The sequence below is a fragment of the Haliotis rubra genome, unplaced genomic scaffold (assembly GCF_003918875.1).
Source record: "Haliotis rubra isolate DU_JTF1 unplaced genomic scaffold, ASM391887v1 Scf3, whole genome shotgun sequence".
Taxonomy (NCBI): Eukaryota; Metazoa; Mollusca; class Gastropoda; order Lepetellida; family Haliotidae; genus Haliotis; species Haliotis rubra.
In genome coordinates this window covers 3146210-3395713 of record NW_025766968.1, presented here as the reverse complement: position 1 = coordinate 3395713, position 249504 = coordinate 3146210, and the positions used below count along the sequence as shown (strand labels likewise).

Below are 249504 nucleotides of genomic sequence, written 5' to 3'. Positions count from 1 at the left end.
TTCTTGCAATATATTGCAATACATATCGCAATATATGCTTTCGGATCGCAATATATTGCAATATGAAAATTCTCTGCAATACCCAGCCCTAGTTCTTTTAAGTGCACAGGGTTGTGTACTGCACACTAGGGTTGTGGCGTAATGTTAGCTCTAAGGTTTTTACACCCAGTCACAAGTGGGGATTGATCCAGGTTCCTTTCGCTTACTAACGCAGTGCCTTGCCCCACAGCTCGTCTAGCTTACAAAGTTTGTGTCTTTGTATTGTTCCTATAGGACTGAACAGCTTTGACGAGATGTGCAACTTTTTAGTATGACTTGGGATCAAGTCTTGATATGGCCACAACAACCTAAGTATTTGTTCCTGTTGGAACAAATTATGAAACATATATCAAAACAGTTTCAACAGCATTGATGTGTCCAAGAACAGGTATTACATTTGTATCATTAAGTTCAGGAGTATCTCCTTTGGAACATTTATCATGATAGCAAGACTGAGAACCAAATAAAATCTGAAGACAGCAATATGGGGATGGGATTTATGATGCTTTAAGCAATATTCCAGCAAAATCACAGTGTGGGAGAACAGGAATGGGCTTCACACATTGTACCCAAGTGGGGAATCGAACATTCAGCAGGATGAGGAAATGCTTTACCCACTAGGCTACCCCAGAGGAATATCGATTTGTATTGATTTGACATGAGAACATATAAAAGGTATTCAGATTCAGTGTTAGTAATTCTACATTTGTCGCTTTGGGAAAACAAACGCTGATGAATAAATAATCAATGTCTTGTGGTGTGGTTAAATAGTGTCTGTACTTGCTAGTGAGTAGAACACAGGAACATCTACAGTAGATTTTAACATCTTAAATTCAATCTTTAACACACCTGTCAAAAGTGAGAAACTCATTGATAAATACCTTCTTTGGAAATTTGGAAAATGTCAACACCCACATCTATATTGATATCATAACTTGAAACATAATGAAACAAATCCATCCACAATCCTCTTCCAAATTCAGTTTATTTTAATGACAAGGACAAGTACCAACCTCCGTCAAAAAGGAAATACTGGCATCCTAGGGAAAGTGAAATTGGTTGCATTAATGCAATTAAAATTCTGGTATTACATTTTCATCCTGGAACTATTTGTTAAAACACCAATTAAGGGACCATTTATAATTTATTGGGCTGGGGGGTGGGCGTTGTGATGATGATTTTTATGGAGAACCATGCAGAATGTGAATGACCCCCCCTAAAATTTATGCACAAAATACTAGTAAGTGACCCCCCTGCATGTCATGTACAAAATCAATTACCCCCCTTCCCTTCCCATAATTTCTAAGCATAATTTTAAACATATTTTAATGTACAAAATTGCTGAACCCCATCCCCCAGCTCCCCAGAACAAAATGGGTGACCCCCTTAAAATCATCATCCCCCACCCCAGACATAAATTATGAACGGTCCCTAAGGCCAAAACAAATAAATTGTTTGGCTTGAATCATTGCCATATATTTTTCTACGATTTCTAAGCCACAAATCCAAACATTTTTTCAGAATGGAAAGGATACCTTTTACCAAAAGATTACTCTCTGAATAATCTCTCACAATAAGTTGTTAAATTAAGTGAATTTTATGAATTTGTTACATCACGTTTTGATATTTGTGATGTACAGTTGTTGAGTATTTATCAATGTGTTTCTCACGTTAGACCCAAATACATAAGAACAAATGATTAATTTGTTATAGTCAAGTCTTGCTTTTCTCCATTCAATATTGTGAGACTTGTATGGTCACTGGTCGTTTTCGCGTCTGCAACAGTGCAGGGCTGTGCAGAGTTGCCTCCCTTGGACAGGCCCAAAACCAACAATCGTGGATGTAATCTCACGCCATTGGGTGTCACAAAAATGGTAAAATGCCTGAAACCTTCACCACTTTGGACTTTCCTGTCATATCAGAATGACAGTCCCTGATATAACTGGAATACTGTTCAAATGGTATTTATCCCATGTCACTCACTACCTCAATGTAAGGTTTAAGTGTTTTATACACTATGAGCAATCTGATATTAGAAAACATTTCTACAACTAAACTTTTGAACATTGATGAACATTCTTATCAGGCCACAATCTTGCATGTTCTAAAAGTTTATTATAACTTAACAAGTCGGAGTGAGTGGTGTAGTTACAAAATGACCACATGAAAATCTATTTTACACACTGTGTGCACATGACATTTGTATATGAAAAGTATCATATCTGTGGTAGTTAGGGGTATATGAAATTGGTATCTGCGAATACCTGGTTAAAATGTAAAATATTGAAAATATTGGAAAACTGTCAGAAATGTGAAGAATCCAAAATACGCCATATTAGAAACCGTATTTATTTCGATATATTTATATTGATAACATTTCCTGAAATATGATGAACAGGCGCTTCACATCATACCAACTATATTAGTGTCTATTTCATGAAAATGGTATTGATCAACAGAACCTAAGCTCATTGTAAAAGTGTGGGTGGAAAATATAATTTTGAATATAATTTCTTTTAATTCGGTCATTGATATCTTAACGTATTGCTTATGAATAAGGAATATCAACCTAAAATACATCTTATGTGAATAGAAAAAATATCAGAGCTATTTTTACAAACACCACACAACGAAAAATATAAAAATAATAATGTATTGAAAATGCATGTGATTAATTCATGTTATCAAAAGCGTATTGATATCAACAAATAATCGTCACTATGCACTTATCGCATTTTGGTTATGTTGCCACAATGATAGAAGCATGCATAAAATGAATAGGTTCCAGTTCGTCTGTGAACAAGGCGGTCATGGTATGGCATCAGCAGCTATTACGGTCATTCAGCGTTGAGTCATGTTTCCTGTTTTTGTTTAGCTCTGGAAGTGCCTTTCTGGTGACGGACTTATTTTTAAAATTGACACTAATGCAGTCAGAAATATTCAAATTGATGTTGTTTAGTAAGTGTTCATTTTGGTTACATCAATTTGGTGTGCGTCTGAATCATAAATTAGAATGATGGTCCTTAGTGTTTGCTGATGTGTTCAGTAAACGTGCAATTTCTTCGTGACATAAGTATTATTATTTTACCATCATATTATTTTTATGCAATCCAAATATGTACGTTGTATGACGTTTCAATACAAGTGAATTTTATTTGTATTTTCCGCATTAAGTATATCAATGTCAATATTCTTAACAACTAATTATTAGGTTTTCCTCTCGAAATGAAGAAGCTGGTCTATTATTAATTATTTGATCCTGAAAAAATTATACACTAAAACGAAAGTTAACAGATATCATTTGGTTGATGTAATTATACCTATTTACCCTTAACACGCACTTGGACTGTGTCGAACGAAAGCTTACATCAGTGGACAGATGGCCCTCTCAGATCTTTGAGTTCATCAGCTTAGCAGGGAGGACATTTTACGGGGTGTCAGTGTATAATTATGTAAGGCCACATTCTCGCAAACACGCACGTCACACGTACAGAGATGAACACACGTCTTACATGTGTGTCGACACATACGAGATGATCTCGCTACTGTAGGTGAACATAGAGGTCGCTATAATTTTTTAAAACTACAAATTGTCAAGAGCGTGTAGGTTATATCGGAACGCTCTCTCACACAAAGAATAACATGCGACCCATCTACCAACCCAAACGCCATCCCAAAGATCACGCCGACATCTCTCCCCCTCTCTCTCTCTCTCTCTCTCTCTCTCTCTCTCTCTCTCTCTCTCTCTCTCTCTCTCTCTCTCTGTTAAACGTGCCTCGCATTGCTACGCAAGACACTGTCTATGCTACTGCAAAATTAATACAGCTGTTTACGAGATTGGTAAAGAATAAAATCGCCGCAAAACAATTATATTCCTGAGTTCTTTGAGACACAATCGTGTTAAGGAATACAACTCCCTCGACCACTGAGAAAAAATATCACGACTTATGACTCAAATTAATACCTTGAAAATCCCCATTTTTTTTGTCTTTCGATCACAAAATTATCTCGGATTTCGTTCCAAACAAAATAATGTTTGCCGTCAAATATGAGCAGTTAAATATTATGTTTCATGTTCTGTTCTCAAAATGTGGGTTTTCTTTTCATGTATTTTATTTCAAAGTAAATTTAACTCCTACACACAAAGTGACCTCATTTGACAACGCCCCAAGCGAAATACGAAGACACTAAGGTCAAGCTGACCAGGTTCAACAGCAAATCTGACATTACGAATGGGATTATATGATCAATAATTGGATACTGCTGTGAAAACGAAATTTGAGTTTATAAACCCGTTACTTAAAGAGCTTACATTTAAAAACAATGAGGAAAATATGTAAAGTGGAGCACTATCAGTGACGAATGAAAAAAATGAAAATAAACAGGTTTTATATTAATTGAAATTGGAAAACTGCACGTAAACACAAGATACAACCAAATCTCTCACTATACAGAAAACTCAATATTTACCCATCGGTGTATGGGCTAGCTACAGTATCGTTCACTGAGTGCTGCTGAGAATGGGTCGATATGTAAGTACTGGATTACCTATACAATGACTGGCAGACTATCACATTCCATGAGCGTCAATCACACAACGCCTAGGTGGACGCGAGTTGTCACACGGGCACAAAGTAGCGCAGGTAACATGTGCGCTGGATGACTTGAAAATTAACATTGATCTCTAGAAAATATGGGGATTCTCCACAAATGGATGATTCATCCAAACACTTGAGTTAGAGATACGCTTAATGTGTGTACCAAATGATGATATATTTGTACGAATCATGAATCATTTAACGACAAAATGGACTTATATATATATATTTCAACCCGAAAATAAACAACTTCCAATTAATTTTGAAAAATTGTCAAAACTTCAAATAAATTAAACTTCTCTTAAACACCATCTCATTGCACGAATATATTTGACTAAAATAATTTGAATTGCTATACAGACGTTTTATGCATGAACAAGAACATTTTGACCAGATAAATTCTGTTGCATAAGTCATGATATAAGCCGCTACGGAGTTTGAAACAAGTTGCATCCCACTGAATATGAAAATGATTTTTCTCGTTAACCCAAAGGTCAGTTTTGTGCAAGCTACAGAAACTGAATGAGACCATTTCGTGCTGGATCGTAATAAAACCTATGTACATACGTCTCTCTGTGATATTAGTACTATCCCTTAAGAGAATATGGGAAGATAATGTATGGTCATTTCAACATTAATCGCTAATTGTTGACGTAAGGAATTGATTAATATTCTTCAACACGCAAGAAGAAATATATACTTGTTTTAGTGATCGTAGTTCGCGTACAGAATACAGAATTTGAAACAAAAATACGACATAATTAAACAAATAGTAAAATTTTCTCTTTTAGGTAATATTCAAGCGGAAATTAGATATCAGAGAGTTGAAGCATTGATTATGATTGTACACATTACCAAACACTACGCTATTATAATTATAGAGCTGGGAGAATATGATTCGATTACGAATGCCTGGTGCGTGATGCAGGGATATTTCTCTAGGTCCCCTAGGGCGGTGATTTGATGAGGGGACTGGGAAATCCAAATCGTAATCACTGAAGAATATATATTACCCAAGCGGAAACTAGGTGACAGCATCTTAAACACTTCCAACAAAGAAAGATTAAAAAACTAATTTATATACATGTCATATTCTGTGTACAATAAATCACATTCCGTGACCGAGGAGCATAGCTTACACCTACGGGATAACACGCGAGATTCGTCACTAAAACGAAGGCAAAGCTGGACAGACAAATTAGTCATGAAATTAAATACATAATAGCAAGTAGACTCACGCGTATTCTCTGTAGATATATATTTTTTTATATTAACAAATAAACCCTTTTAAATTGAAAAGGAGCCCCTAGAAGACTAGAGATTCAGAACCTGAGGAAATCTAGACTTGCTTCATTTACAGCTTCAGGGCCCCGTTTCACGAAGCTCTCGTAAGCCTAAGTTCTCGTAACTTTTCTCGTAGCGTCGTACCTCCTATGTTACAGTATAGGAGGTATGAATGCTACGAGGAAAGTTACGAGATCTTAGGCTTACGAGAGCTTTGTGAAACGGGGCCCAGCATTACAGGGACGGTTAGGCAGTGGGGAAAATAATGTGGTTCAGGGACTGTGAGACAGACTAAATAGCAAGCTGAATACGCGTTTGTCAATTTGATGCGTACCTACATACATGTGACCTTGACTCACATACTTACGTTGGTGTGTGGTGAGTATTTGTGTGTAATTCGATATACCCCTCTACGTCACCTGCCTGCCACATCCATGTGCATTGCGGTTTACAAACAGGATGTCAATATCGTGACTTAACGTTGACTTAAGCATGCATGTCAACACCTTTGGTGACGTACATAAGCAAAGACATACTTCCTGTGATTTATCTGTCGGTTTTATAAGACATATTTCAAAGATTACAGCATGATAATGATCTGATAGTGATAGTATTTGTTATAACAGTCTACCCTCGCTCACTCGAGTGAGTGAGTGAGTGAGTATGATTTTACGCCGCTTTTAGCAATATTCCAGCAATATCACGGTGGTGGACACCAGAAAGGAGCTTCACGCATTGTATCCATGTGGGGATTCGAACCCGGGTCTTCCATTAGGCTATCCACCGCTCCCGTTCACTCAGAGTCAACAGGGCCGTCGAATGTGCGTCGAGTTAAATGTATTTCGAGATAAGCAGAGTGCTGATAGTAGACCACAATGATTCCCATATTTTCGCATATTTCAGTTTTCGGCGCTGCTAGCAGCATGTAACAGCATGATCTCCAAAAAGCTACTCGCAAGATAGATATTTCGGAGGATAACTGTTTAGGGCGTCTGACTGCCCGTTGGGGCGATTCGTTATTACGGGCATTAGTCAATCCAGACAGTTCAAGCTGTAACGGGGAGGTGGGGTAGCCTAGTGGTGAAAGCGTTCGCTCTTCACGCCAAAGACCCGGATTCGATTCCCCACATGGGTACAGTGTGTGAAGCCCATTTCTGGTGCCCCCTGCCGTGATATTGCTGGAATATTGCTAAAAGCGGCGTAAAACTAAACTCACTCACTCAAGTTGTAACGTCTTGTCCGGATTACCAAGGTTTCACTATATACACATAGATAATAGTTAGTAATTGCATTAATAACTTGACTCACCACAGAAACATGAGATCATATACTTTGTACACCACGCAATGTCGGATCAAATGAAAGACAAGCACACGGAGACATTTCATTTCAATTTGTCATACCAAGCTATGACCTGTACGCCACTGACAAGGTCAGGGTGACCCACACCGCTGGAGATTATAACAAATAGCACGGGTAGTAGAATATCGATCTGTTTTGCATTCCATCGGCACTTACTCACACCTGGATTTACTGTGCACGGAGCGAGCCGAATCAAACAAAGCTGAGTTCATTGTGTTGGGTGTATACATCAGGCAGTAAGTATTCCGACCACACAGTCATACACACGTTTTATATAAACACATACCTGTCAACAAAGGAAGAAACTGTTGAGAAATTATAACATATTCTGACAGCCATGTACACGTTTTATATATAAAAAATCATACCTGCCAACAAAGGAAGAAAATCGTGGAGTTATTATAACATATTATAACAATCATGTACACGTTTTATATCTAAAAAAACATACCTGTCAACAAAGGAAGAAAATCGTGGAGTTATTATAACATATTATAACAATCATGTACACGTTATATATATAAATAAACATACCTGTCAACAAAGGAAGAAAATACTTGAGTAATTATAACATATTCTAACGTATTTAATATACATGAATTTATGGACTAGTCAAATATCTGTCGTTAGATGACATTAGTTACGAAATTATCACAGATTTCATCTTTACAGGTTTACGGATGGACGGGGTCAGTTAATAATTTTCCTATACTTCCACCTCGGATGAACTGCTTTTCAATGGTTGGTAAATGTATAGCGACAAAGGTGACAGTTACGAATAGACGGGGTCAGTTAATAATTTGGCTGTGTTTCGACCCCGGGATGAACTGCTGTTCAATGGTTGGTAAATGTATAGCGACAAAGGTGACAGTTACGAATAGACGGGGTCAGTTAATAATTTGGCTGTATTTCGACCCCGGATGAACTGCTTTTTAGTTTTCCCTGATTTGAAAATGTAGCGACGAAGGTGATAATTACGAATAGACGGGATCAGTTAATAATTTGGCTGTATTTCGACCCCGGATGAACTGCTTTTCAGTTTTTACTGATTTGAAAATGTAGCGACGAGGGTGATAATTACGATTATACCACTAGGGTATGTTATGTCCATTGTTCTGGCAGGTTGATTTTCTGTGTATCAACCTTCTATCTGCACGTGCAGAGGTTGATATGTGGATAACAACCTTGGCGGTGCAGGAAACGCACGTGCAACAAGCAATGTACGAGTCCATTCGGCGCCCACGTGGTATAAATAGGTTAGCACCCCCCTCTGCGGGTGATATGGATTCAACGCTCTCGCCTGACGGCTCGAGCGTTGAAATCCATATCAACCTTGAGGAGGGTGCTAACGTATACATAGACGGGGTCAGTTAACAATTTGGCTGTATTTCCATCCCGGGATGAAGGGGCTTTTCAATGGTTGGTAAATGTAGCGACAAAGGTGACAATTACGAATAGACGGGGTCAGTTAACAATTTGGCTGTATTTCCATCCCGGGATGAAGCGGCTTTTCAATGGTTGGTAAATGTAGCGACAAAGGTGACAATTACGAATAGACGGGGTCAGTTAATAATTTGGCGATATTTCCACCCCGGGATGAAGCGGCTTTTCAATGGTTGGTAAATGTAGCGACAAAGGTGACAATTACGAATAGACGGGGTCAGTTAACAATTTGGCTGTATTTCCACCCCGGGATGAAGCGGCTTTTCAATGATTGGTAAATGTAGCGACAAAGGTGACAATTACGAATAGACGGGGTCAGTTAACAATTTGGCTGTATTTCCACCCCGGGATGAAGCGGCTTTTTCAATGATTGGTAAATGTAGCGACAACGTGGTATCGATTGCCTTGGTCATTGCTGATTGACGCGGGTAATAATGATATCACCTAGGTGGCGGTAGATTGGAATGCGACATCCAGTAAACAGACGAAGCTACATGTAGGTCTCAGTCACCGGGTGGGATGCAGGTCTAAAGAGAAAGTTACGACGGAACGCATCAGGCATCTGTCAGCATCTCAAGATAAATCATCAGCTCAGTAGTTCGCACCTTAATCGCATCATTTATCCCCCGCAGTTATCTCGCTTCGATTATGAAATATCATAGTGTCATATAACATTATGTTAATATGCATTTTAATGTTAACTTATCTGAGGTGGCAGTGAACGGTGATGGAACAACACGATGATTCTAGACAGCACGCTCAACCATCCCTAGTGAAACCAGGGAAGTAGTAGGACGCATACCGTTTCCCCGTCACGCTGATCCTGCTGTTTTCTTGCGAACGTTTTTATGAAACTGATATTGTTTGGTTTTATAAAATCAGTCTAATGGGATGGATTTATATATATTATGATTTATGCCAAACAACGCCCTAGATTGGAATCTGTGCCACTTATACAAGTAAACGAAATGCTGGTATCGATTGCCTTGGTCATTGCTGATTACAGGTGATAATGATATCACCTGGGTGGCGGTAGATTGGAATGTGACATCAATAACAGACAGCTATGTAGGTTCAGTCACCGGGTGGGATGCAGGTCACGAGAAAAGCATGACGGAACGCATCAGGCATTCGTCAGCATCTCAAGATAATCATCAGCTCAGTGTCTGCACCTTAATCGCATCATTATCCCCTGCAGTTATTCGCTGATTATGAAATATAGTGTCATATAACATTATGTTAATATGTATTTTAATGTTAATTTATCTGAGGTGGCAGTGAAACGTGATGGAACAACACGATGATTCAGACAGCACGCTCACCCATCCTAGTGTGAAACCAGGAAGTAGGACGCATACTGTTCCCGATCACGTGACCCTGCTGTTTCTGCGAACATTTTATGAAACTGATGTTATTTGCTTTGTAAAATCAGTCTAATGGGATGGTTATATATATTATGATTTATACCAAACTATCAAAACAACACGTGCATTATTTGACAAGAACACAACTGTGGATTAACAATATACCACTCAAAGTTAAGTTCAACTAGAGTAATTTGGAAGATTGAGATGGCCCTTGACTTCTTTTGAGTTGTATAGTTATCGTGACGTCATTAGGGAGCGAAATGAGACCGTGCGGAAGCATATGGTCTAACTTATTGCATTTACATTTGTTTGACTTACAATAGATTGTTTGTTTGTTTGTTCGTTGGTTGTTTAACACCGCACCCAACAATATTCACGCTATATGACGACGGTCTGTAAATAATCGAGTCTGGACCGGACAATCCAATGATCGACAGCATGAGCATCGATCTACGCAATTGGGATACGATGACATGTGTCAACCAAGTCAGCGAGCCTGACCACCCGATCGCCTCTGACGACTAGCATGGGTGACTGAAGATCAATTCTAACGCGGATCTTCACGGGTCTGTAATGCCCGGAGTTCAGGGTGTTTGGATTAATGAGATCCGGATTAGCGGGGTTTTGTTCTACATCAATCTCACACTGTTTGTTGTCATCAATTGTGAATGTGGCGGCAACGCCCAGGATTGGAATCTGTGCCACCTATTCAAGTAAACGTAATGCCGGTATCGATCGTCTTGGTCATTGCTGATTACAGGTGATAATGATATCACCTGGGTGGCTGCAGAATGGAATGTGAGATCAATAACAGTACAGGTTGTTATGTGGGTTCAGTCACCGGGTGGGATGCAGGTCATACGTAAAGCATGACATGCACACATCAGTGAGTGAGTCAAGGCTTCACGTCGACATTATTTCAGCCATTGAGCGACGAGACCAACTTTACACATATACAAAGTCCATCATTAACACAAGTGAGTGAGTAGGTTTAGTTTCACGCCGCTTTTAGCAATATTCCGGCAATATCATAGCGGGGGAAAACCAGAAATGGGCTCCACACATTGTACCCATGTGGGGAATCGAACCCGGCTCTTCGGTTTGACGAGCGAACACTTTAACCACTAGGCTACCCAACCGCCCCTCATTAACACAAAGTCACTCTCAAAAGCAAGTTTCATTAACACACTCCGAAATCACAAAGTTTTTGACGATTTAAAAGAATTGGCTACCTCAACACCATTTACAATCCAGAACAAGGTCCAAAAGCCCAAATTGGTAACACACACGCACGCACGCACGCACACACACACTAGACTATATTAGACACTATTAGTCTATAGATAAACACAGAAGGTTCTTCAAAATTGGTTTTAAGCAAATATACGTGTGGAAACCAACTGTGGCCAATACGTCATCGTAGCATTCATATCTTCACGTACAAGTAGATATAACCAGTTGTTGGTTTCACTTCGTTGCCTGAGAGTCATCATTCTTAAATGCGGTAATGATCTTGCAACGTCATAAACACCAGTTTAATATGAATTATTGTAACGTTATTGTCCATGCCTTGTGTTGTTGTCTGGAAACAGTGCTATTAACGTTATGTTAATATGAATTAGTATCAGATGTATTTTTATCTGAGGTGTGGGTGAAATATACGTGCAATAAAAACTGATTCATATCGCACTTGCTTCCTCACCGATCCTCGAACATAACAGGATCTAGAGTATAGCACGTGCTTGTTACGGGTCTCATCTCTCTGCAGTATTGTATATTTTTACTGCACTTGGTCCCTGTTATATTCTCTCCGAGTATAGTTCCGGGTTGATGTGGTCTTCAGCAACCCATACAGGCAAGTTAATCCTTCACTCCATTAAACACAAGAACGAACATACAATATACAAGTGAAAAAAGACATCAGCCATCATTTAGCCCACTGCGTCAAATGTGAAAAAGTCATCCATGCACCTACAACTTTCTGAAAACTTGAATTACCCCAACTATGGTTAACACCGTGAAGATCCGGATTTGAATTGATCTTCAACTACAATGCTTGCCTTTAGGGACGCCTAACGGAATCGGTTGGCCAGGCTTGCCTACTTTGTTACACATGTCATCGTATTCCAAATGCGTAGATCGCTGCTCATGATGCAAATCACTTGATTGTCTGGTCCAGACTCGATCATTCGGGACCCGCGTTAAACAAACAATATTTATATTCACATTATGTGACTATTAATTATACCATGTAGAGACCATTTAGAATATAAGAATTAACAAATGATTGAACACAAATAGAACCGAGCTATAACACTCACTCACTCACTCACTCACTCACTCACTCACTCACCAACCCGCCCACTCAAAGAAGGGAAGGTGTTCTGAAGCTAATGAGACAGTACATGTCATTACGTTACTCAACATAAAGATATCCTGGGCGAAACAACAACTCAGCCACACACGAATGAACTCATCGATATGTTTTAATATATAATCAGTTCGCTTGACTGAGCTGGTGTCACCACTATCATCATGTTCACATGACCGAAACCAAAATCCCCATTTTCCGAGTAGAACTCACCATCGTATTCCATGAAATGCATAGTCATTGTCAGCCAAAGCTGACTTCATGAATGAAATGGAATAGAAGAGCCGTTTACCATATATGGTAATCATACAAACTCCGTACAACCAGCCAATGAAATGAAAGAACGTGATCTGTATATAAGTGTAGTAAGCAGTATCGATCGCCTGCATCAATGAACATATGTGTCAGGGGATTCAATTTGATTGGCTTCATGAATGGAGACGCAGAATAGAGCGCCCACAGCTTCGGATGCACACCCAGCTGTGAAAGTATATTATCTATTATGTGGGTCGTTGTATTTCCCAGACTGATTCATTTCACAATGACTGGCGTAAATAAATTTCAATTTCAAACTCAAACAATTAACAGCAGGACTGAAATATATTTATTAAGCGTAAGACGTACAAACCTACTACTGAATCATTTCCTGTGTGTTTCTACTTAATGATTAGCTACACCTCGTTAATCCGCACCTCAGCAGTCTGGAAAACTGCCATTCTGGACAATGTAGCCACTGGCAGCGTTAACAAATAGAACCAATAGGCATGTGGACATCTGGGGGGTAATTATATCAGAGAGAATAGAAGACGATTAGATTATCCCTGATTATATGGACAATTTCACTCGTTACTGTTCGTTTTAACGGGGGTTCACTGTATACACCTCACTATAAGGACACATTACACTGCGATCTAAAAATAAATAGGTCCTCCAACATGACGTAGATAACAGTAAGTTTACATTGAGCTGAGGCAGTAGGGTAAGACGTGCTGAAACATACATGGCGATACTAAATAAACTGAGGGGCAAAATAGAAAACACCGCTCGGTTGACATCATCATATGTCTGATCTTCAAATGAAAATATCTTAAATTTGCGATATGATATTCAAAACTTTAAAGGTACTCAAAGCACTCAAAGAATTCTTCCACACATAGTTTGAATTTTTATATAAATACAAGACGAGAATTTGCATAATACACAATTGTTGATGGGTATCTTTTACATCCTATCGTTACAAGCAAGACATGTATATTGCATTTGAATAAATTTACGACATTACAAACAAGATGGGATCATGATTTGCAGATTCATTTCTTACACCAGAGGGGCGGTGGGGTAGTCTAGTGGTTAAAGCGTTGGCTCGTCACGCCGAAGACCCGGGTTCGAATCCCCACACGGGTACAATGAGTGAAGCCCATTTGTGGTGTCCCACGCCGTGATATTGCTGGAATATTGCTAAAAGCGGCGTAAAACAAAACTCAGTCAGTCTTACACCAGACTTCACAAAGAACACATTTCCTTTAGCCCCTTACTTTACATCAGTGTCTTTTTGGAAACCAACGGGGCGAGGGGTTAGAACTGCTCCCAGCAAACAACGACGCCACGAATATGATTAATGAGTGTTTTGTGTGGTTCAGATTTGACAGACTGCCATACAACCGGAACAACGTCAATACCGACCCCAAAGACAAGAAAATGAAGAATAAAGTTATTAGTGACTTCCAAAGTAAAATATTGCTGAGTGCAGCGTAAAACTAAACTCACTCCAAAGTAAAACGTAGGGATCGGTATACATACAGAACTAAACGAGAGAAAATCATTTTGTTTATTTGTTGTTTAACGCCGCAATCAGCAATTTCTAGCTCTTTGACGGCGGTTTGTAGATAATCGAATCTGGACCAGACAATCCATTGATCGACACCATGAGCATCTATCTACGCAGTTGGGATACGATGACATGTGTCAACCAGCGAGCGTCAAGGAGTATAAGTCCCTTGTAGTAATGTCAGTGCTCTCGGGAATGTTCAGAATATAGTCAGTGTTGAATGTCTTGAAAGAGACCTGTATCCGATCTTGAGAGCCAAGCAGTATTGAAAGTTGGAAAGAAGGCGGCGCTTCCAGCCTGGAATCCAAACTGCGCTTTGCATGTAGCTCAGAAATAGCTCTTGTCCGGAAAGACTTCGAACTGTCTCTTGGTACTCTTATATAAAGGGGGGCGGTGGGGTAGCCTAATGGTTAAAGCGTTGGCTCGTCACGCCGAACACCCGGGTTCGAATCCCCACATGGGCACAATGTGTGAAGCCCATTTCTGGTGTCCCCCGCCGTGATGTTGCTGGAATATTGCTAAAAGCGGCGTAAAACCAAACTCAGTCAGTCAGTCTTATATAAAGGTAAAAACCAGCCTTTCAGAAACCTCACCTCTGGAAAAGTCTTGAACGGTTAAATCTACCATGTATATATGTGTCTAACAAGGGGGATAACTCTAATTCTAGACCACAATATTACGTCATCAATGGCACTGACTCTGAATCTTCATAAGAAACAAATAAACAATCTGAGAAAAATCTCATTGTCAAAATGTCTTAACAGATTAGAGTATATCCTAACCATGATGGGGAAGGCGGGGTCTATCATAGACTAACGCTAAGTCTCTGAAAATATAAACAAAGAACTTCATACTTCATGTAAACTGAAAAGGAGCCCCAGTGAGATGGGGGATTCAGAACAAAACCTGGGGAAATCTAGACTTGCTTCATTTAAGGCTTTTGCATTACAATAAAGGCTGGTTGGAAGGGGAAATAAAAGTTAGAGGTTGGAGGTAAAGGGAATTAAATCAGCTTAAAACATCGTTGAGACAGACTAGGCTCAATAGGCCTCGGGTGCAGTTGTACAAAACAACCTTAGCGCTAAGACTATCTTAGGTCTGTGTTAAGGTATATGGGAGTTACGGTCACCTTAGCGCTAAGACAACAGATATTTGTATTTCTATTGTTTATTTCATGTTCTCTAATATGTTTCTGGAGGGTCTAGGACAAATGCCACCTAGGACAAATGCCACCCAGACAAATGCCTTAAGACAAATGCCACCTAGGACAAATGCCACCTAGGACAAATGCCACCCAGACAAATGCCACCTAGGACAAATGCCACCCAGACAAATGCCAAGACAAATGCCACCTAGGACAAATGCCAATTGCCACCTAGGACAAATGCCACCCAGACAAATGCCACCTAGGACAAATGCCACCCAGACAAATGCCACCTAGGACAAATGCCACCCAGACAAATGCCATGTTAGGACTAGGACAAATGCCACCTAGGAATTTATGCCACCTGGGACAAATGCCACCTAGGACAAATGCCACCTAGGACAAATGCCACCCAGACAAATGCCACCTAGGACAAATGCCACCCAGACAAATGCCACCTAGGACAAATGCCACCCAGACAAAAACCACCTAGGACAAATGCCACCCAGACAAATGCCACCAAGACAAATGTCACCTAGGACAAATGCCACCAAGACAAATGCCACCTAGGACAAATGCCACCTAGGAATTTATGCCACCTAAATAAAAATAAAAACCACCAACACAATATCATGTTTCCCAGATGTATTTGCATGATAATTCATTTTCATTTACACACTTTCATTATTGCTTTCATTCTCATCTTTTTTCATTTTTCCTTCACACTTTCATTAATATTGCTTTCATACTCCTTTCTGAGTATTAAGGGAAATTTGAATGGGAGGCAGAATTAAAAAGGTAAAAAAATGAAATAGGTAAAGAGTAATAGAGATTTGGAATTTAATATAGATGAAGTGTAGTAAATGGTTATTGTTATTATTATTGTATTTTTTCAACCGACCCATGTTTAAAAACATATTTATTATGGAAATAATGATAAACATATAAAAGGTTAAAAAATGAAGTTGATAAAAAGAGAGAACTCTTTGGTAGAGTGGATAATGTTTTCCTATTATTTGCCAGTTATAATTGAATTTATTTATTATTATTTTATTGACTTTATTTGTTAGGTCTGTTTTGGAGTAAGGTATTTTTATTTGTTTTTTTTGAGTGGAGTCCAAGTTTGGCAGCTTGGTCTGCCATTTCGTTGCCATGGACTCCAGATAAAGTGTATTTGATTTTTTTTATTTTGGTGGTATAGTATTCTTCTGTATATGTTATTTACATACAATCGTTAAAATTAATCCTCCTTACTTACATCTTATCATAACATCTCCTCTTACTGATACTCCAACAGGCTAAGTAGATTTGTTAACCAAAGGATTTATTCTATTTATAAATACACCGGTTAAAGCCATTTAATACAACATTCATATGAAATATGAAACATGTCGACCAGGAAGATTTTCTTATCACTTGTTGTGCAGATCCAGAAAACCGCGTGGAAGCGCTGGTCGAAATCTTACGGGAAGGAAATGGCTGGTATATAAACGACAGAAACTACAAAATTAAATGACCAAGGACATTTCAGAAGAAAGGATACTCAGCACAGTTAACGTTACAGACCTTCCAGAGTGTATTAGCACCATGCATTACCATCCAACCATCTACAGACCAACGTGAATTACTTATAATTGATTAATATAAAATAAAGAATCTACATTTTAACGGTTTTAAAATAAACTAAAATAACGTTTTCCCAATTATTTAATTCCCCGCAAGATGATAAATTCATTTGTTTTGACTTCAACATGCAGTCACGGTGACATATTGGCCAATCATCATGCTGATTGTAACGATTCCGCTGCTGAAGAGCACTGAGAGACAGACGACAGCTTTGGTTCTGTGTACTCTGGGAACATCACGGAGTATAGCTTGAGAGATATAGGCAAAGTGGTGGTGACAAAAATAAGATCTGAATGGCGAAAAATATCTAGTATTCTAACATTCTTTTTAAAAATAGATGTGCTTATACCTCAGACTGTTTCAATGCGTGTTTTGTAGACAAAAATATTTATGTTGACAACGCGTGGAACCGCGGTGGCTGAGCGGGTTAGGTGACTTACATCATGTTCTGCCGATTAGGTGGGACTCAACTCAACAAAAATTACTGGAATCTGTACTTTACGAAGAAAGTGTAATCCCAAATATAACACGTTACAATTTATTCTAACGGTTTTGATTAAACAATGTGTTTTGCAGCTTTGACTGAAACATTATCTCGTCACGCCCTGCTCTCAGTCTAAAACCGTATGGTCAGAAGTGCCACTACACCTACTTGTAAGCCACTTACAGATACAGAATTAAAACGCTACAGCTGGCAACAATAACAGATATCCAATACGATCAGTGGGTCAGGGCCTCCTTTTACAAAGCACTAAGGTGATCGTAAGTCACTAAGGTAACCTTAGTGCAATGTTAAAGAATGGGAGTTAAGGTTAACCTTAGTAAAGGGTGCTTCGTAAAAAAGGTGAGGTGAGGTGAGGTGAAATTGGGTTTTACGTCGTACTTGAGAATATTTCGCTCATATGACGACGTGCATGCGTGTGTATGTGTATGTGCGGCTGCTTGTACAAGCCCAGACTTAAGCTGGTTTTATAGTGCTAGCCCACTGAGATACCATACCGCAGAGAAGCATGAATACCCCACTCAGACACATTATACTGATTCCTAGCCGACCAGTCCTTGTTGTACCCAGTAATGCCGAGGCAGGGACCAACAAGTACCATATTTTCACGTCTTTTGGTATGACGCGTTTGGGGATCGAATCCGCGACCTTCCACTCTCTGGGTGAACGCTCTAACCACTACACCACGGATGCGGTCGCTTCGTGAAAGGAGCCCCAGGTGAATGAAATACGAAACTAGAGCACTGGCCTCGGGGAATTGTTTCCACGAGAAATGGAGATATATTGCCTATATTGAAAAGAAACATACGCCTGTGTGTAACGGGGCTAAGAATGAAAACCAGCCGAAAATGGTTGTTCGAATTATTTCATACGGGCTTTCTAGGCGTTATTACATACATCATACTTTGAGTATCTAACAACAGTGGGGCGTGCACATGTCATGGGTGTGTGTGTGCGGGGTGACGGTGTTATTGGGGGTGAGAATATCATGATATACAGTTATCAGCAGGGTGAAGTATCAAGTGTACAGTTTCTATTGTCCGACAGTGTGTTTAGAAAACACAAATTATATTAAATAGGCTTATGTTGATATGACCATTCTAATAATTATTATCAGCCCTATAACTAGACGAATACATGGAGGTGAAAATAACTATGAGCCTGGATGTATCTTATATATGCTTGTATATACAGTATTCTAATTATAAGTCTTTATGAAGTATGGTTTTCTTTAGAATTTGAGAGGATGCACGGTAAGTTGGAAAACTTATACAATGTATTGTCTATTACCCTTTAGTTGTTATTCTTTTAAGTTTATTTCCAAGTATGCTCTAAAAGCAAGCAGGCGAAACATTTTTGTTGTTACATTTGTTATCTTTGGGATTACACTTTCTTAGTAAAGTACAGATGCTAGTACTTTTGGGGTTGAGTCCCATCCGGGATTCGAACCCACACCCTCAGAGTCAGGCACCTAATAATAATTCGCCAGCACACAAAGTCCGCCGCCCAACCCGCCTAACCAACTCAGCCGCCACATGTGGACTTAGTGTGCTGGCGATTAGGTGCCAGACTCTGAGGGTGTGGGTTCGAATCCCAACCCCCCAAAAGTACTAGAATCTGTACTTTACTAAGAAATTATAATCCCAAATATAACATATGTTACATTTGACAACTTTCTAAATGGCATTTGTAATAAGTTTTGTTGTTGTTGTTGTTGTTTTGTTTGTGTGTTTGTTTGTTTTATAAAAGAGGACATTAACACGGATACTTTAAAGTTAATCAATTTACTTAAACACTAACACATTAAATAAATAAAATGAGTTATGAAGTATAAACGTGTATGCATCATATCATTAACATTTTGTAACGGCGTTTTAAGCTGATTCAATCCCCTTTACTTCCAACTTCTAAATGTCTATCAAAAACAACAATTATATCAAATGTATAATAGCTATCAACCCCAAACAGATTATTGAGATTAAAATCAACAGTAAGTAAGCGATAATTGGTCATCTTGCACGTGTAGGAACAATAAAACCCCTGACAAGTGAAATCCTGTCCTGCTATAGACAACACTAACAAAACACCTTGTCGATTTCAGGCGATGACGCAAACGATTACCCAACCACCCAGAGTCAATTACAATTGCCGGTGGCGTCAATCTAACGATTAAGATAAGACCGATTTCCGCTTCTACCGCGGTATAAAGAAATTTATGGCCCTTGTCAATCTTATCTTATCGCTGGTATGAGTTGTACAATGTTATGTCTCAGTGTATAACAATGTACATGATTACACCCTAGGGACATTAGTGTACATGCTCTAAAACGTTGTTACTTATTGTTGCATTTGTTATCTAGCGCTGTGTTGATGACTTTGCACGCATGTCCATTTCAATGGCGAAAGGTAAATAATGCAATTAATGACCTCCTGGAGGTAAACTGTTAGAAGTGTCCATTGAGCTGTTAGCCCCTTGATCTGGTAATCAATCAATGACATAGCGCTAATATGATAAGTCGCACCTGAGAGTGGCGTGTTGGGGCTAAATAATGACAACTACTAGCAAACACCTGCATGCTTCAGCTGATGTAAATGAGCATCTATATACACTCCTCTTTTGTCAAGGTGTTCGTTGTTAACACCGTACTCGTTATTGAACCATTCAGTTCATGACAACAACTGAATTGGTCTAACTCGTTTGAGCGGCATCGTTGAAGTTGGGAATTACAATACTGACACACTTTATGGATAACAACTTCAAAAGTTTATTTTTATTTAATAAATAAAAAAGAAGTTGTTAAAATGTTCTAGTGAAAAGTTTAGTTTTAATAAATATAACAAGTTGTTATCTATCAAAAGTTTTATTCAATAAATATCAACCAAGAAGTTGTTATCCAAGATATAAGGTTTTATTTAATAAATAAAAGAAGTTGCTATCCAAAAAGTTAGTCAATATTGTGATTTACTAATTTGGTTTAGACAACAAAAATGTACATATTTTCGTTTTTGAGGGAAACAGATGGTTCAGGTGCGATTTTTTGTGGTGCAGCCATGCGAGCAGCTTAACATGTAGTCCCGGAAATTCATTTATCATTTAAAAAGTATATTTAAAAATCTTAATTGGGCCAAGAACAATGTTTGATTTACAAGAGCTGATGCAATCTAGACTTGGAAAATACTTGAAGGGATGAGTTTGTATTCGTTCGTTAATATATTCTATATAGCCTGTGAGACAGACCACCCCAAAAGGAACGAGTTCCCACTGTTCTTGGGTTCGAATCCAAGATTAGCCCCGATTGTAAGGTCTGTCAGTGCCATGCCGGTGTTCGTGGATTTTACCAATAAAAACTAAAGATGTGTTCGAGTTTATTCGCCAGACTTTGGAATTTCCACATTCTTCATTCATTTTGCCTATCACGCACATACATGTAAAATATTGGACAAATCAAGTTAAAAACTAACTCACTCACTTATTCATTCAAAAATATTTACACGTGCATCATCATTGAGAATGTTTATCGTTACGTATGTAATCGGATATATTGTATTTTCAAATGAAATCAATATATATATACCACAATCAATAGAATGATTACTGCACAGATTAGCTCATATGACAATTACATACCATTTTTCAATTGTATTTTCGTGCTTACATTTGGAACGATTAGTCATGAATGACGGAAATCCCAATGTCTTAGAGACATGGGAACTCATTTATATTGCTAGATAAATACAATGATTTCATTACTCAATAAATCAGACCCAATTGACTATGTGCAGGTAATTGTTCCACCGTTTTGACAATCTCTTTATAAAGAAATAAGTGGCTGGGTGGATGAATCACGCTGAGAGGCGGCAATATTTAGCCCGGGGGAGTTAGGCAGTATCCCCCGATTACCGCACATCAGCAGCCCGTGGATTATGACTGATTCCTAATTCATCCCCCTAACCGCGAGTTTCACCCCTGGGGCTCGACCAGCCGTCCGGTCACACCAAGGATGGGCCGAACGTCGCATGCGGTAATTTCATTGTCCGGTTGATGTTGTGAACTGTTTAGTGAGAAGCTTAACGCCAGCGATCCCGCCATAATATTGTGCAATTATTGTTACATCGCCCGTGATTACCTCTCTCTCAATTACCTGGAAGCAAGCAAAGAGCAAATTTGAAAGGTTAATATAATCTCATTTCCTCGCGTTAAAGAGCGGGATGAGAATATGTTGACTTTACAGATTTTGTGGGTCGTTAACAAGCTTATCAAGACAAAACACTGAATAGACCAGAGCGAGAAAACTGGGAAATACACGACGCTGGATTATGTGGACATAATGGCGTTGATCAGTCTGTGATGGGCGTCAAAAGATATATACACAGAAATACTTTACAACTGTCACCGCTTGATGACTGACTTGATGATTATTTTATCAACACAGACAGATCATTTATTAAAGTCTCACCTCAATTTATACATAAAATACATATGGTACAAAAGCATAAAATCGTATACAAATAAAAAGTGAGCCACCGAAAATGGGTTATGAGAGATTATAAAATAATAAATTACATAAAATTGTACATAAAATCAAATACATAAAATACACAATAATATCAAGATGAATACTAATATATTGATATATTATTTACTTGTGTTGTTATGTTCATTATGCATACACACGTGCATAATATGGTTGTACGTCACAACATATTTTTAAGTATATGTGTTTTAGATTATGAATAAAACTATATTCACTCACTCAGTCACTCAATCATGTGGATTGGGTGGGGTAGGGAAGAGGAAGAGGTGAGTTCGTGGAATCCTGTTCTCCCTAACGGATAAAGATACACATAAGCAGCGGTTAACCACTTATGAAATGACAACCACACTTCATACACTCCCGTGAATAACGAGGTCCTAAAAAGTTGTACAACAAATAGTATACTATACATAGCACGATATCAGTGGTCAAAATTACGACCATTCTTGCGTAATAATCTCCACGTTGTTCTTTCTGCAAATCTGTAATTCTCCGAAGTAGAACCTTCTCGCAATTTATCTATATTTACTCAATACATCTGCGATATGAACACTTATCTCCTGAAGGTCTTCTATAAATACACCAATTAGGTCAGGTGGTCGTGAGTTTACATGTATTATGCAAAGGCATGCGATTTATGTATTTTCATTTACAAAGTTATATATTTGAAGTGTTACGGTTTTCAGGGTGACGTAATAGGCGTCTTAAAAACACAGATACGTCATTTTTGCTGATTTGGAGCTCAACGTACGAGTCAAGTATGCATGATAAATCACAACGAACCACCTGGAGATACTGTTAACAGTATAACTATAGCGAAACCTCAGGTATTTTCCATGACACCCGACTAATTATATCCCGGTTCCCCGAACTGCGCCATAGCCGTTGTTATCACATCACCTGTTGATTTCAGGTAATGTACACCTGTTCCACACAAAGCATGTCTCACTGCGGGTATGACGTTTAACGGAGCACGTGCGCCACGTGAATGGAAAACTGTATGACGTTGCACGCCCATCGAGATTTTGATGCAATTCGGGTTCCAATACTCAAGCTTAGTATTTCGATTTAAGGGTTTCAGGGATTTTTCTGACATCATCAGTGGAAATAAAACCCTAAATGGGTAGGTAACTGTTAAGAAAACAAGCTAAAAAAATCCCAAAGAACTTCAGAACTGAATTCAGTATTAATTTGGAGTGAGTGAGTTTAGTTTTATGCCGCTTTTAGCAATATTCCAGCAATATCACGGCAGGGACACCAGGAATGGGCTTCACACATTGTACCCATGTGGGGAATCGAACCCAGGTCTTCGGCGTGACGAGCCAACGCTTTAGTCAAGAGGATCAACTTCAAATATGCTCAGTAAAAGAAATTTAATGATGTTTGTATTTTGGGCCTGAGGTCCCTATATACTGAATAAAAATGTCTGTCTGCTTTGGTCACTAGACTACCCCACAGACCCCATTATATGTCAAAGAAATGTGAATGCAGAGCCCCTGTTAATTTGGAAGATGAAACATACAATCGTGGGAACCTAACGGTGCATTATACAATATTGTTTGCCAGTGTTTAATGATGGGGAAAACCAAGAAATGGTTATTCCATGGTGACTTATGTGATATGGGTATTACAGTTATATTATATAAGTTTCGGACGCTATTGTCCTTGAGCTAGTAACATTTTTGTGTGATGAACAAGGGGGGCAGTTCTGCGGATATACAACTTTTTTATTACAACATAAGCGACGTTTCGGTGTGGATACTAACAATCACTTGCTTGATATCGGTGTTGGCATCTACACAGAAACAGGGCGGTGGGGTAGCCTAGTGGTTAAAGCGTTCGCTCGTTACTCCGGAGACCCGTGTTCGATTCCCCACATGAGTAGTGTGTGAAGCCCAATTCTGGTGTCCTCCGCCGTGATATTGCTGGAATATTGCTAAAAGCGGCGTAAAACTAAACGCACTAACTCACTCACCCTACACCGAAACATATATTGTAATAAAGAAGTCGTATATCTATAGAACCATCCCCTTGTTCAATACTCTCAGCTTAGTAACTTTTTTATAAAGTTTGTAATTGTTTGGTCAAATCTAATTTTTTAAGTTTATACTTTATCTTGTCCAACAGATATCATCTGTTCATTTGCAACAATTCCGTTATATAAATAACCACAATCTGCAAAGCCTCTGTGATACATACACGTTCTGTCCTCTCACATAATAGTACACACAACAGCTTATACATGCTAATACTGGAGACAAAAGAACAGATATCGCAATGTGTATCAACGTGAAAAAAATGAATACTTGCGCGAAAATATCATACCATACCGTAATCTATATACACTCGAAACCTACCGACAATATAATAGAAAAATTCAATCGCGTTTCATTATTATCGAACTTGTTTTTTTCTCTTTTACTTATAAATGTATTGATAAATATCAATATTGGCAAACATTACCATATTTATAATATATTCTTGCACGTGTTGCAATATAATTGCTCTTCATAAACATGACAATCAAGTAATAAGGTTTAAGCACAAAATTTCAGTATAAATCTGAGGTTGTGATTCGCTGTTGAACATTATAACGAGGGGTAACCTGTTTTGATTTCTAATTATCAGTAAGAAGGTGACGTTTATGTCTACAAAATATTTACATGACTGGGTTAGGACAATGCTGCGTTTAACGAATTCAATTTTACCGTAATATGATGTTTTAATAACTACCGCTGAGGGAGATCATACATGTTTGTGAGACCTATCTCTTAATCCAGTTTAGAAGCAGCCATATAATTATATAGCGACCACCCGACGCGGGACTGCAGTTTTTATTAACCATGGCTCCCACAGGAGGGATCACCTGTATATGTGAGATCAAGTGATAGCAACATCATCAACCGGCTGGCTGGTTGAGGTCGGCGCTAGGAGGAGTGTGAGCGGGGGAGTTTAGTTTGACGGCGCTTTTAGCAATATTCCAGTAATATCACGACGGGGGACACAAGAAATGGGCTTCACATATTGTACCCATGTGGAGAATCGAACCCGGATCTTCGGCATGACGAGCGAACGCTTTAACCACTAGGCTACACCACCGCCTGGCGTTAGGATGAGATCTGATTTATATGGTATCCATGCACGTCCTTTCACACTGTAATGAGTGAGTGAGTGAGTGAGTGAGTGAGTGAGTTGGTTTTTACGCCGCCTTTAGCAGCATTCCAGCACTATCAAGGCGGGGAACACCAGAATTTGGCTTCACACAATGTGCCCATGTGGGGAATAGAACCCGGGTCTTCAGTGTGATGAGCGAACGCCTTAACCATCAGGCTACCCTACCGTCCCTACACTGTAATGAAATTACGTGATTGTGAATATGAATTTTCTTTAGGTCCGAATTTTTCATATTCAAATTGTAATTTTATTTACGTAAGAAGTCACAAAGACGAAATTGATTTCTGACATGCTTGTCGTAAAATACGACTGACGGGATCGTGTGATGAAGCTACTGACTTGCATGCTGGATGTAATCCTGTCCCAACTGCGTAGATCGATGCTCATGATGCCCATCACTGGTTTGTCTGGTCCAGACTCCATTATTCACAGACTGCTGTCACATAGCTAGGATATTGCTAGCGTGGCGTTATCAGTGAGTGAGTCTGTGGGTGAGTGAGTATAGTTTAACACCGCTTTCAGCAATATTCCAGCAATATCACGGCGGGTGACACCAGAAAATGGGCTTCACACATTGTACCCATGTGCATGGTGAATCAAACCCGGGCCTTCGGCGTGACGAGCGAACGCTTTAACCACTGGGCTACCCAACTGCCCCTGGTTCGTTATCAGCTATATGACAACGGTCTGAATGTAATCCAATCTGGACCAGACAGTCCAGTGATTGGCATAATGAGCATAGATCTACACTATTTCGATACGCTGACATAATGGGTAAACTCGGACATTTGTTAATCGTTGGAATTTATTTGAGAAACTACGCCGTCCGAATTAACAGGGTTCTACTGTACACGAACACATAATAATATAATACCCAGCGTGTTTGTATATTTGAAACGTTTTATGAATGAATGTCATAAATAGAATCTTCTTCACTCTGTTTCGTGCCTTTCACTTTCGAATGTCTAAAGCGATAACAACTTGGGTGTGTTAAAGAAACCTTATGTGTTGGGAATCATGCGTGTGTTTCCTGACGTCAGACGTTGCTAAGCAATCTGCGTCACCAACAACCACACGGAAGCGAACCCAACCGCGTGTATCAGCGCACAGACAATACATAGTGCAAACAACACATCCCACTCGCTATCTACGTACTACCTTACGAAGAGAGTTTACAGGTTTACAAAACATTCAATTTTCGTAAGGGTTACGTAATAAAAGGTTCGTCACACAAGTCGGAAGAAGCATGCATGTGACCTACTTAGAAAGCAGTGACTCTAAGTATACCTTCGTGGGTTTATTGTCAACAGTGCATTGACTAGCGTTACTCCCATATAGGGCTACACAAACAAGATAGCTTAAATAGTTCGGCATACTGTTCATTACAAACATTATTTCTTTGTTTTCAAGCAAGAGTAAAACATTCCGAAAATGTGTTACACACCAACTTAATATTGGAACGCATGCAATGCAGTAATAGATGTGAAATTACTACACTTAAATTATTTTTCAAATCATTTGAAAAGGGTAGGATTAGTGAGTGAGCTGCATTTGTACCAAGTAGTGTGCATGATCGTAACTCTCATTCCATAACATAGACTAACTAACTAACTAACTAACTAACTAACTAACTAACTAACTCCCGTACTATCTAACTAACTAACTAACTCACGTACTAACTAACTAACCCATGTACTAACTAACTAACTCCCGTACTATCTAACTCCTGTACTAACTAGCTAACTAACTAACTGCGCATTCGGTAAATATTTCACGGCATCCAGCATACTGCGCTACATCCGGGTACTACTTAACAGGGCACAGCATTCGGGGTACCAATAGAACGTTGGTCAGTAATTTTGGTATACGATGACCCACGCTCAGTCATATCAAACACTCAGGCCACCCGATTCTCTTTAGTCGCCTCATACAATCATGGGGTATACTTATAGGATTACTTCTTCACCGGAAGCCCCAAGGCATGAACATATAGGTATCTCGACAGAGAGGTAAATGTCGGCCCCAATAACCCCAATCGTGAGCCAGAACCCTATGAGATGCAGGGTTGGGCGCTGACGAGAAAGAAATACCTTTACGGGCCCTAAAATTGTAGTTTGGGTAATTAAGATAACTACTTTACAACGACGCCATTTTCCACTGTCCGCGAACAAAGTCAAACGCAACGCGAACAATAAAGATCCGAGTACTTGATGAACTTTCACTACACTATAATCAATAACACGGTTCTTTCGATGCATGAGTAAACATTAACTATAACAGTTCAACTCCATGCATGCAGATGTTCACACTTACACTGAACTAATTATCGGAACCATCCTCCGCCGGCTAAGTCTACAAGGCACACACTCTTTGTTAACATAAACCGCCACACCTCATGGGTAAAACGGAACAGTTGGGTTTAAGACCCCTTCAAACAGCATTGCAGTACCAGGGGTGCCTGCTTGATGTTGGAGGAAAGCCGAAAGTGATGCAGGTCCTACACGTTTACCACGGTGACACACCTTGAACTACAAAGGGGTGTACCCGTTTTCGAACCCAACATCTTAGTTTTTTAACAGGCCTAAGGGACGCAACTCTGCAAAGTGAATTGCAGTGCCAAAAGACGATTGATCTGCCAAAATAAAAATTATGTTCGGTTGAAAATAGAGCGCCAATGCCACATGATAATGCTTGCAGGAATTATCAAACGGGGAATAACGGTCCATCCATACCATATATGGACTTCTCACATTAAAAACACAACATCATTATATACAAAGATTGTTTAAGCAAGTTATATAATACCTTTTTCCAAATAAATAATGTACATAAAACACAGGTAACAAAAGCACACTGCTGAATGATACAGTACAACACGACTTTCTGACGAAGGTAAGAGATATTGCTAGTTGTTTTACTGCTGTCAGTTCTAAATATTACACCTGGCTCACCTACTATAATATCCTGTCAAATGCAACATTTTCAGTTACATCATGTGTGATGGGGCTAATGTGGGAAAACCAGTCTTAGCTCAGGTACATGTCATAATTAAAACACCCTGATCCATTGACCTGGATAATAATCGCATTGGAGCATGCACAAGTATTATTAAGGATTATAATAACCAAAAACCCCAATACAAATGTATATGGAAATATACAGCCATACAGGTACACATTTTTATTGAATTTCTAATGACTTTGAACCCCTGTAATGAAGTTAAATGCATCGAAGACTTCCTATATTTCTTAATTTTGATGGAAACAAAAATGAATAAAAAAAGCAGCGTCTCAGAAGCAAACATTTGGTTTTTACAGCTTTATACCAAACATAAATTCACCTTCAGATATTGATGATATTTAGTGACCTTTACTGAAAATAAGAATCTCTCCCATAAAGGTCTTCATGTGACATAACTGATGTCAAGTGGAACAGATCAGTGAAAATAACACACTAGAGCTGATTAAGTCCACATAAATCATAATGCGGACACTTTAGCCTTCAATAAATATTGTTATCTATTTACATACACCAATCTCAATAAAATATGATCTTTTACTCCAAGGAGGGGTGTACTGACTATAGTGATTATAATGAGATTGCGAAAACATGTAAACTGGGGCACTCTCTCTTTCCTGGTATAACCACTGAAGACAACAGTGTACAGCGTTCTGGTTACTTTCACCACACAACAGAGAACCTATGACAAGATAGTATATTCACCTTATCAAGATCTAACAAGTTGGCATATTTTTACTTGCCATCAATGCATTTCTATCAGGGGCTTCCGACAACAGCACCACAGTACAACTAGTGTTGGGAATCGGAAACGAAATCCACTATCAATGGGAGGACTTGTGGTGAACAATTATTGATTATAATCAAAATATAGTATGACCAGAAATTATTGAGAATTTTAGGAATAGGTTTAATTTGATTTTTAGTATAAACAACCTTGACCAGCTATCAAGTGCTTGGTCTCATTCAAGAGAGACAACCATGTTAATCCTTTTTCATTAGTTTGTGAAGAGTTATCCCCCTTTGTTTACTTACTAGCAGACGACATTTTCAGTGATCCTCAGTATGGATGATTTAGAGAAGAGGAAGTTGATTTTAGAGTATTATAACAAGGACATCAGATCAGCTAAAGTGATTTCAAATAGAACAGGCATCCCTTTGTCCACTGTTTATCGTGTTTTGAAAAATATTGCAAATGGATATGACATTGAGCACCAGGGAGGCGCAGGTAGGCCCAGAAAATTGACTGTCGGTGACAGGAGGTGGCTTAGTATTCTTGTTTCTAAAAACAAACGAAGGAGTTTAGAAAACTTAAGGCTGGATATGATTGATAGAGGAACTGTGGCTGTCTGTAAGGAGACAATTAGAACTGAGCTGCATGCAATGGGTTGGCAGAAAAGTCAAGGAATTCCATCACCGATCATGAAACCTGAACAAAAGGAGTGAAGGTTGAACTGGTGCTTACAGCACAGAAATTTTAATTGGGACAATGTGAATTTCTCAGATGAAAGTTCTGTGTGGCTGTTTCCTAATACACTGAAATTCTGGACCAAACAAACTGAAAAACCTTTGTATCAGCGCCCAAAGTACAGTCCAAAATTTAACGTGTGGGGTGGCATATCTGTGTTAGGGGCAACGCCCCTCTGTGTATTTGAAGGGAATATGAACAGTGAGCGGTACACAGATATTCTTGAGGGACATTTACTTCCATCTGCTCACGTGTTCTATGGAAATTTTTTGATTTTCCAGTAGGACAGCGACCCAAAACATCGTTCAAAGCATTCACAGGCCTGGTTTCGGACCCAAAATATGACATTATTAGATTGGCCAAGCTATAGCCCTGACCTAAATCCAATAGAAAATGTTTGGTGCCTTTTGAAGGAAAGTGTCAATAAGAAAAATCTGACAAATATTGGGACAGCATGGACCACGACTTTCTAACTTCTTTGATCAGTAGTATGCCCCGCCACATTGAAGCCTGCATTGCTGCCCATGGTGACTTGACAAAATACTAACTGTTCACCTGTCTTTGAATCTGGAGTTATGTTCTGCTAATATTCACATTTAATAAGTAAGTAATGAATGAAAATTATAAAAAAATTACAATCTTAAATTCTCAATAATTTCTGGTTGTACTGTATATACATTTTTAATGTTATCACCAATTGTAAGGGTTTTTCTCCAGTATTTTTTCTAATTAATGTTAATGTAATTATTTTGTTTATTTATACAACAAATGTTTATCAGTATATCTCATTATGTTCACAACAGGTGTACAATTTATTCACAGACAGGTTACAGTAATATTTACTGTAGTCATGAATATGAAACTATGAATACAATGCACTTAGGTTTACACTGTTGAGTGCAAGTTTGTTCGTGAATATTCATCAAATTTAATGGTTAGTTTACTTCATTCAAGTGTGTTATAGTAAACAACAAAATTCCGATTAATCAAAAATATGATTAAGATTTTGTACAATCGATAATTATTTTTAATCCTTCTTTCGATCGATTTTCGATTATTGTGTAACTTGTTTGAGTGGCCTTTAAGGTTGGTGTGAAGAACAATGACAGGTTTTTTATTACAAACAAGGCACCCCTTTGGTGTCATCACTTGCTTCAGCAAGGAGTTAGAATCTACACCAAAATGCCATGATAACTGTAATAAAAGTTACCCACCCATTAGAACTTGTCCTTGTTCATCAATATTTTAATCAAACCACGCCATAATCACCAACATCAACCTTTAGACAAGGGTTCCTGGGTTCCAATAATTACAAGATGGCAACCTGTCCTAGGATCTAATAGAAGTAATGCTGAGGTTCTGATGACTTAGAAATATAGAGGTAGGCAATTTCTTCTCCCCAAAATATTCAACAGCCATTTTGGATAATGACTAAAGTTGGCAGTATTCTGTATATATTTATACATAATACTATGTAACAAACAGTGGGCATCATTAAAAACTAGATTACATGGCACCTTAGACTAAGGTCATACATGTTATCATAACCTTTGTATCTGCTATAACTCTCATCAAGAGACCGCCTCAGTCTTTGTTTTTCATGCTTAATGTTGACAGCTAACATCTTGTGATTGTGAGTGAGTGAGTGTGTGAGTTTAGTTTTACGCCGCACTCAGCAATATCCCAGCTATATGGCGGCGGTCTGTAAATAATCGAGTCTGGACCAGACAATCCAGTGATCAACAGCATGAGTATCGATCTGTGATTGTGTCAGTAGGTGCTACTCTCATGCTAAGACAATTTGGATGTGGACAGATATATAGACCCACAGTTGAGATTGCTCAGCCCCCTGAAGAATAACTGTGCTGAAGAAAACATGGAATAACAACACAAACAATGTAAAGCCATTTGGCAAGACAGATCCATGTAGTTGAGCAAGGAGTATGGAGAAAAGTACAGGCTTTAAATATCCTTGTATCATCTAAACTACAAATAATTCTTTCCGCCTGAGATTCTAACTTACACACATTTCAGAAAGGCCTCTGGCTTATGTCTCCCGACATAATGACTTTCAGAAGATCTTTTAATATAAGTTGATTTATGGACTTTTCTGGCAAACTTGTGGAGGTTTACAAAAATAAAATCATACCTGTCAATAAGTATTGGCGTTATTAGTTTTCAGGAAGAGAAAAAAAGTCATTCAGATTATCCAATTTTCATTTGACATTTGTCATAAAGTGACAAAAATATCAATGAAAAAAAGGCTTGAGTGTGGAACTTAAATATTTTTCAACACAAAATTTCCCTAAATTTTAAAAGACTGTCACTAGTCCTAAGCTTTAGTCTGAAGGTCTCCAGCAAAAGTTGTAAATTTATTTCAGTGTGTAACATAAATATCCCATGCTGGTCTCACAATATGTAGCAAAGCCTAATTACAACTTTCACCATATATCACAGTTACCATGGTTACAGTCAAAATATCTCACATTTGTACAGAACATCTTACAGATATATACAAACACATCATATACATATTGCTGACCACCAACATAACCTATACACAGTAAAACAGTGTGAAATGCAGTAACACTTGATCATCACACCTACCCTGATGCACAAGCAAGGTGGTGGTGCCACCATAGACATCATTTAAGGTGAGACAATAGTCCTTCAGATTAACTGTTTGGCAAGCTAGTCTATCCTATAGCCTACATCCTATGGATCAATTCCTGGACAACTGAAAGGCGACCTAGTGTGGGTTCCATTCCTGGATAGAACTCAACCCCAGAAAGTACTTTACTGAGAAAGCTTAAGTCTTCATGCTTATGCATCCCTGGAGTAAGCCCCAAGCAAATGACAGGGTATTTTCAGCATAATCAGTTATTCTGAGTTTTCAGTTAAAACATTATATTACTCCAAGAAAGAAAAGGAAGAAAACATTGTACTGTCAGCCCTACAGAGACAACTGAAGTCAATCTGTTGTGTTCTCCACAACAAAGCAATGTGAAATATCCCTTAACCTTACTAGTCAGGACTGAGAACTGCTATAATGTACTTACAGGAACATGTTGCACTTGATCTGTTATCTCTCTTGGTTTGATATTTATCTTTTTGGCATTATTAAAAACATACATTAACAAAACAAAACATGCTCTAAATGTCTTGAAGACAATTATCATCCAGAGTTTCGTCATCAAGAAGGGACCACGATGTGTTCAGTCCAGTGATGTATTTTTGTTCTAAAGCTGACATCAGTCTCTCGTCAGAGCTGGAGGTCGACTGCAGCAGGTCGGGTTCAAGAGTTCTCTGCCCCTCGTTCTTGTCCTGTAACACACTCTTCTTGAACTGATGAAACCGAGCCATTATCTCATCATGAGTCGGCTCACTGCTTGTCTTGTTCTGGTCAGGGTCTGACTTGAATGGTGACTTACCCTGAAGCTGCAGACCCTCGCTCAAGGGAGCAAATGATTCATCCAATGACTGAAGCCTTTCTGGAGTAGCATCTTCGTCTAGAACATCCTCAAGGTCATCAAATGCCAACCTGACCTGACTCGAGTCAGCATCACCTACCTGAAACGATGTTCCAGCTCGGGAAGTATTCATAACGCCTCCTTTGCTGAACACGGGCATTGTCTGAGATACCCGCAGAGACAAAGCATCAGGAATAAACCTTGAAGATGGATCTAATGAAGAACTTCTATTGACTTTCTCTACTGACTGGGAAAAGGACTCTCCTGTAAAGACATGTATTTTGACTGTAAACGCGGAATTTGAGGTGTCTTGGTATGAAAAAGGTCATCAACAATATGGGATGATGAGCCTTTTGATGATTAATACTAATGATGACTTCAATAGGATGCCTTCTTCTCTCTCCTCCAGTGCCTCTGGAGAGAGTAAAATATCAGCTGTGAGATCGTCAAGAGTGGTGAACTCCTCATCATCCTGGAATAAGGTCCCATTGAATCCGTTCCACTGGTGTTGTGGTCCATCTGAATGACAAGGATTGACAAGAATAACAATCAAAATCATTCAGATAGTTTCATCAAACATTGGGCACAAACAAGAATATCTTGAGAGGGAGAAATAGCTGCATCCAACATTGTTCCCCAACCATTAGCAACATCATCAACATCTGTTTTACACTCTGTCAACCACATCATGATAACTGGCATACGATATGAATAATTAATGTTCCAGAACATTATTACCAACGAACTTAGGTATAAATACACAAGTTGCAGTCTAAACACTAAGAAACCTCTCTTAGACTAAATGAGTGAGGGAGGGAAGTGATTTAAATTTCAGCTACTGACATGACAGCAACACTGCACTGAAATTTACACAACACTGAGTGAGTGAGTGAGTGAGTGAGTGAGTTTAGTTTTACACCACACTCAGCAATATTCCAGCTATATGGTGGCGGTCTGTAAATAACTGAGTCTGGACCAGACAATTCAGTGATCAACAGCATGAGCATTGATCTGCGCAACTGGGAACCAATGACATGTGTCAACCAAGCCAGCGAGCCTGACCACCCGATCCCGTTAGTCACCTCTTACGACAACCATGGGTTACTGAAGGTTCATTCTAACCTGGACCTTCACGGGTTACACAACACTGAGACTTCATCAAAGAATAAACTGATCAAACAGTTAATAGGCTTACATTATGTTCTGTTTGTGACAAGAAATGGTTGTAAAATAGTTTTATTAAGAGAAACTATGTCAGTCTGGAAATCCCATCTCCTAGACCATACCTGGAGGGAAGGGTAGATGTGGAGGAAGTAATGTTCCTTATGGTTGGTCAATTTTGACAATTTCGGCAGGAACATTACAATCTGGATTCACAGATATGACAGTACATATAAACAGTCTATGAATGATATTGTATCATACCTCTAGTGGACCTGATGGCCTTGGCAGATTTGTTGATGCTGAGGTCCAGGGAAGCCGTCATCCGAGGTGAAGCTGCTGATATTTGTGGTGAGCCTGGAAGTGTCTCCCCGTCCAGGGATTGTCGCCACATCCGTCGGATCTCTGTCTCGAGATGGCTCCCAATCTTCCTCTCTGGGGACTTGACTGCAAGCACAGACAATAACATGGATGTGCACAGTACACACTACTTCAGTACTGGGGTGAATACTGGGAGTATTTCACCATTGCAATAGTATTCCTCACTACAGCAGTAGCTTTTCCTTCCTTTAGCATCTCAAAAACAAAGGGAAGTAACTCTACTCCCTACTTGTCATTATCCCTGCCAACAAACACATTTAGGTATTAAATATTCTCATAATTTATGTTGTAATTTGTACTTTTTGAAACTATCTGCATCCTATCTACAAAACCACTGGCATTTCTAAATTCATACTGATATAATACCAGCACATAGCAAACAATTGCAATACATCAACAGTTTGATATATCGTTATTCACTTCACTACTGAAACAGTAATTAGATAGAAATACCTGTCTTACTAAAACAAATAATCTTCTTGATTTTATTATCCATGTTTATCACCTAGAGACATTGATGCTGGTAATTGAAAAAGAAATTGCTGTTTGAAGACCTGTCATTAAGTACGTAAATTCCCAATTACCTCACACTTTTCACAATAGTTCTGTCCTATCACAACAGGGGACACCGAGAATGAGTGCACATGCTTGTCATGTAGGGACAAGGCTTGATTTAGTGCTTTGTTACTTGAACTGGTGCAACCCAATATTACAAAGTGCAACCTAGTTACTGGTCTAACTTGCACCAGGTGCAACTCAATTTTTGAGTAGGCAAACTCTGAATAAAACATCTAAATAATTTACTAGCATATTTCTTACATTACATATTGCAATAAAAGCAGTGCAACTAGAACTTGGCTGCAACTATGTTTTATCTTAGGTTGCACCTGGTGCAAGTAGGTTAACATCTCTTAAAACGAGCTGTTGGGGATTAAAACCTTGGTCTTTAGAAATAATCAGAGATTTGGCTACATCACTGACCCTACTGTTCTTACAGTGCTCAGTAGATGTATCTATAGAAAGTTTGTACTCACTGCTATTCTGGCTTGGTGACAAAGGAATGTCCGTCTGATGAACAGATGTTGCGACACCCCGGGATGGAGATGTGACTGTTGTCCCTGATGCTGCCTCTCGCTCTGCTGATTGTCCATCCACACCTGCCCCATCCTCAATGCAAACAGACTTTGCAAGTTCCTCTGACAGATGCGACACATCTTGTGCTGTTCGGTGCAAGTCCTCCAATGAACTCGAGTTTGGAAAGACGGGATGACTGAGGTGCTTGTCAGGTGGAGAATGGACAACTTTCCGTAACCTTGGGCCTCCATGCTGACCAATCTCGGGAGATACGTCTTCAGGCATGTCAGGATGTCTAAACACTTTACCATCCGTACTCCTGTACAAAGCATGATGGGGTTTCTGTCCTGACGTAGGAATTGGTGGCCCATTTTTCACAAAGACAAACGGTACACCAGGATACCTGAAAGCATCTGGATCCTGTTTCTCCACCGGACTACGCTGTACAGGGCCAGATGAAGATGCTGATGATGGCTCGTGCAGTTTGAAGCCGCCTCCCACAAAACTACATGGCAATCTTTCTATTGTTTTTTTCTGAACCTCTTTCAAAATCCGATTTTTCTAAATATTCCTCTCTGTCCAAACTCTTGCTAACATCTTCTATCAATGAAACATTTTGTCCTTTGCTGGAATATCTATCCTGCTGTGCCTCCAGTTTATGGTGCTTGTGGTTGTTGTTGCTTGAATTTAGATCCACCTCATCCCTTACAACAGTTTGAGGATATGACTCGGAGAAAGGGCTGCGCAGGATGGAACGAGTCTGGTCCTGCAGCCTCTGGGCGTAGTTGAGAGGGGGCTGGTTCTCAGTGTCCTCAAAGTCCTCTAGGTCGAGCATGTGAGACACAATCTGAGGACCAGAGTACAAAGGTATTAGTTGTGTCAATGACACCATTGTTAAACAATAAACATGAAAGTCAAGTTGTCCTTATCACAACCCTAATGTTTATGGAAAAGATATCAGAGCTCTACATTCAAATAATATACAGCACCTGATGACCCCTTCAACTTTAAACACAAAGATGCGGTGGGGTAGCCTAATGGTTAAAGCGTTGACTCGTCACGCCAAAGACCTGGGTTCGATTCCCCACATGGGTACAATATGTGAAGCCCATTTCTGGTGTCCCCTGCCGTGATATTGCTAAAAGCGCTGTAAAACCATACTCACTCAAAAACAGAACACCATTTGCCACATCATTTCTTTTATACGACATTTAAAAAAAGACAGATTTGAAGTGTTGAAAACAGATAATTTGCTTACTTCATCCACAAACTCATCCACATTTGTTCCCGTTGCTGCTGCACAGGGAGGAAAGGTTCCTTGTTGGGAGTTGTTTTGATCAACACATCACCACCATTGACGCTACGTGGTGTGCCAGGACCTATTTTTGATTCTTTGAGTGCGTTGTTATTACTCTCCATCCCACCATTCCATGATTCTCTGATTCCTGTAACACTATGTGGGGTTCCTGGAAATATTTTTGAGTCTGTGAGTGTGTTGTCATTACTCTCCACTGCACCATTCCACAATTCTCTAATCCCTGCAATATTCCGTGGAGTGCCAGGGCCCATCTGTGATTCTGTGAGAGTGCTGGAGCGAGTTGAAGCACTGGAAGACATGACATCGGACACAGGATCTGTCAGGATTGACATGTGAGGGCCTCGTAAGCTGGTATCTGGAGTCTGAAATGTTCATATTCCTCAAGGTTAACAAGTCATTTCCTGACACGAGATTGGCATACGCTTGCTCTCTGAAGGGCACAAAGACAAATAAACATTGTCACATCTCCCATCTGCTGTTAAGACCTTCCATCTCACTATTCTTCCACAAACATCCCCTTTATTGTAGGACCTTCCTTTTTAGTGTTCAGACCATCCATTTCAACTGTTCAGACCATCTGCTTCACTGTTCAGATCATCCCCTTTACTGTTCAGAGCATCCATTTTACTGTTCAGAGCCCCCTCTCTACTGTTAAGAGCACCGCCCTTACTGTTCAGATCATTCCCTTTACTGTTTGGACCATCCATTTCACTGTTAAGAGCATCCCCCTTACTGTTCAGATCATCCCATTTACTGTTCAGACCATCCATTTCACTGTTCAGAGCATCCCCCTTACTGTTCAGATCATCCCATTTATGTTCAGACCATCCATTTCACTGTTCAGAGCATCCCCCTTACTGTTCAGATCATCCCATTTACTGTTCAGACCATCCATTTCACTGTTCAGAGCACCCCCTTACTGTTCAGATCTTCCCCTTTACTGTTCAGACCATCCATTTCACTGTTCAGACCATCCCATTTACTGTTCAGACCATCCATTTCAGAGCACCCCTTACTGTTCAGATCTTCCCTTTACTGTTCAGAGCATCCCCTTACTGTTCAGATCATCCCCCCTTTACTGTTCAGACCATCCATTTCACTGTTCAGAGCATCCCCCTTACTGTTCAGATCATCCCCTTTACTGTTCAGACCATCCATTTCACTGTTCAGAGCATCCCCCTTACTGTTCAGACCATCCATTTCACTGTTCAGAGCATACCCTCTGCTTACCTGCACAGACTGCTGATACAGGTGTTCCCTTGCTTTAGATGGGGTCCTACTGCTTGTTGGCCTGTCCTTTTTAATCTGCTTTGGCTGTGGAATTTTACTTGTGTCAATTCTGAAACAAAACCTTCCAATTGTCATTGCATGTGAAACCATGAATTCGCTTGACATACTGTTCTGAAGGGGTAAATCAGATCTTGGTCCTTGGTGTGAGTGAATGCTACACAGTATACACTGCTAAACAATATCAGATGAATCTACAAGCCAGTAACTATAAGCCAGTAACTAAATATTTCCTATACTGCTTGCCCACATAGATAGTATGCCACAGTAATAACATGAATACAACTCAGACACAGTGTACTGGCTCTGAGCTGACCAGTCCTTGTCCTATCCCTTAGTCATCATCAGTGTTATTCTGTGTTGGGAACTTGTAGCAAACTGGCTTACTGAGCATATAAAGGACACTGAACAAGGAATCAGATTTGCGATGGTAGCACGGTGCAGTTCCATGATCATGGTATTTCCATACTTGTTACAGTAATGATACCAATAAGAGAGCGGTTGCGTTTTATGTCGCTTTTGGAAATATTCCAGTAATATCATGAGAGAGAAGACAGAAATGGGCTTCACTGCTGTACCCATGTGGGAAATCAAACCCAGGTTTTCAGCGCACTTTAACCACTCGGCTACGCCACCGCCTCTTACTAATAAGACGAGCTGGTGGATGTAGCCTCAGGTCAAACTACATATGATGAAGTTGCAACAGAAAAGAAAACCAAATCTCACAGCCTTATTATAATATTCAGTATCAAAACCAGCATGATTTAAATATCTCCTGAATGGGAAACTGCTTCATAAAGTACTGGCAATACCACAGTACCTGTCAGAGAAGGGTAGTCTCCCCTGCATCGCCATCTTGGGAGCATAGACAGGGCTGCCCTGGAAAAGTGTCTTGGCCACATTGCGGGCTGACTTTATCACAGTGCTGGCAATGGAATCAGCAGCTTCTGGAGTCATCACTGAACATACAAACAAAACATGAGTTATGAATTCACTTGTGATAATTATTGATTCATCCTACCTCAAAAGACACAAAAACTTTTCATTAAGAAGTTTTCCAACATATTCATCTCAATCATTTACATGATTCAGAAACTATCCATTCATCAAAATCACAGGAATTGAAGCTTGTTTGCAAGGGACATAATAGCATCTTAATTCATACTCACTGACAAATCTATACATATCCTATAAAGGCGTATGAGTGATCAAAGTAATTCTTAAAGCATATAATCACTTTCTATAACATTCTATGCATGTTTGTAGTCTGACGCCACAGTCAACAATATTCCAGCTACGTGATGGCTGCCTGTGAATAATTGAGTCTCAACCAGACAATCGACTGATTGACATTGAGAGCAACCACCAATGCTGTATAATGACAATGATGTAATGACATGTAATCAACAAAGACACTGAGCCTCATCCATTAACATCGCCTCAACCAGTATAAGTTGATGGGATTTTAACCCGGGAAACCCCTGCATGGGAATATATTGTTAGCTCTCCAGTTAATGCTGAACAGGTGAATGTAGACAGAGTGTCAGCCAATTTCTGTTAATCAGATCAGATCTACAGATACAGCAAGAGCAATGATTGATATCTCTAAAAATATTCAATCTTTCATATAACTATGTAATGAAGGCAATGCTATATTCACCGGCTTCGTTTTGTGGGGTGATGTGCAGAGCAGACTGTGGGGGGACAGGGTCCTCATCCTTGGGGGTGAAGGATAATGGAGGTGTTGATGAAAACAGACCAAGGCCAACCGGCTGAAAGATGAAAGCATTGACGTAACAAATTAGCATACATAGCAAGAATTGAATCACATTGCTGAATCACAGCAATTGAATCATTGCTGAAACATTGCTGAATCACAGCAAGCAATATTTCATACCAAAATAGAAGGTTATTTAAGGTGAGTCCAGAAGACAAGTGTAAACCTTATTTTACTGGTTCTCAGAGTTTCTGGCTGGTCCTGCTTGAAAAAACAAAAACGGTTTACTATATTCACAATTTCTGTCAGTTCTATTCCATTACAATTTGTAGCAACATTGAAGCACTGAGCATTCAGTAATGCTACTTGTCAGTAAGTGAGTGTGTATGATGCAGCTTTTAGCAATATTCCAGTAACATTGCAGCAGGGGACACCAGAAATGGGCTTCACGCATTGTACCCATGTGGGGAATCAATCCCAGGTCTTCAGCCTGACAAGCGAACACTTTAACCACTCGGCTACCCCACTGCCCCTCTCTTGTCAGTAAGGACTGCCATCAATGGAATTTGAGTGAGAGAGTTTAGTTTTATGCTGCACTCATCAATATTCCAGCTATATGGCGGTGGTCTCTAAATAATCGAGTATGTACCAGACAATCCAGTGATCAACAGCAATGGAATTTGACTTGTCCCCAGGACAATTTGTCTCGGGTCAGTGGACCAGCCGTAATTTTGAAGGCTGTGTAAGTACAATTACCTTGGTGCGTCCTGACTGTGGTGTATCTGTCAGGCAGCTGGTGTCTGCCTCAAGCTTCTCACGAAGACGGGAGACTGACTGTTTCAGGAGCGGCAAAAAATCATCAGATAACATTTTCCTGTAAACAAAATGACATTTTGCAACATTTATCAATGTTACTGGTGGTGCCCTTTTTCATACAGTCCACTTATATTGAGTGTTTCTTCAGCTGTGATACTTCTACTTAACAAAAAAACTTTAAAATATTTTGGAAAGTCTAATTTGTGATTACTGCATTGATACAGTGACGTGCATGCATGTGTGAGGCTGCCCATTGAGATATCATGCTGCAGTTTATTGTGCACTCCTTACAAAGAGAAACACAATGTACTGAGTTAAAGCAGGCCAGTTTTGATTTATCCCCTTATGCTGATCTCCAGACGGGCAACAAGTACAATCTTTTACCATCTTCAGTAGGACTGTAATGATGCATCGAACTATCGATGGATTGCAATTGTCGAGTCTCCGATAGCAATTAATCGATGATAGAATCGGAAAAAAAATTGATGCATTGATAGTTTAGTAATTGACTTCCGTTGATAAATGCGCAGCGTAAAGTACAGGATGTTTGGGTGCAGACTTGCAGCTTCATTGAGTTTATGTTGTAAATGTTTACTGTAACTGGTTTTCAAGTTTCTTGTCATTTATTAAAAGAGACTGAAACTACTTCAACAACTTGTTTATATTTCATATAAACTATACATTCATTTGGGAAATGACATCAAATGGGACAATTCAAGGAGAATAAAACAATTGCAATAGTTGGTTGCAATAGCCTATCGTTATCGCAATAGCATGTTGCAATAGACTATTGCCATTGCAATAGTTGTTTCCCCCTCAAAAGTCACCCCTTATCTTCAGTACAATATGCCCATGCAATAGAACCACAAGCTTTCTGCTCTCAAGACAGATGATCAATCAACCATGGAGGTGGTCCCTGTGTATTAAAACCTAGCTGGAGAAGAGACTCCTACTTACTGGAAGGCATTAGCATTGGCAGTTTGGGCCTGATGTGTGTGGACTGCAGCCGTTAGGTGACTGGATTCTGTCTCTAAACTTGGCACTCCCACTGGCGATAGGAAAGTTTACAATGGTTGAACATTCTGTTCCGGCAAATTCGACATGGTCATACTTTTGGACCTAAACACCATACAAACATACAAACACACTAACACCAGTACTTTAAATCACTATTGTTATCGTTAATAAGACATTTGACTTCAAACATAACTACTGGCAAACAAGGATAAGTTGGACCGCAGAGCACACGTTTACATGAAGTAGGCGGTGCACGGCAATGAGCAAATCCATTTGGTTATTGAAAGGTAGAGCAGATATAGGCTAGTGCACGTGCAGTGCATGACGATGAAATTGATTCTGCACATAGCTGCACACGCCTTGCTGATAAGACTCACTTGGTCAGTGTAGTACTACACTTGATCGCAGACAACCTCGGGCCCCTTCGCTCACAATGACAAGCGCCTGTGGGTGGCACTCATACATGCTAATATGGGTCAATTGTCACGTCGGTGCTCAACTTATCCTTGTTTGCCAGTATAGGCTTTCTCATGCAACATATCATGTATACATATCATTGCAAATCTTTTGTGTTTATTACCACATGGGAATTTAAATAAATAAACAGATATAATCTCAAGGATTGGGTGTCTAAACCTCCATCAGGTACACTCTTATATTTCAGAATTACACTCCTAGAAACACTTGCTCAACAGCTACTGTAACAACTGTTGAATAAACAAGTGTTTGCCACTGATATGGCAATGTCCCCGCCGCTAAAGAATGGAATATGTATATTTACTACTTTTTACTTTTTGGTCACATACAAGATGCCTGAAATGACTGGTGTCTGCCTAATCACCCAATGTAGGCTGTCAACATATTTGAAAAGATTGGGTGCAATGTTTATATAAGTTTGAAAGGCGGTCGTGGTGACCTTGAAGATAAGGTCAAGGTCACCCATATAAACTGGTGCCTGTGTAATCCCCTAATGTAGGCAGTCACCAAATCTGAAGATATTGGGTACAACAGTTCATGAGATATCGTGTTAAGAAGAATCGGGACATACGGACACTGCTGAATACATAGTCCATTTAGAGATTTAGAGAGATTTAGAGAGAGATTTAGAGAGATTTAGAGAGATTTAGAGAGAGAGAGAGAGATATAGAGAGAGAGAGAGAGAGAGAGAGAGAGAGAGAGAGAGAGAGAGAGAGAGAGAGAGAGAGAGAGAGAGAGAGAGAGAGAGAGAGAGAGAGAGAGAGAGAGAGAGAGAGAGAGAGAGAGAGAGAGAGAGAGAGAGAGAGAGAGAGAGAGAGAAAGAGAGAGAGAGAGAGAAAGAGAGAGAGAGATTATGTCCATTTATGTACAGTAAGGTAGACAGTGAGTGAGTATGGTTTTATGTCGCTTTTAGCAATATTCCAGCATTATCAGGGGAAGGGACACCAGAAATGGGCTTCACACATTGTACCCTTTGGGGAATCGAACCCAGGCATTAGGCGTGACAAGTGACTGCTTTAACCTCTAGACTACCCCACCGCCCCTAAGGCAGACAGTAAGTAATCAGGCCTGGACCAGACAAGCCAGTGGTTGACAGCATGAACACCAGGATATAACACAGTCATATCACATATCGATACACTCTTACACAAGCTGTTACAACAAGTAGTGGATACTGGAGCCCTATATTGCCTAAAAAGTCCAATGAGTTTCTAGCTGAATTCAGCAATATTCCAGATATATGGCGGCGGTCTGTAAATAATACAGTCTGGACCAGACAATCCAGTGATCAACAGTATGAACATCGATCTATGCAATTGGGTAATGATGACGTGTCAGCCAAGTCAACTAGTCTGACCACCCAATACTGTTAGTTGCCATGGCAAAGCATGTTTAGGTTGCCAATGAAGTATGAAATGGCTGTGTTTCACTACATAGAAGTGCATCCTCACCCTGATGGAATCTCTCTATGTAGAGATGCAGGGACAGGTTCCACAGCTGAATGAGACTGAGGAGATTCAGACGTCCTCCCTGGTAGGTATTGTCAACATGTCGCTGAAACAATCATGTCTTTATATCAGGCCTGGAGCAGTGGGTTTCAGTTATGAATGACTTTTTTGCCACAAGTCCTGATGATGATATGACATTTCTAATCCCATCATAATCAGATCTTTTACTGTGATACTATACCTCTCATGCACATCTCAGGACAACTGCATAGGAAGATGGTCTGAGTGAACACCATAATCAGCTTCAACACTGAAGATTCTGAATTCTCCATACAAATGGTCAAAGTATTCAGACAAGCAAGAATACCTGATTGCTGGATCTCAAAAACAATGCAATGATCATGCACCGCATCTGATGGCATCGAACACCAGTTAGGATACTTTCCTTCATTTTACATCAGAAACTTCAGTTTTAAGTTTCTTCCCACTCTAATTGATTACATCATAGCATCTAGGTTACAAAAATTTTGTTAAAAAAAATCCCAAGATTCTGGCAAGGGGGGCAACTCTCAACAAGTTGAGGTGCCTACATCAACTGGACCAACCTAGATTCATATAAGAAAATGGGAAACACTTTGCAGTAGTTGCAGTGGATAATTCAGAATCGTTTCTGTTAACAGCTGTAAATGGAATTGTTTTCAATATTTTAAAATAATGCTCAAATACAAGTCTAATTGAGGTGTTTTACAAGTCCACTGAATCATTATGGTATATACTTATTCATGGAAAGCCTCACAGAATATTGACTAAAAACAAACTTGAGAAAAGTTAGACCACATACTGGTCAAACACAATTATTACCACCATAGTAAACATTCCATTCTACATACCTTCAAGATTTCGTTTTCACACTCCCTCAAGAGAAGATCTGGGACCTTGACGCTGATATCTGCAGCATCAATGTGATACTTCTGCACCGTTCGGTCCAGGATTGACTCAATCACGTGCCGTTCTCGAGTCTCAAAGTTACAAAACGCGTCCAGTTTTTTCCACTTGTCTCGTGCCTGTGAAGGAGAGGATTATCACATGAGTTGTCCCTTGATTAAATATGTCTACAAGAACAGAATGGGTTTTGATGGAAGGTGAACTAATGATGAAAGATCTGCTCTAACCGAGTCTGGACCAGACAAACCAATGATCAACAGCATGAGTGTTGATCTACACAATTGGGATACGATGACACATGTCAACCAAGACTTCAAGTCTGACTCTGAGCAAATTAACATATGAAATTCAGGATCATATAATTGTTTGGGCATTTGCAGAACCAAAGTTCAGTTTAGAGAGATTCCACTTTATTTTCCACATTAATGTACAAAGTAAGTTTGATTTTATGCTTTATTTAACAATAATCAGCAGAAAAATACTGGCGATGGGCTTCACCAGGGAGTATTATCAGCACTTGGCTATAAATTGCTGCTCAAATTTGAAAGACATTACTGTTCAAGATAATAAAAAGGCTTACACTAAACATATTCACATAAGGCAGATAATCCATAATTCCTTGTCGTTCTTTTGTTACTTTCTAAACACAAAATGATTCCTTATAATCAGTCAAATATTTGTAAATAAGCTACTGTACCAGCAGGCAAAGTTTTGAGTCTGCTAACTTACTTTCTGAACTCTCTGGGCTCTTCTTATGTTTTGTGGAGTACGATCATGTTCTGAGGTGAAGGACTTTCTCTTGGATGGCATCGGACTGAAACAGAAATTACTCCAGCTGTACTCTAGCAGTACAACAATTGTATGTCTTTAAATCTTAAAAAGCAGAGCAATATCAATAGTCATTGCCAGCCAGGTAGATGTGCCTAAATCGAACCAGGTCTACTGCATGACGTACAAAGATTTCAATTACAACAACCGACCTCTCAACTTTGAAGGACTATAAATAAACTACCATAACAACAAAATGCAATATACAGAGCCCGATTAGTTTTATGATACTAACAGAGTATTTCTCCTAAAAAAAAAAACATATTCAGATACATATTATTTTTACTATTAGGTACAGCTGATCATTTTAAAATTTTAGCAACAAACTGTCGGGACATACCTGCCACGAGCGAGCCCCTTCTCATGTGCCCTCTGTATCTCTTCCCGCAACTGATGTTCTAGTTCTCGGATACTTTTGGACAGGCGGCGATTCTCCCTCACTAGTTCACTGCAGGAGAGACGGTTATCATTGTAATGCTGCACTGCAGGATCACAGGTAGGGTCAGCTGTCTTTCTGAACTAACTTAGTCGTCCTCTCAAATGCCGTTTTCTCTTTTCTCCCTCTATCCTCTCTCTTACAGCTCACAACTCATCCACCCACTCGTCCTCTGAGAAGTTGCCTCTCTCCCTCTCTCTTGCCACTCATCAATCCCCCTCCTCCTTCTACCACAAGCTGTTCTCTTTTCTCCACTCTCTTATCTCTCATCTATTCACTACTCCTCTGACAAGCTGTGTGTGTGTCTCTCTCTCTCTTGCCACTCATCAATCCCCCCCTCCTTCTACCACAAGCTGTTCTCTTTTCTCCTCTCTCTTATCTCTCATCACTCATCTATCCACTACTCCTCTGACAAGCTGTGTGTGTGTGTCTCTCTCTCTCTTGCCACTCATCAATCCCCCTCCTCCTTCTACCACAAGCTGTTCTCTTTTCTCCTCTCTCTCATCTATCCACTACTCCTCTGACAAGCTGTGTGTGTGTGTCTCTCTCTCTTGCCACTCATCAATCCCCCTCCTCCTTCTACCACAAGCTGTTATCTTTTCTCCTCTCTCTTATCTCTCATCACTCATCTATCCACTACTCCTCTGACAAGCTGTGTGTGTGTGTCTCTCTCTCTCTCTTGCCACTCATCAATCCCCCTCCTCCTTCTACCACAAGCTGTTCTCTTTTCTCCTCTCTCTTATCTCTCATCACTCATCTATCCACTACTCCTCTGACAAGCTGTGTGTGTGTGTCTCTCTCTCTCTTGCCACTCATCAATCCCCCTCCTCCTTCTACCACAAGCTGTTATCTTTTCTCCTCTCTCTTATCTCTCATCACTCATCTATCCACTACTCCTCTGACAAGCTGTGTGTGTGTCTCTCTCTCTCTCATACCACTCATCAATCACCTCCCCACCCACCCCTCTTTCTTTCAAAGGTCTCTTTCTTTTCTGTCCTCTCTCTTACCTTTATCACTCATCTACCCTTTTCTCCTCTGACAAGCTGCCTCTCTCTTCTCCCTCAGGCCCTCTCGTTGAACTCATCACTCATCTATCCAACCATCTCTCGCTCTCTCTCCCATCAATCAATTACTTACCCACCCCTCTTTTTCTTACAAGCCATCTCCCCTCTCTTCTTCCCTTGACCCTCTCCATGCATTCACCTGGCTGTTTCTCTCCACTCCTCACTGACGGAGATGGTTCTGTCCACCTGCTCCAGGAACTTCCCTTTGCGCTGCACGATCCCACACGCTTTCTCCTCTCTCATCTCCCCTAGCCCCCTCTCTTTACACTGACTCACCTAAACTCCTTCCCTCCCTCCCTCACCTGGCTGTTTCTCTCCACTCCTCACTGACGGAGATGGTTCTGTCCACCTGCTCCAGGAACTTTCCTCTACGCTGCACGATCCCACAAGCTTATTCCTCTCTCTTCTCCCCTAGCCCCCTCTCTTTACACTCACTCACCTAAACTCCTTCTGTCCCTCCCTCACTCACCTGGCTGTTTCTCTCCACTCCTCACTGACGGAGATGGTTCTGTCCACCTGCTCCAGGAACTTCCCTCTGCGCTGCACGATCCCACACTGCAGCATGCGGTACATGACATCACTCAGATGCTTGTTGTGTGAGGACAGCTGCGGACAGGTCAGCTTATCACGCTGCTTCACATCTGAAGAAACAAACCTGGCTTACTCAATCCCAGTTAAAATCTCCAATATCGTACCTCTGAAGATATTTCTGTGTTGAAAGTGTGTGCGTTTGTGACTTTTTTGTCCAAATCCGTACTTATGCTTTATAGCTTTATTCAAACTTAGATACCATGCCTCTTTAACATGGATGCTTAGTTTGTTGTTTAATGCCGCACTCAGCAGTATTCAAGTATATGGTGGTGGTCTCTAAATTATCCAGTCTTGACCAGACAATCCAGTGATCAACATCATGAGCATCATTCTATGCATTTGAGATACAATGACATGTGTCAACCAAGTCAGCGAGTCTGACCACCCGATCCTATTAGTTGCCTCTTACGACAAGCATGGGTTACTGAAGACCAATTTTAACCCGGATCTTCACGGGTACCTTTAACATGGATACCCCACACATTATACAGGCTCCAAGCAGGCCAGCTCTAGTGTTATTTCCTTAATATCAAGTGCCAGACCAGGCAAGAACCATCTTTTCATATCCCTTTGCTTGATGCAGTCAGGGATCAAACACAGACTTTCCTCATTCCAGCCATATTGTGTGTAGAGGCAACTTACCACAGTCTCGCTTGATGACCTGCTGCATGACATAGCTGGTGAAGCTGAAGAGCAGCTGATAGAACCGTTCCCCTCCAGGAGACATAAACAGGGACGCGTTGATGCGGGGCAGATGCGAGTCAGGCTCCTCCTGAACACAGAAATGGTAATGACAAGTTATTGTGCCTATAACGACCATCTGACGTCTTCTTGCACCAGATCTCAGAGGTAATAGTTGGAAAAGCTGGAACACATTGACTGAAAACAGTCCACGATTCAGGCTAAGTAACCTAAACTCAGTATTATTCGTTTCACTGCTATACTGAGTCTAACAAAACCTTGTGGAAGGTCGCGTCAGGTAACCTTTGAGCGACCTATGACCATCCAATCAAAGGCGAGACGGCTGAAGGGATTTAACCAATCAGATATTGGCTACTATTTTGGGTTCGGTGGGACTTACAAAATTGGAAATTTTAATATAAATTGTATATTTATATACTTATCCTATCTCACGACTTGCACCTCTCTCTCTTGCTTCGACTTTTAGTGGAACGACTGTAAACTTTTTTCCATAGGCCTCCTTGTCCATTCGCCCATGCACTCCAAGCTGCTCTCCTTAATTAGCTTCCTAGTTCCTAATAAAGCTTGCAGCATGCTCCACTAATTTCCCAAGTGACTACCTTGAATGATCATTCTCATCTTGGAGCCAACGTTGTAATCTGAGTATAGGGGAGGCGCGCGGGCATCCATCGCGTGAGATAGGATAAGTATATAAATATACATTTCATATTAAAATTTCCAAATTTTTAAATTTATCCTATCTCACGACTTGCACTTATCCCACGGTTGGACGGCGGGCCACAAATTACCCTTCTGTCTGGACAGTGCGAACAGCTGGTCTTGGAGCTGTGTGGACTGATGACAACCGTAGATAGCGATGTACAAGGGAGGCCTGTTACGCATGCATGCAACTCCTATGCTTGTAGTGGGTTCTCTGGAACCCCATGGTTTACTAAGCACAAGGACCCCCAGGGAGATGAGTGCTCCCGAGCGATGTGGTGTTTTGCTGCAAACTTGTACAAGACAAGGGACGCAACTCGGCAAGTAGGCCTCGCCTACCGCCACGATTTACAAGGTACCCCCGTAATTAAAAGTCTTGCGACTAGAAGGGCCATCCCTGCTTCCCCCAGACACTGACCGAGGCGGGTGAAAGAGAAACACAACTCGGCATCTCCAAGGTTTAACGTTCAGTTCCGGGCAGCATCAAATTGACCCTCACTCCTTTGACTAAGCTTAGTCAAAGGATGTGCCCGACAACTTTGGAGGCAGAACGCAACGAAATCCACTGGAATTCGGGAGTGTCACACTTCACTGATGTAATTACTCTGTGGAGTAGAGGTCAGTAAGCATGAATGTCGAACACCTCTGTATCGTCATACTGATTGTGCCTCAGGTCGGTAGGGCCACGCTAGGTGGCCGTATTCCGATGCCTTGGTATGGAGGCCAAGTGAAGTAGTTCCTAAACCCATATAATGAGAACAAAAGGTTGAGATCCAGTTCAACTTTTATTCAGTATATACAAGGAAGCAGTAACGCGAATGCGGAACCGTCCCTCATCTGCGTTGTTGGCCCGATGTAAGCTGCTGAGCCAGTACAAGAGGTCCGAACAGGTGTAGTTCCTGGACATCCGTGACAGACAGGTCTCGCAGGTAATGTGAAGAGAAGACTGTATCAGAACGCCAGAAGCAACCTTCCATGATAGCGGTCAAGGAGCAGTTGCTATGGAGGGCCATCGTCGTGGCTAGTGCAGGAGTCTCATGAGGATTGGAAGGCGGCTGGAGGAGGCAACCCTGCAAAGGTGTAGGCTCGCAGGATTAGCGCGGGTGTTGATCAGGAGGTCCCAGTCCCAGTTGTGCGATTATCTCAGCGCCGTCACTGCTTCCTGGCGCTGGTGGCTGGGCCAGAGTTGGTCCTAGGGGGGCGATGGGAGGAACCACCAGCTACATCTGTTTCCTCTACCACAGCCTTGAGTGGATTAAGCCACAAAAGATTGCGTAAATCCAGATTGGTAGGGGTGAACTGTGCAGTTCTCGGCTGTTTTAATGAGTCCTGGAGCTGTGACTTCTTTATCTTTAACAGTTCAATCCCGAGACTTGAAAGTGGGTTTCTTTTCAACCTTAGTAGATACTTCTTGGATGCTACCATTGAAGGGAGTCAGGAAACCAAGGCTGGTGAAACAGTTCTATTTTAAATCGCTCCTCCCATGAAGAGATGTTAAGGGGTGCGTCAGCGAACAGCAAGAGTGTAGCCCAAAAATGAATCAACTGATCCAGGACAATTTGGAACTGGTCAGAGCTTGAGTCATGCATCCTCAGATGTAAGCGTCTTGATCAGAATAAGTATGCTCCAGAGCAGTGTTAACAGCGTGGAGCTGCTGCAATCAGGCATACTAATAGATGGCAGCGATCTTTTCACGGCTGAATCCATGTGAGCCAACAGTCAGTCCTCAATAAGGTAGGGTGAAGCAGCTCATTTGCCACACAGGGTTCCAATATCATCATCAACTGTTGGAGCCGTAGAGATTTTTGTTAGGTCGTGGACATGAGAGATAGGCGGATTATATCTGGGAGCAGAGAATCCGTCCTAATTCGTTTCAGGCTCTTGAAACCATCATTTAGTATACTGGATAATTTCAGAATACAAGGTCAAGGTGGTAGGGTGATGGTAGACCAATCCCGGTTCCTAAGAGTATAAGAGTGATCCAGGTCATCTGCTGAAGTACTCAAGGGAAGATTGAGCTTCTCAACAATCCAAAGGGTACCTGTGGTGTCTCCAACTGCTGCAAAGCTACCCTCAGGGATAGAGATAACTCAGAGTGGTAGGGGAGATGCAGGCATGGCTATTTGGACTGGATCAATCTCAGGAGGTGGACCAGATGAAGAGCCAGGAGCTACGAAGCGGATGGGCTGGAGTAGAAGGCTGTATTTGGTTCCAGGCTGAGGTTATGGCCCTGATCATTATATTTAGATCGAGATTAAGCTGTAGGAGTGGGATTGTAATCAGGTTCTAATGACTCAGCGATGATTCTAGAGTGAGTGAAGGATTCTCAGAGCGTGTAGGCGGAACATCGTAAGAGACTGTAGGCCCTATTAGTGGTATCAGAGCAATAATCACCCGAATGTCGGTCAGAGGAACTGTATCGAGATCTCGGCGTGGTAAGTACCCGAAGTAGGTGGTAAGCCCGGTGATCTGGATTCCCTAGTATGGCTAGGTGATCCGGTATGATATGAAAGAACTAGTCCGAGTAAGCTGTAGTTCTAGTTGGTGATCTGGTTCTGATTGGAACTCTGGTTCGACCATCTGAATAGGATCAGCCATGAGATGTGGATCTGTACTCGCGATCTCGATTGGTCAATGGCTCTGTAAGGTGATCTTGATGCGTATAGGTGACCTGGGTTGGTAAGATGATTTGGATTTGTAAAGTGATCTGGATCGATTCGATGCACTAACTGGAAACTGTGATGCGTGATCTGGATCTATAAGGTGATCTGGATCGAACAGGTGATCTGGTTGCAGTGCGATCTGGCTTGATTTGGTGATCTGGATGCGATTAGGTAATGAAACCTGAAGTGTTAATTCATGATGAGCGTCCCCGGCGGCAGCTGTTGTAGCCAGCTCCATCGGTTCCATGAACTGTGGGGGAACAGTTGGCTGGTTGAGCGCGAAGTTGGCCAGGCTCAAAACAAACTGAGACAGTCGAGGGATATGTACCGATGATCTGGATGATGATGTGTCGATCTAAGGTCCCCTGGTAGTGTAGATGGGACGAGGCAGCGATGAATTATCGATCCACAACCACCACGAGTGATCTGGCGCTATGGAAGGAGGTGATTGATGTGCGCGTAATAGGTGCGAGCGACCCTCAGATTAGTAAGAATTTGATGAAGCGTCCATAAAATCCTCTTGAACCCCAGGCGATGCCTCTTTTTTGGCGTGAAGGTCACGATTTTCTGTCGCTGGAACTTGATATGCGCTTGGCGAGAGTGGGATCAGATTCTGTTGATTTCCTGTCCCTTTCGGCGATTCTCCGGGGAGCAAACACGAAGATAGGCCTTAAAATCCTCATCTTGTATTCTACCATGGCTACGTGAAATGCTCAAATTTGATTTGTCAATCCATAAAATCAGAGGCGGTATCAATTTGGATTGAAAATGCGTCTGATTTCACGGGCGCTTCACTCGCGTATACAGCACTGCCGCACTACTTCAGCTTGGCCACCAACATGACTAATATCAACACAACAGATCGACGTGATGGAAATGCTAATGAAACATTTATTAAAACTCGAAAAATACAATTATATGATTTCTCCTCCACAATTATTAGGGAACCTCACTATCATAATTATTACCTTCTAGGGTGTGTGCGTCACGTAGCGAGATGTATCGATGCATCGATGCATTTTACTGACGATACGATACGCGATACATGCTTACGTGTATCGATTCCTATTTTAAAACTTTTATCGATTCAAAATTTTATGCTATATCCATCTCCTTCAAAGTCTTGATAGTAAAATTATCTGAGACCGCTCCGATAAATAGATGTAGCTAGCTTTACTTAAAAATAGGTTGGAAACTAACAGCTTTTGTGATTTGGCTAGACTATTTTGATGGACCAAACAAACAGCGCCAGACGTTGCGGTAAGGTAATGCTATGAAAAAGCGTGAAAATTATGTATCGCGATACATATCGTGATCGTGACCTTAAAATCGTGATAACGTGATCGTATCGTGACACCCCTATTACCTTCTATTATAAAAATATTTAAAATCAATTACAATACACAGCCCCAAACATAAAACAAACAATATCTAACATATAAATCAGAAAACCTTGTAAAAATTAAAAATACATCCCTATCTATCCCTATTTGTGTGGCAAAGCGTTTCGTAAACATTTACCTACCTGGTAAATGGTATATTTGTTTCCATTTAGAATGAGAAATTCGCAAGATAACGGTCAGGCTTAAACACACAAAATTTAGGCCACTCATACTCCATCATGTCCCGATCGGCATTGCATCGTTCAAAATGTCAAAAAATTGAACCACGAGGAATTCCGGCTCTCTGCAACCTCTCTGCCAAGGCTGTCACTGCTATGTTAGGTACACTTTGAAAAGCTTGGCCACAATCCAGTCCCAAAATGATGAGAACAATGTTCCAAGGAATCCCAAGTTAGTCGCATGTACACAAAGCAGCACTGTCACTCTTTTGTATGCATGCCGGGTGGAGGTAAGGTGCATTGAAATCATGATCGACACTCGCCGGTCATAAAATCAACAGTCTTTGATGAATTACAGGTCATAGGTCGATCAGAAAAGGATGTATTCTTCGATTCTGCAGGGTTCAGGTTCGACAGTCAGTCAAGTATTTTCCACTGTCACTGAATTTCAACCTTTCACTGGCTCATCCGCCATTTCAAACTGTTGAGTAACTGTCTACTTCCAAGAAAATAAGTAGGTCAGATGATTCCATTATAGTGTGGCCAGGGGTACAGTAACACGGCACACAAAACAATAGGCTGGTTTCGATTCGTGTGGAATTATGATTATAAAACCAAGCTCTTAGGTGTTACATTATTGCATTGAATAAACAGTAGTTTGTTTTCTTTAGACAGAATATATTTTTATGTTGCAATGTTAACGAAAAAATCTGAAGCGGCACCTACCACTCCTTCACAGACAAGTTCAATTCGCCTCTCGTCCCATGCGGATTACGCCGTGTCTTCCGCGAGGAAGAGGAAGTTCGATGTTAAATCGGTTATGGTAGAATGGAAATAAACATACTGTGTTTGGAAATTAGATGAATGTTAGACCGAATTGATAGTCACTAAATTAATCATTTGAAACCTCACGTGTTTCAAATGATTAATTAGAGACTATCAATTGATCTAGCATTCATCTAATTTCCAAACACAATATGTTTATCTCTAAGTGAATTACACTTGCCACATCATTTGTTCCAGTTACATTGTCCAATACAGTCACTGCAAGACGAGTGAGGGTCGAGGGACGAATAATTCGTCTTGCATTGAGCACAAACTTTCCTTTTCCTTGACTGATTATCTGTTTTCCCCATAATGTTAGGGTGAAATAATGTCCCTAATATACAGCACGTCCACACAGTCTCGGACAAGAAAGAGAATGATCATGTAAGGTAGTCACGTGGGCAATTAGTGGAGCATGCTGCAAGCTTTATTAGGAACTAGGAAGCTAATTAAGGAGAGCAGCATGGAGTGCACGGGCGAATGGACAAGGAGGCATATGGAATAAAGTTTACAGTCGTTCCACTAAAAGTCGAAGCAAGAGAGAGAGGTGCAAGTCGTGAGCTTGTATTTTCTCGTCCCCGGTCCCCATCACTGATCACCCAACAAATGAAATTCTGCATAAAACAATGATATTTGACCTGCAGTATATACGCTTTGGGGTTCCTGTTGACATGGTTATAATTAGTTAATATTTCCGCAAGTTGACAAGCTTTAATACTGACAAAACGCTATTTTCGGCGAGTGTTTACTCACTGCTGTGGCGTGTATCACTAGGAACCGATCGTAAATAGCATTCGGAATCGTTCGGGTACAAACTTGTTCGGGGCAAAAGTTCAAAAGGTATGTACGAATGTCCACTTTCGCGATTTGGTAAGCTGTGTTCTGATTGGTCAATTGGAAAGGTTACCTGACACGCCCTTCCACAAGGTTTTGTTAGACTCAGTATAGCAGTTTTACGAATAATACTAAGCCTAAGTTTACTTAGACTGGTCCACGATTATGATGGCGCCAGAGCATTTGGTGTGTAGATGTCTGTGCCCTGTTGCCAGTTTAGTCATGATGGATCCAATCCAGTTTCCAGGTAGACCTCCAAACACAACACTCCCTTACCACCTCTAACCTGTGTTCCACTGTTCATATGTTGAGACTATTCTTTATTTTTATGTCAACCATCACCCCTTTGGTTGTGCGAGAGTGTCAGCTCTTGTGTTGGGAATCGGAAACCAAATCCACTATCGATTATCAGAGGACTTGTGGTGAACGATTATCGATTATAATCGAAATATATACATTTTTAATGTTATCACCAATTTTAAGTGTTTTTCACCAGGTTTTTTCTAATTAATGTTTTTTATAACTAATACTGTCATGCAATGAAATGCACGCACGCAGTAAGACACTGGAATTGTAATTCAACAATAAAAGTGGTTAACATTTTACAATGCGCATAGCTTTACACTGTTGAGCGCATCTTTGTTCGTGAACATTCATCAAATTAACTGGTTAGTATACTTAATTCAAGGGTGTTATACAAAAACAACAAAATTCTGATTAATCAAACATATTTTTTGACAATCGATAATCATTTTTAATCCTTCTTTTGATCGTTTTTCGATATTTTCCGATCATCGGAACACCACTAGTCATCTCTGCAAACTACGTGGTCTAATCACCATTCAGCCAAGTAACCATGCAACCAAGAAACCATGTAATCAAACAAAGACGTTACAAACCTTTTGAATGTTTTTTAGCCACTTGTTACACACTCTGTAGAACATCGCTTCTGTTTTCTTGTCAGTGACACGCCAGCAATCTCTGGAACATACAACAACATATCACATAAAGAATGAGTTTGATTTAATATTTCAGTTCATACCATGGCATATCAGCTTCAAATGGAACAAAACTAGGGTTGGGAATTGGTTAAATTGTCATAATTGATCACTGGTCCATTACAACCGATCAGTCATCAAAAATAATTGGTTAGCATCATTTATCAAATGTTCCTGTTATGTTTGTTAATGCACAAAATAAACAAGTGTTTGATATTAATATGGCAATTCCCCCACAGCTAAAGAATGGAATATTTTTAACATATTTACTACTTTTAATTTTCTGGTCACATACAAGACACCTGAAATCACTGGTGTCTGCATAATCCCACAATGTAGGTTGTCGACATAATTGTAGACATTGGGTGCAATGTTTCATGAGATATGACAGGGCTCGATTTAGTGCTTTGTTACTTGTACGTGCAACGTAGTTATTAGTCTAACTTGCACAAGGAGCAGGTCAATTTTTGAGTGGGTAAACTTCTGAATAAAACATCTAAATAATTCAATAGCATATTCCATTCATTACATATTACCATAAAAGCAGTGCAACTGGAATTTGGCTGGTGCAACTAGGTTTTTATCTCATTTTGCACCTGGTGCAAGTAGGTTAACATCTCTTAAATCGAGCCCTGTATGAAAAGTGGTCAAAGTGTCATGGTGACCTTGAAGATAAGGTCAAGGTTACCCAAATCGACTGGTGTCTGTGTAATCTCCCAATGTAGGCTGTCACCAAGTTTGAAGACATTGGGTACGACAGTTATGAGATATCGCGTTAATAAGAGTTTGAAAAGTGGTCAGTGTCGTGGTGACCTTGAAAATAAGGTCAAGGGCACCCAAATTGACTGGTGTTTGCGTAATCCCCCAATGTAGGCTGTCACCACATTTGATGACATTGGATACAACAGTGCATGAGATATCATGTTAACAACAGTTTGACAAGTGTTCAAAGTGTGTTGGTGACCTTAAAAATAAGGTCAAGGTCACCCAAGTCGACTGGTGTCTAAGTAATCCCCCCGTGTAGGCTGTCACCAAGTTTGAAGACATTGGGTACAACAGCCCATGACTTTTCGCGAAAACAAGAGTTTGAAAAGTGGTCAAAGTTTCGTGGTGACCTTGAAAATAAGGTCAAGGGCACCCAAGTCGACTGGTGTCTGGGTAATCTCCCAATGTAGGCTGTCACCAAATTTGAAGACATTGGGTACAACAGTTCATGAGATATCGCGTTAACAAGAATCGGGAGGTACATACGTACGCTACTGAATACATAGTACCCCGTTCCACGTTGAAGCGACGGGGGACAATAATGAAAAAAACATGAAGTTCTTTGGGTTTTTTGCAAATTGAACAAAATGCATTTTCATATTTCACATATTTAAAAGATGGCTAGTATGTTAGGAACATAAATTTCCTTGAATCTTTAAGATAAAATCAATCATGACTTGGAACGAGCTTATGGTGCTTATGAAATATAAATTTAACAAATTATCAAATCAAACTTATAAAGTAATGAAAGTTTAAGATGAAGTTAAATGTCAACAGAAACATGACCAGTCAACCTCTCTTGATATCTTGTTCTGTAGTTGTTCAAACACACACATATTTTCAAGATTGACTTTGACCTTGACATGAATGTTATAGTGTATGAAAAATGCAATAGTACAAAAGAGATTGCTTATTGAAAAACATTCAAGGCAAGTCTTGAAAGCCCTGCGCTTTCCCTAGATAAAGCTTGGTGTCAAATATGAAGAAATTCCAGTGATCGGTTCTTGAGATAGCTTAACATGCAGGTTTACATGCTGAAATCTTCAAAGTGTCGCCATGACCTTGAAAATTATGTGAAGGTCACCAAAATCGACTGGGCCCTGCGCCTTCCCTAGATAAAGCTTGGTATTGAATATGAAGAAAATCCAGTAAACGGTTCTTGGGATAGCTTAACATGCAGGTAAAACCTTAGTCCCTTGTGACCTTGAAATGAAGGTCAAGGTCACCAAACTTATACTGTGATGAACCTAGGTACCAAATATGAAAAGATCTAGCGAACGGTTCTTAAGATATTCCAATTCGTACGTACAGAGCCTAATACTATATCCCCCGCTGATAATGACACAGACAAACCAACCTTGAGAAAAAATATTGTTTTTGCAAACAAGTGTTCCAAAATTGTTTATGTTCGATTATGAGAAAACATTTTCGATTGCTTGATCGTTTTGTCACTGCGACCAATCTTCGATTATTTCAATTTATTGGACCACCACTAAACAAAACCCAACAGTGATCCAGGTCTCAAATGCTTAACACCTTATAGATCTGACAAGCCTTGATGCATAAGCTGGATTAACCGGGATTCGAACCAGGTTTCTGGCATGCTCATTTGACAACTCTACACAACAATTTCTGCCCTCTTAGACAAACCCATGTCAACTAATTGCTGCTACATAGAAATATCTGTAATTTATCATCCAAATAACTTCTAACCAGCCAATTCTTTCACTGTCTCCTCAATCAAAAAGACATACAATTTTTGTCGTGGGGAATCAAACACTTAAATGCTATTATACAACCATATTGAGTACAATACAGGTAATGCTGTGTGTAACAAAAACTACTCTTGATGATCTCGGTTATCACATAATCAAAAGGCAAAATGCCAGGTTCGGTAGTATTGATTGAAGAAACACATTTCAAAACAGGCTGATTGATAACTGCAGATAGACATATGTCTCAATTAAATATATGACAGTTTTCCTTCAGTGCCAAGAAATTAAAATGGGCTTCACACATTGTACCACTAGGCTACCCAAAAGGATGGTTTCCAGTGACTGTGTTACCATGGTTACCTGAACTCCTCCTTGCACATGACAGGGTTGAGCTTGTCAAACAGGAAGTGTAAGATAGCCTCCGCACCAGCCTTGTTCGGTAAGTTGAACATGTCCCTTGTAATGATAAATAAATAAATTAAATACATGTACATTGAATATTACACTGATGTTCAAATAAACACTGTTTATCAGGCTAATCTTTATCTTCTTTAAATAAATTGTAAGACTGCAAAAAATACCCCACTAACATGATAACAAGACCCTTAATTCAACAAGGTATAAAATAATCAACTGACATTCATGGTCAGAAATGAGCTCAGATGATGCCATACCAAAAGCAAGGAAGAGCAGGTGTCTTAACAGTGAAGCATTAAAGAGAATCAGCTTTTACGTGTACTAGTCAATTTGGCATCAAGTCATACTGGTGGTTAGAAACATTTCCATTTTATGACAATATCTGGTAATATTTGGAGTAGATAAGTAGTGCAACTTAAAATTATACTGTGATTAGGCATAGACAATTGTACATGAAAATTATACATTGAAGTGGTTAACTACCGGAAATGTCATTTTCCCGATTTACAGATACATGTGCAAATTATCTTGGGAACTTATTGGTGCATTCCCCCTTTTAAACATAAAACATTGTTAAAAGCATTATTTAACAACAATGAAATGATATCTGTCACAGTGGCCTGAGTGTACCATAATCAAAAGGTTCATCGATATATCATTTACCTGTGCTAAGATTCAAGAATGAGGACACAAACTACTCACTTATTGAAAGGAATGCTGTAAGTCCTCTGCTGTGTTGGAACATCAAGTCCAAGTAGGAGCCAGTTTGTAAACAGAATTTGTCTCTTGCTCAGTGGGCCACTTGCATCAACTGATGGCGGAGCAGCCTGACGCATCAATACTGATGTGTCAAACTCCATCTCTAAAACAGGAACACAGCAGTGATCAAAAGTATACAATATGTTTTATTGGTTTCTAGAGGCTGTAGTATAATGTGTAGCATCCTCTTGGTTGATAAAAGTACTAGAACCAGGATCAAAATATTTGAAGGAATTTAATGAAGACACTTGATAGATATGCAGTTATTGTACTTCGTAATGGGATCGATGCATCCAAGACCTTGGTCAGAATGAACATATCAAGATCTTAAACATGCTCAAATGTCATAGAATCATGGACCAATATATTTGCGCACACAGTTATGTCACTATTAGTGACACTAACGGGATCGGGTAGTCAGGCTCGCTGACTTGGTTGACACATGTCATCGGTTCCCAATTGCGCAGATCAATGCTCATGCCATTGATCACTGGATTGTCTGGTCCAGACATGATTATTTACAGACCGCCACCATATAGCTGGAATATTGCTGAGTGCGGCGTAAAACTAAACTCACTATTAGTGACACTTTTCTGTGAGCAGATCATGTAAACAAGGGCATTAATTTTGTATAGTTGGAAAGAAGAATAGTGGCCAAGTGTTGCTTTTTCTGATTTAAAACAACTTTATCATGCACAATGCAAATGAGTTCAGACAAGTTGAAACAATATCATAAAGATATTTTATACATTGTATTTAAACATATCCTGATATTAGATGTTTGAATGGTAAAACTACAATGAAAAACATTTCATTTTCACTTTTTGGTGAAGAGGGCCATGAAATGTGTTCAACCTATGTTAGCAGATTTTTAATGTGATGGTTTTGCCATCATTGCCAACGTTGGGCCAACGTCCGAATGCTATCTGGGTACTACTGTGTAACTACTGGCTTTGAATGGTGTCATGATAGTCTTACACTTGGAAAAGAAAATCCACAAAATGCACTTTGATGTCAATGGATACTTGGTACCCAAATGGAAATGAACAAATGTGTCATGACAATGACATAGTAATTTCTGCTGGTAACTGAATTTAACTGAACACACAAAGTGAATAGCTAGATGCAATAGTGCATGTTTACTAACATTATTACGAAAAATGATTCCTGAATGTCGATGTATTTAATGCTGACAGCGACGAAATACGTGCCTACAAGTTTCAGAGACAAATACTGATGGTGTATTGTATGTAACTTAAGGTTTTAAAATATAATTATGCTTATAATTTCCAATAACAACACAATATTTATTAACGACAAGCATGGGCATGCACAAATACGGGGAAACGTACCGGTTGTGTGTCTGGCGCAACGATAACGACGATCACATCGAAATTGATTAAACAAACACTTCAACAACAAATCTGTCGAGTAAAACAAACTATTTCTGAACCATCAACCAAAATAGTAACGGAAACGCATAACAGTGATGGTTTGAACAACAAATTTGACATTTGCTTCGAAGTAGCCGCCAAAGGTAACCGGAAGTGCTAATTTTCAGAAATAAGATGATCAAAAATAGGATTCTAAAAGTGAAATATGATTGACTTTGTATAGAGAACTTTGGTATTTAATTTAAAATTCAAAATATATATTTGTGTTGCTATATGACACGTTTGTTGTAGTCCAAATCGCATTCGTAGGAGGCAACAACTAGATTGATAATTGGGTGGTTCACAAATTTTGCTCTTCACTGGCCGTTTCAGTGGAAGAATTAAGCTGTCAGTGACAACCAGGGGCACAGAACTCTTCAAAACTCAAGGAACGTGTATTAACTGGAAGAGGGAATTTTAAAGGGCCTGTTTCAAATTGAAAAAAATGTATTTCAGATGACCAAGTGCGTTGACAAATAAGTAAGGTGGATTAAGCTTATTGGAAGAATATTTTCTACATGAAAAGATCCAAATGATATGGAGAAACCACACTATCCGGCTTGTAACACAGAATGGCTTTTTTCTCTCTTCAACTCAAGCAGTTCACCTATGTTGCATGCGTCGTAATATTGCGACCCAGTGTATCGTTTTAGCCGTTGCAACATCACCATGACAACTTGAAACTTCTAATCATTACAATATATCAAAACACCATTGAAACACATAGATCATTCCAAAGATTTGTGTAATATCTTTAAACTTATCAGATATATGCGTGGTTGATTTTTCGTTATATTAAAGTTAGGTTTTGATTAGACATGTTTGATGAAATAAAAGTGTTTACAATTATAACTGTTTCTATTTCTCACCAGCCCATCTTGAATAGATGTTACACAAATTCATCAGCTGTATTCAGAGACTTGTTATCAAGAAACAGGTGAAGAAGAACCTGCCCCTGGCATCCGAAGTGTTGTCATGTCACTTGCAACAAGCTGGTCTACCACCATGGACATCATTCTGTGTCAAGTACAAAGAAGTAGTTAATGATCAGTTTGGGTTGTCGCATTTCAACTGGAGAGTAGAGAATGCAAATTATCACATTTTGAGAACTGGTTGTTTTCCTTTCATCAAGTACCACTGTTCAAAGCGAGAGTATCAGGATCTCAGCTTTGAAAACACATTCTTCACATATCTGAAAGTTATTAATATAGGTAAGGTAATCCAGACTTGCTTTTTTTGTTTGTTTAATCCACTCTTGTTCGTAATGTCTTTGTGTCTTTGTTTTGGGAACAAGTGTATGCCTGACTGGCTCTACACACAAAACAATTAAGAATTTGCATACATTTACACAGTTGTTTATGTTAATTTGTTCAAGCCAATATCCTGGAAACAAAGGTCTGAAAAATATAAGTAAAAGATACCTACTGATAAAAAAAGAAAATATTAAGGATTTTGGTTAATTATAAAATTACACTATTTGCTGAACGTGTGTATATACTGACAAAGCTGGTAGAGTGTCATTGGACTCGCATGACATGTATATTTACTTGTGCTATCAACCACTGGTTTGTATATTATATTAGGTATTTTCTCGTCTTCATGATATTGATGAAGTATTGCTTTGACATAACATTCATTTGCATGCATCTATATATATATATATGACATAGGATTGTGAGGTGGTGTGATTTTGTATTAGCTGTGACACTCATCTGTGTAACATGTGTAAAGGAGTGTTGTACATTGTTCTATTGATGTAGTGTATCATTTATAATTTGATCTATCTCAGACCAAAGTACCTTTAATACTTCCTGAATTTAGATCGCCTCCGTGATTAGTAAGGCTGGATATTGCCCTGATTTTCATATTCCGATATATTGCAATACATATTGTGATATATTGACTGGAAGGTTTCTGCCCAAGTGTGTACATCATAAATTCATAATAGCTCTCTGTGTGCGACATCATCTTCTTAGTTGCTGTTACACCATACTTTCAGGCTCCCCATCCACATGTATGACTGCATGCCAATGGTTTTCCAGATAAATAAAATGATATAGAGTTTTAACGTGGAATGCTTAATTGAAGTATTGCAACAAAGTTTTGCGAACATAATGATAAAGGTTATAATATAACATGATTTTCATGGTCAGTGTTGTTTGCCCCAACAGAATGCACTTCAATGGAGTATGTAATTATTGTTACTGTATTTGTCAGTGGTTCGTTCACATTCAACTCCAATATAAACATGTGTTAACATGAACTATTACAAAATGAAACAAACCATGGATTTAGTTGAACTACTTGAGCTTAAAATCGCATGTGACCTCCAATAACTAAGACCCTTGACTAGAATGTCATTATACAGTCCTACAAAATTTCTAAGCCTTAGACCTTTATGATAACTTGATGTCATATGTCCCATTATGAAACAAACAAAAATAACAAAATACTGTGAATTGTGAAATGGTCACTCAGAGGTAGAGGCTCTACTAATAAGTCCAAATAAAAAAATGGTCCATTTGAGGCCACTTAATTCCTCCAAATGAAACCATGCAAACTCACCAAACGTAAAGCATTTGGTATAATATTTGGCACATTTGGAGCCACTTATAATGACGCTTCCACTAGTAAAATGTTACATGAAACCTCCAGAAATAAAAATATATTAGGCAATTTTAGAGCACATTTTTGCTATGGAATCAAGGGCAGATAATTGAAAGGGAGCTAACTCTGGATGACCCAATATATTGCAGAATCTGAACCGATTATCGTATCCCGAGATACTGTACCGGTATTTAGTGGTTAGATCGTCTATCTGGTTTTATAGTGCTAGCCCACTGAGATACCATGCCGCAGTGAAGCATGAATACCCCACTCAGACACATTATACTGACTCCGAGCCTACCAGTCCTTGTACCCATTAATGCCGAGCGCCAGGCAGGGACCAACAAGTACCATATTTTAACGTCTCTTGGATCGAATCCGCGACCTTCTGCTCTCTCGGGCAGACGCTGTAACCACTACACCACGGAAGCGGTGAAAAGGGCTGAAGGACAAAAGGGCTGGTAAAAAGGGCTGAGGCTAAAAGTCAAATGGGCCGAAATGAAAAGTAAAAACTCCGAAAAGAAGGGCCGAAAAATGACTAGGAATAAGGCCCTTTTGAATTTTTGTCACGGCCCATTTGACTTTCACCTCGGCCCTTTTTCCATCGGCCCTTTTGACTTGGCACTTCTCTGCCCTTTTGTCCTTCGGCCCATTTGACTAGTTCCTGAAATATAGTACTTGTTGGTTCCTGCCTGTGTCTGAATGGGATATTCATGCTAACTGGGGCATGGTATCTCAGCTAGCACTACAAAACCAGCTTAAGTCTGGGCTAGTACAAGCAACCACACATCATATGAGCAAAATATTCTTAAGTACAACGTTAAACCCCATTTCACCTCAACTCACCTCACTTCCTGAATTCATTTTTTACTGATTCACTTTTAGCATTTTCATTTCAGGTATACCAACTCTTGCTTATGGCATAGGGTCGTGGATGTTTGCAAAGATCTCAGAGGACGTCTCTACATCAAAGGGTACTGTCTCAGTGTATTTCCTCAACAAAGAAGATAGAGGCTCTCCCCATTAAACACACATTGTGTAATAAAAGCCATCCAACAAACCCACACTATGCCTCCTCAGTCCTACGAGCTGAGCATTCCGGCTCTCCTACTTGTTTTCTTTGTTTTGTTTGTGTTGGCGGTGCTGATTTTCACCATAGTGGTCAAGATCATGAAGTGGATTGTTAACGGTGTGCTGAGGATTGTTAATGGTCCTCATCATGGGTCACCAGAGAAAGCAGTACACGACAATGGACAAAAACCACAATCTTTGAAAAAGGAATGAAGTTCCTGACTTGTTGATTAGTCTTTGAAAAATGGTAATTGCCTCATAATTACTTTCATCTGCAAGATGTCATAATATTTTCTTGTTCAAGTCTTTGATCAAGTTGACTCTTTGAATTATATCATTTCTCTGCTGTTTCTTTTTTGTAAGTTTAATTATTTAACTATTTAATTTTATTTTATCTTGTTTTTTTTGTTTTTTGTAATTATGTTATCTTAATGATGAAGTATAATTTTTCTGTCTTTTGCTGATTGAACATAGCAGTTTCACTGTAAAAATAAAGATATTATTTTTAACTTATTTTTAAATTTGCTAGTTTAATCATGTTATCTGTAATAAACTATTATGCCTTTTGTTAATTTACACAATAACACATATATCAATATGTTTTTCTTTACAAAATACATCTTTGATAGTTTCAACTTGATTGTCTCACTGAGATAGTATGGCACTACAATTTTAACACTTGTTTTTCAGATGGTTTCATGTTTCTTATGGTTGTTATGGTTATATTATGGTTTTTATTGTACCTGTAAACAAAACATCATCAGTGATATCATTATTGTTATCAGCCTTTTCCTACCTGTGATTGATTTTATGTCACGCAGAGATTAGATCTTGTAGACAATGTGTATTAATTATGTACCTTTGATACAAAATAATGGTGCTGGATATGATTTATTCCTAATACTCAGTCTCTGCTAATAGTTGTTGGTGCTGTAAGATTGACTTGTCATGATTGATATTACTGTGTATATGTAGGTCATCTGCTTATGATAGCAATAATTCAAATATTAGCATGGTTGTTATGGTGATATGTATGAGTTTATTGCCTGGTTGTTTGCGGGATATATTTAGGTCTGCTTAGAGGCCGATATATATAGCCCCACATGTGCAGCAAATGGCAGTAAAATTCCCAGAATGTTTTTCCAATTCATGATGTTATAGGTATAGCTAATGTTATAACTGCGCAGATGTGATTTGTATTCTCTGATGGAATCTATGGAAGAAGAGGCTTTAATGATTAGGTAAACATTGCAATGGGTTCACTGTTAAAATCCAACGAAGAAATACCTCTGAATTATTGGAAATAGGAGTTTAAAATCTTTTTGGAAAAAGTACATCGTCATCCCTACCTTTAACTTCTTTGTACAGATATCAAAATATGTTTTAGATGGTTACTGTATTTGTGATATTTATGTGCTCCAGGTGCTTTGAAAATTGATTTGGGTACTCATTAAAACCATACAAATCAGAGAACGTGTGGTAGAGAACAGACGTTTGATGATAGTTACTTGGCAGTTACATACTATGTAGAGATCTGCAATATGGATAAGAGAATGTGGATTTAAAATCGGGCATTTATACCTATTATTTACAGAGTGTTTCTAGAAATTGTTCAGGAGGTGCTTATTGTAGTGTATCACTTAAGACACAGAATGTGGTACCATTCTTTCATGAATAACATTTTAAGACAGTGGTTTTACAATTCACTATTCAGAATTATGACTCTTAAATTGTCAGGATCTACTGATCCTTTGTTCAAATTGCAAATTTTCTTGATACAGATCCTTGGTTTGTAAGTACCATAGGAATACTTGGGGGTTTCATTAAAGTAGTTAGCAAGAATGAGTCACAGTAGGCTTTCTTCCAACATGAAGTTGAAGGGGGAAAATAGTAAACTGTGGCTTAGTTTATCGATTTTCTGACCCCCCGTGGGGCTTAGAGTGGTTGCTTTGGTTGGATGGGTGGGTCTGGAGTAGGGCCCGTGTTTAGTCATTTGATGTATTGTGTGTAATGACAATAACGATATAGTTCCATGTTTGCACTGCAAGCCGCTAATGTTCACATTTCTTTCTGACTGTGCATGCGTTTCTTCTGACTTTATGTTTGAGTAAAGATCAAGTTTCAGTCACTTCAGTGTATTAATAATCAGACCTGAATAGATTTGCCAGGGCCTCATTATAACAATTCCTATGCAGATATTTTGCCCTTAACTCATGAGTTCTACAGCAGGTAGAATAGGGTAGTTTGAAGTCAGGCACCTAGGTAGTAAATGTCGACTCATCGTAGACCTAGTGTTTAATGTTCTTCCATCACCTATGAATCCACGTTGAATGCTACTTTTGACCAACAAACATTCCGTGACTTCCATGAGTTTCATTCAGTCACATTTCATTGTTTGACCTAAAACAGACACACATGTCTTGGCAAACTGACACAAGTCACACTGCTGTATGGCTTGTATATATTCCATATTGGATTTCTCACTTAGATAAGTAATAGATGAGTACAAGTTCAAAACACTCTTAAAAATTGTTTTGCAAATAGAATTCATGAAGAGAACAGTTCGATTCGCTGAATGTGCATGTGAATCGTAACAGCCCTAATATGTACTGGCTATGAATGAGCAAACTGTTTTCAGATTTTATTCTGCTGTTGTGACTGGCCTGTGGAGATGTTGCTGACTGACTGACGAAACTGGCACAATGGTGTGTTGTTATATCATGAACAATATTTCTGTTTATCATGTTAATGTCATCAGATGTATCATATTATGCAATAATTGATGTTGTTGATATTTCTGTTTCACTAAGTAATGCCCATTTGCATTTTGCTATGCACTAGTCTGACAGAAGTATCGTTTGTGATAGTGAGTGAGTGAGTGAGTGAGTTTAGTTTTTGCACCGCTTTTAGCAATATTCCAGCAATATCACGGCGGGGGACACCAGAAATGGGCTTCACACATTGTACCCATGTGGGGAATTGAACCGGGGCCTTCGGCGTGACGAGCCAACGCTTTAACCATTAGGCTACTCCACTGCAGTGTGACAGAGAAGTATCATTTGAAAATATTCAAAGTGACATGGTCTGTGAATAGTGTGAGCAAAGCCGTCCATATTGTTTCAAAGCCAGTAATATCATTTTGAGGGGTTGTAATTGATTTCATTTGGATAAAACCACAGATTGTAATAGGACATGTGCTAAAGAATTGAAAATGTAATCACTGACATGACATCTCCCCCCTCCCACGAAACAAATATACATGTATCAGGACCCCCCAAATTTATTTTGTAATCATGCATATATACTTTGTGGATAGGAACATGCAGATTGTGATTGTATTCCGCATTTGTGATCAATATTGGTTGACCTAATTATACAGAAACAAAGATCAGAGTGAGATATCATCATAGGTCTCAATATATATATACTAGTGGTGGTCCGATTAATTGAAATAATCGAAGATTGGTCGCAATGACTAAACGACCAAGCAATCGATCATGTTTTCTCATAATCGAACACAAACAAGTCTGGAACACTTGGTTGCATTAACAATATTTTTCACAAGGTTGGTTTTGTCTGTTACATTTCATAAACATTACAAGCTCGATCCAAGTCAGGATTGAATTTATCTTAAAGACTCCAGGAAATTTATGTTCTTAAACATACTAGTCAGCCTTTAAAGATGTTAAATTTGCACATGCATTTTGTGGAATTTGCAAAAAGACTCATAAGAACTACATGTGTATTCTTTGTTTTTTGTGCAGTAACAAACATAACCAGAAAAATTTGATAAATGATGCTGACCAATTATTTTCGATGATTGATCGGTTGTAATGAACCAATCATCAATTATGAGATTTTATCCAATTCCCAACACTAATTTATACCAACGAGAAGTCTACACATAATACCTGTAGCCTTCACCAATATGTCGTGTTGTTAAGTGCTTGTGAAACATATTTAACCATAGTAACATGAATATCCTGTTTCACTGATATTCTTTCCGTGTCTTTTGTATGTTATTGTCTTTCACCATATCAAATAATACCTGCCTATGATCTCAGTAGAGTAGATAAAATGATGCAGTTGTTGAAAAATTACTGTATATTATGTTTCCAGATGTTTGTGACGAGGAATCATGGTAATTTCTGGTCGACATTTTTTATAATTAAGTTTTCATTGTTGATTTGAGTTTGAATTCCTTGAGAAAAAAATTGAAACACAAATTTGAACCACAGTACATATTGTACCGTAATAATGTTTAGAATTCAGAACAGCCATAATTAGGTTAATTATTTTGGTGTGATCTCACAGGTTATTTCTGTATTTTTGCCTTCAATGTGACATATTTCCCAACATGTACTTGTCACACATCATGGAATTCTATATAAATTCATGTGTATTTATTTACAGGCATAAACATATGACTGTTTTATTTATATTGTGTTGCTGGTGGTGTGATACCAGAGTTTATTGTATGTTAATGTGCAGGATTTAAGCATCAGTGTTGGAATTACAACTGAGAAATAGCTCTTCATGAAAGCTAATTCTTTAAGGTTATTCTAGTATTTTGTCTTTTGTGTATGTAGCTGTGTTGAACAAGGGTAACTTTATTTTGTTTTTTGCTCTTTATTTCCCATCTACACCCTGATATATGAAGATTTCAAGTTATCTATTGGTTCACTACCTAAATTGATCCTTTTCGCATTTGTTACCTGCTAAAGTATGGTACATCAAGGCAAAACAAATAAATATTAGGACTATTTACATAATCAATTTCTTAAGAAATATAGGAATGAAAACGTTGGAATGGGGTAATTGTAGTGTCCATGGTCAGTTATATTTTGTCATCACCATGTTAAGCCTTTGTCCTGCACTGAGCAAAAGTAGAATGGTTTCTTTCAAAAGCAATCCAAGTTTGTTTGCATGATGCATGCCATATATTGAATCCTTCCAAGTGATTTTAAAGACAGAAAGTAAAATATGTTTGCACCACCAATCTTGTTTGTTCTGTTTCTCAACTTGGAGAGTGAAACAAATATCTCATTTTCTGAAAGCTGAAAAAAATCTTTTGTCAGTAGGACTCGAACTCATTCGTGATCGATCCAATGACGAAAGTTCAAAATGACTGTCCACATTTCTCACTTATAATAATAGAGTTATCTCCCTTAAGTTATACAGCAAGTTCTCGTTTGAAAGTGTCTGTCTTCATCTCTAAATCAATTGAGAATGACAAATTTTAGTTGAGGGTACACATTAATTAAATATACACTATATGAACGATAAAATACCCAAAACAGAGATGTATTATGAACATATTCTGTCATTTGGTTCTCCGGATTTATATGAAACTACTTACCTCAGAACTGATAACGGCCAACTGTAACTGGACTTGTCATTTAATTTAATTTTCTATGCCTAATCCATTCAGTGATGTCAATGACACTTCATCTGTGGTAGTCTTACCCAATTCAAACACATCAATATCAGTGACTGGCAAGAGTTGTAACTTTGAAGTTTATGACATCGTGCTGCAATAGACAATTCATCTTTTCTTACCTGTTCTTTGATATTTATTTCCGAGTGAAATGTTAATCGTAGCCTAATGCGAAAAATACATTGTAGTAATTCCACTTGAACTATACCCTAATTATTCTTTATTCCAAGCAAAAAGTTATTATTCCGGAATGTTACATCTAGGTATGTTATTCTAGGTATGTCGTTACGTTCTGTTTTCATCAGTTTGGTAAAGAAACCCATTAATGCATGAACGAAACGAGACCTTGGTTCACTTGTTTTGAACAAATAAAATCCACCTGGTCGTTTCTATGAAAACAAAATGTTAAGTACGAGTAACTTCCAAGGCATATATATATTGTTGAATATACGTTATAATTACAGATATGTGACAATCGAATACACTCTAACGAAAACCACCATATCCGACATGTTCAGTGGTGGCTAACTTAGGATACAGATATTATGTTGTTGTCCAAATTTGACAGCGCTATAAACATTGAATAATAAAATATTTTAAATAGTTATAGAGGCCAATAGTTGTTTGAAAAAATAGCGTCTGAGCGTCATGGCAAAAATGGGGGTTGGTTTCAAACATTGGTCAATCCTACGGTCTTCGAGTCATGGCTCTAATACTTCTCCAAAGTTAGAAAATGTCAATAAATGTACTACTAAGGCAACTATCAAATTGACAGATTGCACTTTTGAAAACGTACAAATTCAGCAATATTTTATGTCTACTTTCAGGTAATACAATTTACTGCCATACTATCACTGAATAATCATATAACCTTTTACTGCAAGTGTCTACAGCCTGGTATTTGGGTGAAAATGCAAGTGCATGTCTCCATGTACCACGGTAAGGGAGTTTTTTTCTTTTTTAAAAAAACCCCCAAAACAACAGCCCACACCAACAACTTTGATTGATTGGGTGTCAGTAATGCACTGTTGTCATATTAAAGCAGCGACAGAAAGGCATGCCGTACTCCATCTTTTTCAAAGCCATAGTACCACATCTATCATCTGTCTGTGAGCGACGATATAGCTCACAGATTCATTCCCCACTTTCAAATATGTGTCATGGTGTCAGATAATCATATAAAAATCATAATGTCAGATAATCAAATATATGTCATAATATTAGATATCGATTATGACATTATTCCACTTAATGAGAAGATGAAGCATGCCCATTCAGCCACCTTCTGAGAGTATGGTATTTTACATATGACGCTGATGCAATCAACAAATAGAATCTTTTATGTGAAAAAGCAATATGACACCTGATTCATCTCGGCCATCGGGATTTTACATGAAGAATAACTATGCATTGAGTACGTCAGTAAGTATAGTTTTACGCCGCTTTTTGAAAATATACCAGCTATATCACGGCTGGGGACACCTAAGATCCGGGTTCAATTCTCCACGTGAGTGCAATATGTGAAGACCATTTCTGGTGTCCCCGCCGTGGTACTGTTAGAATATTGCTAAAAGCGACGTTAATACCGACTCACTCACTCGCCCACTTCTGACGTCGTAATATCTGTAGAGGGCAGTCGACTAACGGGTTTCAGAAGATGGCAGCGGGCCATCCAGAGTGCTGAATATTACTGAGTGTTGCGTACAAAAATGAAAAACGTCATTGGTCCATTCATGATTCGTCTCTACTGCTTTTGACGTAGGTATGTTGAAGTTCCCGAGACGACTAAAGGGATCTTAGCGCTAAGACTACCTAAATCTATGTTAAGATACGGGAGTTCCGGTCACCTTAGCAAAGACAACGGCACCCAGCTGGCTACAGTGGCTGTTTAGTATATGCCGAGATTGTGCGAAATAGTTTCCAAATTTTGTTTACCAGTCGGGCTAGCTATGCCTGAAAGTTACTAGCCCATAAAATAATTCACTAGCCCGAATGGAGAAACTAAACAAAGGGGTACAAACAAAGATGAGGATAACATATTGTCGGCATGACCCGGGTTTCATCATTAAGCTGCTAATATGATGAACACTTTATCAGGCCATAACCTTGCATGATTTAACAGTGTATAATAACTTAACAAGTCGGAGAGAGCGATATATTTACAAAATTACCCCATAAAAGTTCACTAGCCAGTTGGACCAGTGACTGTGGAGATTTACTTGCCCGACTGGATTTGTACTAGCCACGGGCTAGCGGACCAGTGGCTATTTCGTACACTGTACCGAGATGGTGAGGTTTTATCTGTCCTTATTCTTTGTGTTTGTTCGGCTACAGTACTGTTGTCAATGTAAAGACGAATCTTATAATTAATCACAATCAGCAAACCACATACATATCTCCAAAACTCCTATATAATCATTTGAAGTTTATATTACGCAGTGATACTCATCCTTGAACACACACAGCTCTAGAATTTGGAGTCACCCTTTTTAGTTTAAATGTCTGCGGATGAGTGAGTGAATGCCGGCAATATTTAGGTCATATCAAGTTCTGCAAATAATTCAAACCCTCCGGGAAACAGTATTGTTACTTGTATAGTTTCATGCAACCTACACAAATATAATAGCTGGTATCGTCATTGAGCACTCTTGCGTTCAAGTACAGTCGCAGTTAGATTGATGCTAAATGAGAGCGAGCTATTTCCCAAAAGATATAAATATTGATTTCATCTACTTTCCACTGTGGAAAAAACTCGAAACCCGTTTGGGCGTATTGTACAATCGTATTGTGCAAGACATGAGACAGAAAAGGTCAAATTCCAATACATTCCATATCTTATATTCCAAACGGTTATACAGTGGAGTCTACACAGATGTTGATGTTGCATCTTTAATTAGCTTTGCGTTCATGTCACATTTTTATGACCATTCATCCAACTAAATAAGATATACACAATAAATAGATATATTCACAAACAGTTACATATGTCAGTGCATTTTATTGAGGAAATATCTGATGATAAAATGAGATGAAAATGATTTTCTTCTCATGCCGGCGCACAGATGAATAAATCGTGGAAACAGTTGGAAGGAAGGTAGAACAAGTTGTGTCAAAATGGCGACGGACGAGACATTAGTGATCTCGTCATGTTTATGATGAATATGTCAAAACGAATTTCATATTTGTGGAAGGATCGGTAAAGAATGAACCGGCACCAGGTCCTCACGGGGGCCTGCAACTCCGGACAACAGTGCTATGCAGTCGGAAGTGTAGAAGGAATACATTTTACGGTGGGTACAGCTGTAAAAGCGAGCCGAATCGGCATCGTTTGTGATCAATCTGGTTTCAATGAGGGGGCGTTTGGGGACATGTACCATTCTCTTGTTTTCTGTCATATGTCGTCCAGAATGTAGTGATATGTGCATAGTTGGTGTTTCCAGTTATTTCTCGCAAACGGATAGCATTACCTACTAATTTAATAAGCATACTGATGTCCATATCTGAAGTCAATGTCACCTGTCACAGTACTGAGATATTCGATCTCCAGGAATAGCATTCATACACTATTATGAAGGCATAACGACAGTGCATTGCCACTTGACAGGGGCAGTTCCATGTTGGTCCCTGATTTTGTTCTATTATCCCCTTCCCCAGGTTATATTGAAGGTGTATATTTAGTCCAAATGCACTGAAATAGCCTTCATGCTATGCTGACTGTAACTTACACAATGCTCAGCTGATTGTGATTTCTTGCCTTTGAAAAAAACCCTGTATCTGATAAATGTCAAATATTTTTGTCTGAGATGGGTAACCACATGATTCTTTTGGTTTGAAAGAAATTAAATGACTTTATAAAATGTATATTATGCATGAATTGTTAAAGCTGAAGATTTGTGATAGTCTTGTCTTGTTTACCTCAGTAAAATCCTAGAATGTTATCAATAATATTCAGTGATGTATTGCCAGACAGTAGCTGTTAAGATGAGATCAGGGAAATATTGTACATGTTCTGAGGACGTATATTTTCATCTCAGTGAATCACATTTGAACCTTGTTATCACAAACTTCTCTGGATCAAAGAAACAGTTTGACAGACAATGACTTTTCCAGGGATTTGACAGATACAAGTTTGACTGTATTCATAATGAATATTTCAGGTTGGCTGCTACTGGCTGGCAATCAGTTACCTATGATTACTAGTGCTGGTATTGGCATACAACCTGTGATACGATACATCACGATACTAAACGTTTTAGTGACGACGATATATTGCCAAAGTATCATGCACTTAAGCTGCAACACTATACGAATCCCAATACAAGAGTGGCGATACGATACGTATCACCATACTAAAATATTTAATTCTAACATCAACTATGAAACACCTTAAGATAAAAGCAAAACTATTTTACAGTATTTCGTCAATTTCAGCCAGTGTGTTTCAATGTTCATTCGGAAATGAGATAATTAAGTTTATACACGGACTTTGTTAATGCTAATAAAATGCGAGCGCTATGTTTGACATAGTTCCTGACGCAAGAATTTCCGAGAAACTTATGAAGGGAAAATAAGTATGCATATATTTTAATCATCAAACAAAAGTAAGTCTTTTTTGACGGATATCGCGATTTGGCAATATTCAAAGTTAACATCGATGTATCGTGGCTCATTTGAAGTATCGTATCGGGATATACCACACTGTAAAACTTTGTATCGATTCACTGCATCGGCGGCCCATGGATCGATGCATCGATGCGTATCGATGACTCTTCACACCACTAATGAATACCTGTAATGGTTAAGGACCAATAAATATCACCACCCCTTATTGTAGCGTGCACATAATTCACAACTTACTGTTGTTCTTTTTATTTGAAGAGAATAATATTTATCTAAAAGTAATATAAAAAATTACCTCCAGTTAGAAAATGCAGAAAAACAATCAAATCAGCTCCTTGTTTAAGTTGGGAAAAGACAGATGGGTTTACATGAGTGAACAAAAACCAACAACATGATAATGCACATATCGTTGGCCAATTCAAACTGGTATGTGATTTCGACAAGAAAAAATTACTTCAGCAATGCATAACCTGAATATACATAGAAATCCATACTACTTAGTGTTATGTATAAGCATGAGTAGATGGAATATCGGTTTACATGTGCTGACAGATGACAAATTGCTAAAACATTTCTTAGTAATTTGAATGGGCGGTGGGGTCGCCAAGTGAAGTGGTCATAACATTTTTTTCATACCGAAGGACCGGGTTCGATTCTCCACATGGGTACAATGTGTGAAACCCATTTCTGGTGTTCCCCGTCCTGATGTTGCTGGAATATTGCTAAAAGTGGTGTAAAACCAAACTCACTCACTATTAATTTGAATAAAAGCAATAATAGAATGTGATACCAGAGATAATGCAAAATATGATTTGTATAACTATGGTAACTGAAGAGGTGTGCATGATCACATGTTGTTTAGACAATACCTTCATATTCTACACTTGCTTGTCTTATTACCACAATTTCTATTCCATTTTGTTGTATTATAACAGACCATGACTCAACTTTTGCTGTGGGCAGTGTTCACGAATAGCGTCTGACCCTCTAACAAATCCGGCAGATTCGCCAAATGTCCGATAGAAGTCTACAACCCACCAGCCCCAGTGTCTGACTGTATGTTTCATAATGACTTTGACTGAAGTGGCTATATGTGACATGTGGCACTTATTTGCTGTTAATAAATAATTTCAATGCCAATTAAGAGAAATGTTAAATCTGAAATGTGTGTTTAATTGTATTCTATGGGTCCTTTGAATTTTCAATGGGTCAGACAGACATCTGAAACTTACAGGACCCAATGTCCTGTTACTTTGAAACACCATTCGTGAACACTGTGTGGGTAGAGTAAGCACATTAGTTCATTGTTTCACCTAAAACAAAATCATTGATACAGTCAAATCTATATGCAGAATATTTAAAAAGTAACAAGGGCAAAATGTCAAAAAGTGGTTGGTGGCCATTATAGCTGTGACACTGAGTGGGAACAAGTTTATATCGTCACATATAGCACACTGCTCTTGACTTCCAAGAATTCAAGGATGTCATTGTGTTTCCTGTTTTGAATCTAGGTGATAAGGAAAGAGAAAATCATGCAATGACATCCAGAACTTGGATTTGTTTGTAGGTTTCTCTGAGTCTGACTGTATGTGGATAGTAGTCATAGCATTCGCTTGCAGATTGAATGCCCCGGTTCGATTCCCCACATGTCTTGTGTCACCCACTGTGATGATACTGAAATGTTCCTAAGAGTAGTGTAAATCCATTCTCTCTGTGTTATACTGAACAGCTTTTTACTTTCAACGTCAGAATTGAAATGTCAGTAAATTAGATTTACTTCAGTGGGATTAGTTGAAATGCTCAGTGTAAGTTATCAACTCCATTGTCAGTGTTTGTCAGACTAACATTTCGCACCGTCAGTCCAGGAAATAAAGTTAATCAATAAATCATAAATTAATATCTGCAATATATGAGGTAAAATCCAAATGGAGCAGAGAACAATGCATAATTTCTAGGTTGGAGGCAGCCTAGACATGCTAAAACGTTTTTAATAAATTTTAATGTATTTGGTTCTGTCGGGTCTTGGGGACTGACTTTGTTTATGTATTCAGGGCATGTTATTTGCATTCATTGAAATTCTTTTCAGATATGTTAAGCTGGTTATCCAGAATTCTGTCCTCTTTGATTTGGCCATGATATTCACACATTCACCTGAATTATATCAAGCAAAATCTAGACTTTCTCCCAACATTTGTGTAACAGTAAGGGTTAGGTGGAAGGGAAAATAATATGGTTCAGGGACTGTGAGACAGACTAGCATTGTGGTTTCATCATTACATTCTGACTCTTCCCAGTATATTACTGCTTCATTACTCACAATTATAATACTTATACTCTTGATTACTGCATGTAGTCTTGTGGAAACACAATTGGCTGTGTAAACCCCATTTCTCATCTCCCCCTCTGCCATGATATTGCTGAAACAGTGAAAGCAGCATAAGATTAAACTCACTCACTCATCTTACTGACTAATCGAACCAGATCAGTGAGTTTTCAGTTCAACCTGACATCAGTGACATGTTCATTATTTCAGTTCAACCTGACAGTGTACTGTCCTGCTGATTATCAGGGATTATCATCAAAGTTTGATCAAGTCAAAATGAAGATTGTTAGAGAGGAAATAAACAAGTTCTTTCTTCTTTTTGTGTCTGTGTTCAGATGCTTCAAATGAAAATACAACGACAAAGCCTTAGCAGTGTTCAGCTTATGACTTGATGCAATCAATAAGACATCTGCTGGTCCGAGGAGATGGGACAATTACTGTCAATTAGGGCTGTTGTGTAATAGAGAGGCCATTATATGCTGCCGGTTCCATCAGAATAGTACGTTTGCTATTGATTCATTCCATCACACCTTTTCCTCCCTGGGGGTTCTTGGAATAGTCCCTGGTAACCTATGCTTCTTGTTAAAGGCAACTAATTAGATCAGTTTATCTTGATGGGTGTGGGGCGGAGGGGTAGCCGAGTGGTTAAAGCGTTCACTTGTTACGCTGAAAACCCGGGTTTGATTCCCCACATGGGTACTATGCGTGAAGCCCATTTCTGGTGTCCTCTGCCGTGATATTGCTGGAATATTGCTGAAGGCGGCGTAAAACCATACTCACTCACTCACTCACTTTCGAGTTTATTGGGGTGTGTGTCGTCATGACCTGATTGGCTGGGTGTTGTTCATGATATCAATCCCAGGTTTGTCTGATCTGGAGTTGTATTTTTAGAGACTGCAAGTACAATGGCAAACTACTGAATATTGCTGAATATAATTTTTTTTATAAATGTCCAGTCCCAGTTTCAGCTTTTGTTGCTATTTCAAATGTTGTAATGGTTCAGGTTACCAGATGTTTGTGATTTTGTACAGATTATGGTTACAGGTTAACAGATTTTATGTTATTTGAAATTATTTGTGGACATTACTTGACAAATGGTAAATGTGTATTGATTATTATGATTACAGTAATTGTTTGAAACACATGTCACATGTGTGTATTTTGATGTAAGGAATAAGTGCAGGTGTAGTAGAGTACTTCATGTGAAATATTGCAGCAAATTTGTGATAGAAAAAGACATATTTTAGCCTGTGCCTAAAATGTTTATATTAGCCTATAGTTGTCTACCCTGTAGTTGTCTACCCTGCATTTCGGAAATGTAATTTTGTTTAGTTTTCCTGCTGCTGTCATTGTTGGAGAAAGTGGTCTATGTGCTATGAGTATGAGATTTGTTACAAGTAGATTTAACTGTGCAGAATTCAATTTTGAAATGTTTTCAAGGTCATTGTTGTTCACAAGACTTCAAATACACTCGCAGGTGATAACTACTGTTTTTCTTGCTAAAATCTAAAGCCACAAATACTTAAATAAACTGTTGTAACAGAAAGTGAATTTCATAACCTTTAATATATCAGTGTATCCAAACAATTACCTACTATGAATTAGAATGAAGGACTTTTCATTAAGTATTAACCCCCATGGTAATGCCTCTGTCAAATCATCTGTTTCAACAACAGGTGGTTATTGTCACTTGAAACTTCTGATTGACTAATCAGAAATGAATATTTTCCTAATTCATGTTTGAATTACTTATATGACTTGACTTTGTATGAAACCAAATGTAGAGGTGAGGTGAAATTGGGTTTAATGTTGTGCTTGAGAATATTTCGCTCATATGACGATGTGCATGCGTGTGTATGTGTATGTGCGGCTGCTTGTACTAGCCCAGACTGGTTTCATAGTGCTAGCCCACTGAGATACCATGCCGCAGTGAAGCATGAACACCCCACTCAGACACATTATACTGACTCCGAGCCGACCAGTCCTGGTTGTACCCTTTAATGCCGAGTGCCAGGCAGGGACCAGCAAGTACCATATTTTAACGTCTTTTGGTATGACACGGTCGGGGATCGAACCCGCGACCTTCCACTCTCTGGGCGGACGCTCTAACCACTACACCGCGGAGGCGGTCCCAAATGTAGAGAGCAGCTGACAATGCTGGTTCTTGATTAACAAGGATGTTATGTCATCCTTATAAACTTAGGGATGATGATGGCTGAAAGCTATGTTAATAAATTATCATATAGACAGGACACGTCGTGGTTGTATCGTGCATGTCTTGCCTGAAGCTTGTGTTCATTTCATTGCCTGTTTTCCTCTCATAGCAGCATGAATGGTTAGCCTTAAGTCAGGTGATAAATTGTGAATGTAATTTAATTATGTAACTCTGTGCATCATTTTGCTGTAAGCTAGTATGTTTTACCACATAAATACTGATGACATCAATGAGTAGGCTTGTCCTGTTTCCATAAAATGATATAGCTGAAGTGTTCATGAATATTCCTGTGGTGCAGCACTTGAAGATAATGATTATGCAGCTTTAACAAAGTGAGAAAGCATTATGTGACTGTGATAACGGGAGATGTGGTGTTTGGATGCATGATCCCAGTGCAGTGTGTGTTTATGTTGTAGACTTTGATGTCTAGACTTGTACATAACTACTAGGATAAAAAGAGTGTCTGATTTTCACTGTCTAATCACCCATATAGATCCAGGTTAGAATTGGTCTTCAGCAACATATGCTTGCAGTAAGAGGCGCCTAACAGGATCGGGTGGTCAGGCTTGCTGACTTAGTTGACACATGTCATCGTATCCCATTTGTGTAGATCGATGCTCATGCTGTTAATCACTGGACTGTCTGGTCCAGACTTGATTATTTACAGACTGCCACCATAGAGCCGGAATATTGAGGGTACAGTGTTAAGCAACAAACAAATAAACAAACACTGTCGGGTCATGTTGACCTCATACACTAACTGAAATCAAAATGTGCAAATTGGCCTGTGGAGCCAACAGTGGTTTCACAAGCCTAGATTTTTTCAGTTTCAGAAAATGAGGAGATTCTCAGGTCTTCTTCCTTTAATAGGTTAATAGTCCATTAAAAATAGAAGAAGAAATCTTACATTTATGTTTCAAAGATACTAAACATGCCCACAAGCCCATTGTAAGTTTTGTTTAAATGTGAATTTTTCATGTAATATTACATTAAATGTGACAATAGAAAACTACTGTGTAAGCTTGTGTTCATTTTTTTGTTTGTGTAATTAGTGAAATTCATGTCACCTCAGCAATGCTAAAGCATACAATATTACTATGAAAATTTATTTTTATTTGGTAATTTATGGTTTGGTGATATTCACTGACATTTGCTGTATAAATATTGGCCTCTGTGAAAGCCCACATAAATACCTCTCTCTCTATCTGCCTCCTGGTCCTATGCCTGTTTGCTGACATTATATTTCAAAGGTTGGTATGGCGGAGCCGATATCTCTGTGTCGTCTGTAATGATGTTCTAATGAAGGTGACCTCCTCTTTTGTCTCTGAAGGGAACTCAAGCACATATCAGTAGACTCACTGAATTCATTCTGAAACTGGTCAACAGCTTGACCTTGTCGCCAAAGGATTCCTTCTGGGATCAACATCCAAATTGCATGTTGGGCAAACAGACCTAATTGAAAGGTGGAGGAAGTAATTAGGGGAATAGTGTAGGTGGTGGACAACAGCAGGACATTGAATCTGTCTGCGGAACAGCTCTGTAGTCAAGCAGAAACATATTAAACAGAATTATCATTTATGTTTTCCTTTCAAACCAACCAATCAAAGCAACTTTGTGGCATGTAAAAATTAACTTTATTCTCTTGTTTTACCTACCAAGCTAGAAAAGTCTAACCCCAAACATATGATATGTGTGGCAGGATACAGTATCGTCCTCATGTTTAGCAGAACCTTTGATGAAATCTGTGTGTGGGAGTGAAGTCGCAGACAACACACATTAGGGCTTTTAATTTCTAATCTTGTACGTCAGCTGTTTTGTTATCCACCGCAAAATTCAGCAGAAGGTCGTAAAAATCAATGAAGTCCCCAAGAAGCTCATCTTGAACACTGCACTGAAGAGGACTTTCTGTGGGGGATCTATCTTTCTAACAGCTGGTTGAGTGCTGCTAATTGTGACATGTAGACAGTCGCAAGTACAAATTACATGACTGGCTCAGGTCATACTGATTGAAGAAAGACATGTTACTTATGCCTGGAATAGAAGTTGCTGTTTGAATCATTTTTTGAAGATTGATGATGTCCTTTGATTGTACATGCTGGTTTTAGTCATCACGTGGTGATGCCACTGCTGATAATTGATATGGATGGAAATCGGAATTGTGGTTGCAAGAGAATGTATTTTATAGGTGATTGTTTTGCTTACTTGTGTTTACATTGCTTTAGTTAAGAACATCTCCCTGCAGCTGGTATCGACTTAACATGCGTCTGCTAGTCAGAAACTAGTAAGAGTTGCGACTTAACATGCGTCTGCTAGTCCGAAACTAGTAAGAGTTGTGACTTAACATGCGTCTGCTAGTCAGAAACTAGTAAGGGTTGTGACTTAAAATGCATCTGCTAGTCAGAAACTAGTAAGGGTTGTGACTTAACATGAGTCCGCTTGTCAGAAACTAGTAAGGGTTGTGACTTAACATGCATCTGCTAGTCAGAAACTAGTAAGGGTTTGACTTAACATGCGTCCGCTTGTCAGAAACTAGTAAGGGTTTGACTTAACATGCGTCCGCTTGTCAGAAACTAGTAAGGGTTTGACTTAACATGCGTCCGCTTGTCAGAAACTAGTAAGGGTTTGACTTAACATGCGTCGGCTTGTCAGAAACTAGTAAGGGTTTGACTTAACATGCGTCTGCTAGTCAGAAACTAGTAAGGGTTGTGACTTAACATGCGTCCGCTTGTCAGAAACTAGTAAGGGTTTGACTTAACATGCGTCGGCTTGTCAGAAACTAGTAAGGGTTTGACTTAACATGCGTCCGCTTGTCAGAAACTAGTAAGGGTTGTGACTTAACATGCGTCTGCTAGTCAGAAACTAGTAAGGCTTGTGACTTAACATGCGTCCTCTTGTCAGAAACTAGTAAGGGTTTGACTTAACATGCGTCCGCTTGTCAGAAACTAGTAAGGGTTTGACTTAACATGCGTCTGCTTGTCAGAAACTAGTAAGGGTTGTGACTTAACATGCGTCTGCTAGTCAGAAACTAGTAAGGGTTGTGACTTAACATGCGTCTGCTTGTCAGAAACTAGTAAGGGTTTGACTTAACATGCGTCGGCTTGTCAGAAACTAGTAAGGGTTGTGACTTAACATGCGTCTGCTTGTCAGAAACTAGTAAGGGTTGTGACTTAACATCGTCCGCTTGTCAGAAACTAGTAAGGGTTGTGACTTAACATGCGTCGGCTTGTCAGAAACTAGTAAGGGTTGTGACTTAACATGCGTCTGCTTGTCAGAAACTAGTAAGGGTTGTGACTTAACATGCGTCGGCTTGTCAGAAACTAGTAAGAGTTGTGACTTAACATGCGTCTGCTAGTCAGAAACTAGTAAGGGTTGTGACTTAACATGCGTCCTGCTTGTCAGAAACTAGTAAGGGTTTGACTTAACATCGTCTGCTTGTCAGAAACTAGTAAGGGTTGTGACTTAACATGCGTCTGCTAGTCAGAAACTAGTAAGGGTTGTGACTTAACATGCGTCTGCTAGTCAGAAACTAGTAAGGGTTGTGACTTAACATGCGTCTGCTAGTCAGAAACTAGTAAGAGTTGTGACTTAACATCGTCCTGCTTGTCAGAAACTAGTAAGGGTTGTGACTTAACATGACGTCTGCTTGTCAGAAACTAGTAAGGGTTGTGACTTAACATGCGTCCTGCTTGTCAGAAACTAGTAAGGGTTGTGACTTAACATGCGTCCGCTTGTCAGAAACTAGTAAGGGTTTGACTTAACATCGTCGGCTTGTCAGAAACTAGTAAGGGTTGTGACTTAACATCGTCCTGCTTGTCAGAAACTAGTAAGGGTTGTGACTTAACATGCGTCCTGCTTGTCAGAAACTAGTAAGGGTTGTGACTTAACATGCGTCCTGCTTGTCAGAAACTAGTAAGGGTTGTGACTTAACATGCGTCTGCTTGTCAGAAACTAGTAAAGGGTTGTGACTTAACATGCGTCTGCTTGTCAGAAACTAGTAAGGGTTGTGACTTAACATGCGTCTGCTTGTCAGAAACTAGTAAGGGTTGTGACTTAACATGCGTCTGCTAGTCAGAAACTAGTACAGGTTGTGACTTAACATGCGTCCGCTTGTCAGAAACTAGTAAGGGTTTGACTTAACATGCGTCCTCTTGTCAGAAACTAGTAAGGGTTTGACTTAACATGCGTCCGCTTGTCAGAAACTAGTAAGGGTTGTGACTTAACATCGCGCCCTCTTGTCCAGAAACTAGGGTTTGTCAGAAACTAGTAAGGGTTGTGACTTAACATGCGTCTGCTAGTCAGAAACTAGTAAGGGTTGTGACTTAACATGCGTCCGCTTGTCAGAAACTAGTAAGGGTTGTGACTTAACATGCGTCTGCTAGTCAGAAACTAGTAAGGGTTGTGACTTAACATGCGTCTGCTAGTCAGAAACTAGTAAGGGTTGTGACTTAACATGCGTCTGCTTGTCAGAAACTAGTAAGGGTTTGACTTAACATGCGTCCGCTTGTCAGAAACTAGTAAGGGTTGTGACTTAACATGCGTCTGCTAGTCAGAAACTAGTAAGGGTTGTGACTTAACATGCGTCTGCTAGTCAGAAACTAGTAAGGGTTGTGACTTAACATGCGTCTGCTAGTCAGAAACTAGTAAGGGTTGTGACTTAACATGCGTCTGCTAGTCAGAAACTAGTAAGAGTTGTGACTTAACATGCGTCCTCTTGTCAGAAACTAGTAAGGGTTTGACTTAACATGCGTCTGCTAGTCAGAAACTAGTAAGAGTTGTGACTTAACATGCGTCTGCTAGACAGAAACTAGTAAGGGTTGTGACTTAACATGCGTCCTCTTGTCAGAAACTAGTAAGGGTTGTGACTTAACATGCATCTGCTAGTCAGAAACTAGTAAGAGTTGTGACTTAACATGCGTCTGCTAGTCAGAAACTAGTAAGGGTTGTGACTTAACATGCGTCCTCTTGTCAGAAACTAGTAAGGGTTGTGACTTAACATGCATCTGCTAGTCAGAAACTAGTAAGGGTTTGACTTAACATGCGTCGGCTTGTCAGAAACTAGTAAGGGTTTGACTTAACATGCGTCCGCTTGTCAGAAACTAGTAAGGGTTTGACTTAACATGCGTCGGCTTGTCAGAAACTAGTAAGAGTTGTGACTTAACATGCGTCTGCTAGACAGAAACAAGTACAGGTTGTGACTTAACATACATCTGCTAGTCAGAAACTAGTACAGGTTGTGACTTAACATACATCTGCTAGTCAGAAACTAGTAAGAGTTGCGACTTAACATACATCTGCTTGTCAGAAACTAGTAAGAGTTGTGATTTAACATGTGTCGGCTTGTCAGAAACGACTAAGGGTCCTGACTTAACAATAACATGTTTCTGCTTGTCAGAAACTAGTAAGTGTTGCAACTTTATGTGCGTCTGCTTGTCAGAAACTAGTGACAGTTTGGAAGAACTGGTGATATTTCCTTACAGACGACAAACTGTACCATTAGATAGATGGCAGTTCTGAAGCATGTGGACCTCACTCATGTGGACCTGTAAAAATATGGTTTCTCATCTGCATGTCCTATGTTCTCAGTTTGTGAATGGAATTGTGAATGTTTGAGGAGGTATTTTGAGGGGTAGGTAGGAGATGGTGTGCCAAACATGTAATATCCCTTGAAATGTCGAGTGTATGCAAGTAGGTCCATTCAACAAGCTTTTAGCATGGCTCTGCCTGTCAGATCTAAGGCCACATCACCACTAGACTAGCTGACGTCGCTGTTTCTTTTGTTGTACCCACTACTTGTTCTCAGGCAACACTGATGACTGTTAGAGACTTGTTGGGGGATGGTATTGTGACTTTCCCCATCCTCCATGTTTATGTAATGGCCAGCTTTTGTCGCCTGTCGTGCATCGTTTGTCCTGAAAAGCTGTTGGACTGATCAATCTGAAATTAAACACCTCCACACACATGAAGATATGGAAATCTGTTCATTGGGTTGGATACAGATTTTAAAATATAAAAACCTTGCCAACCATGTGGAAACACATAAAAGCATACATATTAACGCCATTTTTTCAGATATTATATGAAAATGAAGATACAGGGCATTCACGAGTTGTTTGCATGAGGGCGTGAACACATGTAACCATAGTAACAGGTATTTTTTCAGAATTGTATTATTTGACCTTGATTTAACCTGCAGTTGCAGTTGTATGTTTCAGGCTGTTAGAGTCCTGGGCCCCGTTCTTCAAAGCGATCGTAGCGCTACGATAGTTGTAAGCGTATGTTAAAGTATGGGAGTTACGATCATCTTAGCGCTACGATTGCTTTGAGGAACGGGGCCCTGTATTATGTGAGTGTTTATGTGTTCAGAGGTGTATATATCATCAGAAATTTGATGGTTACAGTGCAACCGCAACTTCAGTTTAGACACAGAAACGAGCAGATTGTATGTAAGGCCTTTGTGCATTGAGGTTTGGGATATTTTTTTGAAGCCATCTTGCAGCATGCTGCTAACTCCAAAACATTTCATGTCTCATTCTGTCACGTGATGTGAATGTCTGTCATTCTGATGTGTGCAAAAACCCCTTGGCACAATATCTCTAGTTCAACCCTTGAAGCTTTTCCAGGAGTTGCCCCTCAGATCTTTAACATTGAAGGATTAAGTGCTTCAAGTTCAACGTTTTCTGCTACGCTTCCATATTAAACATGTTGAAGCAAGTATGTAAATGCTCGGTCCATTTCATTTGAAAACATCATGCTATGTCATGCTTGTGAGAGCTGACTAAACTGGGTACTGGGTATTGTAACATAGCGTGTACCAAGATGATCATGTCCATTGTGATAGGGTTTCTTGTTGATATGACCTTTCAAGGACAGAAATATTCAGGACTCGATTAAAAGAAATATTCTCAAGCACGACGTTAAACCCAATTTCACCTCACCTCACCTAAAATTTCATGAACAGTAAGTCCTTCAGTCACTGCTCATACAGTCATCAGAGTCACTCTTCTAAGTCAGTTCCTCATCATTCTGTTTTCCAGCTGAAGTCTCAAAAATTGACTTGCAAGTTAGACTAATAACTAGGTTGCACTTTGTAATATTGGGTTGCACCAGTGCAAGTATCAAATCATGAAATCAAGCCCTGATATTAATGAATCTGTGTTTGTTTAACTTCCTTTGGGTAGTACACATTGTTAAAAGCCTGCACATGCATAGTTTTCTGGTGGCAAATGCTGAGTAGGATGGGTTATCTAATCTTGAAATTCAGTGTTTTCTTTAGAGTAATTTTATGCAACACGTGATCACTGTAGAAAACTGAATAGAGATAAGTTTTCTATTTTTAGTGTTGGACCTCAATGGTAATTCTTGTGTGCTACTATAGCCAAACTTTAAGATAAATATATACATAATGAACATGGATTGGACAATCCCTGTAGTCTAATAACTTTTCTTCCTTCCACAAGCGATAGCTAGCTTATAGATTTAGTCGACATTGTATGATTCATATACACTGATAATTCTGTGCACATTTTGATGGATTTCTTAATCTGTGGCATTTGTGACTCCAGCTACAAATGTTATTGATTTGAAGGAATTTTGTACTTGATTTCGTACACAAGGCCAGAGTGCACCAGAAAAATTATTTGTTCCCTAATCACAGGGGAATTAAACATGATGACCACACAGCGCTGATTGATGTTTTGGTATTATGACTCTCCCTAGACCCATTGAGAGACAAACAATCATTACTAAGTTGGTTTGTTCCCTCGGATGTGCACATGTGTGGGTTTGTGTAGCATGGAATCTTTCACAGACAAGTCATATGTTTTTAGAGAACAATTGTTTCTTTGTGGGGCGGTGGGGTAGCCTTGTGGTTAAAACTTTCGTTCGTCAAGCTGAAGATCCGAGTTCGATTTCCCACATGGGTACAATGTGTAAAGCCTATTTCTGGTGTCCCCCACCACGATATTGCTGAAAATTGGAATATTGCTAAAAGCAGAGTAAAACAAAAGTTACTCACTGTTTCTTCGTCTATACAAATTGTATATGGACTTGTTTGTCACGTTCCACTATCATATGAAATGGATAAACCAGTAGATCAATCCTTGGTGCTGGTTCTTGCTGTTTTGGACACTAACAGAAGTAAATATGAAAAACCTCATCATCTGATACCAGTACAAGGACCTGTTTTTTCAAAATGATTGTAACAAAATCAGAAACCTCCAAGAAGCCATCTTCATCAAAAGATTCCAACCATTAATAAACTGTGATCAAGGCTATTGCATATCTCCCGTCTAACCATAAAGTCATCAAAGATTCCCGTCAGTCATAATCCTTTTGTTTTTATTATGGGCTTCACCTGTTAGCACTTAAACTCTGATCTTACCCATTGTGTAGTTAACTGGCTTCTCTGCTCTAATGAAACCCTAATCCAATCAACTGTAAAACCACTCCCCTGAACTTGTATGTATGCTTCTCAGTCCTTACTCGGTACATCATTGCCTTGATAATTGTGTTAGAACCTGCACTGAAACGTCCTCCTGTTATAATGAAGAAGTTGTTCCTTGTTATATTCTTGTCTTTCCTTACCACAACCTTCCTTCCTCAACCCGTGAAGGTCAGGGTTAGAATTGATCTTCAGTAACCCATGCTTGTCGTAAGAGGTGACTAACGGGATGGGGTGGTCAGGCTCGCTGACTGGGTTGACACATGTCATCTCAATTGCGTAGATCGATGCTCATGCTGTTGATCCTTGGATTGTCTGGTCCAGACTCGATTATTTACAGACCTCCGCCATTTAGCTGGAATATTGCTGAGTGCGGTATAAAACTAAACTCGCTCACTCACTCACCTTCCTTCCTCAGCAGTATTTCTAAGTTTGTTAAAGAACAAATAAACTTTTTTTTTTTTTACTCTTTTAACTATTACATATGAAAGATTTGTGGTCAGTCTTATGCGGAACACCAAATTCATTCTTTAAAAACTTGTGGTTAATTAGTACCGAGCGATTAAAAGTTGCCGAAAAGTCGCCTGCTTCACTCTCGCCCGCCAATGAAACCACAGACAGGTTACGTAACTCTGTGGCCAGAGCACTGCGGTGACGTCATATGAGGAAGGCTTTTCAGTAATTTCAGTTAGTTGTATAGAAAGACATGCCAAATAATTGCGTTGTTGTCAATTGCTCCTTGAGGTCGGGCGATGGTATCGCCATGCGCAGATTTCCACAGGATCCCGAAGTTCGTGCAAAATGGGTTATGTTTGTGAGTGCGAAGCGAGTGTTGTGGAAGCCTGAAACGATATCTTACTTGTGTTCAGATCGCTTCACGGAAGTTAAAGAATCAAAACTACTTACTAGTCGTAGTAAAATTTGTATATGATTGATGACCATAAAGATTTTCCATGACACAACATGTAACATAACGATTTCTGCCTCAGAAGCGAGGTTGTGGTCGAAGTAACAATAATACTGTAAGTACATGTAGTATTATATTGACACCCACCTCGCTTCCACGAGAGAAATTGTTATGTTATACGCTATGTCATGCAAAATCCTATTGGCCATCAATCAAATACATATTTTACTACCAGTAGAAAGTAGTTTTGATTTTGTAACTCGGTGAAAACAAACCTAAACAGCATTTATACTCAGACTGGCTGATGTTCCCGATAGGGCGCCGCCATTTTTGAAATCGTGAAGTCACGGGCTAAAGTCTGTTAGAATTAATGAGATTATGGTTTGTTTTCATCAAGTTATAAAATCAAAACTACTTTCTACTCGTAGTTAAATATGTGTTTGAATCATAACCAAAAGCATTTTGCATGACACAACTTATAACATAACGATTTCTTCCACGGAAGCGAGGTGGGGGGTTGAAGTGACAATACTGCGCGATAAATTTCTTGCTACATTCACGTGGTTAACGTGCACTCACAAGTATGTAGATACTAGTCAATGTACGTCTTTATATTTGGTCTTATAATCATAATTAGTTTATTATCATACTTGTATGCATTTTGAAACTAAATAAAAAGCAGACGATCTGCTGATACTTATAGTGCATTTATAACAGGACTGTAATATCTAGACATTTTATAATTTGCCAATGTGAATCATAATTTGCACACATACGCCCTAGTGTATGTCTCATTACACTTCATGGCCAAAACAACGATTCTGTTGAATGCTACGACAAATGAATACAAACAAAATGCAAATATTAAAATTAAAACAGATTAAATTTATAGGAACAATGTCAGGCTATTACCTTGTCCGAGGAATGTATCCATCAATATCCACAAAAACGAGTGATATGCCATTCATCTGCAGCTGTTCCAAGTAATGTGTCTTTTAACAGTCTAGTATACGAAAAAGTGATATATAGTTTCAGGTATGTCACATTGGTGTATAGTCTCATTGGTCACCAAAGATAGCACACCTGGCAACTGATTGCATAATGTCCGCCATTCTTTAAAAACGGTAATTTAGTTAGCCAATAATGAGCAATCAATCACTGTATTGGCGGTTAATCCTTTGAAGGAAGGACGTTGTTTTTACTCAGACACAGACACGACAGAGTGTATTCAGTATAGATTAGTAAATCTACATACATAAACACTACCTTTTGACAAATCCGCTGTGTAAGATAAAAGTAATTAATCAATCAGCGTGTTATCGGTTAATCCTTTGATCGATGTTTATAATGTTGAATATTTACTCCAGACACAAGAAATGCCAAATGGGAACCTTTGTCGGGTAATCTAAGTGTGTTACCACTAATTATACCTGTTATAAATTCATTAACTGACCATCAAGTGAATGATGACAAATAACGTGTAGGTTTATACCACCTAACACCGGTTACAACGATGAGTATTAATTGCTGTATTGCATGTGAAAACTTATGGGCCAACACTGTTTTGAGAATACAAACAGAACTTCATTGTTACATAAGAAATACATATAAGCATTTGCTGTGTGCTAAAACTGTGTGTACCTATTTACCTAAGTAAAATTTCAGATTCTTCTAGCAATGGCAAAATAGGGTTGTTTAATTTACCGATTCAAATAAATCAAATGTCAATTTTTAATATAACGTAATAGACGTCATATTTTTACATGACATGATTAAATATCGAGGTAAAAAAACACAGAAATGGGATCAATTTGGATCAGTCATTATACAAATAAGGCCTAACGACACCAAGCGATTTTGACAGAATCGTCTATGAAAACAATTTGTAACTCGGAAACTAGGCAAAGCAGGAGACAAAAGTATATGACAGAAGATTGTGAGAACATATAGCTTTCATTTTCCACAACAGTTGTCACGATTTCAGGTTTATCCAAACCTGTAAACAAGATAATTTACCCCCTGAAATGTACATGAATTCTGCATCAGCCCTCATAGCTATTCCTCATATGACGTCACAGAGACGCCCCGCTCTGATTGGTTGAAATTTCGTTCGCGGGTGAGAGTTGTGCACTGTTGTCAAAAGGTCGATTTAAGTTGATTAAAGATCGAAGTGAGTAGTTTTAATGACGGGGTTTCATTTATAGCGATGCCAGTTAGTGATTTATGTATTTGTACCCCCCTAGAGTATATGTGAGTATATGTGAGTATAAGTAAAAGGTTTAGAATTGTTGTTGAGTAATAATCAAGCCAAGGCTAAAGGCAGTGGGTCTTATCCAGTTCATATTGGCCTTGTGGTCTGTCTCTGATTTCTGGACTAGTGGCCATGTTGAACCCTGCAGTTATAACTTCAGAAGCTAGCCTAAAGCTGAATTGGGTTCACTTGAGTGAGCACAGCTTATTTTCGTCCACGTTAGAACAGCAAATTAACAAAAAAATGATGTTAACTAGCCAAGTTCAGGCTTGTAGTGTCAAATGTTTTTACACAAGATGAGATACAGTACATCACTGTCAAGACAAACAGCAAGTGATGACAACCATGATGATTGTCATTCACTTGCTTGTGGCATAAAGGTCCAAACATGTATTCTGGTCGTTACTACCCACTTGGTGTAAACCGAGCGTGTAAACATTGTTAAAACCTGAGCTTTTATGATAATAATTTGACCAGACTTGATATGACTTCTGCATATGTGCATTCTTATACTTCCTTTTAGAGGTCAAGGTCATCTGATGTCTTCAGGACACAAACCTTCGGAGTATGAACAAAGCTATATTTTTTTAATACTAACTGTCAGTGGCTGAAATGAATATTAAAATCATTGAAATTATATGCCTTGTAAAGTGCTTGTCAAAATGTAGTTACTTCACAGCTTATATCTAAGCTTGCTTAGAAGCCAATATTTGGTTCAATGACTGCAGCACATCATGAGAAATTGTCAGTATAGATAAGCAATATATACACAAAGAAACAACCTGCCGTTCACTGCTAAAAGCAGAACCAAAATGAAGAAGTAGTAATAATGCTTAGTTAGAAATTATTGTTGTACTTCATCTAAAAAAATGCATTCTTTAAAAGAGGTTTACATTTGAATTCTAAAAATTTAAGAAATTTTAATGATCCTAATGTTAAACAAATATTTTACCTTTTTCTAAATTTGCCTGCCAAGAGACACTAAGTTAACAATCCTGGATAAATCTGACCTATTTGTGCTCTATCTTCCATATTAGTCATAACCATACTTATGCAGTGGGGAGAGAAAAACTGCTGTCAGTTTTCTTTTGTACTGTTTGTTTGTGGAAATGCACTGATATGTGATTCACCATGTGTGTCGTGTGTGTTGTGCTGGAGGCTGTGAGCTGACTTCTGTTTTTGAGTGCAGCAGAGGGCTCATCTATCATCTTTTGAGGGATTGAGGACCTGATGGAGTCCTGTCGTCTATTGTCTTCAGATTGTGGAGGCATACGATTATGAACGGGACTGATATGAATAGTTAGATCCTGGTCACCAGCATTTTGTCAGTACTGCTATATCACCTATCTCAACAAGATTTTTTTTGTTTTATTCATCAGTCTGCCCTGCCCACATTTTGCCTTTTTGTTTGTGTTAATACTGTCTGGGCTCAACAGTTTTTTTGAGGCTACAAGGCGCGTAATGTGGCTTTCAGCTTGATTTTATCATATTCACTAATATATGTGAACTTGCTTGACTGAACAGAATCTTACAAGACTCTGGATTCAGACAAGTAGCTGAAGTCACACACTTTGATATGAGTGCTGTTATTAGTTGATTTGTCTTGACTGAAAGAACTTTTTACAAGACCTGTTTTAATGTAGTGGCTAATATGGCAGTCATGTTTAATATCAACCCAGGAACTAGCACAGTAATTATACAGAAACTAGCCCAGGAATTAGCACAGGCACTATGCAGGAATGATACAGGATATATACAGGAACAAACGCAGAAACTATGCATGAACTATAAAGGATATATGCAGGAATGATTTAGGATATTAAAGGAACTAACACAGAAAGTATACAGGAATTTATACAGGATATATACAGGAACTAATGCAGGATATTGAAGGAACTAACACAAAAGAAACTATACAGGAACTAATACAGGAACTATACAGGATATATACAAGAACTAATACATCATATATACAGGAACAATACAGGATATATACAGGAACTCATGCAGGATATATACAGGAACTAATACAAGATATATACAGGAACTAATACAGGATAGGATATATACAGGAACTTTACAGGATATATACAGGAACTCAAATAGGATATATACAGGAACTCATACAGGATATATACAGGAACTAACACAGGAATGCTTACAGGATATATGCAAGAAGTAATACAGGTCATATATACAGGAACTAGTACAGGATATATACAAGAACTAATACAGGATATATACAGAAACTTTACAGGATATATACAGGAACTATACAGGATATATATATATATAGGAATTATACAGGATATATACTGGAGTGAGTGAGTGAGTTTAGTTATATGCTGCTCTCAGCAAGATTCTTGGTATATGGCGGCAGTCTGTGATCAGACAATTCAGTGATCCAGTGATCTACAGCATGAGCATCGATCTGCGCAATTGGGAACAGATGACATGTGTCAACCAAGTCAGCGAGCCTGACTACCCGATCCTGTTAGTCGTCTCTTACGACAAGCATGGGTTACTGAAGGCCAATATTCTGGCCTGGACCTTCATGGGTATATAAAGGAACTAATACAGAAACTATACTGCAACTATCACAGAAGCTATGCAGGAATTAACACATGCACTATTCAGGAACTGTTAATCTGAAGATGTCCTCAAACTGTCCTGAACTGATGGCTTCAATATCAACATGAACTGGCTTGGAATGCCAGAAACAATGGAATTACAAATGGCAGCAGCAGGTGCTTGATATTTTGACGTGTTTGCACAGTGGGACAAGGATCAGTCTTCTGTACCTCATGCTTGTTGTTAGTACTGACTAAAACTGGTTTGGTTTGAACAAGTGTGACACATCTTAACAATTTCCACCCTTCCCCAGCAATGTTTGTGGCATTTAGGTTATGTCCCTATGCTTTTTCTCCTACTGGAGAGTTATTTTCTGTCTACCATATTACTAGCATTTGCTTTGAACAAAATGGTGAAATTCCAGCCAAATTAGGAAGGGTGGAAATGGGACTCTTATAGTCACTAAACTCCCTTGCTTTATGAAGATGTGTGTCATATGGCACATAATGGTTGCCATGGAACCCAGTGTGCAAGTCTTGAGTAGTTGAAGTCCATGCCATCAACCACTATACATGTATGTAGTCTGTTTGCAGTGAAAATGTACCAATGAATTTCACTTTAAACAAGAAAGTAAATTGAATAAAGTGAAATTAAGATTGCGAATCCTCCAATTGAGCGTTATTATTGGTTTGTATTACAAGGGTGTATGCACATTACATGAAACACCGAGAACAAGTTGGGTTGGTCTAAGTTTACGCTCATCACGTACCGCACGTGCATTTGTTTCACTGTTCCAACTACTGTGCTTACCCCCTTGTAATACAAACCAATAATAGCGATTTGAATCTATGATCGTTTGTTAAACAACTTTTATCCTAAGATGAATAAAATTCTGAGATTCAAAGGTTCAATTGGCAAGGTAATATTATGAAGATTCGCAATCTTAATTTCACCTTATTTGATTTACTTTCTTGTTTAAAGTGAAATTAATCGGTACGTTTTCACTGCAAATAGACTATAGTCACCTGTCCAGGGCCAAGATTTTCAAAGCTCTCTTAGTGCTAAGATAGTGATAAGTTAATGCTAATGTATGGCACTTACAACTATTGTAGCGCTAAGAGAGCCTAAAAAATCTAGGCCCTGGTCTACATTGTTTACAAGATGGATCTTTGATGTAGCTGTTCATTGCTGGTTATGGCAAAAAAAGGGAAGAAACATTCACTCGCTCAAAAAAATTGTAATCAGCACAGGAATTTGTAAGTTACACTTTGGGGGTTGATAAACAACACGGTGTGGCTGAAATTGAAAATGACATATTTTTCAATATCAAATTGTTTCTTCATAAAGAAGTTTTATTCAGCTTGGGCGACTTGGTGATCTGTATTATTTCTTTGTGCCACACGCTAAGATGTGTACTTCCTCAGGTCATGGTCTGGAGGTGTCTACAGCCACTTCCTCCAGTACATGGTCTGGAGGTGTCTGCAGTTACTTCCTCTAGTACATGGTCTGGAATTGTCTGCAGTCACTTCCTCTTGTACATGGTCTGGAGGTGTCCGCAGTCACTTCCTCTAGGATGTGGTCTTGAGGTGTCCGCAGTCACTTCCCCCAGTACATGGTCTGGAGGTGTCTGCAGTCACTTCCTCTAGTACATGGTCTGGAGGTGTCTGCAGTCACTTCCTCTAGGATGTGGTCTGGAGGTGTCTGCAGTCACTTCCTCTAGGATGTGGTCTGGAGGTGTCTGCAGTCACTTCCTCTGGGATGTGGTCTGGAGGTGTCTGCAGTCACTTCCTCTAGGATGTGGTCTGGAGGTGTCTGCAGTCACTTCCTCTAGTACATGGTCTGGAGGTGTCTGCAGTCACTGCCTTTAGGATGTGGTCTGGAGGTGTCTGCAGTTGCCACCTCTAGGATGTGGTCTTGAGGTGTCTGCAGTCACTTCCTGTAGGATGTGGTCTTGAGGTGTCCACAGTCACTTCCTCTAGGATGTGGTCTTGAGGTGTCCACAGTCACTTCCTCTAGGATGTGGTCTTGAGGTGTCTGCAGTCACTTCCTCTAGGATGTGGTCTGGAGGTGTCTGCAGTCACTTCCTCTAGGATGTGGTCTGGAGGTGTCTGCAGTCACTTCCTCTAGGATGTGGTCTGGAGGTGTCTGCAGTCACTGCCTTTAGGATGTGGTCTGGAGGTGTCTGCAGTTGCCGCCTCTAGTACATGGTCTGGAGGTGTCTGCAGTCACTTCCTGTAGGATGTGGTCTTGAGGTGTCCACAGTCACTTCCTCTAGGATGTTGTCTGGAGGTGTCTGCAGTCACTTCCTCTAGGATGTGGTCTGGAGGTGTCTGCAGTCACTTCCTCTAGTACATGGTCAGAAGGTGTCTGCAGTCACTGCCTTTAGGATGTGGTCTTGAGGTGTCTGCAGTTGCCGCCTCTAGTAAATGGTCTGGAGGTGTCTGCAGTCACTTCCTGTAGGATGTGGTCTTGAGGTGTCCACAGTCACTTCCTCTAGGATGTGGTCTTGAGGTGTCCACAGTCACTTCCTCTAGGATGTGGTCTGGAGGTGTCTGCAGTCACTTCCTCTAGGATGTGGTCTGGAGGTGTCTGCAGTCACTTCCTCTAGGATGTGGTCTGGAGGTGTCTGCAGTCACTTCCTCTAGGATGTGGTCTGGAGGTGTCTGCAGTCACTTCCTCTAGGATGTGGTTTGGAGGTGTCCACAGTCACTTCCTCTAGGATGTGGTCTTGAGGTGTCCACAGTCACTTCCTCTAGGATGTGGTCTGGAGGTGTCTGCAGTCACTTCCTCTAGGATGTGGTCTGGAGGTGTCTGCAGTCACTTCCTCTAGGATGTGGTCTTGAGGTGTCTGCAGACCCTTCCTCTAGGATGTGGTCTTGAGGTGTCTGCAGTCACTTCCTCTAGGATGTGGTTTGGAGGTGTCCACAGTCACTTCCTCTAGGATGTGGTCTGGAGGTGTCCACAGTCACTTCCTCTAGGATGTGGTCTGGAGGTGTCCACAGTCACTTCCTCTAGGATGTGGTCTTGAGGTGTCTGCAGTCACTTCCTCTAGGATGTGGTCTTGAGGTGTCTGCAGTCACTTCCTCTAGGATGTGGTTTGGAGGTGTCCACAGTCACTTCCTCTAGGATGTGGTCTTGAGGTGTCCACAGTCACTTCCTCTAGGATGTGGTCTGGAGGTGTCTGTAGTCACTGTCTCTAGGATGTGGTCTGGTGGTGTCTGGAGTCACTTCCTCTAGGATGTGGTCTGGAGGTGTCTGTAGTCACTGTTTCTAGGATGTGGTCTGGAGGTGTCTGGAGTCACTTCCTCTAGGATGTGGTCTGGAGGTGTCTGGAGTCACTTCCTCTAGGATGTGGTCTGGAAGTGTCTGCAGTCACATCCTCTAGGATGTGGTCTGGAGGTGTCTGCAGTCACTTCCTCTAGGATGTGGTCTTGAGGTGTCTGGAGTCACTTCCTCTAGGATGTGGTCTGGAGGTGTCTGCAGTCACTTCCTGTAGGATGTGGTCTGGAGGTGTCTGCAGTCACTTCCCGTAGGATGTTGTCTTGAGGTGTCTGCAGTCACTTCCTCTAGGATGTGGTCTGGAGGTGTCTGCAGTTACTGCCTCACTGTTGCTTATAGACTAGTTCTTCAGTCTGCACAGAACAGCTTATAGGAATACTTTGAAAATCAGCAGTATTGAAGTCACAATTGATTGTTTGGTTCCAATTCCTTAAAGCAAATACCATCAGCTTTAACCTTTGATGAAAAGGCGGTATTCAAGACAAGTAATAGGCTTGCATTAATCATTGTTAATTTGAACTCCGCTAATGACTATTTGAGCACCGTCGTTTTCAAAATCAATATGGTATACTTTCACAGGAGGCTGTTGGACAAGGTATTAAAGATCAATACTATTATTTTTGGCTGATCATTAATAAGTTACGGCCTTGTTTAACCCAAGGCCATTTCTCTTCTCTCGTTTTCCTTCGTGCCATCTTCACTTCCGCTCAGTAATGGAGCCTAATTGTGTCATAGAAGCCACCAGTTTGGTTGTGGGAGAATGCCCTTTCTCCTCCTATTATTAAGCAGCCAAGTGGGAAATTGTGCAGTGCCTGTGTTTTATTGGTCACACTGTTAGTCTCCCCTTGTTGAAATTAGCCACTGGTCTGTCTGTGTGGGTTCTGTACGAGCTGAAGGAATGGACCTGATTGATTCACAATGAGAAAAGTTGTCAGTCAAAGCTAGACGAGTGTAGATCCTCCATTACGCTTCAAGTCCCATAGGGGTTTGCACAGGGATCTTGACAAGTGGACCAACTGTCCATGTAAGATTTATATTTGCTCGGTTCAAATTACTATTGGTTTAAGCTGTATAGTTTGATTAACATTATTAAAATATGTGCTGGTGTATATTGTTTTATTATATATTTGTTTATGAAAAAGAGTTAGCTTCTCACACGTTATAATTTTGGATTTCAGATTATAAATGATGAAGATCCTTTGAGAAAAAAATTGTACTAATTGAAATACATGTATGTGTAATAACTTTTATTGTGACTGCTCTAAGATAATACTCTTAACAGGTAACAGGGAATGTTGATTTACAATGGTTACTCATGACTAATCAAACAATAATTGGTCGCTGCCAGTTACTATGGACCTGCAAAGATCCAGGTTAGAATTGGTCTTCGGCAACCCATGCTTGTCTTAAGAGGCGACGAGATCGGGTGGTCAGACTTGCTGACATGTCATTTTATCCCAATTGCCTAGATCGATGCTCATGATGATGATCACTGGACTGTCTGGTCAAGACTTGATTGTTTACAGACTGCCGCCATATAGCTGAATATTGATGAGTGGGATGTTAAGCAAAAGAAAAATAATAATCCAGTTACAATGGAGTAGATGGTTGGATGACATTTAACCTCAGTGGAATAGAAATTACAATCTTGTTTCACATAAAGTCAAAAACATTACATATCTGTGAATGAGAACAATAATTTTTTATTTGATAATATTGGACTCTAATATTTTGATTCTTTTGCATTTTTAATCAACTATTTTTGCAAAATTATGATAACTTGATATTGTTATGAAGAATCTGTTGTTTGCTTGTTTCCAGGCATATGCTGCAGGGTGCAACATTGTTATACTAGCCAGCAACTTTGAGAGGGTACAGATCATCCCTGGGGTCTCCCATGGCAACATCAAAGTCAGCTGCATCGACTGCTCAACCGACACGGGCAAGGTACGATATGATTCACCTGTACTTACCATATTTAATAATGGGAGATACTTTGTTTCAAAAGAAAATACACATTCTCCAAACATTCTGTACATTGTGATTCTCTTTTTTGTACTGTGTGGGTATTGTATTGTTGGATGTTTTCAAGCAAATCTGTGAAAATAGGGCTGCAGCGAATCCGTTATGAGGTGGATATGATACATATCACGAATACTGGGTGACGAATATGAATATTGGGTAATGAATAAAATATCAATATTAATGTATTATTCAATATATTTTGTGAAACAATCACAAAATGTATTGTTTGACATGTTCTGACCCATGTTGACAGTGTTAATTATTCATGACAATGACCAGTGACCACATTCAAACTGACCATACAAGAGTGCTGGCTCTTTCCATGCCTGGCTTGGATATTCCGGTATTTCATTTCGCACCTCTGATGTTAATAGATAACAAATTTGATGTTAATAAATAACAAATTTGATGTTAATAAATAACAAATTCAAGTAAAAACACTCCTTTTACAGTGTTCACGAATAGCGTCAGACCCTCAGACAAATCCGGCAGATTTGCTGTCGTCTGATGGAAGTAAACAACCTGCAGACACCAGTGTCTGACTGTATATTTCACAATGACTTTGACTGAAGTTGTTATATGTGAGGGGCAGTGGGGTAGCCTAGTGGTTAAAGCGTTCGCTCGTCACGCCGAAGACCCGGGTTCGATTTCCCACATGGGTACAATGTGTGAAGCCTATTTCTGGTGTCCCCCGCCGTGATATTGCTGGAATATTGCTAAAAGCGGCGTAAAACTGAACTCACTCACTCACTCATGTGACATGTCATACTTGTTTGCTGTTTATAAATTTTATGTTTGTTAATAATTTCAATGCCAATTATAAGAAATGTTTAATCTGAAATGTGTGTTTAATCTTTATTCTATGGGTCCTGTGAATTTTCAGTGGGTCAGACAGACATCTGAAACTTACAGGACCCAATGTCCTGTTACTTTTAAATACCATTAGTGAACACTTTAAAAAATCATTAATATTTGATTGTTGTGATCACGAATAATGAATTGAGTTCATGAAAGGGAGTGAAGCATAACAGGCCTTGTGTGGAACATGATGTATCAACTACAGTGATAATGAATGATAGAATAACCATTTACTGGGGGTATGGAGAACAGTTACCTTGGATGACTGAAATTTATTGAAGAATGTCAAATGGGCAGCTTGTCACATGTGACAATGAATATTGTATCCATCACCTGACAAATGTTGAACTTGTATGGATTATACATGTTGAATCTTGTTGTACATCTTATTGTGATTAAGTGTATCTCTACAGTACTTGAAAAATAGTGTCTAGCTAAAATGTTACTGGAGGCAAAGGTAACCCAGTTAATTGAAGTGTCATATTTGAGGAGCAAAGTTTGCCCCCTAAGCATGCCAGAAACATATCATTATTGGTTTGAGTTCCAGATCAGCTCTGTACCATACCCATGATGCATGTGTGTTTCACTGAAATGGTGACCTGCATTACTTTTGTCTTTAGGGGCGGTGGGGTAGCCCAGTGGTTAAAGCTATCACTCGTCATGCCAAAGACCCAGGGTTCAATCCCCCAAATGGGTACAATATGTGAAGCCCATTTCTGGTGTCCCCTGCTGTGATATTGCTGGAATATTGCTAAAGCGGCTTTAAACCAACCTCACTCACTCACTCACTCACTACTGTTGTCCTTCCTCCCACATCAAGCTGATATGCCCTGATATAACTGAAGTGTTGCAAGTCCTGTAGCAAAAACCTGTTGACTTCACTCTTCACCCTCTGGACATATATTGGCACATGTGATCTGTAAGTCCTTGTAGGTCTCTGTGGCAGTATGTGTAAGTCCTTGTAGGTCTCTGTGGCAGTATGTGTAAGTCCTTGTAGGTCTCTGTGGCAGTATGTGTAAGTCCTTGTAGGTCTCTGTGGCAGTATGTGTAAGTCCTTGTAGGTCTCTGTGGCAGTATGTTTAGCCCAGTTGGTAAAGCATGTTGTTACCATGTCAAAGACTTTGGTTTGATTCCCCATGGATAAATTGTGTGAAGACCAGTTCTGGTGTTCCCTATGATATGGGGCTGTGGGGTAGCCTCTTGGTTAAAGTGTTCGCTCGTCACACTGAAGACCTGGGTTTTATTCCCCAGTTGGGTATAATGTGTGAAGCCTATTTCTGATGTCCCCACCTTGATATTGCTATAGTAGTATATTACGAAACATGATCTGTAGAAACTTATTGCTAACTCTCTGGTTACTTATATATGTCTTTATCTTCAGATTGCAGCCAGCTATGGCAGGAAAGTCCATATATTTGAACCAACTCCTCTGATTCACGAAAGTCAGCATGTAAGTAGCCTTAAATATTAAGGGACACTGTATATTAATGACACATGGTGCATATAATATCTTCACTTATCTAAAGAGCACCTGTTGATATAGTTACAGATCAGTGTTAGAAGTTAATGACGTCCATGGTGTTTATGACTTTATTGTTGGAAAATGACATACCCTAAATATTTTAGTTTTATCATTTAGACAATGGCAAGGATTCCAATCTCATAAAAAAACAGATTGTGACATTTGAAAATCTGCGGGAGGTCATGTCAGCCAATTGTTCTTTGTGAATGAACAAGTCTGATTTTTGTGTGTTGGAAAAATGGGCAGTTCCACATGAAAAAAATAAAGGCCATGCTATTATGTAGTTGTGAATATTTTATACCCCATGATGTTTTAGTGCTTTTGCATCTGCACATAGATTGGCACACTGTCATGGGACTTTTTGTTTTGTTAAGGTCAAAATTTCCAAACTGAGATGATAAAGAAGCAAAAGCTGAATAATTTTTGAAAAATAATAATCTTGTTCGGATAAAAAATCTCAACATCATTTATTTAGAATGGGCATCAGAGAGTCACCTGATGCAAGCACTTATGTAGGGGTGTCATGGATCTGTTTTTTAAGAGATTGACAGGGGTTCCTAATTTCAAACACTGACTTTACTATGCGTGTACATATCTGCATGGATATGTATACATATCAGGTATATTTGATGTTCAACACAATTGTGTCGAAAATCACTTCAAAAGACACAACTTTACTTGCATGGATCATTAGCACTGTAGGGTTGGTATTTTTTTTTTACATGTAGTCCATCACTCAAACATTGAAGACCATTCGGTGACGATATGTAGATGTCTGTCTGGTGGGCGGTTGGTATCACAGACATTCATTGATTTGAAAACATTATTTATTCATTGATATAGGGAGTGGACCTGGGCTAGTTGTTAGGAAATGATTGCCTCACAAGATGCTTTCTAACAACATGAACAAGGTTCTTGAGAAAACTTAGAGGCTATTGCATGTAGTCTTACAGTCATGCACCATTCACTTACTTAGTTGTTAATGTGTAGCTTAGGTCTTAGGCCTTCTAGGTTTGAAAAATTAATACCAATTGTCCGAGACTAACAATATTCAGGAAGGATCAGGGATATTTCCCTGTGGACTATCATTTTTACCATTAATTAGAATCATTTTTGTGGACTTAATTAAATTCCAGGGGTGACCTTCATAAATCATTAAAACTGGCCATTAAATTCATGGTGCCTTGTCTTGGTTATTTATGTTGTAAATACATGTAGTTAGTTAAAATGTATGGAAGGTGTCTCAGTTAATGGTTTCACTGCAGTAGACATTTTAGTAAACTGAATGACAGAAGAAGGTATTTAATAAGCAGGATAACTTTAATGATCTGATGATCACTTGCTATTGTACCAATTCCTGTAACCCATGACGATATGGGTTAGAACAGGTGTTCAGCAACCCATGCTTGTCGTAAGAGGCGACTAACAAGATCGGATGGTCAGGCTCGCTGACTTGGTTGACACATGTCATTGTATCCTAACTGCGTAGATCGATGCTCATGTTGTTGGTCACTGGATTGTCTGGTCCAGACTCGATTATTTACAGACCGCCGCCATTTAGTGGAATATTGAGGAGTAAGGCATTAAACAACAACGAGCAAGCAAACAAAAAATTCCTGTTTCTGGTTTCTTGGTTTCTGTTTTCAAGTCATTCCCATGTAAGCAAGGGAGACAATAGAGAATTTGGGCATTACTTGTACATGGTCTCTTGAACTGTTGTTGAACCAAATTAATATTGTAGATAGCCATAAGGTACAAGGACGTGTCAAGTATATGTTATACAAGAAAATGTTGACTGGTACATGTGTACAAAGGTCCTTGATAGTTTTTTGTATAATGTACCTATCGTTATGTTTGTGGTGGAATGCTCCCATCACTGAACCACCATTACAGTATAAGAGTTTGCTCAATCAGTTCCACTGTAATAGTGTTTTTGATTAAATGATTGTGTAAAATGGTATGGTTAGAGACCGTTCATAATTTATGGCCAGGGGGGGTGATGATGATTTTTATGGAGAAGCATGTACAATGTGAATGACCCTCCCTAAAATTCATGTACAAAGTAAGTGGATCCCCTGCATGTCATGTACAAAATCAATGACCCCCTCTCCCTTCCAATATTTTTTAAGCATAATTTTAAATATTTTTATACACAAAATTGCTGACCCCCTAGAAACATGTGTATAAAATTGATGACCCCCCTACCTCCCCAGAACAAAATGGGTGACCCCCTCCTTAAAATCATCATCAGCCCCCTTGCAATAAATTAAGAACGGTCCCTTTGACCTTTTTAGAATTGGTTTACAGATCAGCTGACCAGAAATCAAATCAAAACTCAAATAAAAAACAACATTATTTCATTCAGTTCAACGGATGACAAATAGTTGTTCAACATTCAAAAATGATTCCCAAGTTTATGTTAAACTGGATAAGCAAGGAGACCCCAATTTCCATCACTGCACAAAGGCAACATGTTTAGATACATTAGAAATGTAAATCTGAAATATTTGTGTTTCATCCTTTCATAATAAAAACTGTAAACCATGACATACTAGCCAGGTGTTAGTTTAGCCATGTACACCTGTCTTACACTACACCATGTTATTGTGTTTGTTCTTTTCCTTCAGGGACATACAAAGGTTTGTGTGTTTGTTTTGCTGGTTTTCCTGCGTTAGCATGAGTCTTTATCAAGTTCATGTCCTCCCATCAAGAAATCACTACTGTTTATATATATACACACTTTTAATCATATTTGGCCTGTGCATTTAGTTTTTCTTACACTTTCATCCCAGTCATTTTATTGTGGTTTGGTTTCTCAAACCAACAGAAAGAGCTACCTGATAGTTGATTTTCTTATCTTTCTAATATATGTAGAGAAACAAAGGAACATAGGAAAATTCAAGTGTTCCTTTAATATTTTCTAGTTTTCATCACCAGCTTTGAATAGGGCTGTGGTGATGAAAACTGGAATATAATAAAGGAACGCTTGAATTTTCCTGTGTTCCTTTGTTTCTCTGGGTATATTTTTCAATATTGCTGTTAATGCAAGATTTGAAGGATCTTATGCAAGTTCTTTATATGTATTTACTCTGTTTGTTAGTCTTATAATCAATACTGCATGTGGAATTGCAAAATCTTGACTCAGAAGAAGTACATAGCATGAATATGGCTTGAATCCTTCAAAGCTAGAAAGTGTTATGAATGGTAAAAGTTAGATTGTATTTTCTACTTTGCATTTTTAAAAATATATAGTTCTATATAGTCAGTTATTTACAGACAGCCGCCATATAGTTGCAATATTGCTGAGTGTTAAACGACAAACAAACTTGTGAATTATGTTTCCCAAACATATTATATTCCCTGTCATATTATCAACCACTGGCTTGCCTGGCCCGGACCAAACTATTTTCTGACTACTGAATTTTAACCGAATATTGGGGAAAATGCACAAAAAGACGACACTTGTCATACATAGGATGGACAGGCTGACAAGGGACCAATGTTACCATGACAACACTACCACTGTGCATCCCTGCTTTCTGCACTCACCTGATATATAGGACCACAGCCAATACACTACAGCCAGAAATCACATTAACATTACTAACTGCTAATATTGTTACCTTATACACATGACAGATTATATTTTTCATGTACTGGTATGTTTTTTGCCAATATAAAATTTGAAAGCGTTATGGTATATCTATTATTGTTTCCACATATACACTAACATTGTTATTGACTGTGTAAATGATAGATATGAGATTATCATGATGGTACATGTTAGGTATTCTTGTCTGTTGATTATTGTAGAGGACAATGATCAGACCCTATTAAAATTGACAAGTTCAGTTGAATTTCATACTGGCAATACCCATGAAGATCCTAGCAAGAAACTCGGGCCTTTTGTAAAAGGTGACTAACAGGATCGGGTGGTCAGGCTCACTGACTTGGATGATGCTTGTCATTGTAATCCAGTTGAGTAGATTGATGCTCATGATATCACTCACTGGATTTTCTGGTCCACGCTACATTATTTACAAACCGCTATAATACAGCTGGAAGATTGCAGAGAGCAGTGTTAAACAGCAAACAAACACACCTAATTATGGCGTAAACATTCCCTCTAGATTATGGTTGCCTTATTCCAGTGGTTTCCAGAGACACATACAGAAATGAAAATGAAAAAACAATTTAACACTAAGTCTAATTATAACTGGCAACCTTTAAGAGAACTTGCTGTTTTCGAATAAGGAATATAAAAGTACAGTTATATCTAAAATCTGACAATGCTGACATTTCAACCATATGAGTAACTTATCATGTAGGTAGGTAGGCATGAGTGGCCCAGTCTAAGGAGACACAAGTTGATGTATAGAGTTGCATACATCCATTTGGCACACCAGAAACCAAGATTGTGGGTTGAGTCCTGTATTGCACCAATTCTGTGTTGAATGTCTCAGAGCCAAAGTTGTAAATGTCCAAAGCATACAACACTTAGGGCTTTCATCTCATATTTTGCACACACACAGGGATTTAACTGGAATACTGTTCAAAGAGGCTTTAAACCCAAATCACTCACTTACTCATTGTAGGTTGAATGTGCAATGAATTGTATTTGCTTCACCTGAACAAATAAATTTGGGTCAGACAGGAAACCTGTTGCTGCTATGATTCCAGAATTTTTTTTTGTAAATGCTAAAAAAAAATTTTGAGTTAAATTTTCAGAGCATTATCAGAAGATGTTTCATTACATAATTTACTTGTCCTTAATTCCTCATGGTAAATCGCCATAGTGCTGTCTGATATTCTGGTTTCCAATTACCATTGTCGTAGTGATTTCTTGATGACTGTTTTCCAGTACAAGTAGAAAGGTTTTAATTTGAACTTTGACTTGATTCATATTTCAGAGATTATGTCTTGGTTGATTACATGTCACCATATCCTGACAGTGGGATGTTGCTCATGATATCAGTCACTGGTTTGTCTGGTCCAGACTTGATTATTTACAGACTGCCTGCATTTGGTTGTAATATTGCTGAGTGCGGCAGAAGAAAGGCAAAAGAAACTAACCAACTGAAAATTAATCAAATATTTGTTGCAAAATGAGCCCTGAATTTAAAAGAATGAATTAATATCTTTCTACTTGAAAATGTCCTCATCTGTTGTTTATTTGGAAGTTACATATGAAGTGACATTGTTAGTCTTTGTTAGAAGTGCTCATCTTGATGTTGGGACTACTAACTTGTTATCCTAACTTTTATAGTTTCAGGGGTTAAATTAATTTGTGTGTACTAAACAGCATCTGTGTCAAAAACACCGTTTTGGATCAACAGCATGTCCGTGTTTCTTCTATACAGGATTATTTGAGCAGGCCTGAATGCAGTGGAATTTTAACCCCTGAAAACAGCTTACCCTTGCCATGTCTGCGCTACAGTATCTGTATATATATCTGTTATGAGAGACTTCAATGTGATTCTGATCTCTTGTAAATCCTATTGAATGTTATAGTGTTGTAGTTTGTGCACAGATCAAGGTTATGTTCTACCAATCTCTACTCCAGATTCACTTTTGTTTTATAACATCCAGTTCTAACTTAATTGAGGATTATTCTTATTTTTGTTTTATCCAAGCACCCAATTGTTGACCATTTTTAAAGTGTCTTTTGACTTCATTTTCATTAGTTTGGTTTATTTGGACTGTTTTAACGTGAACTTGCTTTACTGAGAGAAGGTCGACCAGACTTAGTTGCTATGGTCACTGAGTATAGGTAGGTATGAGTGACCATCTTGGAGGACAGATGCTAGGTGTACTGGCAGGTTGAGAATGATCCCTGGTGTCATGGGTCAGTTGTTAGTTGTCTGGTAAGCTTCATGCTGATTTGTATGCCTGAGGTTGCTGGTAATTACTATACTGCTTTCTAATGTAAAACTCCTTCAAAGTTCACATGCTTACTTTCATATGGGGCACCCACATAGTCTAGCTGAGAAGTTTCCTTGTCAAGCAAAAGATGCTGTACACATAGCTTTGTCATCTAAGGTGCTGGGCTTCACTGTGTAGAGTTGCCTCCCTTAGAAATGTCAGAGTTGCCTCCCTTAGAAATGTGAGAGTTGCCTCCCCTAGAAATGTCACAGTTGCTGGATATCAGTGATCACCACTATATCTGTACTCATGGGTTTCACCAAGGGGTAAAGACTTGAGACCTGAATCTCTTTGGGCTGTCTTCCAATATCAAACTGACAACTGAAATACCACTCCCTCACTGATACAGGTATTTCAAAAATCGTCTTTAAACAATATCAGCTCAACCCCTTCTTAGTGAAAAGACTTAAATATCATACAAGTTATCCTTATTCTGCTCTATATAGTACAGTTTGAAGGACAGAGAGTATTGTTTGATGTGAAAACTAGTGTGCACATATAGTTATTGACAAACATGTGGAAGTGTTGTCACTGCGTGTAGCACGGTGAACTCAGCGAATCAATGACGTATTGATTAAGTCATGTAAACATGGTAATCCAATCTCACATCTCACTTGATCCAAGTGAAACTTCATTCAACCGATTGAAAATAGGAAGCTTTTATTGGTATTTTTTTCCTTTTATTTATTTTCAGGAGTTTTCTCTGTAGGAATTTTCAGGTTACTGAAGGCATGAAATATGGGCAACATTAATCAGAGAATATTGTTGCAAAGTCCGACAGCCATGTTCAAGGTTTAGGATTGTTTTATCTTGCAATGTAACAAGATTGTGGTCAACCAGGCTTTTATAGTTAGGTCCGAGTTTAAACCAAAATTGTTGCCATGTAGCGAGGACGGTGATATTGAGGTAAAGTCATTTGCTTTTTGCATGAGTTGACAATGTCTCTTATTGTTCACTATCAAAATCAACAAAGTGTAGTCTTTGTTCATCCTACCCCAACTGATAACTTGCCGTTGTTGACAGCACAAGCAATTATGTTTGTGATAAAGTTACATCCTTAGGCATACTTCACAATGTGATCAAAGCAGATGCACAGCGATTTATCATGGATTCCAAACTAAGTAACCTTGCAAGCAAATTGGGGAAAGTGTAATTAATGTAATTTATGTAATTAATTAATATAATGTAATTAATGTTAGGCAGTGATGTAAATCTATACATAAAAGCGTCCTTATTTTATTGTTCCTACTTTAATGTTGTACAAGTCACTTCTACACAGCCATAACATAGTTTTATGAACATAAAATGGGAACTTTTTAATACCTTTTGGTATTTTTACTACAATTTGCTGTTGATTTGGAATGGATGATTGTCTTCCAATATGAATATGAGTTTTGATTATAGGGTAATTTTGCTTTGTGAAATGGGATTAAAGAATTTTAAATTTTATTTTGAATGACTGCTTGTGCTTTGTGTATTTGGACAAATTTGTGTCTATGAAAAACAGCTTATTTTAGTGTTGTGACATTTGCGGTATTTTATGTTGGTTGCCATGTCGCCAGGTGTATGGATAAGTGTGTGAGGTTTGCGCTTGCAGTCACAGCTGCAGGTTTGTGCATGTGGCTGCACCGACCATCATGCAGCTGACTTTGTGCAAAGGGGAAGGTCAATATCAATGTCATAAAGATGTCGTGGAAGAAAATAAATGTCATGTCACTTTGTCTGATGTCACCTGGTAAATTGTCTTCGTGCTTCTCAATCAGAATCTAAAAATAGTGTTTTCATTTTATTTGTGCAACACATCAAGCATGATTGGCTTGATTTTAATTCCTTAATTAATCATGTTAATTGCATATTTATGCATTTCTATTGTTTCGATGAATTTCTTGTAATTGTTTTCAGAATTAGATTTTTTATTTGCAAAAGCATGATAGTTGTACTTTTAAATAAACATATTATGGACACTTTTCACAAAGATTGCATGACATTAATAGAGATCTGGGACTCAAATATTTCATTGATTCATAGAAGTCTTAGTTTGTGAGTTATCTACCATGTCTACTGTCACAATGAGAACTTGCATCCATTGTATGTTCATCCCTTGCTACAGCTCACATGTAATGCGTGTTCGTTTTTTGTCAACAGAAACTAGACTATCGCTGGTACAAGACTGCGACTATTGAAACAGAATGCTTCGTCAACTGCCTCAGTTGGAACATGGAAGGTGAATATTCAGGATTTAGATAGTTCATACTTCAAGTATGTCTCTGTTTCCTTTTGCAGACCATCCAAAACGTGGTACCGTTTTTCAGGTTTTCAGTGTCTGATGCACTGATGTATTTTCCTTCCCAAGTCTTAAATCCTGTATTAAAAAGGGGATATTTGCAGAAATATTATTTTTCCTTATCCTGACTCATGCTCTTTTGCTTGTCTTCTTCTTCTTGCGAACATAGTGGAACACTTGTATCTCCTTATTTGAAGCTCCCTTCAAAATAAAATCACTAATTGGTACTCACCACGAGTTGCTCCCCTTTGTCTCCCCTGGCGGGAAAAGGTGTCGCCACCCTCTGGCCATGTGCTTCACTCTCTCCTTCTTCGCCCAGTGAGCAGGATGTGAGAGCGCCTTGTGTCTCCTTACACACATATCCTTTGATAATCTCTTAGTTTTTACCTCTCATAGGTTACTATAGAGGTATAGCTAGTATCCTTTACTATTTGTATTGATTAATTATCGTGATTTCTACCGTTTATTCACGGTATTCGATGATTGTTCAGCTAGCTTTACGTTCATGAAAATCTGTACGATTTGTAGATTACGTTTTCTGCCTCCGATCCACATGTAATATGCCCTAGTTGTTCTAACGCCGTGTGCGTTTAATTCACGTTGCAGTTACTGCATTAATTTATCTCATTCTGCATTTAATAAATATCATCTTTATGTCTTAAGACGCGGCTGCAGATAGATCACGCTGAAACAAGGGCAAAACATGGCAGAGAGTCCAGATATTCCTTCCAGTCAGCTGCTAGCGATCGACCTCTCTCCGCCTGGTGTGTTCTGCTAGAGACTTCGCGGCAGAGGAACGTGGGGACGCAGTCCGTTACCTCGGAGAAGAAACGACCGCCTCCCCAGACATCCCCGTCATTGCAGACTAAGTCTAAGAGGGCCTCATCGCTCGTCTCAACGCAGATTGAGGACACCCAGGGCAGCGCAGACTTCCAAAGGGAAATCTACGAAGACAGCAAGAACTTTCAGCCGAGATCGTTCCAGCAGCAGAGTTGGGCCTCTACGATGATCAGCCGATAATCATCCCCGACTTACGGCAGAAGAAGCTGACGGTGTCAGCGACTGTGACTTCTGCAGAGATCTCCATGCAGCCTGATGCCTCTACACCGGCGTCAGACGCCATTGATGTGAACCCCATCGCAGAAAAGACGCCGACGACTTCGTCACAGATCATCCCAGAAGACATGATGCGCAGATTATGAACATCATGGAGGACCACTACAAACTGCGCTAAGCAGGGTCCGAGCCTTCGCGAAGGCTCCAACGTAGACAGCACCCCAGAGGCACCCCCCGTCAACGTAGCAGCCAAGACGATGTCACCTTCGCGAAGGAAGTCCCGCACCACCTTGACGAAGGACCTAGATGTACAGCCTTCGCGAAGGCCTTCGCGAAGGCGGGAGAGATCATCACCATCTTCGATTTCATCTCTAGATATGGACTCAGACCATCAGACATCACGGAAGCCTTCGCGAAGGTCATATCATCGATCCCCCGGACCGGACGCAAATGAAGCTTCGCGAAGGCATTCGCGAAAGACATATGATTCCAGATCTTCATCGTCTAGAAGAACATCGAGGACTGCCGAAGAGCCAGCGGGCTATCAACATTCACCTCACAAGTCTCCGAGAAGATCATCCCATAGACGATCTCCACTCCGTTCATCACCAGGTCGATCACCCATCAGATCTCCACATAGAGCGGCGCACAAGTCAACTAGATCGCCACAAACCTCATCAGATATTCAGATAGCTACACGCAGTCCCGAAGAGCATCTACAATTTATTAATGATGATGGTTTTGAGGATGATGGAGGAATCATATTTTCTGATGCAGAGATACGGTATTGGATGGTCAATAACCTAGATCTCACATCACCATCTAAAAGTGGCAATACAGCTCAGACGTATTTGATGAAGGAAGATGATCCAGATGCAATCACTCTACCCCCGATCGACCCGATTGCGGCAGTGCCACAGAATCTAGATGCAGCTTTCCAGAAAGCTACTGAAAGTTCAGATACCACATCTACCCAACTTTCAAGCCAAGAAGTTCTCCACGATAACATGGACTCCTTCTACAAGGCCCAGGACATCGATGAGAACTATAAGATCATCAGCTTATGTAAAGAACAAGATTTACAAGATGGATGATCGCAAGTTGGCTCATATAGAAACCATGACGAGACGTTATGTTCTTTGGGTTAAATAGATCTAGGACGATCAATGAGACTCTTATTACTAGATTCGGGATTCCACGACGGAAGATGATAGAATGATTTATTCTGCCTTACTTATGCAAAAGAAAGATCAGCAGTTTTAACGGATCATCTTACATCTGTTTCAGCAGCACTGACCTTAGCTCGTCGTCAAGGCCTCCTCGCCTCCTGTAATTGGGGAGAACTTTACAGCCCCACTTTATACAGCCCCTGTGGTCGACAACATCCATCTTTGACGGAGAAATCGACAAGGTCGCCAAGGAAGTCTCTAAGGATTCCAGGGAAGTCCTTATGATTAGATCGATGGACACACTAGCCAGCGTCATTCGTCAGACTTCACAAAGATACTCAGGCAGATCTAAGTTCCGCGGGCCTACAAAGAGCAAGAGACAGGAAGATAGCCAGCTCTAGAGGTAAAGATTCTTTTTTTCGCTTCGCCCATATGGCAACTATAGAGGAGGATCAGGAAGAGGCAGGACACCCAGAGGTTCCCGCAATTATAGACGCTGAAACACAGGTTCGAACGACTGGAGTCTTCCACCCCAGCCGTCTCCAGTACAACCAGCTCAAGTGGGTGGACGCTCCAACTACACTGGGAAAACTGGGGAATACTGCAAGATCCTTACGTCTCCAACATTATTCAACACGGATTTCGTGATCCTCTACAGGACAAGCCTCCGCTGACAATCAAACCCCCAAGTTCGATTTACAAAGCGCAACAACTACCAAAGATAAAAGAGGCTGTCTCATCACTCCTATCCAAACAGGCCATAGAAGTAATAGATCAAGCAAACGTCGAACCAGGTTTCTACTCCCCAGTTTTCCTAGTTCCCAAGAAAACTCCACGGAGAAATACAGACTCATCTACAACATGAGCTTTTTCAACAAGAACTATCTACGAAACCACGAAGTTTCGCAGATGATACATTTACCTCAGTTACGCCAGATGATTAGGCCCTATGGACTACATGGGCAGCATAGATCTACAGGATGCCTACTTGCACATCCCCATTCATCCCGATTCCAGGAAATACCTACGATTTACTCTAGAAGGGCTACATTACCAGTGGAAAGTACTCCATTCGAATATCATCAGCCCCTGGCTATTCACGAGGATAACGTAAACCGATTATCAAATTTCTACATCGTCAAGGGCTAATGAGTGCGTTTTACCTCGACGACGGGATACAAGTAGATCAAGATCCACTGCGTCTCAAACTACAGTTAAATTACATCATAAAGCTACTAACACAACTAGGTTGGTTAGTAAACTTACGCAAGTCGGACCTAGTACCATCGCAACCGTATTATGGTACCAGAAGACCTACAGTTCCTAGGTATTCGATTCATCACAAATCGCAACCGTATTATGGTACCAGAAGACCGTTGGCTCAAGATACAACAGACCATTCCACCAGCTCTACTCTCTCCGTTACCACTCGCGCACAATGGCAGAGCCTACTAGGTCTTCTCACATCAGCCCAAGACATGACTGTCACAGGCAGATTACAGTTACGTCCCCTACAGGTCCTCATCAACGCACATCTCAACGATGTACAACCATTCAGTCTACCGAAACATCTCAGACCACATCTACTATGGTGGACCAAGAAATCGAATGTCTGCGAAGGGATTTGTTTAGCAGAGCAGGAATACAAAACCCATCTGTATGTAGACAGCGTCACTCCAAGGTTGGGGAGCTCATCTCACCAACCACACGATATCAGGGTTATGGAATCAGCAAGAATGCAAACTCCATATAAACAGTCTAGAAATGAAAGCTGTAATCAACGCCATTCTACATTGGAGCACATTTCTACAAAATGCGGCCTAATGATCCATACAGACAATTCGACAGTGGCGTTCTACATAAACAAGCAAGGCTCAACGAGATCGATGAACCTTTTGAACCTAAGCTTTCAACTGTTCGATTTAATACAAGATCTAAATCTACATGTCAAAGCAGTGCACATTCCCCGGAGCCAGAAATATACTAGCAGACGGCTCTCTCGGCCTCATCTACCATCACCGACAGAGTGGATGATCAACCGGAAATTTTGCACAGATAATCAAGCAATTAGGGCGCCGGCTTAATAGACCTATTCGCCACGCGATTCAACAATCAGCTACCGACATCTGTGTCACCAGTCCCAGACCCCCAAGCTTGGGCAACGGATTTAAGTCTATCATGGAAGGCCTCAATGCGTCGCGTTTCCGCCCGCCAGCAATAATACCTCAAGTATTACAGAAAATCAGACAAACACAGAGCCTACAACTCACTTTGGTCGCTAGCCCTACTGGTCGGCCAGAACGTGGTTTCCCATACTAATTCAAGAAATCGGTCAACCAACACTGGAGCTACCCAAGCGCCAAGAAACCTGTTAATTCATCCTCACACCAAACAAGTGCAAGGAAACCCAGCAATGTTCCAACTACACATTATGGACTGTATACAAATGTGTTTAAACAAGAGAGGATATTCTGCCAGGGCGGCAAAAGCAGTCAGTCACGCTTGCTACGTTACTCAACTTCGTGAACTTGTACTCTAACGACAAGTGGCACAGTTTCAAAAATTATGCAACAAAGAAAGGGTTTACAGCAAGAGAGGCTTCACAACCTCAAGTGGCAGACTATTTGTGTTACCTACGCCAAAACAAACATTTAAAAGGTTCAACGATATCAACATATCTTGCGGCTTAGCTCTGTAATCACCATGAGAACGGGTGTCAAATTGACAAGATCTCCAGAGTTACTGGCCTTACTACGAAGCTTCCGATTGGAGGACCAAAGCGGAAGTTCCACTTCCAACTTGGGATCTGAATGTAGTGTTACAACACCTCACGAAAGTGAGGTCTATGAACCCTGGAATCGACAAACTTTGAATTTCTCTCACAGAAAACATTGTTTCTGCTATCGCTAGCCACAGCAGCAAGAATGTCTGAAATTCACTTGGCTCTGGACGAGAGGATACAGTTTGATGACAATCATAACACAAGCGCACCTCGGATTAAGATGGGATTTCATTGCAAAGAATCAACTGCCAGGTCAACCAGACAGATTATTCCACATCCCGGGCGCTATCCTCTATTCTCGGATCACAAGATACACAAGACCTATCACTGTGTCCGTAAGCTCAAAGTTTATTTTCTGACGATCCAAAACAAGGAGAAGATTTCTCAAACGTTTATTCATCCCATTATAAGCCCGAATCAAACAGAAGTGTCACGGACCACAATATCTATTTGGATAAGGACTGTCATTCTCCGTGCCTACAAGGCAGCAGGCTTGGACCCACCAACAGCATCAAATCCACATGAGATCAGGGCACTGGCCTCTACCCTCGCCCTACACGGTAACTGTTCCTTGAACACCTATTATGGAAGGATGCTATTGGAAATCTAACATGGTATTTGCTAATCACTACCTAAGAGACATCACTACAGAAGATGTCTCTGGCATTCACCATTGGGACCACTGGTCCTCGCCAGCAACTGACAGTCCCTCAGTGGCGTTAAAATATTAGCCTCACAAGATTAATATGTATTTTATACATACTCATCTAGCTTATAACTCTAAGGAGTTTTAGGGCTATGTATATATGTTCAGCTTAAGTATTCTACCTTAAGCATATACTTGGATATAGTCAATTTCAGTGCCTCTATCAGAGTCACCTATATATATATATATATAATTTATATGTATTGTTCAATATATTCATAATGTAATTCCCCTTTAATGGCTTTATATAACCTATGGTTTTCTTTATACAGGATACATCCTAAATCTAAGACTTCATGAAGTTTCGTAGGGAGATATTACAGTATATCTATACAAAATCACTAATTATAAATCCAAAGTATTCTGTTACCCACCTCCGTTCATTAGGATGCTACAAGCAAAGAGCATGAGTCAGGATAAGGAAAAATATGTAATTTTTAGAGTAAAATTGATATTTTATACTTATCCTGACTCATGAGTTAACCCTCCCATCCTCCCCACATAACACTTTGGATTTCCTGTAAATTCAAGTGTTGGGCTCGCTAAATCAGGAGAGAGTGGAGCACATGGCCAGAGGGTGGCGACACCTTTTCCCGCCAGGGGAGACAAAGGGGAGCAACTCGTGGTGAGTACCAATTAGTGATTTTATTTTGAAGGGAGCTTCAAATAAGGAGATACAAGTGTTCCACTATGTTCGCAAGAAGAAGAAGACAAGCAAAAGAGCATGAGTCAGGATAAGTATAAAATATCAATTTTACTCTAAAAATTACATAATTATTAATCATCAACATATAAGAGTGTAAAAGACCCAGCGGATCAGAGAGGCCCGGATTCTGTTTTTTGACAGAGCATATGACCCAGTACAGTTAGAAGCTAGTATGTGTTCGAGGTCTGACATCTAATAGAGGAAATATGGTATTTGGTATTTGCTACATTGGTAGCCATCTTTCATACACCTGCTTTCATACTGTAGTTAAATGTAAGGTAACTCTAAGTCTTTGAATGCTTTGATTCTGTTTAGGTCTTAGATACAGAGAGAAAACATGGAATTCTTGAAATAAATGGGGGTTAGAGAAGTTTACGGTAAGGTTCCCTCGAGTGGGCCGGTCTGTAAACACTAATATTGTTTCATGGGGTCTTAAAGACAATAAAAAGATTCTGTGGTTGACAGTGTGACAGTGCTGTTCAGTGGCCTTGGTGTTGATTCGGTCACCAGATATTGACTTTATTGTTTTTTCTATAGTTTTAATTGATTTGGTGAAGTCGTGTTATTCATGGTACAGTCGATAACTGTCCTGCCAGCTTGTCTCTATGGATATTGATTCATTCATAGAAATATGATTTTGTTCAATATTTTACTCAAATCTGTTTGTGTGGTTTGTCAGTGGTTTGTTCCCATCCACTGATTACACAATGTATATGTTTTCTCTTAGACTATATTTAACAGTCCAGAAACAGCTCAGGGATGGAATACGATCATTTGACCTAAAGATTGTATCATCTTTAGTTCCTAAGGCCCTAATTTTGACATGTGTCCACAGTACCAATGGTCCTAATTTTCACCTGTTACATGTTGTAGCTCAAAAGGCCTTACTTTTGAACCATTTCATAGCAAAGGCTTTATTTTGTTAACAATTATATACCATAGCACCAAAAGTCTTCTTTTTATCCTCACATGGGTACAATGCGTGAAGCCCATTTCTGGTGTTCCCACCTTTATATTGCTGGAATATTGCTAAAAGTGTTGTAAAACTAAACTTACTCACTCACTCACTCACACTCACATGATGAACCTGTTCCAGTCCAGCCCCGGACAGCTACCGGTATGATAGCCTACCATAAGGAGTGGGTGTTGTGGGGAGCAATGAATATCATGAATACATGAAACTGTGAGCCTCTTGTTACAACACAGCACTGCTGGTCACTGTGGTTTTATCTATGTGTAATCTGTCTCATTACATGGAGACAGAGGTCAAGACTAGGGCACAAACAGCGTGGTGTTTGTGTATATCCGGTCCGTGGGAGGGATTAGTCCAAGGATTAAGGCTGTATATGCGGAAACTGATAACTTTTGCCTTGGAATGTGTGGGAGATGCACTGGTTAATCTCAATTTTATTTTTGTTATCTTTGTTTTGAAATTCAGGGCATCTTATCGTCCTTGGGGCCATTTCCAATGATCGAGGGATCACCAATGTTTACCTTTTAAAAATATGTTTACAGCAAGGTCCTTTGACTTTTGTACTTAATTTCTCTCACTGAATATAAGTTTGTATTGATCCCAACGGTATATGTAAAGTATGGAAAACAAAACAAGACATGAAGGGAATTCAGTAGTCTCCACAGAGAATCGAAATTAGTAAAATAAATAAAATAAATATGTCCTGCAAAGAGTGAAATAAATACTTACCTGTAGGCTGGTGGAAATAACTTTAGTCAAGCCAAATTGTAGTTCTAGCAATATGAAGTCCTGTATTTTAACCTGTTCTGTAAATGTATTTTGCAGTGAAGACAAAACCAGCCCTGTTTCTTAATATTTTAATGTATGAAAATTGGAAATATGAAATTCTTAATAATTTCGAAGGACTATTAACTGATTAACCATTTGCAGGGCCATGTGAAGACAAAGTCCTTCTAGCCCTCTGGGCAGGCTTGGTTTTAGAGTAAATATTCATCCCACTCCTCGTAAAGTCGGTGAAAAACATGAAAATGTTCACTGCTTAATCTTCCTCCCTTGTTAACATGTTGACAGAAGTTCTGCTGTTCTTCTGAATATGATGTCAGAATAGTGAGGTAATGGGAATATTTTAGTGAAGCTGACTTACAGAATAGTTCAGCGGAGATGAATAATCTACCCATTACAGTTGTGAATGAGGTCAGATTTTGGCCTTGGCCAGATGAATTCACAGTTTGACAACCTGGTTCCTAACATTTATATACATATATTAGTTTCCTATTATAGTTTTATCTACTGTAGTTTCTTATTTCAGTTGTGAGTTGTCATTAATTATTGATAATCATGAGGACATTGCCATATCCTTCATTATGATGCCTCACATGTCCCCTTGATTAGGAATCACATTTGGTGATAAACATATTCTACTTTTCAATCTGAAACTTGATAATGCTACCATGTCTACATCCTTTTGAAATCTTATCAAATCAACCACACAATGCTAAAGACCTGTGTTTATTTCTTGTCAATAATTATTTTTAATACTCTGAAATAATCACAGGAATTTCTGTGATGGGACATCTGCATCGACCTGGTTGTCTCCCATTATGTCTTTTACAATAAGATGTACATATACCCATCGCTATGATCTGGGGGGGTGGGGTAGCCTATAGGTTAAAGCGTTCGCTCGTCACGCTGAAGACCTGGGTTAGATTGCCCACATGGGTACAATGTGTTAAGCCCATTTCCGGTGTTCCTCGCCGTGATATTGCTGCAATATTGCTAAAAGCGGCGTAAAACCATACTCACTCGCTCGCTATGATCTGTCTGTCTCAGGGTCAAAACTTCTGACGGGAGGGGAGATAATCCAAATCTGGCAAATGAGCCACCGTGATCCCAGTGAGGACGATGCCTCCGCCAAGAGAGTCCAGTTCAGCGTTGGCCCATCAGGAGGGGAGGATGATGATCCAATTCACACGCACTTCAGTCACGTGATGCACCCAGAAAAGGATCGAAGCTTTGAGCCTCATGTGACAGAATGGGACAGTGTGTGGAAGTGCAAGTAAGTTTTTCATTGCCTCTCTCTTGTCAGTTACTTCACATGTATTTTCTCTTGCTCGTAAGTGTAATTTGATTGGACAGCTATTTCTGGTGTTGTATACTTTGACTCGAAACTAAACAAGGCTGTATTGGTGGGAGTATTTTTCATAATTGAATGAAGACATAATTCACTAGATCATTGAGGGTGGATGAAGCTGAAGGTCCTTTAGAAACCAGTGTGTTATGAATGTGAACTATATGGACTTCTGGGGAATTGGGTTCGTTAGTTGACTGTGCTTGTCTGGATTGATTGTTGCTGTTGGATTGTGGAGTTGTGGGTTAGACATTACAAGAAATATTTCAATTTCTTTTGAAAGGCAGCTGTGACCTTTGTGTTTGTGCATGAGCATGCTAAGGTGCTATATATATAGACATGATGATGATGATGATGGTGATGATGATGTTGTTTTCAGACCATCTTCTGCAGTGTTTCATTTAAAGTTCTCTCCTGATGGTTATGTATTTGCCTCAGCAGGCAAGGTATGTATTGACGAAACCTTTTGAAATACTGAACACAACATTCTCAACAGTTGCTTCCTCTCAACAGTTCATTAGTTAACTGTCATGAGATGATCCAGTTAACGTATATTACAGCGGTAGACTTCATTCATCAAATCCATCCTTGTCTACTGCTCAATTTAGACAAATGGTTATGTAAAATGATTAGATTTTACCAAGAAACAACTACTCACATCCAGGTTGTTACTTGTATTTGACTTACAGAGTAGATCCTCTCTATATCCCAGTTATCTATAGTTTTATATTTGATGATAGATACATATTACTAATGTCTGTTGTAGAAGGAACTACAGGTCACATATGTATGTACTAGGTGTGGGTAATGCAGAGAATTTTCATATTGCGATATATTGCGATGCAAAAGCATGTATTGCGATATGTATTGCAATATATTGCGTGAAGTAAAAACTACTTATAAACGAGGTAATGCTTGATTTATAGAGCAAATACAAAGCAAAATCACTATGCTTGATTAAGCTTTAATAACAACTTTTATTATGATTAAAAATAAAAATGTGAATAATATTTGGCACAAATGAAAAAAGGAAATATCCGAAGATTTCCGAGTGTTACGAAGTTTTCCGAATGCAAGTCAAAATACCGGTTTTTGATCAGCGTATCGCAGAAACGTATCGTTTTCATGTCTGAACCGGTAAATACCGGTAAACCGGTTATATTGAGCAGCCCTAGTGTGTACAGTGTTTATGATATATTATTTCAGGCTGACAGACTGGTAAAAATCTGGTATGAAGACAGAAAGTGTGAGTATAGGTTTCAACAACAGATAACAGTGATGACAAAGTTACACATTTGTGTTTGGACATATTTGAGTATATTGCCAAAGATAAGTAAGTGATCTCAGCGTCTCCAGAAACCCCTGTGATTTCCAGCATTGGATGGGGTCATATAGAACAGATAGCTGATTGTGTCTGCAGTGTTCACGAATGGTGTTTCAAAGTAACAGGACATTGGGTCCTGTAAGTTTCAGATGTCTGTCTGACCCATTGAAAATTCACAGGGCCCATAGAATATAATTAAACACACATTTCAGATTTAACATTTCTTATAATTGGCATTGAAATTATAAACAAACATAAGATTTATAAACAGCAAACAAGTGACACATGTCACATATAACAACTTCAGTCAAAGTCATTGTGAAATATACAGTCAGACACTGGGGCTGGCGGGTTGTAGACTATTGTCGGACCGTTGGCAAATCTGCCAGATTTGTCAGAGGGTCAGATGCTATTCGTGAACACTGGACTGTCTGGTCTTTTTTATACATTTAATCCCACCTATTCACTTTTTCTGCCCGGGCTCATTTGTTGCTATGAGGTGTTCAGCAGTAGAGTGAATTATTGTTTCAGTGAGTCCCCAGTTGATCCGGTCAGATAGTATCAGTCCCAAGGTGGAGGAACAACACTACTCATTTGTGTACATCTCTCACCCTCGTGCTGTCACTGGCTTCTCTTGGAGGAAAACAAGCAAGTTCATGCCAAGGTAAGAGAAAACCACTCCGAAACTCCACCTTGGGAACAGCTATCTGTGGTGGTAGAATTTCCTTATGCTATGTGAAGGGAGAGAACTCAGAAACTCCGTCTTGGGCATGGTAAGGGAGATAACTCAGAAATATAAGAACAGTGTCTTGAGCACTGTTTTCTTGTTCTGCAGAGTCGCATACCATCATCATGCCAGGACCTGCTGATTCAAGGGTCCAGATTGCAGAGACAAGCATATTATGATCTTTGATCAGTGTGGATTTACATAAGTAACAGTTGTCGGTGTGCACTGTCACTTGAGATTTGGTCCCTGTTATTTTATCCAGGCTGTTCATTGCAGAGTCCTGAATTTGTCTGCAGTGACGAGGCCTTGATTATCATCCTTTTGTTGTTGTCACATTCGTATGTAATGGGGATTAATTAACTTGATTTTTAGGATGAAAATAGAAATGAAAAATACACACATCAGGCATTCTTTTTAAGATGTTAGTATTCTGACATCAGATTGAATTTCTTTCTTCTTTTCTGACAGAGGTTCCGTGGCCAACATGTTGGTGACATCCTGCTTAGACAATGTGTGTCGGATCTGGTGTGAAACTATCCTGCCAGATGATGGTGTTCTGGACTTGGAGCAGTTTGACCCAAGTGGACAGATGGATCCCAAGTATCATACTCATCGCCACAAGAAGAGGTTCCTGCAGAGACTTAAGACTATAAGGTAGATGACAGCTCTAGCTTGTGATGTTGGTAATAGTTATTGTCTTAATAACAAGGTAACCTTGTGGTTATAGTGTTTGTTGTGATGAAAAAGACCCAGATTTGGTTGCCTGCTTAGATTCACCAGAAGCCTATTTTCTAGTGTCTCCGAGCATGATACTGAAAGAATATTGCTAAAAGCAGCGTAAACCTCATCTAATTCACCAATAAAGTATCAATCACCCCAAACAACCAGTGTCACTTTGTATATGATTTTGTTATACATGGATTGACTTTGATGGCTTAAATAATAATTATAACTGGTACAACCTTTAGAAGAAGAATTTATTTGGTATATAGGCCATTGACCCGTGTACAATAAATGCAAAGTGGTATATGATATATAGACAATATGGTTTAAACATATACATAGGTATATATATACATGTCTCTTCTAACATTGGATAGAATTCCTTTTAGATAGTGCATGTTTAATAAATAATGAAATTTTTATAAGTAAATTCTTATCTTTGCTTGTTAACAACTTATAATATTTGCTTAAAACAGATGGACAATTAAATTCGGGTAGGTATTTGCTTCTTAAATTTGCATATGCATCACAGACAAGTACAAAATGTAATTCATCTTCAAAATTATAGCGGTTACACATTTTACATAATTTTTCCTTATCCTGACTCATGCTACTTGCTTGTCTTCTTCTTCTTGCGAACACAGTGGAACACTTGTATCTCCCAATTGAAGTTCCCTTCAATGTAAAATCACTAATTAGTACTCACCACGAGTTATCTGTCCCCTCAAAAGCGCGGGAACGAGGGCGCCACCTCCTGCCATGTGCCTCACTCTCTCCTTCTTCGCCCAGTGAGCAGGACGTGAGAGTGCCTGTGTCTCCCTACACATTATATCCTTTATTTATATTTAGTTGTGTACCTCTTATAATCTTCTATAGAGGTGTAACTAGTATCCTTATACATGATGCATTGATATTTATTCGTGTTTCTACAGTTTTATTCACGGTTTCACCGTGTTTGCTCAGTAGATTGCGTTAATGAAAATCTGCACTATTTGTAAATTACGTTTCTCTGCTGCTGATCCGCATTTAATATGCTCTAGTTGTACTACGCCATGCTCTACTGTTTCACGTTGCAATTATTGTATAAAATTATCTAATTCTGCCTTTGATAAATATTTATTTTGCGTCTTGAGACGCGCAGCAGATAGTTCACGGAAACAGACTTCAGTCATGGCTGATAGATCAGAGTCAGATATACCCTGTCAACTGTGGCGGACGACCCTCTACCGTCTGGTGTTCCGCTTGAGTTACCCTCGGGGGAGAAGCGTGGGACGCAGTCCGCTATATCCAAGAAGCGACCTGCATCCCAGGACATCCCGTCGTCCCAGTCTAAGACCAGGAGAGCTTCCACGTCGTCACAACGTACGATCTGCACCCCCAGGGCTACAGCTTCGTCGAAAGTGAAACCTACGAAGACTACTAAAAGATTTTCATCTGACATTCTTCCTGTTTCAGAATTGGCCTTATATGGATGATCTACCGATTATCATTCCCGATGTACGGCATAAGAAGCGACCAGTATCGGCTACCGTCACCTCAGGGCAGATCAACACGCAGCTAGAGATGTCTACACTGACGGCAGAGAATCTACCTGAGGGTCCCGTCGCTACCATAGAGAGGGGCAGCGTCCACATCAGCGCAGACCGTCCAAGACGACCTGGTCAACCAGATGATGCTGCTGATGGAAGACCGATACGGTTTACAGAGGCCTCAGAGCTGCGGGTCCCAGAGCCCACCCCATTAAAGTCATGTAGGGCCCCAGAGCCCGCTATGACTTCGCGTGGCCCCAGAGCCCACAAATGCGCCTCCACGAAGGGCAACCCAGCCCGTATCGAAGCCTTCGCGAAGGATGTCCCAGGCCGCCTCCACGAAGGACCCAGATCCTCACCATTCGCGAAAGGCTTCATGGAGGAGGAGTGCTTCACCGAGCTCAGACCCTGAAGAACACAGAGGTTTGCACAGGCTATTTACAACGCAGAACGTCGCTGTATTTTTTATCAACAGAACGCTATATGTCATTACCGAGCCTGCGCGTAGGTATTCGCACAGACTTCCACAAGACAGAGATGTCGCAGTACTTAACTTTTTAACTTGAACGTTATATAGTTACGCGAAATACTATTTACAGATATTTACGACGTTCGCAGATCATCACAGGAATCACCATTTTCGTATATATTGCTAGGTATGCAATCCCGGACTTCGATACGATTATTTACATGCAAGTCGCCATACAGTCACACCAAGTTGATCACTACGCAGTTCTGCAGACAATTCAATAACGAAATTGAGCAGCAGCCTTGTTACAGCTAGTAAAACACGTAATCGTCAACGATTTCCTGAGAAGAAATATGTACTACAAGTTCAGCATTAATTCTACAATTATGACGCTGCATTGATGTATGCAGTCTACAAGCTGACAACTTGCAAGTTTTATTGAGCCTATATATAAGGACGACGGCATTATCTTCAAGACTGAAGTTACATTCACAGCAGCCAGGAAAATAACCTACCCAGCATTAATAATACAGGGCGAGGTAATTCGCGCGCCGGAAGATTCGCGTGTTTACCATTAACCCTCGTAACACGTGGTCACTCGTGTAACTTCGGGAAGTTACGGACAAAACCAAGGATTGATCTAATATCAACGACGGCACTAAATTATACAAGGTTCCTTTTCCTGCTACACCGGTGACATCACAGCGCGGGTACTCTGCAGAATCAAAATGCCTTGTTCTGATTGGACCGCGAGGGACAACGCCCTACGCAGAGGTCGATCATAGTTCAGAGTTCAAGACATAGGTTGCAAGTGACAACAACATATCAGTGAACGAGCAAAGCCTCCATACAGTCCAGTTAAACTGAACCTTCATGATTGGGCTGCCTTCATGAGATTAGAGACCTCCCCTGTCAAGTAAGGACGAGGGCACGGCAGTCAGGCGATTTTTTACATAAAGTTCAACGATGGCAGTCACCCCTGGTTGCTCACCTACATCGTCAAGGACTTCGCAGCGCGTTTTACCTCGACGTCGGGATACAAGTGGATCCAGATCCACAGCGTCTCAGACTACAGTTGAACTTCATCATCAAGCTACTAACACAACTAGGATGGTTAGTAAATCTACTTAAGTCGGATCTAGAACCTAAGCAAGATCTGCAATTTCTAGGTATTTGATTTGTAATGGCGCAGAATCGTATATTTGTACCGGAGGACCGATGGATCAAGATCCAACAATCAATCCCACAAGCCTTACTCTCTCCGCTACCACTACGACAGTGGCAGAGCCTATTGGGATTACTCACAGACTTGACAGTCAGAGGCAGACTACAATTACGCCCGTTGCAAGTCCTCATCAATTCGCATCTCGAAGACTCTCTACCGTTCAGGCTACCAGATCACGTCAAACCTCACCTACTATGGTGGACCAAGAGATCGAATGTTTGCGTAGGTGTCTCCTTAATAGAGCCGGAATCGGAAACACATCTCTACGTAGACGCGTCACTACAAGGTTGGGGAGCCCATCTCGCCAACAGGACAGCGTCAGCCTATGGAGCAATCAAGAGAGCAAGTTACACATAAATCTGCTAGAGATGCAAGCAGTTATAAACGCCATAAATCACTGGAGCAACTTATTACAGAACGCTCAGTTGATGATTCACACAGACAATTCTTATTCAAGAAATCGGACAACCAATACTACAACTTCCAGAGTGCTCGAATCTGTTAATACATCCGCACACAAATGATGGATGCTCCACACAGAGATACACCAAACAAGCACGGAAAGCCAGACATATTCCAACTTCACGTATGGATTGTATCAAGGCGTGTCTGAATAGGAGAGGTTATTCAGCCAGAGCGGCAAAAGCAGTCACGCTTGCCCTGCGTAACTCAACTTGCAACTTATACGATGACAAATGGCACAGTTTTGTCAATTATGCTGCAAAGAAAGGATTTACAGCTAGATATGCTACTCATCCTCAAGTGGCGGACTACTTATGTTATCTACGTCAGACTAATAATCTAAAAGGCTCAACTTTGTCCACTTATCTTGCAGCAATAAGCTCTGTCATAACTATGAGAACTATGAGAACGGGCGTCAAGTTAACCAAGACCCCAGAGTTACTCGCCTTGCTACGAGCATTCCGATTGGAGGATCAAAAACGTAAGTTTCACGCTCCAGCTTGGGATCTGAATATAGTGCTCCAACACCTCACAAGTGAGGCTTATGAACCGTTAGAATCTACATCGTTTGAATCTCTGACTCAGAAAACCTTGTTCCTGTTATCTCTAGCTACGGCTGCCAGGATGTCAGAGATTCACGCATTGGATTACGAGAGAACACGCTTTGATGATATTCATAACATCGTGCATCTGGGACTACGCTGGGATTTTATTGCCAAGAACCAACTGCCAGGTCAACCAGACAGATTATTCCACGTCCCAGCTCTCTCATCTATACTTGGACCTCATGATACGATGGATCTATCACTATGCCCAGTAAGAGCACTGAAAATATATCTCCACCGATCCAAACAGAGGAGGGCAAAATTCAAGAGATTATTTATTCCTCTATCAACAGCTATGCAGACTGAAGTCTCACATACTACTATCTCCATTTGGATCAGAACTGTCATACTACGTGCCTACAAGGCTGCAGGACTCGACCCTCCAAGAGCATCTAATCCTCACGAAATTAGAGCGCTAGCATCTACACTTGCTCTACACGGCAACTGCTCTTTGAATACCATAATGGAGGGTTGTTTCTGGAGATCCGATATGGTGTTTGCCAACCACTATCTGAGAGATATCACCACCGAGGACGTCTCAGGTATCCACCATTTCGGTCCCATGGTCCTCGCACAACAGTTGACAGTTCCTCGGAGAAGATAAGTCAATCTTACAGATTTCTACTTATCTTATAACAGTACTAAATAGCTACATGCTATATATATTTTGCTTAAGTTCTTTTATTATCTTAAGCTCAGTACTATGGTTGTTATATCATACAATATATTAGCTAACAACTCTACGGAGTTTGCTATTATATATTTAGCTTAAGTTAATTATATCTTAAGCACAGTACTATACTCATATCATAAAAATATATTAGCTAACAAACTCTACGGAGTTTTGCTATTATATATATAGCTTAAGTTATTCATATCTTAAGCTCATATTATGGTTATATTAGCTAACAAATAGTTTTAGCTAACTATTAGCTAACAAAGCTCTCATATCTTAAGAGTTATTTAAAAGTATATTATATACTCTACTTAGCTTAAGTTTAATCATATCTTAAGCTCAGTACTATGGTTATATCATAAAAGTATATTAGCTTACAAACTCTACTGAGTTTTTGCTATAATATATGTAGCTTAAGTTTAATCATATCTTAAGCTCAGTACTATGGTTATATCATAAAAGTATATTAGCTAACAAACTCTATGGAGTTTTTTTGCTATTATATATTTAGCTTAAGTTTAATCATATCTTAAGCTCAGTACTATAGTTATATCATAAAGGTATATTAGCTTATAAACTCTATGAAGTTTATGCTATTGTCAAGCTTAAGTCTATTTGGTCTTAAGCATAGTATTCATGTTGTATATACTTTTATCATAATATTTATATTGTAGTAACCCATATATGGCAGCTGATAAGTTAGCAGCAGGAATTCATCAATTCAGTGCCTTTATGAAGTTCCCATAAGGGTTATTACAGTCATTACAGTACAAATCACTAATTATCTAAATTCAAAGTATTCTGTATTCCCACCTCCGTATCCGTCGGATTCTACAAGCAAGTAGCATGAGTCAGGATAAGGAAAAATATGTAATTTTCTGAATAAAATTGATATTTTATACTTATCCTGACTCATGAGGTAAGCCCTCCCATCCTCCCCACATCACACTTTGGATTTCCCTGAAAATTCAAGTGTTGGGCTCGATATATGAGGAGAGAGTGAGGCACATGGCAGGAGGTGGCGCCCTCGTTCCCGCGCTTTTGAGGGGACAGATAACTCGTGGTGAGTACTAATTAGTGATTTTACATTGAAGGGAACTTCAATTGGGAGATACAAGTGTTCCACTGTGTTCGCAAGAAGAAGAAGACAAGCAAGTAGCATGAGTCAGGATAAGTATAAAATATCAATTTTATTCAGAAAATTACATTTTTGCTTAACCCACTGTCATCTGGACATCTTACGTTACATAGGAGAGGCAATTGTTGAATACGTAATAAGCATAAATAACGTCGATATACCTTTAGATGTACATTAGAAATATAGTATTCAACATCCAGTAGTGACTTTAGTGATTTGTAATAAGATAAACGTGCTGATTCCTTTATGTAGAAAAATGAAAACTATATGTTCTCACAAATTCAGTCATTTAATCTTTGTCTCCTGGCTTTGCCTTAAATTTGCTAAACATATTTTGCTTTTATGAATCTACAAGTCTTTGTTTAAACATAAATACAAAATCATTTACACTACCAACTTCTTGGCTTACCCACACAAAACCAAATCCATACGTGTTTAACAATATTCTTATATAAGATGCCCAAGTAATTCTGCTACAATCATCAAGCTTTTTCAAAAGAATATAAGATTGCTTGGGGTACCTATCGGTAGCCATACATAATTGTTTACACCAGTACCAGATACATTTGATTTGATAGTCAATACTAATACAATATCTACCGCATTCTGCTAATACTCGTTACTGGACACATGCTTACCTACACCTAGTACAAATTTACAAAATTAGAGTGGAAGTTGTTAATAGCTTGTCTATCTTGGTGACCCCATACTTCTGCACCGTGAAGTAATATTGGCTTTATTTTACTGTCAAAGAGCTTGAAAAGAACACTTGCAGACATATTTGGATATTTATAAGATACCCGTTTGATAGCAAATAGGGCTTTAGTGGCTTTAGTGGTAAGTGTCTCGGGTACATTTAGTCCATGACAGTCAGTGGAGAACATTATTCGAGATAGTTATAATATGTTGAGCATTTAATCTGTGATACGTGTAAATACCATTTTTCATAATTTCGTAAGAAGCCTCCGTTCGAAAGACAAGGATTTCCGTTTTGTTCATGTTGACTTCCATTCCCCATGTCAGACAGTAGATGTGTAGAATATCAATTTTTCTTTGAAGTCCAATTACAGAATCGGCCGAATATACATAGGTCATCAGCAAAAGTAACAGGAACAGCTCCATAAATTCAGGGTCGACAAATATTCCTCTAAGATTGGCATTTTCCAACATGACTTGAAATTCTGAAATGAATATTGTAAAAAGGAAAGGGCTGAGGGCGCACCCTTGTCGCACACCGCTCAAACATTGAAAATAGTCGGAGATTGAGTTGGTGCCTGTTCTCACGGCTGACTGTATTTTAGAGTACATATCCCTTAGCACATTTGATATTCTGCCATGGATATCGTTTCTGATTAGTGTGTACCAAAGAAGCTGTCTATTAATTGAATCCAAGGCCTTTCTAAAGTCCACAAATATGCAATAAAAGCGACCGCCTCGTTTTGAGAGATATTTCTGAATCAAACTTTGAAGAGTGAATATATTGTCAGTTGTACAAAAACCAAAACATCCATGAGGGATATGCCTCTATGATTATTCACATCGTTGACGTCACCTTTCTTGTGAAGAGGTACGATTATACCCTTGGCCCACTCAATCGGATAATTTCCGGTGACTAATATCTCGTTGAAGATGGTAGTTAGATATGGAGCGAGTAAGTCCCCACAACATTTCACCATCTCTGACTTTATACCATCTGGACCTGCTGCTTTGCCATCTTTTAAGTTCCTAATAGCTGCCTTGACCTCTTTTACGGATATATCCCTATTGAGCAGGTACATAATGTCATCATCCTGACATACATCACATGACAGACTGCAGTGATCACGTAGAATTTCCTCTGCTTTGTCGAGATGGAGTTGATCGACCGAGTTGCCTGTTACATTCAGAACTTCTTTGAAATATTCTGTCCACTCGTCCTGATATGGTCTGCTCACCATACCACATACTACAGCAGCATCTTGTATTGTTTGTGAAATATCATTGACAATAAAGTCGATGTTGTCAACCTGATCTTGAAGTAATAAGTCCATATGTATGTTGCTTAAGGATGAAGATACAATGTCCCTAAATGTTACTGAATTGGTTGCTTTCCATACGAATCTGGGAATACTGGTTCCATTCGTGTCTACGCCTGTGTTCTGCCTAGCTGCAGTGCCAATGTTGAATGTAACACTCAAAGGGAAGTGATCTGACTCACATTGAGTGCATACAGCAAAATCTAGGATTCTTTCAAATAATTTTGGGGGCGGTGGGGTAGTCTAGTGGTTAAAGCGTTGGCTCGTCACGCCGAAGACCCGGGTTCGAATCCCCACATGGGTACAATGTGTGAAACCCATTTCTGGTGTCCCCCGCCGTGATGTTCCTGGAATATTGCTAAAAGCGGCGTAAAACCAAAACTCAGTCAGTCAAATAATTTTGATGAACAAAGTACATAATCAACCAGGCTTGCTCCATTCTCTTTAAAACACGTAAATGCTCCACACTTGTCGCCTTTGAATCTACCGTTTAGCATGTGAATTCCATATGTGCAGCATAAATCGAAAAGCTCTTTGCCATAATCATTAATCACATCATCACGTGACTGGCGTTGCATACTGAATTCATCTATTTCATAATCCATATCTTCAAGACTTGGTATATAACGGTTGTTATCATCGATGATGAAATCATTCATATTTCCTGTACGAGCATTAAAATCTCCTGCTAAGATTATGTCACATTCTGGTACAACCTTTACGTGTGCAGGTGGTGTACAGCTCATTTGGGCACACTTTCAATTCTTGAACAAATGGTTTGTCTTAATGGATATCCAGAGGCCAGATGTCACATGTTACTTGTCTGACATCACTCTCTCTCTCTTTCCCTGAGTAATTATTGCTCATCTGAACAACCATTGATCCATTGGTATATACATTAACATAGGTACGACTGCTCAGGCCTGGCAGGTGATTTAATGCTATGGAATTAGTGAGAATGTCAAACACTTTGGTTATTGAGGTTAGATTGAGTTAAAGCTCCAGCTTGACTTATGTCAGGGCTACTTTTACTGATGGTATTTGTCAACAGATTCCACTTCCAAGTTTGTTATGTACAAAGGAAAGACATGCAGATTAACTTGAATGACAGTGTCTCAGAATATGGCTACGTGTTGCTTATTCGATATTCAACAATACTCAGGTAAGACTAGCTGTGTGTTTTGTGTTCAGGCATGCGATCCACAAGCGTAAGAAGCACCCGAAGTATGGCCCTGAGACTGTGATGAGCATGACCAGTCTCCCCAGCATGGGCAGTGTCCATGATTTCCACAAGTTCGCCATCCACCACAACGGCGTGTCCCCGGTACTGCATTTCCACCTCGCTGGGAGCATCAACCCTGAAACAGGTCCGTAGAACCACGTGCACACACGAAATTGCCACAAAGCTTCTGTTTGATAATACAAAGCTGATGGTAGCATTCGTAGGATTTTTGATGATTTCAGGTTAAGCATGTGGTAGCAGTTGTTCCAACTTTGTTTTATGAAAGGTGACTGTACACTCTCGTGTAGAAGACATTTCACTATTGTATGGAAAATGACTGAATTGCTTTTGTGTTACAGACATTCCACTTCAGCCAATTATCGGCAACAAGGGCGACGTGGATCACAACTTCAAGATCCACTGGCTGAACAACAAGGAGCTGCAGTTCACTATAGAAGCTGAGCACATCCTGCAGGATCTCCACAAGCAGATGCTGTTTGAGGAGAGCCACAAGGAGGAGGTCCACACCAGCCATGAATTTGACAGCGAGGAGCACGAACATGAACACGACCATGAGGATGACCATGAGGACCAGGAAGCTGACAAGGATGAGACAGGTAGAAACTTGCAATCCAGGCCTTGTTCTTTAAAGCAGTGTTCATACCTAGAAAACCATCTCGATCCAGCATCTGACTAGGCTTAAAATTAAAAATGGAGATTTTGGAGATTCTCTTGAAAATGCCTTAAAGTTGAACTTGAAATAGACCTTGAACTACCCTTACTACACAACAATTCTTTTTAATTATTGTCCCCTGCCGCAACCAGAGCTGGGGACTATGTATTGGCGGCGTATGAACTGTAGTGCCCAATGTCTCCAAATTTGGTGACAGCCTACATTGTGGGATTACACAAAAAACAGTAGATTTTGGTGACCTTGACCTCATTTTCATGGCAACACTTTGACCACTTTTGAAACTCTTGTTAACGCGATATCTCATGAACTATTATACCCAATGTCTTCAAATTTGGTGACAGCCTACATTGGGGGATTACCCAGACACCAGTCGGTTTTGGTGACCTTGGCCTTATTTTCAAGGTCACCACAACAATTTGAACATGTTTCAAACTGTTGTTACACGATATCTCATGCACTGTTGTATCCAATGTCTTCAAATTTGGTGACAGCCTACATTGGGGGATTATGCAGACACCTGTTGATATGTGTGACCTTGACCTTATTTTCAAGGTCACCACGACCCTTTGACCACTTTTCAAACAAACTGTTGTTAACGTGGTATCTCATGCACTGTTGTACCCAATGTCTCCAAATTTGGTGACAGCCTACATTGTGGGATTACACAAAAACCAGTAGATTTTGGTGACCGTGACCTCATTTTCAAGGTCATGGCAACACTTTGACCACTTTTGAAACTCTTGTTAACGTGATATGTCATGAACTGTTGTACCCAATGTCTTCAAATTTGGTGACAGCCTACATTGGGGGACTACCCAGACACCAGTCGATTTTGGTGACCTTGACCTTATTTTCAAGGTCACCACAACAATTTGAACACTTTTCAAACTGTTGTTACGTGATATCTCATGCACTGTTGTATCCAATGTCTTCAAATTTGGTGACAGCCTACATAGGGGATTATGCAGACACCAGTTTTGGGTAACCTTGACCTTATTTTCAAGGTCACCACGACCCTTGGACCACTTTTGATACTCTTGTTAACGCGAAATCTCATGGACTGTTGTACCCAATGTCTTCAAAGTTGGTGACAGCCTGCATTGGGAGATTACGCAGATACCAGTTGATTTGGGTGACCTTGACCTTGTCTGCAAGGTCACCATGACACTTTGACCACTTTACAAACTCTTGTTAACGCGATATCTCATAAAACATTGCACCCAATGTCTTCAATTGTGTCGACAGCCTACATTGGGTGATTTCACAGACACCAGTCATTTCAGGCATCCTGTATGTGACCAAAAAAGTAGTAAAAGTAGTAAAAATGTTCCATTCTTTAGTGGCGGGGGACATTGCCATATCAGTGGCAAACACTTGTTTATATTTGAAATACAAACATGCTTGTGAATGTTCGTGAACCTATGAGATAAGGATGTATGATAAAGAGCTCACTTTGCAGACCTTGTTTGCATGGTGGATACATGATGTTTGATAATTTACATGTGTTCAACCTAATAACTGAAACTGTGATCTGGAGCGAATTACTTCCCTTTGTATTATGTAATGGCACTGAACATATGCCTCTTGTATGTGTTGCTTGTACGCTTTAAAATAGGACTAAAATACCTGAAATGGCTGTGAATTTGATGAGGACAAATATCTTCCAACCCTTCAATAATTTTACCTTGACTTATGTCCGATATAGCAATATGTTCACAGCGCTGGAAAGGGTCCATGTCCTTGTTCCACAAAGAACCCACCCACTTTTTATGAAGATAATATGAACAAAGTGTGTACTTTTGCCATGATTCAGGACCACAACATCTTTGTTATGCAGGTCATGGTAAGAAGAAGAGGAACAAATTCTTTAAAAGAAAACACAAGCACAAGAACTTCCATAAGGACAACAAGAGCCTTGGGAGCCACACAGACAGCATGTCAAGCATGTCGTCAGAAGAGGGCACTGGCAGCTCCACAGACATCTCAGTAAGGATTCATATCTTGATTCAGTGATGGTGCTTGGGTTCCATGCCTTGCAGTGGTTTAGCAATATGTAAAGCTGCTTCTTGATTCCACTTATACTATAGTTCACCTACAGCCATGGCCTCTGTGCACTCATCTCTAACATTAGGTTGTCTTGCTGTGAAATGACTGAAATACTGTTCAAGGTGGCTTAAATCACAATCGATGCTCCTGCTGTTGATCACAGGATTGTCTGGTCCAGACTCGATTATTTACAGACCACCGCAATGTAGCTGGAATATTGCTGAGTGCGGCATAAAACTTAACTCTCTCACTCACTTAAATCACAATTTGTTCACTCATTCCAAAACTGCTGAAATAGTCTTCTGATTTTGCAGCTGCCAAAGTAAAACTACATTCTATTTCAGAGTTCGATAGTGGAGTCGTTGGATCGGAAGATCGAGGTGCTGTTACGAGACTGGCATCAAAGCTCTGACATGTTGTTCAGTATACACCCAGTCGATGGCAGCTTTCTTGTGTGGTGGGTTTCACCCATTACTTTGTTGGTGATATATAGGCCACAAACTCTGCAGTGGAGTGTTTTTGAGAATTGTTGTTCTAAATATTAAGGCCATATCTCAGTGATTTGAAAGTAAATAAATGATCAGTGATGACTGATGATTTTTAATCTTTTGTTTCAAATAGTTATTACCCAAAGACAAGATGTCTGCATATCTGAAGTGAGGATATGAATCTTCCACACTCTAAAAATCATGATTATAATTAATTTGAGTGGAGAATTTCATGCTTGTGAACTTGCGATGAGCATTGATGATTGCCAGTCTAGATGATCTCCCATGTTTTTGTTTCAGGCTAGTTGACTGGCTGGATGAGTGTAATCCATATTGTTTCCGTCAAGCACAAGTCAGCTTCTCGTCTCGGCTGCCAAATGCATTCCCCATCCCTGACGCTCGCACCATGGCCAGCAACGTCCTCATGTACTGCAACTACAGCAAGATGGACATCAAGTCAGCCATGAAGATGAGTGAAAGTAAAGTGTCCATGATGGAACAAGAAGGCTTTGTTCGTCACAGTGGACAGCCTGCAACAGCCACGGGAAAGAACTCTCCCGGTCAGAACGACAATATGTTGATTCCAAACGTACTTATGATTTCAAAGCACAGCAATGGAAGCATTAATCAGTGGCAGATTAGTTTCTCAGATAACTCCAAGTTCCAGACTATTGTCAGTGTAGCGCATGCTTCTAGAGCGTGTGGTCATCGATTCCGAACAAACTCTGCAGCGTGTCACCCAGTGTTACCGTTGTTGCTTACAACATCCCATCACAACATTCCTGAGGAGGACTCTCCAGAGAAAGATTCTGCAACAGAGGATGATGGAGAAAGTCATGGGTTCTCATTCTGTAGTGAACTGATTCTTTGGAGAGTCGACCCGGTCGGTCCGTTGTCCAAGTCTGGAGGAATCGTTGAGCTGGCCAGGATTAATGCTCCTCCCATCTCAGCATTCTCCAATGTGGCATGGGTGCCAACTCTGTTACCTAGGTAAGAAAACTCTTGTTGTGTGACTTATTTCATTCTGTGTGTAAAGTCTGAGATTTTGTGCCTGAAAGGATCTATGGATACAGGATACTCGATACTCTTCTTTTTGAATCCCAACTGCAAAATTGCAGAATTGCTGTTGCAGTGTTAAACAGTCATATTTCATGAAGTGGTATCATTCTCTGTATCCATATTCCCGATGTTTCTCTGTGTTGGTTTTCTTATAACTTAACACTTGATCTTAACACCTGATCCTTTCAGTTGGTATGCCTGTGGCTGGATAAACGTGATGCCTTGTATTGCTATGCCTGTGGCTGGATAAACAATTGATGCCTTGTATTGCTATGCCTGTGGATTGAAAAACATGTGATGCCTTGTATTGGTATGCCTGTGGCAGAGTAAACATGTAATGCTTTGAATTGATATGCCTGTGGCAGAGTAAACATGGAATGCTTTGAATTGCTATGCCTGTGGCTGGATAAACAATTGATGCCTTACATTGCTATGTATGTGGCTGGATAAACAATTGATGCCTTACATTGCTATGCATGTGGCTGGATAAACAATTGATGCCTTGTATTGGTATGCCTGTGGCTGGATAAACAATTGATGCCTTGTATTGCTATGCCTGTGGCTGGATAAACATGTAATGCCTTGTATTGGTATTTCTTGTGGCAGAGTAAACATGTAATGCTTTGAATTGATATGCCTGTGGCAGAGTAAACATGTAATGCTTTGAATTGATATGCCTGTGGCAGAGTAAACATGTAATGCTTTGAATTGCTATGCCTGTGGCTGGATAAACAATTGATGCCTTACATTGCTATGCATGTGGCTGGATAAACAATTGATGCCTTGTATTGGTATGCCTGTGGCTGGATAAACAATTGATGCCTTGTATTGCTATGCCTGTATCTGGATAAACAATTGATGCCTTGTATTACTATGCCTGTGGCTGGATAAACATGTAATGCCTTGTATTGGTATGCCTGTGGCAGAGTAAACATGTAATGCTTTGAATTGATATGCCTGTGGCTGGATAAACAATTGATGCATTGTATTGCTATGCATGTGTCTGGGTAAACAATTGATGCCTTGTATTGGTATGCCCGTGGCTGGATAAACAATTGATGCTTTGAATTGATATGACTGTGACTGGATATACATTTGATGCCTTACATAGCTATGCATGTGGCTGGATAACCGTGATGCCTTGTATTGCTATGCCTGTGGCTGGATAAACAATTGATGCCTTGTATTGCTATGCCTGTCGCTGGATAAACAATTGATGCCTTGTATTGCTATGCCTTTGGCTGGATAAACAATTGATGCCTTGTATTGCTATGCCTGTCGCTGGATAAACAATTGATGTCTTACATTGATATGCTTGTGGCTGGATAAACAATTGATGTCTTGTATTGGTATGCCTGTGGCAGAGTAAACATGTAATGCCTTGAATTGATATGCCTGTGGCTTGATAAACCATTGATGCCTTGTATTGCTATGCCTGTGGCTGGATAAACAATTGATGCCTTGTATTGCTTTGCCTGTCGCTGGATAAACAATTGATGTCTTACATTGATATGCCTGTGGCTGGTTAACAATTGATGCCTTACATTGGTATGCCTGTGGCTGGATAAACAATTGATGCCTTGTATTGGTATGCAAGTAATTGAGTGCCATGTACTGATGCCAGTGACTGAGTTCTCTTGTGTTTGTTGCAGCACCTCGCTGGGGTCCTACAGTAACTCCCCCAGTGCACTGTTCGTGGCATCAGATGGAAACTGTCTGAGACTTTACCAAGCTGTGATAGATGCCAGGACTCTTCTCATGGATGCTTCAGTGCAGAGGAAAGATGTACGTCCATGTCATGTTCGAAGTTCATACAGACAGTGACTCCTAACACCCACATCCAGAGCTTATGATCAATTTCAGTTTTCACTGGTCAAGTGACGCTTTAAAACCAATGTCCTAGAACATTGAAACAAGTGACTCATTTTAAAAGCCATACAACCCTTGACATCTGTGCATATGTCAGTGGACCCATATGCTCAAAAATGAAAGGTTTCCCTATTGTGAAACACTGCATCTTATGTAACAATTACATTCTAAGATGTTGTAATGCATTGGCTTTGGAGTTGTGATAATTCTAACCCTAACCCTAACCCCAAACTAAAGCTCACTGAATATCGTGATATTTACTCCAGGAACGCTTTGTTTTTGCAGCAAGCCCTAAGCTTCTCAAGTACAACAAGTTCTAGTTACCATGGTGACATGGGTTCTCCAGTTCGGGCTGCTAGTGAAGTGTTCAACATCGTCAGTCAGCAGTCGTCGGCTCGACCTGGATGTATCATGGAACTGCAGGGGATCAACGATGCCCAGCAGGTGATGATGGCAGCTTCTTGACATTAACATGGGCTGCATCCCAGTGGAGATTGCACGGGCAGTTAACTCATCAGTACTTCATGCTTGTGGGAGATTTAAGAGGAATGTATGGTCACAAAGTGCGACCTGGTGGATTGTGTGTCAGATCTGATGATTTACAGCCTGTTGTAAATTGGAATTTTGTCAATGGGGGTGTAAAACAACATTCACTCATATTTTACATACAGTTGAATACAGTGTTTTATCTGATATGTTGGAGATGTCATTGTCTTGAAGTTATATTCCAGCAACAAACATGGTGTTCAGGCTCAAATTTACTCTGATAAACTCTCGCATGGCTCATCCATACTTCAGTTGTGTCAACTCGTGTAACTCAAAGCATGCATGTGGGTCCTCTCAACTTTGACACCATGGTGTTTGACTGTATTATCAATATAACATTACAGGATGATAATCTGTAATGCCAAACTTGGAGGCTATTCTTTGTATATTTTGTAAGATTGTTGCAACTTGTTGTCTCCATCGACCCGTGAGGATCTGGGTTAGAATTGGTCTTCAGCAACGCATGCTTGTTCTAAGAGGTGACTGGTGGGATCAGGTGGTCAGGCTCGCTGATTTGGTTGACACATTTCATTGTATTCCATTTGTTTAAACTGATGCTCAAGCTGTTGATCACTGGATTGTTTGGTCCAGACTCAATTATTTGCAGACCACTGCCATGTAGCTGGAATATTGCTGAGTAAGGCATTACTTAAACAACAAACAAAACAAACAAAAATGTTGTCTCCATGGTGTTGATATTGTGCAAGCTCAAGGATGGTGCATTCATCAGTTGAGGCATTCCAATATGTAGAGTTACTTACCTCCGGGCGGTGGGGTAGCCTAGTGGTCAAAGCGTTGGCTCGTCACGCCGAAGACCCGGGTTCGATTCCCCACATGGGTACAATGTGTGAAGCCCATTTCTGGTGTCCCCCGCCGTGATGTTGCTGGAATATTGCTAAAAAGCAGCGTAAAACCAAACTCAGTCAGTCAGTTACTTACCTCCCTTACTCATATCAGAATTGTGAGTTTGTATTCATAGGAGGATAATATTTTAGTTTGTGAGCACTAGACTTTGCCTTCAATATGGGTATCACTGAAGTAGTCTACGAGTTGTATCACTGTAGGCATTTTACTGGAGACTTTCCGTGATATCAGTAAAATCCTTCAAAGAAGTGTCAAGCCCACACCTAATTTTGTTACAATTTGGTTATGACTTCCTTGTTTAATGTCAACAACTAAAATAAGGACAGTACTGACACTCTCTAATCAAAGTCTTTGATGTGAACAGGATTGGCAGAACATCCAGCTCCTTCATGTGTTCCAAGAACAGCTTGTGACGGGACGCTTCTCCCCCAGTGAAACAGGCGGCCCTAACATGGAGGCCATCGTGGACCTGAGGAACATGAGCTCCTTCGAGGAGAACTTCTACCTGGTGGTGCTGGAGCGGAATGTAAGTGGGGGCTCCATGCTCCATATGTGGAAGATCACCATCTCCTCACAGCTCAACAGCCAACCTGAGGGTAAGACTTTAGAGTTACCTGCCCTTGCTTCCAGTCCATGTCTAAGCCTTCCCTATCTTTTTCACTGGATTTATGTATAGACTGACGTGGAATAATCATCCTGGACTAAACGATTTGTTTGAATGTGGAAGAATGTCTGTGAGGCACATGAAACGTAACACCTTTTGTTTTGTCTGATATTGAAAACTGTCACTATTACCAGTGTCGAAGTTAGGCCATTGGTGTATTTGTATCTTTTTGACTTGGTATATAAGTAACCGCATGACAATTTTGTGTTTGATCTTTAAGATATTGTAGTTCAAAGACTTTATTGGATTTGGTGCCATTTTAACAACTTATTTAACCCATGGTGCTTATTGTTTACAACTGTACCCTTGATGTCTTGGTGATGTGGGGCGGTGGGGTAGCCTAGTGGTTAAAGCGTTGGCTCGTCACGCCGAAGACCCGGGTTCGATTCCCCACATGGGCACAATGTGTTAAGCCCATTTCTGGTGTCCCCCGCCGTGATATTGCTGGAATATTGCTAAAATCGGCATAAAACTAAACTCAGTCAGTCAGTCAGGCTTGGTGATGTTGATATTATACAAGCTCCAAAGTAACCTGGGCAAGGGTCATGCTGTCTTCTAACAAGCACAATTTCGATGTTCAGAGTTGCATGTGTTGGTCAAGACACATGTTTTAATACAAGCAATGGAGAAACAGTAGTATGATAACCTTTTAAAAAATGGAGTTGATCCATGGAAATGAGGTGAGACTCTTTTGCTTGAGCGTGCCTTTTCCTTTCAGGCAACCGGTGCAATGTTAATCCTGTTGGTGATTATGTCCGCCCTGAGTTTGATGTGACTGGGAGTCCTCAATTCCGAGGAGCATCCTTCGACGAAGCAGACCTCACAAGACAGGCATCAGTCATGACCATGTCAATCACCACAACCAAGGTAGGGACTTGCAGTCAGGCTGTACTCATATCATGCTAGAACAATCTTTCCATTTAGTATCAATACAAAATAATACTGTAAACCATGGGATTTATCCACTACCCATCCTTTGGCATCATGATCTATCTACATTAAATTGTCTTCTTTTTCAAAGTTTTTTTTTTCGGTTTAACGTGGCCACCATAGCATGCCCTTTAAGTGAACAGTATAGCTATATTTTTCCTTATCCTGACTCATGCTCTTTTGCTTGTCTCCTTCCTCTTGCGAACATAGTGGAAACACTTGTATCTCCCTAATTGAAGTTCCCTTCAATGTAAAATCACTAATTAGCACTCACCACGAGTTACCTCCCTTCCACAAGCGCGGGAACGAGGGCGCCACCTCTACCCATGTGCCTCACTCTCTCCTTCTTCGCCCAGTGAGCTGGACGTGAGAGCGCCTGTGTCTCCCGACACTATATCCTTTGATTTATATTTAGTTAGTTACCTCGTATAGACATCTATAGAGGTTTAGCTAGTATCCTTCAACGATTATATATTGATATTAAATCGTTTTTCTACAGTTTATTCACGGGACGCCGTGTTTCAGTGGATTACGTTGATAAAAATTCTGTACTATTGCAGATTACGTTTTTTATTCTGCTGCTGATCCGCCTTAGTTGTATTGCGCCATGTTCATTTTATTCACGTTGCAGTTGCGGTACTAATTTATCCAATTCTACCCTTTATTAATATTTACTTTGCGTTTGAGACGCGCAGCAGATAGGTCGCGTATGCAGAGTCTAGTATGACTGATACACCTGAACCCCTCGCCAGTCTACCCCACAAGAAGCGACCGGTGACAGCTACAATGACATCAGCAGAGATCACCATGCAGCCTGATGCCTCTACACTGATGTCGGACGATTTTCCTGTGGACCCCTCCATTAACACCGCAGATAAGGCACCGACGACCTCGTCGCAGACCATCCCTGAGGACCTGATGCGGCAAATTATGACCATGATGGAGGACCGCTACAGACTGCAGTAGCAGGGACGAACCAGCGAAGGCTCCAGCGTGAACAACACCCAGAGGCACCCCCGTCAATGTAGCAGCCAGGACGATGTCACCTTCGCGAAGGAAGTCACGGACCACCTTGATGAAGGACCTAGATGTACAGCCTTCGCGAAGGCGGGAAGGACCTAGATGTACAGCCTTCCCTAGATGTGGATTCGGACCATCAGACATCACGGAAGCCTTCGCGAAGGTCATATTGTCGTTCCCATGGACCGGACGCAGAGGAAGCTTCGCGAAGGCATTCGCGAAGGACACCTGAATCCAGATCATCATCATCTAGAAGGACATCGAGGGACTACACAAGAGCTTGGCGAAGCTATCAACGTTCTCCTCACAAGTCTCCGAGAAGATCAACCCATAGACAAGTTGATCATCGATATCAAGAATAAGAACTACAATCGTAAATTGGTTCAGTTGAATCCATGACGAGACGTATGTTCTCTGGCCTAAATAGATCTAGAACGATCAATAAGACACTTATCACCAGACTTCGTAACACGACTTCTGAAAATAAGATGATCCACTCGGCCCTACTTATGCACAACCAGCAAGTCCCAGGCCGCCTCCGAGAAGGAGCTAGAGCCTCACCAGCTACAAGGGACATCGCGGAGGAGTAGCGCTTTGCCGACCCCACATCCTGTTTAACACAGAGGCCGTTCGCGAAGCAAGCTCATATATATATATATATATATATATATATATATATATACTAATCGGGCTTTGACTCGATACCGCTGGCGAAGGTCGCATAAAGGCTAAGTGGCTGCAAGTCTACTTCAACCAGAAAATCTAGAAGGGATACTTCGAGCTTGCGAAGTCTCGGCATTCACCGAGGAAGTTTCCTACAAGGTCTCCATATACTAGCCACTCGTCATATATAGCTACTTTCGTCAGTCCGTTCAACACATCGCATAAGTTGTCTATCAACTGTATGCCAGATGCGAAAATCTATAAGCCTCGCGAAGACAATTGCACAGGCTATTTACAACACAGAGCATTAAGCTGTATTATTTAGTCAGCGGCGTTTCATAGATCTTCACAGAAATCAACTATTCCATTATAAATTGCTAGAATATGCAATCCCGGACGGCGATCACGATTATCTACATCGTGACCATTACGCAGCATATCTGCAGACAATTCAATATCGAAATTGAACAGCAGTCTTGTTACAGCGAGTATAACTCATGTCGTCAGCGTTTCTGAGAAGAAATATGTACAACAAGTTCAGCTTTAATTCTACAATTATGACGATACATTCATGTATACAGTCTACAAGCTGACAACTTGCAAGTTTATTGTACCTTTATATAAGAAAGTCGGAATTATATTCAAAACTGAAGTTACTTTCCACGACAGCCGGGAAATAACCTACCCAGCATTAATATTACAGGCGAGGTATTTGGCGAAGGTTTCGGCTGGCGTTTACCACTAACCCTCGAAACACGTGGTCACTCGGGTAACTTCGGGAAGCTACGGTGAAGACCGACGTTTATGCTAATATCAACGACGGCAAGATTTTATACAAGGTTTTTTCCCTACTACACCGGTGACATCACAGCGCGGGTATTATACAGAATCAAAATGCCTTCTTCTGATTGGACCGCGATGGACAACGCCCTACGTAGAGGTCGATCTTAGTTCACAGTGCAAGACTTACGTCACAAGTGACAACTATATATCAGTGAACGAGCAAGCCTCCTTACAGTCCAGTTAACCTGAACCTTCATGATTAGGCTGTTTTCTTCAGGTTAGAGACCTCCCCTGTCAAGTTAAGACGAGGGCACGGCAGTCAGGCGATTTTTCATAAAGTTCACGAGGACAGACACACCTGGTTGTGATCCTACATCGTCAAGGACTTCGCAGCGAATTACCTAGACGACGGGATACAAGTGGATCTAAATCCACAGCGTCTCAGACTACAGCTGAATTTCATCATCAAGCTACTAACACAACTAAATGGTTAGTAACCTACTTAAGCTTTCTGATTGGAGAATTAAAACGGAAGTTTCACACTCCAACTTGGGGATCTGAATATAGTGCTCCAACACCTCACAAGTGAGGTTTATGAACACGCCTGGATGACATACTTGGGCTCCATGATACGATGATTCTATCACGATGGCCAGCAAGAGCACTGTAAATTTATCTCCACCGAACCAAACAGGAAGGGAAAATGCAACAGATTATTTCCTCTATCATCAACTTAGGCAGAATGAAGTCTCACGTACTATATCTCTGTTTGGATCAGAACTGTCATACTATGTGCATACAAGACGGATGGACAAAATCCGACCCTCCATGAGCTTTTAATACTCATGATATTAGAGCGTTAACTTCTACAATTGATCTACACTAATGTTATTTGGAATAATGGAGGGTTTATTTCTGGAGATCCGATATGGTGGTTGCCAACCATTATCTGAGAGATATCACCACTGAGGACGTCTCAGGTATCCACCAATTCGATCCCATGGTCCTCGCACAACAATTGACAGTTCCTCGGAGAAGATAAGTCATTCTTACAGTTTTCTACTTATCTTATAACAGTACTAAATAGCTACATGCTATATATAATTTGCTTAAGTTCCTTTTATCATCACAGTACTATGATTATTACATCATACAATATATAAGTTAACAACTCTACAGAGTTTGTTATTATATATTTACCTTAAGTTAATCATATCTTAAGAGTAGTACTATGGTAACATGATAAATGCATTAGCTAACAAACTTTACAGAGTTTTTGGCTATTATATACGTAGCTTAAGTTAATTATACCTTAAGCATAGTACTATACTCATATTATAAAAATATATATTAAGCTAACAAACTCTCACGGAGTTTGCTATTATATAGGTAGCTTAAAGCGTATTCATATCTTAAGCTTAGTACTATGTTTATACCATATAAGTATATTAGCTAACAAACTCTAAAGAGTTTTGCTATTGGGTTTAAAGTGTCATCATATTCTAAGCAATATGGCTATTTTATAACATGTATTAGCTAACAAACTCTACAGAGTTTTTGCTATTATATATGTAACTTAAGCTTATTCATATCTTAAAGCAGTACTATGTTTATATCATATAGGTATATTAGTTATCAAAACTCTAAAAGAGGTTTTGCTATTATATATTTGGCTTAAGTTTTCATCATATTTTAAGCTTAATGGTTACATTATAACATGTATTAGCTAACAAACTCTCACGGTGTTTTGCTATTATATATGTAGCTTAAGTTTTCCTTCATAAGCTCAATACTAGGTTTATATCATATAAGTATTTTAGCTAACAAACTCTAAAGGGGTTTGTTTTGCTATTATACAATTAGCTTAAGTTTCATCATATCTTAAGCAGTATGTTTACATTATAAAATGTATTAGCTAACAAAACTTCGGCCGGAGTTTTGCTATTATATATATATATAGCTTAAATTTAATCATATCTTAAGCTCAGTACTATGTTTATAACATAAAAGTATATTAGTTAATAAACTCTAAGGAGTTTTTTGCTATATACATTTAGCTTAAGTCTAATCTTATCTTAAGCTTAGTACTAGGGTTACATTATAAATCTATTAGCTAATAAACTCTACAGAGTTTTTGGCTATTGTATATGTGTAGCTTAAGATAATTATATCTTAAGCACAGTACTATACTCATATTGTAAAATATATTAGCTAACAAACTCTACGGAGTTTTGCTATTATATATGTAGCTTAAGTTAATTATATCTTAAGCACAGTACTATACTCATATTGTAAAAATATATTAACTAACAAACTCTACAGAGTTTTGCTATTATATATGTAGCTTAAGTTAATTATATCTTAAGCACAGTACTATACTCATATTGTAAAAATATATTAGCTAACAAACTCTACAGAGTTTTGCTATTATATATGTAGCTTAAGTTAATTATATCTTAAGCATAGTACTATACTCATATTGTAAAAATATATTAGCTAACAAACTCTACAGAGTTTTGCTATTATATATGTAGCTAAAGCTTATTCATATCTTAAGCTCAGCATTATATCTATATCATATAAGTATATTAACTAACAAACTCTAAAGAGTTTGCTATTTTAATTAGCTTAAGTTTAATCATATCTTAAGCTTAGTACTATGTTTATATCTTAAAGTATTTTAGCTAACAAACTCTAAGGAGTTTATACTAGCATTTTAACAAGCTTAAGTCTATTAGTCTTAAGCATTGTATTAATGTTATATATACTTTATCATAATAAGTACATCGTAATAACCTTTATATGGCAGCTGATAAGTTAGCAGCAGGAATTCATCAGTTCAGTGCCTTTATGAAGTTCCCATAGGGTTATTACAATCATCACAGTTCAAATCACTAATTATTAAAAATCCAAAGTATATATATTCCCACCTCCTTTCTCAGGTCAGTTCTACAAGCAAAAGAGCATGAGTCAGGATAATTTCTCTAATTGTCTTCTTCCCAGAAAGAAGTGAAATTACTGAAGATCTCATAGCATGTGGTCAGCATTCTATTGTACAAGAAGTCTGATTCCATTTAAAAAATTAGAAATTCAGAAATCAGCTGTCTGAAATTTTGATACGTTTGAACAGCTTGCAGTTTACATTGAAATCATATGAGTACTAGTTGCAAAATTTAAATGAAGAACCTTTTGTTAAGCACAGAGATTTATTGTATGCTGTGATGTTAAGTAACATATTTCTTCAGGTTTGCAATCAAATGCTGAAGCTGCCAGAAGATGTGCAGGTTCTCTGTGTGAATGTCGCTGCTGGCCATCTTAGCTCGGCCTCCATCTACCCAGCATGCTTTGCTCCATATCTACTGGTGACAGCATGTTCTGATGGGGATGTACGGTTCTGGAAATGTGATGTGACGGAGGCTAGCAATTGTGCATCTCCGATTCATCACAAGGAGAGCTTCATGAGCATCACCAGCTACGAGTACAGCCTGGAGGAGGAGGCAAGGCCAAGACGACCAGCAGTCATGACACGCGTGTGTTCACAACCGTTTGACACGGATTACACATGGTCAGAGTGGGAAATGATGAACACATGCCACAGCGATAGTGCAATAACTGTACCAGGTAGGGACAGATCTCCATTTAGCATCTTTTCATAGGGACCCTGAGACATTTACAAAACAAAAATGAAATGGGTTTCTTTGGGCTGATGCTCCGTTTGTAGTTTCTTTTTGAAAAGTTTATGGAAACTGATGGGTGATAGTGTTTTTATTAAGCCTGAAATGTGTTGTTTAGGAATCAGAGTGTATAAGATAAGTGGGTACAGAAAGATGCCTTGAATTTCTTTCTGGGTTTATGTCAGACATTTTTCTGTAAAGATTTAACATTTTATGGCTGCACTAAATGCGTAGAATCATTATATGGTTTACATGTTCACTAAGCACAATTTTAGACCAACTTTGGTGTCTTGTCCACAACAAATGTCTGCACTTGAACAGCGTTTTTCTCTCCATGGTTTCCAAGTCCTTCCTGCGAGTGCTCTAGGCGAAATATGTCATGTGACTTTAAGCTCGTACTATTTGCGAGCATTACAGTTGGAATGGCCCCCATGGCTAAGACAGTCTTACCTGCAAATTTTTCAGGAAGAAAAAGCAATTTCATAGAACATGGCTGTGATGCATGATGAAATGCTGAATGATTTCTTGTTATTCAGGCAAGCCTATTACTGTATGCTGTGCCTACAGTGGAAGAATCGCTGTGGCTTACAGACATGGTGCAATTCGAGCAATGTCGGAAAACCCACATGACAAGTTTGTCAACTTGTATGTTGCAATATATGAGTGCGAATCAACAGGTAGGCATATACACAGCATTGCTTATCATATTTCTGTGATGTGTTCTAGTTCTATCTTTATCTCATGTAAAAAATGATGGTTTTGAAAATTTCATGAAATCACCTGACCGAACAAACATTATTCATTCCTGCTTGACAACGGTACGTGAATCTGTATCGAAACGTCACACTCTCATAATAAAAAGTAGTTGTTTGTCTATTTTGGTACTTCCAGCTTCTTAAATGCCACTCAAAGAAGTCAAACAAACATTAATGAAAGAATAGAATATGGCTTTTTTTATCCCCTGGCATGTAATGCGGGGGTACAGTCGACTCCTCGTCCATCTGTCCGTCCGTCCGTAATCATTTTGTTTCCGGAGCATAACCCAAGAACCTTTCAATATTTTTCAACAAAACTTGGTAGATATATCAAACAGAACCTTAAGTGGTGCCTTTTGCTATTTGCAGATTTTTGGCATTTGTATTTTTCCCGGTTTCCATGGAAACGATTCGGAATTAGTCCCAAAAGGGATGGGTGGGCTTCGTTTCCGGAGCACAGCTAGAAAACTTTTAATATCTTTCAGCAAAACTTGGCAGATATGTGAGGCAGATGCCAAAGTGGTGCTTTTTGCTACTTGGAAGAATTTTGGCATATTTATTTTCCCCGTTTCCATGGAAACGATTCAGACTTAGCCCCAAAAGGACAACTTGAAAAGCATTCATTATCTTTCAACAGAACTTGGCAGATGTATTAGGCAAATTTTGCAATGGTGCCTTTTTGCTATTTACAGATTTTTGGCATTTATATTACTCATGATTTCCATGGAAACAATTTGGACTTAGTTTAAAAAAAACATCAAGCTGGACTGTAAGTAACTGTCAGATGATTTGTTCTTTCAAATTTGTGGGGGCCGGGGGGATATGTCATCTTCTGATGACTCTTGTTTAAATTGTATAAATTGTATGTCAGTATTTAAAAACCCTCAGAAATGTGACTGTACCTTCAGGTGGATCTGAATGGATTCTTGAGGATACCATTGAACTTAAAAACATCAAAATCCCCGACCCAAAAGCTGAGATAGATCTGGCACAGATCTTCAACCCTGATGGATCAGCCTCTCGACCAGTGGGAGGTCTCTCCCCTTCATCATCATTTGCAAACATTCCCCGGACAAAGTCTGTGCCCAGCCTGAGCACCATCCACACAGTGAGGAAGTCCATAGCGGAACAGGGTAACAAGCTCGGCCTCCTCATGCAGAAGTGTCTGGTGCAGCTGGACTGGGTGTCGTCTGAGGACGGCTCGCACATCCTCACCGTGGGAGTTGGATCCAAGGTGTTGATGTACTCGCAGGTATGGAGATGGTCACACTGGCAGTGACTCTTTGTTAATCTGATACTATGTATTTGGGGGTGGGGAGGTGCTCACAATGGATGTGACTGTTTGTAAATCTAATCTTTTATTGCTGCAGGTGTATTTTGCTCGCATTGCCAAGCTGTTTGTAAATCTAGTCTTTTACATATTGTTTGAGAATCTTTATGTCAGTTATTTAAGAGTGTAAGATGAAAGGAACTAGTCTCTTAATAGTTGTGAAAGGATCTCATTTTTAGCAGGTATATTAAGATATTTATGCAGGGGTGTCAAGATATTTTTGCAACTTTGTTTTGTCAAGATATGTTTGCAGTTTTGTCAAGATAGTTTTGCAGTTTTGTCAAGATAGTTTTGCAGATTTGTCAAGATAGTTTTGCAGTTTTGTCAAGATAGTTTTGCAGTTGTGTCACGATCTAATGTATATATTAAATGCTTTTGTGAGCATGCAATGTTTTTTGTCCCTGTTAGGATATAAGCAGTTCAATGTAATGTTGCTAATTTTCGAGATGTTTTTTGGTAATAAGTACATAACATTTGCATAGTTGAAGCTGGTGCTGAGACTGGAAACTTTGGACAGGGGCTCTTCCATTCATCTCAGTGAATGATGTTGTTTCTCATTCATTGAGTCTTGTCAAATGGCAACAGAGTTTCTAACTGTAACTCAGAGCTTTGGGCCTAAATCTGTCTGTGTTTACAGAAGCTGATATTTGGTTGGGAACATCTCCAGAGTAGAGAGTAGTACTTTTGTCTGAAGAGTAAAATATCTTCATTAGGGGTTACAGAGTGCAGAAATGGAATACCAAAAATCCTGATGCTTACCTTGCCTGTCAGTGGTACGATATGTCCTCTCTTTTATCCAGGTATCAATGAAATCTCACAAGAGTCCTTGAAGGCTTTCACCGGGAAACAGTTGAAATCAACAAGTAGCACCTTGACTGGGCGATCTCGACCTATGATGCAAAAGTCAAAGTCACTTGTTGTTGACAACTACCAAGAAGAAATTCGCTGGATGAGATTACGAGCATTAGAGCTCACTACCGCAGATGGATTACCTCCCTTGCCAATGCATTTATCTTGGGTTCGAGCTGGCATCCTTGTGTTAGGAATGGACAATGAGATGCATGTGTATTCTCAGTGGCGAGGGGCTTTCGGTGCTGACAACCAAAGTCTTTCTTGTGACGATGTCAACATTGACAAACGAACACTTAATGAGGTGAATCGGTCAAGTGTAGCAACGTCTTCAAATTTCGGAAAGAAATCTTCGACTAGTTTCAAGCCATCTTACTCCATGCCTAGTTTTAAGCATTTTAATTCTAGTCTATCTCACACCAGCATGAAACGGAAGGAAATGTGGAAGAAATCGGAGCAAGGTTCGTCAGCTTCAAAGAACAGTCTTTCAAGAAGTGACAGCATAACGAGCCTGAGTGTGATACATGACTTTGGTCTGTTTGAGGCAGCAAGGCAAGCGAACCCTGTCCTACCCCAGTATCATCCAAAACAGTTAATAGAGTTGTTGAACTTTGGGAAAATCAAAAGGGTCAAGGCTATCTTAGCTCACCTGGCCAGGTGTATGGCAGGAAGTGAAACTATGCAGGCTGTGTATGTTGATGACCTTGATAATGAAGAAGGGCTGGTGTCTGTGAGATCAATACGTCCTCGAAGTGTGTCTGTGTCAGCCAGCAATAAAGAAAGTGAGTTACGCCTGGAGGAAGAGATAACCGTTGATGTGAACGAGATCAGCTCCATCCCACCGCTACCTATTTATGCTTTACTGGCTGCAGATCAGGACAACACTGGAGTTAATGTAGAAATCTCCAAAGCAGGAGCAGCAACTGCCTCCAACACCAACCCTCATCCTGAAGACTACACTGAGCTGTTCAGTCGGGATGTGATTAACGATGACTCTCTAGATGAAGGACTCTTGTCCACATCTGCAGACAGCTCTGGTGGTGCAAAGAGAACCAGGATGCACTCGTCCAGCCACACTCCAATGAATCCGCACTACTTCGGTCCGAAGCAGGGCAAGGTCCTTGGGGCTCATCTACTCCATATCCGCCTCCCTGGACTGTCCAGTCTGGATCAGATGTACCTCATGGCACTGGCTGACACAGTGGCCAGCACCAAAGTGGACATCTCAGACAACTTCTCACAAGACCAGCCAAAGACAGGTAAGCTAAGAGCTTCCTGAAAGTTCATCCTCAAATTGGACTATTCATAAGGAATACAGACAACATTAACTGACTCTCAAAGTAGGTCTATATTAGTTTGACCAGACATAACAATGTGATAAAAGATGAGACAAATGGAAAATCTAAATGATTGTGTCCTTGTTGAGTGGTCTATTAAGGTAGTACTAGTCCACTTTTGGACTATATCAAGTCCATCAATCAGCTTGTCAAATAATGTCCATTAGTCGACTGTTTTTGTTGGTGATGTGCCTGCAACATTGTCAAAAGTCATGTAAAGTGATCTGATACTTATTTTACTCTGACAGTGTATTGTCATATGTATCTTGTGAACCAAATTCTGTTATAGCGTGTTGGCAGTATACATGCCAGTCAATGTGTATGTTACCTTGATTACCATTCTGGGCATGTTAGTCATGATTTTGATATCTAATTTGTTTATTGTCCTTGCAGGCATGGGAGAAGGCCAAGCTGACATCAGTCATGCCACAGGTAATCTCCTGTACAATATTTTGTATCAGATTCATGGATGAATAGCAGCAGTTAACATTTGACTTGTAGTTTGTCATCAATGAGTAGACAAGACAAGAATTTGACCCCAGGATCTCTTGCTTGTTGTAAGGTGTTAGTAAGTGAATCTGTCGTCAGAATCTTTGATTATGCAGATTTGGAGTCAAAGTCTGTAACTTTGGCCACAAGCCTTAAGCCTTAGTCCAGTGAAATGCTGTTTGGTCTAGTGTGCTCAGCTAGTGAAATTCCATAAGATAACATTAAAATGTACAGAAAAGTAGCCTAGTAGACTTGCATTGTTGTGTCATAAGCTGGTGTCCTTGATGTTTCTACAATGTCAATCATCACTCATCATTCATTGTTTTCTGATTGCTGCCTCAGTGTGCTGTGCTATCACAGGAATATATCTCACTCATGGTAGGGTTATATGACTGTTATTGCAGAGTCCATGGATGACTGTGGAGTACGGTTCCTGCTGGCTATGCGGCATCACATCTACCTCCTGGGTACACTGCCACCCCTCCAGAAGCTGGCCCTGCAGAGACAGGGACTCAAGTCCTTCCAGCTGGTCTGGGCATTCCATTCTGAAGCTACTGAGGTAGGAGGGCCTGCACGCTTTTTGTTGTTTGTATCAGACATCATGCTAACCTGTTTGATATCTTTTTGCACTGCATGCAGTTAAGGCAGTTTCATTATTCTAAAGCCATGCCTGCTTTATAGAACAGTGAACAGATTCTGTGAACAATGAACACATTGAATCATAAAATGAAATAGCTTGAATCAAGAAGTGAAACAGCTTGAATCAAGAGACAAAACATGTTGAATGGAGGGGTGAACTGAATCCAGTTGACTTGGAAGTTTCAATCATTGGCTTTACATTTTCTTGGAGTGACAGAAAGCTGCTGTACTTTGTTAAATTACATCTTTTTGATGCTGCTTTCCATAGTTACCTGACATCTGTGTGATTCAAGGAGCTGATGTCCTTTGTTAAGTGACATTTGTGTAATTCTTGGAGTTGCTCTCCTTTGTTAAGTGATGTCTGTTTGATTCCAGGAGCTGCTATCCTTCATCCCCAGCATGCAGAAGGGGGAGCCAACATGGGAGGAGCTGAAACAGTTCGGTGCCGGATGGTGGATCACCAACATCAGCCAGCTCAAGAAGTGTATTGAGAAGGTACACTATCATGCAATAGCTTCACCTGTGAAGATCTTGGTTAGAATTGATCTTCAGTAACCCATGCTTGTCGTAAGAGGTGAATAACGGGATCAGGTGGTCAGGCTCACTGACTTGGTTGACACAATCATGTCATCACATCCCAATTGCTTAGATCGATGCCCATGCTGCTCTCACTGGATTGTCTGGTCCAGACTTTATTAATTACAGACCGATGCCATATTGCTGGAATATTGCTGAGTGCTGCGTAAAACTAAACTCACTCACTTACAATAGCTTCACACATCTTTGAAACAGTCTCCAATTTGTCAGTCCGCTGTTGAAAAGGTCGTTATTTTCAATCTGCCTTGATTTGATAAAATGCCCTGAAAAGAACTTGAGGTTGGTAACTATTTAAAACACTGCTTTTGCATGAATGCTTTACTATTATTTTCTTCTCCAATAACGTAAGAGGACAGCATGTTTAAGATAAGTCTGCTACTGGATTGATAAACAATATCGAAACACTTGGTTGGGTCTAGATGTACAACTGGAATCATTCTGAGAATGCAATAGAAACATTTCCTGATAAATCGGGATTTTAAATACATATGCAGTTTCACTATTAGCTTTGGAGATGCCTTGAATTTGATGGCTCAAAAGTTTGCATCAAACAATGCAGAGATTTGATCTGTGACCTCTATAACCTGATACCTCTCTGAAGACAACATGATAGTACAGATATTAGACGAAAGTAATTTATTGATGTTTTAGGTATTTATCATACAATTAATGATTTGTAAGCGAGGAAGTAGTAATTGGTAGACTGATACATGCATGGTTTCTTGTAAATGTGTGTGGATGTATTTGTTTCATGAACTGGAAGTAGTTGGATGTGTTTTTTGCCTTCAGGTTGCAAAAGCTGCCTTCCAGGCAAAGAAGGACCCTCTGGATGCCGCCATTTTCTTCCTGGCAATGAAGAAGAAGAATGTCTTGTGGGGACTGTACAGGTACAGCGCTTACTTGAGCAACAGTGAACTTCCTTTATGTGCTGATCTTGAACAATACTAACAGTGTATTGCAAATAAAAGTTTACATCATAACAGATCAGTACACTTAATGATATCCCATGTGGATTCAAGGGAATTCATGTTGTACCTTGGGTGGGGTGGATCATCGTTATTTTACCAACTGCCGATCTGCTTGCCCACTCTGTTTGTCTTTATGATTATGATGCCACATTTTAGCTGGGATATTGTTGACTGTGCATCACGTTATATCTTGGGTGGTGTGGATCATAGTGCTGTTATCAACTGCCTGTCTGCTTGCCTGCTCTGTCTGTCATTATCATTATGATCTGGTCCAATTGCTGGCTTATCCAACATTCAGACACTCAGATAAAGATCTCAAACACTGTTATAAATGTTTGTGTATTTGTTTGTCTCAGATCGGTGAGTGACAAGAAGATGCAGACGTTCTTCAAGAACGACTTCACACAGGATAGATGGAGAAAGGCAGCACTGAAGAACGCCTTTGCTCTCTTGGGTCGCCAGATGTTCCAGCAGGCAGCAGGCTTCTTCTTGCTGGCGGGATCACTCAAAGATGCCATTGAGGTGAAGGAATCATTCGGGGTTCAGTGGGGTGTGACTATATAATCGCAGATCTTGGTTCCGAGGCATGAGGTCCTCACTAAATATTTTTAGTCAAAGAATGTGTATGTCATTGTTTTCTAAAGCAAACTCTTTCAATGATTGTTTGAATTTGCTGATGAAGGAAAGTGGCTGGTACTACTCAAGATGACTCTGAGGTGAAAGAATCACTTGGGATTGAGTGGGTTGTGACTATAAAATGACAGATACTGGTTTCCAGGCAAGAGTTCCTCAGCAAATTCTTTTCTCGAAGAATATGTATGTCATTTCTTTTTAAAGCAAATACACTCATTCAATGATTTTTGGCAAGTCAGATTATTTGAATTAGCTGATGAAATGAAAAGTGGAATTAGAAGAATCTGGTTTTAGCATCTATCACAAGTTCTTTTGTCTGAAAACCAGTTGTTTTTTTCAGTGTTATATCTTGATCCAGACTTGACTGTTTAGGAGTTACCTTTGTGTAGCTTAGATATTGCGAAGTGCGACACAAAATCAGAAAGTTTGTTCAACATTGTTTCATGTTTCAGGTATGCCTGGAGAAGCTCCATGACATCCAACTGGCTCTTGTCATCAGCCATCTGTATGATGGAGAGGACATGATGTCGGACAGTGCCAAAAAGATCATATATGAAAACATCCTAGGCTGTGATGAGAAGGGCTTGAGCTGTGACAGCCTCAAAGCTCATCCAGATCCTTTCCTCAGGAGTATGTCTTTATGGATGCTGAAAGACTACAAAGGAGCCCTTCAGACTCTGATGGAAGTCAACATTGGACGGCCACAAATGGATCATGAACAGTTTGATTTGGACTCATCCACAGTTACTCCAAATGTGTTTAACTTCTATAACTATCTCAGGACTCATCCCCTGCTTCTGAGACAGAGACTGGCATGTGCGTCATTAGGTCGACGAAAAACGGTGATGACGGGTTTCACTCGGGCCGAGAGTGTAGCTGTGCAGGACAACAGCATCACAACCATTGACCGGGTCACACCAACAGAGAGGAGGCTGTTCTTCTCAACAGCCCATGCTCACTTCAAGAATGGCTGCCCCCTGATGGCCTTGGAGGTTTTGTCTCGGTTACCTCCAATGGTTGAAGATGCAGAGGAGGGCAAGAAAATGTACTCCTTAGACAAGCACAGGAATCCATCAAATGTGAGCTGTATCAGTACTGGGACTTTGTCAGAGCTGGATGAATCCAGCACTGGTATGAATGACTGGAGCACGCCCATCTCTGGTAACCTGAAAACTATGAACAAAGATATGAATGGACCATTGACAAATGGCAAATCTGATACTGCTGACAATATGGACTGGGGTACACCTGTGACTTTCAGTATCGGGAATAAAAAGGCCAATGACATGGATTGGGGAACTCCGTCATTTGGTGTCAGATTTGATGATGATATAGATAGTGAACTGGCTATGATAGGACAAGCATCAGAAGAAGAGGAAGAAGACGAGCCCTACATTGAGCCCAAGACAGTGTTCAATAATAGTGGGAATGTGCCACAGAGTGAAACCAATGACAGTTCCGCGCCAACAGAGTCCACCCCTCAGAAGCTGGACATTATGGCCCAACAGTATAAGTTCATTGCTTGTCTCAAAGTGTTGATGGAGGAACTTGGAACTCTGGCAACCGGGTTTGAGGTTGATGGTGGCCAACTGCGCTACCAGCTCTATATATGGCTGGAGAAAGAAGCCGAGGTCCTCCGAGTCCTCTGCAACTATGGTCAGCAGGAGGAAGAACTGCCAGAAAGTAAGACATACTTATGGAGAGCTTGTTTCAGGGGAATGGGTTGATTAGCAGTCTTAATTAATCTCTGCAACTGGCTATGCAGAGCAGCATCTCTTGGCCATACCAAGACCTGCTGAATGTGGGTTTAAATCCTATAATTACTCCAAATTTTAATCTTTCCTCTGCCGGTGCTATCTGTCACCTCAATTTTGAGTAATGCCTTACTATAATACTTACCTGGGCAGTCAACAACTTTAACCACTTGTCTGAAGCTAGAGTGAAGTAAGTTTCTGTTTGGTATAGTAACTTCAGCTAATAAAAGTGCATAGATAATACCATTAACAAAACATAATGCCATGAACCAAGTTTGGGATAGCAAAACCAAAATCAACTAAAATCAAATAAAAAGGAGTTTTAAGCCCAACCCATTTACGAGAGAACTTCTCTTTTCATATAAACATAGCAGATTTTGTTACTGTAATTTTCAACTTAATTGTAAAAAGAACATTTCTATATGATTCTGAATCTTGAACTGAAAGATATGTATGAACCTGTTTTCTATATCTTTAAGCCAACATGGATGCTAGTAGAGATTCTGATGAGTTCCTGGATGTGCCCAAGTTTGGTCGATCATTGTCGGTAAAGTCTGACACGTCTGCAAGCAAAGCATCTCTACATGAAGTCATAATCGCCGACAAACTGGATCTGGAAGCCAAGATGGAAAGAATGGCACGAAGGAAACAGTGGTTGAAAAACAACCAGCAGCTTCTGAGGACTCTTCTCAGTTACTGTGTCCTGCAGGGCTCGGGGGGTTGGGGACTGGCTTCTGTGAGGATGGAGCTGTTGCTGCTGCTGCAGGAGCTCCAGCAGGAGAAGCCCCAGCAGCAGCTTCTTTCCCCGCTCCCCTTCCCGACCACCCTGCCCCTCCTGTCAGCCAGTATAGCCAGCTCAAAGACTGTGGTGGCTGATCCAATCCATTACCTGCAGTGCTTGTCCCAAGACATCCTACACACCATCATAGAAATCCCCATCCCACCCAGTCTGGGGACAGATGTTGGAAATGTGTTCTTGTTAAGAAACCTTGCAGTTGCATTGTCCTCATGTATATACCAGTGTCTCTGTGATAGTGACAGCTTTGTTGTGTCCCTCAATGATGAAGATGTTGGACTCGAAGGTTTTACGGGGTAGGTTATGACAAATTATGCTGATTAAGTAGTTAGTGCTGTTGGAGCATGGGTGGCACAGTTGTGTCAGGTGCAGCAAGTCCAAATTGCTTCCCATGGGCATGTCAGACCATTTGGTCAAATCCCACATTTGCTCTGATTATGTTTCTTGGCACTCGCTTTGTGGCTTTACAAAGGTGATTGATGTCCATCAACCCTTGAAAATGCGGGTTAGGATTGGTCTTCAGTAACCCATGCTTGTCGTAAAAGGCAACTAATGAGAAGGGGCTGTCAGGCTCGCTGACTTGCTTAACATGTCATTGTGTCAGAGTGGCGGGAATTGATGCTCATGATGTCAATCTCTGGATTGTCTGGTCTAGACTCGATTAGTTACAGACCGTCGCCATATAGCTGGAGTATTGCTGAGTATTCTTACCCAACATATCCACAGATTTAAAAAGTAGAGTACAAAGTGGAAGGATTTTGTAGTTTTTGTAATACACTGAATGTCTGTCCCTACTTGCATTGCAGTCCAAACTTTGTGTGCCAAGCAAGCTACTTGATGGCTGGGGTGAGACGGCAGCGCCATCGAGGAATCGGCTCAGGGGATGCGGTTATCAACTCACAGCCATCAAAGTGGCCAGGTGAGATCAGTGGGAAACTGCAGTCAAAAGATTTGCTATCGTGCCATTGTAAAAAATGACATATCGAAAACTGAGAGATGGTCCTTGGCTAATGATGGTTAAATGATGTCAACTAGTGATTGTGATGATTCAGTTAGCGGACAGGAAATGTAGCTGTTGAAAGACATATCAAACTTGGAGTGCCTACTGGCCCCAGCTTTTCATACCGCAAACATGATTGACTGTAAGACACTGGTAGACTTGGAATTGAGGAGACTAATTGTGTTCTAAACCTTCATACCTTTTCACAGGAGTGACATCTCTCCGAGTGTTGCTTGCAAGAGAAAAAGACGAAGATGCCCCGAAACTGAACATCCTTCTGTGCGAGTCCTTGTTGTCTGTGTATGTGAGCATGTTGATCAATGGCTTGGCTACGTACGACCCACTCATGCTGTACCGCCTGGCTGCCCATGTGTTTGACCAGCAGACGTGGTCAGCGTTGTTTGGAGGGGGAGTGAAGACTGTCATGAGATCCAACAATAATCCACCAAACCGTAAGTCACTGTTGTTTTGTTGTTTGGTTAAAAAAGCAACAACAGTGTAGGGACTATGACTAAATTGGATAAAGAATTTAATTGAGAAACATTATTTTTAAGGTATTTTCATAAAAGTAATGATATCTGTGAAGGTTTGGGTTAGAATATTGATCTTCGGGAACCGTGCTTGTCGTAAGAGGCGGATAACGGGATCGGGTGGTCAGGCTCGCTGACTTGGTTGACACATGTCATCGGTTCCCAATTGTGCATATCGATGCCCATGCTGTTGATCACTGGATTGTCTGGTCCAGACTCGATTAATTACAGACTGCTTCCATATAGCTGGAATATTGCTGAGTGCGGCATAAAACTAAACCCACTCACTCATAAAAGTAATGAGGATCAGGTGAAGTGAAGAGAAACATTTGACAATAACAAAATTGAGGAAACACTGTGTTCAGTTTCTTTCCTGTTTGGTATATACAGATTATTACATAGTACACAATAGTGTGTTTTGGCTTGATAGTAGCAGAGGATATTTTTGTAAGTGGAATTTTAACGTGGACATGCAAAATTTTATATGTATTTTCTGGCACTATATGCAGATTCTTCTGCTGATGACAACGCTAAACAGCGTCATCGGCTAAACATGAAGCTGATAGGACCATCCCCTGGCTTCACTAAACCCTCAGATGTGAGGGAGACATTCCAGGAGAAGTTCCTGCCTCCAGAACTCAGCATGATCACCTACTTCATGACCAAGGTACCTGCAGCTCGGCAGATATTGCCTCTGTGTGAGATTATATATATATCAGTGTATTTTGGCAACAGTTTGCTATCTATCTGATTTGTTATATATCTACCTTTGTATCTTTACTATTACACATGTCTAAGAGTGCATGTTGGAATAATTAGTTTTGTTTTCAGGGCCAGAGATTAAAGTAATTAGTAATATAATCTTACCTCACGCATAAATGTCGTTTTCTGATTGGTTGAGCGCTCTTCTACTATTTTCAATTTACCCCGCTTACAAGTGAGTAACATTTTCAATGTTACCTGCTGGGAATGCCGAATTGTGTTAGTAGTTCTTTATCTTGATTAATTGAGTCACTTATGATGTACAGAAATTACTGATATTTTGCACATGCAAATTGATGGAAGGGAGATAACTCTAAATTTGTTTTTCTTGTCGTCCGCTAGATTCTGTCGTCTGGAAACCTAGTATTAGTTAATTGCCTAATTCTGATACTCCGTCATTATTATCTGACCAGTGAACCGACCTCGTGACCAGTGAACAACTTATAATATAAATACACATACTTGGTGGTGACTAATGTTTCTTATGACTTTTTGTCTTTAATATCAGGAGATACTTCAATAATTCTTCTTCTCATAGTCATTATTGATATATAGTTGGTGTGTACTATCAAAGTTACTGATCAATCTTTCCAGCCATTTGTCCCAAGCTCCGAGTCCATCATCAGCTATGACTCTGAAGACTCCATGTTGTCTGATGTGTCCCGAACAGTGTGACACAGAGGATGAAGATGAGGTGGACAGGCCAAATACACTGTGAGTCACAGCACGTTGTTTGGGACAGGGACTCTGCCCTTCTGGACCTGTAAACCTGGGTTAGAATTGTTCTTCAGTAACCCATGCTTGTCCTAAGAGGCGACTAACGAGATCGGGTGGTCAGGCTCGCTGACTTGGTTGATGCATGTCATTGGTTCCCAATTGTGTAGATTGATGTTCATGCTGTTGATCACTGGATTGTCTGGTCCAGACTCGATTATTTACAGACCACTATGTGGCTTGAATATTGCTGAGTGCGGTGTAAAACTTAACTCACTCACTCTTCCCTTCCGGTGAGAGGTGACAATCAGTGGCCAACCCATTCAGCCTATATGATCTGTTCTGTATTTATGCAGAGAGGTGACATTCAGTGGTTAACACATTGAGCCTATATGACTATATGAGTTGTTCAACTTTGCAGGAACCTGACCACCGTACAGCAACACAGTGACCCCAACTCCTACACGTGGTGTCTGATCCGCTACGCTACAATCCACCTGGTGCTCCACAACCTTCAGCTCTTCTTGCCACAGATCGGGATCGAGCTCCCAGGTGAGTCCAACTGCATCTTACGACAACTTCTCAAGCATCACTCTTTAATGTTAATGATTCATGTGTTAATAATGTAAAGTTACCATGCATGTGTGTGAGGGCACGTGGAAAAAACCACTAATTCTTATTAACTTCTTGGGTTGTTAAATGTTAGGAAAGGAATATTAGGGAGTACACATGACTTACACAGATTCAATGAAATATTATCACGAGTAATACACCTGTAAGCTTTACTGGCAGTGAAACCCTGTTAATCTGGACAATTTCATGTGAAATTATCCTGCTTGACAAAGTCCTGTTTTTACCAATCATGGAGTTATGTCCCTTTATATACAGAACTTCAAGCTCCTCAGCACAACCCTTTCGCTTGTCTCTTGGTTTCATTGCAGCCACCAGTGTGCAAGTGGCAATTACAAGCATTTCAGAAATGTTCCTAACTTAAAACCTAATGACATGTATAGTTTAGTGCACAACTTTGGGAATGTAGTAAATAGTAGGGCTGCAACGAATACACTATGTGCCGAATATGATATTATCATGAATTTTGGGTAACGAATACGATTAATTATTCACGAATACAATATTGTAGTTAAGTGATTGATGTACAATATGGAATACCCATGTTGACAGTTTTGATTTGTCACAGCAATAACCAGTGATCTCATGACACTCAAATTTGGTATGTAACAGTTATAGATGACAGTACCATGTGTGGCCTTGGCAAACTAACATGACTTGCGCTACTGCAGTGATAGTACATATTCAATCCTTGCATATCTCACTTTCCAAAAGTACACAAGGGTTGAAGTAAAACATGCTCCCTTAAAAAAATCGTAAATATACGTTAATATTCGGTTCTGGTGACCATGAATAACGAATTGAATTCATGAAGGGCTACGGTTCGATTCACCGAATATGCGAGTGAATCGTTACAGCCTTAGTAAATAGGGAAATGGTTTGTGATGAATACATTTCCCAGATTTAAATTTGGTAAATCAAATTGGTTTGAAGTTGCAGGCTATGGAAAAATAATAAAGTACCCACCTTTCAGCTTCCATTCACTATACAACATATTGTTGAAATGAAATAGAAATTCGAAATTACAAACTATCCTCCCAAATTAATTTAGGGAACAGTGTATAATAACCAGTTATTTTTAGACAATGTTGTCAGTTGGTTGTCAGTCCAACATCATGTTTGTCTGTTGGCTGCACTGTGGGGAGCTGTAAGGAGGCAACAATAACTAAAAGAGATCAGTGAATGGGCTATCACTGTTTGGAGCTTGACGGACAGAAATTGTCAAGGAAGCAGGGTTTTGGGACTAACTTTATCAGTACTAACCAAACTAACTGGGTTTCACTGTTAATTGATATTGTTGTGTGTGAGTTTATTAGTGCTTAGTGATCCATGTTGCTTGTTTGTGTGCATTTTGCAGCAGTTTTATAACATTTATATCGATATTGCTATGTTTGTTTACTTTTTCTTGATAGATTGTTCTTGCCAAAACCATTATTATGTTGGTAAATAGTTTACCTTGTATATTCTGTCCATTGTCTTGTCACCTTGCTGTTCTCTGTTCACAATGCGTGGAGTGTTGGTAGAAGGCGAGTAACTTTTGCTTGGCAGGTTGAATGACTGCACAATTTTCCTTTAAACAAAGATAGTTTTTCCTCTTTGATACTTCATCTGCAGTTTGTTTGCATAGCTTTTCATACAAGTGATAAAACTAGGGATTGCCATCAAACTTGAAATTAAAGAAATCTACATTAAAATGTAACAAATCTCGTAGGTTTTTCAGAACAAACAGAAAATGTGAATTGATGTTGTTCCTGGTATACATTGCAAATGCGTGAGAAATAATGATTCCAAAACCTGATGTGTAACTACTGATGTACAGAAGAACAGGTAGCTGCAGTATATTTAGGTTTGCGCTGGGAATATCCGGATTAGGATTGGTCTTCAGTTACCCATGCTAGTCGTAAGAGGCAACTTACGGGATCAGCTGGGCAGGCCCGCCGATGCATGTCATTGTATCCCAATTGCATAGATCGATGCTCATGCTGTTGATCACTAGATTGTCTGGTCCAGACTCAATTATTTACGGACCGCCGCCGTATAGCTGGAATACTGCAGAGTGCGGCGTTAAACAGCAAGCCAACCAACCGACAAATATTATGGTTTGAATATGGATATCAGTGCTTAAAATCAAGATGGTTTTGATACTTCTCCTTGTAGTTAATAACCACAATTATCTATTGCTGACCTGTAAAGGGTAGGTTGCCGATCAGGATGCAAACAGTCAGTACCATTGTCTGTCATGGCCCATCTCAGAGTTGGATAATTCATGCATGCTTTCATTAATACAACCAAACAGATAGTAAATAAGGCCAAATTTCTTACCTTTATGTATCTTGATTCATTTGTACTACTGAGAGGGGATATTTCTTTATGAAGAGATGCAAGTTGTTTGGATTTGAACTTCTCTGTGTCCATGTTTCCATGCTACCTCATGCGAAGTGAAATGAAATCAAAGAATAAGCAGTTTTCAAGTGTATTGTTGTGTTTTGTTGGACAAGAAGTAACGAAGAGTCTTCAATCATATGTCTTGCCCTTTTGTGTCAAATCTTCATATTCTTTGTAATTGTCTTGATAGTTTGAAAGGAATCTTAAAGGGACCTACCCATCCCTGAAATTGAAAAGTACTGTTCATTTAGGTAGCTGATAAAGAACACAAATAAATGTATCCTTTAAAAATCCAAATTTGATGATTCGGAGGACTCTGCTCCTTTGTTTATGTAATAAAAAAGACAGAATTGTCTTAGTTTAGTTTTCGTAACAAGCTAAAAAGAATTTGAAATCTCTGTCAGTTTCTGTATGTCTTTTGCATTTGATGGCAAAGGTTGATCAATTGGCCTTCTATGATAGGACCTGAGGTGTTCTCACCCAGTAGGTCTTGTAGGACTAGTTGTAGTACCACTGTGAAGTAACAGGAGCTGAGGTCTGTTTGGAACTGAGATACTCCGACCCTGTAGGTAATGTAGGACCAGCTTTAATACCACTGTGAATTGACAGGAACTGAGATACTCCGACCCTGTAGGTATTGTAGGACCAGCTTTAATACCACTGTGAATTGACAGGAGCTGAGGTACTCTGACCCAGTAGGTATTGTAGGACCAGCTTTAATACCACTGTGAATTGACAGGAACTGAGATACTCTGACCCTGTAGGTATTGTAGGTCCAGCTTTAATACTGCTGTCAAGTGATAGGAGCTGAGATCTGTTTGGAGCTGAGGTACTCCGACCCAGTAGGTATTGTAGGTCCAGCTTTAATACTGCTGTCAAGTGATAGGAGCTGAGATCTGTTCTGAGCTGAGGTACTCCGACCCAGTAGGTATTGTAGAACCAGCTTTAATACTGCTGTCAAGTGATAGGAGCTGAGATCTGTTTGGAGCTGAGGTACTCCGACCCAGTAGGTATTGTAGAACCAGCTTTAATACTGCTGTCAAGTGATAGGAGCTGAGATCTGTTTGGAGCTGAGGTACTCCGACCCAGTAGGTATTGTAGAACCAGCTTTAATACCGCTATGCTTTTCCTTACTGTGTTGTAATCAGCTTCTGATGTGTGGACACAGAGTGGTAAGGAAGAGGAAGAGGGAGACTGCCACCGTTGTTGTCACTTTTTGTCGTATAATTCTCTGTTTATTTTTCGAGTTCAGTATGAACTACACTATTTACCTGACACAGGGTTGACAATTTTTATTCAACATTTGTGGTGACGGGTGAATATTAATCCTCAATTCTCAGTGTTTTAATGGTAACCTTTTCCTTGTATTTGGCATTTACCCATTCTCAAGTATGATGCATATAACATCTCTATACTTTTATGATAAATATCATGGAACAATCGCCTACAAAACTTTGTTTCGATGTTGATTCAAAAGACATAATTTTTACAACAGTCTTCTAATTTGATTACTTCAAGATTGAAAAGTTATGTTTGAGGGAGTGAAGGGCAATATGTCTTCCTGAAACAAATCTTTAGTGGCTAATGAGTCCTAGGTATTTATTATAAAGGAACAGAGACTTCATGCCAAGGATACTCGATGGTGTTTACATTTTTTTTTAAACAGAGAACTGTACAACATTGTTAGTGGGACTAGATACTGGAGTTTCAAATGCAAGTTTTCCCATTGTAGTGCTATGAGTCTGCAGTATGATAATACAGCACTATTCTGAAAAATAATTCTCTTACTTCACCAAATCTTGTTTTAGCAGTTTTGTTCTTCAGATTCAAAGAAAATGTATCACTGAAAATGTAATTGTTTTGTGGTTTGAAGAAATCTTTTCACAGATTATTTTCATAACAATGCTAACCTGAGCTTGCATTTGATCTTCACAAGGTGGTATTGCAAAACATGACAGATGAATTTAAAATTCATGTTGTAACTTTGAAGGAGCGGGTTTTTCATTTTGGTGAAAGGTTGCAGATCTCTGATAAACAAGGTTATTCTACAACATAATGATATTACTTAAAACATTACTTCAGATTGGTCTTTTGAATAAACAGGACAATATTATTCCTAAACAAAACCATAACTGGATTTCCTAGGAAGAACAGTATTTAACTGTCCAAAGCATAATTCTTGCAAGTATTGCTTTTTTTATGAACAGCTTGGAACACACTGTACCAAACTGCTACAGCTACTAACGTCATAATCCTAAAGGGCCTGTAGCTTAATTGCTTGTTTCTTTGTCTTCATTCATACTAATAATTGTGAGTGTTCCTGGTATGCATTAACACCCCTTGTTTGAATGGCCTCGGTAGAAAGAATAATCCTCTTGATGCTTCTTCAGATTGCTCTGTCATGAAGGAGGGACGATGTGGATCTCCTTTCTTGCCTTTCTGTGTTGGACTAGAACTAGATGATAGACTCACTCACTTTTCAGTCATGAACACTCATGCTGGGGTTGACCTAGCCTTACTGTTTAAAGCTGCGGTCACATCTTACGGTCATGAACGTAGTTGATTGGACTTATCTGAACGTAGTTCACCATAGAGCCACTACGGTGAACTAGATGGAAGTAGGGTGAAGTAGGTTGGAAGTAGTAGTAAACCGTAGTTTTATCATAGTGCCATGTTACCATGGTGTACTTTGGTTAACACAACGGTGCATTAGGGTCAATTACGGTCTACTCAACCACATTCAAACTAAGGTAACAGTAGGGTCTTGGCCTTCAAGCTAACTGTACAGATATGTTGAACATGTTGAAAATCTTTTGGTCTAACCATGGCCAAATAATGGGTTTGCTGAAGTTCAAAGTGCGGTCATAACTACGGTGATCTACATTGAACTATGCTTAAATAAGGTCAAATACTACGTTCATCCGCCACTATGGTCAACTACGTGCCGCCCGCCGGGACAAGTCAGTTTTCATTTCGGGCAATCAAATAATGGTATCTTACTTGTCCGTTGGCTACTAGATAATTTCCACTTATGGTTTCAAACTGCAAATAATCTTTGATTTAATTTCATATCTGCTCAAAATGTAGCTATTAAATTTCGCAATGATAATAAAGTAGAGTTATCTTTCTTTGCTATTTATCACTTTTCAATAAATAGTCCAGTAAACATTAACATCAAATACCATGTTGATTTCTTCTTTCATAATTCCGGGTTCGATTCCCCACATGGGCACAATGTGTTAAGCCCATTTCTGGTGTCCCCCGCCGTGATATTGCTGGAATATTGCTAAAAGCGGCGAAAACTAAACTCAGTCAGTCAGTCAGTCTTTCATAATTACATCATCATATATACAGTATAGTTATTTTTATAAAATCAGGACAAGTGGAAAATTAGTCAGGACAAGTTACTTTCTTAAAGTCACTTGCCCTGTGGCAAGTGGCTTTTTTAAAAAAAATTGAACCCCTGGTGCCTGTCTGTAAGATGTAACCACCGCTTAAGAGTCCTGAGGGCTCTCAGTCCAATTTCTTGGGGTCCTCAGCATGACAGTGGGGGTCCTGGGCTTACTGCTCTACCAACAGTGAACTAAATACAGACCATTTGTGAAGTAGGACACTAACTTCACTTTTCAAACTTAGTGATCGTGTGAAGAAAATTGGACATGGACATAAACTTTAAATATACATGTACTGAGATGGCTAAATTTATTTTTTTAATGATTCAAACAAACCTACTTTTTGTCCTCCAAAAGTCACACAGTGCCCCAAAATGCCTCTGTCTACGATGCACTATTTTGTATCAAGTAAAATCTTGACCATGGTTCCTTGGATGTAACCAATATTGTCCAACAAACTTTTTATGTGAACAAGTCGAGGTCTTATTCTGTAATTCTGAGGGTAAAAGCCAATCTGGTCTTGCAGGAATTTCAGAAAACTTCACCAAATGTGTTGTGATGGTTGATCTGGTATAAGATCACCAGGCCAAACAAACGTTTCATAAAATCTTTATGGCTATTTAAAATAGTTCAATGTTATAAACAAAAAGTATTAAACATAATTGTTCACGAAGTCCTAAGGTAACCAGCCATATTTCTTGTACATATCTGTTACACACAGTTTAACCTAGTGCATAGTACTGTTATCTGAAGTGTCCTATTCTTGAGGAGGTTTCTTGTTTGATGACATATAATAATGGTTCAAAAACATTTTAGTCAGCTGGAAAGAGACATAGCTCTCAGCATCATTTTCAGTACATTAGTATTTTTTTCTCTGTGTTCACTAGATTCAACACAGATTTACTATCCTCTGGTGTTGGTCAAGTGGCTATAGTCACAGACAGGATTGTTGAACGGACATTTTAATAGGATGGTTATTAAGCTTGATATTTTTTAAATGATTTTTGTAATGGAAATTTGTGTATTTGTTTTGCTGAGGGTTTGGAAGTGCACATGCATTAATGCACAAATAATATAGTGCACATGTCGTATTTAGTATGCTACACCTCATCACTGGAAGAGGGCATGCAAATGTGTACCCAATAATCTGTAACATATCGTGATTTCAGAAATATATTGATTTCAAAATATCTCATGTTCTAAATGTTGATGTAATACCAATTGTTTAAATCCCTTGCAACTTAATCTTTGCATCTGAATTATATTTATGAAAATATTGTCATCACTTTTTCTCTACCAAGCCTCTTTTGTTTTTTTCTTTATTCAGTCTTCAGTTTCCTGTATCTAAGATCCTTGATAGATCCAAATATACAGTAGAATCATAGCATGTAAATTGGTGACATTTGGGCTGCAGAAGTGATTAAAAGAGTTATTCTGTGATAAATATGTATAATAAGTTAAAGTTGCATGTAATAATATGATCAAAGGTAATGCTTCACAGCATTCTTGTGTTAGGATTAACAAGTGATATGTAGGAATAGCAAAATCTCATATCAATCTTTCCCCAGATCGTTGTTGTCAGACCTGGAGGTTTAAAGTAAAATTCCTCTGTTTTCTTTGACATGTTTTAACTTGTTAATCTGTGACGAGACACTCAGATGTCTGTGAGATCATGTATTGTTTAGTTTTGTGCATTGAAAACTAAACAGAATTTAACATTAGCACTATTGATGTTCTGCTTTCAGAATTTTAGTAAAAGAATTATCTTTCCGTGTCGAAACTTTGTTGCAATGACTGCAGTTTGGCAGTGGGAATTTGAGTACATTTCCTGCTCACATAAATAAAAAAAATAGCTAAAAAGCCAGATGATCTTGACAAAGAGCTTCTGATGAGAGCCATTATTTGTGTTTCATGGCCTTACTGTGCTGGACTTGAATGTGGCCATGTTGTTGTCCACAGAGTTGCCCAACTGCTCCCCGCTTCTCCATGCTGTCATGAAGACCCTGGAACAGTGGGATGAGTTCCTCTTGGGCCGCCTCGAGTTGTTCTCAGGGCCCCCTGACAACTACATCCCCGGCCTCTACCTGGACGTCATCGGTGGAGTGCCGCACTCCAAGGTCCAGGCACTCCTTGACCCTGCCAACACTCCCTTTGTGTATGTATCATTCACTGACACTCTTACTTGTTCTTACTCATTGGCTTGTTCCCTTGATTTGAATTTCCTTAAGCGATTGAATGTCACCAGAATAGGATGAGTACAGGGTTTGAAGTTAACATCAGTTACTTGGTCAGAGACTTGAAAAAGATATCAAGACTGGCAAGTAATATTTCTGTATGCATTACCACTTTTACTGTTTGGTTTATGGAAACTCTGCTTCAGATCATTTTGTATACAAAAAATTAATATAATAATTTTGTAACCAGGGATAATGTAATGCTTTGAAGATCAATCAGTTTGTGTTTTGGATAGCATAACCATGAGATGTTTATGATGCTGATGGACCAAGGATCCAAGCACTTTTTTATTGAGATCCATGACCAGAGTATCCTTGCAAAGCTAAGGACTGCAACTCTGTACAGGCAATTGCTGTGCCCCAAGACCACACAGACTTGTATGAGGGCAGTAGGGTTAGCCAAGTGGAACAGCCTCCCTTTCTTGTGAAAGACCTGGATCAGATTCGCTTTCATGGCTTTACAGATATTGTAACACAATGAAAGATATGAACTGGATAATAACTCCCACGTAACTAAACTGAAATTTGTACATTTCTCCTGGAAGTTACTTAATGTTTAAGATTTTTACAGTAATATGACTGATTGATAACTTTCTGTTTATTTCTGTCCCTGTTGCAGTGCCGGACCGGCAACTCTGCCAATAAAGCGGCTTTGGTTCCAGTTGGTGAGGCAAGACTACTTAAAGGATATCTTCCTCCGTTACATCTACCGCAGGAAGAAGAATATTGTCGACAGTGAAGTGGTAGGTTTGGGATTGTAATTGCCATCTACTCTGGCAGAACTTAATATGTTCCATCTTCAGGTGTCTTGTTGACTTATGTGACTTATCTCTGGCAGACCTATTAACTTTTCAATTATAATTTCTAGCTATCTTTAATGAATGTAATTTTTTATATACTTCATATTTCCATTAACGACAAGATCTACCTTAAGCTTGACAGATTTCCACCTTTTTTCTAAGTAAATTCATTTTAGTTGAACTTGATTTGTGTGAAGTGTAGATTTGGTCTACCTATATGTTTAGAGGGAAATATTCAAAATGTACATAATGTTTGCAGCATACCATTGGGAGATAATATGAGGCAGATGCTAAAATCACAACTTTTTGGACTGATTTACATAAGAAATGTGTTAAAACTTTGCTTGGCCAGCATGTGTTGAAAAGTAAACAGACATTATAAATTTATGTAATCACTGCAGCTAAATAAGAACTGAATTCTGTAACCATTACATGGTTTTATTGATTGTACATATTCATACATGGCCTAACTGAGCGGAGTTGCCTCCCTTAGTGAAAAGGATCCAAGGTCTGCATCACTTCAGGCTGTCTTACCACATTAAACTGACATGCTATGATATTGAAATACTGTTAAAAGATGCTTATCTTGTGGAGATTCTGCAGTAATCTCTGCTGATCATTAGAGGTGACCAAATAGACCAAAGCTATCCTAGCACTACGACTGTCGTATCTCCCATACTATAACAAAGAATTACGACAGTCGTAGCGCTAGGATAGCTTTGTGAAGCAGGACCCTAGTGGCCTACATTGGTGACTTGGTTGATTGCACCCCAACAGCCTGGATCGTTGCTCCCAATATTGATCACTGGATTGTCTGGTTCAGAGTCATTTCTGTACAGACTGCTGTCATATTGCTGAAATATTGCTCATATATTGGGTCGTTACACAACAATCAAACAAACAATTAGAGGAGCTTAAAACACTACATACAACTCAGGCAGTGTCTTTCCTATTATCAGGATTCCATGAGAACAACCAGCACAGAACAAAACGACACCTTGAGGGCTCCAGACCCCATGAAGATCATACACAAGGAACAGGACATCATCACAGCATTTGCCAATAACCAGGTAACTGTGTTCACTTAACACACGGCACAGCTCAAGAGATGAATACTGACTTACTAAAATTCAGTTTTGTTATAAGGGTTATGCTCCTCGTTTCATTGTTGTGTTTGAAGGTAAATTTGTTGTCGGTTTTCCTTAGGTATGTTTTCTCTTTTTAGTTACAATATGAACATTTTCAACATTGATCATTTACTTGCTGTATTACAGCTCTAGGTTGAAATGGGAACCACATGTTGACGTTAACAAAATTAAATGTCAAGTCTTGGTTTGTGTTAAACATTTTGGAGAGGTTTGTGATTGCAATGAAGGGAAATGAAGAAATTGTTTTCAAAGCAAAGTACTGGTCACCATATGCTCCAGATGAAGACATCCTTTTACAATATATGATAACATTGTCCTTGATGGAAGAGGTGAACCATCTATGGTGGCCTTATATGATGTCCAGGTTCATTCTTCTCCCGTTTCTGCCCCAAATCTTCTCCTTCACATATAATAGTTTAGTTGACAAAGTAAACTTCATGTGGCCTTCATGTGTCAAAATCAGTATTTGAAATAATCAGTTCCTACTTTTGTATCCTTACCATCATAATTCCTTTCGCAGTGGTACAGTTGTTTGTGAAAGTTTAAGAGATCTTTGTTATGATTTGAAACCTCTGATTAACCACACTGATTGAAGTATACATTGATTCTGCAGTGCCTTTCCTGCATACGATTCTTTAACTTGATCCTGATTTGTTCATTTGAAGAATTTACTTTTATGGTTAATACTATCATAACCTATTATTATTATTATTTGAGCTTGCAAAATATACATGTTGTCTTTTCTATATTTCTTAAATTTCTTATTTTAGAGGGATGGATCTTTACTTCAGTTTGTTTTTAAATCCATTTCTAAAGTATACCCTACAGGTTATTTCATTTTTTTAAATTCCTTTTTAACTTGAAACAACCCAGAAAAAGTATGTAGAATCAGCAATTTTGTTTGAATGTTTTTTAAGATGTTACAGAGTAATAATACATAATAATTACCTGTATTGCATATTCTTTCTCAGAAATTGAATGACCTCCTGTGATTCACTGGTCCAATTTGCCATGGTATTGCGTCGCTATTTCCATCAGATACAGACTATCACTCATGTTACGACTTCCAAGTTAATTCTCGTTAATGTCAAAACAACTAACCATGCTCTTTTGTAGAATACCCAGACGTAAAATGGGTCATTAAAGACGAATCGTGAATTATTTGTTTGGAACTTTAACCCATTTCCGATTTCTTGTAGAGATGCTTTGATTGTTTTGTGTATGTGTAGGGTAAACCTGTGTACCCAGTGGGCCTAGAGTCATGCACTAGGGTTATAGTAAGTACGCTAGTCTCAGTTCCTCCCTGGTTGTTTGTGTAGAGTTCTTCCGGCTGGGCAATCTATCCGGGATTCGGGGGCTCTACCAGGAATTCTTTGACATTGGTCAGTAGGAATGATCTCCCCTTGCTAACCTTTAGCACTTGCAGTAATGTAAGACAGTTTTAATCATTTTAATCCATTTGATTTCCTCTCTGTGTCACTAACACCTTTTTTGTATTTATTTTGTTGTGGTAGTAGCCAGTTGCTTTGGATGTACGTCTCATATATTATAGATTGCAGATTGCAGAAGTTAGCCTTCACAGCAAGATGTTGACATGCTGAAGTGTTCAATATTTTTTCTTGGTTTTATTTCCATAAATCATTGTTTTTTCCCCCTGCATGTTTGTGTGTCACTTATGTAATATAAACTCTGAATTTGGTGTCAGTGCATGACTTGTTTGTTGTGGGCTACTTCCCATGATCCTTATCTGACATCATATATGTAAGGTAAGATGTAGTCCCAGATCCACAGATAAATCGTGCCTAGTTACCTCCCTTAGCCTTGCCAGGATCTGCTGTTCGTGGATTCAATTCCCAGATTTCATCTGTTAGTGCCTTATCCGACCTAGTGGAAACGTCAAGAATCTGTCTCTTTCACCAACATTATGTGATATAATTGAACTATGTTGTGTTAGGGTAACTGAATGACTTATTGCATGAGTTATCTACCTTTGCTATGTACTATCTACATTTGATACTTCAGTTCAGTTTGTTTAGTTGATTGCAATGAAATCACGATCCTGCTTTTTCAGCTTGCTGTACTGACAATATAGATGGTCTCGTGTTATTTCTTGCTGCTGCTTCAGGATGCTCAGTAGTTGGACACAGATGTGTTAGCGTCAGAATGAAAACTATCTCTTATGTTTTGCTGATAAACATGGTACTTTGAATTCACCTAACATTATATCCTGGGAGAGGTATACCATACAGAAACATTCAGGTGGAAATATTAATATAGGGTCCAATGGTAACATGCTTCTAGGATCAAAAGACATTCCCTCACTGATGATGAACTAATTTAGACTTCAACTTGGTTTTTGAATCTCAATTGTGGAAAAATTTCCCTTTTTAGGGTGATATATTTTGCAGTGTTATCAGTATGTGTACTTTGAAAGTTCTTTGAATGGAAGATTTTTTATTGCTGCTGTGTATATATATATACTAGTATATACGTATGTGTGTGTGAGTGTATATACAGTTAAATCCCGATGAGTCGAATGCCGGTGTCTCGAATATTATGCATAACTCGAAGTACCTGTCGGTCCCGACCATTCCCTGTTATAGTTGTCATCATTTGAATACCGGTTACACGTATTCGTCTCATAAATACACACGATGACTCGAGAAGAAAATTTGGTCCCATGAGATTTAAACAACAGCAATCTTGTATACATAAGCCGAAGTCAGTCAATGAGAAGTTGATTGGTTTAGCAAACTGATCCAATTAACAAACCAGCGCGGCTCACACCTTTCCGCCTTAACAGGTGAGTTCAAAAGTCAGATTAATGATTTTACGGAAATCACTGTCTGTGCTCCTATTAGTGATAGGGAAATCGTTAGATAAACAAATGCTTTGGCGGAGGAATTAGGACTGGATCATCTTTTTTTTCTATCCTCATAGACATACCTATGTCTCGAATACATCGATAAGTCGAATTTATTACTTGGTCCCCAGAGATTCGACTCATTGGGGTTTGACTGTATATATATCTAGCTTGCATCTGCAATGTGATTTAGTCAGTTCACGTTTTAATCTGATCTAAATTAGATTGAGAGCTTACAATGCATTTTGCACCATACCAAATAAAGGTCTGTTAACCATGATTAGTGTTGTTAGGAATACCTCATGTCTTGTATTTTTATTATCTAATGGCATTAATATACTGATGCACTGTTGGCTTCTTAAAAAATATTATCGATGTTGCTTACTGTTATGGCTTATCTTACCATAATGTTTGTATATGGTAATAAGTGGTCCATAGGTTTAGCAATCATTTAATGCTAAAGAAATTAAAGACTAACTAATATACTACCCATCAAAAGTTTACACTCACTATATGTTATGTATATATATGTGGTTACATCGAAGATGAATTTCTCCACTAACTTAGGGGAACCAACTGCAAACCTTATGCAGATGAATTGCACGAGGATCATGCATCAAATTGCTGTAAAGCATGTGCAAATATCGTACATGTGAACAGCTGCGTTTTTGTTAAAGTTTTCTTAAGAATTCACAAATTTTCACTGATTTTCATCATTTACTGAACTCATGACAATAATCTTTTTAATGTTACGAATTTGTTTTACAATACATAAGTTCATGTGTAAACAGTACCTTTAAACAGTGTGGAATATTTTGCAAAATCTAGTTTAGAGCAGTTGACTGAAGTAAGTGGCTACATTTACACCAGTGAGTCTAAACTTTTGATGGGTAGTATATGTAACCTTGCCTGTATTTATGCAGTGATAATACTTCAGGTTATGTCGCAATGTCGTAGAATAATCAGAATCATGATGTAATGATAATCATCAATCTGTCTGGAGGGAACTCAGTAACAAAACCGGAGAGGGATGTTTAGCCATGTAGTTCAAGCGTAAACTTGTCATCCTAAAGATCCAAGCTCGCATCAACATGTGGGTACTTGTTAGAAGCCTATTCATGGTGTCTTGGTGTGTCTCTCATTTCTTAAAGAGGCTTTACTCCAGAAATAAAGAAACAGGGCCCTGATTCACAAAGTGTTTGTAGCATTTGCTTTGTTGTAACTGAATAGTTTATCATTGGCTTACAAATATCGCAGTGCAATAACGCTCCATGGATCGGGCCACAGATGAGCTGTAGTGTTCATCTGATCCAATCTTGCTTGGCCTACAGACTGATCTGAGTCAAGTTAGCCCCACATTAAGATATAACAGTGTTAGTATAATTATAATACTTGTGCTAGAGTCAGGTTTGGATGTTACAAAGTTATATATTCATGTGGGACAATTACAGGGATCCATGAGTTTCGAAATCTATGATGTCAGCCGTTCTTCCATCTCTTGAATTTACAACTGGACAATTTCCAAAATGTGTTCAAAGACCACGTTTCCACATACTGGTATTTTATACATACTCCAGCATCATTTGAGGTTTTTCTTTGGTTAGATAATTAATGAATTATAAAGTACTAAAAATTACCAAATTATGATAAAATGAAAGATCTACTTGACATTTCATCGTCACATTATATGTTTGAACACTTGCTTCTTTTTTTTTTAATTCAGTGGCCTGTTCTGAACATGTAGATTTGATTCCACCCAAAAACATGATGTATAGTAGAATCTCTGATGTTTTCAGTCAAGTGCTATTGCGTTGGGAAGAGTTTGAGTGAGTGAGTTTAGTTTTACGCCGCACTCAGCAATATTCCAGCTACTGCAATGGGATTACATCATATCAAATCCACTGTTACACACCGAATTCAACAGGGTGTGAGACAAAGTGTCAGACAAGCTGTCAGTCTTGTTGTGAAGAAATGATTCTAGTATAAATATGACACCCTGAACCTTGCCTGCCTATCAGGATCACTGAGTACGTTTGTTATGTGTTCCAAATATCAAATTACAAACATGATTTTGAGGATCATGAACATTTCAAGAGAATTATCAAGCTAGCGTGTCCATGAAAATTTTCAGTGAGTTTGGGAATTACCTGAAGTGTAATCTAGTCAGACATATCATAAACTTAGCAGTGATTATCATTAAAGTTTGCTGTCTGGTCAGCTATTGGATGAAACCACTAAAGATTTTGAGGTCTGTGACAGATGTATCCTGATGTATTATTTTCTCAGATTAATATGTAACATTATTTGTTTCATTAGAATGTCATGCTGAGGTAATAAGTAACGAAAATTAATTGAAAGGTTTTACTTGAAGTGATGTTTATTCATCAGTGGCAGTGTACACAGTATATTTGTTAGAATTTAGAGTCCAGTTTGAAGATTGCCTTGAAACAATATAAACGATCCAAAGCCTTCTGTAAACCTTGCTTATCCCAGAAAGTAGTCTCTGCTGATACTGTTGTAAGCCTTTGTTAAAGTATAGGAATTATGATTGTCTTAAAGGGTTTCCGATTGTTATGTTTGCAAGGTCATTGACGGATTGTCACCCAGAAGAACATAAGAACCTTCTCAGGTTTTGTAATGATGTAAAAGGAAGTTTGTCAAAAGTTGATAAAATCAAGGTAGCATGTGTAGAAAATGACTGGTCTTAACGACATTGTGGAAGGAGGAGTCATTAGGATTGAGTGTACATGGTCTTCTCTATGTATTTACAGGCCAACCTCAACTGCATTACTCTGTCAACACAGAAGGAGATTGTAGAGCTTGACATCGGCGCAATCCTGCACCCTCCCACATGGCTGGAGGACGAGACTGAGTATGACATCGAGTGTATCCGCAAGTGAGTACCTCATGGGCAGCCATGGTGGAATAGGTCTTCAGGGTCCCATGCTTGTCCTTTTGGGGATTCAGAATTAGAGTAGGTGCCAAGAAACCTAGGCTTGATGTCCTTGTGGGAAATCAGGGTTAAAATATGTGTCTAGAAACCTGGGCTTGATGTCCTTGTGTGGGATTCAGGGTAAAAATAGGTGTCAAGAAATGTAAGCTTGATGTTCTTGGGGGATTCAAGGTTAGAATAGATGTCTAGAAACCAAGGGCTTGATGTCCTTGTTGGGATTCAGGGTACAAATAGGGCCCAGAAACCTAGGCTGTTGATCTGTTGATCAGGCTTATTATCTTGGTTGACCGCCTCTCAGTGTAACCTCATAGTCTGGGAACATTTTTCTCAAGATTTGTATACAGAAAATGTTCAATCAAAAGTGACAAGATCATGGTAATATATTGAAATCATGCCTGTTCACTTATTTCTGTATTTACTGTAAATGTGTTGTGATTGTCAGAAGACATATTATTTCTCCCAAAAATGTTTTTCAAAATGTTAGCTTTCTACAAAAGTTCATGTCTTTTCCTTTTGAACAACTGTGTCGAGTTGCCTGACCAAGGTTGTATGACTTCCAGCCCACACCCCACACCATCTGATGTCCCAGACTTCCTGGTGGTGCAGACCCCACAAGATGGGCCCATGCTCCCCCAGAGTGGCTCTCAAACACCCAGCACTCCTTACTACCCCTCCACCCCAGGCTCCATGTCTGTTGGGACCCCACAGGCCCAGACAGGCCGTGGGTCTAGCGTGGTACGTACTATACTGTGTATTACATCATGGTTTCTCTTGCTTGCAGTCTTATCATGTGCTTTGCTATTTCTCTGCGTATTGTTCACAATCATCTTTACATTTGTGATAATATTTTTAATGATTGAAGGTATTTGTGATGTTCATATATTGTTTGGTGTGTTCTTGTTGAATATTAGAGATGATATTAACATTAGATTCATATTTGTCAGAGCTTTTTCTGTGGAACTATAATTTATACATTTTGATAATGGCTAGTGTTTTTTAAATCTTGATTGATTTGTAAAGGGGGATACAGGTGGCTCAGTTTGCTGTGCTGATGTGGCAGGATCTGCTGATCAGGAGTTCAAATCCTGATTATGATCCTTGGTTTGTCAGTATCACACCCACGCTCTGGGTTCCATGGAAGTGGTAGACACCTATGACATGCCCAACCTCATGCTGTCATCCTCCGGCAAGCTGACACTTCATGATGACTGAAAAACTGTTGAAAGAGGTGTAAGCACAACTTATGCAAACAGCCACACACTCTGTACCTCATTCTGTTCCATGTATAGCACCAAAAGGCTGAGGGATTTATCTAGACGTGCACAGGTCCTATTTTTATGTCTCTAGTCTGCAAGAAATGTCCCTAAATATTTCCAGATTTGAATTTTAAAAAAGCCCTTTTCATGTTCCGAATTTGGTAGAAGTGATTCAAATTTTACTGATAACAAGACCAATTAAGTGGAAGAGATTTTTATAGTTAATTGACATGCGTTACATTGGATTGAATGTTGAAATATCTCTTGACTTTCAGAAAATTAAAATGTATTAGGATAATTCAAATTCTTATAAAAACAAACTTTTCTACCAGGAACGCTTAGTTTTGATCCTAGATAAATACTTGTGGGCTATATGTTTTAGTAATATGAAGATTGGTAACATAGATTGCAGCCATTTTACATGATATCTTTCATATTTTGCTCCCGGTACAGTAGATATTAATCCATTTAGTTTGGTAAGAGGGTAAATATTGTGCCTGTTGTATGAGTCATTTGATCGTGGTCCTTGTGTCAGGATAGAAACATTAGACATTGCCTGCTTATCTCCTTTGCAACTCCCTCTTTTGTTGCGCTTTGACATGAGAATTTCTAGAATGTCCTCAGTCTGAAATATAGCATAAATGATCATGTTCCTTATGTTTCCATGTGATCGAGTGAACTTGGCCAGTTGGCGGACAATATAAAACTAATCAGAATGAACACATTAATGTCAGTCATCACTATTGTTCTCCCAAAATTTGTGTTGACATGAATTTGAGAATTTTGAAAACATAAAGATTTGATTCAGACAAATAAGACGGAATTGCAGTACAGCCAGGCAGGGATCCTAGTAGTTAGTCAAGCTGAAGATTCTGGGTTTTCTAACTGTCCACTTGAGCATAACAATAAAGTTAAAAGTGGCGTTAGAAATCATGCACCCGTCAGGTCCAGACTCAATAACTTACTCACCACCATTGTATAGCTGTAAAATTGCTGATTGTGGTGTTGCACAGCAAGGGTGAAAAAAAGCATTCATTTTTACAGCAAATGTATAAAAATAATGTCTTGTTGCTGACATGGAGTGTCTCTACTTTAGCTGGCAAAGTTCACTGTCCATGCAAGATGAATGCTCTTTCCTTTGTGCATAGTGTTACTAGACTTTTCTGTTGATGTTACCCTCTCTGTATAATGAAGTGAATATTAAATATCCAGTAGAATTACTAGCTGATGCCATACCCCATGCTTTTGTGCCTTACAGAAACCATTTTCAAAACAGGTGAGCCTGTTCCGAGTACTTGACCTTGACCCTGACCCCGATTGCTCTTCTTTCTTTCTCTCTCACTCATATACTACATATCTTTGTGTCTCTGTATGTTGTGGTACTGTGGTCCCCTCTTGCTTAGGATTATCTTGCCATTCTTGTGATAAAGTCTCAATAATCACCAGGACAGAGGTGAAGTCATTTCATAAACACCTGGTTTCATAGCTTCTTCTTTGTGAGGAAGAAGGACACCTGGATAATTCTTTGGAAATTCTCAAAAGCTTTTGTTATTTTTAGTCTATAATCAACATACTGAATGGCTGTGATTAAAATTCAAACCAAGGCTATGTTTTACAAGCAATCTATGCACTTGCTTTTTGAAACAATTTTTTAAGTATGGGCATTGCAACAGTCCTAATACTGACTTGTTGGATAGACATTTCTTAGAAGTTCATTTATAGATAAGAAATTATTAAATATACTGTTATAAAAACATTTCAGTATAGATCCCTATAATGTTGCCAAGCAAGATTGAATAGTACGATTCTAGTACAGTATTATAATTACATATGGTGGGTGAAGGGCGAACAGTAACACGAATTTACTGGTATAATAACAATCACTTAGCTAGCTTGGTGGATCTCTGTTTCAGTAACAAATAGTGGTGATCCGATTAATTGAAATAATCGAAGATTGGTCGCAGTGACTAAACGACCAAGCAATCGATCATGTTTTCTCATAATCGAACACAAACAATTCTGGAACACTTGTTTTGATGAACAATATTTTTCACAAGGTTGGTTTTCTCTGTTACATTTCATAAGCACTATAAGCTTGTTCCAAGTCATGATTGAATTTATCTTAAAGACACCAAGAAATTTATGTTCCTAACATACTAGTCATCCTTTAAAGATGTGAAATTTTGCCCAAACCCCCAAAATAACTACATGTTTTTTTCCTTATTTTTTTTGTGCATTAACAAATTTCATAAATGACGCTAACCAATTATTTTCGATGATTGATCGGTGGTAATGAACCAATCATCAATTGTGAGATTTTTACCAATTCCCAACACTAGTAACAAATCAGGAATGATTTGACTGTCACAAGCTTGATTTACTGTTAAAGTAGTGCAAAGATGGTTTTGTTAAACAGGCCTTGGTGTTGCATTGGTTGGTCACTCATCTTCCCCATCATCAGTTGGCTGCAAATTGCAACAACTGAAAATCATAATCACTCACCAACACTGAAACTGCATAATGACTGTGTAGTCAGTCAACATCAGTATTTGTCTGATGACCTTGGTAGATAGATGGCTAATCCGGTCAGTGACTCACAGGACCACACAGTGCACAACAAGCAGAACTCCTTGGTGTCTCTTCCTCATCTTCTTTTCAGCTGCTTTACAGTAACAGCCTCTTGTACCCTGCTGAACAGTTTAGAAACGCGGACTGGTGTGGTTGCTTGCTTTAACAGAGACATAGGAACATAATTTATCTAATGCAGAACAGTAAACATGGTGACCTCTCAATATTTTCACCTACTGTTTTAATATCTAAATTCCATGAATCTTTTTTGCTTCCTACCCTCAACACAAAGCTTATTTGTATAGTTTATCGACCTGGATGATTTCAAACGTGAATTAACTTTAATTGATTAATGCCTAATATCAAGTACCATCCATCCCTTGGTATCTTTATACAGGAGGGTAATGATAATTATGGTACAACTAGAAAAGTATTTTCGAGACCTGTTCTGGTATACCACAACAGTGCCTAAATACATATATGTATACAGGAGGTATCATTTAGCCCTTAGCTTCATGATAAGTAAGTAGTCAGTAGATGTTGTAGCTGCGATGGTGGGTTGGTACTTGCCGTTAATGCTGCTTGCACTAAGTCTTCACTTCCTGAACTATTTTGAAATGTAGTTCCTTCAGTCAATCATCCTACTTCATCCTAATCCTAATCCTACATCAGTGACATTGTGCAAAGTGTGTGATAATGATTTGCTGTGCTGATATTTGATACTCTGGGGTTTGAATCTGTGTTCATCATGATCACACTTGTGAGCACCTCGCCTCTGTTCATGGGTTTCACCATAGGGGTTAACATCTGAGACCTGTGTCATTTCGGGCTTTCCTTCCACATTGGGCTGGACTATGACTGGAATACTGTTAAAACTAATATTAGACCAACCTCACTCACTCTATAATAGCGACCAGTGAAGATCCGGGATAGAATAGGTCTTCAGCAACCCATGTGTTTGCCATAAAAGGCGACTATGCTTGTCGTAAGAGGCGACTAACGGGATCGGGTGGTCAGTTTCGCTGACTTGGTTGACACATGTCATCGGTTCCCAATTGTGCATATCGATGCTCATGCTGTTGATCATTGGATTGTCTGGTCCAGACTCGATTATTTACAGACCGCCGCCATATAGCTGGAATATTGCGGAGTGCGGCGTAAAACTAAACTCACTCACTCACTCTATAATAGCAATAGTGATAATAACACAGAGGCTTGTTGAAAGTGCATGGCATCATTGTCCAATGCAGTTGATCAGTGTGTATTCAGATAATATTATCAACTCCCTGAGGATTATATCTGTGTCTTGACTATACGAAACCTTGCATCTGTTTGATGTTTCAAAGTGAGTTCCCCAGTAGTACATCAATGTTCCTACAGGTGGCATGTGTGCCCGTGTATAACTTATGAGCCTTTTGAAACACATGTCAAATTGTCTCATCCATGGCATGGTGTATTGTGTGTCGTCATACTCCGATGGCTTGAGATTTTGCTCATACTATCAATCACTGGTTTGTTGAGTCCAGACTAATTATTCTCAGGCCTCTGTCATATAGCTGCAATATATTGCTGGATGTGGCACTACACACATAACAAACATTGCCTGACAAGTAGTTCTCTTGTTATGAAAAACCCACAGTGTCTGTTGTTGACATCTAATTCTGTAGCCCATAAGGGGTGGTGGGGTAGCCTCATGGTTAAAGTGTCTGCTTGTCACGCCGAAGACACGGGTTCAATTTTCCACGTGGATACAATGTGTGAAGCCCATTTCTGGTGTTCCCCACAGTGGTATTGCTGGAATATTGCTAAATGAGGCGTAAAACTAAACTCACTCACTCACTGTAGCCCATATAACATGAATTTTATAGTACTGCAATGTTGAGATTTTTTGTGTGCACAACCTGATGTGAAACTTCAGTACTTCTCTGTGACTGTGTAATAATGGATATGTGTAGGATGAAGTGTTGTGTAGGATGAAGTGTTGTGAACTTGATCTTTTTTGTAAATCTGGTAATTTTTCAGTTATCTTTTCAGGTTTAGCGTGTAATCTATATCTGTTTAAGCCCTGAACTAATGTGTATTTTCTTCCTCTGTGTATGCTAATCTGGGAGGGCAGGTGAAGGGACTGCACTTTCCTGGGATGCACAATCCTGCATTTTCCCAGTTTGTGCTTGACCGCAGTAAACGCTTGATACGCGTGGTGAGCTTGACATGCTTCCACATCTCAGTGTTGTGTGTCCTGCTTATATTGTGTTCATTGTCACAGTCTTTAAAGCAGTGTGACACAAAGTATTCCCTTAGTTGTCGATGTTGTCACAGTCTTTATAGCAGTGTCACACAATGTATTCCTTATATTGTGTTCATTGTCACAGCCTTTATAGCAGTGTGACACAATGTATTCCTTATATTGTGTTAATTGTCACAGTCTTTATAGCAGTGTCACACAATGAATTCCTTATATTGTGTTCATTGTCACAGTCTTTATAGCAGTGGGACACAAAGTATTCCCTTAGTTGTCGATGTTGTCACAGTCTTTATAGCAGTGTGACACAATGTATTCCTTATATTGTGTTCATTGTGTGACACAATGTATTCCTTATATTGTGTTCATTGTCACAGTCTTTATAGCAGTGTCACACAATGTATTCCTTATATTGTGTTCATTGTCACAGTCTTTATAGCAGTGTCACACAATGTATTCCTTATATTGTGTTCATTGTCACAGTCTTTATAGCAGTGGGACACAATGTATTCCTTATATTGTGTTCATTGTCACAGTCTTTATAGCAGTGTCACACAATGTATTCCTTATATTGTGTTCATTGTGTGATACAATGTATTTCTTATATTGTGTTCATTGTGTGACACAATGTATTCCTTATATTGTGTTCATTGTCACAGTCTTTATAGAAATGTAACACAAAGCATTCCTATTCCTTTTGTTGTGTTCATTCATGCAGTCAATGTAGCTATAACACAACTTCTTCATGCAACATTTTAGAAACAGTTGTATCAGAGAAGATGGAGCAGATTTATAAATTTCAACTTCTTTATTCTTTCAATAAACATTTCACACCAAGTTTGTTAAAGGTACAAGCATCTAAAATGTATAAAGAATAAAGAGTATGAAAACCATAAGTCAAATTTGTCTTCATGAATATATCATGTAGATTCTATTTAGTACAAAGTTTTGTTGAAAGGATGATATTCAAACTTTTTCATGTTAAGTTGAAACAGCATGTGTGATGTTTGTGTTCCTTGATGATTGCAACTTTGGTTTTGAGGACTATATTGACTATTATCTCGATAATATATGTCTGTGATAGTTTCTGACATAGCTGTATGCTTAGTTGATAAGCTTCCCTGTGGAAAGCTTCATGGGAAATAGTGTCCAGTGCTTATTGTAAGAGGTGTGTAATATTATTACCTTTTTGATTAAAATGTATAATTTTTTTGAAACAAGAAAATAACTAAGATGAGAATGATGTGGTGTGCACTGGCTGAAGGATTAACACTGATACCTTAGTTATTTATAATTTTGATATCTGTGTCATAGTTTCATAGTAAGTTGAATCTCACAGGGTTAAAATATTTGTTTTGGGGGTTATGTAGGTGTGTAGACTATGATTTTCATGATGGTGTTGCAAAGAAAAATCAATCAAATTTAATGCTCAGGTTGAGATAGAACCCAATTGCAATGTCAACTGGAATTGGAATTGGATCTCTCTGATATGTATTCTTTTTGCTTCCATGAAGTAATACCTCTCTTATGTGGGCTTTGCTTTCACAGTAAAGAGGACTGGGTGGCCAGGTGATAGAAACTGTGCAGATGTTTGTCCTCATGGGATGTCAGATAAACTGACAGGGTTTTGAACCCCAGATTAACCTCAATTATGGCCTTTGTCTGTCAGCACGACACTGTAATTGTCAGTTTCACCAATCTGCAACTGACAGACTTGGTAGTATTAGGAGCTGAAGTATGTTTAGGTGACCACCGTCATGTATGTTGTCACAGCACCGATCTGCGTCCATCATACACCTCCACAACATGGCATGTCATTGTTTGCTCACCACCAGTATAGTCTGTGACACCAGGTGTCCATTCACTGTTGTTCATGTGCAGTATGGCACAGTCTGTGTAATATGGATGTAATACATTAAATTTAAAGTCAGATGTAATACTATTGTTATTTCAATAATTCTTGAATAATTAGATGGGGATATCTTTTGAAGCCCGTAACCTCTAATGTTAATCTTACTAATGTAATTGTTGAACAGTGATATTATAAGTGACGCTCTGGTGGCTTGACAATGCCTGGATGCTATATGCAGTGATGTGTGTTTCAGATCTTGCGGCGGCAGGTTGTCGGAGTACTCCGTATGGGATCCCATCCCCATCTCCCTCACTGTAAGTAGACCAAGCACCTGCCACTGTTGACAGAAATTTCAAAGTTTCAGCTTCAGGATCAGTGAATGTATTCCACGATTCTGGTATCATTTTTAATAGTATATGAAGAACATCCATTAAAAATGAGAACAAAATTCACAAGCCAGTTTTACTTGTTAGGTATCAAACAGGGCTGTATTTATCTTCAAATTGTCAAATCTGAGTATGAGTGAACCAGTTGTTAAAGGTGCTGCATGCAGAGTTGCTTTCCCTAGGTGTGCCAGGATCATGTGTACATCTGGCGTGAGTTCAAATCCTTTGTTTGTCAAAGTGACCGAAGTGTGAGGTTTCAAATCCCTGTTGATATGTGTGTGTTTATGACTGCAGATCTGAGTGGTAGTGCCGATGGTAGGAGGAGTCAATGTGAGGTTTTAAATCCCCTGTTGATAAGTGTGTGTTTATGACTGCAGATCTGAGTGGTAGTGCTGATGGTAGTGTGAGGCCGTGTGAGGGTTCAAATGCCCTGTTTACATGTGTGTGTTTATGCCTACAGATCTGAGTGGTAGTGCCGATGGTAGTGTGAGGCTATGGGAATGGGGCCATGCACAGCCTCTAACTGTCCTCAGACAACAAGGATCCTTCCCCAAGGTCACCAAGGTGCTGTTCAATGCTCAGGGCAACAAGGTAAACTTTCAATTATGTCCGCCAACACAGAACATTAGTACTAAATCTAGCATGCTCTCTGAATACATGAAAGGGATCTTACTGAATGTGATGCTTTATGTCTTAATGGCAAGAGGAGTTCCAGGCTAATATGATTAAGGAAATCGTAATAAATATATCAGTCAGCTACTCTTAACATTCATGGTTATGTACTTTCACCTGATGAAAATGTACAAATATTTATTTCCCATCATCATTTAAACTGAGTTGTTACACCTGGCATTGCCTGGATTTCATTGCAATCTATGTTTGAATATATTGATATGACTTAATAAGAATAGTATTGAGAGTAGTAAGAGGAGATAAGCCTAATGGGTAAATTTGTGGTATAGTAAGCAACAGGGAGCGTTTTATGGATATACAACTTCTTTAGTATCAAATGTTGTATATCCATAGAACTGTCCCAGTTGTTCATCACACCAACTTCTAAATGCCACTCAAAGAAGTTGAGGCATAATACCTTGTTTGACTTGAGGCATCCCCTGATACTGACCTTTATGTTCCAGTGTTGTGTAAGCGACATAGAGGGATCCATCTGTCTGTGGCAGGTTGGCCTTGGCAGCAACTTCAACAAACCAATAATGGTAAGGCTTCTGTAGCTCCACTTGTAGGGGTAAGGACTTGAATAACATAGATGCTAACTGTATTGAAACTGTTATGTCATAGTAAATAGGTGTAGTTTGTACATATGACAGCAGTCTTCATTCTATGTAAGATATAGATAGTATGATGTTTTATGCCTTTCTGTTTTTGTGTTTCTTGGATGAAAGAGTTTGGTTTTTCATAACCTGGGTTAATATCTTTTTGACAACCTGATTGCAGAGCTTGAGCTGTCATAACAAGACCACCAGTGACTTCACATTTGTGGGTTCATCAAGTCTGATAGCCACAGCAGGCCACTCGTCAGAGAGCAAGAATGTGTGTCTGTGGGACACACTGCTGCCTCAGCGCAGTGCCCTGGTGCATGGTGAGTGGAGTGCAGTTGTTTGGCTATTTGGTTGGAAACAGCATACATGCGTTTTGTCTGCATTCGTTTCTGCTGCCTCAGCGAGAGTGCCCTGGTGCATGGTGAGTAGAGGGCAGTTGCTGGGCCATGTGGTCAGGAACAGTTTAGGATACAGGTGGTTTGTCTGCATTACTGAGTTTATTGATATTAAGGAATATCCTTAAAAACTGACCTTGGGAATTCATCTTGACTTTGTATTCATTCACAGAATAATATTTCCATTGCATATTGTAGGCTAGTTATCTTTCCATCCTGCTGTACGGACATATTGAGGTATAGATAAAATTAATCCCATGTTAATTAATCCATGCTGCTATGTCTTTTTGTCAGAACATGAAACTTTTCATAGTCCATGGTCTCTAATGTGTGAGCTATCAATGTGAAAGGTTTGGGGACAGCTTGTGTAGACAGGGCTTGAAATCAATGTTGTTGTCTGTTCCAGCGTTCACCTGCCATGAACATGGGAGTCCTGCTGTCGTGTACGCCCCACAACACCAGATGCTGATCAGTGGCGGCAGGAAGGGAGAAATATGTATCCTTTCAAGCCTTCTGTCTGGCCTAAAGAAAGCACTCGGCCTACAGCTTGTTGTCAAAAATTCAAGCTGCCATTATTGATTCCTCCCAATACAGAATAAGACCCAAGAACCCACATCTTTCATATTGTCACTATTATTATTTATTATAGGATACTTATACAGCGCACATATCCACGCAACTAGTGCATGCTCTAGGCGCTGGTATTTTTCCCTCGATATTGGATGTCAATCTCAACTGCACATCGTATTATCAATCTCAACTCCCTGGGGAGTATACAACTCTTGCTGCCACTAGGCGCACTGAGTTATTGTGGCTTTCTCGTCCTAACGCGGTCCCCATAAACAACTGGGTGGACTGGGACACATAGTCACAGAACTTTGTCCAACTTCACTGCACATTGCTGTACCTACAACTAGGTGTTTGCACGTATTCATGTGGCCACCATCTGGTCATATACCAACTGATTCGTGGGTTCTTTTAAGTGCACAGGGTTGTGTACTGTACACTAGGGGTTGTGACAAGACTGAAAGAGTCTGCACACAAAGTTGACTCCAAGGTTTTTACACCCGGTCACAGGTGGGCTCGATCCTGGCACCTCAACCTCGCTGGATCAGTATCCTGGCGCCTTAGCCAGCTCGCCCACCACACCCCAGCCTGAAGAAAACGTTGAAAAAAGAGCTCCTGTATCTCAGGGTCGGGCAATCACTACATTTGCATATTACTGATTACTAGCCGCAAGTCATAGGACCATCCCCCTATCCCCACCGAGATTATTGCATTATGATGATTTTAAGCTTAAACCTGTGATAGACTCTAGAATAAGGCTTTAAATGCTATGTGTTTCAGGGTTGCATTGTACAAAGCGACCTTACTCCTATGACAGTTGTAAGTGAGGTGAGGTGAAAGTGGGTTTAACGTCGCGTGCTTGAGAATACCATGTGCATGTGTGTGTATGTGTATGTGCTCTGCTTGTAGCCCAGACTTAAGCTGGTTTTATAGTGCTAGCCGACTGAGATATCATGCCGCAGTGAAGCATGCCATGTGTATACTTCTGAGGGTCCTTGTTGTACCCATTAATGCCGAAGCCAGGCGGAGACCAACAAGTACCATATTTTAACGCTTTTTGGTATGCCGGCGGGGATCGAACTCGAGACGGTGGACGCTATGGTCCGACAGTTGTAAGTCCATGTTAAGGTATGACAGTTACAATCACCTTAGAGCCAAGATCACTTTGTACAGCAGTACCCAGGACCCTTGTCTAGTGAAATGGGTTTAAGTTTTGTCAGCTTGGCTAATTAAAAACAGTAATTTACTTTAAATCTTCTGATATTGATGTCAAGTGTTTGATCCAAAAGACACAAAAGTGCAGCAAACAGTGCAGACCAGTTCAACACACAATTATTTGCAAGCTGCCTTGGTAAACCAGTAGCTACATTCTACAAAATGCCAGAAATCATTCCCTCACTTACTTGATCATTATCTACTCTGCAATGCCAAATGCCAGAATTCTCTCTTGCAAGTGTCACAAATGTAGGTATTTTTAATACAGCTCATGCAATGATTTATAGGTAGAAATTCCACATAAAACTCAAAATAGCCCACAGTGTAAGTCATTTGAGCAGCTATTTGGATGTGTGCTTGATGACTACCTCTATTCATTCTCCATATGCACAAAGTCAGTTTCCTTAGCTTGTGTGAGGTATTTTTGACATGCGTCAGAGACAGATGCGACACACATTCCAAGCTCACGATGGACCAATCAAATGTCTCGCTATGGATAGTGAAGAGGAATACTTCGTCACAGGATCTGCAGAGGGCGATGTCAAGGTCAGGATTGTACTGTTCTGTACGCTGTTATATGTAGAAAAATGACTTCCTTTACATTTATAAGTAATGGTTTATGGCAAATATTTGCCAATGTATATAAAATGTTTAAAAAATTCCAAAGCTGTTAATTCTGAATTGGATTGTGAAGCATAACCTTTTGAATATGATTTTAATGCTTTTTCTTTCAGGTCTGGGGCCTTGATATCCACCAACTCTTGTTCTCCTTCCCTGGAGAGCACAGCAAGAGCACCTTCTTCAAGAATGTGGGGTCCACGTCAGGGGTTGCCCAGGTGTCTCTGGGCCCAGGTCATCACCTGTTCTCGTGTGGGGTGGACGGCTCCATGAAGTTCAGGCAGTTGCCAGAGAAAGATATCATCGTCCAGACCTGGCCATCTTGACCAGCATGCTGATGTAGATATTTGAAGACATGGTGAAGTCATGTACTCTCACTTGTATGTGGATAATGTAGAAAGTGGTGTCACAAAGACTGGAGGCTAGGAATTATGTTCGTCTTTGAAAATGATTGATGATCATGTAATTTAGGAAACCTTCCTGGTCACTTGAAGATCATACAAGCCAGGATGGTGTAGAGCAGTTCCAAAAGGCTGCAGTGAGCATTAAGGATGACGTTTTCATGCAGGCTGAATTGATCTTGGTTTAGATTTGGGAAGATCAGATTATTGTATGTAGCTGTAGATTATGAAGGTGATTGTGACTAGGATGTGTACTAGCTCATTTTATTCGATCTTTGACCATCATAGACAGAATGACCAAGTTCTAGATTACTTAAGCTGATTGTGACCAGAACGGTGTACCAGCCCATTTTATGGGGTCCTTGTCCATCTTAGAGAGAAAGCCAAATAGGTTATACATTTGATGGCTTTAGTGATTCTAGATGACTAGACAACAGTATTGTCAGTGGTATAACACTGGGTAATAGTAACATCATTACAGTATACTATATTCATTACAACTTTCTAGCTGAAGTGTGTGTCATTGTGTCCTGCTGCAAAGTTTTCTTTTGGTATGATTTGAGATGAGGTAGTAAGAACAGAATACACAGTGAGGTGTAATGTTTAGATAATCTTTTTTGAAATATATTGTAGTTTAGGGGTAAGTATCAACAAAGTAACTTCATTGTGATTTAGGAATATAGTACAGAATAAGCTGTTATACATTGCTGTTGATGTGTTAGGGATGCTGTGCACACACAGAGCATCTGAACTCTACAGTGATTGGAGGGTTGTGATAAATATGCTATATTTTACTTCATGGTATGATGTGGACAGTATTAGTCAATTGTTGAGTGTATTGATGTGTTTGATATAGAAATAGGTCAATTTTTATGGATAGATGTGATATCCTAGAGTAGGCACATGTGACACCAAATGGGAAATATTAATTGAAGAGTAGTTGGAAACAAATAGTATCTTTGAATGTCTTATCTAAGTATGTTCCCAAAAGCAGATTCCAAGTTAAAAGAATTAGCACTGAAAAATTATTGCCTTAATAATAAATAACGACAGCAACACTAATAGCAATAATATTAATAAGAAACAAAAAATTTAGTGACTTGTGTTAGTGGATTGAAATGTCACTCTGAAGGAAATAATTAAGTTGATCTTCTTCTGACAAATTTTGACCTGATGGGGCTTCAAACTATGGATGCCAAAATGGAAACATTATTCATGAAAACTCCTGTGCAATAGGCATCTTACTGGTATGTAGAAGCTGTTCTTGGATATTACACATTAGTGCCCTATTCAGTTACCTCATGTTCATTTTATTCCACTGTCATAGGAACCGTGTATATACAAGCTGAACTTGTAATGTACAAACTGGTGGTCGATCACATTTACTGTTTAAGGAATAAGCGTAGAATTGATATAAACCCTCATTATTGCTTCATAAAGTATATTCTTGTCCCCTTTTCTGTTTGTTTATATTATGTATATATTATAATACTCAGAAATATACTTTCTCCAATTAATTCTGTAATCTGTAAATTTCATTTGATGAAATGGTATGAACTGCTTGTAATGTGATTTCCTCTCTTTGATCTCATGTGCAATATATTGTAAATACAGGCACCAATGTATTGAGTTGCACAGTGTTGTACAGATTGGAGGTGAAGTGTGCACTCTGGGCCAGTTGGCTTCAACAGTAGAGAGTTCGCTGACAAACTTTCTAGTCATTTGTACAGAATTCTTTCACTCTCTTTCTGTATTTTATTCTCTTTATTGTTTTATATCCCTAGATTTTATTTTGTCTGTATATTTTATATAGCCATGCTCTCACAATGGAAATGAATATTTTGTTTAAGCTCAGCCTTTCTCTTCTCAATATAATTGTATACATTTTGGGACTTAAAAGTTATGTGAATAATTTTATTTATATTTGATGATGAAATGTTACAGAGTGATCCCCCTTTTCCCACCAGTCGGCCATGTTGTTATCATTTTCATCAGGACACAATATAATGGACCCTGAGTATTATCGATTGAATGTCTGATAAACATCTATATGTTTTTTCATTGTAGAAAGCATAATAGAGTCTGTTATACATGTTTGTAAGATAATATTTCACTTTTTCACAGGATATGAGATAGATGTTGCCCCTGTGCAGGGCTTGTAGTGGTTTGTGATCTGCACCAGTTTTGATGTTGAAACATTGTTACTTGTACAGACCTGCTGTTTGTGTAGAAGATCGCTAGTTGTTTACTAGATGTTTATGAACATTGGAAGTGCATTGACATCAAGATTTACCTTCCCATATGAAAACATTACATACAACAGGAATGTACTCATTTGAGTTAGAAAGTGTAATAGGGAGTCACATACAATCAGTTACTGAGAGTCAGGTGCCAGGTCTGATAGAGTCCAGTATTCCTACAGTCTAAAATTTGTGGTTTCCAGTGGCAGATTCAAATGGGTCCTGATGGTACATGTCCTGGGTTAATTTTCTCCCCAACATCTCAGTCTATCATGACAATGTGTGCACATCAAAATCCTGGGTCTGCCTTTCATCTCCAATATATTCTGATGTGATTTTGATATACTGATATACAGGATATTTCTACCCAATCTGATTAAAAGGCTCATAATACACTGTTATTGACATTCTGTTTTAAGGTCTTCTACAGTCTGTTATGTACAGATTGTTGTTTAGTCTTGTTTACAGATTGTTATATAGTCTGTTATGTAGTCTATGTACAGTCTGGTACCTTCAGATTTACATATGGTCTAATACAGTCTGATATATGGTCTTATATAAAACCTGATATATGGTCTTATATAAAGCCTGATATATGGTCTTATATACAGTCTGATATATGGTCTTCTTATATACAGTCTGATATATGATCTAATATACAGTCTGATATATGGTCTAATATACATCTGATATATGATCTATATACTGTCTCAAACATGGCCGTGTATACAGTCTGAGAAATGGTCTCATATACAGTCTGATATAAAGTCTTATACACAGACTCATATGTGATTGTACACACAGTCTGATACATAAACACATCCTATATATAGAACAATTGTACTAGTTGGAGTCTTAGATGCACATGTAGATCGTATCACTCCATGTCCTTTACAAACAGGTTGTTCATTACCCCTGAGGGATATAATAGTTCTCTTATGTAAGAAGGATGAAGCATCTCTATATATTTACAGTTATTTACGTAATTGACTAATTGCCCTTGGTGCATCCTGATTGGTGATAATGAAGTAGGCATCTCTATATAAATAGTTGTGTTTTGATCTAACGGCCCAGTGTTTCCTGGTAATGGGTGACAAGGAAGTAGGCATCTCTGTTTAAACCATATAGCCCCAGGTGTGTCCTGATAATGAGGTAGGTATCTATATATATGCTGTTAGCCTAACAGTCCCAGGTGTGTCCTGATAGATAATGAATTAGGCATCACTATATAAAGAGTTGTCTAACAGCCCCAGGTGTGTCCTGATAGATGATAATGAATTAGGCATCTCTATATAAAGAGTTGTCTAACTGTCCCAGGTGTGTCCTGATAGATGATAATGAATTAGGCATCTCTATATTACAGTCCAGGTTCTGATAGGGGATAATGCCCTTTGAATAGAGTGTAATCAACAGTTGATCTGCAATGTGATAAGCTGTTGAGCAGAGGTGAACATACCTGGTATAGTACTGTGTTTGGTAGTTTGTACCTATTTATCATGTTTTGTATATAGTTAATGAAGTAGGGATGTATACACCATGGTCTGAATGAGTGCGATCTGCATCTATGATGTACATGTTCAAGGCTCCATTTCAAGGTTGTAAACTTCTTTCGTTACTTCTGTGATACAGTGTGAAAGTTAGAACAGTGAGTCTCTACACCCGATGTTCTTGTACTATATGTATTGCAGCCAGTTCCACATATATTGATGTTAATGCTCTGGATTCAGCATGGTAGGTTTACTTCAATTAAGATGATGACATGACATGTTCTGACAACTGCAAATGTGACCCGTACAGATTGCATCTGTCATGTTGAGAGACAGTTAATGTTGCACAGTTGCATCTTAAAGAAGAAGGGATGGGGTGGTTAATGTTGCACAGTTGCATCTTGAAGAAGGGACAGGGTGGTTAATGTTGCACAGTTGTATCTTAAAGAAGAAGGGACAGGGTGGTTAATGTTGCACAGTTGTATCTAAAAGAAGGGACGGGTGGGTAATGTTGCACAGTTGTATCTTAAAGAAGGGATGGGGTGGTTAATGTTGCACAGTTTTATCTTAAAGAAGGGACAGGTGGTTAATGTAGCACAGTTGTATCTTAAAGAAGGGATGGGGTGGTTAATGTTGCACAGTTGTATCTTAAAGAAGAAGGGATGGGGTGGTTAATGTTGCACAGTTGTATCTAAAAGAAGGGATGGGGTGGTTAATGTTGCACAGTTGCATCTTGAAGAAGGGACAGGGTGGTAATAATGTTGCATCTTAAAGAAGTTAATGTTGCACAGTTGTATCTTAAAAGAAGAAGGGGTGGGTAATGTTAATGTTGCACAGTTGTATCTAAAAGAAGGGATGGGGTGGTTAATGTTGCACAGTTGTATCTTAAAGAAGAAGGGATGGGGTGGTTAATGTTGCACAGTTGTATGTTGCACAGTTGTAAAGAAGAAGGGATGGGGTGGTTAATGTTGCACAGTTGTATCTTAAAAAGAAGTGGATGTTGGTTGTATCTTAAAGTTAATGTTGCACAGTTGTATCTTAAAGAAGAAGGGATGGGGTGGTTAATGTTGCACAGTTGTATCTTGAAGAAGGGACAGGGTGGTTAATGTTGCACAGTTGTATCTTAAAGAGGGATGGGATGGTTAATGGTTACAGTTGTATCTTAAAGAAGGGATGGGGTGGTTAATGTTGCACAGTTGAAGGGACGGGTGGTTAATGTTGCACAGTTGTATCTTAAAGAAGGGATGGGGTGGTTAATGTTGCACAGTTGTATCTTAAAGAAGGGATGGGGTGGTTAATGTTGCACAGTTGCATCTTGAAGAAGGGATGGGGTGGTTAATGTTGCACAGTTGTATCTTAAAGAAGGGATGGGGTGGTTAATGTTGCACAGTTGTATCTTAAAGAAGGGATGGGGTGGTTAATGTTGCACAGTTGTGACATGCTGTGATACAGCTAACACTGGTTCTTTTAGAAGAAAGACAATGTATCGTCCAACATCTGATTCCATTTTTTTGTCCAGACACAAGTCACCCAGCTGAAAATAGGATTGTGTCTGTTTATAGGGTAGGTAACTGCTTAATTGATACATTAACAATTTGAATACCAACAGGACAATGTCCTTTTGATTCACACGTTTGGACTGCCAATCATGTTGGGCCTACACCTCCTTCAAAGATAAAAGCCTGGCAGTGTAGCTTAACTTAAATTAACTTAGTATTAAAAGTTCAATATTTAGGGGATCAGATACAAGCACTACGCCTCCAGGGCCCCCATCCGTCAGAGTGATTTTAGCGCTATGACAGTCATGAGTCAATGTTAAAGTGTAGGAGTTATGATCACCTTATCGCTAAGCTGCTTTGTGGAATAGACCACAAGATCCATGTACCTCCCTTAATTTCAAATGTTGATGAACTAGGGTTAAGGATGTGGGTATTAAAATGTTCATCGTTATAACACAAATTAAGAATGTGGAGTGTTTTGGTCTGTCCATTATTTACAGCGGTGTTAGAATACTGAACATAATTCAAACAGATTTACACGTTTGCATAATTGTTGTTTCTCCTCCATAATATAGCGCCAGATGTACATGAGCTGTTAATTAGCATGGTTCCAGTGACGATGCCTGAGTTCTAACCATCATGTCAGCCGATATTTTTCATTAGTATCTAACTTCATTAACCTCCATATGTTTGTTCCATGAAGGGTTTCATCAATTCATCAATTGGGTTCTGAAGCCTGGTGTAAATTTAGCACTTTTATGTGTGTGCTATTTATTTCACATGTGTTATCAGTTGAATGCCTATGCATTGTTTGTGGTCACAAAGTTGGGTTTTGAAAAACCAGGTAGTCAGTACTTGTGAAATAGGGCATGTTACATTTAAACAATGAAAGTTCATTGAACATTGTGATGAAGGCATGCATAGATACACACACACTGGTAACTCAACCTGGCTTGTGGCTTTGTGGTATCGGAATACAGATCAATCAGTGATGTTGACCTGATTTAACAGGATCTGTTTCTTTCTAAATCGGTTACTTATGTAAGGATTTTGTCAACGTTTAATCTGTGTGTAGAGTGCTTGTTCTTTGAGAGGTAACAAAACATCAATGGTTACATCTAGGTAGGAACTTTGTCCCCAGGGAGACTAACTTTATTCATCATTCCAATTTAGTAACATTTTGCAGTGCTAGATGAGTTTGACTAAAATTAATGTGCTATGTCAATCTTCAGTCACAGTGAAATATATTTCATATATGCATAAAACCTTTCTTTACACATTTCTTGCACTTCATTTATGTGAATTTACATATCTAATATCGTGTGAAGTATTACATTCATGTTTTGTCTATATGTATTTATGATTGTCGGAAAGGAATTTTCTTGTTTAATATTGTACTATTGCAGAGATTTATAAAGATTTTAATTTGTTTTATTTTTTATTTTCATTTGTATAGATGGTATTGAAGGGCGAAAAGACCATGATGAAGTATGATACAGGTGTTTGCAATATAGGGTTTTATTGATACTAAACATGTTTGCCACTTCATTCCTTATACCACTGTTTCTGTTGTACCTACAGAGGACTCATTGGACTATTTGTGTTGGTACAGTGTGTACATTAAACTACAACAGTGTACATAGGTGTCCTGTTGTTGTACACACCTGTAGTCATGTTCCTTGTTGTGTGTCCTAACACCATTCAGTTCTGTTACAGAGGACGTTCAATCGTATATTGCCAGTTATGAATGAAAACGCAATTGTGATCAATTAATTAATTAAAAAGGTAATTTATGGTTAGCAAAGTGTTGTTTTCATTTATTTATGTTCATACGTAAATGTTGTTACTCGAGTGTGTGGGTGAAAATGAATGGATGAATTAGTGTTGCTTTATGCTGAATCAATAGTATTACAGCATCATCAGTATTACAGGTTTTCATAGTGAGAGTGAGTGTTTGGCAGCATTTTCAGCGTGCACTTGATATGTTTCACCACTGCTAAAAAAGTAAAGTGAAGTGCCTGTTTCCATGCTCAAAGCGCGCTAAGGTATTATTACCCTGGATAACCCGAGATGCCTGTGAGAAGCTAGAAGTCATATGATTTATCCCACCCTGTACCCGTTCACTGATGGTGAACAGAGGCAATTCTTAAACAAACTCACTTGCCTGATGTGAGACCACATGTGTCACATGTGCTTCTTTGTGGGGCAGGACTGAAGTCCAAGAAACTCCCAGGAGTCAAGCTGCCAAACACTGTTACCCATGCAAAGACTGTCTGTGGCTCCTCAACTCCAACAAATTTGTGACCTGGGCTCTATGCACTGTACCACACTCCACCACCATGATGCACCTGCTGCAGATTCTAGCCATGTATCATGTTACCTTTTTGAGGAACGCAATGATCCTTTGATTTACCTGTAACTTGTGTGGAGGACACCGCATCTACGATTTTGCTGGAATAAACGGTAAGTACAATGAATCATGTGCACAGTGCAATTAAAACTAAACCTTAAACATTGTCCAAGAAATTGATATGTTCCGAATGTATGGCTTAATTTGCAAATTAAGCTATATAAATGAGTTGGTTAAACTGAGCCAGTTGATGGATGTAATTTATAGGTCATCCGAACTATTTTAATGGGATTGGACAAGCGAATGGATGAGTTACGATTGATGGTCACATCAGCAGTATTTCAGCTATGTCAGCGATCTCACCCTCTCGGAATCAACCCCAAAAGTGCTAGAATCTGTTGGTTATATGTTTTGTGTGAATTACATGTGATAGCAGACTCAAGCGTTGTCATGATTTTGCTGAAATTCTACTGTGAATATGAAGATAGGAAGAAGCATGTCAACAGGAAAAACTAGAGTCTTTGAACGGTATTTAGAAGTGATACACATAAAGGTATGAATTTATGTCACCTTTGTTATTTTGTTACGTTTTCAGAGTATATTCATAAAATAGAGAAGTTGACATTCATAAATTCATGCCTTTAAGAAAAATGAAGTGCTCCGTACAGGCTCCTTACACTTAGAATATTACGCTTGCATCCCGAGAGTCTAAAATGTAAGAACCATAGAACGCGAGAAAAAGAAATGTAACAACCCCACATTTTCGTGGCCTGATTTGACAAGTCGTGACTGAAACTACATCGCATTCTCGAGGTCTCAACCGGGTTGTAGTTAAAAGAGCCAAAGGACAATGTTTAGTTTGTCCCTTTTGACTTTCCTTGGCTCTTTTGACTTTTCTTTGGCCCTTTTGACTTTTTCCGTTTTGGCCCTTTTGACATGTTTCCTCTCAACCTACGATGAAAAGTACCATGCTCCAAAACACAAGAAAGCAGGATCTTAACAAAGACTTTTAAAAATAAATTCTGTGACCTCACATTTCTTCATATTTTGCTCTTTCTAAAGGTCGAAATGGCTATAATGCCCCTTACCAATATTCTGATGTATGTTTCTTGTCCTGGTCAGCGGGGAATGTGTATTCCATGCAAGGAAAAAATAGAATATTAATACACGCAGTTTCCTTTTTAATTTTCCAACCTGGTCAACCCTCATTGCTTTCAGGGAGTCATCAAAGGAAAGACTGAAATTGCTTCTCCAAGACCAAGAAGGTCCGTCTTTTCAGTATGCAATGTGTTCACTGATCTGAAAATGCTTCTGGGTAAACCATTTTTTCACACACAGTAGTACCGATAATGATGACCAGTATGTTCTCCATATGTTCTGGTCAAGTCGGTTCTCTAACATGAACACCATCGTCCCCACCACACATGAAGCAAAGAAAGGTTAATCAACTACATTCATGACACAATCAAAGCAAAGTTAACCAGTCTACCATAGTGATCTGTGCTAACTGATTCAGAGTGACAAAGACTATCCACGAGCTCTTCGGTGCTATCCACGTCATTTTCTCTGCTGTGATAAACTTACAAATATATACAAAACAAAGTTATTAAAATAATACATGATTTCATGTGGAACAAGTCTTACATGTACCATCATTATTAATATAAAACGTGTCTGACAAGACATCTATGGCAGCAGGCGAAACTACTGTTAGCCTAGTGGTACTTAAACAAAAATTATAAACCGACAGTGACGTCACTCTATTGTTCTTGCAAGGCAGTATTTCTTGTCATATCCCGATGGCCTGTCGATTAGGGGGCATTACTTAAATATTGTCCCTCTATCGGGGATATTACTTCAATATTGTCCCTCTGCCCCGGGATATTACTTCAATATTACTTGTTTTGAAGATTGATATAACTCTGTCTTGCTATCACTGAATGCGATCGTAAAACAACACTCTGCTTTACTCTGGCCCTTGGGCATTTCCTGCTTACTTTTCAATAATGCCCGCGGGTCATGTTATATCCTACATAATACGTTTATAATTTAGTGAACTAACCTTAAGCAGAGAGTAGTTGAAGATCTGAAGGAGAAGAACTCAGAAGTCGGTCAAAATGTCAAACGTCTGTTTAGGTGACCATGTTGTGCAGTTGTTTGAGGTAGACGAACTTTATAACATGTGCTGATGATCGTGAACAAAAATAGACAAGATTGAGCAGACCAATTAGAGAGTAAGGAATAGCTTGCCCTCTGGATGAAGGACAAAAGGACACAAACTCAAACTCTTTATTCTCTACAAACCGCCAACGGCGGTACATGAGATAAACGTATATACATTTACATAATATACAAGACAGCAGCTTACACGATAGAAAGATATAAGATAATTACAATATTTCATTTTTTAAATGCATTAAATACATGGTTCAGTAATTTAGAAAGGCCTTTAAGGTCACTTATGCTGGTAGTAGACAAGAGTTTCTTAAAGATGGACAAATTTGGAAATTCTAGGTATTTAGTGTTCAGAGACTGACGTCGGAATTGGAGAAAAGCTTCACATCTAAACAAGTAGTGAAACTCGTCTCCAACAGCGTTTGATTCACAAAGTGGACATTGTCTGTCTTCACGTGGAATGCCCAACCATCGGCCTGTCTCAATTGGTAATTTATGGTTAGATGTTCTAAACTTCAAAATTGGGTAGTATATATTTTTGGGAAGAAGAAGATATTTTTCTAAGATTGGTTGGGTTTTGAAATATTTATAATAATCCCCCTTGGAACTAGAATCAACATTTGACTTCCAATTTTGGAAAAACTGGGCTCTATAGGTGTTTTCGACCATTGAGACAAGCCAGGGCGTAGAACATACAGACGGATTTAGAAACACGTAGGATAGACCGCAGTTATCAAGGATATATTTCACAAAACGTAGCCATGGAACTTTATTTGTATTGTCACAGATGTGGTTAACACAGTTATATATAATCTGGGATTGCTTCCAATATGTGTTCTCAGAGGCTAATTTATGCCAGTGTGAAATAAATCGCTTATAGATTTTAATACTCAAAGGCTCTCTTCCAAATTCACCGTAAAGCATATAACTTGGGGTGCTATTTCTCAAACCGGAAGCTAATTTCAGAAATTTTAAGTGAATTCTTTCTATTATTTCTAAGTTCTCGTGTCCCCATATTTCTGAGCCATACAATAGAATTGGAACGACCATAACATCAAATGCATCGAAAAGGCAATCTAAAGGTAAATTAACATTCCTGGATTTCTTTAAAAGACAATACATTGCTTTGGTGGCGCTTTCCGTAAGTGATTTAATTGCTTGGACAAATCGCCCATTCCTATGGAATTTAATTCCAAGGTAATCGTATGTATCTACAATATTTATAGTTTCAGTTCCATAGGTAAAGTGGAGTTTCGAAGATTTCGCGGGGCCGCTTCCAAAGATAACAACTTTCGTTTTAGATAAGTTTACTTTAAGTTTCCATTTCTTACAGTAATGAAAGAAGACATTCAGGGATGTTTGTAAATCATTTGGATTTTCGCTGAACAGTACAGCGTCATCTGCATATAACAATATAATAAAATGGTATAAGAGGTCGATGCTGTTAGTTTGCGTTTCATATTTAAAACCAGTACAACTACTATCAAGGAGGTGTTGTTCAAGATCATTTAGGTATATCGAGAACAAAAGGGGCGACAGGTTTTCACCTTGTCGCACACCCTCGTAACACGGGAATTCATCTGATATGGTATTTCCAATCATTACCCTAGATTTTATGTTGTGATACATATTTCTTATGAGCGTGAAAAATCTCCCATCTATCCCAGTTTTTGTTAGTTTATGCCACAACCCAATTCTCCAGACTTTATCAAATGCTTTAGTGAAATCTACAAATACCGTATATAGTTTCTTTTTAGAGAGTTTTAGTATTTGGATCATCATTTGCATAGTAAAAATGTTATCACATGTTGAGAACCCTTGTCTGAAGCCTGCCTGTGTTGGGTTAAGTATATTGTTAGTATCTAAGAATGTATTCAGTCTGTTATTTAACACTCTTGTAAAAAGTTTACCAAGGCAACTTAAGATTGTTATAGGTCTGTACGAGTTGGGATCCAGTTTACACCCTTTACCTTTATAGATTGGTTTAACAACGCCAGTAAGCCACGAGTCCGGTAGAATACCCGATGATAGTACAAGGTTGAAATGTTCTAAAACAGAGGCATAAGTAGATCTATTGAGTCAATCAGAAAATCATTTTCGATTAAATCAACGCCCGATGCTTTATTTCTTTTTATTTGTTTTACCGCAAGTTTTATTTCTTCTCGTGAAACGTCGCTGTTAAGGGTCTCAGTATTGAAAATACATGTCTCAGTCAATTTCTCGTCGAGATCAGCCTCGTTTGGTTCGAATTCCTCACTTATTCCAACAAAATATTTGTAAAAAGTGTCAACATCAGGGTATTTTCAGTTTGTTTACCGTGCGCTTTGTTGAGCATTTTCCAATATTCTCTAGGCGAGCTCTTCTTATTCTTCCGGAATAAATCATTTATGTGATGTTGATAGTTTCGTATGTGTTTATCTGCTTGGGTTCTAAAATAACACATCTACAGAGAGACAATCAAGCCCTGAAAACAGTAAATGACAATACAAAGAGTGAAATTGACTCACTGAGGGTGTATGTTGATAAGTTGAAAGGCAACATGGTCAAAGCTGATCTGTTTGATTGGCATTTAGAAGTTGGTGACTAATAAGAAAGTAAGAAAGTTTATGGATAACAACTTCTTTATTATATATGATGCGACGTTTCGGTATGGATTCTGCAACACCTCAACCAACAGCACCCCCCGGGTCCTTCACCTTAGAAACAGAATCCAGTGGTCAACTTCCCTTTCTAGATGTCCTTGTAACCAGAACACCAGCCAACAAGATCCGTACCAGTGTCTATAGAAAGCCAACCCACTCCGACCAATACATTCATTTTGACTCCAACCACCCTTTGAGAACCAAAACTGGCATTATCTCCACCCTCACCAGACGAGCCATCAACCTTTCCTCCACCAGTCCCACTACAGAAATACAGCACCTCCGCCATGTTTTCACCAAGTTCAACCACTACCCGTCGAAACTAGTCGATAAAATTATCAGCACCACACTCCACCCAACAAGAAAACCGGCCTCCAACAAACCTGAACCAGCACCTATTCGTATCTCCCTCCCTTCATAGGGAAAACCTCTCACCACATCAGCCTGTCTCCTCAAGCGAGAAGCAGGCATCGAAACCTACTTTACCAGCTCTCTACACCACTAAAACCCTACTGAAAGCGCGAATGGCAGGAACACCTCTAAACGACAACATCAACCCAAAGCTAAGGTGTTGTCTATAAAATCAACTGTGACTGTGGCGAGGCCTATGTAGGCGAAACCTCCCGGCCCATAAATATTAGAATCAAAGAACACTTATCATCTACCACTAAATCTGATAGAAAATCAGCAATATCAGACCACATCATCAACTGCCCCAATCACAAGATAATTTGGGACAATGTGGAGATATTATCCAAAACCACCAGGACTTCACAATTAAAAGGAAACTTGCAGAAGCAGTTCAAATCCGGAGACACAAACCCTCAATCAACAGAGACCAGGATATCTCATCCCTTCTGCATACAATGATCTCATAAAACAACAGATTAGAGCACCTCAGCCATCATTGTTAATTAATCTCATCAGCATGTATATTTTGTTTTACCTCCACCACCATTGGCTTCCTATTGTCACTACATTATTGCCACCGTGCCTTGTTGTTATTGTTAATCCCCCCTCATGCAGTCCTACATGTTGTTATTACTTAATCCCTGTTCATGTATATAAGTCTGTTCTGTGCTGTAGTACTTCACTCTTGCTTGACAACGGTATAAGAATCCATACCGAAACGTCGCATCATATATAATAAAGAAGTTGTTATCCATAAACTTTCTTACTTTCTTATGGTCAAAGCTGTGGAAGTTTTACGTAATGAAAACAAGGACAGAGTTGCTGAACTGACAGAGTGTAAATCTACCATGGAAAACCTGCGGCGTGAGGTAGACAGTTTGAGAACAGACTTGAAGAAGGTTTCAGATGCGCATGCGCAAGTATTCAATGATTTAAGGACACTCGAGAAAGAAAGAAACAAATCTGAAAACGCAAACAACAAGAGAGACAAACGTATCAATGATATGAAAAAAGACCTAAGCACGCTGAAAACTGAAACAGAAGAAAGAAAAATGGAATTAGTGCGGATATCAGACGAAAGGAGCTTAGGAATTACCAACTTAAAATCCAAAGTGACACTTGTCACCAAATCACTGGATTCATTGGATGCTGACATCACGGAAATAAATAAATCGTACAGGATCTCATCCAGAGTAACGGAAGACCTTAAGAAGAAACTTGCAAATGTTGAAAAACAATTGAAACAAACACAAATGAGAGTACCTACCAACTAAACCCTTAGTAGCGGAACAGAATAAATCTGCTGACCATCTTCAAGACAGCCCATGTGACAACACTGCCACGGATATGCCAACTGACACTCTTACACATAAAGATAACTCCCAGGGTTACTTGGACAACATAGCTCCACAGTGTACAGTACGTCACAGCCAACTACCTTCAACTACCAGTAAACCAACACATAGCCTAAACGAGGCGGACAAAAATTGTAATTCTCAAGCAAAGATACCAGCCCAAATAAGAGAGGTATCATTTAGTCAATGTGTGCAGAAAGATCTCAACGTGACTACGCAGATTCCAGAAAACCCACCAGCTTGCAGTGTTAATACACAAGACCCCTCGGAGCCCAAACGTATCGAGACTCATGTGAGTAAGGACTACTGTGCTGCAACCAGAGACATGCATCAGGCTGACTTTCGTGCTGCTCCACCCAGAATACGAACTGCCAGGTTCTATATCGGTGGCATACACAAAGATAACACTCAAGAGTCTATTAGGAACTACCTTGAAAAGAATGGAGTCACAGTGACATACATTCGCTTCTTTAATCACCAAGAAAAAGAACAGCATCTGCTGAAGTAAATGTTATCTTCAAAGGACAGGGAAATATTAGAAAACCGGAATTTTTGGCCGGAAAACACAATCGTCAAAGCCTGGCTGTCCCGGGAGCAATTTTGGAGGACTATCAGAGAGCGTCAGAGTGCACAGGATACCAGTGCAAACACACGGCAAACCAAATAACTCAACATGATGGACGGCTCTCTCCTAAACCTCATGTGCTGGAACTCCAGAGGGATTATGAGTAGTGTACCTTATTTAAATGAATGTCTTCAGAGCGACGACATAGACATATGTGCAATTTCTGACCATCAACTGAGGGAGTACAATCTATGCATTATGAACTGTCTTAACGCTAATTATTTTGCATAGCAAACCCAGCTCCAGAGCCAAATCATCATACCAATAGAGCACTTTCAAGTGGGGGAACTGCGCTTTTATGCAAGAAAAAACTTAATCGGCACATCAACGAGATAGCAACAGACAATCATAGAATATGTGGAATTGAAGTTGCAACGCTTAGATATCGCACTCTCTTCATATTCTCTGTATATTTACCTCCGTCAAACAGATCTAATGACCTATTCTATGAAAACGTCACCATGATCAGGACTATTTACAACGCCTATTCACTAAAGGGAGATGTAATAATGGTGGGAGATTTTAACGGAGCTATCGTTGGACAAAGATACTCACCAACCCTCAAAAACAGAGATAGTCTTCTCAGTAACTGTGGGGGGTTAAACTCAGTGAATATGGAATCCAACTGCAGTGGTCCGGTATTTACATGGTATATCATGGAGGACCAATGGCGGCACTTGACCATATTTTAGTACCTGAAGAACTGTGCAACCTTATAACCAACGCTAAAGTCAGAGATGATAACCCACTAAATGTGTCAGATCACAATCCAATCTCTTGCTCTCTCAAGCTTAATCTGCATTCTACAGGAGACAGAAGGGAAGCATATCTATAAAAGGTATGCTTGGAATAATCACAGTGGAAAATGGCGCCATACTAGACTATACTTATGCAGTATCCAACACCCTGTGGCCTATGAACTTAATGATCAAACCTTGTGATCAAGAAATAGAATGGTTGTACCAAACTATCATAGATTCTCTGCTCAAAAGCAAGTGAACTGTGCATCTCCAAGAAACAATTCCGAGGTATCTCAAGCCCTTCTGGAAGGATGCCGTCAAAGATAATCACAAACTTATGACGAGAAGGAGGCTTGAATGGCTGGATGCGGGCAGACCGAGGGGATTTGAACATAGCACATTCAAGCTCTACAAGGCTGCAAAGGACGTCTTTAGACAAAGTCTGAGAAAAGAGGCTTCACGCTATGAATCAGAATACTTCAAAGACATAGATGACGCAGGTAATATAGACCAGAAACGTTTCTGGTCCTTCTTGTGCCAAGGAAAGAAACAACAACAAATTCCATGCCTTGATGTAGATGGTGAAAGGATATATGATCCGCACTCTATTTGCAATGCAATGGCAGATCATCTGAAGAGTGTGTATAAGGACCAAGGAGAGAAACATTTTGATGACAAATTTAAGAGGGACATAGAATCAGAAATAGAGCAACTGAGAAACAAACTTCGCTCGCTAGAGTCTGACATAAGTAGCATAGCCACATCTCCAAAAGAAATCACCTCATTATGTAAAAGCCTCAAGAGCAATAAAGCAGCAGGAATAGATGGTATAAGTCATGAACATCTAGGAAATACGGTGGATCTTACCTGTATGTAGCCTTAGCCGAGCTGTTCAACGCCATCCTGATGTCCGGATACATTCAAGAGAGTGGTCCAAGGGTCTCATCATTCCCATATATATAAAGGCGGCCAGAAGTCGAAACTCCAACCAGACTCCTACCGGGGTGTCACGCTGCTTCCTGTAATATTCAAGTTGTTTTGAGTCTGTCCTTAGTAAGAAGGTTCCGGAATTTGCAGATTCCACATCGTTCCCGTCAAACCAACAGTATGGGTTCCAGAAAGGAATGTCTTCGTGTCATACATCCTTTATCATTCAAGAAACTGTTCACCACTACCTTGAGAGATCAGATAATGTTCACGTCTGCTTCCTCGACAGCTCTAAAGCATTTGACACCGTATGGCATGCAGGTCTTTCCATAAACTGTACACTCTGGGCATACACAACGCTATATGGATAGCCATTGACAGTATGTATAAATCCATGACAAGTTGTGTTGCAGCCAACAACGAATTTTCATACTGGTTCCCACTATATAGAGGACTATACGCCAGGAGTGTCATAAAAGACTTTTCTATCTTCACCTCTATTTTCTGTAGCGCAAAGTGCTTAAAACATCCAAATCTAACTGTAAAATCTATGTAAATAATCTTTCGCCATGTCCTTGTACTCTCTTTTGAGGAAATAAAAGAATATATATATATATATCTGGATTACCTTTTGGATGTGTTTGCATATCTGTCTGGGGAATTGTGGCCTTGAATGAGAACTTTACGGGGCAATGCACATCAGAAAATAGGGGGTGAGTAATCTAAGATTTCAAATTTTGTAAAATGTGATAGACAGAGGGGAGTAGTTATAACATAATCAACCACAGATCTGTCTTTACAGGTTGCCTTTACCAACCTTATGATCTTTTCCCAAACGACCATTACATATTAGTAAATTAAGATGTTTACACATGTCGATAAGTTTGACTCCAAAATTATTTGTCCTATCTATATCCTTTGTTGATCTCTCATGAGGTAGGTTCAGTTCGTCTAGAACCAATTGTGGCTTAAGTTCAATATTCAGTTCATTTAAGTCTAGTCCAAATTCATCTATAATGTGTTCATCAAATGCACTACAATCACTCAAATTTCTAGTCCTTGCGTTAAAATCTCCAAACACAATAATGTAATCGCTTACTGAAGCAAGATTAAGGATTGATGTCTCAAGTTCTGTAAATACATCATGATGCACATATCTCGAACCCTCTGGGGGTATATATACGCAACCAAAGTACAAGTCTTGATTAATATTTACAAGTGACTTACATACTCTGATCCATAGCACATACTCATTGTCATCTTCTACAACAGATATATAATCCTTAAGATTATTTCTAACTGAAACCCTAATCCACCAGATGTTCTTAATGCCTTTTGTCGATGCTTAAGGTAAACTGTTAAGTTTTCAATATCAATCTCATCAAGAAAATCAGTTTTAGTCTCCTGAAAGCCCACAATGTGATTTTCTGCAATCAGGGATACGAATGCACCCTGCACTCCCACAATAAAACAATAGAACTAGCCAGCTCAGGTCCAACTTGGGGCAATCAATCTAGAGATAAATACCATATATAATCTAATAAAAAATACCACAACCAAACTGTCCGAAGGCAATACCGTATTTACACAAATATAATGTAAAAGTGTGACTCTGCAACAGCAAATATAACATATGTTACTATTTCACTCATATAAAACATCCTCAACGACTCTAGTGTTCTACTGTGGGTCATACCCCACTTTGCCGGACAGCTGATGTGATGGTAACGAATTAAAAGTAACGGTCCGCTAGTTTGCCGGCTATAGTCTGTTTTCAGTGATTAGTTGTCACCCATAGTCATTTGGGGGACATGAGCCTTTGGCAGACTGAGTTCGAAATCATTAATTTGTTTTGAGTGAACTCGATTTCTAGTAACTGATTTTAGTTAAATCGAATTATATTAGCTGAATTGAGTGAAGCTTATTCCAATGATTATTTCTAAGGTTTTGCCTGTATATAAAGAATGTAGACATGGTTCGCTCATTGCAAAATGGCAAACGCTCAAGTTAACATTCGAAATTCAAGGGGAGGTAGACACTTAATCTATCTAGGTCACAAGTTTAGGGTTAAGAGCACAAAAGGGGACCGAGTTCATTTGAAATGTTGTAAGACAGGTTGTCCTTCAACGGCCAACACCGTCAGTGATGTTCTCAGCAGTTCCAGGAACACACACAACCACCACCAAGATCAAATTCAGTTCAGAAAATAGTTATGCATATTTATTTATGTCTTCAGTTACCATTTTTTTGTTTTCTGAAAATGTACGAAATATGTATTTATGAATTTTATCATGAAGATAAAATGTACCCAAAATGTTGAATTGGTGAAATATGAAATATCGAGATGAAGCTACAGTGTGTACTTTCTTAGGCCGAAACAGACTATAAGTTAATACCCTATTGTTTAAAGGATTATCGCGCATCAGTGAATTTTTATCTATAACAAAAGCGTCCGGCAAAACGGGAACCCCCCTACTGTCATAGTCTTCGTATTACTGTGAGTCACGTCATGAATTTTTATTTAAATACATGACTGGGAAATGCTGTTATTTTCACTCATTCGACCATCATTATAGACCGCTTGATCCGTGACACTGCATGTGACCCTATGTGATCAATGCATCTCCCCGAACTAGATTGTCAATTTTCTTTGCCTATTTCTGTCCTTGCATGTTCACATATTGTGGTCAACATCCCAGTCAAACTGCTTGGTAAGCACTTCAGTAACTGGCTGTCTGAATATCTGACACCCCTTTAATCTAGGTGATAAATTGGTTCAGTAAAGAGACGGTTGCTCAAGCAGCTGAAATGTAGATGCACATCAAATCGAAATTGAGGCGTGACGTTTTGTCTTTCGAAGGGTTTTTCTTCTTCTCACACAAGTCATTTGTTTGACAGGAGCATGAGAAAAGATCCAGAACACTAACGTAGATCGGAGACAAGACGAGGGCGAGTATATAGGCTGTAAATTGTTCAATCCGATCTAATAGATCACTTATACGTGATCACACTAAAAACTCTTCCACCTATCACCAGTTGTTTTTTCAGCCATTCATCACTGCTCGCTTCTTTCGTATCCTCGAAAGACACTCTGTTTGTCCCGGAATGGAACGTGGTAACGAGCTGGTAGCGATTGTTTTTCCACAACATCGTTTTGCAAAGCGGTGCAATCGTAGGTATGTACTACTGTCGGACATCGTGTCTTTGTGTCTACACATGATTGTGGGTGTGAATGAATTTAGTTTTAGGCCGCACTCAACAATATTCCAGCTATATGGCAGCGGTCTGTAAATAATCGACTCTGGACCAGACAATCCAGTGATCAACATCATGAGCATCGATCTACGCAACTGGGATAAGATGACATGTGTCAACCAAGTCAGCGAGTCTGACCACCCGATCCCGTTTGTCGCTTCTTACGACGAGCATGTGTTACTGAAGATCAATTCTAACCCGGATCTTCACAGGTTGTGTCTGCTTGTAATAATCCGGATATATGCCAGGTTTATAGTGCCAGCTTACTGTTAATACCATTCCATTCAGGGACATTTTACTTGTGTGGCCTTTTATGTCGAACGCCAGGCTTGGTAATAACAAGTACAATGTTCTAACAAAATGTTTCTTGAGTTGAAATGGTGAAAAATTCATATCCCGGTGTTGATGTTCTAGTTAGTTCCATGTACGTTCCTGTAATATTGTCTCTGGTTGACTCAGGTGTTGATTTACTAGTTTTGAATATATTATGTTATTTATTTACGACAGTGACGTCATCCTATTTTTCTTAATATATCTCAAATACGGGGACGTTACAATATCTGCAGAATTTTCGACGCAAGACAAGTATGGTAATGTTATTACCTTCCGCTGAACGGCTGTTAACACAATCTTACTAAGAATTCTGATGAATGATGTGAAATCAAATCTGTCGTGTGAGATATTTTACGTCTGTTTCCTGAAGTTTCCTGAAAAGTATGTTTTTGCAAAAAAGGTTTTTATGGAATTTAAACAATACCTAGTTTAATCCTATTTTCCCCCTAAATGAAGGCTTGAAGGCTTGAAGGCTCGAAGGCTCATAAAAACGCAGGCATGTTTTATTCTCAATTTTAACGTTAGCACACCAGACTCACTCACTCGTCGTTGTCTCTCCCTCCCCAAAAAAACAACAACAACACAAAACACCCCAAAAAAAAAAATCAAAAAAACAAAAAAAACAAAAAAAACAAACCACAAAAACAAACCCAAAAAGCAAAACCAAAATCATTCTACTGTGATTCGTTGTATTGCTTTAACTTAGAACATCATGCTTTCAAAGGCACATTGCTGATATAATTAAGTTAAATTGAAATGTGTTCATGTTGGGCCTGTTCCAAGAAACTCACGCCCTACCACTTAGGCTTTGTGTTGAATTTTTAGAAACCCTCATGTTTGCTAATAAATGAGAAACATTGCAAGGGTGGTTAAATCGAGTGAGTTGGTATTTGGGTAATTTTATAAAGGTTACAGTCTGAACGGTCTCTCTTGTGCAATATAGTGGCTGATGAGCTCTGACGTTAACCTATTATAACTCAACATAGATAACTTGTTATTGTAATCATAAACAATATTGTGAAATGTTCCCCTCAAAAAGTAAATGATCTTCTTACTGATGAAGACAACATATATCGATGAATGTATTTTCTGCTCCTCGATATGTCAACGTATAATTCAGGTATGAAAAAAGGAAAGAATGTGTTGTGTGAGTGACATTTCTAACACTTGCAGTACCTTCAGTTGTTTGTTCGCGACATTTCCACATGTCGATTTATATAACGTCAGTTACATGATCCAGTAAGGCGAATAAGTACGCCCACAGTATACCCGTGTTATGATTTATGAATAGCATTATTTACCCTTTAAAGCGCTTCAGCAAAAAAGGTGTGAAAAAATCCAGTTTTGTTTCCTAAAAATACAATGGTCCGACAAAATTCTTTTATGGTTCCTCCAGAGTGATTTGACCATATTTCTTTGTCACGATGCCTGGCAGTGATTAATCACGGCTCGCTTCAAGTTAGCAATATAGAAAGAAATGTACCTAATACAAGATGAAAACATTGACCTAGTCCCAGTCATCTAGTATGGTAACATCTATCCTGCTCGTGTACCAGAGCCTATATTTTTTTCTCTCAGTTACACAAGTCGATAAGACATGCTTTGTTACTTCTCGCCCGTTGTGCCTAATCAGACGGTGTCCGGTGTCTTTCTGCTATGAGTGTTTGCCTAACGTTGGCCGACCTACTCTTTTGCTCAGACAACTCTCATTACATTTGATTAACGTTTCCGCCCTTGGATGATACTTCATCACTATGGTTGAAGATGGCGGTGCTACGACCGTAGGTTCTCAGAACCTTATACCTTCTGTCCGGCCGTGTCCGTAGACAACTACACTAACGTCATTACAGACTCGTTCGATGAAACAGAGTATTGACTGTCGTCAAAGTTAAGTGTGGCCCTGGTTCGAACATTTACAGACTGAGAACATTACTCACTGATGCGTAAGAATCAACAAGCAAACAAACAAACAAACAAACAAACAAAGAAACAGTGTTAATTAATAAATATACCCAGTGGCGTATTTGCTAGAGAGTGTTGTCCATGATAACTCATAAAATACCAGGATCATCAGAGACCCGTACGATGCATAGTGTTGACAGAGCACTGACGCCCAAAGAAAGTTTGTTTGTCTGATCAAGTTTCAAATATTTACAGACCGGGAACATTACTGACTCCTTAAATCAACATACAACATACATATGAAATAACAAATAGTGTTAACTGAAACAAAAAAGCCATTGGTCTTGTTTATTAAGGATGGGGTCCTATTACATCTTTACCAAATAACATGACAACTCTGTATGTGTTGTGTTAGTCTTGACATGGTGGCTTGGGTGTAGTGTGCAGGTTGAAGAATGTCATTAGACAGCTATTTGACAGTGTAGGCCTATATATCTTGGCACATTTTCCATTTAATAGAAACAGTGTAATATTGAAACTCAGTGACTCTTTATTAAGGCCTGCGAGAAAGGGACTGAAGGGCGCGGGGATATCTGTCCCTTAAAATACCATACCAACATATATATTTCACAAAGAATGGCGAAAATAACACGAAATGCCATCAATCTACTTTCGAGTGAAGGCATGTATCTCGAAACATCTAACATTGGATGCACCATGGTGTGAAAACGTTTATACGAGTCATAAAAACAGTCCATTATGAAATAGGTTATAAATGGTACTATTAGCATCAGTTGCATATTTGTCTGCATCAATAAACCACCGATCCGATCTGTAGCCAGATTCATTCCCTTGACCACCTTCCACTGCCTTAATGTGATCAGTGGCTAGGTGAACCGAGAAATGACAAAACATTGAGCCAGGAGAATCGAAAACATCAACAAGCCTTGGATTGGCGTAATACCAGTCTATTTCCACTGTTAATCACCTTGCAAAGTCCACATGCCGTTGACGACCCTGGTGTAAAAAGTCATCGTAGCGAACACCAATTTCCGGTGTGAAATAGGAGAGAAGTCCTGGATGAATGCTGGAAGCCGGATTTGTAGAATTGTAGAGGCCGGGAATCATTCACAGGACTTCTCATCACTGCTGCTTGGAATCAAATGAGCATCGTTATAAGGTCAACACTGATGTTCTTTGGCATGTGCCATACATACTTTGCGATAATCAGCAGTTCTGTCTTTACAGTAGCCTGGGTGCCATTGGAAACGGCACGGAGGGAGACACACATATATCAGATGTTTATTAGCCGAGTTGGGAGATTGTGTTTTCTTCAAGCCTCTAAATGTTTTTAGTCATTTTACTGAAAATTTACAAGCGAGCGAGTGATAATTATTTTATGCCATTTTCACAATTTTCATGGCGAGTTTGATGTCTTACAAGTGAATACTATCAACATAAAAAGTCGTACGATCCCATTTATACTATAATTCATACTACTAAGCAATCTGTATGGTCCATATGGAAACAGCCCAAATTAGTGAACCTGCAACATATAGCTACCACGTTGTTTGTCATAACAAGAGTAAAACTCTTTGAAGGGCATTTAGTTGAATACATAGGAAAAGCAAGATTTATGGATGCCAACTTCTTCATCGTGAATAACAAGACGTTTCGGAGTGTATGCTTGCTCCTCCATCAGGTGTTTCACAATTAAGAAGTGGACACCTATAAATCTTGCTTTTCTTAAGAGTAAAACTTCAATCCCTCAGAGTGTCTTTTGTTCCATTTTATGTTTTGGTCCCACATGAAATCAGCATGTGAGGACAATAACATTGATACGGACATAGACAGACATTTTACCACCACAATATTTTTGACATACGTATTCTATATAATGAAATGCAGTATTTGGTGAGAATTGTGAATGAAAACAGTGAGAGTTACAATGTCAAACGTCTTGAATACCTTACGAAAATGGACTATGATACTTGATGTTTGCTAAATGGGTCAGTGCTTCTTCGACTACGTGTAGAACCCAGCACGGCAAGTTCCAGAGAGTAAAGAGATGTGGATACTCCATGTAAAGGTCACAGCAAGTCAGTACAGCATCGTGCATCATGTTAACATACGTCGTGGCATATGTCAACCATATAATGTCTGGAATGATTTGACCAGGTCTTTGACGATGAAGCCTTGATTGGACAGCGGACTTGTAAACAAAACGTGTCTTTCCGTGAAACTGAGAAATACAGATGCCATAATTGGGTGTAGATCGTAGAATTTGCTAGAAATCCTTCAAAGGTCGAGTCCTTCGAAATCTGTTATAGGCTTGTAACAGGCTTATCGGACAAGCTGAAATCATGGTGACTTGATTGAAAGCAGAAAAGAAAATGGGTGCGGGTATTCACTGTCACAAATATCTTTGAATTATCACACTCGTACAGTCTACGGATCTACTGAAATAATCGGTCAACGAAAAGGGACTGTTGACAGTTGAAGTCATCTTCATCTACGTAGACGATACTTTCATTTATTTACATGATACTTGTCATATGTCCATATACGATATAATAATTATGTGTATCGTTACTCAAAACATGATATAGTCCTGTGAAGTTGCGACCCTAGTTGGATATAGTTAATACATTCAGAGATGGAAAAATAAAGTATCATATACGCAGAAATTTGTATCTATGTAGATGAAAGTATCATGTATGTCGAAGTATCATGTATGTCGAAGTATCATCTGTGTAGATGTATGTATTATCTACATATAGATCATAATATGTGTCTGGACTGTAGCACTGTTACACTTCCATAATGAATATTTCAGTTCTAACATCAGATATGGTTTATTATAAGCAAACTCTCACAGCCGTGCAATGTTGCAGTGTTTGGACTGGTCCTGAACATTTCAGGAGTGTGTGTTTAACCCTGAAAGTAGCATCAATATGGTTTGAAAGACTCTGCTGCACACACTGAATGATGGAAAAGAACATGATCTTATTCGTGTCTCTTCTAAGCGAGTTGTCTTCGTATCCAGTCAGACTTAAGGTGAATTATTTATTGCCGAATGGTAATGGACACGGCCTTACTATCAGACATATTTCTAATGTTTTCACCGCACTCTTTTATCTAGGGTAATCGAATACTTTGAATGTTCCACTTTGTGATCCACAGTTCAGTTGTGATTCTGCCCTATCTATTCAAGATATAAGTCATCCGTGAAGGTCCGGGTTAGAATATTGATCTTCAGTAACCCATGCTTGTCGTAAGAGGCGACTAACGGGATCGGGTGGTCAGGCTCGCTGACTTTGTTGACACATGTCATCGGTTCCCAGTTGCGCAGATCGATGCTCATGATGTTGTCCACTGGATTGTCTGGTCCAGTCTCGATCATTTACAAGAGGTAGGTCGAGTTAATAGATGCCTGTATTATAGGATCAATCCGTATCATAATCCACTAAGTGACATCACCTGAAAACACGATCACACACCTAGTATTATCTATTCTAACCCAGAATTTCCACGGGTTATTTGAATTACAAATAGGATTCTATAAGTTGTTTATTTTGTCGACTTTAAAGAAAGTAGTATCTCTGAATGTTCCTGTTAATCGTAAGATTGTGGTGGGATTTGACAATCGCAAGAAATGTGAACATTAGAATACAGAATGCCCGAACTGACGTCAAAATGAAGTTAAATTGATTTTTTTCTTATTTTGGGAGGTCTCAATAGCCTCATTTTGTGCCATCTACTGTACATTTTGTACCCTTCAAGAAGTTGTTTGGAGAAAAAAGAAAAAGAAAGAACACGTTTGCTGGCCGTATGTATACTTGAATGTGCAATGTCACTATATCTTCAAATCGTAGATAGTGACAACTCAAATAATAGACATGAAATATATTCATTTGATCGAAATAGGCCTCGTGTCCTTCCACATAAAAAACTGATTTCATTGCCCAAGTAAAATCAGTCAAATATTAAGTTATTTGTATGTACAAGTCGTAAATGTTTATGTCAAAGCAGAATCTAGCTGTGATACATAGCGTTCATGTTAGTGAACGCTATGTATCTTTATAAAGCAGAATCATCATATGTCAAGCTGCAAAAAAGGTTCGTGAGTTTGCTGTTTATTTTCATTTAAACTACGCGTTCCCCTAAGTGCATTTATCTTGCAACTACAGTTTTTGTACCTTGCTTTTTAAAGATACGCTGCCCTCTCTGCTCTAGTCATATCTACTTTCAATCTTATTCGTTGATAAGTTGATATTGCGTCATAATTTGTTTTGTCAAGAAAGATGAGGAAAAGAAACCGTTGAACACCATAGTTCTTCCTTCTCTTGACAGGGGAGTGAGTGAGTTAAAAGTTTACGTTACATCGGCAATATTTCAGCCATATTGTGACGACAGAAATTCATAAATTAAGAATAGATCTTAGAATACTTTATAAAAAGCTGTCATCGAAGGACAGTATAACTACTAGAATATCACATATATTATTTAGGCTAGTTTGAGAAAATTAAGACATTAAGCTACACAATATAAAAGTGGGCCAGAGATCGCAAGCAACTAAATCGAGGTCACCATGCTGGGGACCGTGGGTACTTACAATGCCTTGACACACAGGCAAACTGTAGCGCAGAAAGGGTTGCGCAACAAAAAGAAAATGACCAGTCTTCCAAAATGCTTCACTCGCATATAGAAAGACTGGTCACCTCTCTTTCTCTCCCCCCCCTCTCTCTCTCTCCATATATATATATATATCTTATACAATTGAACAAGTTGGGGAATGGCGACGCCTGTTTTTGTACAAATCTGGTGTATTAAGATTCGATTTCCCTGCATTTAAAGCTTAAATGCCTTTCAAGGAAGTTCACGGTCATTATGCAAACGTTTAGGGAAGGCTTATGTCAACCATAACAAGTTCAAATAGGAGACATGGACAGAAAGTCGTGATTTCACTTCAACGTCTCAATGATAGGCGAAACACGTGCAATATCAACGTTAATCTCCTGAAAAAAAATACATTTTGGAAGGGATATTATTCCTTAATGTAATTCCTGAATCAGTGTCAGAGACGCGGATGTATCAATAAATGAAATCAAACTATCCGCCACATACACTGGCATCAATCATTTTCGTCTGACTGACGCAGACGACATTCTAAAATTGATTGATACTACTTTGGACAGGAGACTATTTGATACCATGTCTTGAAACTGCACTAATTGGTGTCTGGGTTGGGGCCAGTAATGTTGGAAGTCATAAAGAGTGGGTATGTAAATCTGGAGCATATACATCTGGCGGGAGAGGACATTGTGTGACAGAAGTTACCTACTTGTGGTGACAGTGCCAGGTCGTTACGAGACGCTCGCCATGTAAGGAATTGTCAGGCGACGAACTATGGAATCCGAGAAGGGACATTGTCGCGTTGTCGCATTGTCGTGCTTTGGTTAATTTTGCCTCATTTTGCTTGTATTTGAGAGGGCGACAATGCGACAATGCGACAACGCGGCAATGTCCCTTCCAGGATTCCATAAGGCACAGACTAATGAAATCACGGTTGTTTAATGGTTTTCTGTACACGATATGGCTGGTGCGACATATGAGAATATGTCCAGAATTATATTCGAGTTAGTTCAACTCCTCATGGGAAACAAAGTAGTTTTGTTTTACACTTTCATAAAGTGACACGATTAACACCAAGACTTCAATGAATCATTCATATATTGATTCATCGGTTTGGAAACATATCTCGTCAGCTGCATGTCGCAAATACGACGCCCTGAGACCTGACAGCTGCATATCAAACAATCTGACCAAACATTCCCGTCCGACCTTTTTCCAGTTATTAAATGAAATACATTCTTCGTATTTGCTAAATTAAAGCTTTTGTGTTGAAGATTCAGACATTTATCGTCTCTGTCCTGTTCAATATCTAATTTCGATCTTATTCCTTGATCTTTCGACATGGTGTCAACGAGTTACAAATGCATCATCATCACAATGAAAAAGAAAAAAGAAAGTTGATCAACTGATCACGAGTCACAACATGTAATACTTGTATTGAATTGAAACATAACAACTCTCTCCTCTCTTGATAATTTCAGCAAATAAGACCGTTATAATGAGACCCTTAACACATATCACATATCACGGAAATCGATAAACTCCAGCTCCCGATTCCAATGACCATGGCACAATCACTACGAAACACTGTCGAACTATGAATCTATGACATGCAAGGAATTTGATGACCCCAGACAAAGAAGTGCTGCTGAAAACACAACATCAGAAACATGTCTAATACGTCACTCTGGCTGGTTCCATTTCGCAGTCAGCCATTCATGCTACCTCTATGCACAGAGAATATCCAAACTTGATTGGTATATCAACTGATATGTTTTATGTCCCATATTGCTTTAAAATATTAATTCTAAAATGTCTAATGCAATTCTGATATGTAGCATCTGTTCCCATATTTGTTCAGGAGAATGCTTAACTTGTATGTGTTTCTCACGGTTGCTATCTGTGTGTCAGGATACGGTAAATTTATAGACTCTTGCTTAAAATATTTTTAAAATATTGTTAGAATCGTACAATGCTTTTAGCAAAGATTTCTTATGCTTATAGACATGCTCTTGTTGCTTACGGTTCATTACCATCTCACATACATAGTCCGCCTTATCTGATAGTGTAAGTTCGTAAGGATCAGGCATTCTTCCTTTCAGTTTATGATGGGGAACATCTGATAGCATTGCGAGGAATTGGTGAGGTTTACGAGCACTATTGTTAAGGATATCCCGCCCAGTCCACATCACTGAACGGTACGGTCAGTCAAAGTTTGTAAGGTGTGGATCTAAATTGTTTGGGAAACAACATCCACTTAATGTATTGATATTATATTTCAGTGCGTACAGCGCTAAATGATTCTTCCTCAACTAGTGTCTCTCATATGAGGACCGCCTCCGTGGTGTAGTGGTTAGAGCGTCCGCCCGGAGAGCGGAAGGTCGCGGGTTCGATCCCCGACTGCGTCATACCAAAAGACGTTAAACTATGGTACTTGTTGGTCCCTGCCTGGCGCTCGGCATTAATGGGTACATCAAGGACTGGTCGGCTCGGAGTCAGTATAATGTGTCTGAGTGGGGTATTCATGCTTCACTGCGGCATGGTATCTCAGTGGGCTAGCACTATGAAACCAGCTTAAGTCTGGGCTAGTACAAGCAGCCGCACATACACATACACATACACACGCATGCACGTCGTCATATGAGCGAAATATTCTCAAGCACGACGTTAAACCCAATTTCACCTTCCCTCACCTCTCATATGAGAAACGACAAATTCTGAGAGTGCAAATGGTGATGGGACTTGTTAGGTTCTAAGGGTGCTGCCGAGAAGAAGAACATCGTCCATCTGAAACAATTGAAACGCCAGAATATAATCAGCTCTGATTATACCCTCAATCCCAAGCATTTGGACCTTTCAGGTTAAAACCCACGTCACCATAAACGCCAGTGAATACCACCCACTGCCACACTTATGTACTACTACAGCTTAGTACAACTGTGATACAATACATGTACAGTATGACATTAATGTTCATTAACTGGTGGATGTCCGTTTGAATACGTGACTGGGAAATACTATATACCCTTGTGACCATCTGGAACTGGAAGCCTGTCACAGCAGGTGACAGTATGTGATCGGTGTTATTGCCCGAGTTACGTAGAACACCCTGACGACTATTTTTGTCCCTTAATTTGCAAAAATCAAATTCAACCTCAGCGTCAAACTACTTAGCATGCACCTCGGTAATTGGCTGTCTGAATATCTGACACCCCTTTAATCTAGGTGATAAATTGGTTCAGTAAAGAGGCGGTTGCTCAAGCGGCTGAAATGTAGACGCACATTAAATCGAAATTGAGGCATGACATTTTGTCTTTCGAAGATATTTTCCTTTTACTCAAATCATTTGTTTGACAAAGGCATGAGAAAAGTCTCAGAATACAAATAGACATGCGAGACAAGACGAGGGCGAGTTTACAGGATGAAAATAGTTGAACAAGATCCAATAGTTTACTCATACGTGAACCGACTAAAAAGCTACCATCCTTCTGCAGTTCAATAAATGATGACTTCTGTCGTGGTGGTGCATTTTCAGTGTCCATCCCTATTTGTAGTCATACGCAAGTCTGCTGAAAATAGTTGCACGTATATTAAAAAAACTGTGGTCTTTGCTGGCAGTTGTTACCATTCCCTCTCTCGGAACCCGCAAGCGGACATTCCCAAAAGAAATACTCTGCATTTTCTGTCCGATCAGAGAACGTAAAATATGTACAAGTATGACAGGAAGATGAATTCTATTCCCACAAACAGTAGGCGCCAGTTGTATAGGGTGACACCATTTAGTTTCTTCCCTGATGCCTGCCAGAAACCTGTGATAGTAGGTTCGAATCCCACATTGTTTCGAGGTCTGTCGGCACCAAACCCGTGCATTGGGGTTCACCGAAATGGTATACCTGCATCATTTTGTACTTTCTTCCAACATCCAAGAAAATCCTGAATCAGCCTCCTGTTACCTCGCACACCAGTATAGAGGCACCTACCCTAGAATTCCTGCCCGACAGGTTAATTGTGCAGCTTTTGTGTGTGAATGAATGCTGAAAATACCATATATATTTGTAAAAGAAGAATGAGAAAGGTAAATGACAGCGTAAGCATGTTCATTTGACATTTAACGTAGACTTTGAAAATCCCAATGTTATATGCCACACAAGCCATAACATGCATGTAGACATTGTATATAAGGTTATAAAGAGTTTAAAATAAATCAGATTTCATATATTCCTTGTTTTCTTAAAGGTCAAGATGACAAGCCTTTTGATATTGCTGAAATACTGTTAAAGCTGACATTAAACCTACCTCACACAACCACCAACACATATACTCTTCAAAAACCTAACCCATCCACGCACTCACTCGAACACTCATATGTCAAATAAAGGCTAATAGGTCTGGGATTTTACCAAGCATTGAACCAGGAGTGGCAGAAATATCAACAGCCCTTACTCTGGCGTAAACTCTGTGTATTTCCACTGTTAATCAAGTTGCAATGTCCACATGCCGGTATAAGAGGCTATACCGAAACGTAGCTAAATAAAGAAGTTGATCATCCATAAAGTCTTGCCATCTCTAGCACTATAGATGTTTCACCACCTCGATACATATGTTAGGAATGCAGTTTGGTGGTCCTGGACAAAGTAGTCACTGATGTAAAATGCCCCAAATCAATGCGCCGATTCAGGCTGATAATAGTGAGTGAGTTTTGTTTTACGCCGCTTTTAGCAGTATTCCAGCAATATCACGGCTGGGGACACCAGAAATGGGCTTCACACATTTTGCCCATGTGGGGAATCGAACCCGGGTCTTCGGCGTGGCGAGCAAACGCATTAACCACTAGGCTACCCACCGTCCCTAATTTTCCCACATATAATAGGAAACACTTCAGTACTAACTATACTAGTTTTGAGGCTTTTATTTCATCTATGGATTTTTTATTAAAACTATTTCTATACCAAGTGGTTCATGACACTTAATGGGTGGGAGAAACACGCTCCGTCAGGCAGATAATGAGAGAAAGGCAACACTTCCGAGTTTATAAACAGATCTCACATAAATGACATTTCATACCTGTGCATAATGGTACATGGGGATTCAAGCTTCCAACGCCGTATGTCCCGTCAATGCAAATTGGCCAACGGATTGCCAATTGATAATGGGTCATGACATGTGATACCTTAAATGAGGCAGGAATAAAACTCATTTTGATAGCAACCCTTAAACGATGTGATTGCTTTGCAGTGTAGCTAAAGATTTCGTCTCACGTGGAAACGTGCCTTGCTTGAAGGTACAACATGCAAGATAAAATACTGGTTATTTGCTGCTTATTTTCTGCTTATTTGCTGCATCTACGGGATCAGCTGCAAGACAACAATGTCAATTTTTCTCGCCAATAACTGCCACAAATGTCTCGGAAGGCTCACTGCTCACAGAGGACCGTTTGGTTGTAGTGTTCTCCTTGCAATCAACTGGCAACCGGTATGCGAGTCCACAGTCCTCACGAGAGCAGTACTGACAATTGAATATCAAAGGCATGAAAGAGGAGCAAAAGATGAAATTTAAATGTAAGGTCTGAAATATTCAAAAGTTTCAAGAAGTGGTTATTTTTTTTCCAGTAAAGATCCATTGGGAAGATCTTGTGGGAACAGTTAGGCTTTTCGAAAAAAAGGTTTTTGATACCTTCAAAGTGTGTGTGTGTGTGAGAGAGAGAGAGAGAGAGAGAGAGAGAGAGAGAGAGAGAGAGAGAGAGAGAGAGAGAGGCAGTAAAGTAGAGTCCCCAGCATGAGTGACCTCGAGATCTCTGGCCCACTTTTATATTGTGAGCTTAATGCTGTCAAGTGAAGGAAGAACTATGGTGTTCAACGGTTTCTTTTCTCAGACAAAACAAATTAGAGAGAGAGAGAGAGAGAGTGTGTGCGTGTGAGCGTGTGTGTGGGCACACCGCCTCATAACAGGGTGCTATGTCTGAAAACGATAATGTAATAATGATAATGATAAAAGTACATTTGTAATGCGCACAATTATAGGCGTAAACATTCCCTCTGGATTATGGTTGCCTTATTCCTGTGGATTCCACAGACACATACAGAATGGAAATGAATTTTTTTAACTAAGTCATAGCTATCCCTAGTGGTATGCTTAAAAGAGTTATGCAGCTATCTCCCTTGGCTGTGACGTCACAACATAGTTGTTGAAAACCTCTCATAATTTTTCTGTATGGACAACACAGAAGACGTGTTTACAGAGTGGAAGTGTTTTACAAAATTTTCAATGAACTACAAGACTCCCGGTCAGTAGTGTCGCATTGGTTGATATTTCTGACCATCGCATTCTATATTTTGTACATATTGCTTGCTTTTTATGTTTACTTTATTGAACTCTATTTTTCCGCCAAAAGGCATATGTCACAAAATGCACGTGTTTTGTCACAAGCGCGTATCTTAAGATGTTCATTGTGTCTATATTTTGTACTTTCTTTTTATGTAGTCCGTGTCTCCCCACCAAAATGCGTTTCGCGCGTATCTTGGATGTTCATTGGCTATAACTCAGTGTAGTCCTGTTCCCATGGCGATCTGGTCACGCGTCCACTGGGACAAACACGGGACACACAGCTGGCTATCCATTGACTGGCTGCCATGCCAGCATTTGGGGGGGCTGGCATCTCGGGATACGTCCCGGATCAGCCTGACACGGATGTTGACGGACGACAATCGTTTTTATGCCTGCTTGGTGGGGTTGTAGCCGCAACAGCTTAACGGCAACGGCAGTGGTTGGGGCACGCCCCCGGGGTCGTAAGCCGTACAACGCCGGCAAGAGCCGTAGTCTAGAGTCTATTTTTTTGTAGGCAGTTGGGATGCTTTATAGTCTGTACCTGGGAAGACGAGTATCAACCATGAAGTGAGCGTATTAAGTTTTCACGCCTCACTGAGCAATATTCCAGTTTATGGCAGCGACCTGTAATTCATCAAGTCTGGACCGGTCATTCCAGTGATCAACTTGAGCTTCGTTCTACGCACTTGGTGAGGTGCGGTGACATTGGGTTTCACGTCGTCCTTGAGAATTTTTCGCTCATATGACGACGTGCATGCGTGTGTATGTGCGGCTGCTTGTGCTAGCCCAGACTTCAGCTGGGTTTATAGTGCATGTCCACTGAGATACCATCCTGCAGTGAAGCATGACTGACCCACTCGGACACATTATACTGACTCGGAGGCGCCCAGTCCTTGTTGTACCCGTTAATGCCGAGCGCCAGGCAGGGACGAACAAGTACCATATTTTAATGTCTTTTGGTATGACGCGATCTGGGATCGAACCCGCGACCTTCCGCTCTCCGGGCGGACGCTCTAACCACAACACTCCGGAGGTGATTTCTACGCACTTGGGATACGGTGACACATTATGTTACCCACGTCAGCAAGCCTAGCTAAGATACATAGCGTTCACTGACATGAACGCTATGCAGCACCTCCATAGGCCGCAATGGTGGAAATCCTTTGTCGCACTTTCGCGCACTCGTTACGACTTTTGCGCACGAAAAACTTATATGAATTACTTCTTTGTACTTATACCTACACGTGCGCCCTATTTTCGTTAGCAAAATATCCAAAAATATATATTTACGAGCCATCAAACATCTCAGTCGATCGCTCACATATGAGCGGGGCCATTTTGAATCACGTGACCTGTGACGCGAAGGGGATATCCCTCCCCAAAATAGTAACACACGTGTTCCATACCTCGTTGCTTGTTTACAACAAATATTCATACATTTTAGGCAATTAAAACGATTGTATGGAGATTTTCGTTTCCAATCTAGACTGACTGACCACCCCTGCTTTTTCAACAGCTGTTTTCAAAGGAATTGCTGGTGAGTCTTTCAATGCTTCATATAATATTAGATTATTGCTGTCACCTTCACAGTTCCATGGGTGTCTCTGTACTACTCCAAACTCATCTTTTCATTTCCACATTAGCAGCCAAGTGGCCAAAAAGTGTTATTTGTCATCATGAATTATAAACAAATACTAAAATAAGGGGATACATCAATAAATCAATTGTTGAATGAGGGGATCATTCAAATTACAGCACAATGCCAAATATCATACTTAAACTCTTGTGCATACACCATTGGACAGAAGGCTTTTATTTGTTCGGACAACTGAAAAATTCATTTGCAAACATTACAGTACCTCTTATCTTTTGACAGCAAAAATAGCAGGCTTTCCAAATTATCAGTGAAGTGTTAGTTTAGAAAGTCTGCTTTTCAAGGTGCAGTTAGATGTTTATTGAGAACATTAACAATGATAAGGATATGAAATTGTGCATGACGTTTATTCTTTTGAAGGTATAAATTTAAACTCATGTTAAATTAAAGTGATAATTAATAATTAACATTGATATGCACTTTATTTACTGGTATTCAAGGTTGAAAGTTGAGAGAAGAAACCATGGATGACACTGTCTGTGCCCATTGCAAGGGCAAGTTCAAGAGAAAAACAAAGGGATGGAAGAGATATAGCTACAGCTTAGTGTTTGACGACATGTCTATTTTTGTGTGAAACTCACTGCTATATTTTATCAAAACAAGAGTCATCAAAAGATGACAAATCCCCCCAGGCTCCAGAAATTTGAAAGAACAAATCATCTGACAGTTATAATACTAAAACTTTGCAAATACCAAGAGGCACCACTTCAAGATCTGTCTCATATATCTGCTACGTTTTGTTGAAAGATAATGAAAGGTTTTCGATTTTTGCTCCGGAAAAGAAGCCCACCCCTCCTTTTTGAGACTAAGTCCAAATCGTTTCCATGGAACCGAGAAAAATGTCAAAAATCTGCAAATGGCCAGGGCACCACTTAAGGTTCTGATTGATATTTATACCAATTTGTGGTGAAAAATATTGAACGGTTTTACAGTTCTGCTCCTGAAAAGAACACTACCACCAATTTCAGTCAAAGTCAAAATTGTTGCCATGGAATCACACGAAAAATATTTTATACAGAAATCCCAAACTACCAAAAGGCACCAGTACACCACCAGATCTATCTATGCGCCACGTTTGGTGAAGAAATAGCGAACGGTTTTGAAGTTCTGCTCCGGAAAAGACGAATGTGCACGGACGGACGGGCGGAGCGCATTTTAATAATTTGACATTTGGCTTTGTGTTGTAATTTGAATGATCCTTCCCCTTTTAACAATTGCTTTCTAGATGTATCCCCTTGTTTTAGTATTTGTTCATAATTCACGATGAAAAACACTGTCCCTTGATGTAATCAACATCTAATCTCCTATCGAAGGAGGAAATAAATATGATGATGAAGGTAGGAGAAATGTGAAATGAGAAATATTTAAGGTTATATGGTACAAATGAAATTTATAGATAATTGATTCGTGAAATCGTTAATTATGTAATTCCTAAATTCTAATAAGTCTTATTAGTAAACTGTGTTTTGTTGGCAAATATTCAGGAGTAGTACAGAGACACCCATGGAACTGTGAAGGTGACAGCAATAATCTAATATTATATGAAGCATTGAATGACTCACCAGCAATTCCTTTGAAAACAGCTGTTGAAAAAGCAGGGGTGGTCAGTCAGTCTAGATTGGAAACGAAAATCTCCATACAATCGTTTTAATTGCCTAAAATGTATGAATATTTGTTGTAAACAAGCAACGAGGTATGGAACACGTGTGTTACTATTTTGGGGAGGGATATCCCCTTCGCGTCACAGGTCACGTGATTCAAAATGGCCCCGCTCATATGTGAGCGATCGACTGAGATGTTTGATGGCTCGTAAATATATATTTTTGGATATTTTGCTAACGAAAATAGGGCGCACGTGTAGGTATAAGTGCAAAGAAGTATTTCATATAAGTTTTTCGTGCGCAAAAATTGTAACGAGTGCGCGAAAGTGCGACAAAGGATTTCCACCATTGCGGCCTATGGAGGTGCTGCATAGCGTTCATGTCAGTGAACGCTATGTATCTTAGCTACAGCAAGCCTCACCACCCGATCCGATTAGTCACCTTTTACGACAAGTCGACGGGTATCACGTGCCATTTCTTTGCCATCCTTCTCTGGTTAATGACATTTGCAATTCTCACCTTAACTCCTGGTATAAGGGACTCGGGGGTTGTCGATCTCGTCTCCCCTCGACAATGTTACGCTTGGCATTGTATAAGGTAGCTATATACTTTTTCATTATCTGAGCCTATTACTTTGTCTCCTACTTCGGGTATTCACCCGTTCCATTGGAATCTACCTCCGGCCACGGCTTCCAAACAACCCGGTACAGTTGTTTTAAAGTATCACATACAAGAGTCTACATGGCATAGCATCGGACTTTCTAATCGTTTCAGTGAATTGCCCTTCAACCGCCCAGACAACTGCGATCTGGTAGCAATTCTTATTGAATACTCCTTCTTACAGACTGCCTTGGCCTCTTATTGAGAATGCTCTTTCAGTGGTTGCGCGCCATCACTGTGGAATAGTCTGTTCTTCGTTATAAACTATTTCCATGTTTTAATTGCGTTCAGATCACATCTTTCAACGCATCTCTTTTCACTGTACTATTAACTCAAACCACACTTTGTAGTGCTTGAGCATCCACTTTGTGGTTGAATTTCGCGATATGTAACTTTCATTGTTATTATTACGGACTTAGCAACACCACGGCTATATTCGAGTCCAGGGTTAAAAATCAATCCGCTGTCCCACGAGGCGACTGCAGTTCAGGCAGCACATGCGTCGGACCAGGTGACGGCCAGGTGAATGTATCAGATAACAGGGTTGACACGTGCGTTTTTCTTGCCAGAATGCACTGTCAGCTGAGCGCTCCACGGGAGGCACGGGCGATATACCGTTACGTTGGAAACATGCCTGATATCCCGTCACTGAATACAGGCAAAGTGTTTATTTATTTGCCTCTATATAACCAGCAGGGTACATGGGTACCTGGTGGGATAAATCATGTGGCTATTCAATTTTGTCGCGCCTCTTGGCAGCATGGGTTATCAGGGGTAATAACAGGTAGCATGTCAACACCTTGAGCATGTGCATTGTACCTGGAAAAGGCGTGTTATAGGGCACATTTATTGTTCCAACAAGTGCCTATTATCCCTCTGCATTCTGACGGATTTTGGAAGGTGTATTCTGTCGTTCGTTTACTTTTTCGACATCCTCATCTCCCTAAACACGCTCATGGCATCTTCCGTTGGTCTACCTATTTCTGCCATGCTTTGCGTCCTTGTGTTAAGCTGGGCCCCGTCTCGCTTATAGGAATATACGCTATATGGCGCAAGTTCGCGAGCGCCACGGGAGCCGGGAACCAGCTTAGACCTTGTGTAAGCCACAATATAACAAATTATTTCATTGGCTTATAAATAGTATTTACTGCGGAGTGAATGACGCTGATTGGCCGAGAGCTCATACATTGTAAATGGCCGCCGTAAACATCTTGTTAGGTTGTAGAGTGTTACGGGCGGACATGAGTTTAATCATGGGTTTAATCAACGGCGCATTGATTAGTGGTCTTTTTCTATGACGGTATGTTTGTTTAGACATATGACGCGCCATTGGAGATTGAAGACTTTTATGCACCATGTGGGACATTATTCTGTGATCTCGTGTCTGCTTTCACTGTACAACGTGGATGGACGATTTAGTCACAATATTGTAAATACGACGGCTTAGCATCCTCGGCTAGGGGTATGGATAGACAAGCCCATGTCACCCTTGTTAAGATGGGGTTGTTTTGTTTTTCCTCGCCAGTGCTTCAAATTGATACGGAATTCTCACATCTGTCCTCGAAATTATCCCAAACTTTCGTTCACATTTCAATCACGTTCCTCCTAGTCCAAGGGAGTTTTAGGTTTTAGCCCATGCATACTAGATCGATATCTTTTTATACGGCGGCTGCCTTGTTTTGGGAATCGGGTAGCTTCCTCACCCAGGTTTTGAGGATTATTTGGCAATTAATCAAGATACCGTGGTGGTCATGTTAGCCCACGAGGGATGCTTGCCCACTCCTCTTTGGATGTCGTTTTTTCAGGTAGTTTTCCGATGCCAATCACACTTGAGTGTTTGTGTTAGACCATTCGGCAGCACTAGTACCATCTCGCCTCTTGACTGGAGACGCATCTTCCAGAACAATCCACTGAGGAAATTGTTTCACCAGTGACGTAACGACACTGAAACAGTCCTATGGTGGACTACAGATCGGCAATCGTTTCTGTTTAGGATATACAAGGACTAGCAGTGGTTCTAACAGCTTGATCTACAAGCCGATTAGATTATTCCAGTTACTACTTTATTTATTTATTTATTATTATATTTTTTCAGCTCCTAGTCCTTCAATCTTCCCCAAGTTGGCTTTATGTCTCATTCTGTAGTCCCTCCAGAATTCTTCCAAACCTATGTAGGAACTTCCTTGACATTTCTTCTCCTTAACAGGTGGGTTTTCTCCTTATTGCTACAGCTTCCAGTTCCAGAATACCAGCATTTTTTGCCATAGACTTTAGTCAGTCGCCTTTACAGGAGGCTATGGTTGGCTTTCATGTAGCACTTTCCCAGTTTTTTTTTCTTGCCAAGAATCGGGCATCTGCTACAGGTATCTCATCCACAGAGTATCCCAGATTCAAGCATTCCCTATCTCTGCCTCTAGATCAGACAGAACTAGAGTCCGTTGACCTATTCGAGCTCTGAGATGATATCTCCAGCGTTTCTCTCCATATCAGCCGTATTTGCCGCTGTCTTTTTTATCTCATGCAAGACAATTGTTGATTTGGAGATCTTGATTGCATATTATATCGTCTTGGCTTAGGAGGACCATCACTTTTGTTTACCAGGACTGTGACCCCAACTTAGTGCACAATAGTTTTTCCTGCATGAGACCAGGGCCTGGATGTCGTCACTTGCAGCTTGGGGGTCCATTTCCATAGATCAGATTGTTGCTGCATGCCGGTGGACAATCTTTTTTGCGAAACGTCATTCCATCCTTAGAGAGCCTACAGACAGCGCCTCTCCTCCACCTGTTTTTCCCTTGAGGGGGAAAAAGAAGGGGTGGGGTGGGGTGGTGCAGATATATCCAAACTCAGCAGTGGTTCACTGTTTTGGACTGTGAGGGAGGAAACAGGTTAACAGTAAACGGAAGGATGAGGATCTTTGAAGAACCTTATCTATTAATATTTATCACCAGTAAGTGGAATTATTATATCTGATGCAGTTTATTACTCCAGTTAAATAATATATGATTTGAAATCACTTACCGGAAGTGACGTCATGAACTGGAAGTGACGTCACAGAAACCGATTACAATGAGAATCGGTCAATTAGACTATTACAGAACCGGATATGACGTCTTGGACCGGAAGTGACGTCAGTCTTCTCCAAACACCAAACATTTCTCCCTCACGAGTGTGATCCTTCCATTCAGGTATATATTCTATTCAGGGAATGATCTAGGTAATCCATATAATTCATTTCATCACCTAAGTCATAGTTATCCTAATTGTTATGTCATAGACTATAACGGGATATTTAGTGGTATTGCTGTATTCATCATCTGCATAAACCCTCCTTCCTTATGTGTGATTCTGGCAACCATAACCCAGAGGGAATGTTAATTTAATGCCCCCGCCAACCTCCCCACGAGGAGATGCAGAAGATGTTAGTTTTTCTTCTGAAAAATCGTGAGAGGTTTTCAACAACTATGTTGTGACGTCACAGCCAAGGGAGATAACTGCATAACTCCTTTAAGCATACCACTAGGGATAGCTATGACTTCGTTAAAAAAAATTCATTTCCATTCTGTATGTGTCTGTGGAATCCACAGGAATAAGGCAACCATAATCCAGAGGTACGTTTACTAATTATTACTAACAATATATTAATTGTTCCTAATCCAGACATAACGCCTGCTCAAGGCGCTACAAAATAACTTTAAGAATCTGGAGAAGAGATTTGAATTTGATAGGCAGGTAAGCAGAAAGGTCATATGCATTGAGAGAACAGGTTGGTTTTGAGTCTTGATTTGTACAACCGGTAGTTCGTACCAGCGCCGGTGCTGGAACTCTACAGTTTCAATAATGATATGAATCGTATGCTATTTGGAAAGTGTGCATTTATTACAATTAGTGTCTTTTTGTCTCAGTGAACTAGGCATTATAACAGAGTCGAGTGAAATCAGTCCATGCTATGGGCAACGGTCACATGGCCAGGTACCCACTTGTGCCCATTCTAACCCAGAATTCTCCCTGGTGGCTATTTCAATTGTAACACTGTGATGAACATCGTTGGCATTATAGACATCATGAAGTCGATGGAAACGACCAGAGGAAAACAGTTTGGACTGTCCTCACAAAGAAATTTAATCATGCACATGTGAATTCGAGTCTCACGTTGAAATTATGGCGTAATGTTGGAATCTATTTTAATCATTCGTGGTGGGTTCCTACTCGAATAGTCAACGTCCACATCAAAGGTACCAGCCGAAGAAAAACCCACATGTATAAATGCATTAATGGACTTGTCTCCATGCATTCGTCACCAATTATGTATTATCTTACAAGCATGGGTTACTGAAGATCAGTTCTTACCCGGATCTTCACGGGTTTCAGACTATATTAAGTGAACGTGTTTACGAATTACTATCAAATAATGATGATATGCGATGTTCGCTGAAACATTAAAAAAATATAACGATACTATCTCCACTTCGTGTTAAGCAGTGTTAAGGTGAGACATTATATGCCTTAACCAGGATGCTGAGGACTGAGCCTATTTGAGGGTTCCTACCAAATGTGGGTTTCCGGACTCTTTTAAACTTCAAAGTCAGTCTGACCGACAGTTCGCTATTCAATTTGTTGACCCAGTTAGCATTATAAGGAGACATTTGAAGTTTCAATCTATTGCCCATTCACTGCGCCATTACTAATCAGAAGTCCATGCTTGAAACATGAGCCTAAAATGTAACACGATTGTTTTAATATTTTCAGTCTAAATGGACCATGTTTACTGCAATACATCTGGCGTGTTTAATTTAGTTACACTAGTGACTTGTCACACTGGATCTATGGCAAAAAGAGATTGTGGAAAAAATGATGGAGCTGAAATGTACATTTCGGTTATGTAAATTCAAAGCTAACTTTGACTTTTTATCGGATTCGAATTTACTCCATACTACACATTACAGCACAGACTGTTTTGTGTGAGTATACCCATTGTTTTACAAAGAGGAATTGGATCTTTTTAAGGAAATATTCGAGACTGGTTAGTTCCTAGCATGCATAAAAGTCCGCTGCTGGGCTCTGGATGAAACAGATTAACTGTAAGGTTTTATGTTAAACATCAATAGCAAGTATGATGAAAGCTTATAAAAACTTATAAAACATCATCAGCCATCTGAAACATCAGACACCGCACTATCCGTAACCATGTACGCCTACAATGAGGGACGTCTGTCTTCCTATGAAGCTCTTTGATGTACGTTTCTGTAAGATGTGATTGTCTATTTTTTTGGAACATATGATAATATGATGTTATCCCACTCACAGGATTTTTTTCTCCACCGTTACGTTCTCGGCTGCGAACAATACATTATGAATATAAACTCTGAAGTCACATGATACCAAATATTGGTTCAGAGGATTGAAACCAACTCATCTGGTCCAAGGTGTATGTTCTAGTTTTGGCACGCACAGTCTGCGTCTATGGAGTAAGTATTAATTTTCAGAATAAAACATGACCGTCTAACTCAGATAATTTCCGTTATTACCATGACTTGCTCTTCACGTTGATGTTACGGTGAAAGATCAAGTGCCAGTAAATTTGTTTTCAATATTCACAAGTTCTGTTACGAAAAGATCCGTTTCCATTTTCACAGTGTAAGTAATTGTAATCTGCATGAAAGTCTTTACTTCACTGCGACAGTTGTTTTTCTATACTACCTATTTCAACATTTCTGTCTAGTAGTTACAGGTTTAAAATAGTTCTCCTTCATGTCGAGAAATAAACCATCCGATCCACCTTATTGTGTTAACATTCCTCACGTGCTTAAGTACTTTAGAATACATGTATGTGTTTTTAATTCAACTTTCATGGAAAGGCATAATTCACTTTCAATTAAACCTTTCAATCACGTTTCACCATCGAAGTCCTGGTTAGGATATTCCAGAATTATCATGGTAGAGGAATCTACTAAATATTTTCATTCTATAACTTTTATTCAGAGTATTCCCACCTCTTAACTCATTGTATCTCGTTGTGATAGTTTCTACAAGTAGAAGAGGAAACATACTAAACCTTTTCGCGAACACCTGGTGTTATAAATGTACAGACTATCCTTCCATATTATTATTATGTCACGCACTTTGTACTTTGCTCTAAAATCATGGTATCATAAAAAACATTTTCCTTGATATAGCTCAAAAAACATAAATTTGCGACTAAAACATTTTAATCGGAATCAGAAATTGGATAAATGACGCAAGGAGTTTATGTCTTTGTGTTGATAACCATATCACAGTCGTCAAGTGCCTCAAATTATCTTGCATTGGCATCATCGATTCAGGGTGTCTGTCTTGGTAGCTCTCCGGAGATCTATCATGAATGAATGACAACGAAGACCTTTCATTACTTTACAAGAAAATAGTAACATGCAGCATAAATAAAACTATGGTAAATATTCGGAACTTAGGATCAGAGAGATCTGATCATTATCATTTAAATGTCCGTTTCTACATGCATTTTGCCTTTTTGTCGTTTCATGTTGGCCATCTGCGGTGCCCATGCTATAGCAATGTTCATTATCTAAAAGTATGCATGGTACATGCCAAAGAACATCAGCGTTGACCTTATAACAGCAATGTGAAGTCCTGTGGTTCCCGACCTCTTCATTCGACCAATCCGGCTTCCAGCATTCATCCAGGACTTCTCTCCTATTTCACACCGGAAATTGGTGTTCGCTACGATGACTTTTTACACCAGGGTCGTCAACGGCATGTGGACTTTGCAAGGTGATTAACAGTGGAAATAGACTGATTTTACGCCGATGTAAGGCTTGTTGATACTTGTGCCACTCCTGGATCAATGTTTTGTAATTTTTCAGTTCACCTAGCCACTGATCACATTAAGGTAGGCTGCAGTGAAGGGAACTGACCCAGCTACATTGGATCGCGGTGATTGTTTATTCCTACGTGTTCATAAAGATGAAGCAGACAAATGTATATGACCTGATGCTGGCTACATGATAAACTGTATTGAGATATGAGTGAGTGACTGGGTACGTCGGTTACGTTTCAGGGAAGTGTGTGAGTTGGCAAGAGGGTGGTCAGTTGAGGCGGGTTTAACGTCACCTTTACAGCATTTCAGTAATATCCCACCCTGTGTCAGCTTGACATGGAAAGAATGAAATCCGGTCGATTTTAAGTGCATTTATACCGGTTGATATAATGTCCTGATACATGTTATGGCATGTGTGGTGTATAATGTTGCCTAAATATGCATTTTATTGAGACCATGCAGCGTGAAATGTCAAGCAAATATGCCTGCATTGTCACTTAGCTTTCTAATGACATTCTTCCGTCATGGGAGACACCGTAGCACCCATGAGTATTCACCTGAACAGGTACGGAACAAATCGTACATTCCAAAATCTGTTGTCCTCTGGATGTCTACAATAGAGCTTTTTGACAGTGTTAGATGATGTGGTCCTGATCTGCTGACACCTTCAAGAATACTTGGGCAACCAATGTGAAAGCCATACCGCTACATTTTCCGGTACCTTACAAGTTGTTCACTGGTCACGAGGGGGGCATGTTTGTTTATGTTCCCTGAACCCGAACATCGAGGGTACATCAACCCATGGGCCTCGAGGGACCAGTGAACAACGTATTTATCTTCCCGAACACCTTAATGTTAAATTTTAATTGTTTGAAGCACAGGTACAAATCTTTTTGTAGCCATAGCTAGATTTTACTGACAAGAAAAACAAATTTAGTGTTATCTCCCTTCCATCGATTTTACATTCGCAAAACATCGGTAATTTCCGTACATGAAACGTGATTCAATGTTATTCGAGATAAAGAATTACTACCACGAAGTACCAAATGAGTTGCCATTGACAGCGGGGTACATTGAAATGTTACTCGCTTGTAAGCGGGGTACATTGAAAATAATAGAAGAGCGCTCAGCCAAACAGAAAGCTACATTTATGTGTCAGGTAAGATAAAAAGTAATGTAGTCTTTTTGTTTAAAATCAAATATAATGAAATATTCATGTGTTATATAGGTTCATGTCTACTTTATCGTGTACGTTTTTTCCGATACTCTTTAATACTTTAACAGACCCTGACGATCCGGGTTAGAATTGGTTTTCAGCAACCCATGCTTGTAAGATGCGATTAACATGATCGGGTTGTCAGACACGCTCCATTCGATTATTTACAAACTTTCGAATAGATAAAATATTGCTGTGTTTGGCGTTATACAACAAGCAAACTTTAAAACCCATATGTCTGCAGGTTAAACAAATACGATACAGTGCAAATGACAGATAGCGAGCTTTATATACCAAAGACATAGCCCAGCAAACCATTGATCCAACGTGTCTCGAACAAGTGACTCGGCAAGTGCTTTCTGTCTCTCCACTGACTGAGTCTCATGAATTTAACAACATTATGATGAGGAAGGAGTTTGTCTAGCTCGCTGTATTGAAATAATGACACCATGTGAGACAGAGAACGTACCAGCTCATCTGAGCAAGTTGCGAGAATACATCCTGTCTGAGGTAACACGCGATTGTTCATAGTTGAATGGGAAACGGAAACAGGCTTGTCGCAGTGTGGTCGGTCGGGGACATTTCTGATGCTTTGCTTTCAGCAGCACTCCCTCTTCTGAGATCTCCTAATTCCTTGAATGTCACAGTTTGAGATCCATTCTTCAGTGGCGATTCGTAGTGATTGCGTCTCATTCATTCAAGTCGGGAAATCGATTTCAGTAATGAGGGATATGTATTTTTCTTCGCGTTGTGATTGTGTCATTTGTTGCAACTGTCAAGAGATGAAAGGGCGGTTATGTGTCAATTCAGCACAAGGCTACCATGTTATGAAACTTGGAGTCCATGTCAAATGATCATTGAATCAGCTCCAAAGTGAAACTACCAGTGTGGAGAAGAAAGGGGAGCTTGTCTTCAAACACAAACGGTCATCACATTTATAAAGGAAGCAAGGAAGCATAGTGAGTGAGTGAGTTTAGTTTTACGACGCTTTTAGCAATATTCCAGCAATATCACGGAGGGGGACACCAGAAATGGGCTTCACACATTGTACCCATATGGGGACTCAAACCCGGGACTTCGGTGTGACGAGCGAACGCTTTAACCACTAGGCTACCCCACCGCCCCGAAGGAAGTATAGGACACATCCTTCATCTAAATACATCATACATCTGTGTTTTGGTTATTCATTAGTATTTATCACTTCCGTGTTGGAGGAAACAAGAACCAAACAGAATGTGTTTGAACGGTGTCATTTGAACGTTCTTGAAAAGTATAGGCGTTAAAGGCATAGCTATGATCGTTTCAGTTTCATGGTGCGACAGATATGAGGTAATGTTGATACTATATGTGTAATTGAATGCATTATGCCTTGTGTCAGACCGACAGTAGGGCATACATATTGGCATTAAGGTTCCTTTGTCAAGAAGGGATTAGCCAGTGACAGTTTGAAATCTATATTTTGTGAGCACCACAGTTTTCCTTGTAAGTTTTACAAATTGGTAAATATCACTCTGGACTTTCATCCAGAGTCTAGAAGACTTTCTGTGACCAAAGCTAGTCATGCTGTGTTGACAGCAACGATAACGCCACCCACACACACCTAGAAATAACCTTACAGTACATTCAACAATTAAGAGATGTAAAGGGAGAGGTGACCTTCACGATGTTGTTATCACGTTGTCAAAAATAGAAAATCAGCGTCATACCTTGTACTTTGAATTTAATGAAATCTGAAAGACATCAGGGATCAATTTTAGTAGTGGGTGGTAGTAAGGCCGTCTGTTATATCAGTACTAAAAATTTTAATTCACTCTTTTGAATGCATATGTTAACAGTTATAAGGTCCATGTAAGAGTGTACCATTGCTTGCCATAGAAAGATCATGCCATTTTTGATCGGGCCTAAGCTACAAAAAGATATGATATTAATACTGTGACAGCCTATTTCTTTCCTGCACACGCGAAGCTTCTTACACATATTTCAAATTTCGTGACTCATTTTATTTTCCTCACAACATAGAAATTATATATGTGTTAATGCTAATTATCGACATCTTTGATGACATATTTGGGCGTCCTACTTTTTAACAAAGATTTATGACAGAACATATAAATGGGACAATGATATATTGTCACCTTGCCTTTTAAAAGATTACATTTTTGCTGAGTTTCTTAACCATTTTTGTTTTGTTTCTCGATACTATTTAAAAAATATTTTGCCCTAATTTGCACACTAATCAGATAACCCCAAAAGAGTGGCCCAATATAACACGGAATGATATGATAATGTCTGTATATTATATCCTCATGTAAGATCAAAGTCAACGTGGAGAGTGTTGTAGGTAGCAGATATCTATATCTACTTAATCAGTCAAAACCACAAAGAAAATTTGACAAAATTTATCATTCAACATTACTCAAGAAGTTGAAATATTACGGATTTGCTGAGATTTTATCACGGGAATGGAATTAGACTTCAATACTGTAAAATCGCTATGGTAAGCGAAACCTCTTCGGAATTGTTGCCTGTAACATTCAAAGTTACAGGAGCCAAATGTTATGTTCATTGTAATGCATAGGGATGATTTTATGGACAGGGGTCGCTCTGTTGTCTGACGCGCTGCAATTAGCTGTGCAGAGATACGGCCCTTGGAATGCCAGGAACCGATGATTCCGGGATCCCGGTTTGTCCCTATTATGTTTTTAGGTGTGTGAGGACATCCGAGCTCCTGGGTATCTGTTGTTCATGCCATCTGTTGGCAGCTGCAAGGTGTGTGAGGACATCCGAGCTCCTGGGTATCTATTGTTCATGCCATCTGTTGGCAGTTGCAGGGTGTGTGAGCACATCCGAGCTCCTGGGTATCTATTGTTCATGCCATCTGTTGGCAGCTGCAAGGTGTGTGAGGACATCCGAGCTCCTGGGTCTCTATTGTTCATGCCATCTGTTGGCAGCTGCAAGGTGTGTGAGCACATCCGAGCTCCTGGGTGTCTGTTGTTCATGCCATCTGTTGGCAGTTGCAAGGAATGAATTGATGATTACTCGGCTCAAACCAGATGTCCCAGGAAGTTTCAGAAAGTTTTTCGTGTTAAACGTCTTAGACTTGCATCACTTCGGGATTTTCTCCCCTGCTAAGCTGACACGCCGTCACCGAACTGGAAAGCTGTTCAAAGTATTATAAGCAAACTTACTCACAAATTAAAGAGCCGCATGTATTTGTTCAGTTATTTCTATGCCTGAGTATATGTTGGAGAGATTGATAGATTGTGTTTTCAAATGATTTCCCACGCTGTTTGATATGGAAGCCCAAGCCTTTCCCTTGGCACAAGGCGAGCTGATTGGCAAAAGTTAAAACAGACATTTAATCTGATTACTGGACAGATAACTAAAAGAATATGAAATGTGTCCGATAGTGAATTCCTTTGATTCCGTTAAATCCAATTTTTCAGCTACGCCGTAATGAATGTTTCACAGTTTAAAGAGAAAGGTGTTACCTTAAATAACATCAATCTAAAATGTTTCTGAATACAATGAGTTAATATATCATGAATATTTCAAAACAATTTTCAAGGCCTTTATCACAAATGATTCAAAACAATATTTAAACAAAATACTTGATTTTCAAATTTATAACCATCAGACAACAATCCCTGCAATTTATTTTGTTTTACCTCACCCCAGAAAGTTAACATTGAGGGCAAGAGTAAGAGCTGCAAAATAGTCTATGCATCTGATGTCCCACAATCCATTTTCTGCATCACTTAAAATGTGATTATGACAGCAACATAATGAACAATAGATAATTCTGGTTAAGGTGACACTTTTTATTTCATGCATAACAAGTCAGAACTTGTGCTGAGTGGCAGGTGAGCTTCATATCTTCAGTCCTCAAAATGAAAGGGCGGAAGAAATAATTCCTGGAGATCTTCATCTGTATCCAAGGTCTGTCCTTGTGACTTGGCCTCTTGAAACAAACCCAATAACATAAACACCTAACGACAAGGCATATATGTTTTTATATAATCAAACAATGGTAATAATGGGATGCCTGGTGTCACTGGATCATAGGAGCAAAACCCACTGATCTGTATTGAAACAAAGTTTTCATTTCGATATTTTCATTCTGGAAGATGTTTACAATTGTTGTATCGTGCATACCATTTGTATGGGCAGTCGTTGGAATTACCACTCCTCTCTGTTTTAAGTGAATATGCTGCCTCAATACTGCAAACATCACCTGCACAGAAACCACAAGCTATCACATTCTTAATTTAGCAAAACAACAATACAGTCGTAAAATATATATTTCATTACTGGGTATGATTCCATTACCATTTTGTTCCCAGTTTAATCCGATGTAATCCTTAATCACTCAGTCATCGAAGAACTGTAGAATAACTAGAGTATCACAGGTGGAGTCTAAAACTAGTATGTAAATCTACAACGTATTTATTTACGAAGGCAATACAATATAAACGCAGGCTACAGGTCGCAAACAACTGAAGGTAGATCACCACAATAGGGACCATGGGACCTACAATGCTTTTGCTTCCTGCATGGACCCTAGTTTGATTTACATCGTCCCTTCATATGTTGGCAATATTGACGATAAAACGAACACCTACTCTACGAATAAAAATATGGTAGAAATAAACACACTTTGGTACCCTCGAAGGAGGACAATGATTTTACGGAACTTCGACCTCCTTAGAGGATACCGCCACTAACCACCTCAGTTGTTAATTCATACCACCAATTATAAAATTACATTGATGCATTTACAAGACCTGTTATTCAAAATTTATCTAACAATTCTATTTCCTTTAAAACATCAATTAGAAGATCATAATTAACATGGTTAATAAGATCCTTTATTGTTTGACACTGAATTATTTATCCCTTGTGATGGAAATGTAAATGATGGATGGATAAATCAAGCATAATCGTTTTTCGTAATGGTGGAATTGTACTCAAAGATGAGGAGTGGTTCTACGCGGGTGAACAGCTGAAGTGTACAATTGATGTGTATGTGTATGAGTGCGTGCGTGCGTGCATGCGTGCGTACGTACGTGCGTACCCGGCGTCCAAAGAAATCCTATTGACCAATGATCTTTAATTAATGTTGGTTGATCGATTTGGTTGTTTGACGCCACACTCAGCCATATTCCAGCTATATGCCGTCGGCCTGTAAATAATCGAGTCTGAACCAGACAATCCAGTGATCAACAACATGAGCATCAATCTACGCAACTGGGATACGATGACATGTGTCAACCAAGTCAGCGAGCGATCCCGTTTGTCGCCTTTTACGACAAGCATGGGTTGCTGAAGACCAATTTTAGTCTTCACGGGTGTCTGATCCTAATTCTATTGCGGAACACCAGTGGCGATACAGGTAACAGGCTAGCTATTCTCGAAACGTTCGTAGCTCTACGAACTTCTAAAGCCCATTCTTAACACATTGGCTACGATCAAAGTTAAGAATTAGTAAGGCTACGAACGTCTCGACTGTAAGGACCCTGACGTTTCTTGTTATCGTGGGAGTGTATGTTTCGTAATCGTGAGTGTGCGCGTTCGCGCGTCCAGTCACACGAAACTCTAATTGAATTGCCCCACCTTCTGTATATACATTAAACATTCAGTGTGTTAGCCAGCGGCAAATTCACTACTACATTGTACATGGCGTTTAAGATACTATGGTATGTAATCACACCTTCTTCAAACAAACATACATACATCGTCATTGTCGCTGTTTCTGCTGATGGAGTGAAATCCACAACTTTTGTCGTAAGCTCAGCAGCATTCATTTACAGCAGTCAGCAACATTTTGATCCAAGTCATTGTTCACCATTTTATATATTTCTTCAGTTGTTCAAGACAATGTCAAATTAGTCTGTTGATAGAATTAATTATTTAATCCCAGGTTTAAAATACTCTAAAGATCAAACGTGGAATAATAGAAGTAATAAATGTGTTACAAACACATACCAATTTCATATTTCAAAGATCAATTGATAGTAAAACCAAAGTTGAGAAGAGAAGACTAATTATCATTGAACGGCAACAAAGTTCTGTATAAACACAAACAAACCTCTCAGTGACAAACCGGTTTTAATGTTCGATAGTAATTGATAGTAAAAACAATTTTGAGAAGAGAAGACAGATTATCATTTAATCACAACAAAGTTCTATTTACACACAATCAAACTTCTCAGTAACGAACCTATTTCAGGCTGTTCCATTATAAGGTGTTACCTTCTTACTGTTTGAGGTGGTGAGGTGAGGTGAAATTGGGTTTAACGTCGTGCTTGAGACTTGCGTATGACTACAAATAGGGATGGACACTGAAAATGCACCACCACGACAGAAGTCATCATTTATTGAATTGCAGAAGGATGGTAGCTTTTTAGTCGGTTCACGTGTGAGTGAACTATTGGATCTTGTTCAACTATTTTCATCCTGTAAACTCGCCCTCGTCTTGTCTCGCATGTCTATTTGTATTCTGAAACTTTTCTCATGCCTTTGTCAAACAAATGATTTGAGTAAAAGGAAAAAATCTTCGAAAGACAAAATGTCATGCCTCAATTTCGATTTAATGTGCGTCTACATTCAGCCGCTTGAGCAACCGCCTCTTTACTGAACCAATTTATCACCTAGATTAAAGGGGTGTCAGATATTCAGACAGCCAGTTACCGAGGTGAATGCTAAGCAGTTTGACGCTGAGGTTGACTTTGAATTTTGCAAATTAAGGGACAAAATAGTCGTCAGGGTGTTCTACGTAACTCGGACAATAACACCGATCACATACTGTCACCTGCTGTGACGGGCTTCCAGTTCCAGATGGTCACAAGGGTATATAGTATTTCCCAGTCACGTATTCAAACGGACATCCACCAGTTAATGAACATTAATGTCATACTGTACATGTATTGTATCACAGTTGTACTAAGCTGTAGTAGTACATAAGTGTGGCAGTGGGTGGTATTCACTGGCGTTTATGGTGACGTGGGTTTTTTACCTGAAAGGTCCAAATGCTTGGGATTGAGGGTATAATCAGAGCTGATTATATTCTGGCATTTAAATTGTTTCAGATGGACGATGTTCTTCTTCTCGGCAGCACCCTTAGAACCTAACACGTCCCATCACCATTTGCACTCTCAGAATTTGTCGTTTCTCATATGAGAGGTGAGGTGAGGTGAAATTGGGTTTAACGTCGTGCTTGAGAATATTTCGCTCATATGACGACGTGCATGCGTGTGTATGTGTAGGTGCGGCTGCTTGTACTAGCCCAGACTGAAGCTGCTTTTATAGTGCTAGCCCACTGAGATACCATGCCGCAGTGAAGCATGGATACCCCACTCAGACACATTATACTGACTCTGCGCCGACCAGTCCTTGTTGTACCCATTAATGCCGAGCGCCAGGCAGGGAGCAACAAGTACCATATTTTAACGTCTTTTGGTATGACGCAGTCGGGGATCGAACCCGCGACCTTCCGCTCTCCGGGCGGACGCTCTAACCACTACACCACGGAGGCGGTCCTCTTACTGTTTGAGAGGCATTCTAGAAGTTGTGCAATGACAAGTCTTTATCGATGACCAACTTCTTTATTGTACAAAAGCGACGATTCGGTACAGATACTTATTCCTTTTTCAAGCATGAGATGGTGAATGTGTACAGCAGGATATATATAGGGACATGAGGGCTAACAAAGACAAAGGATGATATATATAGAGGATATTATATGAGTGCCCTTGTCATACTATGTTTACGACACGAGTGCCTAACTGTTGGTATTTCCCGAGCGAGAGCGAGGGATATACCGATATTTAGGCACGAGTGGCACGAAGATAATATTCTGTTTATTATAGAAGTCGTCAAATTGAGGAAAATAACCCAAATCTACCTTCAAACATAGGCTGACTACCCGCCGTCGCCGTATGTAGTACGCAAAGTTACAGAAGAAACGTGACGTCATAGCATTGTTCATGACGTCACGTCACCATGACAAAGTGATATTTTGCCCTAGGGCATCGTATGAACCCCGATATTTTCGCCCTCGTACAGGTACTAAATACTTTTATTTCTCCAAGGGAGAGTTTGGTACATAATAAGTAATATGAAGTTTAGGTATTTACACAATAAACATTGGCATAAAAGGAGTGGGGAGTAAAACTAAACTCACATTGGCATAAAAGCATGCATTACGTGAGGATTTTATGTGGTTAAAGATATTTATCACAGTCTATGAGAATGGGGATAACTAATTAGGCGAGGGGGGCATTAAATAGTTCACCACCACAAGTATCTATACCCAAACATCGCTATTTACAATAAAGAAGTTGGTCAGCCATAAAGACTTGTCGATACCTACTTAGATGTTACCCTAATTAACCTTCTAGTTCAGTGTCTGTCAACAGGGAGATAATCGATTTATCATATAGGCGATCGTTATTCGATCTAGTATTCGATCTAGCGAACACGTCCATAATGTTCTTTATATACTACGGACTGACGACAAGGAACTCCCTCTGACGAAACGTTCAGCAAAGATGTTTTTGAAGAAATTGTTTGTGTATGTGATACTTCTGAGTGTTGTATGTTTATTTGTAATTTTCATCAATGTGAACAGGTCATCATCATCACTTTATTTACACAAGCGGATCCAACATGATCCAAGGTAAGTATCGTCAGTTTCTTGATTATAAAGGCAATGAATATCGATGCTTACGTTGTGTCTGTGTGTGCGTGCGCTAGAGCGCGCATGTATATGAACGTGTGGTGTATGTGCGCATGTATGTGTGCGTGTGCTGTTGAATGTTGATATGATCACCATGGGTTATTAATTAGCCGCTCCTTAAGATATCAAGATGGTTCTCCACAGGATTCAATTTGTTTTTATATGGAAGTAAACTTTCACTATGATTGAACATTGTAAACTGAGTAAGAATTTGGGTCGTATTCTTATTTACTGAAAAGCACTGGTAAGTGTGATTAAATCCCAAAAGTATTTCTAGACAATTCTTTTTCTCAATCCCAATTTTACAGAACTTTAATTGCATGTTATGTTTGATCTATATTCTCTACACCTTCGCTTTAGTTTGTTTCTCCCATATAATGCTAACCAGGTGAATTTAAATAAAGGTATTTTATCTAATTTTAGCAGTGAAATGTAATACGACATGTGTGGTTATTTGATCCTGATATGATTGTTCTATGACATAAGATTCATACATGCCTGGTTTTGCTGCTTAAATCCAACAATATGTGATCTGCCTATATGCATAATCACGTTGTTGAATATTTAAAATATTTACACTTGATGCTATTTCTGGTCATTTTTATCCATCCATATTTGATGAATATTTTTGTCACTCACCATGTATCAGTGATTGCTTGTTATCGCCCTTTCGTTTGTGTCCGTATCACTCGCAGTTTTGTATCATACTCTCGCCTACTGGCATTATCGTGTTGATGTTTCAGGACGATGTAGCGATTGCCGTCGCAGGCACAATACACTGTTAGTATTTGATGAAGAAGATAATATACAGTTCAGTGAAAACGAATCACATACCAAAAATTCATTTTACAAAATGTTTGGTATATTTTGGTACTTAAGTAAAAAGCTATCATTTAATCAAATAATCATTTCAGTTAAAAGACATATTTATGTCAGTACTTTGAAAAACAATATTCCAAAATTTGATAACTTTATAAAGGCTTTAAAAGATATCTTTTCTGTTAAAAGCTTCATTGCCAAAAGGAAGAATAAAATGAATAAATTTGCAAATACATGGCATCCATTATTCCTAGTATTTAAACCGTACATGTGTATGGAGCAACTGCTTTTGTAAAATCTTGTTCTGATTGCCTTTTGGGAAAATTATCTTTGTTTAGTTATATATAAATTATTTAGTTTATGTATTTGTATATGAATTGATCTAACATTAGGAACAATAAAAACATAACGAATCACATATGTATTACCTCCGTAACGAGTGCCGGGACACGAAGAAAGCCAAGTAATTATTGACACATTTCGCAAAACATTCTAAGGACACATTTTTACTATTAAAGCAGTGGTACACATAAAAATACTTTGAATGAGGTGGTCTTGTATACCATCACATGGGGACAATAATGTAATGATACTTCAACTCCGTCGAGGGCAGAGCCACTAACAATCTCAAGCAATAATTATGATATACCTACATATAACATAACACAGTTTGTACATCAGAATGTGACAGTTATATTCGATTTCCGGTACATAAGCAATGTATAGATGAGAAACCACATTTACAATACATAATCCCTTTTAAATTTCTTCTACAGTACCATCAGCAATCGTGACTACTACGACAGAACACAAACTTACAAACACATAAAAGGAGACAGGTGGATTGTGCTCACAACGATCGCTCACCCCACTCCTGACGTCCAGTTTCTGGTCAACATTCCTGGGTGGAATGTAGTGGTGGTTGGTGATACCAAGACCCCGGTCAGTTGGAGGTGAACATAGCTTACTTATATTTATCATTTATTGTGTCATGCAGGAAGTTGAAGTACCCGAAGTCCATTTTATCTTAGTAAGGTGGCCTGTATTTGTTCTTTTGCGGTCTACCAGTTTTTATTTATACTATATAATATACCGAAATATGCTTTGTTTTAAGATTGATATGGTTCGTTTTATATCTAAACAGTGAAACTTTCCTTACTATTTTTCTGCTCTTTGAAGACGAAGGTTTATGAATCATTAACCCATTCTAATCGCGATATGACCGCAATATTGCCGATGGTATATAAAATTTGAACTCAATCATTCAGATCATAGGATATAACGGATAATGCTATACATGAAACGAACTTGAAGCAATCAACTTGGTACGAAAGTGACTGGGCGAATGAATAAAATCTCGGGCATCTAGTGACGAGAACAGTTATAAGTTATAACAAATGTCTCAAATTACAGTAAACATTGTCAAACAATACGACTATCCAAACAAATCATTTCAAACTCTAAAATATTCTCTTACCCTATACATCAATATTACATTTAATATCATTAAAAGGAAAGCTGAATGCTAACTAAAGCTAGACTCTCTTATATTAAAGAATAACTGATGCTGAATCATTTCTCCACAGATTACCAAACTGCGTGTATTTAAGCTTAGAGGACCAACAGAAACTGCCTTTCGAGACAATAGGTTTTCTTCCTAGAAACAGCTATGCAAGAAAAACTGTTGGATATCTATATGCTATTTCTAGAGGAGCACAAGTCATTTACGAGACCGATGATGACAATCGACCAATAGACTTACTAAATAACTTCGTCCAAGAAAAAAACAATGTGGGGATTGATCTACAAAGGAGGGTCACACTTCAATCCATACCGACATTTTGGACAACCAACTTTGTGGCCAAGAGGCTACCCTCTTAGTTCCATTGGAGAAAACATCTCTACTGAATATGTACTGAGTCACTGGAAAACACCATCTATTCAACAGGGTATGGTCAACGGTGACCCGGATATGGATGCCATTTTTAGACTGACCCGGAAACAAACCCATTCTCAGCTCAATGTGACCTTTGATGACCGAGCTCCACCAGCAATTGTTCCAGCTGGTGTGTTCTCTCCCTTTAATTCCCAGAATACACTTTTCCTCTATGATGCATTGTGGGCTCTCTTGATTCCAACCACAACTACCTTCCGAGTATGCGACATCTGGAGAGGCTACTGGGCTCAGCGACTTCTTTGGGAGATGGGAGCAAACCTCGGATTCTTTCCACCAAATGCATTCCAAAAGAGGAACTTACATTCCTACATCAGGGATGCTGCGAATGAAAAGGATTTGTATTTTGAAACTGAACGTCTTGTCGACTTCCTTCGAAAGTGGACATGTGAACCAGACAAAACATTCTTTGCTTGTATGACTAAACTGTCTATAGACATGGCACATGAGCAATTTTGGAAGACAGCGGATGCTGACCTCATTCACTTCTGGATCAAAGACCTCAAAGCTATGGGATACAAAGAACCAAGCCGAATTCCATTTGGTTCCCTTCAAAACGGCGTGCAAGTCATACTAGATTCGAAATTGCCAAATCAAACTCGCCTGACAAATCAACAGGTCAATGTCACATTCTGGGCAGCTGAACAGACACCACCTCTAGTATATTCCACATGCAAGGTATCACCAAATGTTGTCTCACACATGAGGGAAATAGCTTCATATTGTAACAATTATACCAATCGTTCGTTCAGCATTTTAGAACTGAGCGTTCTCAATCAAATTTATACATATCCTAACCTTCTATTAATTGTTGTTTTCAACGTTCCTCACTATGCCAACCTGGAATTTCTTCAGAAAATGTACAGTTTGCACTTCCCACACGTTGTTTATTGTGGAACCAACAAATATAAATTTCAAAATTACTCTAAGCTTCTCCGCACGCATCGGACCTTTATAGAGGTTGACATTGGTGGTGGATGGTTTGCTCAGAACTGTCTAATTCAAGCCATGAAAATGCAATACACTGTTGATGGATATTTATACATTGGTGACGACGTATTGCTTAATGTGTGGAATATTCATACCCTTCCTTTCGACAGACTCTGGCTTGTCAACTCGTCGGTTTTGCAACCGACTGACAAAACGAAATGGATGTGGTTTTCAAATCCTAAAGTTGGTTTAAAAACGTACCAGACTGCCCTTGCAGCTTTGAAAGTGGTAGACACACATAAATATGACACTTTCAAACAAATGATATCGACAAATTCAAAGAAAAGGATGCACTATTTTATGGCGGATCAGACATTGCTTATGTTCCTGCAAGATACAAAGATGAGGTACTATATTATATGGAACATTTTTCAAAATTCAATCTGTTTGTTGAAATCATATTTCACACAGTGTTTGGAGGTACCGAGGAGTCGGAAAACGTGGTAAAGATACCGGGAACATATTTATGGTATGATGGGAAAAGGGACCACTTTGAACAGTATTACAACAAGCGCAAGGTTTTTCTTCATCCTGTTAAAATATCTAAATTAGTGTCTGAGCCAGAAGGAAGAAGGTTTTTCTGTGATAAATTCCTGCCTTTCACGTTACATGACTGAACGGAAGAAGAATATACCAAACTTTGCTCACCTGGTTACTAGTCAGGTGGTGGCATGTTAATCCTTCGTGCGTCCTAAATATCTTGTTCTCAGAAAACACTGGCATAACAGAAATTAAATTACACATATATGTTTCCACCAATGGTTACACCCCATGCTGCCGAAGAGGTTCAATTTAGTTTTACGTTAATCATGTTAAAAAACATAATTGGGTCATTACTTTGTCATTTTTTTCTCAAAATGAAATGTAGTTTTGTACACTTGGTTAGCAGTGGGCTACATGTCATATAATCTTTCTACATTCTGTGTTTGATTATACCATTGTACTTTGCCATTACGTTTTGCTTTATGACATCTAATCTCCAGATCTTAAGAGGTTAGTTTTCAGACAGTATTTATGCAGTATTTACAATTAGCAAATGGTTATACGTGTCTGGAATGGTTTTGATTTTACTAACATCAACAAAACGGAATCTGTAGTTCTTTGTTGGCATTCTTTAAGAATGTAAGACAGGGAGAGATGGATTTGGATTATTTTTGTCATTTTCAACCGGTTGATATTAGCTCAAAATACACGAATCGTAGCGTTTTTAAATCAGGCGAAATACACCAGAAAAATTAAAATGTGAGATGCATAATAAATATAGGATTAAAATTGAGAGATAATATATTGTTTAACGGCCAGCGTGATTTATTGATAAATCATATTGTCAGGATATCAGCCAAATTCCGATGATTGTATTGACAATTCTGTGTTAAGGAGGTTTAGAAGAAGTCCCGTGTGGCGAAAGTTCCGTTATCCATTTGTTCATAGTCATAACAAGGCGTGTAATTATCAGATCGGAATTATGTTTTGTTGTGTTCATTGTATTTTAATACCTTCGTAGATGGAGAATTTTTGTGTTTTCTTCCCAAAACACAATATCCATATTATATACCCCGAAACAGAAACTCAAAGTGCAAATGTAATTTAGATAACTGACGTGTTTTTTCAAGATACATAAGGAATTATACTTTCTTTCTAACAGTATGTTGTTACTGTATTAATAATTATGATTATTAATAGAATTATATTTGCCTTTACGGGAACAAATATATAGATGTTTCTGGGTGTCTTGTTTACGTGAAATAATATTCAAATTGTATGTTCTGATGCAAGCAAAATGTATGGTCTTGGCAGTAACTGAAACTTATATTCGCCTCAGTAAGTTGATGCTCTAGGGGATATGACTCTAATCAGCACACAAGTCCGTCTTGGGGTCCACACGATTTATTCTGGTCTAGTTACAAGGGGTGGCTCTGAACTCTGAGTTTCAGTCCGAATTGCCCAGCACTGCTGGTTCACAATCATTTATACCATCCATTAATTGACATAGCTGACATTCCTTGCCCGTACCCGGCTTTTCCCCCATTCAATGTTTGGTGTAGGTCCCTGTGGTCAGTTTTTGTCTTTCGCCAGGGTTATGTCTCCCCCCATCGGATTCTCGACCGATGGGGGGAGGGGTGACTCATGTCGCCAATTCGGGTTCCCTAATACGGAGACCGATCCGTGATTCCTGCCTCTGAAACTTGTAACAAGGACATGAGTGTGTGTTGCGATCTGACTGGTTAACACGCTTGTTGAATGAACTTTGATGAACATCTACTGCCATTAAATGCTTTTCTTGATCATGAACTGTATCCCAATTTTCTCACCCCAAATTTGACAGATTTCAAACCTACTATTCGATATGCATCAAAATGTCTTTTATCATTATTTATTGAAAAACATACGGCATTTTTTTTACATGAAATAAAATGATAATTAATACCATGTGCCTGAGATTTTACAATCTCAGGAAAAGTTAGAAGTCGATTCTGTCACAGGACAAGGTGATTTAACCAAGAAATTTGACTTAAGCTTCTGGTATATCGATAACCTGATATTCTTCGATAACCAAAAGACCCATGAAGGTCAGGGTTAGAATTAATCTTCAGTAACCCGCGCTTGTCGTAAGAGGCGACTAACGGGATCGGGTGGTCAGACTCGCTCACTTGGCTGATGCATGTCATCGTATCCTAATTCCGTGGATCGATGCTCATGTCACCGGATTCTTTTGCACAGAGTCGATATTTTACATATATATGAAACATTGAAAAGTGAACCGTTTACAACAAACAAACAAATTACGAAAAACATTGATTTTGCGCATTCTTCTTTGTTTCTAGATCTAGTTATAACTCTAGACATAATCCCAAATTATTCTAGAAGGAACTGAGAAATGTATCTAATGTCAGGAAGCCATCATCCGATACTTTTGATGAATCATGGTTTAATCACTCTAAATCACTGAGTGATAAAACTGATCTTACTGATCAAGATCAATATATCTATCCCTTTATATGCTTCAGAATTGTGGGTATATAAAAATATGAATGTATCAAGAAAATCCATGTTTCGGCTTGTAACTGTACCTAAACGTTGGATCCCAGACACCTAATGCTAAAGTGTTTGGTGAAAGTGGTCGTTTCCTATTTTTGTAAATGCAGCTTATCGTTGGCTTACTACTGGATTAAAATAACAACAATGCATAAAGATCGCATACCAAAGAAAGCTTATGAAATGTTACTTAATTTCGATAACTTTGGCTGTAAGACATTGGCTTAAAAAAATCGCTTTTGCTCATTTCTTGTGGGTCTGGATTTGTTTTGCTGTAACAAACTGTTAGAAATCGTGTAAGTTTTATCACAAAACGCGTTTAGTGGAGGTTTTATACAAAACTGGAGATCGGATCTTGACA

The 249504-nt window shown here is 39.4% G+C and overlaps 4 protein-coding genes and 3 long non-coding RNA genes across 7 annotated transcripts; 5 read left to right on the top strand and 2 right to left on the bottom strand.

Moving 5' to 3' along the window:
- Nucleotides 1–33557: 33557 nt before the first annotated feature.
- Nucleotides 33558–36130, bottom strand: LOC124282426. The gene is made up of 3 exons (XM_046718416.1): nt 35806–36130; nt 34655–34837; nt 33558–33748 (listed from the first exon to the last, which is right to left on the bottom strand). Exons 1-3 carry the CDS (start codon nt 36128–36130, stop codon nt 33558–33560), a joined length of 699 nt encoding a protein of 232 aa, XP_046574372.1.
- A 473-nt stretch (nt 36131–36603) lies between these two features.
- On the bottom strand, nt 36604–61269 carry LOC124282425 (HAUS augmin-like complex subunit 6). Its single transcript, XM_046718415.1, has 17 exons — nt 61080–61269; nt 59671–59830; nt 58912–59007; nt 55973–56054; nt 48432–48561; nt 47668–47839; nt 46039–46146; nt 45600–45684; nt 44816–44989; nt 43929–44031; nt 41941–42031; nt 40924–41041; nt 40111–40222; nt 39271–39409; nt 38394–38502; nt 37104–37525; nt 36604–36692 (listed from the first exon to the last, which is right to left on the bottom strand). The coding sequence occupies exons 2-17, from the start codon at nt 59826–59828 to the stop codon at nt 36668–36670; spliced, it is 2124 nt and encodes a 707-aa protein (XP_046574371.1). The 5' UTR covers nt 59829–59830; nt 61080–61269; the 3' UTR covers nt 36604–36667.
- Nucleotides 41610–48649, top strand: LOC124282428. The gene is made up of 3 exons (XR_006900150.1): nt 41610–41723; nt 44015–44019; nt 48639–48649. It is a non-coding gene; the product is annotated as an uncharacterized LOC124282428 (long non-coding RNA).
- Nucleotides 61270–73371: 12102 nt separating the features above from the next.
- LOC124282423 (dmX-like protein 2) lies at nt 73372–192978 on the top strand. Its single transcript, XM_046718414.1, is given in 46 exon segments — nt 73372–73565; nt 98703–98828; nt 101146–101214; nt 103914–103925; nt 109354–109432; nt 118715–118940; nt 119392–119458; nt 120219–120258; nt 120868–121000; nt 121532–121717; nt 122263–122280; nt 131097–131272; nt 131487–131744; nt 133659–133807; nt 134212–134324; nt 134656–135345; nt 137067–137199; nt 137569–137727; nt 139058–139269; nt 139939–139964; nt 151592–151746; nt 152202–152321; nt 153213–153310; nt 153748–153913; nt 154477–155707; nt 156258–156870; nt 157381–157493; nt 157784–158026; nt 158614–158771; nt 159461–159526; nt 159528–159580; nt 160002–160132; nt 167947–168142; nt 168841–168964; nt 169981–170091; nt 171489–171551; nt 175804–175928; nt 176546–176720; nt 178500–178517; nt 184157–184217; nt 184750–184880; nt 185426–185503; nt 185742–185886; nt 186368–186457; nt 188162–188289; nt 188478–192978. Coding segments are annotated over 46 exon segments (7761 nt in total). The 5' UTR covers nt 73372–73478; the 3' UTR covers nt 188688–192978.
- A 337-nt stretch (nt 192979–193315) lies between these two features.
- On the top strand, nt 193316–195787 carry LOC124282424. The gene is made up of 2 exons (XR_006900149.1): nt 193316–193393; nt 193692–195787. It is a non-coding gene; the product is annotated as an uncharacterized LOC124282424 (long non-coding RNA).
- A 10037-nt stretch (nt 195788–205824) lies between these two features.
- LOC124282555 lies at nt 205825–210738 on the top strand. The gene is made up of 3 exons (XR_006900187.1): nt 205825–205926; nt 206981–206983; nt 210727–210738. It is a non-coding gene; the product is annotated as an uncharacterized LOC124282555 (long non-coding RNA).
- A 34214-nt stretch (nt 210739–244952) lies between these two features.
- Nucleotides 244953–248231, top strand: LOC124282506 (probable glycosyltransferase STELLO1). The gene is made up of 2 exons (XM_046718516.1): nt 244953–245795; nt 248184–248231. Exons 1-2 carry the CDS (start codon nt 244953–244955, stop codon nt 248229–248231), a joined length of 891 nt encoding a protein of 296 aa, XP_046574472.1.
- The last annotated feature ends 1273 nt before the right edge of the window (nt 248232–249504 follow it).

Bases quoted from the DNA above. Each gene is read 5' to 3' on its own strand.
- LOC124282426 (XM_046718416.1), bottom strand. From the start codon at position 36,130: ATGCCTGAAGACGTATCTCCCGAGATTGGTCAGCATGGAGGCCCAAGG. The intron at 34,838-35,805 runs GTGAGTACAAAC...CTGTGCTTGCAG, and splicing joins GTCACCAAGCCAGAATAGCA to TCAAGTCCCCAGAGAGGAAG. The intron at 33,749-34,654 runs GTATGATACAAT...CTTGTCATTCAG, and splicing joins GGCCATCAGGTCCACTAGAG to ATGGACCACAACACCAGTGG.
- LOC124282425 (XM_046718415.1), bottom strand. From the start codon at position 59,828: ATGGAGTTTGACACATCAGTATTGATGCGTCAGGCTGCTCCGCCATCA. The intron at 37,526-38,393 runs GTAAGCAGAGGG...TGAACATTTCAG, and splicing joins TGTATCAGCAGTCTGTGCAG to ACTCCAGATACCAGCTTACG. The intron at 36,693-37,103 runs GTAAGCAAATTA...TCTGGTCCTCAG, and splicing joins TGGATGAGTTTGTGGATGAA to ATTGTGTCTCACATGCTCGA.
- LOC124282506 (XM_046718516.1), top strand. From the start codon at position 244,953: ATGTGGGGATTGATCTACAAAGGAGGGTCACACTTCAATCCATACCGA. The intron at 245,796-248,183 runs GTATCACCAAAT...GTCTTTCGCCAG, and splicing joins TAGTATATTCCACATGCAAG to GGTTATGTCTCCCCCCATCG.